This window comes from Rhipicephalus sanguineus, chromosome 1, assembly GCF_013339695.2.
Source record: "Rhipicephalus sanguineus isolate Rsan-2018 chromosome 1, BIME_Rsan_1.4, whole genome shotgun sequence".
Lineage (NCBI taxonomy): Eukaryota > Metazoa > Arthropoda > Arachnida > Ixodida > Ixodidae > Rhipicephalus > Rhipicephalus sanguineus.
This window is the reverse complement of record NC_051176.1, coordinates 164,035,660-164,279,452: the sequence shown is the minus strand read 5'-3', so window position 1 is coordinate 164,279,452 and position 243,793 is coordinate 164,035,660. Positions and strand designations below refer to the sequence as shown.

Below are 243,793 nucleotides of genomic sequence, written 5' to 3'. Positions count from 1 at the left end.
CGTGAGCACATTGCAGAACAAGGAGGTTTAGCGGTATAATCTGTCGAGATCAGGCGCGAATTATACACACCGCGGACGCGTGCGCCCGGAACTGAACAAGGTATAGTGTGCGCGAATACCCGCAGCGAGAATGACACCGCCGGCGGGCTCAGGTTTGAATAACCGTCTCCCGCTCAGTGGCGTCCTTTGGTACACGCCTATTTGTTTAACGCGCTTGTTATTTCTATATTATACCTATACGAGTGCGCGACGAAGGAGAACGATGGGTGGACGAGTACAACGAGTGAATTTAATTTAATAAACGGGCGCTCGACATTGACACTTGCGAATGTCAATGCGGCTGTTTATTCCTGTCAATACATATCGTTAAGATTCTTTAATGAAATGCCCGGAGAGGTTAGCCTGGTTTGTCGCCTGGCTTGCTACTCCAGGTGTCGGGTGATTATGGTATATACAATGATCACATATACACCATATACACACAAATAGTACATACAGTCACAAACACACATATATACATAAGAAGAGTCCTTCACAGGCTTTGGTATCGTTAAGGATCTATGAGAAACAAACGGGAGAGGTATGCCGCATTTTTGTATTTCCACGATTGTCTATACGTCGCTGCATTGACCACACACTCTTCCATTCTCATGCATCAGCTTTACTATGCATGGTCGCGAGTACATCTTGCTGTTCCTGAACATGTTGCGCGCTGGCTGCGTACGAGCGAATTTCCTGCCGCTGCTACCTTAATTGCCCCGTCAAATTCTTGAAAAAATTGTCCAGTGCTCACCAATTAAGTGGTGATACTGTGGGAAAAAGGCCACGGGATAACCTATATCTATCCCAAAAATAAACTTCAGCGATAAAGAAAGGTAAAAAAAGGGGGGAGGGGAAGGAATTAGGAAGAAAGTTAGCAGAGGAGTATAGAATCGCTTAACTCTAGAGAGGCATGTGGTATAGTCAGATTAGGTGCTCGCGGTTCTTAAATGCGTATGTCAGCTAACGAGAAAGCTGTGTGTGTGTGTGTGTCCTTTTGTCACGTAAGACGAATCACCATAAAAATAAATGTATCAAACAAAAAAATCACAGTTTCGCCGCAAGGGCGAAGTAATGAATGCGATAGCAACAAATTGCAATGTTATGCGAAGTAAGGCTATTGCAGCTAACTCTTTTGGATCCGATCTCGCGTAACTCTACAAAACGCCAGTTAAAGCGAATACGGCCGCTCCAAGGAGCTAAACGGCTTCGTGCTGTCTGTCGTCTCAACACAAAGTAAGCGTTGTGAGCACACCACGGATACGAGCCGTCTATTGATCTCTGTCGAGATAGCGCTCGAGACCGCGGCCTTGGGGTCAAAGTTCGCAATTGCTGCTAGAACGACGCTGCCCCCCGCCGCGGCACCCCTTCATGCTCCTTCGCCCGACGAAAGACTGGCGGGGCGTTTCCTCTCGCCATCGACGCCAGGCCTCGCACGCGGGTTGATGCTATCGCATGTGCCCTTCGTGCGACGGAGACGGCCGGCTCTTTTCTTCACTGCTTCAGCCGCGCTCGTCCCCAGCGCTCGCGCGCTTTTACTAGCACTTGGAATACAATGCGTGGGGTGATGATATTGATTTGGATTTTATACGGAGCATGACGGCGGCGGCAAAACCCAGCCGATAGTGTCCATATATATCGCAATAATAACGTTTTTTATCGATGCTGATTTGGAACATAGGGCACGCTGAAAAGGCGAGTGTTTTAGCGATTAGGCTTCCTACACACCTACACTTGCAGAATGGGGAGGCGTTGTAGCTTCGATAAAAAAAAATAACAGTGTGTAAGGGGTGGCACTTCTCCGGATCTTTAAATAAAGTTCTTCGTACCGTAGTGAGTAAACAAACGTACAAGCAGAACATTTCCTATGAAGGCTTTGTTGAAGTTCCATCAGGGTGGAATAAAAGCCCTCCAACATGTAAAGCCTGTAAAGCCGACATCGAGCATTGTACATATCAGGAAAACTCCGACTTTGCCAAGCATTTCGTGCCGAACACGCGTTTCGATGACAGCAGGATGGGCCTTTTCATTGGGCTGTTCCAGATACCGACGAAAGCTAGAAACAAGAATTAACATATGAAATTCGGAAGACATACGCCATAGCAAAAGAGTTACATCATGATATCGTTTTCCAGTGGATCCCAAGTCACTGTGAAATCACCGGAAATGTCACAGCTGATTGTTTAGCACATGCAGCGCATCAAGATGGCGATTTATCCCTATTACCTCTTGCGGCGAGTGATGCACGATGTTTCTTGAACAAACTCTGTGGTCGATTGTCCAAAGAGACTTGGTTCGCGAATGGAGCTCAAAACTCAACTATATACAATCGATCCTGGAATGGAATTTCAAATTCCAATTAAAATTAGCCGTTCTGTAGAAACAGTAATTCACAGACTTCGTCTAGGCACTGCCTACACTAAGAGCTTCCTATATAGGATAAGAAATAACTGCGCTACATGTACATGTGGAGAGGCAGAAGAAGACATAGAACACCTCCTTTTACACTGCAAAAATTGTGCTGTTCCCCATAAAAAATTCTTACAAACACTAAACAGATTGGACAGACGGCCGCTATCATTAGCAAAAGTATTGGGTCCATGGCCAACTGAAACTCTTCAAAACATTGCTGCACGCGCCCTTTTTTAGAAGAGTCGGGAATATCAAAAAAGATATTGATTCACATTTGATTCAAGATTGATTCAAGACAGCTGTGTTTAAAATGTGTTTAAAGTGTGGGCAATGCCCAGTGACTTTTATGTGATGTGATCGCACTATACAAATGACTGTGGCACTGTGGGTTGAACTCTTCGGCAAAGTGCAAACGATTCTTGTGTGTCTTGTGTCTTGTGTGTGGACATTGTTGTCATCACGTGAACATTATGCATGACGTGTGAACATTCCTTTTCAATGGACATTGCCGTGAGTGAGTGTACTTTTATTTATAAGTTCGTGACGCTAATTAATACGTAAGGGAAGAGGAGTAGCCGGAGCCATGTATAGGCACCAACCTCTCCTTAAACACATTTAATAAAAAAAAATACGCAATGTAGATGCCGCAGAAAACAAAGCACCAGAGAAGGAAGCAACCATATATATTTTCCCATGTATGGTAAACCACGCTTATGCATCACCAACTCCTGAAGATTCTGCGTAGATTTTTACGTACCGAAACCAGTGAGGATGGGATTATGAGGCACGCCGCAGTTTGGGCCTCCGTATTAATTTTTAACCTCGTAAGGTTCACCAAAATATAAATATGCAGTGTTCTTGCATTTCGCCCCTATCGAAATAATGTCACTGCGGCCGGGAACTAACCGGCGTCCTCAAGCTTAGCGGCGCGACACCTTACCTGCTAAGCCACCACAGTGGGTATAAGCATAGTCAGAGCGCACTGGGTCAGACACGCGAACGTCAAGTTACAGCTCCCCGCGCGTTACCAAAACAGTCTCTACATATTGACAGAGCCTCAGAAACGCCAAAACAGAGCGAATAATAAAACACAGAAACATGCGTGCCTGCACAAAGTTGGATAACGTGCACATTCATAATGGATCGCCTTTTTCAAACGGCTGCATAACGTCACTGCACATATCAGAAATGTCATGAAGAGCTTCGACAGTGTCCTGATTTGGCCATGGGCACGACCTGTGACCAAGAGCCTTCTCGACAGATACAGGATATCTGTCCTGCAGCCGACCGGTCCAAGAGGTTGCACAGGGTCTCTTTTTCACGGACACATTGTGAACACTCGATGAACTGGTGTTCCAGAGGTGCATTCGGGACAGTGGGTACACATGTACGGCTTACCGTCTGTGCACTTCCGAGAGGTTACAAGAGCTTCAAGCCTTCAGACGTATCATGTCATGTTCGAAGCGAATCGTAACACAGTCAAGCACTTTTGTAACGAAGCGCATGCTCTGGATCTCCAAACTACACAGGTCGCTGGGTTGTAAATGGGGCGGGACGTCATACGAATCATATGTTGTAGAGATATTTTCGTTGTAGAGACACTGACTATACTCAAGCGTCCATTGAGCCACCAATCCTGTCTTGCAAACGTTCCAATTATTTAAAACGGCGGCAAGACTGATATATGTCTACGATGATACGTAGATGCAGTCGCACCTGCACGTCACGCTTCCGTGTTTGCAGGGCCTCCCATCTCTGGCTGCTACGCGGGTGAGCGGGAAGCGCTAAGGTCGGGACGGCCATCCATTTTCAATTAAAATTAAGCGCGGCCCGTCAGCGCGCTGTGGTTTAATCGTATGATCGATGGGCGCCGCTGTCGAGGACGTCTCTGCCGGTCCATATTTCACGACTGAATGACGGAGGCGCCCCGCTTCTGGCTTTCCCTAACAGCGCGCTGTCTTTCAGGATAGCCCGATTTTCTTTGTTCTTTTATTGCGTATTTTCGTTTTCTTTCTGTTTTGTCGAATTGGAGTTCGTGAAGCGGAACGAACGAAAAGACAAAGTTATAGAGAAGGAAGTGGTGGGCAGTTTGAAGAATGACTGCGCGCGACGGGTGCTTTGCATTTTGTGTTGGTGCGTACGTGCGTGTGAGGAAGTGAGCGTGGCGCGGCGACGGTGCATTATAATATAGGACGCAGCTGAAATTTCCGCGTGTGCCCACTATCGAACGCCCACGCTGCGCCGTGGTCATTGTCGAGTTCAAGCCAGAGCGATATTTCAAACCGGCGGTCATTTTTCATCGACTTGCCGGTGGTCTGGCCCAAGTTAGGTGCCGAAGCCGAGCTTCCGTGCCTCGTTTTATGACGCAGAGGCTAAGCAGTTGAGAGACGGGTAATGGTATATACGAGTTGAAACTCTTGGGCGTATACCTGTAGCTTGCTTTGTGTGCATGGGAAAGAGGAGTAATAATAGATTTGCGCATTTAGAGGATTGGAGTGCTGTGCATGGGACCTGGTGAAAGCGTTTTATTTGTTATCACATGTACGGTGTCTCCGCACCGTGAAGAGGCCATATAAAGAAAAGAGGTGATCGAACTGAATATGCAAGCTTGACAACAGTTGTGTTAAAATTGAGGGCCGAAACACACACTCTCGATATATATATATATATATATATATATATATATATATATATATATATATATATATATATATATATATATATATATATATAGTTCAAAAAAATCAAACACGTAGGAAAAATTGTTCTGTAAAGGACTGACGTTTCGGCTGCGGGACCGGCCTCCGACGAGAAACGTGAGTCCTTTACAGAACAATTTTTCCTACGTGCTTGATTTTTTTGAACTTTTACTTTCGGGTCCTTTGCTGGCACTTCATTGTTTATATATATATATATATATATATATATATATATATATATATAAACATATATATATATATATATATATATATAAAGGAAAGCAGATGATTTTTCAAGGGCTCGTTTATCTTTGTTAGACACAATATTAATGAGAACTAACAGACAATAACGCCAAGGAAAGTACAGGGGGTGTTATCTGTAGTATTTAGAATAGAAAATGTGAAGAAAGTAAAGTGGACGAAAAGATGACTTGCCGCCGGCAGGGACCGAACCTGCGACCTTCGAATAACGCGTCCGATGCTCTACCACTGAGCTACGGCGGCGGTCATCCTCCCGTCCACTTTCTGGGGTATATATGTTGATTTAAACCTAGGAGTGTTAGTCAGCGCCAATCGCAGCCATGGCGGCGAGTGTGGAACACTCTTTTTTGCCTGTTCGCGTCACGTAGCACGTGATCTTTTTTACGAGTTGGCAGCTGACCAATAATCCCTCGCATACTACCTGAAGGCATTAAGTCTGCCAGGACGAGACCCTCGCTATGAATGAAGGAAAGCAGATGATTTTTCAAGGGCTCGTTTATCTTTGTTAGACACAATATTAATGAGAACTAACAGACAATAACGCCAAGGAAAGTACAGGGGGTGTTATCTGTAGTATTTAGAATAGAAAATGTGAAGAAAGTAAAGTGGACGAAAAGATGACTTGCCGCCGGCAGGGACCGAACCTGCGACCTTCGAATAACGCGTCCGATGCTCTACCACTGAGCTACGGCGGCGGTCATCCTCCCGTCCACTTTCTGGGGTATATATGTTGATTTAAACCTAGGAGTGTTAGTCAGCGCCAATCGCAGCCATGGCGGCGAGTGTGGAACACTCTTTTTTGCCTGTTGGCGTCACGTAGCACGTGATCTTTTTTACGAGTTGGCAGCTGACCAATAATCCCTCGCATACTACCTGAAGGCATTAAGTCTGCCAGGACGAGACCCTCGCTATGAATGAAGGAAAGCAGATGATTTTTCAAGGGCTCGTTTATCTTTGTTAGACACAATATTAATGAGAACTAACAGACAATAACGCCAAGGAAAGTACAGGGGGTGTTATCTGTAGTATTTAGAATAGAAAATGTGAAGAAAGTAAAGTGGACGAAAAGATGACTTGCCGCCGGCAGGGACCGAACCTGCGACCTTCGAATAACGCGTCCGATGCTCTACCACTGAGCTACGGCGGCGGTCATCCTCCCGTCCACTTTCTGGGGTATATATGTTGATTTAAACCTAGGAGTGTTAGTCAGCGCCAATCGCAGCCATGGCGGCGAGTGTGGAACACTCTTTTTTGCCTGTTGGCGTCACGTAGCACGTGATCTTTTTTACGAGTTGGCAGCTGACCAATAATCCCTCGCATACTACCTGAAGCATTAAGTCTGCCAGGACGAGACCCTCGCTATGAATGAAGGAAAGCAGATGATTTTTCAAGGGCTCGTTTATCTTTGTTAGACACAATATTAATGAGAACTAACAGACAATAACGCCAAGGAAAGTACAGGGGGTGTTATCTGTAGTATTTAGAATAGAAAATGTGAAGAAAGTATATATATATATATATATATATATATATATGCGTGTGTGTGTGAAGGAAGACGAGGGATGCAAGAAACTGGGGTGAAGTTCAGCGTTGCGGCGGCCATTAGATTGAAATTGAATATCGACGACTTCATTTTAACTCGATCGATACGGTATGAAGTAAACATACAGACATGTAATCAATACACAAGAAATGATGTCGTCATCATGTATGTCGTTACCACTGACCTAAAGTGGTATTTGTAGCAACAATAGTGCACTAAGCCATCTTTGTGTACTCTAGCAAGGTTGCTCTGAGATCTTCTTTTTTTTTTCCGAAGTGGGAGGCTGGAGCCAGCCAACTAAACAACTGGTTTCAATAACAGTTTATTCCTCCTCCTCGTCGTACTATTGATCTTCTTGATCTCTCAGATATTTTTTTTCTCTTTTTTTTCGTACTATTGAAATCAGGATCTGTGTTACGAAACGACAAAGCTTCTTGCAACACTGGAACGTAGTTTCGGATGTGTTTTGAGAAATAAAAGTTTGCGTATGCATTCGTGTGTGCGGATGAGAACGTTCACGCACAATTCTTGCTTTACAGAGGGAGCAAAAACATCATAACGTGCAGTAATATTCAGCACGCGATACGAATATGCCTACCAATGATGTCGGGCTACGGGACAGCATTCGCATGCAGGCAAGTAGAAGTCGCTGTGGAAGGCAAACCCAGCACCTCGAATGGCACGTCATGCTTTCAGCCAGCATCTGCTGTTTTTCATTGAAGTCTGTGTCTGCCTCCGAACGGTGCAACCAAGGGTTTTTTTTAAACCTCCTTAGGTGCAACTACATACAGGGGACTCGGACACCAGAGAACGGTACATTCCGATGACGCTGCTTTGGTGTAGCGGCTCGAAGAGCGTGCCCAGTGCTCCGTCTCCGCTGCCCGAGCTCCCGAAGGAGAGAGAGCGTGGCGTCGCCGGCTGCACGTGAGTGTCCCGACCGTCCCCCCCGACCGGCGCACAAGGGCGCCAAGTACACGCCGTACACGTGTAGCAGGCAGGCGGAGATAGCCGGCGGTGGCGATAAGGGTGACTAAAGCCGAGCCGAATCCATTGGGCTAATGACGTATTCAGGGCCGCACCGGCAGCCGTTTGTCATGGCTTACTGCCCGCGCTCCCTTTGGGACGCCTCGATGGAAGGGGACCCCTCGCCTCGTTCGAAAAATGTGGTTGTTGGGTGGCACGGCAGTGCATGTATTGCTTTTCGCGGAGATCCGGAGAGGATGCAGCGTTTGTGTGGCGAGAATGGCTAAGCCCGTAAAAAGGGAGGCGTAAAAGGACGCCCGCATGCATTGTTGACAGCGGCGGCCCCCGTGCCTGTGGTAGATCTCTCCTGTACCAACACTGCTCAGTGCGTGTTTCGACCGGCTGGGAAGGCGCTGCGCCGCTGCACTGGCAAGCGAACGGCGCACATAGTTGAAAGAATGGGTCGGCTTCCGTCCGTGTCATAGTTGCTTTAAGTCGGAGCCGTGTTAAGTGCACGTGATCTTCAAACAAGGTTTATAAAATGTTGTTTTTAATTTTGGGGCGGTGCACGACACTTGAAATCTATCTATCTATCTATCTATCTATCTATCTATCTATCTATCTATCTATCTATCTATCTATCTATCTATCTATCTATCTATCTATCTATCTATCTATCTATCTATCTACTATCTATCTATCTATTCTGTCTGTCTTGTCTGTCTGTCTGTCTGTCTGTCTGTCTGCCTGCCTGCCTGCCTGCCTGCCTGCCTGTCTGTCTGTATGTATGTATGTATGTATGTATGTATGTATGTATGTATGTATGTATGTATGTATGTATGTATGTGCTACGTACGTGTGTGTGTGCGTGTAATTTTATGAGGGAATAGCCCGCAGTCCAAAGCCCCTATAATGGCTTTTGTGATGCCCATCGCCAGTGGACCAGCTGCATTTGCTCCAGGGTGTGGGGAAAGGTTTCCGTTGGTGGCTACACATTGCGCCGAACTGGCTACTTTACGACCCCATCTGGCGACGAAAATTTCAGGTTGGCTGCATGACTACTACTTTCTGGCTACTTTGAACTTCTATTCTGGCGCATTTACTAGCCATTTTTTTTTCTCATTACGCTCTGCGCGACTGCAAAGACGGAGTGACAAATTCGCGCGCATGTACTCACACACGTGGCACGCTGCTGTTGCCGCCCAGTATCTATGCTGATGCTACGCGTCAGTTTTTAATTCTGATGTGCAGCGCGTGGTCTCGTATGAGCTCGACAAAAACAGACACCCGCCATAAAATGATGCTGCACTGTTTATCTTCAACCAGATTTCGCTACTTGAAGTTTGACTGGTATTGTGGTAACTCTGCTAATCAATTTCAGTCTATGGCTTTAAAGAAAAACTGCTTCAATGTGTAACGTTCCTATAGTGAGTTGTTGGCTAGAATGTTCCAAGATCACTCTGGTAAAATCTTTATTCTAGAAAAGCTATGTGCAGGCGCACTGAAACTATAATAACTTATTTGTTTGTTTGTTTGAAACTTACCTATGGCTTCAAGACCAAGCAAGAGGGAAAAAAATATATGATATGAACAATAAATGATATTTATAGTTCAATAATAAAAACACTGTTCATAATGTAACTTGTGTTCTTTTTGGCTACAAATATGGCGCTAAACTTAAATAACATGGCTACTTTTGGCTACTTTTTGCTTAGGTTCTGGCTCTTTTTCAAATCTGCCCAACGGCAACCCTGGTGCGGGGGAAAGCGGAGTAAGGTAAGAAGAGGGAGCCTTATACTTCACTATACACATTCAGGAAGAATCCGAAGCCCGGGCGGAAGCCTGGAAAGTGTATGAAGTGGATAATAGTGAAAGTGATGATTGCAGGCGGCGGAGAGCCGTAGCCTCTGTCCAAAAGAAGCAAGGGTTGGTGTGAAAGTGTCGCTTTGAGTATAGTAATGTATCGTGATACTACGGTATGTCAGCAGCTTATCAGGGTAGGTCGCCTCATCGTATAACACAGTTCAAGAAAGGTTGCGAACGCAGTTCCGAACAGCGTTTGCTTTGTCGCTCTAGTAGGTAGGACTATCTCCGCAGAACTCTGTCATAATAGCAACTTGCGTAACTGGCGCGCATATCCAGCGAGCAGCGACATACTACACGAGAGAAAGAGGCACCAAGGCGCAGGCAGACCACCTAAAAGACTATACGAGTGGCTGTTTACGGGCAATAACTTTCACAGCCCAATTGTTCAGCTCCTCTTCGAAGGACTGCGCGTATTTAACTATATTGTGGCGTATGACCACTCACGTGGCACATAAATGTGTTTTACAAGAGCCTGGTATGGCTAACATTATTTGAAATGTCTTATATTACTAATTCTTGCCATGTTAAAGCAACTGTTAGTCAAAAATAAAAAAAAATGAAAGACAGTATATGAACACTGAACAGCGAGCAGCTGTGGAGCCTGTACGGTCAACAACCAAGTAAACTAAAGGGTTTTAGCATAAAACTTACATCGAAAGAACATGTTATAGCAAGTTGATGACACACAGGCTCTTACTAAGCAATCACCACTTCAGATATTCGTCGACGAACTTGCGACGAACTTGCTCTACAAGGTGCCCTCTAGTAAGATGTGTCCAGGAGAAGCCCCAGCTGCCTCGCCATGAATGTAGCCAATGCAGCGCGTTACTGTTGGTAGCATATAGGTAGCATATATTTGGCGAATAACACTGTTGCTTCCGAGATTTCTCGACGTTTGTGTAAGTAAAATGTGAGCTGAAAGAGCATCACGGAGGCACACGTGGCACATGAGATGCTTCAGACAAGAGGCTTCAGGAACCAGCGTGCAAACACTATCTGAACTTGCTATCAAGCGTAAACAGGGACCACAAGTAGAAAGCTTAGCTAAAGGTTGGAGAGAGACAGTAAATTGAGGTAAAAAAGGACACTAATTTCCGCAGCTTGTATAAGGGAGCACAGCGCGGCGTCGTGGTGGGGAGGAGAAAGGCAAAGGGAAAGGAGAGGCCACTTCACGGGGTGAGCACCGACAGGCTAACAAGCCCGTCTGGGTCTCAATTGGTCGATCTTGGAGTCATTCTCGTCGGTTGTGCTATACTGCCACTCTTCGTGTGTGGGAAAGGAAGATCACCATATGCTGCTTCGATTCCAGGAAGCGATCTTGGCAAGTTCCAACAGTACAAACAGAGTGTCTGATGTATGGCACCAGGGCTTAAAGTCTCCCTTCATAGGAGGGGGGAGCCTTATAGGGTGGGAGCCATAGGAGGGGGGAGCCTTATAGGGTATATATATATATATATATATATATATATATATATATATATATATATATATATATATATATATATATATATATATATATATATATACGTGTTATTCCGTGTGAAAGTCAGTTTCGTCAAAACCATGTACAGGCTTCAGAAGCTGTGTTTAGGATGATCACAGTGTAGTGAAGTCAACTGTATGTTGAAATGAACAAGTGATTATGAATGTATTTTACAAATAAGTATATTATTCCGAGTGTGCTTCTGTCATTTATTCACTGTTCAGATCCAATCACGCACTAGAAGAAATTGGCATTCTGGATACAATTTTTCAGAAAATAGATGTGAAGGGTTAAAGATATTTGAGCTCAAAGCAACTTACTCTAGCTGCAACGCGGAAGATTCATTAGTTGACTCACTGCAATGAGAACCTCAGTCGTGATAAGGCTGTATTTTATTTCTCACCGAATTGCCTAAAAAAGTAGCAAAATGGATGTGTACTTGGTTACACCAGATTCGTAATGCACAACTAAGCGAATGATTATTGAGTGAGAGAGAGAGAAGTCTTTAATGAAGAACAGAAAATTATGCCGGCGTATATAAAGGCACTTGCATGATACTCTGTATGAATATTGAGTGGTATCCTATAGACACCTAGGTGAACCTTCGCTGATTCACGAGCAGGTAGCTTCACGTTCAGGTGCCTCGTGAAACCGCATGCTGTGCCAAGAAGCTTAATCGAACACGGTGGTGACCCGTCGTGTGCAGTGTCTCGGGGAAATGCTTGCAACAGTGTGACGATAATGGTTTTCCTGTTTTGCTCGCACCACATCAACCGAATAATCGCGTCATTATTTGGAAAATTGGAGAGTTATAATTTCCTCGCACAAAGCACTCTTGGCAAAAAAAAGAATCTACTCTAGTGCTTGTAAAATGGGTGCCGCAAAGATGTACAGTTGACCGGAGGAGGGGGGGGGGGTGCCCTTTAAGCTTTGTTGAGAGCTCAACAGTAGCTCTCAGCAAGAATATGACGGGCACCAATGCGAGCAATGGTGCCCACCTGCCCGGCATGTGCGAGCACCAAATACACGTAATGCCACCTTACGTGGTAGCTGAGTTTGCTGTGGCGTTCCTTATGCATTGTACGAGGTCACGGCTTTGATTTCCGACCGCATTCTGATGATGACTTATTGCGGAAACGCTTATGTACCTATATTTACCTGCACATTTCTAAACAAAACAGTCTAGCTTTAGTCAAAATATTTATGAATTCTAGCGACATGGCGTTTCTTCTAGCCCCAGTGTTGTTTTGGGACACTGAGCAAAATAAATAAATAAATAAATAAATAAATAAATAAATAAATAAATAAATAAATAAATAAATAAAACTTATATGGTAACAGAGACCACACTGAAAAATCAGATGGTTGGCGGAAATGTAAAGAATATAAAATACCTTTGTACTTTTGTTTCATGGACTATTGAAAAGCTTTTGCCTCCATTAATTACTTAAACAATGGATATACCTTGAAAAAACGCAAATCCCTGGGTGCTCTCATAATTGAACACTATATTCACCAGACAAGAAGCGCTTATCAAGCCAAACGTTGGTAACACAGATTGGCTTAAGGTTCAAAAAGGATTCAAATAAAGCTTCTTCGCGGTAATTGTTTACCTCATGCACAGAATACTCTACGCTTCATTCCTCCAAGTTTGAAGAACAAAGGAAACCAACTCGCAGTATGCAGACGATGCAACTCTTGCAGCAGAAAGCATAATGGACCTAAAAACCCTCATTGTGCAGATTAAAGAATGGAAGCGAGAAAGGTGGTATTGTTCTAAACACAAGTAAAACTAAAGCTTTGCAATTAAGTGAATAACAGATGATTCCAGATAAAAAATAATAACTGTCGGGGTTCTACGTCCCAGCACCACTACATGATCGTGAGAGGCAGTAGAGCAGCGCTTCGGAAATTTAGACCACCTGGGGCTCCTTAGCGTGCACCTAAAGCTAAGCACGCGGTCCTCTAGCGTTTTTCTTCCGTGGAAAATGCGTCCGCCGAGGCCGGGATTCGGTCGCGCGACCTTTGGGTAAGCAGTCCAGATAAAAAATGACATAGTAAGTGTTATACTGGAACATACTTTTTTATATTTTAGGTTCGAGAACTGGCAAAAATGGCGGCTCTACAAAAGAAATTAATCGAAGAATTGTTCTAGGAAAATAGAGCGATGGATGAACTCTCAAAGATTATGAAAGACAAAGATGTCCGCCTTAAAACTAAAATGCATCTTGTTAACGGTTTTTCCTGTGGCGATGCATGGTTGCGAGTCGTGAGAAAGAAGCTATACTATTTTTGAGCTATGCTGCTGACGTGAACTTTTGAGAATCCCATGGGCTGCCGCACATCACAGCCACGAGGGAGATTAATGACGAATTTTTTTTTTCCAAGTAAAGCTCCTGAGACTAAAACTTTCCTGTTCGGCCATGTCATGCGGGTTGCCGGTTCAGTGGAGCTAGCGTAAATTGATGCTATGCAGGTAGGAGAAAACGAACTCGCCCGTGAACGATATGCTTAGCTGGTATTCTTGAGGTCACAGGGAAAGGAGGAAGTGAGCTCAAAGCGGTACTGACACTATTTTTCGAAAGGGAGTTTACTGTGCCTTGCAAATATCCTGTATACAGAGACGGCTCTGATCAAGTGCGAAGCTCGGCAAATGCTGATGTTCTATTTCGATATTAAAGTCAATTTTCCCATGGTGCACCTGCCGACATCGACGCTAGCTTGACGTCAGGCTACAGTACTAATTCTGGTGACTTCACACAGGAGCCTGGCTAGTTGTGATGAGGTCAGGTATCAAAACTTCCAAAATGGCCGCCTGCGCGTCACTAAAACATTCAAAATGGCCGCTTGTGCGTCACCAACGGAGCCACGGTGCGGAGCGGCTGTGGAAACGTCACGGTATCTCGCGAGAGCACGTGACGAAATGCTCATACCATGTTGTGACGTCAAGGTACAGTTGGAACCTAAACTAGCTTTTAAAACATGCTGTAATTACTTTTTCGGCGTGCACTCACGCTTGGCAGTACATTTTCTAGGCTCTTGAGGGCTTGGCCTTTCATTTGATGGAAGGAAACGACAAATGAAACTGGTATTTGATAGATATTACTGGAGTTCACACACTCATGGTGTCACCAAGAGTGGAGAGCGACTACATACTACCTGTCCACGGCACTGGTTTCAGCGTACGCGATATTAGAGCAGGACACTCATGTGGTGGATTCGAGGTTATGTTCAGAACATTCCTTCCCTTGCAGAGGTGGTAGCATCGAAGCTGAATGAAAGAGAGAGCGAGCTCTGCATTGCACGAACGGTGTAAGGTGTTCGTAGCAGAGCAAGAGCATTGAACTACTCTATAGGCCGCAGCGAACTGTCTGGCGAATGCCCATGACTTAGTTCCTTGTTTCGTTCATCGACCTTTATACTTCCGTCAGGAAACAAACCAAAATCCGTGCCGCTACTGCAAGAAACAAAGCTTCCTCGCTGCGGCCGGAGTTGTCGCTGAAATGTGCGAATCGGTGCACCTTCCTCGCATTGGCCGGTCACATATATCGCGCCGCAGAGAGAAGAGCTCTCACGACGGGCCGTGCAGACCTCGGGCCGCCGTTTCGACCCTCGGACGCGTGCTGTATAGACCCGGGGCGCTCACAAAGGGAGGCGACATTTCCATTCGAAGCGATTATCACCCCTAATGACGCCGTAAATTTCTTCTCCCCGCGCCGCTTCGCCGTCGTTCCCTTCCTTTTCATTGCGCGGCTCGGAGGGCGACGTTTTCACGCGCGTCGGTGGCCCCGTCGCACGGGGCGACCATTTGGGCAGGTGGGGTAAATGCTAGTTAATGTGCGAACGCCACCGCGGCAGCAAGGAGGGACGCTGACACGCCGAGATAAACAATTTCTCGAGAACGGACAGGGCGTAATCCCCGTATCGGACACGCGATCGCCTGCTGGCGCCTGGGAGCTCGCACGCCGATGAATACGTGCCCGAGCGCCGTAATTCACGGCGGCACGGCGCATGCGAGGCGTCATTATATGATCGCGGATTTACCGCGCCTTTTCTCTGCCTCCGCACAATGACCTCGCGCGCGCTCCAATAGGTTTTATAATCTTTTTCTACACCGCGCAGGCATTGTCGTTGCCGTGTACAGTGTTGATGCGGAGAGAAAAATATGTGTGAGAAAATCCAGCTGTGTGTAGCCTCCTTGTCCGTTGTTCGCGGCGCCCTTCTTTTTGCCTTACATTCGTGAGCTTTTGACCAACGTTACAAAGGCATGTTTTCGATCCGCCGAAGAAGGCTTCCTGGTTGCAAATGGAGAAGAGGGCGAAGCTTTAGACTCCCGCGTTTTATCAGGCAAAAAAGTGCAGTGGCCTAAAGCTTGCGACAGTGTCTTTTCCTCTGCATATAGCTTTCTTCCGAGTCCCCCATAAAACATGTGTGAGTTTAAGTTATGATGTTTCTAAGTAAAATAAAAACAAGACGTGCGTCTTCTTCGTATAGCCGTTTGTAAAGTGAAAACGTTACCTAACGGGTGCAATATGGTCATATTAGCCTGAAAACTAGGCAAATTGGGTACACAGCTGTTTCGACGTTATTGTGCGCCTGATTCGCAGCTGCGTCCGCTGCAGTATTACTATAAACATTGCAGTGCCATGGCATCCATTGAAATGCTATAGTATGATTCATTGGGCTTGCTTTCGGTCGTTTTTTCAGCGTCCCTTACAAGAGAAACCATGTTCAGATATTGTTTGTCTCTCTGCTTTGTAGTGGTGCGAGAGCACAGCTTGCGAATTGCTCGAAATAACCCATTTTTTGTGCATTGTCTACTGATGCCATGAAGCGCAACTCGCCTGGAATTACGATAAGTTCTGACGCTGCCGTGTGACATCTTTCACCTTGACCTAATTTGCTGCGGATCTCTACTCTGGGACGCGAAAAGAAGTTCGAATAACCCTGACTGACAGGAAACAAAGTACCAGGGGAATATTCACAGTTTGGTTTGTTTTGTTTTCTGTAGGCGGTGCTCGAATAGTGAAAATTTCTAACCAAAGCTAATTATACAAGGCTTGTGCGGAGTTCATTTAAGGTGGGGTGAGACTTCGTTTGGTCTAAAAATTCGATTTTGAGATTTTGCAATCATCTGACAGACAATTTCTTTATCTTTCAGAAACTATATCACACATTGTTATTCATGGTTTCAAAAATAATATTTTTGTCCTTCGACACGTTGACAGGAAAAGATGGTGTACCTCGACGTCAATGCTCTCAAGTTTTGGATCAGAAACTCCGGTTTTGCTTTCAGTTTGGAATTTTGTTTTGTGTGTAGTATCGCAATGCTCATAGGCGTATCTGTCGGGGGGGGGGATGCAAGCGGGGCGCGAGACCCCCTCCCCCCGCCGCTGAGAAAAGTTAGGGGGGTGGAGCCCCCCCCCCCCCACTTTCGACAGCGGTCATTGTCGGCTGCAGACTGGGAAACTAACAATTGAGGCAAAGTTTTACTTGAACGCAGCAATCACGTAATTATATAATAAAATTTGTCCTACGATTCTGCTGTGACGACTGTCCTTCGTATTTCATGACAACGCACTGTAGGCTCTCCGCGGTGCGGGCTGCCTATGCGACGCTTTCGCGCCTTGCGTTCGAGCGTTGCAGTAAAGGCCACCACTCAGCAGGGGCTCTATAACATTAGAGCAATCTGTCATTATTTAATTTTGTTCTGCCTTGCCTGAAATTTCGGCGACGCATATACGGGCAAGAACCAGTAAAGGTTTTATAGCCCGATCGAACGCTGTTTCTCTTTCAGGAAATTTAGTTTCTTTCTTTGAAAACGAACAGCATCGCCGCTGCTCCATATCCCCGCTGCTGTGAGTTGATGAGTGTGCAGTATTTTAGTTGTGTCGAGCCGGGACAGCTAAAAGAGGTCTCCGATTAACCTGCTTCACCTTGCTTATCATATGGTAGCCTGCAGCGATCGTGGCGGCTTATAAGTAAGGCAGTGTAATCGAGGACATTGAGAAGCCCAGCTTTCAAGTTTACCCCGTTACTTGGTCTACCTCACCAGGGAGATGATCAGCGTCCACGGTTTTCTGGACTAAGAAGACTGCCCACCTGCAAAAGATTGCTTCGTTCCTAATCATGTTTATTTCTCGCTCCACTTCTCTCTTAACAAGGATGAGTTCACAGAGAGTTATATACGCGCAAAAACAGCTCAACATCGTTATACTATAACTGAAAGTATCTGTTATACGCTTATGAATCCATCTCGCCAGCTACTATAAGTAGCCGCTGCCAATGTGATTGGCGGCAGCCTTTTCGAATTACGTTCAGAATGAGAAACTGTCCGGCTATTTTGCAGAGTTTTCGCAGAGTTGTGACTTCGCGTAACAAGGAGGCGATTTTATGGCACACCGAAAAATTTTGACGAATAGCGAAGAACCAATGACCAACAATATGCCGTACTGGAAATAGTTTCTTCTTCTTTTTTTTTTCATAGTCGGGCGTAAGTGGTCATTACGTGGTGGATCACTTACGCGTCATTTGTTGCGTCGTGTTACGAGCAGGTGCTGTGAGCATGACCCAGAAAATTTCGACCAATCGTTAACAGTCGACCTATACGGAAGGAAACAATGCGGGGTAGATGAACCTTATAATCGCCCACATTTTTTCAAAGAAAATTTGAGCTTACACAGCTTACGTGGGTGTACTTACTTGGAGGAGCCGGAGGGGAGGAGTAAAGGGCCACTTCACCCCTTTCGCTCCACCACCCGCACAAGCTGCGAAAAGTAGGAAGGCAAGGAACGACACCTAGTATATAAATTCGTAGTCATTCATAATCTTATATTCACAGCCAGCTCAATGTGGTTTCCATAAAAATTAATCGACTGAACTTGGTCTTCTTCAGAATGACTTTAAATTTTTTTTATTGATATGATATATAAGGAGATGTTGGCGCACAATTATGGCGCCGGCTACTCATTAGCCCTTGAGTGAAACTTGAACACATATCTTAAGGTAAAGCATACGAGGCAGTTCATGGAAAATAGAAGACTTTAAATTAGAGGGCTCTTACACGAAAAAAAAATTGGTATTCGGCTTATTCTGAAGACTTCTGCGAAGTGCTTTGCTTTGTCAGTCACATGTTTTGTTTAATAAGTCAGAATTTAAGGTACTAGAGTCATAGCAGGTTCTTCATAACTCATCGTATTTACAACGCCACGCTGAGACTGTGAAGTTTGTAGATGGAATGCTCAGATGGAGAACAGGATAAATGTGGCTGCACTTTCTAAAACTGGCGTTTTTTTTTTTTCCATAATGTTATTAAACACTGCTGTGTTGTCGCGGTATAGGGCGGCCCAGACTGCACAATCTGGTTGTGCAGCTTCCTTGATTTCACATAACTGTTTTAAAAAGTAAATTGTATCTCTGTATATAAAAAACACGTCCAATTGAGAGCAAATGTAACAAATGCTGTCAAGTGCTAGTTTCACGCATTCTTCCCTCGTGATAGCTATATATGTATATACTGCTTTGAGATCCCGTGTTAAATTGCACGGCCGTCGGGATCGGCACAAATTTTTCATCATATGGGTGCATGCAAAGTGTGTGGCGTTCGCCTATAATGCGATCACATAATGACAATTGCTTTAAGTCACCTTGCGTACCACGAAAATATGACAGTAATGGAACAAGGGAATAGCATGCCAAACCTGTAGTCGGTTGCGCTTATTGAAAGGGAGCTGTGTGATATATATACTCTACAGCATCCCACATTGTCTTAAACAAGTGCAAACATGGTGAACGAGAACAAATAACAAATGACTGTGCCTAACTAAAGAAATAAATGAATTCGCGTGTGCGGTGCCTAACATGAAACATCTTTTTTTTTTTTTTTGAGTGTCAAATTATTGGAAATGAGATATCCGCCGTGTGTTTTCATTACGGAACTGTGTATCCGAGTAATAACCGCTACTCTCTTGCAGGAGAATCATGCGAGATTGTTTCCACATGCATCGGTAGTTATTAGGGGCTGTTCCAACATCTAACCCAATATCGAACATAGCCTAAAAAGAAGAGAAACGAAAAGTTTCGTGGAATCTGCTCAGCAACAGATCGGCTTGTTTACTTTACCTGATACATGTGTAATACCGTTAACATCTACGTGTAATGCAAACTTAGGCGCTTGTATACGAGAAAGAAAGCGAAGTGCGTTCAGGTCTGGTACACGATGATAGTCATAGAATTCCAAAAAAAAAGAGAGAAAAATACAAGCTCGAAGAACGGATTACCACAGCACGGAGCCTTGGAAGAATCGAAACATGGTGAGATTGTCTAAATGATAAACTGATTAGCCAGAATTTATGGGTGCCTAAGGCGAGCTGTGATTATTCTTTTTTTTTTCTCTCTCTCTTTAATGGCTTTATTCCGTTTACACAGAAATACAATGTCCGTAGATACCAACGAAACGGGCGGAGGAGAGAGGCAGTCAAAACTTTTTCACCTGCATGAGCCGTTATAGGCTTTCAGAGCAACGTCGAGCTGCGCCACTGCTCTTATCGCAACTGGGGGCATCTACGGCCACAACACTGCCGCCCCTGCTTCCGCGCACGCGCAGAGATCTCGGATTGCATCTGTGGTGGGTCACCATGTAACTATTGCTGACTAGCAGTGCTCCAGGCCGAATGAGGAGCGCATGCGCGCACGTGTCTTTGCCGCCGCCGCTGGCAGATCCAGCGACAAACCGCCTTCGCGGTCTGCGCCCAGTAAAACGCATAGCTCAGCCGCACGAGCGTCGCGCCCAAACTTGAGCCTGGGTTCCCTATAGCACAGGAAGCCAGCCGTGTGCCTGTCTTTGGAGTTTATGCACGCCAATCATTTTGCTCATAGATTTCTGGAAATTGCTTCACACATCTGCGTATATGCCTTTCGATTATTTATATTCATTCTCTGAGTGGCATGAGTCACCTGGAGACCCATCTTTTTACAGGAATTAATGTAAATTATAGCTGAGGCATACGAGCTCTATCTGTTTATATTTACATATGCTGGGAAGCTCTACACAAATAATGATTGAGGAAAGTAAATAGAAGGGGTGATCTCATTTCGCTCACAGTAGTAATTTCTTTTACCTAGACCGTGTGAGGACGAACCCTGCAAAAAAAAAAAAAAAAAGAAGAAGAAGGCCGGGGAAAGGGGGGGGGGGAGGAGTCCATGATAAATAGAAAAAAAAGATGCATCTTCAAAAACAAATATATTTCCTCCGTTGAAGCAAACTTTCTGTAGTAAGAAAGTTGAAAATAACCTTTTTTCTGCTTTTTTTTTGTGCACTCTTTACAGTGTAACTTACGGGTTTGGTTTGTCACTGCCAAATATAAAGTTGCATATACTAGGTCCACTTCAGTAGTCACATTATTCGAGTATCATATTCTTGTGTGCAATTTGACTCTACTCTCAACCGTTGTGCGTACTAATTGAGCAGAAACAGCCGATCACGTGCCGCGCACACCGCTCAGCCGGTGGCGGCATGACTTCAGGCGCAATGCGCGGGGTCCAGGATCTCGCGGACTGCGAGAGCTACAATAAGGAGATGATCGCGGCGCTGTATAAACCACGACCACGAAGTTTTGAGCACCCACTCTAACGTTGTCGATCTTATGCTAAGCGTGCCTCATGCTAAGCAGTCCCTGTCGGAAGTCATCGCCAGCTCTCCACGCTTTCTTTTCCGTAAAAGTGTGCTCCCCGAGGGGTCGCTTCCCCGCAAGTATCTTCCATTTTTGTGGCCCGTGGTGGTGGTTGTTGACGCTGCCTCGTCGCCTCGCCGTATAAATCACGACATCGGAGCGAACATTTCGCGTGCGGCGCCGCTCGCGTGAAACGCGCGTTGCGCTGCAGCTGGCGCGCTAGCGGCAGCGCGTGTGCCGCCGCCTCCGTCGGCACCACCGCATTAGTTCGCGAACAACGTCGCTTGGAAGACGACGGGAACTGGGAAAACGCCGCGACGCGCCGGGTGCGCCACACTATTTTCATGTTACCAGCCCCGCAGCGAGCAGCGGTTAACTCGACTCCCGACCGCATCAGCGATGCAGTGACCTGCGGCTCAAAGCGAGTCGACCGCGCCGAAAGAGGAGCACGTGCTTGACGACAACGACGACGGGCTCCGGCGAAGAAAGTCGTGAGCGGAGGTTGGGCGGGCCGAGGGCTGCTCGGCTTGCCGCTCTTCGGCTCATTATGCCAAGCGTATCCTGTCGCGCGACATCTGTCGAACTCTTTTCAAAAGCAGCACCGCCGCCACCACCAGCGGCGGTCCGGGAAGACGACGACGACGCATCGCCGCTGCCACCACTGACACTCGCGGACGGGGGTCTCTCTCGCACGCCATTAGGCTGCTGCGCGCGATCCTGAGGGCGCTTCTTCCTTCTCCGGCACTTGCTTTTTCTCGAATCGAGGCTGTTCCTTCTACTCCTTTTCTCCTTTCTTTCTTTCATCATTTTACGTCCCCCCCCCCCCTCCGCCACCACAGCATAGTTCTTTTTTTTTCTTTTCTCGTTCCTCTGCTCGCTTCGTTGCACTAAATTTGCTGCTATCCCCCTTCTTCTTTCGAGCGGCGCTTAAGTATAATGTAAACAATAAACAAAAGATGCGGTGTTGTAGATGGGGCGAGGCGTTTCTGGATGGAAACACACTTTGCTGTGAAATGAGTTGCTCTACAACGCGGAACAGCTCCGAAGCGATACAAAAGATGGCGCGTGATGCTACTCTAGCGACGGCGGCGACGACTCGGCGATCGACGTGCCAATCGCGCGTGGAGAAGACAGTGTCTTTTGCCACCCTCGCCTCCTTCTTCTCGTGTTCTTTTTTCAGCGATAGCAGCGCGGTTTCTGGGGTAAATCATCATTTTACTTTCCGTCCAGGTGTCATTCTTTTTCTGCCTCTTCTTCTTTCTTCTTTCCCAGTATTGAGTGCAAAGCGAAAAAAAAAAAAGCTCGCCGAGCATTTCTCAGCGTTAGATACGCGGGTGTAATTGATGTTTCTTTCATTCTTTCGGAGTTTGGAGAACGCGGCAGCTCAGCTACAGCTGTTAGTGTCACAAATGGAGATTCTTCTTTCTCCGCTTTCTCCACTTTCTTTACTTCTTTTTTTTTTCTCTATAGAGTGCTGTTTTATTAAGGCCAATGATGTTCACCAACGCCGGGTGGGTATAAACCCTCATTAAGATATACATGGCTGTCGGGCTGCAGCGCTGAGGCGTGCTAAGTTTTGACATTAATTCTGATCGCGCCGTTTTTTTCACTCTCTTTAAAAACCTTGTTGCGTGCAGCTCGGCTTCGCAGCGTCGCTTTAAAGCTTCTCCCGGTTCCAACACGCCCGGCTCCACTTTGGTCCGTTTACTTTTGTCTCTGCGTGCGCGCGCGCGCCTGTGTCAGTGTTGAGAAACAAAAGTATGAAGTAAGACAGAGAAACAGGGTGGTCTCTTTTTTTCTTTTTTTTTTTGCACCCTCGTCAGTGCAGTGAGAGGAGGCGCACTTTATCCCGGTACGTCAGAAAGAGAAGGCGGATGAGACGTCGACAATACCCCGCCGCGCACGGATCCGGCAGAAGACGGCGTGGGCGACACGTGTGTCGGAATCGAATGTCATCTCCGCGACTTCCTTCTCTTCCGACACGCCGAGCTGCCATTGCTCGGTTTCAGCCGCGTCTGCTGTGCATGCAGACTTCGACGAGTCAGGCACGGCACAGAAGCGCACGTCGTCCGTGTGGCAGATGTGTGTATACTTGTATATAGGTGCGGGCTCTGACGGGGCGCTCATTTCTGGTTGGAAGGGTAAACAAGCTGTCACTAATGACTTAAATGTTAGGGAGACCTAGCAGCAGCAATATTCGATGTTTGTGCTCTGAGAATGTGGCTGTGATCGTCCGTTTTGGCTGTGGTAATCCGCTTCCGTATACTCTCTCTACAAAACGCCTTGGGGATGATTAATTCAATATATAATATCGTCGTGCTATTTTTCAACTTTACAATGGGGAACGGAGATGTCGCCTCGTATAGTGAACCGATTGTATCGGCTAATTTTCTAGATAGAGGATGAAATTTATAATGCGTCCTGGTTAATTCTTTTCATAAGGTTATTCGAATAATATTGCTGTTATAAACGTTGTTGCTTTTGTTGTCATGGTTGCAAACATTAAAAAGAAGGCGTGACAGAAAACGAAATAAAGATCAAGTAGCAAAATTACACTATAAGAGCCACGAAGCTCGGCTGCGCTTCAAGAAGGGAGTGAGAGAGAGAAAAATGAAAACGAAGAAAGGAAAATTCGGCAGATCCCACGCCTTGTGGGAATCGTTTTCATGCGAAGCAGTCAGCGAGTAGTTGTTTATGCTACATTTTTTGGCTTTGGGCCACGCGTTACGAGGTGGATCGACGGGTTTTTGTATGTGTAGTATAATTGTGAGCACATCGTGGGCATACCAGGCACGTCGATAGCACTGGCGTTTAAAGGGTAACTTAAGGTCTGACGTAACGTCTGCAATCACGTTAGAGCACATACGTCAGTATTATTGAAATAAAGTGCACTTTAAAGTACCATGATATGAATATCATAACTTTCGTTAGCATATTCCTCCAGGGTCGAGCAACGCTTGAATACGGCTTGCTGGTTCATAGGAATACAAATGTAATGTTTATTAGACTGCTGTGTAAGCGGAGCCAACACTGGTACCACCCACGTTAACCTGAAATCGTAAAAGTACATATATAGTGTTTATTGCTTTGTTATAAAATTAGATAGCCAGCGCCACAACCACAATTGACGCTGCACCGACATTACGCCTGCATGGGGTGTTTTTCCAAACCAGTTTCTAGACCTGGCGTGGCTCTATTGCAGAATAGCTAGTCAGCCGCGCAGGATGCATGGGTTTGGTTCCTGCTAGGACCCTAATTTTTAGTCTTTGCCTTGGTCAGGCCAACGCTGCCGATGTCGGGTTTTGTTAAGGCTCTCGCATTTAAATTACCAATATCTGTTCTCGCCGTTCCTAGGTAAATATAAACTGTCAATCACCTGTAGCACATAACCGTAAACCGCGGCCTGTGGTAAACAGTTATGTGCCAAATGTGTCTGAAGGAGAGGGTTTGACGACGTACGCGAGAGAATTTTCAAGTTATTCATGTCATGACCAGACAGTCATATTAGTCAAATCCTCTTACCCTCCCATGCCAGTTTTGGTCTACACCAAGTTAAGGAGGCGATAACGAGAGCACCCAGACGTGGGCGGTTAGATAGATAGATAGATAGATAGATAGATAGATAGATAGATAGATAGATAGATAGATAGATAGATAGATAGATAGATAGATAGATAGATAGATAGATAGATAGATAGATAGATAGATAGATAGATAGATAGATAGATAGATAGATAGATAGATAGATAGATAGATAGATAGATAGATAGATAGATAGATAGATAGATAGATAGATAGATAGATAGATAGATAGATAGATAGATAGATAGATAGATAGATAGATAGATAGATAGATAGATAGATAGAAACGTTCAAAGGGCTTTGGGGAAGCGCCATGTGCATAATAATCGCAGCCATTTGTTGGGCTGCTTCTAGTGAAGCCAGGTGGGAACAGTCCAACAGTACGCTTTCCATTTTCTCGGTGTGAGGAGTACTTTCGCCGCCGGAAAAATACTCACTATGAAGAAGCGCAAACACAACGAAGAGAGGGAACGACAACCGTCACTCAGCATAGTGACCGTGTGTATGTCTGACTTTTGTTAGTTATGCACATTATTTTAAAAACGGTTTATGTTGTGCTAAAAATTCTTCGAATGCTTTTTTTGTTGGACCAGGGTGGTTTAGCTCTGATCGGCCGAGAGAAAGAAAGTGTGTGTCTGGCGGAGGCGAGAGAGGGGGGGGGGGGAGGAAGGGGCTCGGCTTCATTGAAACGTTGCCGCAAACAAATGTTATTCCATCTCTGTTCTCGGTATATGATGATTCTTTTTTTTTTCGGTATCTTGACACTTAATTGCTTGATCAGTAATGTTTATTCTTTGTGTTTCTTGTCTTTTCCGGTCAACTTTTTATAAAGTGTTTTTCTTTAGCTGGGAATTGGCTTGTAGCATAGCGCCGAAACAAACTTGCACAAAATATTATGTAACAGACCAACACAAGTGCTAATTTTTAAAGTTGTTGAAAGTTAGCGCTTGTGTTCGTCTGTTGCTTCTTCTTTTGTCCTCGTTTGTTCCGGCGCTATCCTACAAGTCAGTTTACGATGTACCAACAATTAAGCCCATATTGGTACCCTTGTCGACTTTGTTTCTTTAATTGTGCTATTAGAAGTACTTGGCATTTCATTCGACATTAAAAGCCTAAATTTTGCCAATATTTAATTTCAAACAAACTATTAAAACACTCCTATGCTAAAGGTAAGATAGACATGCCGGCTTTAAAAATATAAATAGACAACTTTAGCTTTTGAGATTATTGCACTATCTTGGAAGTTGTTTCCGTTAACCTGTAGGGGCATCTGGTACGCTAAACTACACGTTGGACACAATGTAATAACTGATTCGGTAGCTTGAAGCCTTTACTAAAAACGTGTCACTGTGGCACAGACACGTCGAAGTGTCTGCGTTTTTCGCGCGAATAAACGTCATGTTTTCTTGAAGCGAATTCACTCTGAAAAGAAACATTGTTAAGATCACAAGATTATCCGTTGCATAAAGCTATCACATTTCGAAAGCCATTAAAATAGTAATACTTCTATATAGCAGCTCACGGCATTTACAGATGTGTGCTCAACATCGTCGTTGCGTAAACATCCGATCCGTCACGGCTATGTAAAGCTCTGTATAGCCTCATCTTGATAAAAAGAAGTAATTTACGAGGATTCTGTACGTTCATTATATACACGGTACGAGATTCTTGGGAGTTCACTTGAAGTTTTGAGTTCCATAGAACTGTATCTCAAAGTTAATCTGTGCTCCCCTTCAAATACGAGATTACGCGTTCTGCAGCACAGCTCTCTGTTGCTTATATGGACAAATGGCAGGCGCTCTGCATACTCTGTTTCGTACATAGCATGCAGTGCTGTGAAAGCGACGCAAAAAAGTTCGATTATCAAAAGGTTATCAAAGAACTGCGCATAAGGCGCCACGACAAGCTGCAAATGACCCCCCCCCCTCCCCCCCACCATCCCAAGGAAAAATAAAACGCAACGAACCGCACATTGGCTGTTTAAAGAGAGAGAGAGAGAGAGAGAGAAATGTAATGCGGAAAGGCAGGGAGGTTAACCAGAAAACATATCTGGTTTGTTTAAATAACGCGTTAGTAACAGCCGTTTAGCAGAGTTTGTTGACCTGGAAGCTGCACAAAACCTTTTCATTTATTACTCAGCCCACATGAAGAACATTTCAAGTAATAACTGCTGTTCACAGAGCTATTTCTTGGTACGAACGCAGCTACTGCGTGAAGTCACGCTATAGCCTACACAGCGCTGCACGTTGTGTATGAAACGGAGTATAGGCAATATGAATGACTTTAGCTTCACTCACCCTCGCGCCCTCTGCTACAGACGGCATCATCTTACGGTCAAGTTGTAGCTCTCAACCATGTACCCACCAGCTTGCCACCCGGGCTTCACCGAAACCGTACAACATCCACTCCGCACACTGAGAACGCGTGTATGGCCTCTCTTTGACGCGATGGCGGCGGGAGTGCCGTGACGCGCGCAGACACGAAATCAAATGGGCCGCGGCTTCTACGTATACTGCTTTTTGCGTTCGTCGCCCGCCGTTTCCCCAGCCTCAAAATGAGAAGCCTAGTTTGATCGGGTGAGACAGTTTGCCCGTTTGCGTCGGGTGCTCCTCACGGCTGCTGCTTCTTTCTCTATACTCCGAGGACGTGAAAAAAATAAAGCTTGTCGTTCGGTTACCGCGGGCTTCGCGAGCTGTGAAAGAATGGCAGGGTGGCTTCAGTTTTGTTTGCATGCCTGTGTAGTGCGCTGCATTTGATCTTGTATATATATAGAATTTTGATGGTTGGTTTTGTTTTGCTTTACGGCTCTTCTGGTTGGTCGTGGCAGCGAGCGTTGACTGGCTTGTCATGCAGCGAGGCTGTTTCGAGAAAAATCCGCAGCGCGTTCGATGACGCGTTGTCGAGCTGTTATTTCTAAGCCTTCTTGTCACGAGTCGATATTCACCGTTGAAACGTTTTGCTCGTCTGAAATTTTTCTCCGACATTTGACAACTAAAGATTGGATTTTTTTTCTTGCAAATTGTCGATAACGCGCGGAGCCAAGGCGAGTCCGAAAACGAGGCCAAAATAATTAGGCAATAAAAGCGGTTTACAGCGTTTGTCGTTGTCGTACTTAGCCGAGTGAGGCGCGTTTGTAGTTTTTTAGCTTATGGTGGCTCGAATGTTCACAAAACATGGCATATTGCGCTCGTAAGCTGAATGCAGACGTCAATGCCAACGTGGGAGAGACTGAATGTGAGGCTATAAACGAAGTTCTTGTGGAAAACAGTTGTCGTTTCCATGATATACACAGTGTCTGAACGGTGACAGGGTTCGCACGCTTTATATTTGCTGCAGATTAATTACTGCTTCTCAAGTTGGCACGGGCCCGGTGAAGGTGGCACAGGCCCGGTGTGCCAGCCCCTGGCTACGCCACTGGTGGCGGGCGGGTACTATCGAAACAAACGGCAACACAAACGCACCTATTCTGTGAAAGAACTTTTCGGACGTGGGGCCTAAGTCCGTTCTGCAACATGTTGCCGCAACATCAACTTCTGGCATGTAGTGTATGTATTACGAATTATTTCCTCAACATTGAAAGATACTTAATGCCTGCGATATAGGGTATATGCCTCTGGGTATATGTAGTATGTAGTATGTTTCCTAAATATAGTAATTGGATCGCTGGGTTGACCTACATATATCATGGGAAATTTTGAGTGCCAAAACAAGATATTCACAAGAACGAGAGAGACAGGACGAGCGCTACCGTAATCTAACTTTATTGAACACACATGTGCAGAAAATCAAATGCATTGTCACAAACACATTTTCACCCCAGAAAAAATTATCAAGATATTCAGTTTCTGCCTTCCAAAGCTCACCGATGTGTCACTGACACGCTGAATATCTTGATAATTTTGTCTGAAGTGAAAACGTGTTTGTGACAATGCATTTGATTTTCTGCGCATGTGTGTTGTCTGCATATATTTGTTGGCGAAGCCGCAAATAAAGTTAGATGAAAGTAGCGCCCGTCCTGTCTCTCTCGTTCTTGTGAATATCTTGTTTTTGCGCTCAAAATTTGCCATTAGCTATGAACCATCTCGCCGAATTTCAAGTTTTGTTAAAGCTACATAGAATAGGAGAAAAAGGAGTGAGGATGTTTTAATAATTGCAAAAAATGTTAGCTTGTCATTGATTGCTACATACGCATGGGATCTGCCGATTTCTGGCGTGCTCAACAAATAAATTTTCAGTGTCGCGTAAAAAGCTTTAGCAGCAAACATTGTCTCCGGTTTGCCCTATTAAAATTTACGTTGCTTCCCTATTGCTTCATGTCGGTCTGTAGTCAAAGAACTGTCTTCTGTGCGTCGGCATACTTATATATTGTTCTTGAAGTACAGCTCCGAACGATATTTAGACCAGAAATGTTCGGCTCTTTTCCAATGTCGACACGAAAACAGATACAGCTATCATATTGCTGTGTTTTGTTGACCCGACTTTTTTTCATATGATGCTGTATATGCGTTTCTATAGACGTTGGAATCTCATTTCTGCAGGCCAGAAAGTACTCCACTGGCGAATGTCAACGATATTTCAGCTGAGTAAAGAATATGACCATTAGAGTTAAGTGAGCTCTCAATCTCAGAAGCTACAACTGCGAAGGCCGCGCGCGTGTAAGAAAAAAAAAAGAGAGAAAACCAAACAGATGAGTAGATTGCGATTGAGCACATATGTCGGCGACGAGGTACACACTCGCAAAAAATGTCGTACGTAGCTCACCCGGACACGCTCGTGCGAAAGGTTTTATTGCCGCCCAGTGAAGCATAAAATACAGCACGACATATAAATGGGAAATGAAGCAAGCAGAAACCGGGTTCTTGCATCGTTCACGTGGCGCACAGAAGCACCGAAGAAGGACACGAGGAAAGGGAAGTACACCCGCTGAGTAAGCGCCGGCTTGTATATAGCGCGGCGAGTCGTGTTTTGCAGAGCGCGCGCGATAAAGCTCTGGCTCTGCCGCCCCTCCCGCGACGTCTCTGCTGCACACGGCCACTTGTGTGCGCGCACAGCACAGCGCCGTGCCCCGAGCTCCTCGGATGTTTCCCTGGCTCGCGATATGAAAGGGATTTCTCGGTCGTCTTTCTTCGGGGCTAAGTGGATCAGTCAGCCGTGCCGATCCCCGACAAGACGGCGAGACCTGTGAGCGCGCCAAACCGACGAACCGCCGCTGCACCGCCACCGCCGTGTACGGTCGCTTGTCTCTTCTGCTCGCGACAGAAGCGGCTCTCATCTGGTGCGATGACACGCGCGTAGTCAAGGACGGAAAAAAAAGGGGGGGACGTGCTTGCCTACGGCCGGGGGGGGGGGGGGGGCGCAGCCCGTTCGATGACGTCGGGAGCAGCGATGTCGCCTCGCCACTTTGCTGGTCGTTTTGGAGGCTCGAGAGCATGGAGCTGGAGTCGAGGGATGTTGACAGCCAGAACACGCCGGAGGAACTGACGTGAATAGACGAGAGATGGCGTCCGCGCGGGGGCTTAGAGCACCGAACGACGATGAAGGACAGACTTGTGCTGCCGCTCATTCTCTTGTCTCCGCGGGCGGCACCAGGCGCTCTGCAAGAAGGCTTTCGCCGAATGAGCCGCACTTGTCTCTTTCGACTTGTCTCTCAACGCGCGTGCCTGCGCTCGCTTTTGTGCGCGTTTGAACGGATATGGTTTCCTTTATTGCCTCCCGCTTCTTTTGTTATTGCCTATCCTGGGTTCATTATACTGTGACAATTGCTACGTTGCTTGAGTAGGCTTGTGATGGCAGCGACGTGCTGGTGGCTTTGGCTTTCTTGTTAGGCGACAGGAACACTTCTTGTTACGAGTTATCTTCTGATGGGTTCTCCGTTCATTGAGCTGTCTAGTTCTTGGTCTTTCCCTGTCAAGTTTGTATGTGCAACGAAAACAAGCCAGTGCAAAGTGCTGCTGAATAAATAATAATTTAAAAAGGCATTTCTCTTGTTTGAAAATGTAACGACTTTTTTGTTGACATACAAGGAAATTCTCTTTTTTTAAATATGCAAATAAAACACGCAAGTATAATGTTTTGCACAAGTTTCGCTATGTTTAACAACTCTCTGTAGCACGTACAAGAAGGTTTAGTTCGAAATTTTATTCGTTTATAAGGTGACCGCTGATTTGATTTCTAAACGATGCATGACGAAAAAAGAAAGTCACAGTTGCGCCCGAAAGGCGAAACATTGATGCCAATAGGAATTTATTTGGCATCTACACTAATTAAGCTCTGTAGTTTTATCAGCCGTATGTATTGCAGTAAACATTAATTAAATGATGAGTATGGTTACACGCGCGTGCAGGCAATCACGTAAAGATGTCACTTGATGACTTCAAACACTTGCTGTCACCCCACTGTAGTTATGGACAGTGCAAGCAGACGGGAGCAAGCGTTTCGCCTTGCATCAAGTGCTCTGAAACTTCGAAACAGTGCGCCCTTTGACAGTAGGCACGCGGGAAGACAACCCACACGACGACACCAGTCGTCTCTGCTCGCCCAGCCAATGCACCTGCCGCAGTTTATCCGCAAAGTACAGGACGCGGGCCGCCGACGCGCTCAACCGTGCGGCGAGCTAGCGCAACCTCCACATCCAGGCCAACTCGGAGTAGCGCGCTCACCTACCTTAACGCGCGCCCTTACTCGGGGAACGCGCGTCGCGTTGAGCCACCGCCAAGAAAGTTTTAACACTGTGGACCCCAAGCCGTTGGGGCTACAAGCTCTTGCGTTGTTTTGTACTTTCTCCGCTTTCTTGTGTTCGCCAGCCGCGGCACAAAAGAACGCAAGAGCTTGTGGCCCCAACGGCTTGCGGTGTTCGGAAGGGCCTTGTCACACTTGGACTTCAAACGGAACATCACTACGACGCCGGCAGCGACGGGGAAATTTCGTTTGGATTGTCGCCTTAATTGCGCCGAAATAAAGGAAGGAAGAAAAATTAGCGCAGCTTGCAGTAAATCGCGCAAGGCTGGGCCACAGTAGAGTTACTGTGACCCAGTAGAGTTACTGTGAGTTAGTGTGAGCATATGCAGTAACTCAAGGTCACAGCAGAGCTGGTGGGCACCTAGCTGGTCCTGGCTTGGCTAGGCTTTTACCCTCTCACCTCTCTCTTTCTCACCCCTTGCTATACTATACTTTAAATGGCTATGCTTGCTCCGTTTCTCTTTCTCTATCCGTATTTCTCCTTCTTTCTCTCGCACTCTTTCTCTTTATTCTCTCTCTTTGTAATCGTTCTCTCGCCCATCAGAGTTATCGCATCCCACGCCGGAGAAATGGGCGCACGTGTTCTGGGAACGAAGCCGAAAACGACAATGAAGAAGACAGTGCGTGCCGGTTCATGATGATGATAATTTTCTATCTACGATACATGGCCAACCTCGAGCATATGCACAGCTCTGCTGTAAAATGCGGTTTTATGCACACTAACCTTATCGGCACATGTTCGGCACAATGCTCGAGTAAACTTTATCACAAGCATGACGTTTTAAAAGGGGCTTTGTACTACTAATTAAACGAACACCATGTCATTTATCACAAAATCCGAACTTCTACATTTCTGTCACTGAAGATGATAGCTTGCAAGTTAATCGTCGCCCACTTCACCTTGTTCATTTTTGTGCACCGTAGTTACATGATGTGTCGTTTAACAGCTGTGATCCGAGGTATGCTGGACCTCATTCGCGGTATGTCACTTTCGCTTTTTGAACCGGCTTTTATTTTACTGCAGAAGCATGATACGGCTATTTGTGATCACAGCTAAAATACATAATTAAAAAAATTCTTTTGAACAAGATTAGCAGTTCAGAAACAGGTACTGCGCACGGCAAGCGTTTTTTTTTTTTTTTTTTTTGCTGTACTTGTACACGTTAGCCCCCTTCACTTAACCTTTATTACCGGAAAGCGTGCTTTGCCACTAGCTTAGGACTTATGAGGTGTAGCCAACCTAAAAATATATTATTTTATTTTTAAGAATTTTCTTTCCTGGTGCTGTCGAAAACATTGAACCTCTTCGCGGTGACCGACGCAGCTGTTTTTTTTTTTTTCTCCAGAAACAGGTTTTTATCGTCTCATGTTCTTGCTCTCCGTGGCTTATTTCAGGGCAACCTGCGGGCGCCTGTCCCCATCCAGTCACGAAAGTGATGGTGCCCGTCGAGTTTTCTGTACCGTGTGTGCAACTGCACACAACAACTTCAGTTAAGTGCATTAAAATGCTGAAGAATGATAAGGTTTTGTATATTCATGATCGCAGCGGCGAGTATGCTTCTTCAGAAAGGCATTGTATCTGGAATATCACTAAATTCATGTGGCCCAACTAGTGATGCCATTCGCTGCAGTTATTGAGGTGTGTGAGATCGTGGCGTTTACTGCGTTGCTGCTACGGGTGATATTATCCTGGCAGTTACCATCGGTAATTTCTCCACCTAAATGTGGATATCCAGAACTTCGTTCATTAGTTTACAGTTGCGAAAAAAAAAGCGAGAAGAAGCGACACATTCTTTCAGTCTACGCTACCTACACTAACCCCTCCAACCCGCGCTCCTTCCAGCGACACTATATCTTGCACTCATTTATGGAAGAATTCCATTCGCTTGAGTTCGCCAAATATATACCCATATCTCCTTCCTGCATTGAAGTAACTGCAGTACAAGACGCCGAACTTAGTGTTCCGCATCGCTCCCTTCATTGCAGTCTTTGCATATATTTTAGCTAGCATGTCCTTCCTCAGTAGTGGCGGCAACCCTTCGTTGCCGTATTGCCTCTGCTTCGCGAGTTCGTATTTCGGAGTCGAAGGAGCACAAGTTACCGACACCTTAAACAGCTTAAAACACCTTAAAAAAGTGAGTCCGAGAGGGAAACAGGGATAGGTTAAGTACTACATGACTGTTTCTAGTGGATGCTAATTTGGCTCGTGCTGGATAGTTGCTGTGCGAGGACTATTGTGTCGAATTAAAGAGGGAGTGAAGAAGTTTGAGACACTCACCGTCGTGCAGTTTAGAAAGTGTAGTTAGACCTAGGTGCCTTATTAGGTGCGATGGCGGTGAAACGTTACGATCGTAACGTCGGCAGACAAAGTGAACGGCCTTTTTCTGGGTTGATTTCGTTATCTTTATGTTGGAAATTTTATGCGGATTCCTAACGGTGGCACCATACTCAAGGTCAAGGTCTTTTGAGGGTCTCCTGTGTTCGGAATTTTTTTTCCTTTGAAGCTAGTCCTAATGAACGGCTGATATAGCCGAGCTTTCTCAGGGCTTTGTTGCGACTTGCAAGTAAGGTTAATTTGGTTAGACCAGGATAATTTTGTGGTAAAAAGAAAGCCAGGATACTTATATTTCTGATACCCCCTGCAGTAAATCAATCATTAAATGAATAACTGAATAGTGATTGAAAATGATCAATTCTTAAAACACATAACGACTGTCTTGAAAATATGCGTTCATTTGCCAATCCCGACGCCACTTGCAGAATCTTAGGAATGAAGTGTTTAGTGAAGGCCGAGTTGATCATGTTATGCAGAATCATCAGCGTAATGAGGAATTTCATTAGGAACTATATCTGCTAGATCGTTAATAGCCTACACAAAAGGAAATGTGAAGGCCCAAGCACTGAGCCTTGGGGTATGTCAGAATACATATGTGGTTCAGATAAATCAAAAGAGTTAAAGGATACTTATAGGCAACGATTAGAAAGTAAGCTACTGATCCAGTTAGCAAGGGATAGATTATTATTCAATATAAGGTTGCGTTTATACAGAATTTTGAAGTGGGTTACACTGTCAGAAGCTTTGCAAAGGTCTACGTTAGATGTCTTACCTGTAGAGTGTTTTCGTCATGATATATTTCGGCGGAGTCATTAAAAAAAAAAAGACTCGAATGCTACACTACGCTGGTACGGTGACGGGGAGTGTAATGTGACTTCCCTCGAAGACCCATTAAAATTTTACAGCTGTCTTATGGTTTTGCGTATTTTTTGTGAACCTGTACTCGGATGGGCAGGGCACAGACAACAAACCGCGTACACCTCTTCGTTGCCGTCAATAAAGTATTGTTGAGATTTAAGGGCACGTCGGGAACTCGAGTAGTTTTTGATATTACTGGTCTATCCATTGCAAAGGCTTTCTTTTTTTATTGAAATTACATTAATCTGAGAGCCGACATGTAGAGTGACGGGAATGAGGGCGAGGTGTTATTAACTGACGTTCATAAACAACGAAGAGATTTCAAGCAAAATAAGTGCGATCTACCCCTAAGCCTGTACAAGTAGTTGAGCTTATATCGGTTCTTATGTGGAAAGTGAAAGTACTGAGCGAACCGGTAATATATTTTCTAGCTTTGGGTTTACTTTTCTTTTAATAATATTTTTCTCGGTGGGGTTATGTTAATGTACAGATTAGGAACGCAGAAATGGATACAAATATGTCGTCATTTCTTCCAGTTGTTCGTCCAACACTTCATAACGCGAGGAGAGAAGCATTGCGTTCTGTATATCAGCTCACATTTAGCGGAAATAAAAACAGATTAAAGGTTGGGTTCATTGAAAAATTAGAGTGAACGGTGAACGAGCTAAAGGCAGAAATAACAATTTTATTCTCGAGTGGTTCCTATAGTGGAGACAAAAGCACGTTTGGAGATGCTATACGACAGCGAAGTCTTTCGATTCATTTTCGTTTAGAGAAACTCCGCTGACCGATGGCTTCGGTGTCAGGCTTCGGATAAAAAGAAGAAAGGAGAGGAAGTGTCTAGAGGCGCGCAGAGCGCTAGCAGGCGCCGCTTTGATTTACTTCCTTATATAAAATCATTTTCTTGTTCGGCCCAGCTTCGGCGCAGCGAGGAAGTTGGTCAGCGGGTGAAAAATTGCCATCTCCTTCCTTTCGCGATCTCTTTCAATCTTGTCGCGTCGCGTGGAACCAACTCTAAGGAAGATAAAGCGCGGCCCGCTAGAGGACGCGCTCGAAGTTGGCGGCGCTAAAGGAACAGCGCAGCCCGCTGAGTCAGGTGGAAATGGAGGTAGGTGGGTGGCGTACGAAATATAATACAGAACGAAAGGAAGCGCGACGGCAAACGCGAAAAACTCGCGTTTAATGCAATTAAACGGCCATTAACAAAGGTTACGCGATAACGAGACTGTACAGCGCGGCGGAGCCAGTGAGGCGGGATATAGCTGTTTCTCTTGCCGTACCTGAGCAGTCGTTTTGTGTCCCTCCCGCACGACAAAAGGCACTACCGAAAAGAAGCAAGAGAGGAAGCTGTTCCCTGAATTAAAGAAAGAAGCATAAGAAGCAAGTGGGTAGGAAGGAATGCTTATGCAAGGGGGGCAATTTAAAGGAAAGGACACAAGGAGGAGATTGGGGGGCAGAGAGAAGTCGCGATGGTACAGTGAGTGGACGTGCATGTCTCGAGCACAAGAGCCGTCTGCAGGGAACGCATGCGCGATGCAGCTCTAGGTGCCGCCGCTGCCTCCCCGTAATCCACAACAGACATTGAAGGAAGGAGCTCGGAAAGCCGCGGAATTCTTCGCTTCCTCAGAGCGCACCTGAGCGCCGCGCCGTCTTGCTTTTCGCCGGTGCGAGAGGCGTAAAAGCGACGCGGGCCCGTGTCGAAATAGATGAAGAAAAAAGACGGCGTAAGGGGGGTGTCAGAAAGGGACCGTGAGATTTGGACTTTTCTCTCTTTTGTCTCCTCGTATACCCGGGGCGATAATTGGCGCCCGAGACCTCGCAAGAGAGCCATGAAAAACTTTGCGAACACGTTTTCGCCATTTGTGCGCCCGCCGGTGACCGGGTTGGTCGGAGGTCGTACGAGGGAAATGCATGTGCGTCTCGCACTCCCGTCGTGCGTCTCCTCTTCGTCGATACACGATGATCGTCGCGAACGAGCGCGCGCGGGCTCGCGCCGGCGACCGATGGCGCGCTGTAGTGCCATTGCTCTCGATTGCTTTCTCCAGCGTGTCTCTGTCGGGACGGTCGTTTGGCCATCGTCCCAAGAGCGCGCCAAACGTTGACTCTCTTCTTCGTTCACGGACACCTCCTCCTTTTCTCGTTTTCTTTTTTGTTTGATACTTTACGCTTTTTGCTGACGCTAAAAAAATTTTTTTTTGTTTTAAAGTCGTTACTTCTCCCTTGACACAAAAAGACTCATAACTCTCGCTTTCGAAGATAATAAAACGGTCATTAGTCGATTCGACGCCGTCGTGCGCGTACCTGAATTTTTGTTGCTTCATTTTGTGTGTCTGTCTGTGTTAGCAATTGTAAGGAGAAAAGAGCCGCTTTCTCTTCTCGTTTACAGTCAAACCCGACTATATCGAACTCGGGTAAATCTAATCATCCTCTTTATCGAAGCATTTTCGAACACGTCAATGCTTTAACGTCATTTAATAGAAAAATCTGCGGCTGCATCAAACAATATATCGAGCATCGGGCAGCACGAAATGAGCCAAAAACTTGGCTTTTCCTCACGAGCGGTTGGCTTTTATTCATAAAAGGGGACACGCGTTTGGGAGTGCGAGCGGTGTGATTCGAAGGGCGCCGAGCGCAGCGAGTAGAAACCACAGCTCGCCATGACATGCTTTCTCCCATGACTCCTCGTCGTCGCGCCCATCGGCCTGTCGTGCGCGGAAGAAGCCGTTCGCTTCTGCGCTTCCTTTGTTAGCGCGGTGGTTGCCGTTCACCTGAAGAAGCTGCTGTTCTCCGCGAAGCTGGTGATAATAAACCCAGTAAGACATGGAGTACAGTCTGACGTCGCCGTTGGGTACAGCATCCCAAGAAGCACGCTCAGTACGATCGAAGAACAAAACCGACATTAGGGCCGAGGCGGACTAGAGACTCCCAGCGCCCTTCGAGTACGCACAGCTGCGTATGAAGATGTTGAGGCGCTGTTTACTCCGGATACCTTCTTTTCTCGCGTATAACCCGCACCTACATATAACCCGCACACCAAGATACAAACTGCGGAAAAATATAAACGACGAAATAATAACCCCGCGTATTGTCGTGAAGCCGCCTTCCTTTTCAATGCCGTGAAGCAGTGGCGCGAAGCAAACTTCCGCCGCGAAATTCGCACCGAAAATGCGGCGAATTCTTTTAAATGTGTTATATAGAATTTTGCGATATATCGAACTAATTTCCGTATTTCTGTGAGTTCGATATGTGCGGGTTCGACTGTATTTTTTTAACAACCCTGTCCTTTCAGCCTACGTATTACTATCGATAAACGTGATAAAAAAAAAAAAAACTTGTGAGACTACGTGAGAGTGCGTTATCGCTCATCACGAAAGCGTTTCTTTCTCTTTCTTTCTTTATTTCCTGGACGCTTGCGTAGAGGCACGCCCTTATTTGCGTGTAATTTTCACGATGTAGTGACTATTGAAATTACCGTGTCACAATAAATTCAAATGTTTATCGCTGTTATCACCAAGATAATGCTATATTACTATACCTTATAGTGGGGAAGGCACGAAATTCATTCCAAGTATTTCGAATTTTTAAAAAGAATCCAAGTCAATACAACGAGAAGCACCTTGTATTTCCACGAAGAACTAACCTTATTGTGCATGAGAGAGAGTGTGTGTGAGTGTGCGTGCGTGCGTGTGCGTGCGTGCGTGTGTGTGTGTTGGCGGGGGGGGGGGGGTATGCGCATATTTGTACTTTCAGTGGTTGCAAGTAAAGGAATGGCCTTAAAAAATCCTCTTCGTGACATATTGAAAGTAAAAGCTCAATTTCAGCACGTGTTTCACAAGAATGAAAGCGTAATTCTTGCGCTTGCATTCCAGTTCAGCCTAGGCTAAGGAGAGTTATAGCTACAGCGCGTAATTCCCAGTGTTTTAGCGCAAAAGAACATGAGATTGAAAAAGTAGAGATAAATAAAGCGCAGCACAGTGTTCGGAAATAACCGGCTAGAGAGGAACATGCTGTGTGGCATATAGTTAAGCGTACGTAAAAATCTGCGGATTAATTAGCGAGATTGATACAAGGTGGTCTCGTCATTTCAAGTGCAGATGTGGGCAGGCAAAAAATGTTTTTATTTGTTGCCATAGTTTTACTCTCACGCACTTCCAGCGTTCTTCTTAAACCATTGAAGTACTAAGATTTGGCTAGTGTGTGTGTGTGTGTGTGTGTGTGTGTGTGTGTGTGTGTGTGTGTGTGTGTGTGTGTGTGTGTGTGTGTGTGTGTGTGTGTGTGTGTGTGTGTGTGTGTGTGTGTGTGTGTGTGTTTGCGTGCATGTGTGCGTGTGTGTGTGCGTGTGTGCGTGCGTGTGTGCAGTTCTTGGTTGTACAGTCGGCGTGGAAAGTTTAGAGACTACTACGTCTGAGAAAACATTGAATTTCCCAGCGATTCATGACTGTATTTGGTCGAACTGCAGAGCACGTGTCGTTAGCGTGTTTTAGAACAGGCCGCAAATTTAAATTCAAGGCTGCCTGCCGAAGCAGCGGGAGTACTCAGCTTTTTCTTGTCTCGTAGTCTCCGAACATTTGACGCTGACTGTGCATTGCACTCGCTACAGATAGTTCAATGGCGTGGACCAGCTAGCTGGAACGTCACTTCACCGAGGTTATGTAATGTCTCGTGTTCGGCATACGTACACTTGAAAAAGCTCGTAATATGAACGTCTGGTCGTTATATACATTTATCGATGAAAACATAATCCTAGCCCCCAGCTGTGCACGAAAAAGGGGGGGACAACGTTTAGGTAGTATGTATATCCGTGCAGATTGTTGGTGTAGATGGCTTTTGACGGTTTAGTTGACCGCTCAATGTCAAAATAATCGAAGCCATAACAAGAGGTGTGGTAAAATTTCACGAGACAGCCTTAAAAACGCTGCCTCTTCAAGTATACCGAGTGAAAATTACACGAATTTTCGTTGAAGTTAAAAGCACTGCACAGCGAGATACGAGTAACTAGGATGAATGAAACGGGAAGAGAGTACCGAGTTAGTTGGTTTCGATTCGTGTCGAAAATTCAGATACACAAAAAATGAAGGAAGAGAACACAACACAACACAACACAACACAACACGAACGCGCGTGTTGTGCTCTCTTTCTTCGTGTTTGTCTCGTCCTATCGCTGTATTTTGGACACGAATTATGCGTGTAGAAATTGATATACCATATAGACTCGCGTAAGAGCCGCACGCCCAGATTGGCAGCCGAAAATTTGGAAAGAAAAATCCAACTGAGAACAAAAATTGAGAAGAAATTCCAACCGATGCATTGGAAGTAACTATATACGCACTATATTCCAACCGACGAATTCCAAGTTATTGCTAAGAGCGTTGCAGTAACACATTGGTCTCCTACGCCATGGGTAGCACGGAAGATGACCTTATTCACGAGTGTGGTACCGAGCGAAACGTAAACAGTGGTGGGCGCTACAGCGAAGGCGAATAGTCAAATTACGCGGTTATCATCGGTTATGACGAATGAATGAATAAAATCATTATGAAAAGGATAGCGTTCGCTTTTCTGGTGGTGTGCGACCACGGAGGTACATGGCAGATGACGGCACGTTTCTTACTCGTAGTCGTAAAAATTAGACCAATTCGCTCAGACCCGTGTAAGGGCCGCACCGCATCAGAATTGCGAAGTGTAAAAGTGCGGCCCTTCCACGAGTCTATGCGGTAGTGCTTCGTCAAACTCCATCTTCAAAAATATCAGACCAAGATATCGACTGGAATGTTGCGGTCATGATTAGAGCGTGTGTGTATTTTGTACTTAAAAGCTAATCGAGAGGGAATAGATTAGAAGCTATATTCCATGCGGAAGAAGGAAACGGCTCTAAAAAAAAATTACGTGCGAGTATAATGTATGTTTCATCATTTTTGAATGCATGCTAATTAGTGAAATTGAGCGGCACCTGTTAAATTAAGATAGATTAGCTTTTTTTTTCGGTAATGTAAGAACATGCGCTCATTGCTTGCGCGTGTTTGTTTTATTCGTAAAATCTTAGAACCGAGGACGTGAGAACGGAAGTATTATGAGGAAGTATGACAAGAGTGCTGCGACTTTTATGACCATGATCACCACTTGCGCAAAAATTTCTTAGGCAACGGACGAAACAGACACGGATGGGCGCAAACTTCCAACTGAATTTATTAACGAAATGCGGCACATATATGTATACAAATATAAGTATGACAAACCTAAAACTCCAATGGTACAGGTGCGCATTGTGTCAGCGCACATCAGCTAATTACTCCCCCAGAAGGTGCTCCTTCTACTACATCCGTTGTCCGTTGTCTAAGAAACGTTACGCAAGAAGTGGTGATCATGGAGTAACAACTAGCTCGAACCCACACCTTGTTAAATTTTATGACCAAGCTGTTTTAATAAGTAAGACGCATTGAATCGAATAACATAAAGATCGCTACGAGACTTGATACACCGATAAGGAAGTACTTATTAATATACAGAAAATTGGAGTGGTTGGTTTGCACGAAGCATGATGAAAAGAAGCGCTCAGAAACAGAACACCGGGACGCATAGAGTAGGGGCAGTGGCTCATAGTGCGTATACGCCTTCTACATTCTGCTGCCCTGTTTCTTTGCGCTTTTTATCATTACGCTTAGAAGTATACTGATCCTATTACAGCCTGGATTTTTTCGTCTAACGAAAATGATTCGAATGCAATTAGAAACCTTTGTATGCGAGCTAAGAACATCAAAAATTACTCTCACACCATTGCATTATCCGAGGTAACCTTCGTAGACTAGATTAAGAAAACCGAAACGGGGTTTCTAGCACAAAACAACCTCTCTAAGCTTGCATGTTTGTGCACTTAAAAAACTCGGACATGGTGGGTGAAGCCGTCTGTCATTTTATGGCAGTCTGCAAAACATGTAATGCTGCAGAGGTGCTGATTTAAATTTATTCATCTGGATGCCATCCAGATGCAGCCCCAGATGCATCCAGATTCATCTGGATGCCATCCAGATACAGCCGCATGAGCTTTTCTCTCTCTCTCTTTGTTTTAGAGCTTTCACTCTTCCTGAAAGCACCATGTGCCGTCCGTTTTTTTCTTAAGCGTGATATTGCGACAGGCGGACGGGTTTTTGCCAGATGGCTACACATGACGTACAAATCACGATTTCTTTCTCTCAAGCGTTCATTTTGAATCCAAGATGTCAGATTCGGTACATCGCGAAATCGCAATCGTGATAACAGGCTGAAAGAGGCTATATAATTGAGCATATCGAGGTTTCAAGCGCGTCATGCGAAAGCGATCATTCGTGATGGCTTGCTGTGTTTTGCACACAAAAGTAGGACAATTGATACGAGTTGTACTTTTGTGAGTATCATGAGAGAACACTAAGCCTATATACTTAAAGGGTAACATTACTACCGCATGTGAAAAAAAGAAGTGAGGGGAAAGCCACGACCGTCACCAGCCTTTATCCATGAAAGACTTCGTTGCGCGGAGTCTTCGTTGTAATAACGATGCGTAGGCCATGTATATCCACGCCTAATGCCATTGACTGCTATGTTTGCAGCACCCACCGAACACGCTCAGGAACACGGGCACAGGGAGGGGAGGGCAGGGGTGGATAGAAGAGCGCAGCGGCGTTGATTGCGACGTTTCGAGGCGCCTTGATGCATGGTCGGCCGGGGGGGGCTGAGTGAGTCAGCGTCTTTATTGCGGCTTGGTCCATTCGCACTCCGCGTGATTAACGGTCACCACCCGGGGCCACCGCACAGCCGGAGCACGTTTTGTGAGGCCTGGGCGTGGACGGGCTGCCCGGAGGAGAGAGATAGTAAGGGGAAGGCGAGCTTGCATTTGCCAACGGGCTGTAGCACTGCCCTCTTCTAATGCGGTAAGTATATAGATGCGGCCATAGATTATGCTCTAGCGACTTTGGCGCGCAGCGAATCTCCCTGTGCGGCGGGATAAAGGAAGACATAGAATAGTGCTGGGCGGTGGTCCGTTGTTTATTCATCGGCCCGGGATCGCGCGAGCGCCCTTCCGACGGTGTTTAGTGGTTATACTCGTGCAAGGTGCTCGTGGGCTTGCTGCTGCAGCAGCCGACCTTTCGCGTATTCCATGCGGGAACACGACCGACCTGCATTCAGGCTGCGAGGCAGTGAGAGAGATATGGAGAGCGCAAAATAGAGGCCTTCGCACGGTGCTCTTGGGGCCCAGTTTTGGTTCCTCCTTTTCCTTTTTTTTTTTTTTTTTTTGCTCGAGCAACCGTCTTGGACGTGGGTGGGATCCATGCTGACGCAACCCGCTCCTTGCACCTTGTGGTTGGGGGAATGTATAGTGATACATTTCAGTGCCTGTGTCGTCGTGTTCGCTGCCTAATGAATACAACTGCGGTTAACCCTGCAGCCTTTCTCACTGTACACGTAAAGTTCGAGCTTTAGCACTTATTGTTCCTTGTGGCTATCGAGGGGAGCCCTCTAAAGGACGCTATAAAGGCTCGTAGATCATATTATAACCGGAAACCTTTTAATGCCGTAGCCTACTTACGTTATGCAGGAGCAATACAAGGCAAACTTCGGCCGTAAATGGCGGCGGATTCAACAAACAGTGCGACTTCTCAGTTAGTTTCGGAACTTGGTTGGCTGGTCCCACTGATATGATGTAACTGACCGAGCCTGAAAGTCGTTCAAAAGAAAGCTGGAGTTCAATAAAAGGTGAACATATGTATAAATGAACGTAAAAAAAAGGCTTCTCTGCGGAACCCAGAAGGAATGCTATTATTATTATTATTATTATTATTATTATTATTATTATTATTATTATTATTATTATTATTATTATTATTATTATTATTATTATTATTATTAAATTCATGAGCGGGCGGAAGACAACGAGTGACGAGCCCGTTGAGCGAAACTGCGCACGTATAACGCGGGCGCCTCGCTCACTAAACAATTACAGCTTCTCACCCTCGGGCTAACGCGGCAGCGAAACTTAGCGGTCAGCTTGAAACTGATCCCAGCAATTGCACTGTCACGGCCACGAATGAAAAAAACGCGTTCCATCCAACGGCCCATGGCGCTGCATTCACTGCGCGACTTAACCAGTGCAGCCGAGTTCGTCGTCGTGGCTCGTGTTTTGCTGCATGACACTGCAAAAGCTGCCAATATTTTTACGTTTGGATTTGGAGAGCTACGTGATAGTTTCCTCCGAGGAGCTACCTGAAGAAGGGCAGGGACCTCCTCGAAGCGGGACACGTTAACGGCGTCGTGGAAGAGGTGTTGCTCGGCAGATCACAATCACGGGCAAATTCAACCCCAGAAAAAAAAAACATCTATTTACAAAACTCACTTTTGTCGTCGAACGAGTGCGATCGACCGTTCACGCCGATTCCGTTCATATTCTCTAAATGGAAAACCCGGTAAAAACGCGTGCCCAGAGAATTCCTGTAGGGGTTATTGCACACCACAACGCAGCAATTATTCCTGGAGTTCGGCATTCCTACGAAAACAGCGGAACCGGCACAAAACGAACTGCCCGCGAAAATACCTCGCGCCGTCACAGAGGGAGCGTGGAGCGAGCAGGGGTGCAATCGCGGAGCGATGTTGTATGCTATATTATTCTTATCGTCCACCACCTGCGGCTGACTGATCGCGTGGATAAGGTGGACGTACTGTCGCTCTGGTCACTAGCCAAGCGCCAGAAGCACGAAAAGTGTAGTCATCGTAAAAGGCATAGTTCCTCGACTTCACCCCATTGCGAGCATCCCGCCAAATCTGCGCTTTTGCCGCTAGGGACGCCGAGCGGAGTTACGTAACGCCTTCCTACTCTTCGGGACTAGGAAATAATATATGAAATGAAGATATAAATGACGCAGACTCGGACAGAAATGAGTAAAGAACACAAAAAAAAAAATGTCGATTAAACGGAAGGCCCAATCCGTTTCGTTCATAAGACAGTCTGCAGGGCTTCATGGGCCTGGTCACGTTGAGCAGCACACTCTCTCGGAAATAGGCAATCATCAAGGGTGTCACACTTATGCTGTTATGTGTACACAAAACAGCCTAGCGCCGTCAATCCATCAGCGCATCAATCGCCGCGACACGCTTTCTCTGAAGTATGAGCCAGTTAAGAGTTGTTGTCTTCCTCATTTTTCCTGTCTGTCACATATCGTTGGTGGCTTATGTTGCTGTAAGCGGGAAAGAAGGGATCACTGGCATTCGACAGATTCTGGCCCGCTTTGAGGAGCCGTCCTCCGCGCAGCAGAAAAAAAAAATAAAGACGAATCAGAAGGGGGTATATACACCGTCGGCATTTCCGGCAACGGACGGAGGCCGGCGCGGCCAAAGAAAGCAGCCACGAGGCCGCTTTCACGTCATCTAGCCAGTCACGAACTCGAGACATGTTTCGGCCTCTGTCAAACATCTGTTCGGACGCTGTTGGGGCGCTCGAAGCTACGGGCAGCCGTGTCACTGCGGCGCGGCTGGGTCTTGCCAGTGTCCAGCAAACGCCTCGACACGAGGAGCGAGGGAGGCGCCCCGTATGGAAACGCCGGGGATAACACGGCTCGTTTGGTAGACGCGGGATGCGAGACCGTCCCTGGGGAGGCAGGCTGAGCCATATGCACTGGTGCCAGATATATATATGGACAAAGTAACGGTTCGTATAGACACGCAAGAGGAGGCGGCCCTTGCTGAATCAACATCCTGTGAAAAGCGTCGTCTCGCATGACATTAGAGAGCTTTCGGTTAAGCTGTCCCAAACTTCAGAAGACGGAAATCGCTGGGCGCACAAAGGAACTCAAAGGGAGCCCCCAAAAAACGCAAAGGGTATGTAATAAAGTTCGCGTCCTCTAACGCTTGGGTTACCTAATTATCTCTACTGAAGTGAACGGAATGTGACCTGTCGTGTATGTAAAAATGCCAAGTTTTTCGTGAATAATAGTCGCAGAAATGTGCGATTGTTTACTGCGCCGCACGAGGGAAGCCGTACATTAATAATTAGATGAGTTAGGATGAAGACAGTATGGTCGACTTTAGAGGCGCTGCTGTGCTTTTTAGAAACGTAATGTTTTCGCGACAGGCGTTATTTGATGCGCGAAAAAAAAAGAGTTGCTTTCTCACATTATTTCGTTTTAATTAATTTCCCAACCATTACATTTTTTTCCTTCATCAATGAGCAGCCGCATCGAAAGGTCGGCCGAAGGATCAGCGTTGAATAAGCGCAGTATTAAGTAACGCGTTCAAATATTGCCAGGTAACTGTAATAAGAGAGAGAGGTTTAGTGACAGAAAGGTTATCAACTTGAGCTTGTTGGCATGGCTTCATCATAGGAAAGAGCGCGGGCACACGCGACTAGAAAGACAGACAGTCCTGTCTGTCTTTCTAGTTCCGTGTGCCCGCGCTGTCTCCTATGATGATGACAAAAAGGCAGAGAGGTCGGCCTGAGCGACAATATGCTCTATATAGCCTGCTACTCTACCTCGGGGGAGGGGAACTGGGAAGAAAAATAATAATGGATGACGATGGTGAGTTAGGGAGGTGAGTGTATACAGTCCCGTCATGTTGACGGAATGCTATAGCCGTACATCCAGTCCAGTTGCTTGTAGGAAGGTTATGACCGCTCTTAAGACCACAGTTGCACTGTTGACGTCAGGCCAAGGACCCATCACAACCTCATCACTTAATGATCTGTTACGAAATGAACAAAACCAGGCATTTGGCGCTTTATGCCGCCATGTTTTCTTAAATACTTTATTTTTCTTTATAAGCTGCAGATGACTTTCACGTCTCTCCAGAGGACGAATCTTTTCTTTCTTGAATGGCCTATCTTCTAGCAGTCGTTAAATATCTATGAAGACCTCAGCATAGTAAGCCAGGGAGGAGAGCTGTCTGTGCGAGTACTGAACTATCACTTCTCTTGTACTGGTTCTTGTGATGCAAGCTGCAGGACCTAGCTACCGAGTGGCGTGTTATTGTTTGTCATACTTCGGTCGTACTTCAGGTCAACGTTACGCGTCGCCTGGCGTAGAATTTTTTCCGAGGAAAGGGGGGGGGGGTTGTTTGGTAGAGAATGGGATTGTTTTGTCCATGTGGAGGCAATACATGATGGGCAGGAAGCAGTGCTCTTCGTAGAGAAGATTCTATTGAGCGGTAGTAAAGTGAAATGCGATGTCGGCCGACAAATAAGCTTATCAATGATTTATATAGTTGACTGAACAAAAGATAGCACGATGACATGCTCTGTCATGTTATTACACTTTGTACTATAGTAAAGATAACAAAGGACAACATAGAATACTAGCGTTCAGAACATATACATGTTCGTATTAGGCATACAGTTTCAAAATTACAATAAACTACGAAAAATTAAATAATGAAATCGAAACGGCGGCGATGTTTACCGAAGCGGTCGCTCACGTTGGAAGCGCTGATACATATGTCTCTGTGAGTTTTAGGGGGACTTTTCCGTGCTCAAGGCCGGCCGTATAGCTCTCCGCACGGATGATCACACACGCAGCCCACAACCTCGTCTTGGAGGTGATCAGTGGCAGAGGTTGAGGCCTGGGCCTGGCTTCACGTGCGCTGTCTTCCCGCACGCCAAGTGTCACGTAGTTTCGTGTCGGACATGCGTAGAGCTAGGCGCGAAGCAACCTGTACAGTTCATTCCCCAAGGCATGGGACTGTCATCACACCAGCCTTGTGACACCAAGTGTTTGCAGTCGTAGATTGAAATACGCTTCTGTTTTCTGGTGCACGCGTGATAGCGCGCCTTTGCTTATTAATAAGGAAATTTTTACTGCAATTAGTAATCCTACAAACCTTATTTAACGTTAGAAGAACTTGCAGTTGGCCTAGTTGGTGGTTCATCTCGATAAAATAATTAGAGCGCCATTCGGAGCCCTCGCACACACGCACACAGTCACAAACTCAAATTTAGCGTGTAGTTGTGTAATAGTTTGCTGTCGCTATCAAGGCTTCGCCTTTCGTGCGAACTGCGGATTTCTTATTCTCGTATTTCAACGTAAAATGTAGAACAAGGACCCGGTGTCATAGACTGAAATGGGACTTCCTGTGCACAGCAAGCGCTAAAGTACTTGACATAACTATTGACAGCAGTTAGAGACCTCCGAACTAGTGCTTATACAATGCATAGAAACACTGAAGTTGATCATGCAGATTAGAAACCTAATGCGAAAACAAAACGGGAATACAAATAAATAAAATCTTGTTGAACAAACACGCACTAAATACGTTAATGCAAATTCATATAAACGCAGAGCTTAAGCACACATTGACGTTGAACTTATTTTTCTACAAAAGAAATGCGATATAGCAAACTGTTAACTTTATTTTGATGCACATAAGCAGATATGCTTTTCTTGTAAAATCTTAGTAATACCGGGTAGTGGCCTCGTCGTACCGCAAACCTGGTATATAAAAAAATTCGGGAAGCATGAGGGGGACTTGGGGGGGGGGGGGGGACGTGCGTGGTGTGCCTCTTACCCCCTGGCTACCCCCCAGAGTCAGCACTCAGCATTCCTTATATATGTTTAGTTTGTAAAACAGACCTGCATGTTATGTAGAAGTTGTCAAATTTCCCTTTAGCACAATCATTAAACGCGTGTGTAAGGCTAAGCATTTATCTTGGTAAAATTGTCTATGGAGTTGTAGAAGCTGAAGTTTCTTGCAGAATAAATAAATAAATAAATAAATAAATAAATAAATAAATAATAAATAAATAAATAATTTTCCCTCATCGACTGCGCGCGTATTTTTCACTTCGCATGACTACCTCGCATATACATTGTGTGTCATATTTCGTTGCTCCACCTGCACGCTCGAAGTTCTTGGGAAGAATAAAAAAAAAGGGGGGAAAAAAAGAAGAGGAAGCGCAAACAAAAACAGCCAGGCTAAGCTCGCGGGTTTCAATGTCTGAAAGGGGTGTCGGAAATGGAAGAACGAGAATGAAGGGCCCAGAAGTTTAGATAGAAGTGTGTTCGCGTCCACCGCAACTACACTGCCCGCCTGCACAAGCGTGCCGCGAATGGTGTGACCAAAAATAAAGGGTTGCTGCCAGTCCGCAGGCCCGCGCACGGAAGTGACTCGACGGTCGCTCCCGCGGTGCGGTGACCAAAGCGGCTTCGCCTCGGAACGTGTTATCTGCCATGTCGGAGCCTTTTCCCAGGGGGTCGCGCCGACAGCCCCTGAGGCCCCCCCGGGGAGGCTCGGAGGGGGTCCGGCGCCCCCCGTCGTGTTGACGGATACCCCGCCGCCTCGCTGTGGAACTGCGGTGCCCGACAGCTGCCTCCTCTATGCGGCCATCCCTAATGAGAGCAGACACCGCGACAGCGAAGGAAGCGCACGAAACAGGACGCCACTCGGCAAGCCTGCCGCAGCCCAGAATGCGTGGCCGGCTATAGACGCAACAGAGCGGCGAAAAGCCATAGGACATGACGAACAGAGACAGTTGTTTCCTTGATTCTTCCGCAGGAAAGGAGAGTGAACCACAAAGACGCAAGAGTGACGAGGAAAGACAAGAGTTGCTCCGCTCTTGCTGCTTCCGAACGAGACGGGAAGGGGCCAGGCACGCGCCGGGTCGCTCAAAGCGGCGCTGCTGATGTGGACTGCGTCTTGCGTGTCCTGAAAAAGCTTTGCCGACTCTACGAATGGCACTGAGTCCCCTCTCCACCTCCTCCCTGTGTTGGTCTTTGGTTTATGTTTTAATGCGATCGGCATTATTTAGCGAGTTCTAGTAGCCTTCTCTGGACGTGGTCGGTAGGCCACGTTATGTGAAACTTCCTTAGTGTCTTCCGAGGGTGACGTTTGTGCGCATTAATGTGATAAGCATCCTCGGCCTACTTTTTCCACTGCAGATCTGCTGTTGCTAAACTAGACCTCGTGAATACATTCTTTTTTAAAGTTATGAAAGCTTAACTCACTTTTTATGTCCCCGCATTACTTTAGTGCTTATCGAATCAACGAGGGCAGTCGTGGTGACATGGAATCTGTCGTAATATTTATTTATTTATTTATTTATTTATTTATTTATTTATTTATTTATTTATTTATTTATTAAGGCGAAAGCCTTGGGTGCCTCATCGAACGCGAAAATCGACCGTCGGTGGCGTTGGCGTCCCGCGTCGGCGGCGTCAACACGAGTGATCCAAAAAAATAATCATCACGTGCATGATGACGTTCTCACATCACATCGTCGCTTGGTCAAAGGTGGGCCGATCACGGGGTCAATGCAAAACCAGGTGATGTGCAGAAAGCTTGCAAAACATCCGATCCTGGAGGCGGTGCAAAACCACGTTAGGGGCAGAAAGGTTTCCGAGGGGGGGGAGGAGGAGGATGATCAATACAGTGACTGAGATGAAAAAGAAGGAGATGGCTTTCGCCTTCGAGTCGTCTTAGGCGAATGCATAAGAGACCGAGGGAGTTTATTTATTAATTTATTTATTTACTTGCGGCGTTCTGTCACTCTCGTGTCGCTCGTGCAGGCAGCAAACGCACTGAAGCTGGGTGGGACTTTGTTGTGATGGCTGATCCTTTTGCTAATAGAGACCATTTTGCAAAGGATGGTGAACACATGTACATGTAAGTATGGTTGCTGCAAATAAAAAAAAAACAGTAACGTTGGCTTGCTTTTTATACTGCGAACGTTGCATGAAAGTTTCTCATGGCGCTAATGTGAATTGCGAGTCAGCAAAGGCATATTTTCGGGCTGCTGATCGCTTGTTTTGGAAACCTTTAACGTTGAAAGATCTTGTGTCGTGAATATCATCTTATTTGGACAAATATACTAGATACAATTACAAGGGCATTAAAAAAATCCGGCAGTTTGTGAGAGTCGATGTCGTGCGAAGCAGTGAAGGAGAAGCTTATGCCGCTTTTTCTTTTTTTTTTTTGCTTTGAACCAAGCGTTACGAGGTAGATTGACGTCTTTGTGTATTTAGAGTAATTGTTCGCATATCGTGGACTTACCTGGCACATCGACTACACTGGCGCCTAAAAGGTAGCTTATGGTATGACGTCACGACGGTACTCACGTTTGAGCACAGACTTCAGTTTTATCGAAACGAAGTGCACGCTACGTTGCGATGATGTGCGTATGGTAAATAGCGGTCGTCAGCGTATTCCTCCGGCGCCCAGCAAACATTCACTATCGTTTGCTGAGTCATGTGAGTACATGCGCAATATTTATTACAAATGCCAATAAGCAACACTGCAAACACAAATGACGTTGCGCCGACATGACGCCTGTACAGTGTCTTTTGCTGAAGCACTGGCGGGGCTCTGTGGTAGAATACACTCGACTGCCACGCAGGATGTCTGGGTTCGATTCCGGCTCGAAATGCATTTTTATTCTTAGCGCCTATCAGGATTTTTCGCTCACCGACAACGCAGCCAACGCCTGCACCAGAGTTTCATGCGTCACGGGCTCCCTAACGCTATCGCGTGAACATTTCCAAAAGTTGTTCTCGCCGTTCCTGGGTTGATATATACGGTATATACTGTGAAGCACTTGGGGCGCATACCCGCATTGTACGGGCCGTGTTTTGCGGGGATCCGCCGCACATGACTGAGTGAAAGGGTTTCGTGACGTACATGAATGTAAAGTTATTCATGTCATAGCCTGTTAATAGACGCTTTTGATAATTGTAAAGCTAGCTTTCCTGCGATGTATTTATCCCAACTAATGGCCGCTTGTCATTTATGCAGACAGCGTCTTTAAGCGCTGTTTGCTTGCGCTATGACGCAGAAAATGTAGACTCGGCTCTTCTGATATAAACACGCATAACAGACAAGCCCCAGCACGTGCAGCTAGGACCTTGTCTTGCGACAGGTTCCGCCATTAGTTGGTCAAATGTTTACCGCAGAGACGAGCACTTTTGAATTATGAAAAGGGCCTATTGTGTTCGTCATACACTTATGTCCTGCTATGTCAATTTTCGTATATAGCAAGTTACGGAGACGACCACGAAAGTGCCCAGACGTAGACAGCTAGATATATATAGAAACGGTAAAAGTGGCTTTGGTTCGCCAAGAAATGCTTCGCATTTAAAACTTTCGTCTATATGGTATTTTCTTACTGAGCGGCGTTCGGGTGTATGTCGCTCATAAAAACTGTATCGGCGTGATAACGAAAACGATCATGTTTAATTGCAATATTTGGTCCAAATGTGTATGCATCTGGAAGATTGATCATCGCAGCTATATGTCTGTTAGAACAATGAAACAGAAAAGTAAGAAGCTTTGGTGACTGACCAAGTAACACTAAAATAAATACAGTAAAATCTCGTTAATTCGGATTTCACGGGACGGGAAAAAATGTCCGAATTAACCGAATGCCGAATTATCGAAAGTATCAAGAAGACAATGAACAAATGCCTGTTACATCAATATACTTCCATTTTCTTGATGAATGCGTAAATACGGCGCTTATTTTTCGTAAGAGCAGTGTAAAAGCCGCAATATTCGTCATCCTGCGGTTTCGTTCCCTATGTGACCACGGCGGAAGACTCCCATGTTTAATTAACCCGAAACGTCCTATGCACGCCTCCCTTATTACCGCCATCACCACGCGCACGTGGCGATAGTTCTTTTTCGCGGGTAAAATGGCCGGCAACTGATCGTTCGTCCATCGTGATGTAGAAAGCGAGTTTTATGCCAGCATGCGGACCGCGGCTGAAAGCTCTTCATCTTCAACAACTTCCAACACGTTTTGTGACATTGCGCGCGAATTGCATCAAGTCAAAACGAAGCTTATTAGCGTCGGATCGGCTTGTGGACAAAACCGTGGTCACTAACTGATGAAGATAGCCACGCGGACACGCCGCCTCGTTTGGGTTGTCCGCGACCCAAACGTTCTCGCTCTTTTGCGTCGCATATTTGCGGTGCTTCGGGATGGGCGCGCTCCGAGAATCGTCCGTATTAACCGGGTTGCGGCCAAATATGACCGAATTAACGAGAGTTTGCTGCCATTATACAATGCATATGCTGGCCGGGACCAGAGAACACGTCCAAATTATACGATTTCCCGAATTAACGAGGGTCGAACTGTCGAGCTTTTGCTGTATTCTATTTCTATTGGCAAGCGCGGGGAAGCGATCGGTTTTTGGACAGACCGTTCTTGTTTCTTTGTTTGTTTCTTTGAGTATTTAAATAATAATAATTGTTAGGGTTTTACGTCCCAAAACCTCGATATGATTATGAAGGACGCCGTATGGAAGGCTCTGGAAATTTTGACCAACTGGAGTTCTTTAACGTGCACCTAAATCTAAGTACATGAGCCTCAAGCATTTCGCCTCCATCGAAATGCCACTGCGGCGGCCGGGATTTGATCCCTGTTTGAGCATTTCACACACATAAAAGTCGTCGTAAGGATGCGGCAATGCCGCAATCGTGCAACGTCGGCACATATGAAGTGATGTACTGAGGAGTTATGGCAATAGAACGTTTATTTCTAATAGCATAAAAACTCGAAACTTTGAGGCATCACGCCGAACACAGGAATTAAAGGACGTTTAGGAGCCGTGGCGCGCCGCTAATCACGTATACGTTCCTGACACGTATGGCACACTGCAGCTTGCGCAAGACAAAACGGGCGGATAAACAAGCATGACATGAACCAACGTTGTAGTTAGCATGGAAACCTACGCCACATGGTCGTTGGTCTAAGTACAACTAGTGGCAAGGTCGTCACTGAATCATACTGCAAATGAGAATTAAAAGAAAGGTTAGTGTGGGGAAGCAGGACATGGGGTTACATTAAGTCAGAAATATGTCTGTAAGATAAAAAAAAAGAAACAGTTTCATTGAAAAGAGAGAAAGAAAAAGTGGATGTACGGCCATGGTGATTCCTGTTCGGTGACACGCTTTGCAGAGGCTCTGATGTCACCATCGTCAAAAGCGTACGCTCGGGGAGGTGGCGTCACGTCGAAAAGGGGACAATCTCTCCTCATTCAAATGTTCAACTGACGAAATTTACGGAAGCGCGCCTGCAGAGTGAGCCAAAAGTGTTCACTCGTGCCGCCCGTATTCAGAGGAAGTGGTACCGAGAGATAAAAGTAACGAGTCTGAAAACGATGAAAAGGGGAAGAGAAGACCACGTGCATAAAAAAAAAGAAGGTATGATCGAGGTATTACGTGCACAAGGAATTTCATTGTCGAGAGGATCATACCTCGGCGTTGTTCGCAGAGAGCGGCGTGTATTCTCGCGCACGCTCGGATAAGCTTGCGGCGGGTATACGTTATAATACGCTTCTTCCATTCTTTTTTTATATCCCTGACGAAGTTGCGTAGGCGGTGCGGCGTTTCCTTTGGCGCGCACTGCAAACCTCGCCCGGGGTTCTCTTTTAATAGGCCCGCTCGGGCCATGTCAGATTCGAAAAGGGTGCTCAGCGTGGTTCCGCTTCAACGACGCCGCCGAGCTTCGCGGAGATGCACGCATTCAAAGCGCGCTCGCACCAACCCTCGCCTTTGTGTAGCCCTCGTGACATGACAGCGTGTCGCGTAGCGTGTTCCGTGTGTGCGCTATAGGCTATAGCGCGCCAAAGCCGCACGACGCCCCCTACCTTTACTCTGTCTGCAGAAATATCGTGGTTCTTTTTTATCCGGCCTGCTTTTTCTGCTTGTCACCAAACCGATCCTCGCGTTCTGACGCGCAGCGTGCTCCCACTGAGCGGACATCCAGAGAGAAAAGGAAAACTAAATAAATAAATGTGGTGGAGAGACTGAGGTGTCTTCGTGCCAGTGGTGGTGATGAATGGAGAAAAGTCGGTGTTCTGTGGTCGTCGGCATCGTTTCCATCGCGGGTGGCCTGCAAGGCCTGCTTTCATATATAAAGCTCTTATTTTCGTTCTGTTACTTGCGGTTCCTTCGGTAAACTCCTCTCAAGTTGCTGGAAGAATTCGACGCATTCTTTGCCCGAGTCAAAAAATGCCAGTCTTCTGGGCGACAGGAGCCTTTGAGACGGAAATGCGTTCCTTTCGCAGACAGTGTGAAGAAGGATGGAGCGGTAGGCTTCTCGTGGCGTTATACGATGGCTGATTGATTGTCTTGAATTGCTAAGGTAATGGGTGATCAATGTGTGTTGCCTAAGTATATTTGCCCGAGTGCAGCTTGTATACCCGTTAGGCTGCGTGACAGCTGTTCGTTTATGGCATATATGTGGCTCCGGGCTGAACGTTTATCGGTGAATGTATACTCGCTATGATAACGCCCAACTTAAGAAACGTGGTGTGCTCTAAATATTTGGCAAATCTCAACGGGAGTGGTTTGAAAAAAAACGGCGGGCCTATGTACCCTAGCTATACCGGTATCCTAAAAGTTTACATCCAACGACAAGCTACGATTACTTACGCGTTGCTCACACACACTGCCATGGTAAGGGACGCCGCGTACCCTGGTGCCTTCGTTCTTTTTAGCCAGACCTAAATACATCACCAATTGGACCAAAGCTCACAGCTGCAATTCGTGTGCAAGCCTGGTGCATGCAAGCTTAGTGCAGTGTTCGTTTCAGGGACTAAACAATTTTTTACAAGCGTCACAAGACGTGGAGCATTGTGCTTTCGCACGAGATAAAGTAAAGAAAAGAAACATGGTTGATCCCTCTGTCATAGAAATCGGTATAACACGAAAGTAAAACGTGTCTTCACAGACGTAGTTGAGCGTTCGTTGTGCATTGTTTCGCCCCGAGGGCGGAGGAATGAATGCTATAACAACAAGTTGTAATGTCACGCGAAGAACGGCAAGCAGCTCGAAACTTCTAACGCGTTGCTCAAGCAGAAAGGACGCACGGAACTAACATACACAGGATGAGCGCGAACTAGCAACTGTCGCAGCTCGACAGTTAAAGCGCGCCGGTCAAATACAAATGAGGACGCACGATACGAACGCACAAGTATACACAGGATGAGCGCGAACTGTCACAGTTGTAACTTATTTGTTTGTGAGCAGCGCACTCCTTTCGCAAAAACGGCCGCTGCAGTGAGCGAAATGACCTTCGTGCTCTCTGTAACTTGAACGCAAACTTGCGGTGAGAGCGCAAGACGTACAAAATAAGCGCGCGCGCAGGAGCGACCACGCCCTATAGAGACAGACGCTCATCTCAACGCGGGGGGCGACGACATTTAAAGCGCGCTCTTCGAGCCCTTCGCGCCATCTCGCTAGTAATAACGAAAACACGCTGATGTACCCTGATCTCTGAGTACCGCCACTGGCAAATGGTGTATATAAATAGCACGCCGTTAGTGTGACGAATAACGTGCCGTTTGTGGCACAGTTGTTTTTCGCTGCGCGCTGGGGATCGCGAGGTCGCAAGTTCGATTCCAGGTGTCGGAATTTTTTTTCTTGTTTTTTCTTTGCCATATGTTAGTCTTTATACAGTGAAACCTCGGTGATACGATCACATCTCATACGAACTTCGGGGTGATACGAATTTTTCGTTGGTCCCGGCCAAGGTCCATTGGCCTGCAATGTAATGGAGTACGGTTGTTGCGAACCGATTTTCAACAGCGACGTTTGATACGAACGTACGCTAACGCCCAGGTACGAAGAGGCGCTGTCCGCACTGTCGCGGAGGACGCGCCAAGCACGTGCGAGCGCGGAAACGCAAGCGTGAGCATGCGCGCCGCAGCGCCAAATCGTCAGAATCACGGTGTAAACAAAAAACAATTTTCTTACGGTCAGAATAAACCTTCAGAGACGCGTCACGACCTCCGAGATTGCGTGCGCGAATCTTTGAGGCTCTTATGTGCATCTGTGTGCCTTCGCGTTTAGATTACACATGACATTAGCGTCATGCTTTTTTTTTCTAACGCGTCGACGCGGGGCTGCTGTCGTCGTACTGTGTTTACACGTGCCTGCCTCGTGCATCAGACATCCTATGAAAGGTGGACGAGGACCGAAAGAAGGCGAGGATGGTCTTGGCGATGGAGTCAGGCCTCACAGCGTCAACATGCGCGACCGTTGAGGTCGCACTTGCGCGGGCACGGCCGTAAATCTCCTAAAAAGAACATCCCCAACACCTCCGCGATAACAAAATCATAACACAGGACCGTGGTTCTGTAATTTTGTGGCCTTGATCCATCGCGTCAAAGCTCCTCTTTTGTTACTTTCACTGCAGTGCTATGCTGTCATGCAAAAAAAGCATACTAAAATTTGAAGGGGCTTCTGCTGTCGCCGGTCATAGCGCACCTGGTTCATTAATTAAATACGCGCGTACGGGCCGTATATTTACGAGTGCTGGTATGATTGCCGACATCTAAAAACTTCCCTGACAATCATCAAGGGTTCTTCTTGACGTTGCTGTGGCCCTGATGAACAATAAATGAAGATGTACGCCAGCTTTCTTTTGTCGCATGCTAATTTTCCATGCTTTCTGGTGATACGAATTTCGGATGATGCGAATATTTTTGGTGGTCCCGCGAGATTCGTATCACCGAGGTTTCACTGTATTTTACAACGTCATATCCGTGACGGAAATGCGTCAGTGGAGCCGTGGTGGACCCCGGCATAAAACACTTTCGTGTTAAAAAGTGCCGATGCAGGTTTTTTCCCCTTTATATCTGGTAACCCGGCTGTCTCTTTCTATCTGAAACCACCCAAATATCGCTCTGCGTAGCTAATATTCTCAGAATATTTTTGACATTCTCCTTGCGTATGTATTTTTAGATGCAATTCAATCATTTAAATTGAATTAATGGCGCTGGGAGGAAATGCGGGGGAGGGGAACTACTGTGAAAAATTTTCTCGCTCACTATTTTTGAGCTGAGAATTATACGACACAAAGTCACGAGCATAGCAGTTTTCTTGTCTGCCTCTTCCTCAGTGACCGCGGCAGTACCTCCAACAATTCGTCAACGCCAAACTTTTTCATGTACTACGTCAGTAAGTACAACGAACGTGTAATTACGGGCAATTAGCGGACTATGTTGCTCCGCGCATGATGAAGATTTCTGCTACTGAGCTCGATGTCGCTGCTTTAATTATCTACCGCGGTAACGGCATTCCAGTAGGACAGCACGGTGAAAAAGCAAAAAAAAAAAAAGCTTTCGCTGTATTTGATTTACGCACAGATTAAGGAACATTTGGTGATCAAAACTGATTCAAAGAAATCCACTAATGCGTAACAACCTTCTATGAGGCTTTTTTTTTTTTGTGACGTGATGCTCCATTACACAGGGAAAATAAAAAACAAGAACCACTTAAAACGATCGCATTGAATATATACGCCTTTTCTTCGTCCAAACAATAGCTAAATTTTTATGTAAACGTTGCACGGTTTTTCTTCACGAATACGTGGAGTACATGTCTTCTCCGTTTAACGAGTTGCAGTGACGAGCTAGAAGGAGGATTTTGTTCCAAAAGCGCAATAAACTTACCTGATGGAGATCTTGTCCATCATGTTCCGCTCGGGTTGCCTTCCATGGAAAATTAACAACGCAAACACGTCTTGAGAATGGTGTAGATCTTGTGCGAGGTAGAACGCTACAGTTGTTATACAAGAGAGAGAATATTACTGGAAAGATTTTAAAGTCTTTTGCTGCCTTTCCATTCCATTTTAGCGCTCTCGGACCCTTCGCACAGCGTCTTATTTCATCCGGACGGCCCGCCATGACAGCCACCGTAATCGTCGACAAGGAGCGTCGGAGTACGTCGTATAAATCCCCCGAAATAATCTCCTGCAAGCTGAAGAAGCAACCATAACCCTCGCTCTTTCCCAGAACGAGGTTGAAGTCAACATTACCGACTCTCAACAGGCGTGCTGCAGCTTCGATAGCGTGCCGAATTCATACCAACACGCTCACAATCATCAGCCAAACGCCGCTACGAGACCGGTCATGATCACCTGGGCGCCAGCTCACCACGGCGTTCCTGGCAACGAGATCGCCAACCTCGTGGGTGGATCGCGATTTGGCTCACCGAGCCGATGCCAAGGAAGCCAAGTCCGAGTGCGTGAACCCTGTGGTTTTGTACCAAAACATCGTACAACATTACAAGCTAACCTGCAGAATTAACATACTTTCCCACACACAAGCTCACACTCAGGACATACTTACTCTCCCTGCAGAACATATTCTCCCGCACCTCGAGAGCAGGATAGCTCAACAGGACAGTACATTCCCCAGCCAAGCAGAAATCACCTTATAACCCTACACAATTCTGTGCGCAAGGTTGTTTATGCTGAGAGCACAATCGCCTTCGAGGAGGCTGCAGACAATCCCCACTAAAACACCACTCCCCGATCCTTACCACACCAACGAGCTCTGGGCCAGCACCCACTTGGATGAGCAGCTAATAAGGCTGGTCGCGAAAGCACGCGGCCTGAGCTTACTCGAAAGCTTGCCCATTGGTTTAGTGTACACGGGAAGCTTAAACATTAGGGCGTTTTAACAGTGACGGTAATACCACCTCGTTTACGCTACGGTATTACCGTTCTGTGTTAAGTGTACGCCGATCAAAAAAACCTTTTGGCTGCGCGAGTTGTTGGATGTGCGTGGTAACATGTTGAGATTATTATAGTGGCTGATGTCAGTCTCTCAGAAAAAAAAAAAAAAGCGACCCGCCGACCGTGACGGTACGAAGTTTCCGTACTTACCGCACGGTAAACCGGCACTGCTAAAACACCCTATTAAGGGAGATTTAGATTTAACCTTTTTTAGCGTAACGCAAAACACAGCGCTCGCTAACCGCAGCGAGTACAAAAGAACCCATGATGGTTTACAACAGAACGTTAGTAGGGTTGGACTTCGCGTACGCTGTCATTTGGGTTACTCTGAGACGCTAAATATAAAGCTCTCTGTTAAAGGATCCAAGAAAATCACAAGTGGTAAATGCGAATGTAACTGTTACTCTAAAAGCTTTGAAGACAGAATGAAGCCAGTATCGGTGTTTTTGGTGAAGCTTTAAACGTCACATAGAGAAACGTGCGATAGGGAGAGCGAGAGTGAAACCGCTGAACAAGAACAGAAGGGCAAGGTACAGCGCTGGCCAGTGCCCGATGCACGGTACAGTGCTTTTTGAAATAGTGAACGCTCGAATGAACGAAAGACGAAATAGCGCGGCGGCTGAATCAATGACGCCTTGTAAAGAAAGCCATCGTTTCGTCACACTGTACGGAAACAAAGGAAGAAGAAAACAAAATTGACCTTTGCGTTTCTCACAAGAAAAGAAGAAGAACGTATTCTCGTCTTTGACAGGGTCTTGAAGAACTCCTCCGAGTTTATACGCGCAAAAACTACAGACATGGCGCGGTGAGTAATCCTGCACCGAGTTACTTCTGACGGGCGGCGGAGCGTAATATGCTCAGACTGGCGCTTATTTTTTTTTTCCCCTTCCTCTCTCCCACGCCGCTCCCTTTGCTTCCGGCCCGCGCGGCGCGCGCACACTTTGTGACTCGTTCGAAGATTGATGAACGTGTTACGGGCGCGCTGTTGAAGAAAAGCGTCAGCTGAGAAACGGCAGAGAGCCGCCGGCGCAAAGTACTCGCGCCGCCGAAAAATAAAGCGCTGGGTAAGTGGCGGGGAGTGGGCGGAGGGGGCAAAAACGAGACAAAACGCACGCGAGGAGGCTTGCGCGCCCACACTCGGCGCAGTAAACGAGCGCGCGCGGGGCCCCGAGAAAAGCGCCCGGGACAGAAATGCGAACAAATTTTTGCTCCCGCGCGCGCGCTGGAAGACGAAGTGATCCTCGTCTCCTCTTCTTGTTTTCCGCTTCGCCCCGGCCACAAAAGAAAAGCCCTCTTTTGCGGCGGCGACGGCGGAGGCGGCGGCGACAGCAACGATTTTCTCATTTCTTCGCATCGGGGTTCATAAATCTTGGAGAGAGAAACCGCAAACGCTCCAGTTGGCCGCTGTCGTACATTTAACAATGGCTTCCGCCCTGACGAACGACTTTGGTCTGCCGCGCCGCCGCCGCCGAGGCCACCCCTCCTCCGCTGTGCGCTATAAGCGCTGCTCGCCGTTTGGACTCGCTTTATGTATGCGGACATTTGAAAAGAAGGCGAGCGTTTCATTTATTCTTTTATCCCTTTTCGTTTCCCTGATTGGAAGGAGGAAGACGCATTACACGCAGACGTGTTCGCGTGCACAGTACGCGAACACTGAGGAGAAAGACATTGAGGGTACTACGGCCCCGGCATTATATTATTGCTTCTGCGCCTCGGGCTTGGAGGAAGAGGCCCTTCATGATGCATGCGGATATGCAAATGGCTCCGCTTGATGCATAAAGACTGCATAACCGCAACGCATTCCGTCTATGCGCAGCGAAGCGATATCGGTAAAAAAACGAAATGCGTGGCAGCGATGCGCCTAAGCTTCATTTTCGTATAGAAGTTTAAGGGGTGTCCGCAAAATGTCCAGTTTTGTGTTGTACGTTCTAGCTTCCAGGCTAATGCGGGACCACAACCATATATATTTATGGTATTGCACTGTATCCCTAAAGTTCCATACATAGCCTCTTCTCTAGTGCTTCAGGAAATTCCCATCAGATGCCGTCAGGACCGTGGGTGGGACGCGCATGAGTCTTAATAGCAAGCTCTACATCAGGGATGTCGTAAGTCCTCCTCACGGAAGTGACAAACACGGATTGGCCAGACTGGGTAAACCAGTGGAAATTAAGGAAATCACTGTAGCTGAGAGGTAAAGAGAGAGAGAGAGAGTAAAACGCAGAAAGGGCTAACAAATTGTGTAGCTGCCATGTACTGTGGGAATCGGAAGTCCCAGCCATGCACCGCATGCGAAGGATATTCATAGTGGGAATAAGCATTCGTGCATTTCATTCCTTCGTCTGTGTCGTGCTCGCGTGCTCTCAGTTGTTGCTAAATCGTTTAAAAGCGCTGTAGTCTGCGCTGACAATGGTAGAATAAATAGGTCATAATGCACCACGGAACAATTTATTTTTGCGCAAACTGTGTGCTACAACGTATCAGCGCAGTTCAATCAACTGGACAGGTGCGTGCACTATATAGATACGACTCCCATGCAATATCGCGCGATATTTTTGTCTTTGACAAATTTTACTTGCCTCGTTTCGACTCGTGAATTAACTTTGTGTTTATGTCTGTACATAATGTTTGCATGGAACGCATGCGGAACTCTTAAAAAATGCCGGTCCGCATTGTTTGTAATTCGAACCTTTCTGTTAACCGTTATCTCACACATGCGCTCTCTTTCGCGGAGGCGCTTCGGTCACTGCGCACGTAAAGAAGCTAAGGCCACAGCACTCCTCGATAAGGAAAAGCGGAAGTGTTAATGTTCTGCTGGAGTAGGTAGATGGGTTAGCGAATACTTCTTGTGCACTTAGGTTATAGGCGCACGACCATGACACTATGTATAGTGCCTACCTCCTGCTGGTCGCATGCGACTATTGTCCTTCGATTGCTGCCCTGGGGCCTTTTCAACAAGGATACGAGCATTCTGTTTCATCTTATCAAGACATCGTGTCAGTATCTGTTTTACTAAATAACGATGAATACCCCAATAAAGTTTGCATCATCATCATCATCATCATCATCATCATCATCATCATACCCGCTTCTATAATTTTTGCTTATGTGTCTATTTCTGCTGACACGATTATGATTTTTGAACAAAAACTACATATGACAATGATTCTTCTAGCTGCTCTTTTTGTTACTAAAGGCCATTCTGTTACTTCATTTCAGCAAGCTTGGCAGTGCTGGCAGACGCTGTCGCTAGTAGAAACGCACCTGGTACTGTATAACCTATAGAAGTTTTGAACGTTAGATGAGCTTTTGGTCGCCTTTTACTGTTTCCTTAACAATCGTTAGCCACGCTGTAGAGCAAAAAAGTCGCGAAGTCTTCCTCTTCACCAGCGTTCACGCACCTCTATATGTTACACTGCAGGCCGGTGAACTTGCCTTCGTCAGGGCAAGTCCTATTGTCGAAACTTTGGCTCCAGCGACATTCACTGTTCAAATAATTGTCGTCACTTTAAGCCTCCTTCTCTTCCTGAACTTACGCTGCTTTGTTTGAATGGACTGCAGCCGGGTGTCTGAGTCAGAAAGGTGCTGAATTTTGAAAGGAAGAATAAAGTGGGCTGTATAGACTGCAGTCGCCGCTGTATGCAGATATTTCGCCAGAAATTTTGTTCAAGGAGCGGGAGTGAGAGACCCGATAGGTGTCGTAGCACGTCATTTTACGCAAAATGTTCTGACGCACAGATATTTCGCGGGGAAGGGGAGGGGGGTGGGGGCACGTTTTCATTCGAGCAAGGATAAACGTTTGGCTATACAGCCAACGCGGTGCGTGGTACCGTTGCGGTGCTCAGCTGCTGACCCGAAGGTCGCGGGCTCGATATCGGCCACGGCGGTCGTATTTTCGATGGAGGCACAAATGCTAGAGGCCTGTGTACTTAGATTTAGGTGCACGTTAAAGAACCCCAGGTGGTCGAAATTTGCGAAGCGCTCCACTAGGCGTGCGTTCATAATCATATCGTGGTTTTGACACGTAAAATTCCAGCAATTATCACTATTAAAAGTTTGGCTACAGCATGTGCTACTCTAGGGCGTACATTATGCCGCAATTTTTAGCTACTACGGAGCGATACCTATATAGAGCTCATCGTGTAAGGGCAAATGTTTAAGCAAAGTATGCGGTTGCTCCAAATACTTCTTATACTAATGACCGGCTAAAAACATTTATTTCTCATGTACAACGCAAATTCTTGCTGTCACTAATTAAGAGAATAATTCGCGAATTATAGTATGAAGCATCTCGTTCTAGAGTTCTCCGTTGCGAATAAAGAATGTCGGTGTTACGGAAAACGATGTGTGGCGCTGCGCTAAGAAAGAACTTCTAAATCCAGTGCTAATGCAGGATAACGCAGCGCCATTCTAGTTCTTGTATTGGCCCTGGTGTATGTTCTAAATCCGGCGCTAATGTTCTTATGTAGGTCTTGCTCTAGTTCTAAAACCTGCGCTTAATGCAGCTCCACTGTTGTGAAACCTGAGGAAGTGCGCAGCACGGGAAACCTAGCGATTCTCTTGGCAATCGCCAAGGCGGTGGCACCCTCTCTTGCGGGGCGCGGGTATCAGCCGGATATTTCAGAAGGGTTTCGCACGATTTTAGGCAACTTGTTGCGGTTGATTGTTGGTTATTTGTGTAGTTTATATTATTTTAGACCTTGATAGTTTATTTTTCAGTGGTTTTGAGCATTGTTAGCCTTGTTTTAGGCCTGTATTGACCACTGTGTGATCATGCGACATCAGGCGGTGGATGGACGACAAGCTGGCCTCCTAAAGTGCTACGCACTTAAAGTATTTTTTGACATCTTTTCTGAAGTAAGGAATATATATCGTTCGGACAGACAAATACCGAGACGGTACGGAAAACCGTTACACCTTGGACGCAAGAAAAGCTCATTTCGCTAGTTCCCACATGAAGATGGTCGATATTACATTGACTCCTTCTGGGAGGTCAATCTGCATTATGCTGCTAATTATACCATTGCGTTTGCTTTGCTTGAAACAAAGTATAATTTTCCAAACGGTGTATGCACACGGTAAAGCGGTCCTTTGATATCGCTAATGCGTCCTAAATACGTGGGCGTGTGCTTCGGCTATGGTCGCGCATTTTAGAGCTCTAAAAGCGTTAAGGCACACCATTAAGCAGTGTGAATATCGAGTGGTTGTTTTTAGGTCAGTGCCCAACGAACTGGGGGGGTTAGGCCCTCCAGTTTTTGCCAGGCTTATTTGCTATACAGAATAGCTAACCACGCGGTATTAGACCACTTGGAATCGATTTTCGCTATTGTTGTTTATTGAGCACTGCGTGATCTCCGCAAAAATCTGCGTCTCCGAATTGCCTCGGCGCAGAGGCAAGCACGGGCGATTTCCTAAGATCAGCCACGGCTAATTCGAGGGCGTTCGAGAAGGGGTGAATTCAGTAAAGACTTCGTAAGCATACAGGCGCCTTCGAGAGCATTATCAGCAGCAACGGGCCATTCCACACCTTGTGTATACACCCAGGAGGCGTGTCTCTTGGCAATTTCTTGACCCTTAGCGCGGGCCGAACTTTGATGCGGAAATTCTTGTATGATGAAGGAAAAAAAAAATAGAGGAAACGTTGAGGACTTGTAGGAGGTCCTTTCGTTTTTCCGACCTCTGTGAAACAGCTATGCTTAAGTCAATGTGTAACTTTGGAACAGTGTGCAAGAAACTCTTGTACGTATGCAAAATAATTTGTTGAATATTTATTTCTGCTCATAGGAATAACTTCTGCATTCAACCACTTTTCTTATTGGGATAAAAATAAATGAAGGCTGGCGACAGCTACTCCTTTTCGTTTGTTCTACGTTTAATATATTTAATAAAATAAGATAAATTGTTGCGTTCGGTGAGGAAAAGTCGTTATCCGAAAGTTTTACATTTAACAAAGTCCACTAAGGCCCGGGATACAAATATACGAAACGCACAGGCACTATGTAGTTGAGTCAGCATTAACCGCAAATTTTAGCGTCTTCAAAGAAGCGTTGAAGTGCTTTCATTGTTTTGTAATTTTGGACACTTGACCACGAGTATATAATGCTTTGGCAACTGAGAGCGTTCGATCAACATCAAGTAAACGGAGCTCCTGCTCGGGTCGTCCATTATATACAGGGTGTTCTTTTTTTTTAGACAATACACATTTTTTTATAACAAGGCTATGACAGTCAGGCCCTGCGGTATTTTGCTTTCCCCACTTTTGCAATGTATAAGCGCGCGCGCTGCCCATTTATTGCGATATCCTATATCCATCGGACCATCTTGGTGCTGGCGCATGCGCGGCCGTGCATGCATGTACCGGTTAGAAGGACTCCAGAAACGTGCAGTTCGCTTGAATGCGAAACGACGAAGACAGCACCATCTACATTCTACTCAAACGGCTCGTCCGAAGCCAGGGAAGCGTTCTGGCCGTTCTGGCCGTCGGGTTTCCGTTGCTGGCGCGAGAATTGCGCCCACGTATATTAGCGGTCCTGCCGCGGAATACGGAATACTATTCCGTTCGCTCCGTGTCATCACGCTTCGTGCCACCGGCGCTGCCCATGCGGGGTGCCCTGTCGTATTTCGAAATGTCCAATCAGGGAGGGCCAACGCGGAATAGTATTCCGTATTCCGTGATACGGTACAGGCCCGCCGATGCGTAATACCACCAGTACCGTGCCGTAGTGCGCACATTGATCTGAGTGGAACAGACGCGCAACGCCAAGCTAAACCTATTTAATCGTTCATGGCGGCCGACAGACACCGACGATCATAGGCGTGCGCAGGGTTCCCCATCAGGGGGGGGGGGGGCAAATATTCGTCGCCCCCCCCCCCCATCCGTACTAAGGCAAAGTATGGGGCAGACTCTGCGCCCCCCTCCCCCTCGGTGCGCACGCCTGTGCGGACGATTTTCCGTTGGTCTTAAAGTCCCTCTGTCTTTAAAATCCCTCTATCTAAAAATATAGGGACCTTAGTTAGTCGATATCTTGTGCGCCATCTATGTGCGACGTCGGTATGTACTATACACAATAAAGACAGTTGCACGCTTGGAGGAGTCTTTTTGATTCACAAAAATAATCGTCATTTATCTTGCGTGTCTTGCCATGCTTCAACGCCACGCACCCGATAATTTAAAGTCACGAGCCCCTTATCAGAGCGACATTGCGTTCTTGGTAGGAAAGTGGCGAGCACAAAGTTTTCGGAAAAAAAAAAAGCAAGCAAGCCATATGAGGATTATTGGTGTGGGACAAAATGACTTCCCAAATGAAGGAAACTATTTAAAGTGCACTGCTCCTGATTGTTCAAATTGAAAAAATAAAAAAATAAATAAAAGGAAATGAAGAAGAAGCTACACACAGATGCACGATGTCCGCCGTATATACTATAGGCGGCCATTTGAGATCATTTTGGACAGTACCCATATACCCATATACCCATATACCCATACACCCACATACCCATATACCCATATACGAACGGTGATTACAAGGAGTTCGTCCCGATAAGCAAACACACAGCCCGCTTAACACCCGAAATATATTTATAATCTATACATTGTCACTTGAGTGTACAGAGCTCCATTAGGAAAGTAGTGCGAGGGGCATGCGGCATGTGCTGGCACCGGTGATGACAAAGTATTTGGCACGCACTTCCGCCGGTCTCGTCGGACAGCGTCCGTGAGTTCTGTCGAATGCGGATGCTGCGTGTGCGCGTGTCAGCCGCAAGTGGCGTCGTCGCTCGTCGGCCGCTCACTTCCGCTCCCCGCCTTGAACCCCGCCTCGTTGGCGGTCGTCTGTCAGTGGCACCCGTCGCCGGTTCGAGCAGGACAGCAGCGATTCTCTCTTTCTCTCCGCGCCGCTGGAGGCCTCAAATTAGAAGAAACCGTGCGGTTGTCGCAAACACCCCGTGTTATAGAGAGCCCCACCGTGCGTTCTCACGCGGCCGGTACAGCGTCGACGTTGGTGGCGCCCGCGGAGTCGACCTTTTCTTTTTTTTTTTGTCTAACTCTATTTCTTTTACAGGTGCACTTACATCTGCCAGAAAAGCCGTACAGGTTGGAACTGGACTTATTAGTGATATAAAAGTGCGGATAGTTGGGCTTGTTCAAATTCAAATTCAAATTCTTTATTTTTTTCCAAATACATTTGGAATGGGTTCCAGGGCTAAAAGCTGCGGTCTGCAGCTTGACAGAGGCCCGGAAACCAAAAAACACAAGGCAGGGCTTGACATCGAGGCACACGTGGCGCCCGTCCTTGGTGCACATACTAAATCTTGAACAGAAAACATGTCAGTAGCTAACATCGTTAAGTAATATGGCATCAGCATAGTTAACAGCGAAATGTGTGAATAGCCAACAAAACGTTGAACAGCATTGTTTTTAAATAGAAAACAGCAACGTTACAGTAATAAATATAGGACTAAAGGTGACACTGAAATGTAGCTTAATTATACAAAAGAAGAAAAAAAAACATATTGAAAAAGGGAAAAATACCCACAGTTTGCATCTATATAAACACATGCGCATGCATACATATGCACATATACGCATCTGTACAAATTTAGATACACATGTACGATACATAGGGAAAAAATATTCACTGCATGAAACACAACAACATGAAGCACAAATGAAGACTGAGCGAGTTAGCTACAAAATTTATGCCGAACATAATGTATATATTTCATTAGAAATTGTTTTTGCTTGTTGCTTAATGATGAAGTACTCATATTGATGATTTTAAAATTATTTGACGTAGTGAAGTTAACGTGGGTTTCCTTATATCTTTGTATCGATTAAGAATTGATGGCAGGTTGTGTTTTAAGGACTGCAGTTTATAAAAGGTACGGAAACGTGGTATTAACCATAAGTCAGTGGAGCGTGTGCGAGGATTGCTGTACTGCTGAAGCGATGCAATTGAGGTGATAAAATGCTTGATAGCGGGCGAAGACACATAAAATGAACGCATAATACGAAATGCATACATCTGATTTATTTTCATGATGTTGTACGACTCGAAATAACGTTCTGTGGAAGACAAGTAATCAATATTGGCGATGTTGCGAACAGCTTTTTTTTGTAATATGTGAATTCTCGCAATGTTTCGTTGTGTTGTGGTCAGCCATACCAAACTGCAATAATTAATATGCGTGGTTGTACATACTTCAAGGTACAGCACAAAAAAAAAAAAAAAGGACAGGACGACAGAGGAAGACGCAGACAGCGCTGATATATGGTAAAAATACGGCGATAGTTTCTAATTAATTTCTTTTACATAAAAATGATTTCATCCGCCGTGGTGGTTTGGCGGCTATATGACGTCACGCTGCTGAGCGCGACGTCGCGGGATCGAAGCCTGGCCGCGGGGCTGCGTTTCGGTGCGGGCAAAATGCAAAAAAACGCCCGTGTGCCGTGAAGTGGGTGCATGTTAGAGAACCCCAGGTGGTCACAGTTTATGTGCAGTCCCATTCCCCGGGGTGCCTCATTATTGTATCGTGGTTTTGTCACGCGAAACCCCAGAATTTATTATTGTTAATGCCTTCGCCTACGTGCTATTCTTCTTAAAGCTGCTTGTTTCATTGAAGGAGTTACGATTACGTATTGCGTGAGCTAACGTTACGATGGGATATGTAGTTTATCAGGCGACTTTGGAGGAAATATATAATTTGTACATGAAGGTCACACTTGTGTTGGAGAGGTGGATAAAATTTTGTCTAGGAATACTACGGGTCATTTATACTTACGGTAAACTTTACCGAAACCACATGCATTGCCGAAGCTAGACTGTACACGCATAGAAGAAAAAGAGCCAAACAGCAAAGTGAGCATTACACGAAGAAAATTTTGGATAAAATAATGATGACGTTGGCAAGCAGCGGTGATATGCGTACGTAACCGACATCCTGTAAGGTTCTCATATGGTCTTGCGAGCGCAAACAGTTGCATAACAACAAGCTATAGTTTCGCATTCTCGGCTGTCCTTATGTTTTTGATCGTTTAGTGCTGTGCGGCGCTGTTGTGTGCCGGAAGCGCGAACAAAACTGACAGAATATTGCGGATAACGAGTCTCACTGAGAAAGGTGGCAGGTTCAATATTTCCTGCCGGCCTCTTGGGCTCCACCACCCCGATTAAATGACATAAACAAGCACGAGCGCAAACCTTCACGAACTAGCGTATTACTCTGATCAGTGTATCTTATTGAGATTCTAAGGGATACGGTTGCCTACCACTAGCCTATTGGTAAGTGCAAGATTCAGCAGCTTCCATCCGCCTTTGCCGGACGGCTACTTGAGCCTTCAATTTCGCGCCCGTCACTCACCACATTAGCTCAGTGGCACGTGCTATAGAACGCGGACAGCGCATCGCTCGTCAAAAGCTTCTGATTACATCGTACCACACCGTCGCTGCCCGCAGTGCCACCTGTTCGACACAGCGAGTAATTCATTTCGTCGCCTGATGACCTTTGACCCGTGTAGCCATAGCGATAATGCACCACCGGGCGTATGAGCCAGCGTATACCGCGTCATGTGTGCCGCGCTGCCCTTCTTAATTTTCACCTCGCGGCTATGCCCGACTGTCTGGAAAATTGCGATTATACGCCGGCGAGCGGAGCTTTACCGGTGCGAGCCAGTACGCGGATTAGTGGAGGCAGCGCCGCGTTCCCTTCGAAACTAAGAAATGCTGAATCAAATACTACAGCAACAAGCGCACGGAACGCTTCGCATCGGTCGGCTTACCCTGTCAGCGTAAGCGGGGCAGTCAATGTGCATTGTGACTGGTTAGACACGAAATGCTATACGATTCTCGTTCTCACTCTTTGACCAGTTTCAGCGATGTGACGAGGCGTATACGGCATGGCCACAAGGATAGACACGCGGAACAAAACCAATGAGTGACAGACAGAGAGGGAAATAGAAATGACGGGGAGGAAGCGTCGACATAGAAATGAAGCGCTATAGGGATCTAAAATAACGTAGCTGGAGGGGTAAAAAAAGGGCTGCCTGCTCTATCCAGTGCCACGTACTGCGATGTTGCCGCTGGCGGATTCCGGTCGTCGTCGTGTTTTCGCTCGTCAAGCAGCGCTCGGCGGCGCAACAAAAGCCGACGCGCCGGTCGGGGACGGGATTCGGCGATGCGTGTGATTTCTTTGGACGTAGTGGCCGCCCTTGCCCGCGTATACTCTCCCTCCGCCTCCTTTTCACTCGGTACATTCGAGGACGCGCTGCGGTTCCCTTTGTGCACCCGTCGCGCTGCTCATCGCAGCTTGCAATATGGGTAGTAGCGGCCCTCTGGACAGGTGAAAGCGGCCAGTGGTCCGCGAACTGTCCATCTTGGCAGTGACAACCCTGGCTTCCATGTCTGACCGCCGGCGTGAAAACCGACGAACCGGGGACGGGCGAGGGGCGGACACAGCGGGGAGAACAACTGCCGGTTTCGAATAACAGGTCTGCGGTCAACCTTCCAAGTGACGTGACAGCCGACACGAACGGTTATGTCTCCGCGAGCAGCCCAGCTCGCGATAGCAGCCAGGTGCGCTGCTAGACACTGGAAGCCGCTCTCGTTCGCTCGAACGCAGTGACAGGGCTCTTTTTCCGAGGGAAGTATTCTCTGTGTTACTACAGGGTCTCCGAAGAAAAACACACTGTGCATACAGTGTGCGTCTGGTTTTTGCCGTATATATCAAAACTTTTAATGAGGAATTAAGCCAGTTTTTCGTATCCCCATTGTACGTTAATACCGACGGGGAATTTAGGAATCAATAAAATGCCACGTTCTCGTATCGGGCAGGTACATCTAACAGAAATACTTGTCGACAATTTAATGGGCTTTATTACCAGGCTAGTCTTTTGTTCAGGAATAAAATCGAAACTTCCCACACTTGCGCCGTCTTTCCCATTATTACGCAGTAACCTATAGACTACCGACTCATTAATATTATGTGAGTGTCCTCACTGGCGCAGCAGTTTCCGGCAGATTTTGCGAAGCTATGTATGTGGCTCGGCCAGATACAAGACAACTGTCGTTTCTGAAGGCCAAGAATCGGCCTAAGTCGTGGCGACGACCATCGTACATCTAGTGACACAAACTATAACATGTGTGCCCCGTATCCAGCAATATCATATGACCATATCATAACACGCATAAGATTGATGTGTTCATATGAGGTTATTCCATATTTATACCAGCCGTTTTTATAGGGCTAGCGATAGTCGGATACAACTTAAGTCGGGAGAGGCCCCTAGACGACCGAAGTGCGGCATCCGATCGCCTCCGCGACGAAAAAAATAGTCCGGCTCATGCAACGTTCTCCTTGTGTGCATCCGCCTTTGAGGAGAAAATAGCGCGGTCTTCTAAAGTTGTATTCGACTACAGTCATATTTTCTTGCATGTCGCCCCTTAGAAAAAGTACTCGCGTCATGCGTATGGTTGCGAGAATACCATTCCCTAACATCGTCATCACAGAAATAATGACGAAGTAAAGCTCATATGGAAGACTGCATTAAATAATAATTGTTGAGGTTTTACGTCCCAAAACCACGATGTGATTATGAGAGACGCCGTAGTGGAGGGCTCCGGAAATTTCGACCACCTGGGGTTCTTTAACGTGCACCTAAATCTAAGTACACGGGCCTCAAACATTTACGCTCCATCGAAATGCTGCCGCCGCGGCTGGGATTCTATCCTGCGACCTTCGTGTCAGCAGTCGAGCTCCCTAACCAGTAGACCACAGTGACGGGTAGGCTGCTGCGTTAAAATAGATAAAAGACCACATATATACAGTTCGCGTGGGAACCATGATTTGCATAACTTTGGTGTGAGTAATCATTTTTGTCATGAGCTGCAACAAAGGAAAACGCAGAAATGTTCTCTCGTGCACGTGGCATGCACTGCAGAGCCAGTATTTTTTTCGTTTGTGAAAGAAGCACCATTTCTATTTTTGCTGTATCGATTGAAAGCTATAAGATCTGCGAATTGTCCTTGCAAGTTCCTCTTATTTCACAGAATGTAACACAATTAATTGAGAAACTCTTACAACGAAAGTGGCCGTTTTTATCGGGCTTTTCTTACAATAAAAGGCGAAAAAATCACCACGAAGCATGTAATATAATAATAATAATAATAATAATAATAATAATAATAATAATAATAATAATAATAATAATAATAATAATAATAATAACTTCTTTATTTCCACCAACGATGGAGGAGAAAACGGGTAAAAGTTGTTTGAAACACAAGCAACTTGACAGACTCCCGCAGCCCCCTCTGCAATGCAGGCAGCAATAGCACACATTGTCAATGGTTCACTGCCGAGATAAGCGTACGGCAACGAATTTTTTGGGCGCTCGTGAGAACGTAGCCACGAGCGAAACGTCGCGAAAACGGACCTGCCAAGAGAGTGTATTCGACCCGTCGCTCAGGCAGAAGTGAAGCAGAAATTTACTAGTGAGATCGATCTGCGCTCCACCTATCGTTAGCTGCAGCAAACATACCATGTCCAACGCTTGGCGGCGTTGGCGTCAGTCGAAGTGGGTCGAGGCCACGTGGTGGAGCCTTCGATTTAAGCGGGATCACGGCTGTACGTTGCCAAAAAAAAAAGAAAAGAAAAAGAAGATGGATTGGTCGTTTTAGAATACCCTGTGCAACGTAACGAAACCCACTCGGCCTAATATGAATATTAAAAACACTGCATAATTGGTCTTAGTTATTTATTTATTTATTTATTTTATTTATTTTATTTTCACATACTGTTAACCCTTTGCAGGGTTTTTACAGGAGTGGGAGCGAAGGGGAACAAAAAGAAAAACAGAAAACATTCACATCAATAGTAACAATCAATTTTGGACCGAGCAGCCTTTCTCAACAAGTTCAATTTAAGGAGGCTGCATGCACGAAATAAAGTGGTAGTGGGCGCATTATACATATTTTACACCCGTAGAAAAGAAAAGAAGGATAATAAATCACAGCTGTAAAAGTTGGTGCAAATACAAATGTTGGCAAGCAAGTCAATTCAAGGAAGTAAACAAGGAAATGAAAATACAGTACATACTATGTTATCAGCGTTATGATTAAGTGCTATGTGTATTTTGCAACATTGCTAGAAAGTCATCAACTGTACGCTGTTCGGCTATAAGTCGGTCAAGAGCATTCCATTCTCGAATGCATCTAGGAAAAAAAGAATAATAGAATGTGTTATTGTTGCAAGAGTACTCTTGGAGTGTGTGATCATGTGTGTGACGCAATATAAAAAAACGCAATATAAAAATACCTCGATGAGCGCCATATGATAGAACTTGTGCATCTTAGCTAGCGCAGTCACGTATGCACGTAGGCAGGACGTGCCTCTTTCTCTTGTCCCATATGATGGCACACCATATGTCCTTGGTTTCATTAAGTTGTAATTAACCACGTTTTGAAAATCTTTGGTCGCAGTTACGTGGAACACCCGGTATGTAAATTCATTGAAGCAACATTCTTTTTATTTTGTTGTAAATAACCCCTTCAGGCACGAATTATGATGCTCTGTCAGTACATTAGTCAAACTTACAAAACCTTAGTCCAAGGCACTTGATATTATATTGCAGGGAAGGTCGTAATACTCTGATTTCCGCATTTTGCAATCTTAATCTTAATTCGGGTGTAATTAAATGTCTATTTATTGTGAAGTCAGTCATGTTATAATTTTGTAAGAAAAAAAATCAGCAATGAGGCTCGAATACATGTGCAAAACGTTATTCATTCTGAGAAGACTAAGGTGATAGTTCTCTTGCGGGTCCTGGAACGGGGCCCATCGAACGACTCATCCGACAGTCTTCAGCAAAGTGATCCCCAGCTGCAATACGCAGCACAATGCAGTAAAATGAGTGCTACTTGTCAATTCCGTAAGCGTGTGCAAATGTGCACAGTGCAAAATTAAGCTGGTGGAAGTAAACGCGTAGTGCGTAACATGCCTCTACATTTGATGTGCACAATCGTACACACCGCTGAAAGGGATACGGCATAGTCCGTTCTTGCTCAAGGAGAAGCTTTGTGCTTTATACTATACGGCTACGGTACAGATTTTCGAGCGGACGGCCTTTCCTCAAAATAAGTTACACCTTGAGCTACCTGCGACCTCTTTTCTCAAGGAAGCGCTGTGATTTTACACCTTCAAACTTTCTGCAGTCTTCTAACTGCGTAACTAGGCATACCTAATGTGGTTAGTAGCGTAAGGAAAGAATAAACCGGAGGGGGGGAGGGTTATGCGTGTTGAGACAATGAAACAAAGAACAGCTCCGAAGCTGAGATAATGGAGAAGGAGACCCTCTGGCCGTGAAACGCTTTCTCCATGCTGGCGGGACACGAGAGGCTTTACTTCACTCCGCTGCTACTTCCTTTTTGTTTCGCACTCTCTTTGAAACAAACGGCTAGATTCGTTATAAGCGGACCACATAGACGAGGCCTTTTTAATTCGCCGGGCACGACGTACCGCCCCTGGCGCGGCTCCCTTTACGCCTTTTCTTTCTTTTTCCCTCGACAACCCTGCGTTGGCGGCGGCGAGAACAATGGCTCCGGGTGGCGATAATGGAAGGCCGAGCGGCCAAGCCTTTTATCGCCACCTTTGAAGATTCTGCCGCTAATTCTATCAGGGGTCGCGCGCACGCGTGCGCGCGCGCCCCAGGGTATGTGCGTGCGGGGATGCGTCGGCGGCGGTGGCCACCAGGAAGGCCCGGCCTCGCGAGCTTCACTACCGCTGTTGCTGCTGCGGCCTCGGCTGCCGCCGCCTGCGTGAGCCGCAGGATGCCGCGCATAGGAATTTCTTGCTGCGTTGCTAGCGCGGCCTCAGGCCCGGCCGGCTAGCCGGGCTCTTGGGTGCCCCTCGCACGCTGTTATGCAGTTTTCGGTATGAGTAATTATGCGCCTGCTGGCAAATAATCTTTCCTGCCTTGGTAGGGTATTATTCTCTGTTGCTTGCAAGAAGTCGCATCCGTTTCACGATATGTATTGTTTGTGGCCGCTACCTTGTGGTTTCTGCGGCGCCAAGCAGTTTAACGTGCAAGTAAATGTCATAGATAAGTGAAGTGTTTTACTTAATTTCTTTTTCTTTCTTCATTTTGCAACACTTCGGGAGCAGCGCATTCTGACAGAGCACGCCGTTTCGTGCTCAGACTGGCAAACTGGGATCGAAGCCCCGCTGGCCTGCTGTCGGTTGAGCGTTCTTGGTTGAGCGTTCTCGGTTGAGCCTTCTCGTAGACACATTTTTGTGAAGGGCCATGAGCAAAGCGAGAAGTAAATGTGGTCAGCTATAGCGCGCTCTAGTTTCGCCGCCCCTTGCATTAACTTATTATTTATAGCGATCATTTGGTGCGGTCTTCGCCAAGTATGGCCTCATATTTCGCTGAATTCGATAGGCTTTCGAGTAGTACGTCATATCAGCGTGTGAGCTAACTTCTCGTGGTTATATTACAACCATCTCCCCCTCTTTCTCATCACTGATCTTGCAACGCCTTCGTGCAAGCAGACATCGGCAGCCTTGAGGGGTGGATCCAAACATGCATGCCTGCTCTTTTGCTGTCTTGTGTATCGGCCCAGCCGCCTATCCCAATTGCTGCTCGGAATAACTTAAACAGGGACATGCGTGCCAATGCCCACCGCCATTGACAAGCAAGAAAAACAGGAGGCCAACAAGCAGGGCTCGGATCCAGGAATGAACGAAGCCGCAAGCTATAGATACTTCCTGGGAGCGGTCTCATCGCAACGAGCATAAAATGCAGGATCCGTGAGGCGAAACCAGGGAGTAGCGAAAACGCGCAAGCTGGAAGTACCGTCCTGAAAAGCTGCAGTGAGTACACAGCGTCACACAGATTCATGCAGTACTTTGTGCAGGGCTTAATGAATTTTCGCAGCATGAACGGATATATTATGTATACGGAAAGCTGCGGTGGTGCATTCTTTCAGAAGTTATGTAAATAAACGCGTAGCTTTTCACGCGCGTTTTCCTTGATGTGTGGCACTCAAAAGAAGAAAATAAACTTAAGTCGCCTTCAATCATTTTCTTTCCTCTCAAGTAGAACTGCCCCTTGCTTAATTTCAGTAACACCAAAACAGAAAGGGAAAATCTTCGCTAAGCGTGGATGACATGAGTTCAAGCTGTGCGCGCTTGCTTGAATGTGTGTACTCGTGCGCTTCAAAAGTGTAGAGATGTATTATACAAGTTTTTTTTTATCAACTGTGAGAAATACAGTACCATTGTGTCAGTTTGGAGATGGTTCGAATAAGACTAAAGTATAGCCAAGAAATGACGATGTCGGTGGTGGAGCAAAGGGGTGTCATGATGGCACAACAACTCTTCCGCCTCAGCAGTGCTCCGCCTGAATACCGAAGCGCAACAAACGGCGTTCATAAGTTGTCAATGCACCTATTCATTCTTTATAAGAAACACGTTGTGTATAAGATGCCTAAATGGACCCTGTCCGTTATTTTTTCGACTGGACGGCTGACCTTCGTTAAATATTCAACTATATATATACATTTTAGGACCAATCCGAAATAGAACAAATTGTTAACACTGTTTAGAAATCAACTATCTCTCGACAATATGATTGGAATTTGACATAAACTGGTACGAGCGCCACTTTTTGAGAGCGGCATTAGCTACGTCCTATTTTTGTTGCGCGCAGCACCTGCTAAACAATCAGCTCGTTTGTCGCCTGGAATGTCGCAGTGAGTAGGAATCCACAGAAACAAAATTTTATGATGAATATTTATTGCCTTTATATATAACTTGTGTGCTTGACATAGTAGAGCGTGGGCATTTTTTCACATGCTGATCGAGTTAGTTGGTCACTAGGGAGGGAAGCTTGCGAGCCGCTCGGGGTGAGGTTGTGAACATATATGAAGGTCAAGATAGACATAGCATAAAGTTCTGCGGTTGTAGAACTAATAGCGCTTGATATGCATATAGTCTGGAGCGTTCTCTGTTCTTTCGTAGATGGTATACGTTAGGAGCAGACGCTGAACGCTCATTTTTACGCGAGCCACCTGTGTAGATCTGAATATGATCCCTGTTGATTGAATAGGTATGGCACAGTGCACAGTGTTGCCTGTTTCAGAGGAGGAAGAATAAACATTTTAATCAAGAAGCAAACTGAGGTTCCCGTGGATGGAACACCCATTTCAGGGCCCCACAGGCTTCAGCGGCTCGCTCGGCCTGGTCCGGCCAAGGCAACCTATTGGCTTCCCATGGGTCCTGCATGGTGAGTCGCACCTCCGACGACCTCTCGAATTCGTTGTGTGCAATGAGGGGCGACTTGCCCCCTGCTGATCTTTGTCTGCAATGCCAAGTGATGGGCTACTTCTGCTAGATCACCTTTACTAGAGGTGCCGGCATTCTTGTTCAAATCTCCCTGCCTTTCCTTTTCATCTATTTCTCTCTCTCTTGTTCAAATCTCAAGGATAGATAGCAGCCACGGAGGATACTTAGCTTCCGCTGACCAAAACTTATCTCTGACAATTTGTACCTATACAGTGTTGTATTGTCGAGTGCACATGTGAACCTTTTCTGTTATTTAATGCCTGAAGAAGCGGGTGATGATCGGCATGCTGTGGCGGCAGACGAAAGTAGTAGATGCTATTCACCACACATTCTCAGTATCCGGAAGAAATACTGGTACGCATCTGCGATTACTGTAGTGCGTTGCATGTGGTACTCCTATATACGTCTCCCGGCCAGAGGGCGGTCAAGCGCCTCCCCTGCGGATGTGCAGAACAGTAGCAGAATACGCTGTTCGTTGTTTTAATATTTAAAGTGCATGTTGAAGTAGCGGCGATGTTGACAAGAGCCCATTTCGTTCCCCCACTGAATCGAAAGACATTGATCACCGCGTTAACGCTCTGTTCCATGTAATTTCACTCTCGGTGTACATGTTAGTGCTTTCAAGGACAGCATGTGACAAATGTGCATCTTTCCTTATTCGTTTGCTTGTTTACACATGCGTGGTTAAAATAAACGAAAACTGATAAGCATCTCGAATTAACGTTCACTCGTTGCGTGAACTTCAATGCATGCGCGTGTGAACCCGCGCCATCCTTAAAAAAACGCTAAGGGATCCGTTTGTCTAGAAAAATGCAGCAGATCACAGAGGTGGAAGAAAATGAAAAGAGAAGCGAGAGAGGGAGAGAAGTGATGATTGAAGTGAAATGTCGGTGACGAGGCAGTTCGCATTAGCACGTCTCTGGCGTCGCCATTTCGGAGCTTCAACTGCTCTGCGCTGACAGCTGCGGCCGCGCATGGGCCGCCATAAAAGCTGCTCGATAGGGCCATATATGAATGATTGCAGGCGGCGAACTTGCCGGGGTCTCGTAGGTAGCAGGCGCTGAGCGCTACGCGGGTGCGTGGCACCCCGTTGCAATCCAATTGCTGAGTTTTGACGGCGGTTCGCCTTTGATCATACTCCGCTTCGCATATCCTCGATAACCTGCCCCGAGCCACGTCATTCCCACTGTGCTATGCAGTTGGTTTCCACCACGCATCTTCTCCCTCCCCCCGCCCGCTTCGTTTTCGTCTATTAAATTTATTTGAGAGCCTCTCATCTCATCACTGTGCGCTTTAAAGTATATGGCGCGAGCTGTCACCGCTCGCTCACCAATCATCAACGCAGTGCACACTAGACACATACTCGAAAAGCAAGAAAGAGAGAGAGAGAGAGATTAGCTACATAAGATCTCACACGAGAGCAAAGCGCTAAGAGAGTCAGCGTCTCCCTGGGAGCGAGCTCGTAATGCTCACTAACGAACATCGTACCGAAACACTGTGCGAGCTGGCAGTCTGCATACACTCCGGATTCCATTCTCTTTCCCCAAACAGAGCCGTATGCGCAGGAATGTGAGAGACGGATTAAAGGTCGAAGCCTCCCGCCATGCATGTGAAAGGACTTGGCTCGTACGTTACACCTCCCTTACAGAAAAAGTCGTGCAAAAAAAAAAAGAAAAGAAAAAAAAAAACGAGCGCCTAGCGCGCCAACAGCCCTTCCTAACACGTTTAAATTCGGGCATCCTTTTTTTTTTAATTGTCCAGTTATTTATTGATTCGTTCATTTATTTGTTCATGTATTTGTGCAGGCGTGTATTCAAATTAATAAATTAACTGAAATCAAATCAACTGCCAGTGGCACACATAAAGCCGTATATCTTAGAGGCATGGAAAATTATGAAAGCTAGCCTGAGTACACACGCTAGCTGTTTTGCCGCGGGACTCTACCTCGCAAGCACGAGCAAAGGTGAACGACACGACGGTGCGCAATAAAAATTTCATTGTGTGCCGTATACATTATGAGCTTTTTTTTTTCCCATAGGAGCATTAGCAACAATCTTCGCACGTGTTCTGCATGTATACATGTAAGCACTTTTCCGCACACAAAGCGGAACGACATTGCCGCTGGATGTAGCGCGTGTCACGAATCCGACAAGAAAATCGCACGTAATAAGACAAGCGTGCCTCCAGATGGCAGAGCTTCATTTATCAAACGTGGGAGCGACAGCGAGCGAAATCGGAGTATGCAGCGATGACGTCTGGCATGGGCAGCCGGCCGCGGCGCGCGTCATTTCGCGGGGACACGCTCACGTGCACTTCGCCTACGACACGCCCAATTCAGACCGACGGGCGAGACTTGGGCGAGCAGCACGATTTTCGGCCTCTCAGGTTTTCCCAAAATTACCTTTTCGGCAAGCGGCGGAAGCGAGTCTCTTCTCCGGGAGATTAAGCAATTACGGCGACGCGCGCTTTTGTTTTCACAGCGCTCCTTTGCGGAGCGCGTGCGAGCGAATTTTGTGCGCTTTTCGGGGCCAGGCGTTCCGCAGGCGCGCGCGCCTCATGGGGCGCGCCAGAAGGAGCAAGAAGAGAGGCGTCGTGCGCGCGTTGTCTCCGGCACAAGGCGGTGCATTCGGCCCGGTCGAGCCAACGAGCTGTTAAGCGCCATTACCAGCGCTGCGGGCCAGGATCGTCCCGTTTACGGGGCCCACTGCCGTCGCCTTGTGTGCGCTGCCGTGCACACGCGCGGACCAACGCGCGCGCGAGGTGCTTGTTCTGGAGCGCTCGCCGAAACAGTGGCATCTTGCAATTTCTTTCGTCAGGCTTAACGAACGTCTAAATTAGACCTCCCCTCTCCGCTGTGAGCGCCAGCAGCACCGTGTTGAGCTTCTTCGCGCCTTTTGTTTTTGGTTCCGCTGTCGCTTTCTTCGGCGGATACGCATCCCTAGGTACGCAAAACACACGCGCGCCGCCACCCACACCGCCGAAACCTGTCCGTGACGCGTTTTAACGCCTTTCTCGCTGACACGAACAAATGGGCGCTGTCAGAAACGTGAGCGTGACGAGTGGAGAGCGAGAGAAAAGCAGGCTTCGCGCTGTCATGTTCTCCGTTTCCTGCTGTGTCCCAAATTGGCCGCCTCGTTCTTTTTCCGTGCTTAGAGCCGAATGCGTGCCCGACGAGCCGTCCACGATTTATGGCTTCCTCCTGCTGGATTCAGTGAGTGGTAGATACGCAAATGTCACTCAGGAGGGATGGATACACGTATGAACTCTGATAATGGCGGCAGCGTATTCGCGCCGCATTGAGCGCAGGCCAGACGATCCCACAGGCTTCCGCACTATTAACGGGGACACGAAATCAATACCGAGTCCCACAGAGCCTCAACACTTTTTGCACATCGTGATAATAACGTAACGTATACGGCGCTTGCACCAGATGTCATTTATGAAAAATAAACGATACAATAAAAGCAGTCTACCAGACAAAATGCGGACAACAAAGAGCAGAAATATAGAAAAAATTGGGCAGGGGCGAAGCGCGTAGGGAAGGGTGTTTCTGCTTCACTAACGTGAAACCTGGGAAGGGGCGAAGCATGCAGTGTGTGCCGGTGTTTCCCACAGCAAAATCGCTGCTAATGGGCAATGAGAGACAGAAGAAGAAGAAGGGCCTGACCGAGGTAATTCGCCACATTGTTTTGAGAGAGATTTCTTTGATGATCCACTAGTGGTGACAAGCCTGAAAACCGGGCATATAGGGAAGTGCGTTTCAGCTCCACTAACGTCGTCGGAAAACTGCGTCGGAATGCAGGTTACCCTAAAGTGCTTCTTCTTCTTCTTCTTCTTCTCCTCTCCTACATGCCCGGTTTCAGTTCCCTGCGGCATGTAGGGAAGTGCGTTTCAGCTCCACTAACGTCGTCGGAAAACTGCGTCGGAATGCAGGTTACCCTAAAGTGCTTCTTCTTCTTCTTCTTCTTCTCCTCTCCTACATGCCCGGTTTCAGTTCCCTGCGGCATGTAGGGAAGTGCGTTTCAGCTCCACTAACGTCGTCGGAAAACTGCGTCGGAATGCAGGTTACCCTAAAGTGCTTCTTCTTCTTCTTCTCCTCTCCTACATGCCCGGTTTCAGTTCCCTGCGGCATGTAGGGAAGTGCGTTTCAGCTCCACTAACGTCGTCGGAAAACTGCGTCGGAATGCAGGTTACCCTAAAGTGCTTCTTCTTCTTCTTCTTCTTCTCCTCTCCTACATGCCCGGTTTCAGTTCCCTGCGGCATGTAGGGAAGTGCGTTTCAGCTCCACTAACGTCGTCGGAAAACTGCGTCGGAATGCAGGTTACCCTAAAGTGCTTCTTCTTCTTCTTCTTCTTCTCCTCTCCTACATGCCCGGTTTCAGTTCCCTGCGGCATGTAGGGAAGTGCGTTTCAGCTCCACTAACGTCGTCGGAAAACTGCGTCGGAATGCAGGTTACCCTAAGTGCTTCTTCTTCTTCTTCTCCTCTCCTACATGCCCGGTTCAGTTCCCTGCGGCATGTAGGGAAGTGCGTTTCAGCTCCACTAACGTCGTCGGAAAACTGCGTCGGAATGCAGGTTACCCTAAAGTGCTTCTTCTTCTTCTCTTCTTCTCCTCTCCTACATGCCCGGTTTCAGTTCCCTGCGGCATGTAGGGAAGTGCGTTTCAGCTCCACTAACGTCGTCGGAAAACTGCGTCGGAATGCAGGTTACCCTAAAGTGCTTCTTCTTCTTCTTCTTCTTCTCCTCTCCTACATGCCCGGTTTCAGTTCCCTGCGGCATGTAGGGAAGGGTGTTTCAGCTCCGCTAACGTCGTCGGTTATTTGTTGGGCTAACTGTTGCCTTCTTCATTTTTAGTGGACCGGTGGAGAGTAAAGCACCATCACTTTGCAGATATGTTTCAAGAAGTGGTGTTTCAAATAGATGACTTTAACGTAGAGATCCACGTTTGTGTCTCTGGTTTTAGATAAGAAAGTTGAGCGCCTTGGTAAATTTCGTCGAAGATTCTGACACCGCTGCTAAGCCAAACATATCTTTTAGACTTTTAGGCAGTAACGACGAACCCTTAACTCATAATATGCATATTATGGACAGGTGGCGAGTTGTGGGATTTACCCAATTTTTGTGGCGCATACCCGTTTATGATGGACCGTGATGACGACATGACACGCTGACAAGCCGATACCCTAAGGTGCTTCGCCCCTAAAATTAACCAGCAGGTCTTCATTCGAAATTTAAACTTAGACAAATGCGCAGATGCCAATGAGCTGTTTGCCTGAACAGAGTTTAAGAGCCGATATTAAAGTGTTTAAGAACGAACTAACAGAATAATAACAACACAAAACAAAACTGCGACTAGAGTGTATATCGATGTACATAAAATTAAAATTCCCTGTAAAACACCTGGCTACAGGCACGCCCGCATGAGACCACTTACTCCCACAGGGTGCATTACGCTCACCGTTACTGTTTCCGTTGTCGGCATGACCTGCTGAATCACACGGAACCTATTCACAGTGATTTAATTCTATAGATATATTCTCGAATCAGTACGGTTTCCTACGTTCTGGTATTATCTGATGGCCGTGCGGAGTTGCACCCAAAGTTGCACCCACCGTATGCCAATAAGCTAAAAACAAGCGGTGGCTGTACTGTACCCTATGTTTCTTCAAAGATATCAAGTAATACTTAAAATTTCAGCAGATCCCACGCATTGTGGGAATCGATTTCATGCGAAGCAGTCAGCTAATAGCTCCCTATGCCGCATCTGTTTTGTTTGTTTGTTTGTTTGTTTGTTTGTTTGTTTGTTTGTTTGTTTGTTTGTTTGTTTGTTTGGATGCAAGCGTTACGAGGTGGATCGACGTCTTTGTGTAAATTGTGTAGTTATGGGCATACTGAGGGCTTACCAGTCACGTTGACTTCAGTGGCGCCTAAATGGTAGACCATGGTGCGATGAAAGATTGATACTCACGTTAGAGGATATACGTCAGTTATTGTCGAAATGAAGTGCACGATACGGTGCGATGAGGTATGTATCACAAGGAGCGGCCGTTGGCGTATTCCCCCGGGGAAGAGCAGCGCTTGACTATATAGCTTGCTGCGTCATAGGAGCAAATGAGTAATTTCTATTATATTGTTATCAAAGCGGTTAGCCAACACTGCCACCACAATCGACGTTGCCGCGACATGACGCCTGTATAGGATCTTTTTCCAAAGTAGTTTCAAACATGGTGTGGCTCTTTGGTATGGGACACTTGGCTGCCAGGCAGAACGCCTGGGTTCGATTCCGGCTGGAACCATGATTTCTATTCTTTGGGCCTGTCGCGCTTTTCTGCGACACGGGCTCCTTCGTTAACGCTATCGTGTGAACATTTCAAAAGTCTATTCTCGCCGTTGCGGGGTTGATATAGACATTGAATCACCTGTGGCGCATACCCGCATTCTACGGGCCGAGGTAGGCTGTTATGTGCCACACGCGACTGAGGGAAAGGGTTTCTTGAAGTACGCGACAAGCATGTCACGTTTTAAAGACGATAGTCTTTCTTGGGGAACTTATACGCAGAAATTTTGGTCTGTCTTTCTGTCTGTCTTTCTGTTTGTCGGCACGTCCCTCGATTCAGCCACTCGGCCAAAGTTGAACCACTTATCCAAGGGCCAGCCATCGTGAACGGTTGACTAGGTTCATACTTGTATACATTGTTGATCAAAAAGCAAACATTACGCATATCTGAGGCGCAACATCACTAGGTAAGTATTAGGTGGTGTTTTCCTTTAATAGAAAATACATAGATACGTAATTCTAGACACCCTAATTTCTTAAGCTGCGCTGAAAATGCGACTGCGCCGAAACTTGGCTTCCTCCGTGCTCTCTGCACGAGCTCATTGTTGTGTTTCGGTTCAGTATTGCACTGTACGAATGCCATGGGGCGCCGCTCTGGCATTCCTGCTTTACCCAGACGACGTGAATATAAAAGAGTGTGTGGAGAGTACTCGTTGAGTGCGGTCGTTTCTTCTGCTTCGGCGCTTCGCGCCAAACCGCGTGTTCGGGCTGGCTCGCGTCCCCGCCGGTCGCGTTGGTCACCGCCGGTCTTCGCCTGCTGCTGCGCCGGGACTACCAGCCCGCAACACAGCATTCACGTTTCCCGACGTATTGCCAGATGGCGTTCATATCTCACGCAGCGCCTCTTCTATCGTCTTTAGACGACATTCGCAGCGAAGCACGCAGATACGCGGCCAATTTTTCATGTCATAACCTGTTAATCGTGTTCGTGACACACTTATGTCCTCCTATGCTATACCAAGTAAAGGAGACGACCACGAGAGCATCCAGGCAAATGCGGATAGATAGATAGATAGATAGATAGATAGATAGATAGATAGATAGATAGATAGATAGATAGATAGATAGATAGATAGATAGATAGATAGATAGATAGATAGATAGAAATTCAATAATTATTGTGACTAAAATTTGAATTAATGCATGCTTATCGTAATTGGGAAATTGGAGGGAACTCTCTGTAAAACCTATACAAGCTCTTGGATCCAGTAAGAAATGCGGCTGCCCGAGAAATTGAGGCACGACGAATTACCGCGAGCAAACACCGCTTGGCGGCAGCTAGCGCCAGCGTTGTGCGTCTTTGTCGTCGATAGCGTGGAGTGACGCGTGATACGTGGAGTAGCGTGGATAGCGTGGAGTGACAGCGTGCATGGATACTCGGATGCGAGACGAACTTTCTTTCTTCTCTTAACTCAGCTTCGGCACGATGACGCGCGACTCCGTACTTTGGGCGCCATTGATTACTTCTGTTTCTGCCGTACTTAAGGGGCACCAGCAAGAACTAAGCATTGTGACGCCTCACCTGGAAGTTGAGAATGTAATAAGGTTGAGCTTATAAATGTACACGACGCAGCTGGGACAATGCAGGGGACATTGACGGACGATGGCAGAAGCCGAGCGTGGAACCGCGTGTTTAAACGCGAAATCGTTGAAGCCGCTGGTTAGGCGGAAGTTCCGGTATCGGCGTCGGCGTCGGTGTCGGCGTCGTTGGTTGTGAGCGAAAAATCAGCGTTGTCCGTGACCAAAAATTGAGGAAGATGGAAATAAGATAAATAACAAAAATTCTCGGTTCGAGTGAGAATCGAACCCAGGTCGCCTCGCCTAACCACCTGAGGGTGTGAGCAAAGTGTACTCCATACGTTTACTCAGTCGTACCTGTCCCTTCATTGTTTAAAGAGCAGGGTTATGCCCACGCAAGTTTTTGACGATAACGGCAACTGGAGGCCCCCGATGTTGCATTCCAAGCGCTGTTTACTTCCAATCTTTACTCCCGGAAACGCGAGAACCAAAGGCAGGTCCCTGTGAGAAGTACGTCATCGCTTCAATTTCCCCCTTTTTTTATCCATTGGGAAGCACGTTTTTTGGACTCCACCATCAGGAGGGGAGGGGGGAGGGGGTACAGCGATTAAACTTTGTGCAGGTTTCCCCTGATCGGGAACCCTGCGCACGCCTATGATCATGACGGAATTTCTCGCTCCTTTTTAGCACGTCAAACACAGCTCGTCTCGCTAACGTTACAAAACCATGTAAGTTGCGCCCGGATAATACCTTTTTCGGCGGACGTCCTGAGGATTCTCGCGTGTTTTCGCGTTACCATGAAGCCTAAGCAAGAATGAAAACAGGCAACGAGAGAGGGGGAGACAAAAGTTGTAAGAAAAAGAATGGACGGCGCCGGGGACGTTGTTAGAGGCAAGGCTTTCTGCAGGCGAAGTTCGAAGGGTCGAGACACGGGGGAAATGGCGCCGCCATTAAAGGTCAATTAATACGCTCCTCAGAGCAGGGCCATGAAGGGCCCGGAGCACGAGAGGTTGGTGGCTACGAAAATGGTTTTCCTAATTAGCGCCAACTTGTCTCTCCTTAACGCGGCGGCCGCACGCTTTCCTTCTTTTCTCCGCACATAAGCGACGGCGGCCGTGGTGGCGCTCCTTGAATCCTTCCTTTGTTCCAGCATCAAAAGCGGGGCCGCCCCTCGTCGGCTTCGCTCTCTCCACGCGGCGCTGGCAGCAGCGGTTAACCAACACTGACACTGGGTCCGCGTCGTGCTTTGCGCAACGTGGGCTCTTCTGAGCACATTACCATGGAGGGAAGGAGGGGAACTTGGTGCCCTTGCAAAGCAGGACCCTTTTTACGGAGAGCTCCCATCTGTGTTTGGCTGTCTAATCGTTGTTTCTGCTTCCGTTACTTTCTGCTTTCCGAGGGATGGGGCACTTAGTCGTGGGCCAGGGAAGAGCACCAATGCTATGGCAAATATCTGACAGAGTGAGATATCTGTGTAGCACGCAACGCTCATTCGCAAGACAACTTCAAAACTTAACTCTGCAATGCCTTTGTATGATTTGTACTCAGTGCTTTAATGATTGCCATCGTGCATTTGATATTGGGGCAAAAGGGGGGGAAAATTCGCGGAACTGAGCAGCGAGTTTTATGCCGGTAAGTGTGCATGCGGATAGGGTACACAACGAACACACATATTTGTTTGGGCGTGCCCTGTGCGGCATAATTTTTTCATTGCGTCAACTAGTTTAACGCTCGATGTTTATGTTTGCGTTTTTTTTTTTCTCACCTCCGCACTAGGGCAGTACCGCCTGTACGTCTCCCGAGTAAAAATCCAAGGTCAATGAAAAATTGACTGAGTGATATACACAGTGGCGAGAACGTTATGCTGTCGCTCAAGCTGCGTCTGATGTTTGGAGTACTTCTTGGAATATAAGGCAGAACTTTCAATATTTTCTGCTGCGACTTCCTTTCTAACATTCTCACTTATTCGCGAAGGATATGCGCATAATGCAAGCCGATCCAGTCATCCTTACTCTGCGGCGGCAGCGTAGAATATCACCTTTCGCTTTCGCCTGGCTGGCTCGAAACGAACTACGCAACAGATCAGGCCGAGAAACCCTTGGATCTGTAGCGGTGCTCTCCTGTTGTCGCCGGCTTCTGCATGCCGCAAACAATTGGGGCGGTGGCGGTCGCTTTTGCCGCTTAGCATCGCCGCCCTGTGTGCGTCTCTCGCCTTGCGCGCGGAGTGCACGCGCCACTCGTCGGGGGGAGAGCGAGAGCAAGACTTCGCGCTGCTCGCACCGAGCCCTGCGGGCTGCTTTGAGTCTGAGCGTGATTGATGAGGGTATAGCGCTGTGTGCGCATCCATCCATCCGTCGGATGCGCGCGTGCACGCACTTAGCCGAGGAGGTGCGCGAGGCCTGAGCCCTGAGCTTCGCGTAAGCCACGGGCTGCGGCGGTAGATTCGGGGGACGGCGTGATGAATGGACGAGGCGGCAGGCAGTTGCTGAGCGCTCCATCGCTCATGTTCCGCCGCCGCAGGGGCCCCCCTTCGCTCTTTGCGTCGTCGCTCTTGCTGCTGCTGCGGCCGCCCCGCGCCGCCACACGCACGCTCTCTGCACGCGGGCCAAATATGCGAGCGTCAGAGAATGTGCGCTTGCCCGCGTCTCCTTGGAGTTTTAGCTGTAGACTGCAGGGCGTCCGTGCTCCGACTCAAGTCCGTAGGCGCTCGCGGCTGCCATGCCCAATGTCAATGTGTGATGGGTGTCGCATTGTTCTGCGTATTACACTTCATACATGACTGCGGCCACGACAACACAGCACTTGTCATTCGATGTAGTTGGGATGACGGAACGTAAAAAAGATAGCATGCGCTCACGCTTGTCACCGTCACTCTGTTTATCGCTCTTGTAGGCGATATCAAACTCGCACATTCGGCAACATCACAGCTAAAAAGTGTCGAATAGTTGCACCTACGGTCATTAGGCGTTGCTCTAATTTTTTTTTTTTACATTTGAACTCAGTCAGTGTTATGAAAGAAAAAGGAGCTTAGTTTTGGATAAGAAATGGTAGCAAAAGCTGCGATAAGAAACCGTGGAAAATTGTTATAAGTGTAATATTTATTGCATTACAAACTATCAAAACTCGCTATCGAGGCCATCCTCAAAGCTGCATAAGTTTAAAATAAAACTATACCAATTTATTGAAGGGCCACAGAGCCTCCACTCGAAAACATTTTACCAGCATGTGGAATAATTCTTCCATGTGCTGATATATATATATTTTTGTCAGCTGCCTCTTATCACTTCATTAGGTTTTTCAGAGCTTGGTACCAATAAAAATTCGACAGGACGTGTTCGTGCGACAATCGTGCCTTTTCTTTACGAAAGACGTTAGCCCGCGTCCTTGGGCTGAGCAACTCTACGTCATAGGCACTGCAGGCCACAACAGTGGTAAAGCGCGGATACAGTATGAATCAGCAATATTACTTATGTATCGTAATCACAGGCTGTTACTCGTCGTTTTCGGAGACATCTACCTTTGAGGCGAACGTGCCGCAAAGGGGGCATTTGTGGTTTACTGCTTGAAGAACTGAACCGCGGGGATGCACCGACACCAGTATGTGCACCATTGTATTCTATTAAACATTTTGCCGCTACTTGGAATTCCACTGTTGCCAATATAACGAAAATAAAACGCCAGTAATGTTTTAAGCATGGGGACAATTTGTCCGCTTCTCGTGTTTAACCGTTTGTCTTATCAATGAAAAATAAGTTTTTTTAAGTACGTATGAAATTTACGAGACAATAAAAAGAAAAAAGAAAGCTAAGAGCGAGGGAAAGCTGAGGGTGTCTGTTGGTTTGCCCATTTGTAATAATCACCACCTGTGTACGTCTCCGGGCTGGGTCGGCGCCCCGGACAGCAAACGGGTAGCCTCTGAGATCTTAAAATTTAATACAAAAATCTTACAGAGATAAAAAAAAGCTAAAGAAAGCGCACGTCTCTAACAACATGTCGGTAACCAGATGAAATTCCGATACAGTTAATAAAACAACTGGGTTCACAAGGTACAGCTTACCAGTGCCATAGTGTTATTAGTGTTATTAGTAGCACGAGCAGCGAGTTGTTTCTTTCCCTTCCAAGCACGTTCGGTCGAGCGCTTACTTTCGGTTTTTTGAATATTGAGAAAAAATTCTTCTAAAAAACAAAACTGGTACGAAATCTATGGCGCTGGTTCAGGTTCAGAGTTACATTGGATACATATATGATATTGGAGCCCAAGTTTACTTAAGATAAGGGCCAAGTAACTTTGCATTAACTGTCAAATAACTGTGGAAGCGAATTAGCTGTCTGTGGAATGACTTATGCACACGACATATCTAGGCCTCAGTTAGCAAAAAGAAATTGGATGATTGATAGTTTTGTTGAATAGACTTGTAATGGCGTGGTATCAACTCACCAGCAAGTCGTGCCCGTAATCAAACGAGTTGTTCTTGGATGTGTAGTAACGCAAAGAGTGGACCGACTCAAACATCCTCAAAGATAATGTGAGAATGAAGGGGAAACGGAATGCAGCAATAATAAAACAGTGAACACTTTGGGGGCTACAAGAAGTACGAGGAGTTGCGAAGTTTCGGGGTTGCATGTTAGCCAAAGGTCAGTGGGTCGTTTGGCAACGGTAACCACCGAAAAAGCACAAACACAGACACACAGAGCGCCAATGCAGGATGATATAGCTTGGGTTTCGTTTCAAGTCAGAAGAGCGCTGGGCTAAACTAGTCTCGAAGTAACACTCAAGAAGGGGGGTATAAGGAATAGACGGACAAAAGTTACGCGAATAACCGTACCTCAGAAACGTGGACACGGAACGGAGAAAGTGGTCAAGGAAGTTGATGACCAAGTAAAGGGGAAGTGAAAGTGTAAATAGACAGCCGGGAATCATCAAAGAAAGAGTTAGGGAAACAGAGATGGTAAATTGGAAGTGATGGGCGGAAAAAACAAGACCATGTAGATTTACGAATATGGCAACAATGAAATCAGGAGGGAAATTTTGTATCATACACAAAGGGCAAAGCTTTGCTACTTTAGGTCCGAGCTGCCTGTTTGAAGGCAAAAGCAGACTGGCGATTGGAGAAGATATTCCCCAACAGGATGATGGATTTGTCTAGGACAGCAAAAAGTCAGGGAACGGCCCAGTACACCCTGATGGAATGCAAAAATGTTTATTCAGCAAGACTCACACAAAGCGTCCACGCTTCAAATGAGCGGGAACTCAAAGCGGACGGAAGTATTAATTGGTTAGCAGTGTAAAGAAGCAAAATACGATTTTTGTATCGGGGAAAGAAAAAAGCTATGAAAACACCCAGTGAAGGCTTCGGTAATAGTACAATATAGAAACAGAGGTCCTACCGAAAAAGAAAATGAAATCACGAATAGGTAGCCTAAATTTTAGGCTGCAATGGATCTATCGAAACCTGATTAGATGTAGCATGCTAGCGTACTGTTTGTCACTCTCATCGTGACGTCATTTCCTAACATGGCCATCATAATTTGTTCGAGGTAGAAAAGAAGACAATCTGCGGTTTGAAAGCTTCAGTCAGAAAATAGTGCACACGGAACATAAAAAAGACGAAAAGAAAACAAAAAGAACAAAGAAGTGACAGTTACTCAACTACGGGGCGAGAAAATATGTTTATTCATAATGCGCATATATATTTCGCGATTCAGACTGCCGTTTCCTCTAACGGAGTCAAGAAAATCAAGACGCCACAACAGCTTGAGGTCTATAGTTCTAAAATGATTTCGACTGCTGAACGGGTTCAAACGGCTAAACACCGAAAAGACACAAGTATTAAGTGCGTCACTTATTTATTATCTATAAAAGCAGGCCTATAATGCAAGTATAACTCGCGCTATGACCTTAATCGATGCCACGATTCCAGTTCACGCGTCTTGTGACGCTGTGCTCCTCCTCCCAGCGGAAGTCGCGCTTTCCAGCAGAGCCCTGGACGATGCAGCGAAGACTGATTGACCGGGCCAGCCGAATTGCAGCAGCAAATGGGGCCCTGGGCTGATGGCTCCACGCTCTGGGAATAAATAACCAAAAATAATAAACAAAGTTTTATACTTCCACAATCAGACTCCTCGCCGTTTAACTAAACGAAGACAGGAATAAATATATAACACCGCCATGATGACCGAAATTCAACTGGAGTTAAATTTTTATGCGCAAACTTTTCACTCCCGGTTAGGACAAAAGCAGCGATTACAAGACCCGTTAAATTCCCCCGCTTCATTGTGTTCGATTGCTTATGGCGACGTTCTCATGCGCCATATTAAAATACCATTGATGCTCTAGAATACTGTATCCTAACCTGTCAATGGCGCAAAATATTCCCGCATTTCATCCTTGAAAAACAATACTCAGTGATAACATACAGTTTGAAAGGAAATACATTGCAGCTAACCAGCGTTCAATTCTCTCCGCTGTTGTCAATGTGGCAAGATGAAGAGATAAAGGAAAGCGAGAAAACAGAAGAAGGGATTTCTAAGTCCAGTCGAGAATGCTGTCTGTTACACTTTAGCACTATTTTTATGTCGTGAACATATTCTCTGCCGCAAACCTATGACGAGATTTGTTTATATCCTCAACTACCTACCTTGGTATCAAGCAAGGGCTCTCGATCGTTTAGAAAATTTATGGAGATCTGCGACTATCGTAGATTTGCTAATATAGCCACAGTTGTGTGTACAGACAGAAGGTATGGAGAGTTCCTCCTTTAGTTGCTGTACAACTTCTTTTCGTTCAACTCTGCGAAAACCTTGCACGTATAGAAGAGTTTCACAGATCAGGCGTCTATTAAGAATAGCTGAACTTGGGCAATTTGTCGCTGATACCGTAAAAGAATAAGGACTAATCAGAATTCTTTGCTCTACGTCAGGGGTCTCAAACTCACCTCAGTTCGCGGGCCGCAGTCACGAAATTGAGTCCTTAGTCCCGCAAGGCCCGTGTCAGTACAGAGGGCTGAAGCGGCGGGGGCAGGGGAATAGGAGGGGGGAGGGGGAGTTGAAGTAGATGTCGCCTAACGCTGGTATTTGTAAGAACGCATTTCCCATATCTCGTGTATAATGGATGATTTCTGAAGTGCAGTTGGCGTCAGGATTCAAGAAACGTATCGATATTGCTCTCCAGAATGACTCAAATCTGGACGCCGATTGTGAAATATAGCGATGTTCCGCGGATATCTTTCAACACATGGTGAACGCATGAGGTGTCTCACGGAAAAAAAAAATGCTTGAGACCAGTCCTGTCTCTGTAGCTTACCCGAACAAAGCGTGGTTAATCACAACGGGCGGGTAAATAATGCGAGTACCATTTATCAAAATCACAAACATTTTATGCCTTTTGAAGCCACGGGCCGCTAGCAAAACATATGCGGGCTGCATGTGGCCTCGAGCCGTATGTTTGAGACCCCTGGTATCATCTGGTATACGATAGGGCGTACTGAAGGCAGTAAAATTCACTGCCGGAAGCGACTGGTCGTGGAAACTATGGTGGTCCGCTTGAAGTCAACGTTAGAGACCGTTCAACATTCGCAGACGTCGTTCACCGTTCACTCCACCTCCTACAATATCACCAGCAACACCATAACCATCGTACAGCCCATGACTTCCAACATTGACGTTCTTGCTCTGATCTTTAGATGGCTGCTTTGGAATCGCAGAGCATAGACCACGGATTAGGTTGTTCCTTACTGATTGACTGAAGAGTTGCATGGAGGGCTACGAGTTTAGCGGTTGTCGTTGACATGTAGCGTGAACCGCAACATCAACTTACGGCACTACGTCACGGCTCGCATCCATCTCATCAGAAAGCGCTCAACGCAAGTTTCCACGAGAACGCGCTTTGTTGAACGACTATGACACTCCCGTGTTTGTGTATGTCTGTTTCTACCTATTTCTATATCTGTCTCCGCTTCATTCTCTTCTTTCGTGCCGTTCTGTCTCTCCTTACCCCTTCCCCATTGCAGGGTAGCAAACCGGATATTTATCATCCCTGCGTTTCCGCATTGCATTTGTCTGCCTCTCTAGAAAAAGGACACATACCAACATTGCGGTGGTTACCTAGTCATTGCGGCATTCAGGGAAGTGATCAAGCGGACGCAGCTGCATGAACTTCCCACGACGGCGTCATCTGTGTTGCCATCCCCCTTTGAGTACGTGGCGCAGGAGAAGAACTTCGCGTGCTTGCACGTCATCGGACGCTGGATCCGTGGAATTCGTCCACATTTAAAGGTGGACTTCCATACCTTGGATCGTAATCCTGAACTACGCATCCCGTGCGACCTCTCACGAAGTGACTTTACCCTTCTTGTCCGTCTATGGCTTGGGCTGGCTTCCTCAAATGCTCACTCCTTCCCCGTTGGAATGTCTGATAACCCATTATGTGGACTCTGCAGGTGCACCGAAACAACCACCCACCTTCTCTGCGAATGCCCCGTTTTAACTTGTGCTTGAAGTATTTCGTATAGGCAACGTCGAGTCTCAGCCGGTGGATGCACGTTTCATCTTGCCTGGTTAGTCCTTGTTGCGATGCGCAACACAAAATTGCTTTTGGTGTTTTTGAGGAACACTCGGCTTAACGAAAGTTTGTGAATGACTCTTTTGTGTGTATATGTGTTTTTGTGACTGTACGCACTATTTGTGCGTATATGTGATCATTGTATATATGATAGTTATCGCTCGACACCTGAAGTAGCAAGCCAGGCGATAAACCAGACTAACATCTCCGAGAATTTCATTATAGATTATTATTTCTCTCTCCTTCTCCCGTGTTAACGACTAAAGTCTGTCCCTTTAAAATGCACCAGGCCAGTCAGACAACCGCCCGCTCACGTAAAGTGAAATTCTAGGGCACTACCTAGACAGACTTAAAGCTAGTCGCTATGAAGGCGTTGCTACGCTTTGCTGGAGCGGTATGGTGTTCCTGGCGCTCTTTGGCCATCAAATGGCCCTTGCGCCATAAAACACCATATATTGTAACGGGCTGAAAAGGACAACGAAGAAGACAAGGAAGACGACGACGTTGACAGACCCTGCAAGCTGGGCGCCATCTTGCCAGCCGCTGAGTTTATTCCCTGTATATATATTGTAAATATATTCTCCCCGTAACATCTTTGGTGGAGGTGCGGGGTATTAACTTCACGCAAGACGAAGCTTCGCAGCGGGCGCCTAGTTGCCTCTTCAATGGCGACGGAAGTCAACAATGCCGACCCTTCAGCGGCTACTGTGCGTTCTCCAACCGGCCCATCAACCCTCATCTTGGAGCCCCCGAGAGACCCAGGTACCTTTTCGGGCACCGATAGCGTTGACGTAGAAGACTGGCTAAAGACATACGAGCGTGTGGGCGTACGTATGCGATGGGACCCAACGCTCATGCTGGCCAATGTGATCTTTTACCTAACAGACACCGCGAAGGTCTGGTATGAAACGCACGAGGAAGAGCTGACCAGCTGGGAGTTATGCAAGCAAAAGCTTCGGGAGCTATTTGGCAGACCTCTGGGACATCAGCGCTCCGCCCAAAAAGAGCTCGCGTCTCGCGTTCAGACATGCACCGAATCCTACCTTACGTACATTCAGGACGTGCTTGCTTTGTGCCGCAGGGTGGATTCGCAGATGTCGGAAGCCGATAAGGTTGCCCATGTCATCAAGGGTATAGCAGATGATGCCTTTCACCTGCTTGTATTCAAGAACTCATCTACCGTACAAGACATCATTTCCGAATGCCGGCGCTTTGAGGAAGCCAAGAGCCGCCGTGTTCTCCACCAGTTTACACGCCTACCTAACACGGCTGCTACATCCACCTGCGAAGACCCCCGCCTGCCTTCTACGGAAAGTTCCAGTGATGTTGTCCGCATTGTCCGCCGAGAAATTGAAGCCGCTGCTCCGCTCACGTCACCAACCCTAAACTCCGACAACCATCACGCCACCGTCTCCCTCATCCAGTCCGTCGTGCGTCAGGAACTGGCCAACGTCGGCCTGAACAACATCTGCTCAATTCATCGACCTGAATATGCTCCACCAACTCCACCTGTTGCTGTCACACCGAACCGACGTTTTTCCGCTCCCCCACGTTATCGTAACCCGGCGGAATGGCGCACACCAGACGACCGGCCAATATGCTTCAACTGCGGTCGTGTAGGCCATATTTCTCGTCACTGCCGTTCATGGTCTAACTCGACACCATGGCCTTACTTTCCGTCCCATCGCCTTCCTCCCGGTAATCCACGCTCATCGCCGCAAACACAGCCGCTCATGCCTGACACTTCTTTGCCCACTCGACTCAGCCGCTCACCTTCGCCGCAACGCCGTTTTTCCCGCTCGCCCCCATCTCGTCGATCGTCGTCCCCAAGCTCCTTCCGGCGCTCACCTCCGGAAAACTGACGGGAGCAGCTCCTAGAGGTGATGCTGCAATCACGACCCGATGCCAAAATCCTCTACTGACCCTGCCCGCACATCGGAACCTTATCAGTGTAGACGTGGACGGTGTACCAGTTACGGCCCTTATTGACACTGGCGCGCACGTGTCTGTTATGAACGCTGACCTCAGAACACGCCTAAAAAAAGTTGTTACTCCTGCCCCAAGCCCTGTGGTCCGAACTGCCGATGGTGGAACAGCTGCCGTGATTGGTGTGTGTTCAGCTCGTGTGACCGTCGCCGGACACCACACATCGGTTATGTTTTACGTCCTAGAACATTGCCCTCACGACCTAATTTTGGGACTTGATTTCTTGTCGGAACACTCGGCCTTGATAGACTGTTCTGCCGGCGTTGTGCAACTCGCTCTACCTACTGCTGTTGACCCTCCCGGTTGCCCTCCAAGCCGGCTTTGTTCCGCAGACCACCTTCGCCTTCCTCCACGGACAGTTACTTACGTCGGCGTCTCACCTGTACCACCTGTACCCGACGGTGACTATATAGTGTCTCCAAATCTTGAAGTCCTGCTTTCGCAAAACGTTGCGTTTCCGCACACTCTCGTTACTATAACGGACAACACCTCCTGTCTACCGCTAGTGAATTTTGGCCTATGTCCACAAGTTCTACCTCGTGGCATTTCACTTGCGGAAATCATGCCGGCGGCCGACTGCCACATTTCAACTCTGAGTTACGACAGAGATTCGTGTGCAGAGAAACCTTCCCCTACTACTCCATCAGAACAAGGTGCCTTAACTCAGATGATTGCACCCGATTTACCTACCCAACATGCTGATGAACTGCGCGCTCTCCTTGCGTCCTTTTGGGATATCTTCGACCTTGGCGACCGCCCTCTCGGACAAACGTCAGTTGTTAAACATCGGATTGACACAGGCGATGCGAGACCAATTCATCGGCGACCCTACCGCGTCTCCCATACTGAGCGACAAATCATCCAAAAAGAAGTCGACAAAATGCTTTCTCAGAATATCATCGAGCCTTCCAGCAGTCCATGGGCATCCCCTGTTGTACTTGTTAAGAAGAAGGACAACAGTTGGCGATTTTGCGTTGATTATCGGCATTTGAACAAGATCACAAAGAAGGACGTCTATCCTCTGCCACGCATTGACGACGCCCTGGATTGCCTTCACGGTGCACAATATTTTTCTTCAATCGACCTTCGCTCCGGGTACTGGCAAATTGCCGTTGACGAGATGGACCGTGAGAAGACGGCCTTTATCACTCCCGACGGCCTTTACCAGTTTAAAGTGATGCCGTTCGGTTTGTGCAATGCGCCCGCCACGTTTGAACGTATGATGGATGCCCTGTTGCACGGCTTCAAGTGGTCCATCTGCCTCTGCTACCTGGATGACGTAATCGTTTTTTCTCCATCCTTTGTGACGCACCTTGAAAGGCTATCGAAGATCTTATCTGTCTTCCGTAAGGCGGGCCTGCAGCTAAATTCGGCCAAGTGCCACTTCGGCCGTCGTGAAATTTCCGTGCTCGGGCATCTCGTTGATTCCTTCGGTGTTCGCCCTGATCAAGATAAAATCCGGGCTGTGAAAGATTTTCCTGTGCCAACTTGTTCCAAAGACGTTCGCAGTTTCTTCGGCCTCTGTTCTTACTTCCGTCGTTTTGTCAAAAACTTTGCCGACGTCGCGCGGCCTCTCACTCAGCTCCTCAAGAAAGACGCTGCCTTCGTCTGGGGTCCTGAGCAAGCGGATGCGTTCTCCAATCTGGTACAACTGCTTACCTCTCCACCTATTCTCGCCCACTTTGACGTATCAGCTCCAACAGAAGTCCGTACCGATGCAAGCGGTCATGGCATCGGTGCAGTCCTGGCCCAGACACAACAAGGTCGGGAACGCGTTGTTGCCTATGCCAGCCGCCTTCTTTCTGCTGCTGAGCGCAAGTACTCCATTACTGAGCGCGAATGTCTGGCGCTCGTTTGGGCAGTCGGAAAATTTCGCCCCTATTTGTACGGCCGGCCATTCACAGTCATCACTGATCACCATGCCTTGTGTTGGCTTTCGTCACTGAAAGACCCTTCAGGCCGCCTTGGTCGTTGGGCTCTCCGCCTCCAAGAATTCGACTACTCAGTTGTCTACAAAACCGGCCGCCTGCACCAAGATGCCGACTGTTTGTCCCGATATCCTGTTGACCCCCCAGACAGTTCTACGGCCAACCTTTCTACCAACGTTTTCTCTCTGTCCGCTTTTCACGACATTGGAATCGAGCAACGGCGGGACACCTTCTTGCACGATATCATCCAAAGGCTAACATCCGCGACGCCCGACCCTTCCCTTAGAATGTTTGAGCTTCATGATGGTGTATTGTACCGTTGCAACATGCGTCCTGACGGCCCCGACAGACTACTCGTCGTTCCTCCTCACCTGCGTCAGACTGTTCTCGCCCAGCTTCACGATATGCCGACAGCCGGTCACCTCGGCGTCTCACGGACCTATGACAGAGTTCGCCGGCGCTTCTTCTGGCCTGGGCTGTACCGCGACGTCTCCCGTTATATTGCTGCCTGTGATCTTTGTCAAAGACGGAAAACACCTACTACCCATCCTGCCGGACGCCTTCACCCGCTCGACATACCATCAGAGCCATTCTACCGTGTGGGTGTTGATCTCCTTGGCCCTTTTCCTACGTCCACTGCGGGCAATAGGTGGATTGCAGTAGCAACTGATTATGCAACCCGATACGCGATCACACGGGCTCTTCCAACTAGCTGTGCAACTGACGTTGCCGACTTTCTCCTCGAGGACGTCATCCTACACCACGGCGCCCCTCGGCAGCTCCTCACCGACCGAGGCAGCTACTTCCTTTCGAAAGTGGTTGATGACCTCCTACGCTCATGCGCCACCAAACACAAGCTTTCCACTGCGTATCATCCGCAAACCAACGGCCTAACCGAGCGCCTCAATCGAACTCTTACTGACATGCTATCCATGTATGTCTCCGCTGATCATCGCGACTGGGACACTACGTTACCGTTTGTCACCTTTGCCTATAATTCTTCTCGACACGATACCGCTGGGTTCTCTCCATTTTTCCTTTTGTTCGGCCGCGACCCAACGCTACCTTTCGACACACTCCTGCCGTCCAAACTGAGTTATACGTCGGAGTACGCTCGGGAGGCAATAACGAAGGCCCAAGAGGCGCGCGAAGTTGCTCGACGCCGACTAGCGGACTCGCAGGAAAACCAGAGGCGTGTATATGACGCCCACCATCGTGACGTCCACTACGCGCCCGGCAGTCTGGTTCTGCTTTGGTCCCCCACGCGCCGCCTGGGACTTTCCGAGAAGTTACTCCCACGCTATTCAGGCCCTTACTGCATCTTACGGCAGGTGACCGACGTCACCTACGAAATCGCCCCTAGTGACCCCACCGTCGTTCACCCTCGCACTGACGTAGTTCATGTTACGCGGCTCAAGCCCTACCACTCGACTGCCTCCTGATGAGCACCGGGTCGGTGCTTCAGCCGCCGGGAAATAATGTAACGGGCTGAAAAGGACAACGAAGAAGACAAGGAAGACGACGACGTTGACAGACCCTGCAAGCTGGGCGCCATCTTGCCAGCCGCTGAGTTTATTCCCTGTATATATATTGTAAATATATTCTCCCCGTAACAATATCATCGTCGACGGCACATTGTGACTGTGCATTGATAATATTTTTGTACAATAGTTGGTCCTAATTTCTTTGTGGCACCTTCATTGACTCTTCTCCCCTTCCATTCTATTTCATTCTTTCACGTTTCCTTGACCAAGAACAGAGCAGCTAACGGGATGACTCTTCTTGCTAACCTCCCTGTCTTAGCGAAACATGTACACAACTCCTCATGTCGCGGTCATATTCTATTACAGGGAGTATAGAGGCTGACATAGTATGACTAAATGAAGCGAAAAAAAATTGTGTTACTGTTGTCCTTATAAAGTACATGAACAGAACCGGAATTACGTGAAACTCGCGGGCAGATTTCAGCATTGTTGCCTTGCATACTTCGAGTTTCTTAGTGCACAGAGTCGTTAAGTCGGCCTAACCTACCGACCAGCAGGTTCAAGTATTTCTGTCGTGTAGCGAGCTTCTTTTTCGCCTGTCTCATAGGCGCTCCGTTAATGCGGAGTCGTGTCATTCACTGCCTGAGATAGTGGCTCATTTATCCATGATCAAAATTTGATCATGGATAAAATTGATTGTGAAATTTGATTGCATATAGTTTCTTGGATGCGTGGGGTGCGGAGAAAGCCGTTGTTCAAAGTTAGACACCCTTTGCATTAAATATAATCTATAGCATTACGCTAGAAGATGCTGAAAAAAATAACTTAGGCTTTTTATTTTAAAAGTAATTAAAATTTAGCTTAGGCAGGAAGCACATACATACAAAGTGGGAGAAACGGCAACACATGACGGGTAGCAAACAGGTTCGTACAAAAGCGCATCTTCGCTTTTTTATTTCATTTCAATAAAAGTTCTTATTCCCCTTCTCCTCCTCCTCCTCATCATCATCGTCATAATCAGCATCATCAAAAGGGCACGCTGCCGTTTAAGCCGTCTTCCACTTACTTTAAGTATGGCGGCTAGCGGTCAGTCTTACTTTACTGGGTCAAGGATTTTGCTAATTGCGTATACGACTGCGTGTAGTGGACTCCGGTACTCGATAGCCAAGATACGGAAATCTTTTCTGGCGTCCTAACAGCGCTGCAAAATGAGCTTTGCTCTTCTCTGCCCAGTGGATGTTCAACATCCATTGGGCCTACCCAGTGGAGGTCCACGTGCGATCCCATCAGTGACTCCAAAGCATCCCAACAATCTCTGTTATCAGCCCTGTGGCATGGACCATACGAACAACTGGTAACGAACATGCCGATAATGCTGCTCGGTCTGCTTTGCAAGGCGACAACGAAGAGGCTATACCCCTTTCAAGGCCTGATGCTGCTGCCATGTTTCGAATGATCGCAAAGGACATTACGCACTCTACATTGAATACAACAAGTAGCCAAAACTATCGGCAACACCACCTGAACGCGTTGCTACGGTTTCAGATACCAACTGAACTCCGCCGAGGAGAGGCCACTCTGCTATATGCCTGTTATGGCCAAGAGTGGCTTTCACAAAGTCATTTTAGTTTCGTATAGGGATGGCTGACAACGCTCTTTGCGATGCCTGTGGTACCGAGGAGGCTGCAGCATATATTCTGCGACTGTCCTCGTTGCGCTGTGCAGAGACGGTCACTCGCAATCGCTCTCGCTCGCTTTGACAACAGACCGATGTCGCTAGTAACTATCCTCCAACGTCATTCCCAAAATTCATCGAGAATTCAAGCAACCAGGGCATTGTTAAAATTTCTAAGGACAGCAAACTTGCACGAACGGCTGTAGACTCATAATGATCCCGCATACCGCACAAGACTGCGGCTCTGCTCTGTGACGTTATGTGTGTGTGCGTGTCTGCTCCCCCCTTTTCCCTCTTTCTTTACTCTTCTTTCAATCTAACCCATCCCTTTCCCCTGGGCAGGGTAGCACACCAGTTATGGCAATCTGGTTGACATCCCTGCCTTTCCTTACTCTCTTGTTTTCTTCCTTTCCATGCCTAGCAAAAAAGAGAGAGAGAGGACATTTATCATAGCTTCGGCGTCTACAAATCTGTGGTCGTTTTCATAACTTTTTGTTTGCCTTAATGCAATTTTCAAGTTTCATTTGATTCTTCCTCTTCCAGCAGTTAGATAGTGGCGTATTTGTGTTTCGTGTGGTGTCATCGATCATGATAAGATCGCTGTGCTCCGCCAAATGTGTATGTGCGTGCGTAATAGAAAGAAAAACTTAGTGTAGCGCGTGCACAGAGATCAGTGTTTACTATGCCGAGGAACTGCCGCAAACTGCCGAGGAAGCCTGTTCTCGTCGTAAATCTACTCATATAACAGGGAATTAAAATATCTATATATTAAATAAAATAAATGGGATTGATACAAAAGGCAGCATAGAAAGAATTATACGGAACTTGTTTGATGAAAAAAAAGCGCAAATGTGGTATCAGTGCTACTTCACTGCTTGCGATCTTTTTAAACGGGCCAGTACGAAAGAGTTCGGGAAATTCGTCACGGGAAGTATGTATTCTTGGAAGTTCTTTGCCGGACCTCTTTCTTATAATCTACTCAAGAGCTTTTTCTTACAGAAAATTCGGGAGTCAATTCTGAACTTCTCGCTCGAATGTGTATCTGGCAGCTGGATAGGCATACGCGACGCCCCTGCTTCGCGTCCGTCCACCGCCCAGCCCTTGCCTGGCGTGCGCCGCGTGACCGTTTCCGACGCAGTCGTTGTTCTGAGGAACAGCGCCAGTCGGAATCCGCGGCGCAGAGCATTCGTTTTCGCCAGCGAGCAAGACGCGTTTTGCGAGCGGGCGTGACCGAAGGCAACTCTCATTCATCCCGCTGCGCCGACGCTGCCTCCGCATCCCGGCGCGCCAGCTCCGGCAGCGCTACCGGCGGCGGCGGCGGCGGCAGCATATATCCGGAAGCTGCCAAGAGATTCGCTCTGCGGCGGAGCGGCCATCGCTCACGGCCGCTCTCGTTATTGATCACTCAGGGCCGAGTCATGCATCAACTTGTTTCTTTCAGGCCCGTCCCGAGAAATTGATGTCCTCCGTCTTTCCGCGCGCGCGTGTGCGCCACTTGCCCGCTGTTTCTTTTGTCTGTCTAGGCCTCCGCTCGTCTTGTTTCCCGCAGAGCATGGAGCCTGCTTGTACCTACGTTTCCGTGCGTGTATCCTTTTTTCTTTCTTTCCAGAATGTTTGCTTCGTTTTGCCTGCCGGGCAAGAGAAAAGAAGTGTTAGCTCACGTATCTAGGGTTGTGCGCGAGCACGCTCCTTCTGGTTGGCTGGCTGGTTGGTTCATTTGCCTTTTTTGTAGTTTCTTTTCTGTGTTTTTCAAAGCACGTGTGCGTTTTCTTTTGTTGCCTCAGCTCCATTCATAAGGAAGACAAAATGCCTTGACGCAGCGACAATGCGATTTTTCTCACATTTTAGTGTATTTTAGTGAAAGGCGAATGTGCGCAATAAAGGCTCGAATCCCGAATTGGAACACGAGAGATTAACACCACAATGACATCTGAACGACACCATAACTAATTTATAGCTAACGCTACTGCTTGGAGGAGAGGGGGAGGGTGTTTACTGCATTGCTGAGTTGACCGTATTTTGACCGAGCAACAGGTGCCACAGCAGAAATTAATTCCGTTGCCAAGGCTGTTCTCGTGCCGTTCGTGTACTGCGTCGAGATTCTTGTCAAATTTCTCAGTACGCATGCCCTGTATGCGTTTAGCAAAGCAACGTTCCTAAATTATATTTGGTGTGACGGCTGCGGCAGCATTTTCACTCTCAAGTATGTCTGCTCGAGCATGGTTCGAGGCGTCTCTGTCAAGGCGGTGTAGTGAAGGTGATCTTGCGCGAGTGTATCATCGCTGCCGCTCGATGCTGTGAAAAGTGCCGCCCTGTTGTGCCAGTCAGCCGCTGCGGTAGCTTAGCTCGTAAGGAGCCGCGCTGCTACGCTCGAGGGCACGGGTTCGTTTCCCCGGCCACGGCAGCCGCACTTTGATGGGGGCTATTTGCAAAGAACTCCCGTGTGCTTAGATTAGATGCATGTTAATAGAAACTCAGGTGGTGGAAATTATTCCGGCGTCCCCCACAACTGCGTGCCTCATAATTATATCGTGGTTGTCGCACGGAAAACTCCAGCAATCATGATTGTGCTGTTGTGCCAGATGTAGAAGAGTACACATACAACGTCGCTTTGTTACTGACTGCAAAGGTGGTTGCAATTTGAACTGTTCCGTGGTTGACTAAATATTATTTTTCTGAACCACTTAGCAGCGCTGGTACTCTGAAACTGCAGGGCGCCATAACTCGTTATGGCAGACACTATGAGGAAATAAAAAGTTCGGTGGTGGGGTTCAACATCCCGAACGTGCGAAGTGGGCGACGAGGGACACTCCGGCTTATTCTGACCACCTGGGGTTCTTCAACGTGCACTCAGTACACCGAACACAAGTGTTTTCCAGCTTTGTGAACTTGAACCCTCACATTAATCCCCTGGCTTTCAGGAGTAAAATGGCGTCGTTTGCTGTCAGTGCATTGAGACCCTTTGTTTGCTATGCCATGCGCCTCTGGTAACTTCAGGGTAATAATGAGAGTATATGTCTGCTTCGAAAGTTAATATTTCGACCCTTCAGAAGAACCCTGAAGCCAGTTCAGGTAGGCGTCTGCACCATATGCAGGTTTGCGCGGCCCTTCTTCCACCAGGCTTCTTCTCGAAAGGGTGGAAATGGAAGAAGCTATGATCGGTCATGGACCGGCCAGCTCACTTACTCAGAAAAAAAAAGAGGACGAGAAAATTGCGTTCCTTTGTCATTTTCTGACGCATGTTTCCTAAATCGTAGGGTTTGGCCTTCTATCTTTCACTCAGTGTTTACATGAACGTCACGTGCGAGAGTAACGCGTTTCTACGGCGTTTCATGCGTCATCCAACCAACGAAGGAGACCTTTGGCGACAAGCCTGGTGTTAAGATGTGGATTCGTCTTTTGCACACGTGCACGCATTGTGCACGCGAGTGTTTAACTGCTTTGTACATTGCTATGATCAATACGGAGTGCGCACCATGTTACTGTTCTTATGCAGACATGTGCTTTTTACAAACGCTGTCGTCTCCACAATGCAGGTGTCCTGAAGACTCGTGAACATTGAGATTCGGGCTATTTGAGATATTCTATAGTTGGCATTAAGATGGCAAAAGGCAAAAACAAAAAAAAAGGAGCTAAGTAGGCCAGTGGCGTAGGCAGAAATTTCTTTCGGGGGGGGGGGGGGGGCACGCCCTTGATCCGACGGGGGGGCCGGGCAGGTAAGTGTGGTCGAGTGTCATTTTATGCTCTGTATACCACGGCAGAAAAAAAAATCGGGGGTGGGGGGCACGGGCCCGGTGTGAACCCCCCCCCCCCTTGCTACGCCGCTGGGGTATAGGCCATGTAATGCACAGGGCTGCACACACCCGGTGGTCTATTCGCGTTACAGAATGTGTTATGGGTACGAAGGGAATGAAATTGCTAAGTCGCAGGTGCCATAGAATTCGGCGGAAAGATGAAAATTTCAAGTGCGAAGAATAACTCGGAATCGGCAAGCTCAATCCAGGGGGAATAGGCAGTGTTGGGCAGTATCGAAGATACATGTATCTTAGATACTATCTTAGATACTGTATGAGTATCTTGTATCTGTATCGCGATACGTCTCGAAAGACGAGTATCTGTATCTGTATTTCCGATACATTCGATAATGTATCGTGTATCTTAAGATACAAGATACTTCTGTTGCAACACAACCGCGTGAAACAATAATCGCTGGCGAAGCGCCGCTTCTCAAGCTGGTTCTGGTGCCACTAAGCCATCTGAATAGGTCTAAGGGCAGTGACGTTGTTTTATTTTTCCACCAGAGTCCTCCAGTGAGGACTGATGAGGAAGACAAGCGCGCGGATGTCTACGCCCAGCCCACTCACCTTTTCTTTGCTAGATTTCTTTTCTTTTTAGTTGCGCCAATGCCGCGACACTTGCTATTAGCGACTGTCCGGCGCCGCGCACACCACTGCGTGCGCTGGAGTGTCGTTATTGAATAGTCTCTTGCTTCTTGTCCCGTAACGAAATGTGATGCGTGCAAGAATGGGGTTGCTTTGCGTCGCGTGGATTTTACATATCAACGATTTGAAGGATCTCGTGGATGTAAGTTTGACTTACATGCAGTGAATTAACTTATATGCAAATAAAATTCTAACAACTTTAGCACCACTGGTACTGATGCTTGATCTAATAGGGCAAGCGTTTACCTAACAGAAAATATCTTGGCGTACCGTATTTTTCACTTCCATCTACATTTATTCAACGAATTTATAAAATCATAATTTGATTATTAGCACAAGTGCTTTCTTTCTTAGCTGTCATTTTGCATCACATACATTACCTAGGCCTCTGCACTGTTTTTCCGGTCTGTTCACTGCAGTATGTATTTTCTAACGCGCTCCCAAAATAAGATTTCTGCTTTATTCTTCTAACTGTCTGCTTTATTTCTACTACTGTTTACACATTTACACGTTGCCAAGGTGATTTTGAAAACAAATATATCATTATGTGGGTGTGCCTTGAGTGTACAGTACAAAATATTCTGCTTACCGCTTAAGAAAATAGTGAAATTGAGTTTTCATTATTATAATGGAAATAATTAGGAGCCATCTTAAAGATTTTAGGAAGGGGATTCGAGAAACGTTGTTTTACTGAATGCTCCATTCTACCCACGGGCGTCCCAACGCGCCGTTTCATGCAATTTTCCATAGGCACTGAATTTTATATTGTCTCAACAGGTACGTTGACGATACTTCATGCTCATAGGTATTAAGGGCGCCGTCTGTATTGTGTTTCTGTACTCATTCAATGTGAATGTTTTTCGTATTATATATTTTTCGTATTACTAATCGCCACGTAATGGGAACTACAAGCGGCAATAGCGCGAATAGCGGCGGTGTCCTGCGATGCTTTGTGCAACTATGCAATACGTCTGAGACATTTCTGTGTTGCACATGTTCCCTCGTTGAAGAAAAATTGCTAAAAGATTGCACGTTAGTGAGTATATCAACAAAGAATCCCTTACGCCAGCAGCTAAGTAGAACATGGAAATTTATTGCAGCTTTACGTCATGTACGTATACACCAGGGGTCTCAAACCCAGCTTATAGCCGGCGGGCCGCAGTCGCGAAATTTAGCTCTAAGGGCCGGGACAGTGAAGATGGTGGGGTCGGAGAGAGTTTGAACTAAATGACGTTGCCGTTTGAAAGCAAGCCTTTCCCATATCTCATATATAGGTCTTTACTGAAGGGGATTTGGACGCACGATTCGAGAAACATCGATACCGATGTACACAACGAGTGAAATGTGGACGCTGATTGAAATATACAGTTTTTGTTCCACAGTTATGTTTCAGCACATGGTGGCCACATGTTCCTCAAGAAAGAAATGCCTGAGACCAGTCATGTCTGTGTAGCGCACGAACATACTTATTTGAAAATAAAAAGAAATGGGACGGAGACGGTCATGTGTGCCGGCCGGGCTGCTAGCGCACGGTCTCAAACCTGGTATACACCATGCGTTCCTCCCCTCTCCCCCTCCCCCCCAAAAAAGTCGCTACAATTGTTGTTGTTGCTGTACACCTGTCCGGATATACGGTATTGTGCAAAATGTCTTTTACGAAAATGTAAAAGTTCACACCGGTATTGGCGCCGTCGTGCGAAGGCTTTTTATTGACGTTGTTGTGATTATATGGCAACCCGCTAGCTGGTCGGCAAGCTGAGCAGCGACTCCCATCAATTGCAAAAATAGCAAGCAAGAACCGCTGTCAGCGAATTGTATAAAGAGTTGTCCTGTGAAGAAGCTAAAATAAGCCCCAAGAAGTTGTTTTGGAAGGAAACTAATGTACTTTGAGCAAGAAGGGCAAAACTTTTGAGATACTAACAGACATTTCATTCAAGTGAAACAAAATAGGTCACAGATAGGCGTTTGCTGCTACATTATATTATATGGATCTATAATAACAAATTTCAGAATGTATCGAAGTATCTTAAGATACAATTGCCAAGTATCGTATCGGATACAATTATTGCGGCAGTATCTTGTATCTGTATCTCATACTTCTTCCCTGAGTATCTTGTATCGTATCGCGATACAATTTCAAAGTATCTTTGCCCAGCCCTGGGAATAGGAGATCGTTGGGAGGAACCTTCGAGTTGCAGTGGTCAACAGTACAACAAAATAGCTTGATGATGATAATTTACTGTAGTACATGGTTACTCATGTGCCGTGGTAGTTCCCGTCGTATGCGACATTCAGTTTCCTGAAATGGCGTCTGGTTATAGCCACCGTAGTTCCACTCTTATAGCATGCGTTTTGCACTTAGAGACCATGAGCCAAGCGCTGTTGATCTCCGAGTACGTTATTATACATGCAGTAGCCCATCTGCCTGTCATATTAGCAGCAAGAGCGCTTTAAATAGTCGGGAGATGCTAGCCGTCTTTTCCTAACGGCTGCTCATAACTTGACAGACAGCGTTTCTCTAACATTCCCTAAGTGAGTACTCCTTCCGTCTAGCCGCCCACGGCCGGGGCGCAGGTCGCCTACAATTTCAGAATTACCCAAATGCGAGTCTCGTTGTCAATGTAGGGTTGCTTTTACTCTCATGTATTTCATAATTCAAGGCTGCGCACCTTGTAGCTCGTTGTTCTCAACTCAGACTCAGAGTTGAATCTGTTGGGGAGAGTCCGAATGCGCGATATTAGGTTCGTAGCTATGCTAGATGAAGGGATCCAATTTGCCTAGAGTGCGCGAACAGTGTACTGAAGAGTGTAGGGTCGAAGATTGCGAGCCACTGTTATCTCAGGGCAGCCCTTAAATAATCTGATCTTATATTGCATTTTGGTCAAAGCTTTATTTATATTGCGTCATGGTCAAAGCTTTATTTATATTGCACTATGGTCAAAGCATAAATTTTACCTCGTAATCCACTTTCCAATTGTAGCCACGCACCACCGTCGTTTTCTTTCACATTGTTCGCTTCTCACCTTTCGCGATTTTATTAGCTGTAACACCCCTCTTTGTTCGCACGGACATTTAATTGAATTTTACTGAGTGTGTCGCAATGTCCAGTGAATTCTGTACTTATTTAAATCTAGCACTGCCAATTACTTTTTTTCTGAAAGTGTGCTCGCTAGTCTAATTTATGGAGGCGTTGACGGTCCAAGTGCACTTAATGTCTAATCTCTGTAGCGTGGTCTTTCTTTTCTTCAAAGGCGCTCTTTCGCCGCTGACTTTCCTTTGATTTTAATTTATGACACACTGCTGAAACCAGCCGCTTGCAATCACTTACAGCGGGGCGTTTTCATCCCAGCCATCGTAATCATGCTCCAATCAGCACCCCGCTCTAGTTGAATCGTGATGAAGGAGCTCTTTGGCGCAAAGATTTTGCGTGTCGACACACTAATGATGATTCTGCGGCCGTTTAGCGCAGCCGCTCGCGCTTGTTTCAAACTGCACATCATTCACCGTGGCGAGCAAGTAAATGGAAACCGAGCCAATTCAGACGCAGCATGAGCAAACGCCAGATCTCACTTGACTGCGCCTTCTTTCTTTGGCCGGATATCATAAATTACACTTAATCGCTACCAATGGCAACCGGCCATATTTATCTCACCTAGCTCGATCGAAAGGTGAGAAAATCAAGAGCGTGATCAGGTGAAGAAGTATTGCGCATCTATGAAACATTTTAAATGTTTCTCTGCTTACGCAATTCTTGGAGAATTATTGTCCTCAAGTGGCCATGAAAACGTCATGTCAAGTGACGGCTTAATTTATTCACTGGATGCTTGCGAAAAGGAAGAACGGCAATAAGTGCCCAGTTGATTTTCACAGTTCGACATGAGGTTTCTCATCGCACTTTGGTCAATCCTCGTTCATCTTGTACACTGTTTGTGTGGGTGACGTACCCACGTCTAGAAAGCTTCAGTATCGAAGAAAACTTGCTGCTCGTCTGAGGATGAAGCGAGGGTGCCACTTCTGCACCACTTTCTATCAGATGAGTTGCCCACGTGTAGATGGCAGTTAGGGTGACGATAGCAGTAAACTTGCTTCGTGGTACCAAGAGCTAAAAAGAGCCCCCCACCCTCGTTTTTAAAGCAGAACAGGTACTTTAGTAACCAACGGAAGTAACATTCACCTAACACTACGCACTTAGGTGGAAGGGGTCCCTATATGACACAGCCATTATTTTAAACAAACAGTTGTTAGTCTATCACACAGTCACGAGTATTATTCCACCTTCGAAATTACTGCAGAACTCATTTGGTTAAATCAGTGTTCTAGCGATTCCAGTCAGTGAATTTTTGGCACCGATGTGTTGTTAACTACAGTGACCGTTAAGCTTAGATGGAGAAAAAATTAGGCGAAGATTGCACTAAGCCGCGCAAAGCTTGCGAAACTGGATGATCCTGAAGACTAATATTGTTGCTTCTAGGTTGTTTCTAGGCCTTAGCTAGGTTATGCAGGTTGTTTCTAGGTTGCTTCTAGGTCGTAGCTAGGCCTTAGCTAGGTGATGCTTTCTACGTTGATTCGCAGCGCAGAGAAAAAGGTTGGAGTTAAACCACAGACAGTCACAGACACGACACGGATGTCCAAACTCCAGAGACACAACCTTGCGCTGAAGCCAAGCGTTCGCACCTCTCATAGATCTACGGGTACGTCGTCGTTCGCGGAGGCCTTCCATCGCTTCGGGGTCTTCTCGCGGCCGCCGTTGCCTTTCCCGTTTTCTAGTATTCTCTTGTGCGTACTCGGGGTCTTCAGCTCGCCGCCGTCGCTACGCAGCCATTTGTTGGGGCTAAATATTGCCTTCTTCCTTTTTTAGCGGAAGTTGTGTGTAGTGGGATTTACCCAATTTCTGTGGCACATTTATGATGATGATAGTTTTCTGATAGGCCGCACATACCCGTTTGATGACGATAGTTTTCTTCTTCAATTTTAGCGGACCAGTGGTGAGTAGTGGGATTTACCCAATTTCTGTAGCGCACACCTGTTTATGATGGCGGTTGTTTTTTGGTACGGGGTGAACAAGGAACAATTCGCTGAACAGCTTCGCTGTTACAATGACTGTCCGATTGATATTGCGATCCCTCACATTATCACAGAAAATTTTCTTTCAACTTCGAAACTTTCTTCCTTATGCAACGCGTTATGTTTTTGGTAACATCTTATTGCGCTCATCTGAACGGCAATTTACCATTTCAATCATATAACGCTACCTCTTTGATTGCCGTAGAAACCATTGCACCCACTAACACAAGCACGCGCACGGGCGAACACACGCGCGAGCACGTGTGTACCCATACGTAACCCGTGAGCGAAAGTATACGGGCCACGGGAGCGCGTGCCGAAATTGCCCGTCTAGTGGCGAGCTGTCTGCTGTCGAGAGCATTGCTCTGGACAATGCGCGGCCACAGCAATGCTCTCGACAACAGGTGGCTCGACACTTGAGCGCGCAGACAGCAGTTTCGGCACGCGCTCCCGTGGTCCGTACTCTTTTTCTCACGGGTATGTACACATGCGCCGAGTATGCACATGAACGCACTTGCAGGCACGTCTGGAATACAGCTGTGGAATTTCAGAACCTGTAACGTGGGCACGGTTTCAACAAAACGCCTTTGATAATTCTATTCTTGGCTATCTTATGCGAAAACTTTCCACTGTGCATGTGTTTGCGGATATGTCGCCAAATGCGTGTGTGGTTCAGTTCAGCTGCTGAAGCACAAGCAGCTAAGCTCACGCAGAAAATCATTTGTCTCAGTCCTATAGATCGCGATTAAATAGCCACCTTGCCTCAGTGCAAGAAAACATTGCTATCAAATTGTCCCTGCTTTCAGAAAGAGAAAAAAATTGCGAGCAGTTCGCACTAAGTCGTGCAAAGCTTGCTACAGCGAAGCACGGACCCGTTGCCGCTCGTACTCCCCGTCGGCCGACACGCCTAGCTTCGAGGTGCGCGGCTTCCTCCTCGGGAGTACGCAGCCAGGCTATGCACTCTAGAGCGGAGGTTTCCGTCGGTGGGCGTGGCTTAGCTACTGCGCATGTGCGACTTGGCCAGGTGGTGCGGTATCTGGTCGCTAGACGACGCTATGCATCCTTCCTCTTTCTTTCTATCTTTTTTCTCTCTCTACTTCTTTCTCTCTCTTTCGTTGATGTTCTCTCTGTCTCTCTTTCTCTTTCGTTCTGCATTTCTTTTTCTCTATTTCTCTCTCTCTCATTCTTTCTGTGCTACGCTTTACTCTCTTACCTCCTTTGCCTCCTCCTCACCAACACATCTCTCCTCTTCACGTTCACTTCCCTTTCCCACCCCCCTGGTACACTATACTATACAAGGCTATGCTATGCTTTGCTAGCGTGCCTGGATAGCCGAGTGATTAGGACGCTCGCCTTCGTATCGAGGGTACGCGGGTTCAAATCCCGCCTCGTGACGTGAAGAACTTTTTTTCGGCAAGAATTTTTCTCTTTCTCTTCGTTTATACCTTTCTTTCCGTCTCTCTGTTTGTTTCTCTCTTTCTTTATTTCTCTTTCTATATATGTACTCGTTCTCAGGTAGCCGCGCAGTGGCACGTACCCGTTAATATGACGATAGCTTTCTGTGATTGGCTCACAAGGAATGATTTGCTAAACAGCTTCGCTGTTAAGAAAAGTTATATTGTAAGCGCACAACGTGAAGAGCAGGCTCAGTGCACTCACATTACAAATTAACGGGGTCTGCGCCCAGTAATTTCGGCGCAAATGTAAGTATCTATCAGGTAAAACTTCGCAGCATCGTTTACGGAGTACTATTCCGGTTCACACACGGTCGTTCAGCTGAATCCCCAAGTAAGATATACCTAATTTTTTTTTTTAAGTGAGCAGATTCACAGAACGTTTTTAAAATCGCCTATAGTATATCGCACAAATCTACCGCTTAATGAAAACCGGCAGGTAATGAAATGATAGTGAAAACCAGCGGATATCTACTGCTTTTCATTAATGTTGTGTCAAAAGAAGAAAACGAGCCCTCAAAATTCTCTTCCTTCAAATCTACTGGTTGTGTTGGATTAGATGGAGAGGCGGACAGTACTTACACTGGAAGTCAGAATGTACACTTTATAATTAACAAGTACCACTAATAAACTTTTTAACTAATTACCTTGGCGCACGCATTGCAACGCACTAATCGAAGTCAGGGATTTCATAAGGTACGTCCATTTTGAACGAATTTGAAAACTAGCACCATTCACACCTGCAGTATAATTGCACTGTTGTTCTACTCGCCTTTTTAACGAAACGCCTTTTTAAGCTTTGAAGCTAAGAAGTTGCTGGAACAACAATGCATGTTGCCGTGCGTTGAACGCATTTCTCGAAACTGGCGTTTCTCTCGGAATTCATTCCAAGCGAATGCGGCTTACCAGGTCACCAGCTACAGTTTTTTATTTCGAAGATGTATAAGAACATAATCAGATTAGAATTTAACGTAAAAATATTTTAAATTAGTGACACTAAATTCAATTTGACGTGCAAGTAATATCAACCTTTCAGCCCATGTAATCTGGCTCCATAATGTTGCTTAATCACACTGGTTATTACCACGATTCCGCTAACGATAAGAGAAATACATCTTATATGTAACTGTTTGCATCCACACCGCTTCGACTTAGAATTGTCTCTTAGTTCTTACGTATCGAACATGTGAGACACGAGGAAATGAAGTTTAACAGCGGTGGAAGAATCTTTCTTACTACTGTTTTACTTAACGTACAGAAGGGACGTTCGTTAATCATTCACACAGCTCGTATTGCTTCTACGATGTATGCTGGAAGAAGAATCACCAATGATTATTCGCAGGCAACGCCATCAGTTATATTTGATTGCTATATTGTCAAACAGCCTTGTGTTGCCAATGTGCTACCCGATGTCACTCTCTAGTATAAAAGTATATCTACTTTACGCATGCGTTTAAGTGCCGGCCGCCATCTTCGGCTATTGACACTGCCGTATTGTATCTGTGTCAATTAAACTAACGTCACTGCAGCGCACTCACACGCATGGGAACAGCTATACGGATGCATTCGGCCTTTCACGACCTTGTTAATTTGACGTCATTGCGTGCAAAGCAGACAAAACATTCGTGTAAAAGCTCAAGATGGCGGCGCCCATGAATAAAAAAAAAATCAAATCGCCTATAGATAGACATCACACTCACCTGTGACGTTATGAAACATGCTGAAGCGCTTTTGTGTATTCGGAGCTTCCCGTAATCGTGCACCACATTCTGCGACAACAGCAGCATGCATCCGAGGAAGCAGCAGGAGCTGTCAGGGCGTTGCGCACGCGCTCTCTTGTTTTGCGTCGCTGCGACCTGGCGTGCGTGCTTGCACGTGCAAGAGAAGCTATCGAGAAAGAAATTATTTTCGGTTTCATCCTCATTAGGCGAACAGTGCTCGGGCCGTTTCCGGGATCCGTTGGTAGCGACAGGGCGTCGGGATTTTTGGTGTTGCTTTGCCAGTGCCACCTAATGCAGACCGATGGCCTTTTAATTATAGGCCTGCTTGCGAAAGCCGCCTGTGCTTGCTTATTCTTGGTTTTCGGTACATCTTACCTTTCCCCTTTGCAGCAAATGGGTTGAGGCGACAGCCAATCAGAACACTCATGAGAAAATTATGCAGTGGCGTCGCATGTGTAGGGATTTTCATTTCTCATAGCGTTGTATTTTAATGCAAACTACGGAACCTTCTGGACCTCGCCAGTGTATATAGGGAAATCCAACTTCCCGCGAGATGTTCCAGGGTGCCCATGAGAACGAACATCTGATCTGTACACGGAACCGGAGAACGTTAGACACTTGACAGCTTGAGCGTGAGCAAGTGTTCACATTAGGTGAAGACTTGTTTCGCCAAAAAGAAATTAACGAATTCTTTGCATTGTAACTCATTTACTGCCGCAAGGTTGCTTCCCTGTCTCTTGAGCGCCTCCGAATTCGAGCATAACTTGCGTTATGATCTGCAAATACCAAAGCTGTAAATTTACATGTGAGAAGATGTCAACAATACAGGTTCACAAAAATGGTATGACGGCAACACCTTCTTGATCGTTCTTGCGAGCGTGGCTAAGGTGTCGCGCTGCTAAGCTAGAGGACGTGGGTTCAATTGCCGGCCTCTGCGGCCGCATTTAGATGGGGTTCAAGAGACCCGGGTACTTGGATTTAGGTGCACGTTAAAGAACCCCGCAGGTCGTGGTTTTGACACGCAATACCCCCATCAGTTATTAGCTGCCATTTTTTCGAGAACGACCCTGAGAATGACGGCTGCGTCGCTCATTAGGTAAGGAATGCCTGAGAGTGGTATACGTGTTGATGTCTCGAGACGGCATTACACGTACGGCGCTTGTGAAACTTGACCAGAAAACCCGAATAATCTTGGTGCGAAGGATTGTTAATAGGGAGTGAACAAGTCCGGTCGTGTCTCGCTGTAATCTAGTGAAGTTTTGTCAAGTCTCACAGTGCGTCTCGCAGTTTTCATCAATTAAGAGTCTTAACCTTGAAGGGCTTCAACCAAAGGTTTGCGCTCTGTGGCGAGTCTAGCACGCTCCAAGAAATAGTATTTCCAGTGCGAGTCTTCCGCGCAATCTTTTTGCGCTATAAACGCTAAAAGCGCTAAAACTTTAACTGTTGCCGCATATGTCACGTGCGTACATACAGCCAATTACAGGTCATAATTGAGTTGAAGGCAAGGAACTATAGCAGATAAACTCGCTTCTGATGAGCATACTCGTCACGCTCACATCTTCTCGATGTCTGATGCCGAGGGTTTTCTTTTTGTTTTTCAGACTGCGATACAAACTATTCCGGATAACAACCTTTGTTGGTGGTGTGGAGTGATTCTTATTTTTTAGCACTGGTCTTTTTGCCTCGCTTCGCTGTCAACGTTCAGATCGACCACTCACTACAACGCGCGCGCGTTCCGACACAAATTACGCACCCAGTAACGCGCACGCCTCCTTTCATTGTGCAAAGATCATCCAGTGAGTGTTTATATTGGATTACACCTAAAGGCTTTTAATAAGCACCGTCTTATTGAGTGCCTACAACATGACCAGAAGCAGGAGATCTTTCACCATCACTCGTAGCGTCTCAGCCAACGTATGAGGTATAAGTGAAACAGAGTAGCAGGAGGAATACACGCTCTTCTAACCTCTCTACCTGATCTATCTCAGCGAGAAATGCTTGGATTATGGTCGTTGTCCAAACGGATTAGCTCTCAAGGCTCTACAGGATTTCGTCTTGGATAGTGACGTGATAAAGTCTTGTAAAGGGCAGTTTATGTGCATTTTGAATTTCCTCCTTATTTCCCTAACCGGTCCCCACTTTTGTTGTTCTCGTATGGCTTTCAAACATATCGTTCTCTCTTTCTCTATATTTTTTTCTGTGATCCATGGATTTAGTTCGTTGATAATTTGATATTTCCTAATGGACTTTTGATGGCGTTTTGTAACTTCATTACCCTTTTTGTAATATTATTGAAATCAAATAAACGAAAGAGTCGTTGTCGCCGTTTGCTGGCGACGGGTACCAGTTTTCACTTGGCTAATAATTTAAAAAAAATAAACAATGGTTTTGCATTAGGTGAGTAAAAGTTGTTATTCAAATTTAATTGTTGGTGACAAACTCCTGAGATGGTTTAAGCTATTATTTTAGAGCAGTTAATGTTTTTTTTTTTTTTGTGGCCAAACGTTCCATATTCTCCGACTAATAAAAGTTAATATACAAGTAGAAGTTTTGAGAAGGTGAGCAGCTCAGGGGTCTCCCAACGTTTCTTTCAATACTTTTACATTTAATAACGGCGACGCTGTCTAAGCCGGCAGTAAAAACTTTAGTGCGTATAAATGTGTACAAAAACGTTCATCATCATGAACGGGTATGTGCCACAGAAATTGGGCAAGTCCCACTACTCACCGCTGGTCCACTAAAAATGAAGGAGGCAACAAACGGGCGGCAAACACCAATTAATATTTCCAGACAGACGTAACCATTAATTGAGAAAAGCTTTAATAAACCATCGGGATTAACCCAGTGATAAACACCGTGGCCGCACGTTTCAGCTTCGCTGAAGCATCTCTACGGAGTGCTTCAGCGGTACGTGCAACGAGAGAATACTAGGGAACGGGAAAGGCAACGGCGGCTGCGAGAAGACCCCGAAGCGATGCAAGGCCTACGCGAACGAAGACGTGCCTGTAGATCTATGGGAGGTGCGAAAGCTCGGTTTCAACGCGAGTTTCTGTCTCTAGAGTTTGGACGTCTGTGTCGTGTCTGTGACTGTCTGTGGTTTCACTCGAACCTCTCTGCGCTGAGAAGCAACCTAGAAACAACCTAGCATCACCTAGCTAAAGCCTAGCAACAACCTTGAACCAACCAGATTATACTTCAGAGAATCGTCCAGCTTGGCTGTTTCAAGCCTTGCGCGTCTTAGCGGGAGCTTCGCCATTTTTTTTTCTTTTATATTAAGCAACATGCTTCTTAGCCGATACCCCACAATGGGCATGTGCCACAAATTGACTATATATAACATTGGACTCACCACCATTGTGTGACCTGTGTACTTATGCGCGTTAGCTTACTTATCCATGAATCTGGAAGCGTTTTGCCTCGTTGGATTTACACAAAAAATAATTACCCCCCCCCCCCCCCCCCCCCCAAAAAAAAAAAAAAAAAGAAAGACCTTTCGTGGCGGTGACTTAGTCTTTATGGCGTCTCAGTCGCAATACGCAGATTGTAGGTTCGGTTCCTTCCAACCTTTTTTAAAATTTCCCTTTATTTCATAATTCCAGCATATCGATTGGATATATATATATATATATATATATATATATATATATATATATATATATATATATATATATGGCCCCGCCACGGTGGTCTAGTGGTTATGGCGCTCGACTGCTGACCCGAAGGTCGCGGGATCGAATCCCGGCCGCGGCGGCTGCATTTTCGATGGAGGCGAAAATGTCTGAGGCCCGTGTACTTAGATTTAGGTGCACGTTAAAGAACTCGAAATTTCCGGAGCCCTCCACTACGGCGTCTCTCATAATCATATCGTGGTTTTGGGACGTTAAACCCCAGATATTATTATTATTATTATATATATCATCAGCCTGTCTACGCCCACTGCAGGGCAAAGGCCTCTTCCATGTTCCGCCAATCAACCCGGTCCTGTGCTTTCTGCTGTCATCCAGTCAGTTACCCTTAATGACCACCGGTTATCCTGCCGACGTGCTACGTGCCCGGCCCATATCCATTTCTTCTTCTTGATTTCAACTATGATGTCCTTAACCCCCGTTTGTTCCCTGACCCACTCTGCTCTCTTCCTGTCTCTTAAGGTTACACCTATCATATCATATATATCATATCACACACACACACACACAAACACAAACACACACACATATATATATATATATATATATATATATATATATATATATATATATATATATATATATATATATATATATATATATATATATATATATACAGTAGAACCCCGCTGATACGTTTTTGAAGGGACCGTAGGAAATAAACGTAAGAGACGGGAAACGTAAGAGCCGAAAAACAGGAAAAACGGCAAAATATTTAGTGGTACAGAATTTTATTTCAATTCTTACGAGCAGCACGAAAATTGGCGCGCTCAGCCGCGATCTAGTCGATGGATAGAAACGCGGAGCTTAGGACGGCCTCATCCACAGAAATGTAATCAACGTATGTGATTTTTTTAACACCAACAGCTGTAGGTATGAAAGAACTAAGCACACGCAATCACGACCGGCGCGGCGAGTCCGACCGCGAACCGCACGCACGACCATGCGAGCTCCAACCAGCTCGAACTCCTCCCGTTCTCCGACAAATAACGATGATGATGAGTCTACGCCAACGCGATGGCAGAAGTGAATGCCAATCTCGAAGGCCTTGCTTTCGCAAGCAATTACGTCATACACGCCACGTTTGTGCAATGCAAATCTCAGAGGCTATGCTTTTGTCAATAGTAAATGCCAATCTCGAAGGCCTTGCTTACGCGAGCAGTTACGTCATAGACGCCATGTTTGCAATTTGAATCTCGAAGGCCATGCTTTTGTTTGCCTCAATTGAAAGATTCTGTTGTTTGCGCCTCTCATGCGGCTAATATTACGGTCAAACGAGGCCAAGCTGCGTGAAAATGCGCCATGGCCGCTCTCTTTGGTAGTCACTCGGTCGGCTCCGGGCGCACTTCGCGACGTATCATACGGGAACGGTCCGACAGTTACGACGTAACAGCGGGGTTCCCAATACATTGTATCCTATGGGAGCTATGCCGGGACCGGCGGAAAACGACGTAACAGCCGGGAAAACGCAGCAGTGAGGAACGTAACAGCGGGGTTCTACTGTATATGATAGGCACGCATGTTTCTTCATCTCTTGGAATAATTATACCGCTATACTTGTAGTATTCCTAAGTGCTTACGGAAGCGTAATTAGTAGGGACCGGATTTTAGGCAAATGCCTATTTTGTTCCTTGCACTCCTATCGCGCCATTTTGATGTATGAACATGAATTGGAGGTTAAGAAGGGCTTTTATAGTGTTTTTATAGTGCCTATAAATGCCTATTTCTTTGCGGTCGTGTCTAAATGCTTACAAATGCCTATAAATGACTATTTGCAAAATTTGCGCTTATACGAGCACTATTTAGACTCAGTTTTCACTCCCGAGTGCTGTTTGAGACCGTTATTCATGTTAGCGCGCAACATTGACTGTTCGGAACTTTGGGGTTCAACCAACTCCCAGAAACAACGGCTAGCAGCAGTGAAGTGGGACACGCCGGCAAGAATTCGCCACCGCGCTGACATGGCGCGAGCTCTTGGCGAATGCGAAACCGCGGAGAGCCGTCAGCGGAAAGGAGAGTGAACAGCAAGAAAGAAAGAACAGTGTGGTGTGCACGCAGCTTTTGTTTTGTATGTAATTTACTCTTTAAGGTGTTCACTGCAGTAGCGTAGCCAGAATTTTTTTTCGAGGGGTTCAATCATTGTTTAAGTATGTTCATGCATGCGTTTGTGTGTGTACGTGTATATATACACATGCAACACTGAAAAGTTTCGGGAAAGGGAAGGGGTGTTCGACCCCCCGAACTGCGACCCCCCGAATGGCCTGCCTACGCCAGTGGTTCACTGCCATCGGAGAAATTGGCTCTATAGATACGCTATTCGACCCAGCCAATAGGAGGAATCCCACCCTCCTAGTCTTTTAGCGATCTGGCTATCTGACCCTGCTCTGGCCTTCTCAGTCATGCTAGAAAGACACCCAGGGATGTGTTTATTCGACAGTGGACACGTGGCTCACCGTGCAGAACACGGGAGACTGTCTTCGGCAAACCGCGCGGGACAAAGCACAATCCGCCTTTTTGACGGTGCCATGGCGCATGCGCCCCTTTCCTAGCGGTAAAGTCGCGAAACGCTGTGGTATGTTCTCCGCACGCCTTTCGATCTCGGAGGCTTTTGTTCTGGTGATCCCGCTTGTTTCAGATCCCCCCCCACGAAGCTCGGCCCCCTACCAACACGGCAGAGGGCAGCACAGGAAAATGAAAAAGGCGGATTGCACGGTATTGCGCAACTGTTGGCGCCTTTGTGCCATCTTAAGCAATAGTATTTTTGTTTTCCTGCCGTAGATGGAGGTCGCGCACGTCTTCGTTTGAAATCATTTGCATTTATGTGAAAATTTATTGTGCTTATATTTACGATATTAGAGGCCTGAAAGGTCGCTCTGCCTGCCTATTTTTGGCGCCTAAAACGAGCTTTTTTAATGCTTAAAAATCCGGCCTCTAGTAATTAGTGTTGCGGTGTGACTGCAGCGGGGCTGTTTACACTGCTCCTGCATATTCTTTCGCAACAAAGCGGAAGTAACTTGTTTTTATGGCGTTTCAATTTTTCTCGATGCTTTTTTTTTTCTTCTCAGCAGTTGAATCACTACAGCGTCATTCCAACCAGCTTTGTCCTCGGCGACGCCGCCACCGCGCCTACGCGGCATGAATACAATTCAATTTTACGGCAGGTCGTTAAGCAGCAACCAAGCAGGTGCCTGATGCAAACGACCATTCAAGCGACACTCAATCCTCCATGCACTGTTAAGAATGCGTGCGCTTCTTCGCTACCCATGCTTGCTCGCATAAAACACTTCCCTGTGCTCTAGAGCTTTCGCGTGCTTGCGTATAGTGTACGCAACAGAATTCTTTCGAGTGCCCTTTTCAGCGGCTCTTTGAGCAAAGCAAAACGTCTCCGGAACAAAGGGTCGTGAGCCTTAACTCCTGGAGGAATAATTCAAAACCCGAGAACAAGTCCGAGGGCACATTGGGAGAGAGCTAAAAACTCTCGGCGTATGCTTTCTGTATTCTTTATACGTACACCTTTTTTTTCTTCTCTGCAAACTCTCTGGCGAGACTTACGGCCGGCTCGTGTGTAGTGAACGCTGCCAAACGGCCACCGGCACAGGGTCGGTGGTAGGTGAATCGCGCGCGCCTGGTGGGGCCTGATTACGGCAGAAAAATAATACGTATATATTTCGTTTCAGCCTGCCGGTTTTTCACCGCGCTGTGCGGCGCGAAGAAAGCGGCGTGTCGTAAAAGGACAAGAAATTAGAAACACGGCGCCGCGGCCCCGCGCGACGGCGGCGAGGTCTCTCTTCACCTCCTCCTTTCTGGTCCCTGCTTTCACACAGACACACGAGCACCAGCGGACGTTTCCGTATATATATATCCCAGCTCACGGGATTCGAGGAAAGGCGCGAGAGCGGCCGCGGGAAGGCGGGAGAGAAAAAAAAAAGCGGGACGAGAAACAATTACAACATCCCTGGGGTTCGGCCATAACTCAGCCTTTATGTGACAAAATGTAATAGCGGCGTCAACCTTAACTGCCCGGGCCAGCGCTTACGAGCACCATTAAACGCGCGCTGCTGGCTCCAGCACCAGCGCCGTGGGCTCGAACCGGCGGCCTCCCCATTTCTCCCGTTGCACCCCCTTCCCCTCCACCGCCGTTTGCCTCGGCCCGGCCTGGCGGCTCAGTGAGAAAGGCGCTCGGTTTGAAATGTGATTTACAGCGCCCGCAGACCAAACCCGCTGTCCTGTGTTATACGTCCCCTCCTTTCCGTTGCTTGCCTTGGCTCCCTTCCTTCGTCCCACTCCTTTCCCGCTGCATCCCTTCGTAAGGGCATGCGCAGGGCTCTCTCGAGGCGCCTCGCTGAGTGTGCGAGCTCGCGGGCTTCATTTAATGTCGCAGCGAGCGATTCATGTCGCAGCACAGCGCCGCGGGACCACTGGCGCTGTCCGCATTTCGTGATGAATGTGCCGACGCCACGATCAGTTACAAACTTCAATGCCCCGAGCCTTCTTCAAGCTATAAATATGTGAAAAACGCCACTCAGACGGGTATTAGCAAAATGAATATGCTTAGCGTTTCACTTATGATGGGTGCGTGCCGATGAGCACATGACATGAGACGTACACTATTTTCTTCCCTGGTGTGTCGGCATTCGAGCAGTGTTTGAAGAGTGGCGCCGTTACTTTAGGCATCAAATTTGTGTTAATGAATGTATTAACGAACAAGAGCACCAGACGGTTTTCACCGATAAATGTGGTGTTTCTACCGGGGCATTTCTAGAAATCCTTTCCATGTATTTAAAGTCGACGCTTGTAGGTTGGAAGGAAGGCGTGTATGTGCAGAAATCAGGGATATGTATTGGTTCTAAGGTTGCTCCGGTTCTTAGTGATTTATACCTTAGCAAGATTGACAATCTTTTGGAAGGCGCCTTAGGTAATTCGGTTATTAAGGTTTTTCGTTATGTGGACGATTACTTGATCTTTTGTAGTGGTGAGGATTTTGAAAAGGTGGTAACTTCGGTGAGCGAAAAATTTGAATTAAATGGAGGAGGGCTGCGCTTTACTAAAGAGGTACCTCAGAATAATGGAATACAATTTCTAGACATTTCCTTAACGTTCCAGAAGAATCACGTGTGCTGGCAGTATTCTCCTAGATCTTCGAAACCGCTGTTAAATTTTTCGTCGAAGCACTCGAAGGTTGTAAAAAACGGTATCGCCATGTCTTGCCTTAAATCAGCCCTCACCAAGTCGTGTGAGCACAAAATGAGTGATAGCTTTAACGCACAGGTTACGCGTCTTTTAGATGTAGGGTATCCTCGTGATGCAGTGGCCACGGTCGCTGAACGTTTAAAGAAGTCTATTGTGTTAAGTCCGAGCATGGTTGCAGAAAGCGATAAGAAGAAACGTGTCGTAGGTATACCGTACATTCATTGCGTGTCTCACAGGCTAAAGAAAGTAGGAAGTAGATACGGCGTTAATGTTGTTTTCACGGCTGCCAATAAGCTAGGTAAGATTTGCGCCGCTGTGCAGAGGAAGAATGAGCGAGTAAAAGACAAGAAGCGGACCGATATTTGTTTCGTAAAACACACCAACAAATTCACTGATTGCCGTACGAGTGTGGTGTATAAGGTCCCTTTCAGCTGCGGTCGCTTCTACGTAGGACAAACGGGCCGGTGCATAAACCAGAGATTGTTGGAACATAAGAGATCGCTAACAGGAGGCTCACCTTCTAATCTATCTTTACATTGTCGAGATTGTAAGTGCACGCCAAAATTCGATGAATGCGCAGTGTTGTACCGTCATAGAAATGAAGAAACGCGCCTGATAATAGAAGCATGGCATATCGAGAATAGTGGTAACGCATGCGTGAGCCAACCGTCGATTAACTTGCATAAAGATGAAATCAAATGCCTTAACAGTTATCTTCAACGTAGACCGCCACGCGTGCCGGATTGATAGGTTCGCCTGTTGCATGGGCATGCGCAGATAAGTTTTCGTGCCTTCTTTCTTTTCAGCCGTTGTGCGTCTCTTCAGTTGTTAGTCGGCGTTTGTGGTGTCCTGACTTCTTTCTTGTGTCCTTGTTTGCACGCCCTGTCTTTTTAGAATGAATACTTACCAACTAGCTCAGCTCTCTGTTATTCTACTTTAGGCAAATTGCCTGATGCAGCGACATCGAAGAATGCACGGGAATATCTGTAAGACATCGAAATGGGCTGGCTACGTTAGCAGTGCTGCAGGATTGCACGCACCTAACTTGATTCCTTCCTTTGTTTTATCTTCAACATCGCACGTCCCTTCTTGTCTTTAGCCCTTTCTCCACTGCATATCCGCAAGCTAGATCACGCAGGCACATGTCAACTTCTGTGTTTTCCGTCAGATAAATGTCCTCTGTCTCTCCAATACATGCGAATAGTCAGCTAAGATCTGCAGCTTTTCATTAAAACATTTCTCTCTCTCTCTCTCTACAATGTATAAATTCTGCAATTGATTTGTAGAAGTGACTTTAAAATTCTAAATTATTGTTCAATTTCTTTCTCTCTGTTATATTTGAAATGCGAGCTCGTATTACGTTTGTACTAGCGTAATCAGTAGACCAGTGGATTCATTGTTTATTCCGCTTTACCGTTCTTTTGCACTGCAATCTCTTCAGACTGGTGGCTTCAAACCGACTGAGCGAAATCCCCCTGTTCTGGTGCAATTACTCAAATTCAATCTGAAGCCTCGCCATCGCCTGTCTGGGTGTTTGACGTCATCGATGTCGTCGCAAGTGAACAAAAGGAAAAGGAAACAATTGTAACATGGCCGTAGCCAGGAATTTTCCTTTATTTCTGGGGGGGGGGGGGGGGGGGGGGGGGGGAGGGCACTTGCTGAAAACCTTGACTATTTGAGAAAAACGCCTATTTTCATTATTTATTTTTGGTAAAACGCCTACTTCACCAAAATTTCGGGGCAGAAAAGGGGCTCGCCCCCCCCCCCCCCCCCCTGGCTACAAGCCTGGATTGGAATGCTGTGTCGGCGACACAGACGAGCTGTGGCGTATGCGTGAAACGTCTTGTGCGCGCTGCTCAATTGCACGGACACTGTTTTACTGAAATTAAGTAACCCTCACGAACAATTAAGTGACATTTAATAACGCATTGCAAATATTAGGGGCTTAGGAAGTAATGATAGCGATAGTTGGGGCCCTAGGTTGTGTAGTCTTGTAATCATGCTCGCTGCCTATTGGTAATGGTACAGTTTGTGCATGGCATGTATTTTCGCAATAGAAAACTAACAGCGTGCTTACAAGTCTTTAGAACAGCCTAGAGGAGCCTTCTATGCGGCATAATGTGCAATCCTGCTCGCTCTTTATTCGCAGTGGACCAGCCACGGCCAAATGTGTGGGCGCGAATGGGCTTCCCTTTATTTGTCTTACTGCCCTAGTATCTTCACAACATTTCTGGATCCTGCATGCTGAATGCTGGGCGCCAGACATAAAATGTGTGCAATAAACTGGGCATTTTTAAGCCTTATGGCTCCTGATGAATCCGGGTTTGAATATGCTTACACATGCTCTGCGTACGCGGAGCGTGAGGTTAAATTTAGTTCCGATTGCATCAGGCGTGGCACGACAGCGGCGCCATATGCGCATGCAGGACCGATTCACAAATAAATGATTTCTTCTTTGCTTATACAGCGATACTGAAGTTAGGCTCGTGGATAGTACGGTTGCAAAAACTCAGCAGTAATTCTCATTCGCTATAGACAGTTTTAGCAAGCGAGCCTATTTTACAAGTACTCACGTGGCATTCACGGCTATTCATTTTCCGCCTTAAATGAAAGCCCGGGACGTCAAAAAAAGAAAAAAAGACACCAGAGTGAAGCTTTGGAGTGTCTTAAATAAATTAATATAGGCAATTTTCTGTAGCCAGGTTCACTTTTAGAGGTAATACTTTTTCGTGACGAAATGATCAAGAAGGTGACCACGTGGTAGCAGCAGACTGCGACGTCTGCACACTCGCTCTGTCTCGCTCGTTCTTCTTCTTCTTCTTCTTCTGCTGCTGCTGCTGCTGCTGCTACATTGGTCCTTGAGTAGCAACATAAGAGGCGATCGAGCAAGTCGGAGCGATCGTCAAAACATCCTTATCTTCTGCTCCTATATGTGACCACCTTCTCTGTCAGTTCCTCTTTAAATGCAGTTCATAGGAAAAAAAAATTGCAGACCTGTGATGTCCAAGCAATCGTCAGGTAATTTAGTGCTAGAGCAATGTTATATGCCGAGTATAGCGTTCCCCCAGGGACACCCAGGGTCTGTTAACTACTGTCCGATGCGTTGGCCGTTTCAGCTGCAGATGTATACCATTGGGTAACTCATCCGCACAATGTACGCTTTTCTCGTCTCGCTTCCAACTCATGGCTTTCTGCTGTTATCTTAGTTCTTTGCTAAAAGATTTCAGCCATCGTTTGCATCTACTGAGCTCTGTCTCAGCTTGTCCTACGGATAATAACTCATTCTCGTTACTCTCACTGCTTTCGCGACCTTCCCACGCCATGATGTTTTGCAGTTCCGTGCTATTCTGCGTTCCTTTGTGTTCCAGAAGATATATAGGAAGTTGGTGCCGGCTGCCTCTGCTGAAGAATACAGACCGGAAGGCAGAGATTCGCTATAAAAAATACTTTGTTCAAGGGGTGACGTTTTAAAACTGCTAGAGAGTGCATCTGGAGACTCTTGGGTGTAAGCCTGAGTGTTAGCTTTTCGTAACCATGGCGGCAAACGTGGAACATTCTTTTTCCCAGATGGCGACATGTAGCGCGTCGCAGCAATATGTCACCGCAACGCACCGGCCTTACTTCCCGGTCCATGCCCAGCCCAAGGTCAACCATTTAGAGCACGAGCCCAGCCCTGACTCGTGCCATCAGATCCGGCCGCACTTGCATGACCAAGTCCGGCCTGGGTCCACCGAAGGCGCTACGTGTACGTGCAAGGCTGAAATATGTCAGTTGTAATGTTGTATATCGAAATACAATGCGATAAAACGGCAGTGACACTTTCTTCTAACCGGGCAAATACATATAAAAAATCCGGGAAAAGCAAAGGCTTGGTTATGAATTCCATGAAGGAACTTTACGTAAAAGCCTTGTGTACACGTTATGTGTGACAGCAATAAGGATTATTATCCACACTACTTAAACTTCACTTTATTAGTTAACAGTTCATGCAGCAAAAAGAAAAAAAAATCTTGGAATCAGCTGTACAGCAAGCAAAAGCAGCTGAAATTTCACATGCGTATATTAAATGCTACGTGAAAAAAAAAATAATGAACGAGGCACTGATTGTGCACGGTATGATCAAGCTGTGGACCATGTTACCAGGCTAACATCGTCAACAGCAATGTCTGCGCTTTAATTTGAAGTTAAAGGCAACAAATATACTTAATCACAGTTACACGTGCTTGAGCATCGAAATAAACTGCCATACTGGTTTTGCCGAGTCCTCAACCAAGCAGGGCAGATTCAAGATCATTTAAGACGCACAGAGTGCATAGCGAGAACATTTTATGTGTGCGCGATTGATGTGCGATGCTGTGTCCATTAAGAAATCTTCAACGTGGTATCATAAATAAATGGCCTAAAATTGTCCATTATAAATAAGGCATCTGTATCGTGAGTGGATAACATCATACATTCGTAAAAAGCTAGAACAGTCATATCGCATCAATAGTGAATTTTAGTATAGTGTTTACAATTATCTTGCAGAAGAAAATATGCTTTTTCAGAAAAAAATAGTAACTAGAAATTCAACCATTTTTTTTTTCTTTTTGGGGAGACGGGTTGTTAAAATAATGAAGAGCCCGTTTTCCAACATGTCTTTTATCTTCGTACACAATGCCTTACGTCTATGTAGAACGCGAATTCCCCTAGTGCATTTTTAATGACCATGTGTAATACGAGCTGCAGTCACGATCACGCGAAATTTAGGTTAATGTTATAATTAAAACTAAACGATTTCGTAATAGTGAGGGTGCCCTGTACGAGTAAATTGCGTCGTACGAGTCACTTCCGTCGGTATCACAAGTGCCCACAGAGCTGGACCAATGACATCAGGCTGTTGCCAGTAGGCACTTCTAAGCAGCCTCACTTTCTTGCATATATTAACACACACCCGCACGCCTGTGTGTACACACAATGTTTACGCGATTCCTATTTTTCTGCAGGGCTGCAGTCTGCTAGAAGGCAGGTCATGCAAACTTATGTGAGTGTGATACGACCAGCAGTTTCCTTTAAACAGCCTGCCATGGGTCTCCCCTGCTGACAAAAATGCTTTTCTACATTATCTGCGTGACGCCTCCTGTGACGCGCATTACCAGCGCATGTGACCCCATGTGCTGACGCCTCAGTAGATATACGGCTGATACCACTCCGGCGGTATGTGACGGGTCATGCAGTGTAATTTTTAGCGACAGAGCGACCGTACGCTTGTGCGTGCACCGCAGCCGGTGTGCACTCTGGGCACCCTTCGGCCTGCCTTATTTTCCCCGAGACAGCGAAGACTCGTTTTATTTTCCTTTCATTTTTGCCCATTTCTTCGCTTATTGTTTTCCCTCCCTCTCTCTCTGCGGCTCTCCTCCTGGAGTCCGAGCGCTTTTATTTTATGGGCCAGACGGGAAACATACGAGGGGCATAATTCTTGGGCCGGAGCCCACGCATGGCGTCCCGCGTTGTTGGTCTAGAGGGAGCGTCGGGAGCGCGGCCAAGGGCCATCGAGGCAGCAACGCAGCGAGGCGCGCAGTGCGTGCGTGAGCCCGCGCGGGCCGTTTGCGTTAGCACCCCGCGCCTGACCGCGGGGCGGCGAGGGAAGCGGTTATAACCCCGTTTTATGACGCGCCCGAGGTCGCTTTATCTTGCCGGATTCGCGAACGCGCTCGCGGGCCTGTATGCGGTGGCGTCGCCGCTCTGTTGCGGCCGTGGCAGAGCGCGCGCGCTTAAATGTGCCGTGCAGCGCCTAATTTGGCGAGGGGGGGGGGGGGAGTACACAAACCTGCGGCGTCGGATGCTGCGACGCACGCACTGATGTTTCGTGTATTCCGGCGAAACTGTGTCCGTCACTTAGCGAGTTCTGCACGCCCGTGAAACGGCGACTGACTGAGGTGTTCACTTTTGTCGGGAAAAGGAAACTTAATCGCGTGTGTCCCTCAGTGTAAGCCGTAAAGAAAACTGCTGGGGGGAACACGTGCGGAACTGAGCCGTAGTAAAAGAAGCGCTTTGATGGGAAAAAGCGGATGGGGCAAAATAGGACACACGGGTCACTTAGCAATGCCTTCTGTTGGGTGGTACGCTATATAGGCAGGGGAAATGCCCTGTGACCCTGACGATTCATTCGCTTAAGCTGCTTTTGCCGATATATTTTTTCAGTTATGGATTGCGGGGTGAACGATTAAAGGTTAGCGAAAAAAACAAAAGACTTATTTATCTGATAAATTGACGTTATTTTTGGTATTTATATGTCACTGCTTCTTGCGAGGTGAAAATAAGACAACCTTGGGTTCTAAGCAACGTGCAGTACATGTACATAAAGAAAATAATGTACGACTTTAACGCCGCAACGAGTTTGGGATCGACGTGAACACATCATGTGGGCATTGAAAATTTATGCGCTGGCTCTTTCATGACGTCATGGCTATACGCCCTGGCTCACTTTAATGGGACGATCTCCACAACATCTTGCTGTGATAGCTTAATCTTCAATTTGCATCAGTTGTACTGTCAGCAGTATGAAGTGGCGCTCGCTAGAAAGGCACGGTTAGTATCTCGAAGTAATAATTCATTGTAATAGTTGTAGCTCATTTTGATGCATTTGAAAGTTTTCGCAACGTATACTGTCTGACATATATGACCTTTATTACAAATTTATTAGTTCAATTTTCCATGTCATTTTTCACTTCGTATTGAGAATCATTCATACACTCGTTTCTTATGTGAAGTGACGCGCGTTTTGTTCGCATTGTAGTTTTGAGATTTATCGCGAAGACGTGTTTCACATAGATTTATCGCGAAGATCGTGATTCAGATATAACTGGTTGCTTTTTTTCTTTTTTTTCTTTTTGATAACTCGCAACCTTAAACTTCACAAAAAGATAGCTATTTTTACACGAAAGAATGCCGTCGTTTTCGATATTATCTCCAGTATTAGCCAAATGTAGTCTTTATATTGTCGCGGGGTCGTGACGTCGACGAAGACAGCAGTCGGCGTGTGCAAAATGAAACTCTTTCTTTGGCCGAACTTGTGGCCGGGAAATGGAACGTCAAACTACAGCAATACACAATGTATGTACACTGATAGCGGCGACCGGAGCGTCGGCTGTCCAAAAAGGTGATCTGCAGCAAAGCGCGTCGGCAGTTATACATGCGGCATCGAACATTCGAGTCTTATCGCTGGTGGCCGCGTTAGATCCAGAATAATCCCAGCCGCTCGCGTTTTCGCGCTCAAGCAAGATTCTAACATAATCTGGAAGGTTCCCAGACATTAGGGCGCGGCTTGCTCAGGGCAGCGGATAGGCGTTCAGCGGACTAATTACATAAAAATAACAAAAGAAGCGCGCGTGGCAATATGATGATGTAGCACGAGGGGAGCGGGGGAGGATCGATCCTCCCCCGCCCCCCTTCGAAATATTCCTGCACCTAACGTGGTTTTCCACTGCCTCGGGGATCGGAGGCATTGCAAGCTTTCTGCACTGCCTCCGTGATCGGTCCACCCTTGGCCAAGCGACGATGTCATGTGAAGACGTCATAACGTGACGTCACGATGGCGTCACAAGCTTTGGTGACGTGTGACGTTATGATTACGTCATGGGGCGAAGTGATCACGTGATAATGGTTTTTTGCATCGCTCATATTGACACCGACGCCGCCGACGCCAACGGTCAATTTTCTCGCTTGATGAGGCATCCAATGGCGAATTCCATTGGGAGAATAGGAGCACGCAAAAGCACGCTGAAAGCGCTCTCTGCAGAGCCGGCGTGTTTCAGTGGTCGAACAGGAGTAGGAGCACTGTCACCCATGGTGGTAGAGCGAGAGCGCTTCTGCTGCGCCGAGAGCAGCTAGGAGCAGTTTTAAGTGTTTTCGCCTGAAAAGCGGAGTAAGAGCAGTTGGACGAGAGTCACGTCACCTTTAAACGTCGCGTTCTCCCAATATTTTTTAATTTTGCTTCAGCCGGCGAGCGCGGCGGCAATGGTAGCAACCATGTGTAGTTTGACACCACTGATGTTTTGGCCGTATTGGCACCGTTTTTTGCGGATAGCGACGATGACGGCTATGCAGTGTACGCAGCTACGTTTGCTGGATGCGTCGTTGCACAAACGTACTATGTAACTGCGAATTAGGATAATGGCGAACATGCGACTGACAGATTTCACGCGTATTTTGCTGCTGCCCCACAAAGAATGCCGGGCTTCGAATGTTTTGATCCCCTGTGGTATATTTCTCCCCACTCGTCTCCCTTTCACCTGCTCTCCGGAAGCGTGCCGCATTGCAGTGGCAGATAAAGTGGCCCTGCTCTCAGTGCTCTGCCCCCCACTCCTCACTGCGCGACGCCCCCACTCCAGTTCTCTCAATGGAATTCGCCATAAGGCTGTCGCCTTAAAATCCTTTGGGGTGGCATGCAATTTTAACAGTGAAGTTGCTTAAGCCGGAGGTTAGGCTGTTCGGCGTGCTCAAAAAAAACCTCGCCGAGTGATAACGTCACCATGCGTCGCCTAGCAACGCTTTGGAGAAAGGAAAGGAGGAGGAGAAGGAATAAATAAAACGAAATGAAACTTCTTGGCGAGGCAGGATTCGAACCCGGGTTTTGAAGGCGAGAGTCGTAACCACTCGGCTATCCAGGTGCGGTAGCAGCACGACCATATATGGGAACCATATGATATAGCGTTGCTATGGGCGAGAGGACGAGAAAAATAGAGAGAGAAAGAAATAGAGAAGGAAAGAAAGACAGAAAGAAAGATAGAGAAACAGAGGGAGAGAAAGAGATAGAAAGAAATAGAGGGATAGGCTCACTTGCCTTTCCTAGGCTTAATTTCCCCTCTCTATGCTCATGTGGCTATATGTAGGCTTAAGTGGCCATATATCTCTAGGCTAAGCTTGGCTGGTAGGCTAAGGAAGGCCGGCCAGCTCCCCTGTTACTTCAGGATTGGCACCAACAGTGCGAAAATGCCCTAATTTTTTGTACTTGAGGACCAAATTTTAGACTGGGTTGTAAAATTAATTGTACCTTTTCAAAAAAAAAATATATGACCGTGAAATTTTGCACGCTAATTCCTCATAGTAGTGGCATTACTCACGAGACAAAAGAACGGGTTCCTACACTTATCCCAGAAGAAAAAGGATAGCGTCCTCACTTGTCCGGTGTTGGAAGAGAGACTTTTGATTTAATCTTTTTTCTCTTAGTTATAACTCGCACACTTTTTCAAGATATTAGATTCAGAATAATTAGAAGGAATTGACGTGTAATTTGAGAAAATTTCAGCGTAATACGTCGGACAGTTTTCCAAAAAAGGTACATGAAGTTTGAAAAAAAAAATGATTCTAAGAAACGTGCACTTTTATGTTCAAAAACGCGCGCCGAAAGTGCTTACAACAGAAACCAATGACTGCGCTACTAAAACATCCCTCGTTGGAAAATTTGCACTAAAAACAGATGAGAATGGCAACAAATGAATACATTTAACCGATCTAGCGATGCTTTAAATAAAGGATGCATACACGCTGAAACAATGAGGAAAAACAACAAAGCCTTTGGCGCTGTTTTTAAATGGCTTCGAGCGCTCTATACACACTCGCCACTGCACGGTTTTGCTTTTCAGAGTTTGTATTATTTTTTAGTGATCAAATTAAAAAATTACTTTTAATAGTCATTCCTTTACCCTACCATACGCTCTTATTGCAAGACATTCCACGTCGACCCACACGTGGCGAGATTGTACTTTTTTTTTTTCTGGTTCATTTGGCCGCTGTTCTTGTAATACCAGAACACTGTAGTTCGCGTGAAAATGGTAAAAAAAAAAGAACGCTTTAAATAAAGAAACTACTATAAAAAGTTGTGTTCAGCGAAAACAAAGTTGATATTTGTGTTTATTGATTGGTAATTAAATTGAATTCATCCGAACAATCGTTTTCGAGGAGTGCGACTCGTGTAATGAAGTCTGGATTGAATTTACATCTGGTTGTTATCGTTAATGGGTCTCTAAACCAGCTTGACAAGTTTAGTGTTTCTCAATAGATTAGTTAGTCTCACACACTCTCAGCGTCAAGGACGTAGAAAAAATTAAAATGTGACAAATTAAAATGTGTAGGGACATTAAAATGTGACTGCCTCCAAGCAACTTGTAAATATTTTTTTAAGTTGTATATAAGGAGATGAGAGAGAGAGAGAGAGAATAAGGATGAAAGAAAGGCAGGGAGGTTAACCAGGGCTGAGCCCAGTGGGCTACCCTGCACTGGGGAAGGGGGGAAGGGGAATAAAAGTTAGAGAGAGGAGGAGAGAAAAGTCACTGTTGGCGTCGACGTAACGGCAGTTCTGCGCTTGACATCACAGGCGGTGAGTCAGTCCCGTTGCTGAAACTCGAGCAGCGCATTCGTTGCTTTATGCAACTTGTATGCGTGGTCCCATGCAACCAAAATCTTGTTGACGGTGAAGCCATGGTGGTGCTGCTAGTGTTCTCAAGCAACAGACTTCTGAAGGCTTGCGAGAACTGGAGTGATGGTGTCCAGCAGTTGCAACACGCTTCGAGCTATCGGTGTCTGCATCTTACTCAGCAGCACACGAATAGCACTCACTAGGGTGTTGACCATGCCGACAACTTGTCTTTCTTCGTCCGTCAATTCATGAGGTACCGATGAAGTGTCCCTTTCTGTCGAAGTCTGATGTCGCTCATCAGGTGCATGCAGCTTTGGGAGTTCAGGCCAAGCGTCAGCTGCATTGCTGGTAGAAGCGTCATTGTCGATAGACACGGCTGCGTTTTGTCTGGGTGGTAGAAACGAAGCGCCGGCTCCACTGCTAGCAGAAGTGTCTTTGTCCTTAGACCCGACAGCGCTTGGCGTGAATGGAAGAGGTGGAGGTGGTTTTGAACGTGTTTCGTGTGGCAACGAGGCTTTGGAGGCTTTGGTGCACCGCCGGCGACGGGAACGTCGTCGCGTAATGGATGCAGCCGCCTCTCGGTGTGACAAGTCATCTTTAACCCTGTTCTTCAGAATTGCTATCTCCCTTCGAATAACAGGGCAATCCTTCGAAGAAGCATCATGGGGCCCGTTGCAATTGGAGCATTTGAGTATCGTGGCCTCGCATTTGTCCGTGGTGTGGTGCTCAGTGCATCGGGAGCAAACGGTAGCGTTCCTGCACACACTACTCACGTGACCTAACTTCATGCACTTCCAGCATTGAAGCAGTCTCGGTACAAAAGGGCGAACTGCATGTCGGAAGTGGCCCACTTTTACGTGTGATGGGAGTGATTCGCCCTTAAATATAATCCTTACGCATCGTGACGTCCCGATACGACATACACTTGCTATAATGGCGTCTTCTGACGCAGGCTTGATCAGGACTGGTAGGTCGGTGTTGGTAATGGCTTCGTCAACATCATAAATTACCCCAGCGCTCATTTCTTTGCCCAGCGGTATATGAGAGCACTTCGCGCAATGTGTCTAGCGCAGTCACGTGATTGACGTCAATCGCTAGGATGTTCTTGCGGCTGTTCACTCTGACCTCCTTTATTTCATTTGGCACCAGTGCCTCTAGCTGTACAGACACGGCTTGCCGGTTCAGACATGTCATGTTGTCACAGGCGAGAACTGGCGCGAAGAGGACGGTTAATACGTCGGTATTCCGCGAAGATCGTATGGTGGACACACTCGAATTGGCTGACGTGCTTAGGAATCGTCTCTTTGCCTCGCGGCTCCTCACCAGCTCGAAGGTGTCGTCGCCAGATTCCTCACTGCTGACATAGTAGTGCACGGTGTCATCGCTGTCAGTGTCGCTCTCGGCGCTGAGACAGTCCATTGTTCCGAGCGACTGGTTTCTCTTCTACTTCCGCTTCCTCCCTCTCCTTCCGGTGCCCTTCTTGTCTTCGCACTGGGCCATGCTGCGGAGTTGCGGACCTGGAACAATACCGACATTCCAGTTCAGCCACCGTAGCCTATTCTTGACGCGTGACACGGTCACGATAATGTTATTTTACGCCTATGGCAGCGAAGCCTGTAATTGAGGTGTGTACACGTGCATGCCGCACGTTCGGTCATATGCGTTCAGAAATCTGTACACTGAAGGGTCCCTAAAAAAATTGACACTAATCACTGCTGACATCAGCGAAGTTGTTCAACACCATAGCAAGTGGTATCGCAAACCGAATTCAGCGTCTTGGTGGCGCTGGCACTTGCGCGGCTTCTTGGGGGAGAATTCCTCTCTCATTCCCAGCTTTGTGAATGCGCTCGGTAACCTCTGAGAACGGGAACTATCCGAGATACGCGTAGCATGATAATAGTTCGCCTTGCCTCTGCTGCTCTTTCTGCTGTTTCGTATACACATGTTGTTGAAAGAGTGGTGCTTTCCTGTGCGTGTGGTATTAACCGCAACGTATATGCATATTCGCACATTGTCGGTCCTTTCACTCTCAGATGTTTTCACTACCAGAAATTTCACTCCCAGATATTCTGAATAAATGTGTTTGACCCTTTCGGGGGATGAGACGGCTCTCGTATACGTATATTCAGCGCTGGCAAACTGCGAAAGAGCGTCTGCGCGCGCATTTAGCCTTTGAATACTGTAGCCCGAAAGTGCACGGTAGATAGCGCAAGAAATATATAAAAATGAAAGAAAAAGATAAATTTACTGAAAAGAACAACAGCAGTAGTCTATGTTGGGTGCCTACAGATACTGACGTGTAAGAAGCATGGTGCCAAGAAAATGCGTCGTCTAGCGTTTTTTTATTTCTTTCTTCCAGGGTAGGCCATGCATGTCGCTCAGCAAGAACGCGTATTTTGTTTTTCTGTACCATTTGCCTGTTTTCATTTCGCCCTTTTATTTCGCTTCGGGAACCGCTGATGCGTACTTATACCTCTGTACCGCACAGGTATCAATATATATATATATATATATATATATATATATATATATATATATATATATATATATATATATATATATATATATATATATATCTTCGTCCTTCATAGTACAATCGGTCGACCGAGGCCCAGTGGATGCGCGAAGCATGGTTTTCGACATTTACACAACGGGGACAGCGTGATGACGCGATGCGAGTATAATCGGTGTCTGGAGGGGCTGATGCGGCAGTGACTTCCATTGCCTCTCTGTGTGAGACGTAAATCAAACGTATCTGTCATCTCCGCCCGCGCGGTCTGTCGAGAACAAGGCGACGCCGCAGCGTCAGCGCGTGTCCCTCTACGAGACGAAACGATGTTGTCCCTTCAGCTCGAACGGATAAATGCCTTTTTATTGTTATTTTTTTTTTGCTCACGCTGAGTCGTTAAATGCATGTGCTTGTTTTCGGTGAGTTCAATGTAATCGATCAGTTTTTGTAAGGCTCATTGCTCCGGCATCGTTTCATGAGACGAGCGTCCGGTGTCACCTTAAAAACAAAATCACATCGCTGACGCCATTTGTAGTTTACGCTTACGAGATACAGAATTCGGAGCGAGGACCTTGCTGGAACTTTGGAGAATCTGTGGAAAACGTGTAAACATATATCGCATTTCACGTAACTAACGTAGGTACTTTCTGAAAACAATGCGTTAGGTACTCGTGTATGTAAAGTGCCAAAGAAGTGTCCATTGTGTTGATTTTTCCCACTTACACTTCACTAGGTGCTGCTCAAACAAGACGGACATTTTCAGAGTCCTAACAGAATGAGGGCGCCTCCAAAGACTGCCACTGTTTAAAGCAACGAAGTGAATTTGGCTAGGCTCGATTTCCCTCGTAAAGTATTTGCTTACTTGTATGTGGAATCGGCCAATAACTGGATGGCATTAGTCCTATTTATAAAGGCAAAGGAAATGTATGAGGAAATATGAAAGCAAACAAAGTGGAGGAAGCAAAAGATACATCTACTTCTCCCACAATGATAACCACACATATGAATATTGTGCGTTAGTTTTCAATCAGGCCAGGACGTTACGTTTGAAAGGGGGTTTATTGACGACGGCTCTTTGGAAGGCAGGTCTGGCTACCTCGGAGCGCGAGCGAGAACGTGCGAGAAAAATAAAAAAAAACATAAAAAACTACGCGTCTTTTGGAGGCGCTTTATATCCCTTGAAAACGGCACCTTATTCTCAATAAGTTTCGCCACATAGTAGTTTTGCATTGCGGCGGAGCTAACTTTAGCATCCGCCATCGCAGCAAATGGACCCGCGCACAACAGCGCTGGTTCGAAGCTGCGAGATGATAAACACTGCAGCGGTAGTGGAACCAGTTAATGCCGTTTAGGACCGGCAATCAGAGAAGAAGGCCCAAAAAAATCAGACGTCGAAGAGCTTCAGCGTCCGAAATTGCAGACGTACCTATACATTGTCTCTATGGGGCATGTGGCGGTTTCGCCGATGCGTCCAAAATTTTCGGACATATCCCAAACATCCGACGTCCGCAAAATTGGTCGTTGACTGTATAGCCCTGTGGCAGCATCTGGGAGTGACAGATCCACAATCAGCACCCCTTGAGCACCTCAAGGTGCCACGTCGGGAAATACTTCGGATAATCTGCCCCATATACACATGGCGTGTGGCCCCTTTTGAAGCTGGTTTAGTTTGCTCTGCACATGAACGTTGAAGCTGAAAATCAGTGGGTGTAGCTTCAGGAAAACAAATGAAGGGAAAGTTGACAACAGCAAGGCTGCATTCTGGTTGGGGACTGCAGAAATGTTTCCCCTTACCCATGAAATGGCTGTAAAGCTTTCGTTGCAGTCCTGTACGACATCTGCATGCAAACATGCTTTTTCCAGGCTTACATACTTGAAAAGCAAACACAGCTAATAATGATTGTTGAGATTTGACGTTCCAAAATCACGATATGGGTTATGAGAGACCCCGTGGTGGACGGTTCCGGTTACCGAAATTTCGACCACCTGGGGTTTTTTAACGTGCACCTAAATCTAAGCACACGGGTCTCTAGCGTTTTGCCTCAATCGAAATGCGGTCGCCGCGACCGGGATTCGATTCCACAGCCTTTTGGGCCAGAAGTCGAGCATCATAACCACTAGACTACCACGCGGGTAGCAAACACAGCTATACTCGTGGACAACTCTTCTCGGCAATGAAGCGAAGGCTACAGAGCCAAATCACGCGTATCCTGCCGCTAATGAATGTAGTCCCACAACTGCGTCCATATTTTCTACGTGAGATGTAAAAAAAAAAAAAATACTCCTTCACTTTCTGCAGGTAGCTCTTTGAGACAGGATGCAGCACACACTAGTGATATATTTGTACTTCTTTTCCTTTATACGTTGTCGCTTTGCGTTTTTGCACGAGTGAGAAAGTCGCGCCTTCTATGTGTACTTCAAACGCTAAGCAGCGTCTGCGTCGTTATGCAACGCTGATTGCCAGCAGCCATGACTTTCCACAGTGGCACCAAACACGTGCAAACCGGACTACTTCACGTCGGAGTACATGTGCAGAAGCTCCGCCCCCGTAGCTTTCCCTTCGTTGCCAAGAAAAGTTGTCCGCGAGTATAGAAACGGGTTTCATGTGTCTGCAGATCGTACAGCTTATTGAAAAGCTGTCGATATTTAATTTTTTTTTTCTCTTTTAGAGCGCAACTCCTGCGTTGAACGGCGTCTCCGTCGCCGTTGCCGTCGGTGACGTAACCGATAGACACGAAAAAGTAACCGATAGACATGAAAAAATCAAATGAGAAGAAAATACCCAGGATCGAAAGGGATTTGAATCCGAGCCCTCGGCGTGGCATTCGAGTAACCTACCACAGAGCCATGCTGTAGTTTGAAACTCATTTGCAAAATGACCCTATACAGGTGTCATCTCAGGCAACGAATCGTGTTAACCTATGTGATATAGCGTGGTAGGAGAGTAAAATAACAACCAGTCATCACACAATGCTAACTGCGCAATGAGTGTGTAGAATAATGCTTCACACCAACTGCAAAGTGCCCAGCCGTAATTTTTCATCGTTATCAGCAACATGCAGCATCAACAAAGTGCACACGATACCTTACAAATGTGTAGCGGGTGCCTCGCTTATCCGCAGAACGACGAATAATGGCTTAGTAGGTGCTGTCCTACTTCACAAAAATTATGATTTATGGCGTAATCGATACCTTGTGGAAAGCCAAAACTTCAAACACAGTTGGCCTTGCCCCAACGCGAAGCTGCACTCAGAATTCGCCTTAGGCAGTATCGTAATCTTCGGCGAATATATTTTTTTTCGAGGGTGGGGGGAGGAGTTTGACGTCGCAAAACCCTGATATGATTATGAGGGACGCCGTAGTGGAGAGCTCCGGAAATTTTACCATCTGATGTTCTTTAACGTGCACCTAAGTGTAAGTACATGGGCCTCTATAGCATTTCGCCTCCATCGAAATGCGGCAGCCACGGCCGGAATCGAGATTTAATTGACGTGGCACTTTTGTATGACAATTCTTTGCCAGGCAGCAATAAAATATAAGGCACCTATTTCACGCTGCATGTTCAGTTAATTTATAACCACCGCTCCCTACTCTCATTGCGTGGGGTCCCCCATAACTCAACCGGTCCACAAGCGGTCCCCAACACATCAATGGCTGAAAACCACCGTCCTAGATTATTCGCTTGAATTACAATTTACTGATTCGTTTTACAACGCAGCTATATATGTAGGGTCCCGTGTATTTGTCATGTATACGTCAACAAAAACAACCATGCTCCGATCGCGTGTGGCTAGTTTCCTCGGGCTCCTCGAGCTGGCGGTGGTCGTTCACATTTGAGCGCAGTAAAATCAACGAAGGCTGCAGTTGCCGAGTAGCACATTCCGTTTGCGTTCTGCAGTATATAATTATGGTACTGCCACGTATGGAGTTAGGACTTCCGGAGAGCAACGCGCCTCTGACGAAAGACGGAAAGAACAGCCAGAATAAATGTGTGTGTGTGTATCTTTCGTCACGATGACCAACGATTAATACAATAAATGAGCTCGGACATTCGTTAAAGATTCTCTGTCGTTTGCTAAACACCTTCGCTGGTTATCCACCTTCACAGGGTAGGATGGCTCACATTTTTTTTTTCCAATGGGACTTTCTCGCTGGCTGACACATACTAAATTCTTTCTGTTTGTTTTTGTCCTATTTTTCTCACTGTGTGGATAGTTTTTACTGATATGTTAACTCAACCATTTTGTTGATATTTCTTCTTTCTATCGTGCCTTTTTAAAATTTAGTATTCCTAGTCCGTTGGGATTCGCCTGCCGTGTGCTCGACTAATTCCGCACCGATGTAGGTCCCCCTGAGAGTTTTACCACGGGGCCCTCTGCTGTATGTAGCACTTATAGTATACCGATGGACTTCTATATTCCAAACTGTAATTTATCAGTCGATATTAGCATTTCCGCAGTATGCCCCTTAAACTATTACGATGGTTCTTTTATCTTCCGGGGCGCCATCCTCAATGACAGCCGCAATAGCTGCCGCTGCAGTAAAATGCTGAAAGTCGCCACTGCGATTGAGATCCATTTTTCTTTCTGAAAAAAAAAAAAAAAAACATGCTTGTGTAGTTACCGTACGTCTTGTGAATTGCTTCGGTATTCGTCACTGGTTAATTTTACCGTGTTTTCTGTATACATACAGTTAGCCACCAACAGTAGTTATAACCAAGGTTTCCCGTTTTCCTAGTTTTTCGAGAAAATGGCAATGTTTAGCGCTATTCGTAGGGGAGCAGATTCCACAAAGTGAACTGTTTGTAAATGACAGCATTGTTGGAGGAAAAATGCAGATAGAAAAAAAGAGAAAGACCGCACGGCGTCCTTCTCTTTGCCGTCAGCTGGGACTTTCATGTCACTTGCTAGCGCCTGTGCTTTCCTTCGTGAACATTGCGCGTGCTCGGAAGTGACATCACTCGCAGCAGAAAAGGAAACTCGGGGACTGGAAGAAGATGACGCAGGGAGGCACGTCTACTGAGCCAACATCGCAATGAAAACGAAGGCGAGATCAAGCGGGCAAGCGATGACACAGACTCGCCACGCGCTAGCGCCCAGCACTCCCGACCACTCGAGGTCCCTTCTTTCGCTCCATCCATCTCCCGCTGTTTTCGTATAGGTGGGGAGGATGTAAAATCACAGACGCAGAATCACGCCGTATCCGCTTTCATATCATTATTGTTCGAAAATAATATATATCTGCGCCGGGGCCGAGCGGGGAGAAAGCAAAAAAAAAAAAAAAGTCAAGCACATACACGCCAGCCTGCCAGAAGGGTAAGTTTTCATTGTCCGTTTCCCGTCATCCACCGCCACACAGTGTCGGGCGCAAGTCGTCGCCGTAGAGATGCTCACATACGCACACGCTCGCTCATTGAAGTGAAGCGCGAGTTCCTCCCATTGTGCAGCAGAGAAAAACGTGGTGCGGCCCGTTGTGTGGCCGTATGACGGAGGACAAGATAAATGGTGGACCATCCTTTTGAAACCGATGTCAACTGTGGCGAAATAAATGGATGGCGACGAGTGTGCCGCTCAAGCGCTCCGTTGCCGCTAGCTCCGAGCTCTATAGGGGGTGTCTTTTCTGAAAAGGCGCAAATTGGCAGTGCCGGCGGCCGCCTTTACTGCTTCTGCGGCTGTCCCGGCCAACGAGAGCAGCCGCGGCTCACTCGCTGTCCGTGCCAACGGCTTCGCCCCTAGGGCGGCCGTACGCTGGTCGCCCGCTCTTCCGCCGCGCGGCCTCGTCGACTTCGCTCATACTGGCTCTTGCTTGTGGTGCTGTGAAAGGAGCCGGTCGGGTGCATTAAAAAAACACAAGAGCGCGAATTCGCTCTTTCAGGGCAGATAAAGACGAAGGAGTGAGTGTGGGAAAAAGTAGCTGGTGAAGGAGAAGCCGGGACCAAGCCATATGTCGTGCTGTATAGCGGCAGTGTGGTCGCACTCTCTCATGAAGATGGCTGCGCGTCAAAGAGCGTGCGCGACCATGCGTGCAGTGCGCGGAAGTCTGAAGGGCTGTTGGATAGGGAGAAAATTGTTGGCTAAAATACTCGAAGAAAGTTGCACTAGCTGTGCCGAATATTTGGGGGCACACATATTGGGAAAGCGTGCGACTCCATACTTAGAAATAAGTGCAGGCATTTATTTACAGATATGCGCTTGCCTGTTTGATGATGTTAGCATGAATGATGCCACTTGTATATTGATTGATTTTTATTATTCAGAATGTTGTGTTTCGAAATTGAACTACCTACTCTCATTTAGAACGATAAACTGAGATTATTTAGATGACCATGTCACGGCCTCTTTAAAGGCCATTGAGAAGGATACTTGTAGGCGTCGTGCTGCCGATTAGAAAATAACGCTACGCGCGAAGCACAGAGCGATGGCCGTTACATTGTGGCAGTTATTGGCCTCTGCACGCGAGCATGTTTTGTCATAGTTATTAAAAAAACCCCGAGAGATTTATCGGCTGAGAAATTCGGGTTCCTCATAGCCATATAGACAGCATAATCCTGGCGTTCCCGGCACGTTGTGTTTGTTTCGTGCTTTTTCAGACTACAAGTTCGGCTGTTGATGTACACGTCATCCAGATTATAAGGTCACAACGTGCAATAAGTACCACCAAATCATCCATCCATCCATCCATCCATCCATCCATCCATCCATCCATCCATCCATCCATCCATCCATCCATCCATCCATCCATCCATCCATCCATCCATCCATCCATCCATCCATCCATCCATCCATCCATCCATCCATCCATCCATCCATCCGTTCAAATTTCGTCACTTCCTCGTCACGGTTAGTTCCGGTTTGACAGTAAAAGAGCGACCCCGTTTCCTGCACGCCAGGCGCGGTCAGTTTCGATACCGGCCTTCAATTTGATTATGAATATCCCAAAATACGTGCAATTTTTGTCATTTCTAAAAAAAAATTGGTATGCCAGAAATTGTGACGGCCTACAATTTTTCGATATAAATAACTGCCATCAATTCAACAACTTAAAAGATAATTAACAAGCTTTTGTTAATTAGTCTCTTCGGTGTCACTTTAGCTGCGGCAAAGTATTTCCACCTCGACGTTCAGTTCGTGTACGAGAACGACGGGAGCTTGACTGTCATAAGCCTTTTATAAAAAATCTGTATCGTCGAAAAAAAAAAAACGCGTCATTCGTATTACCAAATTTGAAGATCCATCAACTAACACTTCCGCCCCGACCACCAGACCCCATCAACGCTCACTGCAGCATTCGGCCGTCCGTGAAGTAATCCGTTATACTATATCGATGGAGCGGCCTGCGATGTGGACTATATTTCGTGACTATACCTACGCATAAATGATAGTTTCTGTCCAGGACCTTACTATTTCGTTGTTCAAGGCATGGTGGAAGTGCACAATTTCCCCCTGAGGAGTGGCCATCGTATAACGTTGCGGTGGATCCATGGCACAGTGGCTTGCGTAGAAGTGAGTTCGCTTACATGGAGCCACGATACTGTCACGCAAGTGACCCTCCATTTTCCTCGACCACACACTAATGATCTGTAGTGTATACACTTCTGCTCAAAAATACTGATGAATTTTGGCTACTGCCAAGACATTATCATTCCTTCTTCAGGAACTCGACCCCAATATGCAAATAAAGATACCGCCCGTCGTTAAAATATGCAATGGAAGCTAAAATGCAATGGAAGTTAAAATATGCGATGGTAGCGCCGAGTGAACTCTGCACTTATGGTCACAACCTGTGCTGCTGCACAGGTTGCGACCATAAGTGCAGAGTTCACTCGGCGCTACCTGCACCTTATCGGCCATGCAGACAGACCGGACTGTGAGGAACGCGATGTTCTTTAGACCAGAGGAGACGTCTTGTGCGTCTTCCGGCGATGTACTGTGCAAAGACAATTATTAAAAGAGCATTTGTTGAAATTTATCCACCAGTTACCATATACCCAAAGGTTCTATTGGGACCTTGATTGGATCCTTGTAATCAGCGCGATATTCTCAAGGCTGTCATAATTTTTTTGCACAAGAGTGGTGTGTGGATGATAACATCTTCTCTATCGCTTTCTTTATACCCCTTCTCCTTCTCCAACGCTGAGATGGAGGTGAAATCTTTGATTAAGATCGACCTCTCAGTATTTCCTACCGAAGTAACCGTCTCTCCCTGCCTTATTTCATATGAGGGCTAAATGTGGGCAGGAAAGTGAAGGCCGGGAGTGGACCAAAATATTCGTCATGAAGCTCCTGTTGCGACCTTTTTTCTAAAGAAGGCAGGTTGCGGTCAGAGCGAACCCAGACCAAGATGTATGATAACTATATGTGAGCAGGCTACGACATTTAAATAGACAAGTGCCACGTAACTTGCTCAGATCACCTCCGTGGTGGCCCAAAATGTTCCTCTCAGACACCTCATTTACAGCCGATGGATATAAAACTTACTTCGTGGCGACAGGGCCTGCATATATGTAGCTCGTAAGTTTATAACAAGCAGCAGCCAACACCCATTTTCAACGCTCGATACGCTCCTTTTTCCCACGAGGGCGTGCGGGCTGATTAGATAAAAGCCGACACATGCCGACCAGTGGCGCTTCCCCGACATCCTCCTTTCCACCTCTCTTACCAGGCAGAGTTGCATTCAGCGTCAACTACGCGTCACAACGGCGGTATATAGCCTCCCGGGGCGACGCCTAACGACACTTGACCTGTAGCCATGCGCGGATTATTGTTTTGGCAGAGGCAAGGGTGACCCTCGCGCCCCGCCTGAAATGGCGACGCTTCTGCTCCACTTAGGCCTGGCGTGTCAAACGCGTGTCGCAAGCCGGCTCGGCCTGGCCGTAATTAGCAGAGCCAGTGTGTCCAGCGGCCGTTATTAGCGCTGACGGCTCGAGGCGCCCAATCGACGGGGCGATGTTTGTCCGCACGCCGCTAGCTCCCGCTCACGCGCGCGTGGATGAGCGCTGCTGTGTGTCAGTCTGTGCACAGGGCCCCGCCGCTTATGGCGCGCACCGTAATCTTCCTGCAGTCCCCGATGGAACGCGGCGACAGCCTCGCCAGCGTGTCACCGGTGGCTGGCCGGCTTTGGGAGCCCGTGTCTCGCGAGACCGTGGACTCGCGCATGGGACCGCGGCTTTTCCTGCTACGCTGTCAGTGTCGCGGCCTCCTTCCATATAGGCCGGCGGCCCCGAGGCATTGTTGCCTAGTTGTTGGGAGGGTCGGCGGTGCGCGCGATTATGTATACACAGAATCAAATGGCGCGCTTGGCTTGCCGTGCTAGCTGGTGGTGCTCTTACTTTCTCGCTTACATCGACATGGCGGTACAGGGTGACCTCTTGTTTCAGGCACGTGTAATGAACTGTTAATTGAAATAAAAATATATCCGCAACGAAATAACCGCTACTGCTTCATTGTTAGAATTCTTTCGCTACAGAATAGACATCACGGAAGAGTAATACAGTTGAATTATGGCTTGAAGCATATGTGAACAAGTGTTTAGGGAAGTAGAAGCTTAAAGGCGTGTAGTAGAAGCTTAAAAGGCGAATTTGCATGTAAAGTTAAGCCTACCATGAAACCTTTCATTTGCGTCTCGGTGGTCTCAGGTGGATGGGCGTTACCGTCACCAGTTCCGCAATGCAACGATGCCTTTTTTTAGGGCATGTCTCGTTGTGGTCTTAGCAACAAGAACATGTGCGTCCTCCAGGATAGCGCGTTCACTGGGATCAACGATCGCAACTCATGATCTCATCCACATATCTAAGGCATGGGTTCGTACTTCGTTAGCCAAACCGCGGGTGAGCTAATTTACAGATTCTTCAGCCTCAACTATAGTACATATGTAACGATCGATGTATTACTTTATTACTACCATTTAGAAGAGTTCACACTGATTATTGATGTGGTAGGCCGTGGTGTCATATTTTGGGGGCCCCTTCAAGGTATATGCCGCGCGCCTGTAGTGCATGATTTTGATGTATGTCGCCTGAGCAGTAATTTGGCCCTGTGCCGAATGAAACGTCTTCAAGAGAACACAAACTTCTATCTTTGTGGCCGTCGGCCCTTGTCTTAAATGCATCACGCGGGTAAAGTGCGTGTTTCGACAATGGGGCACTAACTTTACCATTGTGGTGCTTCACGAACCATCAATATACGTCCGCTTCGCTTAGCCTTCATCTTCGTTCAAGACAACTGGTGCTGCTTTGATGCACGTGATGCGCGTATGTATGTCACTAGACAATCTTTCCAAGGGGGGATATGAGGAGGCATACTGCTCACCTTACAGTATTCAGTGCTTGTCCTGTGTGTCAGTGTTCTTTCTCTGTCCTCTGTTAAATCCGCGCTATTCAGTATTTATAGTTACAGTATTCAATGTGCCATACATACAATCACCGCTGTTGAAAGCACAGTGCTCCTCTGCCCTCTTCACCCAGTTCTTTGGCCTATTCGGGTATACAAGGCGCGCGTAGCGATGTAACTAAATCCATCCTTGCCTGGTGGAAGACGACGATGGCAATGCGCAGTGCTGCTTTATACCTTGATTCGGGCCGCGCTGCTTGCCTCTGTGTGAAATCGAAGCACCTGGTGCCACATTTTATATTCATCACGTCGGACGTTGCTTCCGATCTCCGCAGTTGAGCCTCCGAAGGGCTGATGTTCTTTTAATGTGTTCGTTCGGTTATAAGGTTTAACGTCCCAAAGACACGCGGTAGTGGAGGGCTCCGGATAATTTCGACCCCCTTGGGTTCTTTAATGTACACTTAAAATGCGCAGTACGCGGGCCTGTAGCATTTTGCCTCCGTCGAAATGCGACCACCACAACCGCGGGATCGAACCCGCGACTTTCGGGTCAGCAGCCGATGCCACTTGGGCTGGAGCTGTCGCAGTCACTCCTTGATTTGTTTCTCCCAGCCTCTAGGATACGAATCCAGCCTTATTGCAGAGGCGCATGCTCGTGCCTTTAGCTCTAGAGCTCACCCCTTTGGTTTTCTGTAAGAAAACTATCAAATGAATGTGTGAATATTCAATTCGCTTCAGTTTCTTGCCAGTGATTCTAAGACTTATATTAACTTGGCCCTCTTATAAAGCGTCTACCTTACATATAAATATTTATCGTGTGACATCTGCGAACAGCTGCATGCCCATCGGCGCAAGTAAGCGCAGTTAGAATACCGCTCTTTCGCTAACCTACGCGGGAAAGGTAACGCTTAATGTTATCGCAGGTTAAAAAAATAATATGGAGCTCTTGTGAATCGACCGTGGCATGGTGTATGACGTCATTAGGGGAGGTTTCTGTAGCGCAACCGGCCATTGCTTTGCGAGAGGGCTCCTGTTGACAATACGCGTACGGCGTCGCTCCTTGCTTTGCCCAAGGCACCGTGTCCAAGGAACAATGTGCACCGTTCGGTGCACATTGTTTCTCTCATTGTCATACCGTTTCTTGTGACACTCAGTCAGGCTGACAGCACCGCTTCTCGTGTAACAGTCACTGGGGGATATGGTCGCTTCCACTTAGTGTTTCCGGCAAGCAAAGCCATGCCAGGAGGTTAACCTTACTGGAGCGCGTTGAAACTGAGCAAGCCACATTACTACGCTAACCGCTTTTTTTGTGGTCGCGACAACGACTATAGACGTGCTTTTCTCGGCTAATTCACACGGAAAAGGAGCCTGGTAAGGTTGGTCAGGATTGTCATGAACTGCTACCGACCTTATTCGCTTTGAGTTCACCTCAAGTGCAGCAAGCCAGGACACTTGTGAAGGAACAGTGAGCAAGGTACACCGGAGAATATTGTAGGTACGCGCCCATACATTTTTAAGCCAGTGTTCTTACTCATTTGTGCATAAGTATGTAAGTTGTATTTACACAAACCCGTCAAAGGGGCGAGTCGGCTTGTCAGGCCGAAATTTGGTCGTATAATGTGTTCATGTACGCTCTAAAGTGCGTCGGATGAAGGAGTACCGGTGCGTTGCATCGGAGCTGCACATTGCGGCAAGCGGAGGAAGAAAAAAAGAAAAAAGAAAGCGTTCCTTCGGGGACGAGAACTTTGGGTGGCGTGTGTGACGTGGAATCGTTAGCAGCTTGCGTGCGCGAGAGTATGCATAGAAAGAAGAGTGAGAATGGAAGAGTTGCAACTCTCGGAGCGTTCTGCGAGCCTTCTCCAGGGACAGCATTGCCAGAGAGATAAACAGAGTTGGTGGTGGCGTTCATTCATCATGCTTGGCCGACTGAAAATTGTCTGTTGGAAAACAAATGGCCGTACGAGGGCGTCGTGCAGAAGGCGGTGAGAGAGTCCGGAGTGCGGCGCCTCGGTTTCGCAAAGGGACCCGGCTGAGCCCTTGGGACGGCGCTGCAGAAGGGGGTGCGCACGAAGTGGTGGCTTCGCTTTTTGACTTTGTGCGCCGGCGCGCCTTCCCGTGCGCTCACCCGAACCAGGGGCGAAAACAGTTTTCGCTGCAGCGCCATGGTCATTAGCAAAAGTGTTGCCCCGCTAAATATTACAAAGTTACTCGGGCAAGCCGAGGCTTCCGTGGGTGGGCTAGAGGGAGGAAGAGTCGAGCTCGTTTGCTCCCCGTGAAAAACAAAAGGACGGGCGGCGCTGTGTACTGCGTGCGCGAGCTGCCGAAGCAGCAACGTCGTCTCGGGTCAAAAAGGAAGGAGCGCGCACCCTACGGTCGTTCGCCACTACGGTGGCGACGCCTCTCTCGCGCAAAATGGTGCGGCAGGCGGCGTTCTGGGACGCAATTAGGGTGATTAATTAGCCATTTCGGCGTAAATAAAAGGCGTCGCGGCGGCGTCAGCGCCAGTGTCGCGCTCCGCAAAATGCCCCACGCACGCACAGAGAGCGCGCAGTCGGCGAGAGTTTTCCTTCGGCGCACGTCACCCGAGTCCCCGTTTCGCTTTCCGCGAGGCGCGCGTTCTTATCGTCCAAGACTAATGATGGGAAATGCGGCCATAAGCGGAGCCACGAACGCCTGGCTGCGCGTTGTTGCGCTGTCACCGTAGCGACGCGCCAGCAACTCTACTACGAGCGCCGCGCTTACGAACGCGCTTGCGCGTAACGACTTCGCCAGTTGCAGACGCAAAGGTGTCGAGTTGTAATCGTCCTGCACTCCACTCGGCTCCTATAGTGCCTGCAAGCACTCCAACGACCCTCTGGAGACCCTTGCGTCCCAGCGCATAAAGTTCCAAGCACTAAACGTTCTGCAAAAAAAGTAATAGAATGCGAGACAGAGAGGAAAAAGAGAAGGCGGACGGGTGTTCTCCTGTGTATCTGTTCACTGAAACGAGCTACTCGGCTATTGAGCTTATCTGGCTGAAAAATATGTACATGGCGACTGTTGTAGAGACGGACGTGTTGAAAGACAGGTTGCTCATACATTTTGTGTTTACACTTACCGCCTTCGTTCAAATTTCTTCACTTCCTTGTCATGTGAAGTTCGAGCCTGACGTAACAGAGCGGTCGCGTTCCCTGCGCGCCGGCTGCGGTCAGTTTCGTCCTTAAAGTTAGATGATGAATTTCTCAAATTGCATGCAACTTTTGTCATTTTTAACAAGTGGGTATGCCATAAATTGTGACGGCCTGCATCTTTCCCAAAGGCCCTCAAGTCAACAATTAAAAGGTTGATCAGGTAATTTTGTTAATTAGTCATTTAAATATCATTTTAGCTTCGGCAGATTATTTCCGACTCGACAGGGAGTTCACGTGCGAACACCCCAGGAGTCTGGATAGCATTTTTATAAAAATTGTGTATTGCCTAAAAAAAACACCCTATATTTTTGGTCTTTGTGACGAACGCGCTAGCCGAATAAGAACACTTCCAGAAGAAGTTTTCAGTTTTGCTACAATGATCATAGTAGAATATATATATATATATATATATATATATATATATATATATATATATATATATATATATATATATATATATATATATATATATATATATATATATATATATATATATATATATATATAAACAGATAACGTTGCGGCAGGCCCACCTGCCGAAACGTTTCGCACATCTGTCGACCTCTTTTCAATTATACATATATATGATACAAAAAAAATTCGGCAGATCCCACGTACCGTGGGAATCGATGTTATGCGAAGCATGCGCGGGATGGTGACTGTAGTGTAATTTTCACATTGAGCGTAACGTTACGGAATGACGCTAGACAAATGTGAAAGTGGTATACGCACACTTATATGTTGAATAGTCGCATATGTATTATATAACCAGTTGTTTACAGCTGCGTAACGATGCCAACATGGGTGTTACCAAAACCAGACGCGCTAAGCTGACACGTAGTGTTGATATTCTTCAATACTGGATAGCGTGAATCCGAACAGCACAAAGAAGGAACAGAGATGCACAGGACAGGCCTTACTTGCAACTAAGCTTCATTCATGAAAGTTTCCCTGGATATAAACACAGCCGAGTGGCACGCGCAGGCGCACTGTACGTACGTTACAGTCAGAGTTGCAGTTGTTACAGTTGCGTTACAGTTGTTATGCTTATAGTTGTCCCTTATGACGGAGAACGCGCGCACGTTCCAATAACCTGTGTGTATGTGTAGAAAGGGTTCTTGACAGTTCTTGAACAAGGTCATCATCACCGCAATCAGTGAGCACCAGCAGCTGGACCGGATTTGGTAATCGGATCCCTCCGTGATCGCGGCTACGAGGGGTCGAAGTGTAGTGAAGTGCGAGGTATAGCACAGCTGGTGGAAATCCTGGATGCCTCTTACGATGAAATGATCAATGAGGCCTCCTGTCTTGGACGTGGCAGTGAGGTTTTTTGATGCCCTGTCCTTATTCAAGCTTTCTTTCACGCAGTATAAAGACCAGGCGTTGTTGGGTTTTTATAAGTCAGTGTTGAAGCCACCGATAATGAGGAGGTGCCTGCTTCTCTCGGCAGGTTTAATGTAGGAAGCATCGACCCTGGTTTTTGCGTAATCGACGTGGCCCACGTTGCGGGTAGTTGAGCGTTGAACGAGTACATGGTAGTTGAGCGTCTTCCAGGGGTCTTCTGTCATCAGCTTCCTTACTATACTTGCGTCCGCCGCGGTGGTGTAGCGGTTACGGTGCTCGGCTGCTGACCCGAAGGTTGCGGGTTCGATCCCGGCGACGGCGGTCGCATTTCGATGGAGGCAAAATGCTAGATGCCCGCGTACTGTGCGATCTCGGTGCACGTTAAAGAATACCAGATGGTCAAAATTTCCGGAGCCCCTCGCTACGGCGTCTCTCATAACCATATCTTGGTTTTGGGACAGAAAACCCAAAGAGTTATTATTATTATCACTTTCCTTGCGTGTCAATGTGTGTGTTAGCGGTTACTGCGTTGGTTGAGACTTTGTATCACCTGTGGCACATACCCGCATAACATGAACTCTGGCTTACGGGTATGTGCCACACGTGACTGAGAGAAAGGGTTTCATGACGTACGCGACAAGTATTTTGCGTTATTCATGTCATGACCAGTGGATCGTGTTCGTCATACACTGATGCCCTGCTGTGCCAATTTTGGTATAGTACAAATTATGGAGACGACCGGAAGAGCGCCCAGACGTAGGCGGCTACATAGATAGATAGATAGATAGATAGATAGATAGATAGATAGATAGATAGATAGATAGATACGTAGATAGAAACGCCCAAAGTGCCTGAGGTTCGCTAATAAATGCTTCGCATTTAAAAGTGCACAGCACAGAAGTGTAATATACATATAAAACCCCGCAGCACATACTAAATTTACTGCATAAACATGACTCATACAATATAAATAAGAATTAAAACGTAGCTGCGCTAGAAGTACTGCGTAGTGAATTTTGAATAGGAAATAGAACTTAATGTTCCCATAAATGTTAGCCGATCTGCAGACAGTCATTCATGGGCTTCGGCATGGCACGGATGATACGAAGGCCTTCCTGTATGGAATAAAAAAAAACTAACAGTGCTACATGCTCATGTGAAGATTCTGAAGAAGACATAGAGCATCTTCTTCTACACTGTAAAATTTACGATGCTCCTCGTAAAAAACTTTTCCAAAAACTACATTGTTCTTACGATGTCTTTAACTAGCGTGGGCGAGCTGTAGTTTTTTTCGCTGAGACATCGCCAAATGACTGAATTAAGTTCTAAATATTGTAGGGTCAAATGCATGCCCACAAAGCGCATGCCCACAAAACAATTTTTCGCAACTTCGTTCCATATTTGCCACTGACGCACAGGAAACTCGCCGCTGCGCACGCTAGTTAAAGATTTGGGCGGCTGTACGTACATTCGCGTAGTGTATATTTGTATGTAAGAACGATATTGTTCAAAGGAACTCACAAATGAGGCAACTCAAGCGTCAACATGTCATTCCTCTCGCTTGGCCGCAATGACGTCCGCTACTCAGTAGCGACTTATATCCTAAGCGTAATGATATTGCTTTTTTTGCATTTTCTTGCCGTTTACTATAATTGTGTCAGGCCGAAGCAAAGATAACGACGTTGAAACGTCCAGACAAATTTGGTTACACCGGAAAACGAAGCGGCGTCTTGATGAAACGCTTTGGCATGGGCAGATCCCGTTCAGCTTGAAAGTGAAGAAACTAATGAAAACAAACAGAAATTCAGGGAGGCAGAGGAAGCTCGGGTCTCACCTCTGGATTCGCCAGCTTCTGCATCATTTGTCCCCGTGTGCGCGCGTTATAAAGGCATTTAGCAATATAGACTTCTCCACATTAAGTAGCCTTTTGCAGAGAAGCCGACTTTCGTCTGTTTTACTACCGGGCTGGACAGAAATACTGAAAACCTACAATATGTAATCTGATGAGATCACCAAATCAAAGAAGGTTTTCGAGAAGCATCGCATGTGGGTTCATCGTTATGCGCTGTCCTGTCGGGGTAGCTGATACCATTGCAAAAGTGGGAGCTACTACAACTGCGACTGCGAGCGGACAATCTGGCATCTCCTCTGCAGCTGTTTTCCGTACAGTGTGGCAAGAAGAACGCTCTCAACGGTGCTTGACAAAGTTAAACGATTGCCCGTTCTCAAAGCGTCCTCAAAACTTATTATATCCGTGGATCAGCACTTAAGGTTCGGAACGCACCTCGGTTTTTTTCCCCTCTACTCCTCTTTGCACGGCAAGGTAGCCAACTTACCCTGGCTAATCTGCCTGCCTTTTCCTCTCTTTTTCCTCTTCCTCCTCCGTATCCATCGCTTATAAGGGTTCTTAATAACGCGCTCGATCTACCTGCAGAACCTGTCGCTCATTGCTCGAGCTGTAAAAATTATAATTACAGAGGCCATTTTTGCGCGAAGGAATTGACATGATATCTCTTAATTGGTTTCAGAACATGTCTTTTGCTGATTCGGCGCTGAAGTTAGTGCTTTGAAAGTTAATATATTTAACGCATGAGCGTTAAAGAGCTCGTTCCGCAGAAATTCCGGTGTCGGTGCCGGCGTCGTTGGTTGGGAGCGAAAAATCATCATCTTGTATAAAATAAAAAATAAAAAATCTTAGGTTCGAGTGAGAATCGTACCCAGGCCGTCTGCGTGGCAAGAAGGTGTTGCCACGCAGATTACAGAGCCACTCCATTGCTTGGAACTGCACTGAAATTGACTTTAATGCTTCACAAACATACGCGTCCTGTGTACAGGTGTCACAGTACGAGATGTAATATCGCAGTAAAACGGGGCACAAGCGTATATTGTCATCGGGCGTCACACCATGTGAACTGCATAACGAGTTGGTGGTTTAAAGCCGGCCACCCATCACAAAAGGCACACACATTACTGCGCGTATTCCTTTACGAACACGTTGTGGGCGCATCGCAACTTCGAAGTATCACGCGCGTAAATGCTGCTGGTTTAAAGCATGCCACCCATTCTCTTACACACACGTAGTGGGTGCACTGTTGTCTTAAAAGTGCTGTTGAAGAGGGCGGAAACATTTACCTTTACTATAGATATGTCGAGTGTGTGTGTGTGTGTGTGTGTGTGTGTGTGTGTGTGTGTGTGAGAGAGAGAGAGAGAGAGAGAGAGAGAGAGAGAGAGAGAGAGGGAGAGGAGAGGGAGGGAGGGAGATAGAGAGAGAGAGACCGGGCGACTGAACATAATGACAAGCGAAACATAGCACGATGAGGATAAGGCCGGATATCGCTATCGCGTTCAACTCTTAAAGGCGAAGCTTAAGCATCCCCCAGTTTTTTTTTGCTTAAGTAATTACATACGCGTATGACAAATTAAAAAACCTGGAGTTGCTCAAGAGGAAAGTAAACAATTAAGTTTGTTTCCTTCTTTTATAGCGCATGCATGCCGACGTATTTTTGGAGCTTTGCACAACTTAGCTGTAAACACCTACATTTTCGCCTTATCTTCCTCTTCCTCAGCCGCTGGGCATGTAAAACTCCTCAACAGAGCGCTTGCGTCACGTTTTTTACCCGGTGCAGCTGTAACTTTTCTCCCCTAAAAGTGACCGCAAAGCTCGACCCTTAACAACAAAAGACGAACTTATGGTAATAATAATATTTGGGGTTTAACGTCCCAAAACCACGATATAATTATGAGAGACGCCGTGGTGGAGGGCTCCGAAAATTTCGACCACATGGGGTCCTTTAACGTGCACCTAAATCTAAGTACACGGGCCTGAAACATTTTCGCCTCCATCGAAAATGCAGCCGCCGTGGTCGGGGAACTTAAGGTAAACACTGGGTAAATGCAATGCATCTCTGTGGCGTCTTCAACACAAGCTTGAGCGATAAGTGCTAGCTCGAAAGAAGTTAAAGGCAGGTTACCAATCTCCCTCGGCACTTAACTTGAGCTCATTCTCGTTTGATCGTGCAGTATTGTGATGAGGCGCCCGTGTCGCTTCCACCAAAGTCACTGCAGCGGCGAAGCCCGTTTTAAGCTCCGGAGCGTCGTGTGCAATAAAGTGAGAGCCGGGGAGGCACGCGTCAATACGGTCGTCCCTTCAGCGGTGAGCGCCAACGGCTGAGGGGCCATACCCGCTCAAAGGAAGACGACAGGGATGAAGCGTAATCGGAGCGGGCAGCGGCAACAGGCCCGCGGGCGTTTGTTGCCCAAGCTGCCGACTTAGCTGCGTTCCTTCGGCCGGTCTCGCCGTGTGTGCGTGTCGCATATGCGAACAACATCCTCCTGCGCTTCACGCCCATCACGTGCGATCTTTCGTTGTCATGTTTTTTTGTTTTGTTTTGTTTTCTTGCGTTTGATACTTGCTTTTTCTCCGGCCGAGTCACTTTGGCTCATCGCTTTCATTTTCCGGGTGCTTGAGACGTGCTCCTTCTCCGACCACCGTGTTTCCTTGGCGGGCCGGTTCTATTTATACGCCGGCGAAGGAGAGCCGAGGCAGAGAAATAGCTCACACACGCATACACGCGCAAAAAAAAAAAAAATCTAACTGGTGCCGAAGACCAAAACAACAGAGAGACGAAGGGGGTCCGGAGAAGCGAAGCTGACAGCTCCGTTTAGCGGCCGCTGTCGGAAGGTGTCATCCCCGGGCGGATCGAGCCACCGCGGCGATGATTAACGAGCCTCCTGGGGAGGACGGGTCGAGAGCGGCCTCGGTCCGTCATCGCCCGACGGTGCGCGCTCTCGCCCGCTTCGATACGAAGCACGCCATATATCCCGCGCAGCCCGCTTCAGCACGTTGCCGCGCCAGTCCCGCAGGCTAATTGTCGTAGCGATCGCGAGCGCCCGGCCTCCGAGTCGGCTTTGCCCGCTCGCGTTGTCCCCGCTTTCCGGAGATTCTCCTCGGAAGCACCGGCCTGAATGATCGACCGACGGGCGCTGCTAGCAACTACAGATTTGTCTTCGTTGTGTATAACGCTTTTGGATGCATTACGCGCCGCGGATGTGAAATCATCACGGCGAAAAATGAAAGAGCTGAGGGTGCTTGAATAGCCGGTTTCACGGTGTTCATGGGAAAAGAAGCGGTGGTATATTAGTGAGCTCTACTACGCAGGACTTACGTGAACGAACAGACGTCGGCCCTTGTTTTCAATTCGCAGGGCTAAATAAATTTCGCAGGGACAGCGGGAGCTCGATATTATGTTTTCTTTGAAGGATATGCATTAAAAAGGCAGCGGACCACGTGATCTGGGATTTTGCGGTGGGGAGCGTTCTGTATTGGCGACTGTACAGGACAGCATCCTAGCTTCACAGACATGCTTCTAGTGCAGGTGGCCTAGCTTCACAGTCAGGCCACCTGCACTGCCCAGTTTGAATAATATTGTCGTCTCATTTACTCATAACGTGATGACCAAGTAGAAGTTGCAATTGTTCTGTGGAAGCTTTCAGTGTAAAACGCACAGCAACTAAGTGCCTCTAGCATGCAAAAAGAAAAAGAGCACGGTTTTTAAGTCAAACTTATAAGTTACGCGCTTTCGCTCTGCCAAAGGATGAGACCTTATAACCAGCAACAAATTCTGGTCGCGAATCTCTTGGATTGCTACAAGCTCTCTCTAGCAATGTGCAATAAAGTCAACTGGTGATGAAGATTGGGCGAGTTCGTTTGAAAGTGCAATGAATTTGCACTCTCACAAGTGAACGCCAGGAGGGCACACCAGATCATGAAATGTGTCATTGTGGAAATCCACGAGCCGAACATCAATTCCTTGTTTTTCAACAGTTCATTCGGCCACCAGTAACGACACCGAGTTCCTGTATCAGGGATACCGTTGTTTGGATGCTTGGCTTCTCGCTTAAATAAAATGCGAAGTCATCTGCATATGGAAGCAGTTTTGCCTCATTTTCTACATTAGCTAAAACTCATCTAGATCCTCGATTCTAGATGTCGGAAAGCGCAGACCGTAAAAGTTGCCCAAAAAAGGATGTTTGAGTACAGTAATTGTAAGGAAAGGGCAAGAAGCAGTAGAGACAAATGAGAGACTTGCTTCGCAGAAAGCCTAGACATGCGCTTTGAGGAGGCGACTAGTCAAGCTAGTTCAACAATGGCTGTGACGATGTTGGATACTTTTGTTGCGTAGCAGAAGCAATTTTAGCGCTTTCGAAAAGAGAAACGATTTGCGAGCGAAATAAACTGCTTTAGTTAAAAACATACGGCTTATTGCTAGCTGCTTATGAGAGCTAAAACCATATTCCATCTATATGTACGCGTCATCGGTGAGAATCATTTCGTAGCGAACCTTGGGCACTTTGAGCGCGTTTTTATCTATCTATCTATCTATCTATCTATCTATCTATCTATCTATCTATCTATCTATCTATCTATCTATCTATCTATCTATCTATCTATCTATCTATCTATCTATCTATCTATCTATCTATCTATCTATCTATCTATCTATCTATCTATCTATCTATCTATCTATCTATCTATCTATCTATCTATCTATCTATCTATCTATCTATCTAGCCGCTTTGACGAATACGACTGTCTGTTCATGATATGAATAACATGAAAATCCTGTCGTGTACGTCGTCAAACCCTTTCCTCCACGTGTGGCACATACCCGTTTACCACGGGCCGCGGTGTATGGGTATGCGCCACAGGGGACTGACAGCTTATATCTACCCAGGAACGGCGAGAACAGACATTGGCAATCTAAATGCGAGAGCGTTAAGAGAAACCGACTTCGGCGTTGACCCGATGAATGGAAAGAATAAAAATTAGGATCCCAGCAGGAATTGAACCCAAGCATTCTGCGTGGCAGTCAGGTATTATGCCAAAGAGCCATGCCAGGTCTATAAACTGGTTTGGGAAAACGGCCTATGCAGGCGTAATGTCCGTGCAACGTCAATTGTGATTGTGGTGCTGGCTATCTAATTTTTAGAAGAAAGCAATAAACACTGCATATGTACTCCTACGATACAGGCGTCATACAGATTAATGTCTGTGGTTCCAGTGTTGGCTCCGCTTTTATAGCAGTCTAATAAACATTACAATTGTAATCCTATGACTCAGCAAGTCATATTGAAACATTGCTCGATCCCGGAGGAATACATTAACGAAAATTACGTATGATGTTCACATGATTGCACAATAAAGTGCACTTAGTTTCGGTAATACTGACGTATGTACTCTAACGTGAGGGCTGACGTTACGTCGCACCATAAGTTACCCTTTAAACGTCAGTGTGGTCGACTTGCCTGGTTAGCTCACGATGTGCACACAGCTGCTACACTTTCAAAAAACACGTCGATCCACCTCGTAACGCTTGGCTCAAAGCCATAAAATACAGCATAGAGTGAGTGAGTCAGAACTTTATTTTGGTCCAAAAGTGGCAGAAGCTGAACGCGACTGGAGGTCCCGCTAGCTCAGCCAGGTGGCTCCACCCAGGAAGGTGCCGGAAGCTGGAGCCTCTCGGCGATGTCCCGGGCCCTCTGGATTGCCAGGAGTTGTTTGTTGAGTTCCATGCTGCGCATGGCAGCCTCCCAGGAGGGTTTGTCCGATAATCCTGACCCCGAATTAAAGGGGCACAGCCAGAGCATGTGTTCGAAATTGCAGTGCTCGTGATTACAGTGCTGACAGTGAGGTGAAAAGTCTGGATCGATTCTGTTTAGCATGGCTGGAAGTGCTCGCTGACTGCTTCGCATGAAACCGATTGCCACAACGCGTGGGATCTGCCGAATTTTTAAAGACGGTAGTCTTTCTTGGGATACTTGAACGCAGAAATTTTGGTCTGTCTGTCTGTCACACGATTCAGCCACCCGGCCAAAGTTTAAGCACTTGCTGAACGCCCAGCCATCTCGAACTGGTAGCTGCGTTCATATTTGTGAACATTGTCGATCAAAAAGCAAATATTGCGCATATCTGAGGCACAACATCAATACGTAAGTATTATGTGGTGTGTTGATCTACTAGAAAATACATAGATACGTAATTCTAAAGACCCTAGTGTTTCTTAGGCTGCGCTGAAAATGCGACGCTATGCACGAAAAAGCCCTCTGCCGACGATATGGTGCTGCCACCTGGCAGTGGCCGTGGGTTCTGCACAAGCTCATGTTTCTCGACGCCACTGCCAGATGGCGTCCATATCTCACGCAGCGTAGAGTTACTGTATATGCTACCTTTAGGTAGCAGAGTTGCGCATCTGTCTTCCAACGCCGGTAGCAACCATGCATTGCGGAGAAGCTGCCGCTTGGGCCAATGTTTTTTATTTCTTGACGCCGCCGCTGCAGCGAACTGAATTAAGACTAGCCATCGACAGCCAATGTTGATCGCCGGTCTTCGACACGCCAGATAGGTTAATCGGCGACACGGTAGGCATGTCGCCTGCAAAAGCTAAGTGCAACTTCACCGCATAGCTGTGGTTGCTAGCCGGACCTATGCGCAACTCTGCTACCTAAAGCATATACAGTGACTCTAACGCAGCGCCTCCTCTATTTTATCAATGCCTGCCAGATGAGGCCGATTCAACATAGAGGAGGTGCTGTCTGAGGCAAGACAAAACATAAATTGCAGAAGACTATCGTCTTTCTACGACATTGCAGCGAAGCACGCAGATACGCGGCCATCTTTTTTTTTTGTATTTAACGACCTTTCAGAGGGCACGTCCGAATAGGTTGTTCCATTCAACCACTTCGCAATCAATAAATAAATGATAACCTATATGAGAAATTATGGCCTCTTTGCGAATGTATTTACAAAAGGTTTATTGTCACCATTACACAATAAAATCGGCCTTTAATCTGCTAATAGTGAAGTTCTTTCTTACCACTGCAGTACATTTCGAAGTTATCGCTCTATTAATTCTTGCGAACGACTGGGGAAGCGTTCATATATATATATAAACAAACCTTGAAAATTATGTGTAGAACCGGGCAAACAATTTGAAGGCGCTACACAAGCAGCCTGAGCTTGCATATCACTCTGACGCTTTCTCGATAACTGCTCAACATAGGAAGCCCTATCTCTTGTTGAATGAATTGTGTAGTGCATACTGATAACAGCACACTTGCCTTCAATTAAAAGGGTCATAAAGTTCGAACCCCTATAGTGTAAAATGTTAAAGGGGCCATGACACCCAATTTTCGATCATAATCTGTGTTATGTGGATTAATCCTTGTTCATTCACAAATAAGCTGGCGAAATTTTAGCGCATTTGGTCGAGCACTTAATTTATAATCGAATATTTTTATAAACACGCGAGCGGCCCGAGAGTCAGACAACACTGGTGCACTCACGAGCCGTGACATAACAAGCAGCTAGCTGTGCAAGCGTCTGCATTGCGGCGAACAATATTGTTCCGTGGCCAGCTGCACGTGACAACGAGATAGCTTTATTCAGCTTGGCACTGAAATTGAACGATTTGCAGTGACTGAAACTTTGGTAGAAGACGACGGCTCCGTTCCGTGCTGCACATGACGTCACACGCGCCATCGCAAAATGGCGGTCGTCGGCGGTGGGCGGGGATTACAGCGGGCGACTTCTAGGGCTTGTTTTGCACTGAAATATTCTATTACGGCCCACTTTTGAAATCTGTAAAGGCATAGTAGACCCCATACTTCTAGTTTTCCCTGAAAACCACAAATCTTTGGGCGACCGTGTCATGGCCCCTTTAAGACTGCGAAATTACATTATCATAATTTTGCTTATTTCAAGGAGTGCACTTAAACTCGGAATAGTATAATCTGCATACGATATCAATGTTCCAATAAATTCTATTATAATAAATATATAGAATAACCTCTTGCTTATATCGCGCCAGTCACTAGGAAAACCTGAAAGTACCGGGCCCTAAAAATTTAAACTGCGGTTAATTTCACGATTGTATGAAGGTTGTTGGGCTCAACGCTGATAATTTCGTGTGCATAACTGGAGAACGTTATATTTCAAGCGATAGAGGTTATTAAGATGACATCTTGAGCAACGGCGCTTCTTCATAGTTCCAATTTGACTTCATAGTTCCCATTTGTGCAGTCGTCAGAAAAAGGCCTCTCTTGAAAAGCTCCCAAGTGGCAATTCAAGATGTCTTAAAAAACAAGCAAAAACGAAAAAGAAGTTCTCACTTTCAAGTGCACACGAGTGTTAGCTTTGGTTTCTATTAGACGAAAAGGGTTTCATCAGTGTGAGATGTTTATGACATTGTCGCACTCTTCTAGCGTCATGAAAATGTCGGCGAAATATACGCAACCTGCATTCTTTCTCCCTTCTTTATACCACCCACCAGGGGCGTAGCCAGAAAATTTTTTCGGGGAGGGGGGGGTCACCAAACTGTGTATGTTCGTGCGTGCGTTTGTATGTATGCGTGTATATATACGCAAGCAAAATGAAAAAATTCGGGGGGGGGGGGGTGTTTGAACCCCTCCCCCCCTTGGCTATGCCCCTGCCATCCACCTAAATTGTTTGATATATATGTCAAATACATACGCCATTCAAATAAGTTCTTACATGCATTCGAAATCTGGAACTTTTTTACGTATAGGGTTATTGTACCAATTGCGCCATTGCCGATGAGAAATTAAGATGTACTGTTTGCCCAACTCTGAGAAATATGTTCGTCTAGATAGATATTAAGCGTCGATGCAATGATTAACCGCATAAGTATAGAAATATATGAGCCTGCTGCAACTTCATTCGTGTGCGCAAAAAAGGCACAGAGCCAAGGAGTGAGTTCGTTTCTTCTATCAGCCGAAAGATGGCGCCAGCTGCCTTAGTAGCTGCTTCATGCGCGCTGGCGTCCCGAGATGAACTTAGGAGTTTTAGCCTCGGCAATCAGGTTACCACCCCCTTTGAGGAAGTGTTACTTTTTTTTTGCCGTTGTTTTTAATAAAAACTGCATTCAATCTTATTGCATTAATCGCTTCCTTGACAGTTGAGGAATAATTTCTCATTACAGAAATAGGAGCATCAAATAATGAGTGTTGAATGCAATAGAAGTATGAAATTAAATTATCTGCACGTTATTAGTCCACTCGAAGAAGTGGTAGAACCGAACCTTCATACAATATATTCCGTGTCCGTGTGCCTGGTTTTCGTGTGGGCTGTAGTACTGGCGATAACGGGAGGGGGTGGGGGGGGGGGGAGGATGGTTGGGTTGGGGAGGGTTGAACCCCCCCCCCCCCGCCCGGAAGTTTTCAATTTTGTATGTGTATATATACACGCACACGTACAAAGAAACGCACGAACATGCATGAAGGGTGGTTGAACCCCCGCACGAAAAAATTTCTGGCTACGCCCCTGGTCTTTATTGTCGTTATGTAAGTGTGACACTGACTGTATTTTTTTGTTATGACTGCACTGTAAGTCTGAGTGACTTTAAGGCCGAGTGCGAGAGAGAGAGAGAGAGAGAGAGTGTGTGTGTGTGTGTGTGTGTGTGTGTGTGTGTGTGTGTGTGTGTGTGTGTGTGTGTGTGTGTGTGTGTGTGTGTGTGTGTGTGTGTGTGTGTGTGTGTGTGTGTGTGTGTGTGTGCGTTTGTGTGTGTTGAACGTTGTTTCATATAGTTACACAATAAGTTCGGGACTGCGCGCCCGTACACATATTTGAAGGAACCATATATAAAACTAAAGTACAAGCTTAAAAATGAGTATAGATAGTACCCGTGCATATCCCACACATTGGCCAATAAGGTCCTGTCAAACGTACTGAAGTGAAACCTAGTTCTCCCAATGAGTCATTTTTGCTTCATCACGGTACTCTTCTTCTTTCACTCCTGCAATAGAGGGTCTATATGTTAGCGTCGTTTCTGTAATAAAATATCGAACTCTGTCCGTACATTGAACCTGTTTTCAACGCCTTACGTGCACAAACTGAATGCCGTATCGTCATTTCTTTTCTCGTGCAGGCAACGCTAATGTTTTCCGTGGTGAAAAACCTGGACAAGGGTACCCTTCCAGATAGGGTATACGTGATGGGCCATGTTTCCGACTGTGCGCCAACACAGACCTCGTCAAGCTATATGTACCACGTGACATTCCGCCCGTATTGTTGGGTGCCGAAGCTCGGGAGCCAATACGCGGCCAGGAATTCTATCGCGAGCCGAGATGTGCCATTTACATGCGCGAGTGTTGTCTGAAACAGCCGCTGCAATTTCTGAAGTAATAAATAGAGCCAGCAGAAGAAGGATGGAGGGCGGGAAAAGCAAACGTGTAATGGCGCGGCAGCTCAGGGGCGCCTGCGCGGGACTGGTGTCCGCGGACTCGCCACCGCGCTCGGCGCAAAACAATGCGTAATTAGGGCGCATTACGTTTGGGACTCATAATGATGGTTCCGCGCTTTTGAACGCCATTAATCACGAACCAGGCCGGCAAGAGATAGAACTCTGTCGGACGCGCCGTCCCGCCCTGCCCGCGGGAGCTGCCGGCGTCGTCTCGCTCCGCCAGCTCAACGATATACGCAGCTGTGCGTGCGCTTACTTGCGCGAAAGAAAGCACCGCGGGTCCGCAGTGTGCGTGCGCTGCGCCAAGTGCTGACGACGAACGTGGCGCTACGCCACTGACGTTCGCGCGCGCGGTGAGCGCGGCAGCGCGGCGGGCGCCCTTTGTGCGCGCGCCGGCAGCAATAGCTGCCGTGATGGCTGGAGTGATGGTACGTGCGCGAGATTTCCTTGCGATAAGGACGTAATGAGCTGGTAGAAGAGAGTATACTACTGCTGATGCTTCGGGTTGCGACTACAGCACCTGACAACGGGACGAGCTCTCCGTTGCATGGCCAGCTCATTACTCACTTCGGCGGCCTATCAGTAGCGTCGAGCCTCCCCTTTTTACTGCGGTACTACGTGCGCGTTGCGAAAATGAAGACATCATGTTGAGCCGTGGTGCGCGCATGAAGGCACGTCCCGCCCTTCGTGCTCGTGACGCCGCGTGGTCTCGACGACCTGATTGTCCCTCGTACTGTTTTGCGAGGAAACGCCCAGTGGACGGCGACATTTTTCTTGCTCTTTTTGCGAAATGCATCGTCCATGTTTATTCCTCGCTGCACCTTGCCACCTTTTGTTTTTCCCGGTTTCACACACACTGTGGCCTGCATGAGGACAGCGGCCTACGCGCGCATGCACGTGAGTGGGAGAGAAAGGCGGTTTATGGCGCGTGACGCGGAGCAGTTTCGACGACCGCCGTGCTCGAGAGCTTCCGCGCGCGGTTGGCTCGTGCGTCGTATGACCTGCATGCGAAAGCCGTGGCCGCATCGCCACTCGAGAACGGTGCCATAATTACCCCGCTCATTTCGACAATGGCCATAGAGAATGAGGCGTATGCAGACGTGTGAAGCTTTGTTTCGGCGGTTATGCAGCGCTGGATACGAGGCGCTAGCCAATTTGCTCGTCTTCGTTCTGCGTTTACATCTTTCCTCCTTCTTTCCGTCATCTTGTCTTTATCGCCCTTCTGGTGTTCAATGCAGTTCGTGTTTAGCGCACGACATAGGCTCCGCAAATGTCTTCATTAGCGCCGCGATGCCGGAATAATTGAGCCTAGAGGACGGCTGTCAAAAAGAAGTTTTGAAATTTATGCGAACGACAATGTGCCCGCGCAGCTGTTCCAGCAGCTGTCGGTATAGCGAAACGTCGCTCTCTACAACCCGTTTCTCACCATTTACGACCGACCATTTTCGTGATGACTCTATTTCGGGCGCGTACCTGGCGCAGCTCCTGCAAGTGGCGTTTTATGCACCTCTGTAGTCCGGGCCGTTTCAATCGCAGGCGTTAGGGCAAAGACCGCACGGTGTTCGCTGCGCGCGGGCATGCGGAACGTGGCGTGAGATTCTGCGATGCCATAAAGCGCATAATAAAGCACTTCAGTGCCATGTTTTAGTAGTAATTTTATCTCACGACTAAGCTTTCGTATCCGAACCGGCCTCGCGTGTTGCAGTTAAACTGGCTCATGCTTCCCTGTGAGTGTGCGCAAGAACGAGCAGAGGTCGCTAGCCAGCCATGTGTCTCATTTACATGACGTATGCACGGCAAACGTACGTTACGGCAAGCTCATGCAGTACTATCGCGTCCCTAGATTGACGGTCACATAATGTGCTGCTAGCGGTTTGGAACAAAAGTACGGAGCGTGATTTCAAGGTATACAATAATCCACACAAAACTATCGCCAGCACAGATTACGATCGCTGCAGGATAGTAGTAATCTTGCGGCAATTGGCTTAGGAGAAGAGCAAGCCACAGCATGCTTGAACGTAACTGGTGATAAAATACTTCCTCTTGGCATACCGCGGGTCACAAGCTTGATAGTAGTTGTTATTTTTTTTTTCATTTTATGCTTGCACCAGCTAACCTTCAGACAAATAAAAAAAAGGTTCCGCAATAAATTGCACAGATGACCTCTTTTCTCGGCATCTGCGCGGGTGGAAAGAACACTCAGTCCGTCAGCACTCTATGAAGGAGAGCTTGTACTGTTTTTGTTACCCTTAATACCTGAACCTTGGTAAGTTGACAATGCTAATTGCTCCCATTGTCTCAGTCGATTTAAGCAACGAACTACAAATCATAAACAGGAGAATGGCTGCAAGAGTGACTGGAATCTGAATTTGTAGCAATGCAGTCTCAGCGTTTTGTTTACGAGACGATGATCGCATGAGAAATACACGCCACGGTGGTTTAGTGGGTATGGTGCTCGACTACTGACCCGAAGGTCGCGGGATCGAAAATGCCGCCGCGGCCGCCGCATTTGCGAGGGAGGCGAAAATGCTTCAGGCCCGTGTACTTGGATTTAGGTGCACGTTAAAGAACCCCAGGTGGTCGAAATTTCCGGAGCGTTCCACTACGGCGTCCCTCATAATCATAGCGGGGTTTTGGGAAGTGAAATTCCAACAATTATTATGATCGCATGAGAAATATGAGTTCATGATATTGTTGATTAATGTGAAGCAAAGCACACGCTTCCACCAAACAGGAAACCTGAACAAGAAACAAGGGTATCTTGCCTCTGGCGACACCACTTCTTAAATTCAAAAACATCTGCTACAGTATAGACATTTTCAGCGGAGAGAAGAAACACCTCCCTTCTGGACGGTTAATATAATTGTTGGAGTTTCACGTCCCAAAAGCACGATGTGATTATGAGGGACGCCGTAGTGGAGGGCTCCGGAAATTGCGGCCACCTGGGGCTCTTTAACGTGCACCTAAATCTAAGTACACGTGCATCAAGCGATATCACCTACATCGAAAATTCGCCCACCGCGGCCAGGATTCGATCCCGAGACCTTCGGGTCAGCAGTCGAGCGCCATAACCAATCGACCACCTCCGCCGGACTTTCTGGACTGTTGCACGGGAGTAAAAAAGCTTACGTCACAGCCTCGGCAGTGCATTTTCGGGGGGTCACGCATATGGACAACAGCCCAGAGAGAATTATGGATGCGCCCAGGGAGCCTTCGTTCACTAGGTGCATATAACGTACGTGTGCTGAAAAAAAAAAATTAGCATGCATCCCCTATGCCAAACCTGTTGCAGATCCAATAGTACCAATGATTGCATCAGTAGCTTAATTATATACATTATAATTTTGCGGGTGCCCTTATAGGCTGCATCTCTTATGCGTAGCCAAGGGGAAGGTGGTTCAGACCCCCTCACCCCCCCCCCCCCCTCTGTAATTTTGACACTTTGTACATACCTGCACATATAATATCCTGCTACGCCCCTGCTGCATACTACTTTTCGTAATATGCGTTACAATATAGCGCATATGAACAGAACACAACAAGTGTCATATTAACAACAGGTCGAGGTTGGTCTTTGCCTCGAAGCCGCCAATAGTATCGAAAACTTAATGCGGGTTCAAAGTTAAATCCGCGCAACTAACACAATTTTGTAACCGCAGATTCCTCTCAGATCTGCCGCACAGTTCTGGCGCTCGAAGAAACGACGAGAGAGATATATAGCTGCACGCTCATGATGCGCAGGAGTCGCGATGCGGATGGCAGCGGCCCGCTACGCGTTGTGAAGCAGCCACGGTGGTCCCGGAGGTGGTGGCCTCGTCAGAGCGCGAGCCTTGGGCCCAGAACCAGCAGTGCCTGCCGGAAGCGCGCAAGATGGATGGGCCCGACTGTAATTAGGCCTGATGGATTCCCTCTCGCGCAGAGGACGCCTCTAGCACGCCTCGGAAACGACGATGTGCACGCTATGCATGCTCTGCGAGTTCCCATAGCCCCATCGACCCTCCCTCCGGCCCTTCTTTCGCGCTGGAAGATGCAGCTATATGCCACAGCGCAGCATGCATTTGTACTGCTCTCAGCCTCCATTCTGGGAGAGACGTGGCAAATGTTGCCGCAATCAGCGCCATATACCGATGGCGCTATGTCGTGCCGCCGCCTGCCTGTAATCTCGCTCAAAACCCAATACCCTGGTTGTTGAAGGGCAACATGTTTCTCGATATAAAAGAATAATGTTACAGCGTTATGTCATAGCGTATCTGTCAAGCCATAACATCGCTTGTCAAACGCGCCCACTTTATCGGATTTACTTAATCGATCCATGGCGATGGAGCATCACGGAGAGTCTAGAAAAACTGCAGATGGTGTAGTTGCCTTGTACAGCTTTATGCCACAATTTTTTAGGCGTTTGAGAGTATCCTATTTTCTGTCACCTGCTTGAGATGTAAATATATATAGGCCGTTTTGAAAACTGCCGACACTTTTAAATGGTCAGCATGCATATAGACGGACTGAAGAATGTTGAATTGATCACGAAATCACAAACAGAAATAGAGGACCATGAACTTCGCTAGTGACCTCGTAGATAACAGAGCTCTGACCGAGCAGACTACATATAAAACACATCGGCATGGATAAGGATACTGAGGAAATGGAGCTACTGATACTGGAACTGTACTTTCATGGCGCCATTTAGCCCATGACTCCCAAGGCACTGCAGCAGTAAACACAGCATCTATTCCACATAAATCGCCAGCGTAAGATTAAGAGTTTGCCGCCACATTGCGGTCACTGATAGATGCGTTTTACGCGTTCTTCAGTACGATGACAATGCCACCTGCTCAAATTGCGTTAAAGGGACACTTAGTAAAGTACTCTTTCACCATACCAAAAACACCACGCTTGCTGCGAGAAGACGCTTAGTAAGCGAGAAAACGCGCAAAAACAAAATGTGGGTGGCGACGCTATACCTTGAAGTTTCCGTACCATTCTCCGTGACGTCACATGTTTTGACGGCGCACTGCCGGAAAAAATGAAGTACATTGTCCTCTGAGGGGGCCATAGACTTAGCTTACCAAGTTTGGGGTAATTTTGTGGAGCCAATGGCGCCAAAATACGATACATTTTGAAATCTAAGATGTCACGCGGGGAGATTTCGGCGCGAAATTTAAAATTGGAATTTGGAACTTGATTTTCTCCTTTATTAATAAACCTAAGATGGCGAAATTAGCGACATTAGAGTTCTCAGAGCACAATTTATCAATCTAAACCGATTAATTGTTTCTCTTTAGTGTCCCTTTAAAGCTACTGGACACCATTCGTCTAGTGCTTGACCATTGACATCATTATGAAGAGCAGTATCGATGTACCGGAGATATACGAGAGGCATTTCCATTTTCACATGGGAACTTTTGACAAATCGGCTGCCATCTTGACATATCAATTTTTATACGGCTGTTGCCCACGAATGCCTTCAACAACCAGTCCACCGCTTGACGAACTGTTCGATGTGCGGCATCCGCCACAACGTGTTCACTTGTCTTCGTAGACCTCGCATGCTTAATTCATGCGATGCCCGCACCATGCCAATCTTAGCGACCAAACTCTGCCGACCTCAGGGGCGAACTGTGGTGCCAGTAAACAGTATCGGGTTAAATTCCACTGTTGGTTTTCTCTCTTTTCCTTCTTTTTGTCCCCCGTTCTCTTTCCCCCAGCGCAGGGCAGCAAACCGGACGCGGGTCTGGTTGACATCCCTGCCTTTCCTTTTCCTGGTCTGTCTAGATTCCAATATCCTATTACAAGAGAACACATGTAAACATTATGCTGAATAAATGACGTGGTCAAGTTGGATCGACGTAGGAGGTACCCCTTTATACATTTAGAATAAAAGAAACGATTACCATGCTCAAAAGGCCAACTCCGGCGATTTTTTTTATCCTATCACAGTAATGGTTCTTCTATGTTCCTGAGACGCTCCTGTCACGGGCTCGATAGTAGAAATACTTGGCAAATTGGGCATTGTTGTTAAATGAGCAAAATGCGAAACACCGAAACCGAAACCCAACCGAGCAGTACTGTCTTCGCCTGACTTGAAATTTGGTGAAAGATTTGGCAGATCCCACGCCTTGTGGGAATCGGTTTCATGCGAAACATTTAGCGAGTAGTTCTATGATGTATTTTTGGCATTGAGCCATAGGTTACGAAGTGGATCGACGTGTTTTAGATGCGAAGCAGCTTTTGCTCAGGGCTGTGTCCGGCGGCGGTGGTGGCGTCCGCGCTCCACTGCGCATGCGCCTACTCTCTCTCCCACTCTCCTCCTTTACGCAGGTGTTCGGTCGCCTTCTCTCCTCTCCTCCCCCCCGCGCTGCAGCCGCGGCGCAGCCTCTCCTCCCACCTGATGCAGCCGCACCGCAGCCAAATACAGCCTGTAACTCACTCTCTCCTCTCATTCCCCCATTTCATGTGTATATAAGCGCGTGCGCTCGGTCGGCTTCCGTCATTCTCGCTTCGCTCCCGTTCAGATGAGTTGGAACGTCAACGTCGGCGCCACTCGTTCACTCGACGCTAACGGAAAGCAACGCACAAACACAACGTAATGATAACACAAACACTAAATGCAAACCTCACATACTAACGGAAACGCCGAGTGAACGTAACGGAAACTTGTTGTGCGCCCCCAATGCTGCTTCGCATCCCCTCATGGTTCCCTTGAGTGGGAGATGGTGTAATTTTTTGTTAGTGTAGTACTTGTGTGCACATCGTGGGCTTATCAGGCACGTCGACAGCACTGGCGTTTAAGGGATAACATGGTCTTGCGTAACGTCAGCACTCACCTTAAAGCACATACGTCAGTATCATTGAAACGAAGTGCACTATATGGTGCTTTGATCTGAATGTCATACGTGTCGTTGGCAAATTCCTCCGGGGTCACGCAACGCTTGAATATAGCTTCCTGAATCAAAGGAACACAAATGTAACGTTTATTGGACTGCTATAAAACCGGAGTCAACACTAGAACCGCAGACGTTAATCTGACATGAGGCCTGTCTCTTAAGAGCATATGTAGTGTTTGTTTTCTTATAAAATTATATAGCCAGCACCACAGCCACAAGTGACGTTGCATCGGCATTACGCCTGCATATAGGGTGTTTTTTCCAAACTAGTTTCTAGACTTGGCATGGCTCTGAGGTAGAATACCTGACTGCCACACAGAATGCTTGGGTTCGATTCCTGCTGAGATCCTAACTTTCATTCTTTGCATTCGTCGGGTCAACGCTCCCGATGTCGGTTTTTCTTAACGCTCTCGTATTTAAATTACCAATGTCTGTTCCCACTGTGCCTGGGTAGATACAAACTGTCAGTCACCTGTGGCGCATTCCCGTACACCACGGCCAGTGGTAAACGGGTATGTGCCACACGTGTCTGGAGGAAAGGGTTTGACGACGTACGTGACAGGATATTCACGTTATTCATGTAATGACCAGACAGTCGTATTCATCAAAGCCTCTTACCCTCCCATGCCAATGTAGGTCTGCACCAAGTTAAGGAGGCGATCACGAGAGCACCCAGACGTACGCGGCTAGATAGATAGATAGATAGATAGATAGATAGATAGATAGATAGAAACGCTCAAAGTACCTTAGATTCGCTAAGAAATGCTTCGCATTTAAAAACTGGAAATCATGTAAGGCATGCTGGTCGCGCCAGCGCGTAGTATGAAAGCTGCGAAAGCAGCGCAGAGAAGACGCTCAGCGGAAAGATGACTACACCGCAACAGCCATAGCATGTCTGTGACCGACCGTGCCACGGGCTCAAGCTCCTCAGAGCTCCCGTACAATGACAGCTGTGATTCGGATGCATTTTGAGCCCAACTAGAATCGCCATTCCTCTTCGATGAAATATAACGCACCTGTTTACTTACGTGCTTGCCTGGTTGCGCATTTTACCACCAGTTGGCATCACCTGTTCAGGCGGCTCAAGTTTAGGGCTGCTGCGAACAGGTAAAATGCTAACTCTAAGACGTTTGTGGACAAGCTGAAATTGTTTAATATTGCTATGGGAGGAATCCATAAGTTTGTGGATATCGGCGCTTGACATAGTGTCACTAGGGTCGATTACATTTAATATAAGCCAAGCGCGAGCCACGATGCGCATGGCACGATGCGCAGCTTGCCGTATACGGATAGGCCCGATCGCGGTGGTCAGAAAGTGTTTCTGTAAGGTAACGTTCGCGCACATGCACTCTTCAGCCGGTATGGTATTACCGTAATTTACGCGCGGTTAGCTGGCACAGCATCTGAAACACTAGCCTAGATACGAAGGGTAATTGTTAGCTGCGAGTATTTCGTGACAGTTGAGGTAATTACAAGGGGAATCGTGTGCAGCCCATAACGCAACACCGCTTGCCTCCCAACGCATGCACGCCCACAAGGAACTGAAATTCGCACGCCCAACCAACGAACCGCTGGCCAAACACACACGACTGTTGCCTTGTGAACAGCAGACACTCTAGTGGCACCTTGGTTCTGCCACTTCCGTCGCTTTGCCCTAATTAAATGGCGTCACGCGCACACAATGTTTCCAATAAATGTGTGAAGCCAGGTGGGAGAGTCGGGGCAATCAAAAGAGTTCATTTGTATGCAATCTGCGCATCTCTCCAGCCTGCAATTTTTCACAAATGACGGAAACGTGCAAAAGAACGTACCCAGCTAATTTTATTGAGGTTCCTTGAGCTCGAAAAATTTACGGAGTTGGCCTTTAAGGCACAATAAAGTTTGCCTTTCTATGCAATATACTATAAGACTGATTAGATATATTTGTGATTCCCTGTAGATGAAAATTGTTAAAGATATGGAATGCTTTGTCAATCGCTTTTGTTTGTCTGCGTAATTTTTGCGGGGAAAACCGGAAGCCTGCCAGCGTTCCGTACTCTAGTATAACTAAAACGGCTAGTATAAACAGCAACATCATCTAGTATAACTTCTATTCTAAATGCAACAATAAATAGGAATTTGCAAATATAAACGACAAGTTACGGTGATTGCCTGGTTCAAAAGTTTCGACTTTGCTTGCGAAGTGCCTGTTTTTATTATTTTCTGTCTACATTTAGTTTTTATGTTTGCTACAAAATGTGTTATGAATGCGATCGCTACGAGCCTGGCTCGTCAGAGAAAGTGTTGTTTTAAGAAGGGTTTATTTATGAGAACGGGAATAGCCGGATGCATTTCATTCCGGGGCACAGGTCCTTTGGTAATCATTGCAGGGCGGCTTCCTGGACTCGAGAGGAAAAACTAAAGACGAAGCTTTACCTGGAATTGAACTATGACAGCCTGAAAGAGTGCGCAAAAAAACACAAGCAGCACGCTATACAGGCTATTCTCATCACGCCGTGAACGCTCAAAACATTTTATCGGCCAACACGTACAAGGCTCCTGGAGCTTCTAACATGCACCAGAAGCAGCCATCACTCAGGTTAGACGAACGCTTCGTTGGAAGGTTTGCGTCGTTAACTGCCTCTTTGAGCTCTATTTATTATTTAACTTCTGGGATTCCTGAGAGTTATCGCTCCTAACGGTGACGCATGACAGGAGGTGAGTGTAATGCTGACCACTTCGCCTTCCGTAAGCCGTCAAGAAACGCAAAGTGAACAGTCTTCCACTTCGTCTTTTCGTTCCGGTTACGCTGAACAGACAGCGGTCACTGAGCATAGGGCCTTCCAGAAACTGGTGAAAAGTGGATGCCGCTTCAATATGTTTAAATTCACATCAGTCGAAAAGAAAAAAAAATGACAGAAAAAAGAAAACGGCGACGAGAAAATTTCGAGTATAAACAGGGCGCTAGAGTATGGGCGTTTCGACTCACTGACCTCATTTTTAAAGTGTTTTTTTTTTTTCTCGCGCTTTTCGGAATAGCTTGCTCAAATTCTCTCTTCTCCACGAAGGGCACGTGGGCTCGTGCACAGTTGAGGAAACGTCGTTTGCGAAACGAGCCAAACATTTCGCACATGAGTTAAACGGGTAAACAGGAGCACTCACTCGATCGCTCCCGCGTATATGCCGAAAGAGCTCACAAGGACGACGCTCAAGCGCCACAGAAACGAAACGTGCAGGTATACGGGGGCGAGCCGCTTGGCTCTCGGAATAAACACGCATCCCGGGGCTGGAGTAATGCGCGCTCGAGTGCTATAGCTTTTGCGGCGTTCGTTTCCGAGCGCGCGGGCGGGCGTGGACGCGTTTACGACCGCGACGAACTGCGCGCAACAGGCCCGTGTTTCTCCGCAGCGCCTGTCAGCGGGATGAAGCGCGGAACGAAAACAAGCGCTCTTCCCAGGCGCGATGAAAACGGGCGCCCTCCGCAGCCTCTCGCGTCGCCCCTCCATCCTTGGCCGCACGACGACTTGACGGCCGCAACGCGCGATTCCGGCATCCGGCGCTGCGTGGGACGGCTCGTTTCCGAATGGATTGCGCTCGCGAGCCACGAAGCTTCTCCGGGCGCCGACACTTGAAGTCACTGGAGAGGCCCCTTTAGAGCCGCACGTGTAGTGTGGACCAAGATAGATTGTCCGACAATTTGGGCATTAAAAAAATAATAATAAAATTAAAATTGGGAAAGAAAGAAAGAAAGAAAAAAAGAAAGAAAGAAAGAAAGAAAGAAAGAAAGAAAGAAAGAAAGAAAGAAAGAAAGAAAGAAAGAAAGAAAGAAAGAAAGAAAGAAGAGGGCATACTTCTGCTGCACCTGTTCTACGACATTCTCTTTTGTAGCCGACGACTGTTGTTGCACATTCAGTGAACGGAACAACTTCGGATATAGCGAAGAGAGCCCGTATTTCGTTCACTCGCGCAACGAAAACAGTGCGTCTAGACATTTTATGGCACTCGCTTAATTAGACCTTTCGCAGACAATATTAACCATTGATGGTTAAGGTTGTCGCCATAATGAGGCATCGCTTGTTGTTACCGTATTATGCTTCTGTTTTAATTATGCCCGCCTCTATAGCACTGGGCGCACTATCATAACTTAAAGCTTCAGCTGTAGTCGAGAGCTGCTTTGAAGCGGTTTTAGAGTGTATACATAGATGCCCGTCAATTCCATTCGCTAACTAGTCAATTCAATCAACGACGCATATTTGCAGAAATTACACTTTGATAAAGCTTGATGATCCTAGACGATGTATTGTCGCCCTTGGTATCATGGATTGTAAGGTATACGTGCGAAGTATGGGAAATCTGGAGCCGGCTTCGACGTTTTCATCTTCATTGTAAGTCTTCGTTGTGCATTTAAGCGCACATACATTGACAGCTAAATGAAAATCAAGTGGTCTTTATTTCCTTCCACGGGAGTTTAATAGTAGGTATCAGATGCATACGATACAAAGATGAGGTTAAAAAAGAAAAAAAAAAAACGAATGATATATGCTAGCAAGTTTCTTGCTGCGACAGTGCCTACCGGCACAGTCTTGCGCATGACCTGCATTTTTTTTCCTCAGCCTGTGTTGTCTTCCTCCAGTACATATAATTATATCATTTAGGTTACGTATGATAAACTTGCGGAAGCCCCCTCACCTTGAGGATCCTACAAAGATCATACGTACTCTGTCCCTTGGTGACATCGAGCGAGCAGTCATGATATCGTGATCTGCATGATAAGGTTCTTGCTGATGCTTTAAAATACCACCGGGAATCTCGTAGTCGTCTGTGTACCTGAACTGTGTCCACGTAAGCGTACATTTATTGGTGTAACGACGTCGTATTCGGCCCGCACACTAGCTCGGCATTCGCTCGTGAAGTAGCAATATCGGAAAGGAGAAAGATATCTCGAGAGAGAGCTACGAAGGAATTCACTTGTGCGCGTCCGGCAAGCGAAGGTCGCAGCAGCGGACGTGGCTTGCAGTGGGCCATTATTCGGGCGCTGCAGAGGCGTCCATTAGAATGCGCGACACGAGCTGCCGCGCTTCTCGTCCGGGGCCGCCAGTCAGCAGCAGCGGACCTTCATTGTCCGGCTCGTCATCCTCCATGTCGGCCGCACACGCCGCACTCGTCACTTCGCGTCGCGGGCGGTGGTGCTTTTCAAAGCCGCGCGACGTCCTCCCCGCCGCCGGGCCCCTCCGTGTCGGGCCGTGTTCAGCAACCGCGCGGCCGAGTGAGAGCGCTGTGCGCGCTTTTGACGTTTGCCGCCGCGGTTCTCTTGTTTCGCTGACGGGCTGTCAGTGCCCTCATGCGTGACGCGGAACGCCGTTTTGGAAAGCTGTTTTCGTGTCGGTCATCTCTGAGGTGCCACGCTCGCGTTTCCTCCCTCTGCGAGGCGTCCGGGCGCGGCTTTCGGAAATGGCTGTTGTGGCCAGCCTCGTGTGTCCGGGTGCGGCGTACGAGCAGCCTGAACGATGGCACCACTGTCCAACTGTGTGTGCTCGCCGACAAGAGGCGGCCAGCTGGCAGTAATTAGTTGTGTTTTTACACGTCCGTCCTATGAAAGAGGCGACATGCAAGCGCCATGTGACTCGCTTATTTAAGTCGTCTGCGTCATTTTTCAAGACAAATAACGCAGTAGCCAACGTGTTTTCACGCTGCGGCTCTCATATTTATTTTCTATGAAAGAAAGATTATTCCTTTACATAGATGTATTAGACTCTACCTGCTCCCATTAGTTATTTCTGCGAAGTAAATTTTGTGCATACATAAAGCGTCTCTGATCGTCGAAGGCATGCCTATTCCTCCTGCTTAGTTTCCTCTCTTACTGTACGCTTATTTTCGTTCAATTAGTTCATATATAATCTTGAATAAGATGTACTATTACTCGCAATGCAAGCAAGAAAATGCAGCCATATTTGTTAACGAATCGGTTTACGCAGTTTTTAGTTTTAGGTTGTTTTCTCGTGACGAGTGGCAGCTGGATATTAACGAAAACAACGGTGCGTCTTGCTGCAGCATGAATGAAGACATATGAAGGGACTCATTTGAAAATACCGTCCCTGCTTTCCTGAAACTCCTGCTCATAGCTGAAATAAATAAAAAAAAAATGTTCCAGTGTGGCCCTAAAAGCGAATAGCCTTAGCGGAAATATAAGACAATTGCACGAATGTTTCTTGTTTCATAGATCCCTGTGCAGTGCTCATTTACCTAATAAATGAAATTGGCAAGCAAAGCTATGTTACACCTGCACGGAAAGATATTGTTCAGTGAACGCGAAGACACACTGTCAGGCACCGTTCGTGCAGTCTCCCGCTGCAACGAGACTGAAACGTGAAGACGAAAATTCACCTGGAGTGAATATACAGTTGTTAACGGAATACATGAATACCGGAATGCATGCGTGTATGAGTATGAGAAACAGCGCCCTCTCAGTAGTGGCATGGAATTCCTGCGGCAGGAGACCCTGCCAGACTGACGCGCCAGCATCCTTAAGAAGGCACGATCGACCAATCCCTTGTGGCGTCAGAATCACCGGCCAGGTCTGTCTTCCAGGCTACGTTGAAAGTTAGCGCATTGTGGTGTCGCCTCTCTTACGTCCTTGTCTGCTAGCGCTGAATGTTTTCGAATTCAGTTTACCAACACGCCCAAAAAAATGGCAATGCTAAATGTGTATGAGTGCGTGTGCGTGCCACTTCCCGAGGACACTATCTATAGCTCAGACACGTGTGCTTTCACATGTCAGTGATGCGGCGAATCCACGACGGGTAGCAAATGTTTGGAATTTCTAGACATGCGAGTTAACAAACAAACGAACGCAAACAAACAAATAAGTGGAGGCCGTGCGATGGGGCGGTAAGACATATTGCTCCTGCGCACAACAAGGCCCTTTGTTGGGCGCAGAAGTTGCATACAGTTTGGGGGTGCGTTATTTTAGAGCGGGCGGTCCGTCCCTGCGAAATTCTTCGTAACTGGGCATGGCTTCCACACGGGCATAGAAGTCTGGTCTGATGAAGAAGCTTCTGGTGTTCGAGAGGGCGCTGTTTTTAGGGCTCGCTGTGTCCTCCATGTCCTCAGCGGCACTCCTTGTGTCCGGCGTGATATGTGTATGTGCGATGTCGGCACCGTCGCCAAAGCGACGCGTGCATCTGTGTCATGTGCTCAGACAGAGCCGACACCTTGACGAAGAAAACGCATCCGTGATAAGGGAGGGTACCATGTTAGACCGGAGGGCGCTGTAAGCGTATGAAGGAGAGCGCCCTCAACGAAAGTCCCTTGAGCTGCACTGGAATTCTTTGAGACGGCGCACCATGAAAGAGGCACGCGCGGCCTTCTAGCAACGCGAGGTCCTTGTTATTGTTTGTTTCGTATGGTCAGCACCATTGCTTTAGTCAGCAGTTCTGTGAAATGGGGTCTCGTCGAGATGCGTGCCGCCTGTGAGTACGAATGATGTGTAATTATCTGTTGCACTCAGCTATTTCGTCATGATCACCTTCGACATTACAGTGCAAGCATAAAGTCTGGAAGCTTTCATTGTACCATGGTGAAGCACTCTCGAAACCGCTTCTAATTCTTAAAAGAACAAAAACATGAAAGGACAAGCTAGGGCATGTGTGTGTGTGGCTGCTAAGATTAAAGAAACACATGTTCCAGTGTGCACAATGCATCCCATTATGCGGCTTGCACGTTTGAGTACAGTGCGTGCTCCTGATGGATTCTGCAGTGGGCTTGACAATGGTTGTATGCTGACAAGAGACTGACTGAAATGGTCTCTGTGTGCCTGCAGAAATAAATGTCGTCTGTCTAGACGTCGCTGCTATTTATGGCATCCACGCAGGAGGGGTATATACATCTAGAGTAATACGCGAGCTATTTGACGAAAGTTTCATGTGACTTATTGAAAAACTAAAGATCGCATCAAAATGCAGCGATACTGTGTCATTACTCGTGTTGTATGCCAAGTAATTACTTCAATTCGCTAAAAAATAATTCCCCGCTTATAATTCATATACATATATGTTCCATTTCCCACTTGCGGTATTCGGTAGAACTGCTTGCTGCATAGGCACCTCATTTTCATTTGTGTGATACACGCCTTATTTTCTTTTCATGTATGCAATCAATAATCATGACGAGTAACGTTTTCACCTAAACACGCTCACATTTTCAAATGTTCATTGAATCTTTGTGGAGGCTGGCCTCGCTGTCTCGCAGACGTTGGCGACTCTGGAACAATCGTGCTGAGATTGTAAAAGACACTACATTATAGTGAGCCTATCTAGTTTTGGGCTTTTTTTTAATAGATGTGTTTAAGGATAGGTTGGTGCTTATATATGTGTGGCTCTGGCTGCTCGTCTTCTCTCATATGAAAGCTGTTATATAGTGAAGTTGTCATCGATCACAAAACTATACAAATTTACACATGAATTGGCATTCACATACTTAATCCCAGTATCACAATGTAAATGACCACACGACAGGAAAGTTCTCACTCCATAAAAGTTCACACAAACGAAACGTCCACTCGTAACAGGAGAGTTCATCATGATGTTCCCACGGCAAACACTGGGAACTTGCAAACTGTCGCCTAATTGCCGCGCTCTAAGTACAACTGTCACGATCGCAGAAAATAACGCTGCATAGACCCGAAAATACGAAAAAAAATGTGACCAGGAGCGCAGGCGTTCGATGTAGGAAGCTGGCCGATATGGTACCTTTGTCAAAGAATAAGTCACATTCTATAAGGGACGTCCAACATCTGTGGAAAAAGGGCTCTATAATTCAAGCATTACCCGGAAGCTAGTTGAACCGGTGTTCAGCTCAATACGTAATCCAGAAATCCTGCATTACGTGAATTTTTTGTATGTTCCCTTCTTTCTATCTCCCTTTCTTTTCCTCCCTTAATCCCTTTTCCCCGGCGTAGGGTAGCAAACCGGACGCGTGTCTGGTTGACCTTCTTGCCTTTCCTTCCTCCTCCTCCTCCTGCATTACGTATTTACGTGTTCTCTTTTCGCCCCCTTATCCCTCTCCCCCAGTGCAGGGTAGCAAACCGGACGTGCGTCTGGATAACCTCCCTGTCTTTCCTTGCTTCTCTCTCTCTCCTGCTATCAGATGAAGAGGCAGACGGCCATGTGTGCTTCTCGTATATTTGCAGTATATTTCAGGTTAGGTTTCCGAACGTACCTAATATAGCGCCGGCGAGATAAAACCGGCGCTATATGTCGAACGAAATTGTTAGAACATACCATAATGTAACACTGGCTATGGGGCACCTACGGTGTATTTCCCACCTAGTTTGTAAACAACTGAAGTCGCGTAAGCTTCGGGAATATAGAGTTGTATTTTTCGTATCGACATACCTGACACATCTGACATTTCTGAAAACATGTACATGTCTGAAGGTTTGAGTACTCTTCCTGCGCGAAACTTCGTGACACTATATTTGTGTATACACAAATATTGCTTGTGGCGGGCTGATGAATCAACTACAGAAAAAATATGCGCCTTCAAAATGTCAAAACAAGAATGCGCTACTAGCTTACTTCGTTGACTTAGCAAGAAAGGACTTGCATTTCAGTGTGAAAGTTGTACGTACCACTTTCGATGCGTACTACATGTCCGTTCTTGAAGTGCCGCTCACCAGCTGTCGCTGCAACTTTTGGTTGCGCAGAGGATGTCGTATGATGCCGCCTAGGAAGCGTTTTACCGAAATAATTTTTCAAATCTGTTCGTTCTTGGAGAAGCTTGAGCAAACTGAACTGCCATGTTGCCGTGATGTCAGGAGGAGGGAGCCACTGTCAACAAATACATTCTCCCCTTTGCATCAGCCGACGTTCACAAGCGCTGTACCTTCTCTCATGTGCCGAAGCCTGCGGAGAGCGTCATGATTACGCAACGCGGTCTCCGCCTCCTATTTCAGAGCGTAGCTTTTCAGTGCGTTTCGCGACGTCGGCATAACCGAACGAACGATCAGGGGAGAACAAAAGATAGCGACGCGCGGCGAAGCGGAGGATGAATGACGGTGATAGCGAAGAGAGCGTGAGGAGGAAAGCGGAGGAGGAGAGAAGCGACCGGCGAAAAAGAGCACTGCATGACCGGTCTGTCGGCGGTGGCCGAGAGGTGGCGCCAGGTTTGCTCGCTGTCGTCCGTTCGACGATGTCTTTATCGGTAAGGTGTGCGCTGGGCGCCACTGCCGATATCATAATAATTGAAAACAAAGCGGAGGATGACCGGAGGTCTGTCTGTGGCGACTGAGCACTGCTAAACGCGCTCACGCATCAATGAAATGTGACGCAAAACACATTGCCCTTGCCAGCCATTCTTCTCACAGCGTTCTCTTTATCGTAATACAAAATAGCGACAGTGACAAGAACTTTATTGACTAGTCCTGAGAAAAATTATGGGGAGAGGCCTAAGGTTCCCCATCATGTCAGTCTCCGCCAGTTTTTTCTTGAAGAATGCCACCGGTGGAAATGCTTCGTCTGCCTCAGCTGGTAAATGAGCTGCCCGAGCACAGAATCAGCGACACTGACTCGAGAATCCGAGAAAGCAGTACTTCAGCACAGCCTTAGAGGGGATTCTGCCGTTGGCGCCGCCGAAGCAGAAGTGCGGGCAGGACTCTCATTCGAAGCTGTCAAGCGGGGTATCATCAAATTGTGTTTCAATAATCCCCTTCTGAAGTCCTGCCCGCACTTCATTCACAAACGTTTTAGTGACCAAGTTACACGGTTATCAGACGCGGGTTACCCGTTGCATGTGTTGACCGCTGTAGCAGGTAGCATGCTGAAAAAAGCCAAGGAAGTTGACTGTAATACCGTTGAGCACGTGACGCATGAAAGAAAGAAGGTTGTTGTCTTGCCCCACCTTCACAATATTAGTCACAATCTGATGAAAATTGCGAAGCGTGTAGGTGTTGATGTTGCGCTCTCTGCTCCTTTGAAGCTGTCGAGCTTGTGCGCTAGAGTGAACGCGGGTGTGCGCAAGGCACGCGGATGCAACAAGAAGCACCGCGAACCGTTTGTCTCCTGTGTAGAGGGAGTAATATATTCTATACCACTCACGTGCGGCAAAGAATATGTGGGCCAGACAGGCAGATGCATGAATGATCGTCTGCGGGAACATAGGTACAATGTGGGAAATCTCGCCTTGTCGGGCCACCTAGCTGCGCATTGTGCGCGTTGTGGTTGCAAGCCACTATTCAACAGAGCGCAGTCATTAGCTAGAAATTCGGATCAACTAACGCGGGAAATTATTGAAGCGGCAGAAATAAAACATAGAGACGCGGTAAGTTGCCCTTCAATCCGTCTATCAGAAAAGGAAATGCTATTTTTGTCGCGTCAGCCGCTTGTGTGATATGCTTGGTTGATTGCCTTGTGTGTTCCTTCGCCCCCCTCGCCCATTTTCCTTTCGTGCGGTGTCATGTGCATATATATGCAATCACCTGCAATAAACACTGAGTTGTTAGCGCTGTGCCCCGTCTTGCTCTGTCGTCGTCTGTGTGAATTTTTTGCGCTACTGTTCACAATTATGCAATACCAACTAGCCCACCAGTCTGTCCTTTTAAATATCACATATGCATTTTGCGGCGAATGCTTCGCATTCAGCACGGCCTTCCACTTTTTGCAGCATCTGGGTAATGTTTTTTTTTTCTCCCTCTCTATATAGACGGGGTGTCGAGCGAATACAGACAGGGCCTGTGAGACAATATTGCACAATAAACGGGGGTGACGAGTGAGATAAGGTATACGCAACGACCTTAGCAAGTTTCAGCTCCTTGTATCCTGTATTGGAGCAGGTTCCTCCGGCATCGCTATTTTTCTAGCGGACGTTGCATGCGGAAGCCTTCTTCTATTCGCGGTGCTATCGATAAAGGCCGCTCGCTTCACCGCAGTGGATAACGGTCTACCGTATGGTGCGTGTCCAATGCGCAGTCGTGCGCGTGGGGTCAATGGGACAAGCACGACCGGTGGATGACTGGAAGCGGAGAGCGATTCCTTTCTCGGCGGGACAAGCGCTCCCTAATGATCGGGTCGCGTAAAAGCGCGCGCGCTAGAGGGCCTCCCGCGGTGTACCGGCCGGCCCTTTTCTTGCTCGGGACGATGATTGCGGGGCCACCCCGGCGGCGATGAGTCAGCACCCGACAAGGCTCGGGCATTGGGCACGCGGGGCGGAGACAAATAAAAAGAAGATTACGCCGCGGACACAACGATCCTGCCTGCTTGAAGGATGGGCCTTCCTCTGTGCCCATATACCTGTATAGGGCGGGGTCATCGTCTGCAGTTTTATCACGCGCGCATTGGAGATAAAACAAGCAAGGTATCATGAGAAAAAGTGAGACACTCATGAGTGCGTACATGGGTTTCAGACGAGGCAGCTGCACGTCTTCAAGGCTTTTAAAAGCGAAACTAAAGACAAGAAGGCGCGTGGAAAGAAGCGAAGGTAAACAGTGGCGCAGAAAGCGCAATTTCTGGAAACGGAACAGGAAATCTTTCAAGAGTTCCAAGATTGAGAGCGCACAGGTAAACGAGTAATAACTTAACCGAATGGAAAACCTAAATGCTTACTCCTGTTTCGCATGGGCAAGAAGCCGCTGGCATTGACTCGAACGAAAGAAAGCATGCAGCGGATAAACACCACTGACGGATGCTAAACAGAAATGACATGAGCAGAAAGAAAGAAAGAAAGAAAGGAAGAAAGAAAGAAAGAAAGAAAGAAAGAAAGAGAGAAAGAAAGAAAGAAAGAAAGAAAGAAAGAAAGAAAGAAAGAAAGAAAGAAAGAAAGAAAGAAAGAAAGAAAGAAAGAAAGAAAGAAAGAAAGAAAGAAAGAAAGAAAGAAAGAAAGCGATGTAACCACACTGGAAAGCGAACTCGAACGAGGCTAGGTTCTTCCTGACCCGAGGTAGAGAAAGTGCGCCACCACCGATTATAATGAGGCGCGGTAGTTGATGACACATACGTCATATTGCTCCGGTGGAACCATGCATACCAAAAATTAAAGGGATGAGGACGATGAGCTCTAGCGCGAGTGGGACTCCATCCTGCCCGGATCACTCTACAATTACAAGCTGACCAGGAATCGAGAATGCCGGGACTACCAAAATTTTGCTTGGCGTCGATTAATCACATGAAATGAAAAACCGAGACGCTGTTGACATATCGCTTGAATGCTGCCTGCATCGGCAAACGGTGGTCGTTTTTCTCGCCTGCGTAGTTCCACCGCATGGGGCACGCCTTCGTTAGGGCGCCACCACACGTGCACGCTCGCTCGCGCGAAGCCATTCCGCAGGTCCGGCCGGCGCGCAGCCGCGCATGCGATGCCGTCAACACTTGTCTTGCAAGGAGTTGTCAGGTGTCCGACAGCGTTCTAATGGGCTCGCGATTGGGTGGCTCGCCCGGAGCGTGTAATGCGCCATTCTCGCCGACAGGCAATCGGTTTGCTCCGGTGATCAAGCACGCCCTTCGAGAATGCGATCACCGACGGCGGCGGCCATCCGTTCAATCAAGCAACGTACGCTCGTTTACAGCGCGAGGGCCTTATCGGTATGCCTTTTGAGAGGTGAACGAGTGGGCAGCTGTAAGGACGAGCCAAAAGAAACTGAGGTACTGCTGCCGTGGGCGCCACGTAGCGTCCCTTTTCAGGCCTGTCCGGGGCGTCGTTGAGTCTTGCAGAAAACGATTATTGCCTCCGCTGTATAATACACTGCCCGCTGACTCGCTGTGTAGTTATCTGGGCCAGATTATAAACATGGCCGTTCTCACCCTGCTATTATGTTTCAGGTTCGCACGATGCGAGCAAATTGGCTGACAGATAGGAAGAACGAGGCTGCTCTCGCGGAAGGCTACGCGCTGCGCCGGCTTTAAATCTTTTCGACGGCATTTCTCGCGACGGTGGCACCCGAGCTGCCCCACCCCGCCGCGTAATGACTGCAATTAGCATCTGCGGAGAAGCCCAGCGTTAAAACGCTCTCGGCGCGAATAGCACCGCGATGTTGGTCGGCTGCGCGCTCACGGGAGGCGTGAAACGCGAAGAGGCAATACATTTCGCCTTTTCTCTATCAGTCCACGGCCGACTAAGTGGGTGCTGTCCTTTATAAGTTACTCGCATCATTCTCCATACTCTCAGCAGGCCTGATTTCTTGCCGCCTACGGTTTACGCTGGCCCTCTGCAATTAACCGTGTATTCCGAAGCGCCAATTTATAGCGATTTTGATAAATAGCGGGTCTCTGTGTTCGTTCCTCGAAGACAGAAGAACATAGTTTGTAGCCGAGTAATGTTTACAGTGTTTGAAACTCCAGCACGGTAATCAGGACGAGAGCGCAACTGCTCACGCTATTTATTGCGTTTCCGTAAAGTATCGAGGAGAAAAAACAAAACAAATTACTACCTAATAGGCTTCTTACGTATATGGATATAATATCGATGAGATCTACGGCTAGAAAAAAATAGTACTGTGGCATGCATTATTTAAATGAAGCTCTCAATTACGCGTACCTCTAGGTAAATACTGTGTGGTATTTTACTCCACCTGTTAAAATTAACCTACCAGCAATAAACACGTTTTTTTCTGTGCTAATAATTAGAATATTGCTGTTTCTTTCGCTAGGTAAATTTATTGCTGGAGTTCTTAAGCAGTATGGGAATAATTTTGTGAAATAATAACAATAAACTTCTGAAGTTTGTGACATATTTCGGGAACAAATGTATTGATGCGTCGTCAGGTTAAAAGTTTCTCGCTCACAAACTACTTTGATTATACGAGATGAGTTCTAAGATTCTTTCAAAGAAATGTTACCTTGACAGTGAAGTAACAACTTAACTGCTCAGTGACAATTGTTGAAGATTTGATGTCTGTCGCTGTCACGCCCCACTATTCACCCAAAAATTATAATTTTATTTCGAGTCTGCTATTTAGTTTGTCATTTTCATACACGAACAGATACTTGTCTTTGATACAACCTGTATACTGTAATCTTGAAAGTATCCTGTATGCGCACGTGTAGCTGAAGGCAGTGCCTGAATACAATACCAGAAGCTCTCTTCCATAAATAGAAGAAATGGTGGCTCTACAAGACGTCGCGGTCAGTTACCTACACGTATACGACACCCAGATGACTATGCGTTTTAACATATGAAATAGGCTGACGATATAACCAATGAAATCCACTTCCCGCTGAGACCTTGCGCTGCTGCTAGCTGACGCCATGCAAACACCTCTAGTCAGCATAGAATCCTATATATTTGAACTGTCTGTGGTAGCAGTCGGCAAGTCCTGTGATGGCGAGATGGACCCCATTATTTCGCGATGGCACACTGAACAAGCATAATGCCTTCTCAACACATCTTCCGAGTTCCGAAAGCATTTGCGCACTTTTCACTCAGACATGCTACTAAAGCTAAAAGCCACTAGCGACGGTGTTTGCGCGCTTGCATACTGAATAGCATAAACGCCGATGGAGGCAAAAAAGAAAAGAAAGGAGGGAAGAAAAATCCATCGTCGTCTCAAATAGCCGAGAGACATCCGTGTCCTAGCTTCTTGACCTGCATATTTTCTCCGGAGCGAATACGAGCCTGACATATCGCCGTCGTTGTCCTTGCATATGTGTATGAAGTATTCGTCCCGCTGCTCCCATGCATAGCGCGCCGCTGCGCGTCCCTGCAGGCGTGCAAGGCCAGCGTTGCTTCGGAAAGAGAACAGAGCGTCCGCAGGTGCGAAGGGACAGTCGCCATACAGCTGGCGCTTCGCGTCGCCGAGGAGGAGGGAACACCTTACGAGAAAGGGTGCCGCCGAAGAACGACGCGCTAAGTGGCATGTCCACGTGAAGTATTAATAACCGGTCACGTCAACCGGCTCACCATGACGGCGGTAACGGAATCCCAGACGCTTGGTCTTTCTTGCTGCATTCATCTGAACGTGTGGAGCAGAGCTAAGGAAATTACACGTAATATACGTAATTAATACTGATATTTCTTTTCTTGTTTTATTTTTTTCCTGCGCATAATGTGCTTGTGATGTCTTGTGACTTCACCTTAAGTGCATGTCTGTCAGCTGTGAAGCTAGTTTTATCTAATGGCTGGCGGTTCGTAGAGGTCAGCTCTCAGGTCTCACTATAAATGAGCTCTCTTTCAATTCTTGCGTGAAAGCCAAAACCTATGGTGCACCGCCGTCCACCAAGGTCTTCCTAAAGCCTTTTAATGTCTGACATTATGACCGTATGAGGTATTAACAATAATCAGAATGTTCTTCGGTATGCTCGCATGTTCCTGCGAATTCAGAAATAAGACCCACGTGGAAACTTAATGAAATGGGTGCTCATGAAGGCATTGTGGTCGTTCGTAAGATTATTTGCGGAGTGATGTGTCGCTTAGCCTGGTTCTAGACGGCCAGAGTGTGTAAACGCGACATCCGTTATATTGCATAGTGTAGTACGCATATCTGGAATTAGTCATTAATCCTCCCATGGATACAACGTTCGTGAATAGTGAATCTAGCAAAAAATATTACGATGTGCATAGAAAAAATGGCCGGAGGTGGATGCAGATTTAGAGGGCGTAAGAATTTTAGTAACGTGAAGCGAGCAGCCTTGAACGGCAAGACTATTCCTCGCTCTTATCGCGACCAAGCTGTGCATGCAGGGATTCCCGCGAGTCTCGTGCCAATAATCAGCGCGCACATAGGCTCCCTTTATTCGATAGCCTCGACGTTCCTGAAATCGACAGTGCTTGATGTCATTTCGCTTCTATGTCCTGGGAGCGCATTCATAAAGCTTTACATTCATAAGTGTTCTTTGCCATTGGCCAGCTGGCTTCGCTGATGATTTTTTCTGTATCCAGAATGGCTGAGCAATATTAACTAAATTCGTGTTTTGTGAATACGGGCCCTCCACTACGCCGTCTCTCATAATCATATAGTGGTTTTGGGACGTCAAACCCCAGATATTATTATTATTACCACCGGGACGTTTCGGATGACGATGCGAGCGTATTACTTTGCTGTACTTGTGGATCGGAAGGTTTAGTGGCGGTCAAATCGGTAGATAAACGATGCAGATGCGAACAAACGAGGTGCTCGCGCCCGCATGCCCGTTCTACAGGTGTGGTACTTATACGACGTCCGACACGTCGTCATCAGGAGCGCGCGTGTGCATGCATGGACGGGGATGGGGGCGGGAGGTTCACGTAGACTTGCATGACGGGTGCGGAGACGGGAGCGGACCTTGACAGGGCCCCCCTTCTCCTCACGGCGCCCGCAAGTGTGCGGCTGTAATTAAGGGCCCTCTTCTTGATCGCTGTCAGGCCGGCCGACAGGCGCCGCCTGTGTGAAGTCTCTCTGCCTGGCGAGCCCCGCTGCTCGGCCCTTGCGCAGCAGACGGCCGTTGACAGGCGCCCGCCACTCCATGGCATCGTCATCTCACCGGGGCCAAGAAGTAAAGCAAGGGCAGGCCTCCGGGCTGACACGCTGTAAACGCCTTGTTTGTTTCTTGAACCGGTGCAGCTATGCTGCTGCTGTCCTTGAGCATTCCGCAGATGCGCTGTTTTGGATTAAGTTTTGTTTTTGCTGTCGATTATTACAGTCGCAGCTTGGCTAGCTTATGCTTTGTTTTTGTCTCTCTCTTCCCTGTTCTTGCGTACGCGCGCCTGTGCGCTTAATTTGAGCGGTGACGTGGGCGCTAACTGCTCGCGTTCCTCGTGTGAAACGGAAACGTTAGAGCGGCCGTTCTCGGATGACTCTCAGAAGGCTCTGGGTTGCCAAGATTTCTTCTGGAATTTTTTTCTTGGTGTGGCCGAGTTGCCTGATTGGATGAAGCTCTGAAAAGTGACCCTAATCATCAGGAAGTCTTTGCAGATAAAGCTTTAACAATCAGGATTTCATGTGCTTGGTACATTGTGTACGGCGCTCACGTATATCTCTGTGTCGGGCTATGTCTTACAACAAAGGTCGCGGGCTTTGAGAGCGCTCCGTTTAAACGATGCTACGCAGCATTAATTAGAGCGAGTTTCGTATGAGAAACAAAAGTATAGTCAAATCATCACAAGAACAGGTGTGAAAATGTTAGTGTTAAGAGCAGCAGGGACTCACAAGTGACCTGTTTGGGTGCGCAGCTACGGTGCACGAGGCTGTCACGAGCTATAGTACCGAGTGGAAAGAAATTAATAAGCGGGCAATGGCGCGATGATGATCCTTGAATATGGAAGAGAGGCAAGTGAAATCATAGTGTTGTGTTGCACAGCTATTTTTTAACACGAAAGTGTTTTATGCCGGGGTCCACCACGGCTCCACTGACGTATTTCCGTCACGGATATGACGTTGTAAAATAAAAAGATTAACAGTTGGCAAAGAAAAACGTTCAGTCCCCGGGAGTCGAACTTACGACCCCTCGCTCCGCATCGCCGGGCGCGAAACGATTCGGCCACAGAGGGCACGTTACCTTCCTTGCTAATGGCGAGCTATTTATATACACCATTTGCCGGTGTCGGTAATCAGAGATCGGTGGTACATCAGCGTGTTTTCGTTATCACTAGAGAGATGGCGCGAAGGGCTCGAAGAACGCGCTTTAAAGGTCGTCGCCCCACGCGGATGAGCGCGCGCCTCTACAGGGTGTAGTCGCTCGTGCGCTGGCTCGTCTCGTGATGGCGGTGGTTTGCACGTCTTGTGCTCTCATCGCAAGTTTGCGTTGAGAGCGCGAAAGTCACTTCGCTCACTGCAGCGGCCGCTTTTGCGAAAGGAGCGCGCTGCTCACACAGAAATAAGTTACAACTGTGACAGTTAGTTCGCGCTCATCCTGTGTATGTTCGTTTCGTGCGCCCTTTCTGCTTGAGCAGCGCGTTGCAAGTTTCGAGCTGCTTGCCTTTCTTCGCGTGACATTGCAATTTGTTGCTGTAGCATTCATTCCTTCGCGCTTGGGGCGAAAGAATGCACAACAGGCGATCAACTATGTCTGTGAAGGCACGTTTCACTTTCGTGTTATACCGATTCTTAAGACAGAGGTATCAGCCATGTTTTTTTTTTTCATTATTATTATTACCGGTTTCTTAACACGGCACTTCTCGGCTATCCAGGTAGGCTGACAGAATATAGCCTTGTATACAGAATAGACAGAATAGCCTTGTATAGTATCCTATAGCAAAGGGGCAGAAAAGGAAAGTTAGGGAGAGGAGGAGGGAAAGGAGGAGGGGAGAGAGACTAAAGCATAGCATATAAATAAAGAGAAAGAGAGAAATATAGAGAAAGAAATGCAGAAAGAGAGAAAAAAGATCGAGAGAAAGAGGAAGCAAGCGAGAAATAGGGAGAGAGTGAGACAAAGATAGGAAAGAAAGAGACTGAAATAGAAAGAAAAATAGAGACGACGAAAGAAAGAAATGGAAATAAACTGACAAAAAAGACAACAAAAAACAGAGAGAAGAGAGCAAGAGAAAGAGAGGAAGAAAGCAAGAGAGAACTAAAGATAGACAAAGAAGGCCGCCCATCTCTATAGAGAAATATAGAGAAATAGGGAAATAGGTTGGCTATCGAGCGGCGACGGGCCCGGGCTTCGCTGTGCCTAGAGTTACTGTATATGCTACCTTTAGGTAGCAGAGTTGCGCATCTGTCTTCCAAACGCATTGCGGAGAAGCTGACGCTCAGGCCAATTTTTGTATTTCTCGACGCCGCCGCTGCAGCGAACTGAAATAACACTAGTAATCGACGGCCAATGTTCATCGCCGGCCTTCGACACGCCAGACATGTTTATCGGCGGCACGGTAGGCATGCCGCCTGCAAAAACGGAGTGCGACTTCACCGCATAGCTGTGGTTGCTAGCCGGACCTACGCGCTACTCTGCTACCTAAAGGTAGCATATACAGTGACTCTAGCTGTGCCAAGCTTTGCGCGACATAGTGTAAACTTCCCGCAGTTTTTTTACTGAACGCTGACAAACGTTGACGGTTTCTCCTCAATCTCATCTCGTGCGTCATCAAGGTGGGACGCCGGTAACGCCGCTTCTGGCAGCATTTATCTTGGCGCCAGCGTTGTCGTGTGCCAGGCATCTGCCTGCAGCTGCTGTGCGTGTTGCGAAGCAGCATTTGTTGCATAGTGTAGCGTGGCACCGTGTAGCCACTGCGTATTTTGAGATCCCTGTGGGAGAAAGAAACGCGGTGCTAAACTTCTCTGTCGCGTTTACGCTTTGCCTTCAGGCGAAACTGCCTATTTCTTTCAATAACTTGGGCACTCTGCATACGACAAAGTACGAAGCCAGTGGTTGGCTCATGTTTGATGAGACGGTAAGTGGTCAGGGGTTAGCCCCGGCCATAGTTTCTGTCTGATGATTTTTGCGCAGCGCCGATCATCCAGAATGACCTATAATTATAAAGCGCATACAGCTGTGCGTGATCAACGGAGTTCCGCAAACTAAGGATTCGACAGAAGTAATCTCTTGGGCTGTCTTCTGAACACACATAAAAAATGTGTTGTGAACGTTACAACCAACAACAGAAAGGATTAATTTAATAATAATGCAAACACACAATGCGAAATGTTATAGTTAAGAATAAGCATGCGCGCCAGATGTATGAACGGTCGTGGGGTTCTGCATATCATATGGAGTTCTATTAGTTCAATTGTTAGTAGGGTTATAGCGGGTGTAAATGTGTCGGTCGGTCGGCGATACCTGCTATTATTACGCCCGCATGTATTTGTGGTGTATCGACGAGAGAGAGTGAGTGACATATACGAAGGAAAATACCGACACGTAGCTTGCGCTCCATCACTGGAACGCCAACGCAGAAACTTGACCTCGTGTATTAATAACCACGAATCCACTCCCCCCACGCCAGTTCTTTATTTGTGGCCTTACGCTGTGTTCATGCTTTTTTGCTATTCAGGCGCGGCGCCGTATCGGCGGGTGACTGCTGTGGCCGTCGAGAACCGACGTCGCGTGCAATCTCGAACGAGTTCAAGGTGACTTGCGTCAAAATACCGCTCCTAAAGCGACATAACTGTCAAACAGCGGCCCATAGATTGGGCACATTTGACAACCTAGTTTGTGCGGAAGCATTGGCGCTTTGTTTGTGTGGGAAACACCGGCTGACAGCCGCAGTCGTGTCAGTGTCGCGTGAGTGCGCAGAAAAAAATGGCAGAAAATAAAAACGCAGCCGGTGCACTGTGACGGAGACGAAATGAGAAGCGGTAGTTGGAGCGGTGAGTGGCAGGCCCAGAGCCGCACTACAAGAAAGAAAAAATTGCATTAGCCACTCCTGTTGTGAGTACTATTCACGTTGGGTGCGAAAGAGAAAAAAATAAAATAAAGAAATTGTGAAGACTATGCATAATAAAAATCCTGGCAGAAACCATCGCACGAAGACTGTCGACATTGATACGATTAGCACTTGCCCCCGGGGGATCACCGAAGGAATACTGCCGCACACTGTATTGGCACAACCGAAACGCGTTATGTATCAGGTGCGTACTGCAGCTGCACTTTAAGAAGGTGTCATTTGACTCTTCTTTGCTACACAAGTGACTCTCCCATGTATAACTCTCTTTAGAGAGGCAAGCTGACTCTCTTTAGGAGAGCCGTGGGACGTATGACTTAAGTCATACGTGGGACGTAAGGCACGATAACTCTCTTTTGGAGAGTCGTGCGTATAACTCTCTTTAGAGAGTCACGTTGACTCTCGTGTGTCCCACGACTCTCCTAAAGAGAGTCAACGTGATTGACTCTCTAAAGAGAGTTATACATGGGAGAGTCATATGTGTAGCAAAGGAGAGTTTAACGACACCTTTTTTTCTTGGAGAGTAGGCTGTACCCGCGAAGACTCGTGTGGGGAGTGTGCGTATGTATATTCAACAAGATTTCCCGAACATATGACGTGTGTCCCACCCGTCAGAAAATGAACTTTAAAAATTTTTTTTCGTGGAAGAGTAGCACATAACCATGCCGTGTAACATACCCAGCGACTCACGGTTGTCGTGAAAGAGACTACGTAAGGACTAACAACATCCATAATGCAAACCGTGGCGAGGTACCCAAGGTATGCTAACCGTATTTAAAAGAAAAAGGAATAAATCTTCGATGTCGAAAATTTGCGTCTCCAACTTCGTTGAACACCGAATATATTGCAGGTCTGATACCTTCGTGTGCGTTGCTAATCAGTGGCAAAGCACCTGAAAAACATATAAAACAGTTTTCGTGCCTCATATCCCCACGGATCATATAGCACAAATTAGGTGATTTCATGTAGTTATTGCTGTTTTATTTTGTTTTATTATATCGAGCGCATACTGCAGGCATTCCTGAAGTATTGACAGGCATTTCGCCGCTGCGCCCAAAGCGAAAAGTATGTAGCCATTGCACACTTCCAATAATAATATACGAGACTGAAACTTGTAGGATAACAAAGAAACTCGAAAAACAGTGAAGGACCGCACAGTGTGCAATGGAACGGAAAGTTATAGGTGTAACATTAAGAGGTCGGAAGGCAGTAGGAAGAGTCAGGCAACAAACAGAGGTAGCCGATATTTTAGTTGACATTAATCGAAAGAAATGACATGGGTCGACCACGTAATGCGTAGGACAGACGAACGGTGGTCGGTTAGAGCAACGGGATGGTTACCAAGGAATTGGAAACACAGGCGAGGGCGGCAGTAAGTTACATGTAGCGACGAAACTAAGGCGTTCAGTGGCATAAAACAAAACCATGCAGCTCACGCAAGACAGGGCAAACTGGAGATCATTTGGAAAGGCCCTGTCCTGCAGTGGACATAAAATAGGTCAATTATGATAAAATGATGATGATATAAATGTCAGTCCAGATTAGAATGTGTGCAGGAGCCGCTTCCGAGTGCGGTTCTATGACATCTATATACTTTTCGACGAGATTGCATTTGCCATGTTCTCTTGAGGGTTAGAAGGCCTCTAAACTGCTAGCAGCGCGACAGAGAAATAATTGTCAGTTTACACTAAGGCTGCGATACATAAATACTCTTCATTAGACCTAAGTACACATGTCATTTTTCTGCAGCAAAGCCCCGAGGGGAGTGTGTATCGTCATATCTACGTGCGCATGTACTGCGCGCAAACACATACACACACGGACACAAACACACACATGCACGTACACAAACACACACACGCACACAAACACATGCATACTGAATAAAAGCAGTGTACAGAAGAGCAAAAATACGTTGCGGCACATACGAACCAACACAACGTTCACAAAAACGTGACACGAAAAGGCTCCAGGCGAGATTCTTGACGAGAAGCACGGATAAGCATCACGTAGAGAAAAGCGAAGGGATGGTATTTGCCCGCTCCTCTTCATCTCAATATATCTCCCTGTCATACTAAAGTGGTATGGTCAACCCTGTGGATATTGCGCCGTCCAGACAAGCAAAGCTGTGCCGACAAGCAGTTAAAAAGTGCTCAATTTTACTCCCGGCTCAGATTGAGGACATAAAAGAGCGGTTCCGCGGGACTTCGGAGGAAGGTCCCGCACGCACGCAAAAGGTCCCTTCCCATTTAGGCATCATGAAATGGCTGAGCTCGCAGGAGGCCTAGCGCACTGCGCACAGTGGAGCACACACGCGATGTGTGTATACATCTAAATGAGAGGAACCGCTTGTCAACATGATTACAGGGCAGGGCGTTCATAATGGCCGGGTTTTTTTCAGGCTCTTACTGTCTTTGGATGCTGCGCCGCCTGTAGCGGTAATTGTTGGTTTGGCATCGCCCTGATGCCTCGCATCTCTACGGTGGTCTGAGCGAGGGAGGGTACGGCCATCAATGTCCGTACAGTGGATGCATGTGTACTTTGGCACGGGTGCCCTCTGCCTTACTCCACCGACCCCTGCGGCTCTCCCATTTCACTCTCTGTATAAATCACCTGCATTACAAAAGAGAAAACGCCGTGAGCCTGAAATGTTTGTTCGAATTTGAGTATATATATACTGTCGACCTGGAATCCCTATGGTCGAAACAACAGCAGCTGCTCACACAAAAGCGATCGTCGCTCGCTTCAGAGATGAGTTGCTGCCAGACTTCTGTACTGGCTCGGAAAACGAGAGCCTCCGCGAATCTGTTCGAAACAAATGCAAAAAAAGGTCTTTTTTTTTTTTTGCAAATACGGATTCACATCTTCCCGTGTTTTTGAGCTGGAACGCTTGTTTTTAATACTTGTTTCGTTTCGTTTTTGACGTTGTCTTTTTTTTTTATTCGCGCTAAAAGCACCGAGCGACCAGAAGACAAATTAAACGCTTCGTTGGTTTTCATCCTGGAAACTGTATAACACAGTGAATTAAGTAGTCAAGGTATTCTCTGCTTCATTCTTCCTACACCCTACAATGCCCGTGTAAAAGAAAACAGAAGCCATCATTCTAGCCTAGCTTACTAAATAGAGCAGTCAGATATCGAAACGAGAGTAGCTGAAGATAGTATCGTATATCAATATGACAGTAAACCCTTTGCGGGATAATGGGACGAATGTGTCCTACTTTTCCTTCTTCAGTAAAAGCTTCCTCCACCTCTGCACATCGCCATCAGCGCTGTTTTTTTCTGCGGCCGTTAATAAAAACATTTAGGAAACCAAGAAAAAAATATTTCGCAAGTTTCCGATGCATGGAATCACTGACACGTTGACTTTAAATTCGTTTTGTTCTTTAGATTTAAAAAAAATGTTTGTTCTGTTGCGTGGAAGAAAGATGAAGTTCTAGATTTATGGTATGTTTCTGCTTTTCTGGATTTTGAGAGAGTTAATTCCAGCATGCAACTAAGGATTTTGTTTTTTAAATTGGAGCAGTATATCGTCCAATAATTGTGACGAAGCATACTTGAACGAAAAATGAAGCATTTTCATGCCAAGCCTAACTACACAACAGGCTCGCATAAATGTTTTTCAAAATTTCATGGGCATTATTACGTCACAAAAGAGCGTTTTATGACGGAGGAGGCCCTGAAGTTCTTTTTTGTCTTTTTTACCACTACGACACCAGTGGTAATGAGACCAAAAGCTGCATCTGGGAAGTTCCTGAAATTGAATGCCGAAGGAAAAGAATGACGAGATGGAGGCCCCAGGCAGTTAGGAAGCGAAAGAGAACACAAATATACAAGATACAAGAGAAAAGCGAATACCTCGGATCTGGATGGAGTTGATGAATCTGCCGCAGCAGTAGTAAATGCACTTACAGCATTCAATGCATTCAGCGACACCGCATTGATTTGGCTTGCCATGATTCATAGCGACAAATTTATATATGGGCGGAAATTTAGGCATAACTCAGGAGTTCGTCTTTACCTACACCGACGGAAGAGACAGAAAGGAGCTGAAATGGTCGGTGTATGCGAAGTCAGACTCAGAACCACTGGGCTCAGCGCAACAGGCGCAGGCGCAGACTGTGTACCACAGCTGGAAATGGGGCCCGCCAGAAATTTTTTCGCACAGTTTCTGAAGTGCCCCTCTGTACCACTTGCTTCGGGCCTTTTCGTGTAAGAAATTTGGCGAAGGGATTACAGGTTGGTGCCCTCATGAGACAATGGGACAGTGTTGTCCTACTTTTTCGAACACATCTCATAGGTCAATGGAACACATACGTCCCACTTATTTCTCGTAAACTAATGGTTATATTTTGGTGAAAATTGCTTTATACTATTTTTAAGCACGTTATCTGGATATTCCGCAGAGATATATTTTCTGTTACCATGCGGAAAAAAATATAGATGAAACCATAGATGGTAAGTGTGGTAACGTCAATAATTTCGCAGTAGTACTTGTACATAAAGCAAATGTTTCAGACGCACGTCAGATATCACGATAATTGCATATATGGCTTATAGTCTATAGCTATAACTTTCTGTGGGGGCCGCTGCCGGAGGTAGTGAGTGAAATTATTTCGAGGCTTTGACGACTAAGCGGAATACTTAGGTAATACCGAATGGTCCCAAGGGCTACTTGAAGTCACTGCGCTAGAGGCAAGATATCCGGGCTACACATACCGCAACGTCCCGAGAGACAGCCCACCTAAAATCGAGAGAAAATAGGGTGAAGATATGAGGTGCAAAAAAAAAAAAAAAAAGTAGCATAGCTCGCACTGGAGGCGCAATGCTAAAGAGACAGACAGCGGAGTTTGTGGGCACCTAGGTTGTTCTGGCTGTTGCTGTTTTGCTAAGTTTTGCAAATTTTTTCTTTCTTTCTTCTTCTGTTTCTTTCTTTTCCTCGGTCTTTCTATCTTTCCTTCTCTATCTTCCCTTTCTTTCTGTCTCTCTGTTTCTGTATTTCTCTCTTTCCCTTTCTTTCTTTCTCTTACTCTTGCTCTCTATTACTTTCTCTCTTTCTTTGATTCTCCTTCTTTCTCTTTCTGCCTTTCGTTTTTTCTATTTCTCTCTTTCCCTTTCTTTCTATGCTATGCCTTACTCTCTCCCCTCCTCCTTTCCCTACTCCGCACCCTCACAACTGTCCTCCTCACCCTCACTTTCCTTTCCCACCATCTTGCTATACTATACTATACAAGGCTATGAAGGAAAGAAGCGTTAATTTCAAGGGCTCGTTTTCTTTGTTATACACAATATTAATGAGAACTAACAGACAATAATGCCAAGGAAAGTATAGGGGATGTTTTTAGTAATAAATATAAGGTAATTGTGAAGAAAGAAAAGTGGACGAAAAGATAGCTTGCCGCGGGCAGGTACCGAACCTGCGACCTTCGAATAACGCGTCCGATGCTCTACCAACTGAGCTACCGCGGCGGCCATCCCCCCGTCCACTTTATAGGGTATATGTGTGCATTTAAACGTGGGAGCGTCAGTAAGCGCCGCCAGTAGCCATGACGGCGAGTGTGGAACACTCTTTTTGTGCCTGTTGGCGTCACGTAGCACGTGAACTTATTACGAGCTGGCAGCTGACCAATAATCCCTCGCATACCACCTGAAAGCATCAAGTCTGCCAGAACGAGACCCTCGCTATGAATGAAGGAAAGAAGCGTTAATTTCAAGGGCTCGTTTTCTTTGTTATACACAATATTAATGAGAACTAACAGACAATAATGCCAAGGAAAGTATAGGGGATGTTTTTAGTAATAAATATAAGGTAATTGTGAAGAAAGAAAAGTGGACGAAAAGATAGCTTGCCGCGGGCAGGGACCGAACCTGCGACCTTCGAATGACGCGTCCGATGCTCTACCAACTGAGCTACCGCGGCGGCCATCCCCCCGTCCACTTTATAGGGTATATGTGTGCATTTAAACGTGGGAGCGTCAGTCAGCGCCGCCAGTAGCCATGACGGCGAGTGTGGAACAAGGCTATGCAGCTCTCCTAGCGTGCCTGGATAGCCGGGTAGTTAAGACGCTCGCCTTCGGGTCATGGGTACGCGGGCTTGAATCTCGCCTCGCGAAGAAACTTTTTTCCCCTAGAATTGCTCTTTTTCTCTACCTTTATTTCTATTACTTTCTCTCTCTCCTGTATAGGACCTTTTTGCAAAGCTGTTTCAAGCACCGGCATGGCTCAGAGGTTGAATACTGGGCTCCCACGCAGAGGGATCAGGTTCGAACCTCGTTCCATCCTGGAATTTTTTTCTTATTTCGTTTTTTTTTTCTTATTTCGAGCGATACTGGGTACGGACACCGGCGGCGGCGGCGGCGGCGGCGGACAACTACGGCGCCAAAAACGGCCGGTGAAATGATCTCATAACAGCTTTCGCTGTAAAAATCAAGCCAAGAATAAGGGTGACTTATCTTTAGGGGTTCAGACATATCTCGGGATCTGACGGTATAGTTGACGCCGAAAGCAGCACGCGATCCACAGATGAGAGCGAATCGTCGCTCGCCTCTATTTAATGGCAGAGTTGTCGCAAAGTCGGAATCTATAGGATGACGCAGGAGGTAGGGCGCGTTGAATGAAGCAAGGAAATGTTGTGCATGCTAACATACTTGCTGTGTAAATAAAAGAAAAAAAAAACATTTTTTAACAGCGAGGAAAGCGATGCAGTTAGGTTTCCCGGGCACGGAGGCCGTAAGGGACACCGGAACTAGCTTTGTAATAAAGATATATGCTCGGTAATGCTCGAGGCCCGTGTATCTAGATTTAGGTGCACATCAAGGTACGCCAGATGGTCAAAATTTCCGGAGCCCTCCGCTACCACGTCCCTCATCATCATGCCGTGGTTTTGGGATATGAAACCCCAACAATTATTATTTAGTCCTGAAAGCAGTCAGCATAACAGGATTAAATAAGAGAGAAGAATAAAGTCAAAAGGATGAGCTTCACGCTGTACTCTATAGTAAATTCATAAGGATTTATATGCCGACTCAACGACAAAACTGTGTCCGTCCCTCTGTCACGTAAGGTGAATCTCTATATACGAATACCGTATAAAACAAACTTTTCTTGGAGGCGGTGGGTTTCGAAACTAGGGCCCCACGCTCAAACGGCGAGCGTCTTACCGAGTCGGCTACATGTCCACGATGGTGCAATGTGAATATATTTGAACCGTGTGAATGCCTTGTATTGGCGGTCCAAAAAAGGAAAGAAAAAGAAGAATAAAATGAAAACACTTTCTATGGAGGCTTTGTGCGAAAACTTAATGTCAAACATGAGTTTCGATGACCGCGGGATGGGCCTTTCGTTGGGCCGTTCTAGACGCTGACGAACTCTGCAAACAAGACGAAAGATGCCGCACCGATGCGGCCTGAAAACAACGTTGCAGGACAGGCAGCAACCATAGACTTTCCCACGGTAAAACTCTACACTTACGCATCACTCATGTAACTCCCAAAGGAGATTCTGCGTGGATTTTTATGCTAATGATCAGGACTACAAAGCGGGGACCATCGATGGGTATAAAACAAGTGTTGGTAAACGTCCAGTTACTGCTGAGTGATACGAAATCATGTTTGACTGAGTGATTAGTCGATTTATTGATCAATTAATTGATTGGTGGGTTTAAACGAACCAAATTCGTGAAACTGTAGTTATGAGTGTATCGACTGTTGTGTATGGCTTTAGAACCATTTTGACCGTCCGTTGTGCAGACAATTAAATTTAAGTATACACGAGAATTCCTGCATTTGTTGGCACCGTCCGATGCAGAAGCGAATATGACGCGGCAACTTTGTGCTCAGCAACCGAGCGTTGTAAACCCTGAACCGCCGCGGCAGATGTAAAGGGAGGTTTGTTCACACTGCATCGAACATTGAGCGCAGCCCTTGCATTCCTTTATAATTCTTTAAAGAAGAGAGGGAGATACAGGGAAGTCAGCGGGGGCGCTGCGACAATAATACGACGGCGTTATGATTCTTATGATGCTCAACTTATATAAAGTATTCAGTCGCCCCTCTATTGTCGCGGTAACGTGTCTGCACGTCCTGACAGATTGATGGAGAGATGCGCCAGTCTTGTTTGTTTTTATTTCGTACGCATATGACCTCGTGAAAAAAAATGCATATTTTAGAATTGAGCAACGAATGAGGGTGCGCGGTCTTGGAGATCTCCTTCAAGACTTGAATATTCATAGGGGTTTAACGTGGATGTTCACTGTCGGAAGGCCGCGGGACACCCGCGCACCGAGCACGTGCCGGGCACTTCGCAATGGCCTCACTTGAAGCGCCATCTCTTGGCGATAAAATATGCCATCAAGAGAGGCACGGACGCCTAAAGCTATCTTTCCAGCTGTCTTTCTTTCTTCTTCTTCCCGTTCCCATTCTCGACGTGGTTTCAAGTTGAAAAATGCATACCCTGCATTCTACATGTACTCCGACTGTTATACTGTCGCTCGCTTCACTCTCTCTGCTGCCCACTTCCGATTTTTGCTCTTTTTACAACTTCCTCCTTGTTTCACCCATCCTGTCTCTCTGCAGCGCCCTGGCTTGAAAGGCGAAAGACCTCTGCATTCATTATTCAAAGCTAAGAAAAAAAATTGTAACGAAAAGGGAAGATGAACGGCAGGACAAGCTCCGCGGCCAGTGGGGGCATATACTTTTTTTCTATTTTTTTGTAAATTAATTCTTTTTGGCCTTACTGTTAAGCCACATTGCAAGATTGAAGCCTTCATCATGAACGACCTTTAAAATATTCTCGCAACCGAGATTGCTGCTTGACATGTTGGGGCGCACGCAGATTGCCTTAAATGTTCGAAAGCGAAGCACCAGTAGTCGAGAACGCGCGAATGCAGGCGATAACGCACGGGGTCCCCGCACAAGCGTCGCTATAGGCGTGATTGCGTTACTTGCGTGGCTCAAACACATGCAAAGCCCGCCCTAGGGTTTCTTGACGTCCTTATCAGCGTTCGCAACAGGAAACCACCGAACAACTTTGCAACTCCAGTTTCGAAAGTGTGCGCGGAACGAGTTTGAGCTGGTAGCTTATCATATCATCACTTCTCCGAGGCAATGCGACCCAGCCGAGGCTGCACCCTCGAAAACCCGGACTCTCTGGCATCGATAAAGTCGCGGAAGCATGTAAACCATTAAGTGCAGCTGATTGACAAGATCATGGGCGGGTGTATCCGATAAAGATGTTTTGCCTCCTCGCTTCACGCGGCCATGGCGCTCCCCCTCGCCGTCGTATTTCTTCTTGTCTCTTTCATCCGATCTTCGCGGGAATAATCGCCGAGCAAGCCTGCGAATCGTCCCGCCGCGCCGGGCGCGTCACGCCACACTAGCGGAGAAGCTGCTGCCCTTCCTTCGACAGCAAAACACTGCGTGAAAGATGGCGGGGAGCAGTTCTTCACTCCTCCGAGGCGACCACTGATCTTCATCACGCAACTTTTAAGTGGCGAAGAGCGACGTGACGTGAGTGGAACGGCACCTTGCAGCTCCCGCCTCGCTGTTATGTTCTTGATCTCCTCGTCTAGCTACTGTAACTCGCCGCCTCGCGGCACTCTCCGCCGCAAGGCGAGAAGGAGGAAGAGGGGGCGGTGTCTTTGTTTTTGACGAACTTTTAAGCGTTGTTCTAGCCCCCGTATAGGACGCTTTGCCGACATTAGGGTTGCGAGGGCCGACCGTAATCCATCTTCATTACCCGCTCCCGTACGACTGTAATTTTAACTGACAGTGACGGATTACGGCTAGCGCCCCCCCCCCCCCTACGTCGCCCCCTTCGTGAGAAACCACGGACGCAGAAATCCTCCTCGCTCGAGTCCTCTCAACGTCCCTCCCCCTGAGGTCATCAATGTTTGTTTCTTTTCCTTCGTCATTACGTTTTTCATTTTCGGTCATATTTTCTGCTTCTCCGTCGGACGCAGTGTTTGCTTTTAGAAGTTCGGCGCAGTGACTGTGTTTCGCTCTATTCCCGCCTCGGCGTTGCGTAGACCGCATTCGGCGCTCTGAGCGAAATGACTGGGCAGCTCTTCAAGGGTGGAAATAAAAATGACACTCGCGCGCTATAGGTGCGGGCTGTAGGTTGCCCGAGAGAGGGGAGTGCTGTATATATCGATATTTCCGAGTTCCGCTTCGCGGCGTGACATGGAGTGTAAGACTTTGCGAACCACTGTGAGGTTGTGCTAAATTAAATATCATGTTGCGCCTGCGTGCGCATTTCGCACATATGCTGCAAGTGAGGTGGCAGATTTGAGTTTTGAAGAAAATATAACAATTGAGCACCACTTTAGTATAGGTACGTCTAGCATTAAATTTGGTGCACGTAATGGCAAAAAGAAATTTACAACTGTTCGGACTTGGATTGAAGTTGAATACTCTGTGAAATTGGTGAGTGTGCAGAATTTAATGCCAAGTAGCATTTCGTTTGATGTATACGTTTGAGAGAGAGAGAGCTTTATTATGGCAGAAAACCTGAGAGGTCGGCCTGAATCAACGTTCTGACCTACTCAGCGTTGGAGAAGGGGCACAGGCGTGCGCAGGGTTTCCCGTCGGGGGGCAAACTTTCATCACAGCGCTAGCCCCCACCCCGGTTGTTCGAGTGCGGTATACAGCATGCTTCACAATAGATGAAAAAATGAATATGAAGCGGCAACTTGCTGCTCACAATGGACTGCCCTTGATCCCTGGCTTTCCGGGAGTTGAGATGGAAGTAAACAGTTCTTGGAATGTAACATCAGGGGCCTTTGGCCGCCATTATCGGCAAAAGCCTGCGTGCTCACAACCCTGCTTTAAACAATGACGGTACAGGTTTGACTAAGTAACAGTATGGGTCAAACTTTGCGCAACACCCCCCCCCCCCCCACACACACACACACCCTTTAGGTCGTGAGGGGGTGCGGCCGCCCGCCCTGCCCCCCTTGTGCGCACGCCTATGAGAAGGGGAATGAATAGTATTTGAGGAAACATTTGTAAAGCCGCTTTCTTCAACTAAGCTTCCCGTTCGTAGCGAATTCTTGCCATGGCCCGGCTTCTTTCAAAAAAGATTGGTCGAGAGTCATGATTGTTTAGAACTTCCCACAATTGCTTGTGTGAACGCTTTTTGCGACCCTGTTTGGTCGCTTCCTTAACATCCTCAGCTTGATCACGCGTTTATTTACGAGCAACGGGAACTTGTCATTCGATTTATGCGACTGGTTATTGACAAAAGGACTAGAGGGCTACGTACAAGTATATATGCTATTCTGAAGATGCCGTACTTAATTTCTTGTGAATGCCGCGATATTAGACTTTCATCAGCTTGTTCGTGCGAGTCTGCCATTTGAAGACTGCATTCTATGGGCCAGAGCATGTCACAGGAGGCGCAGGGCAAATAACGGATGGTAAGTGAGAGCGACGGATTAGATACTATTTGGGATGGGAAACGCAGCCGAGGGTGGCAGAGAGTTAGGTGAAATGATGGCATTAAGAAGTTCGCAGGCAAAAACTTGAATCGGCTCGCCCTCCCTGAATCTTGGATCGGTAAGTTCGCCCTCCCTGGACGCCGTGGTCCGAAGGTCCCGGCCGGGTGAAGTCCTGAAGGCTCGGGTCCGCAACCCGCCTACCCGTCTTCAGCGCCCGGCTACCGCCTTGCTGCCCCGTTCGCCTCGAAGTGCCAACTCTATTGTCTTCCAGGCTTTCCTCGACCTCAGGCACACTTGTTTCGTTTTGATTGACGCTGAGGAACTTCGTGGTGATCATCTATTGGCTTCGGGTAGCTCCGTGTATTTACAGCATTGGATCTTGTTTACTTTTTATTTTCCTTCTTGCGCCCCGCGCTCTCACGCGCCACGGTCCTCGACGTCGTCGTTTTTGTATAGGGAATCCCGCACGTGCCCTCAGTCTTCTTTTCACGTCGCGCACTTTTCAAACATACACTTAACGCGCACCACTGTCATCACATTGGCCCCTTTTTGAGAAGTTTTTCCGTTCGAAAAACTGCTGCTCGGTGCGCGAAACACATAAGCGATCACCTCTAAGCACTCTAAGCACCACACACTGTTTGTTCTTTGGCACGTCTCACGTCGAAACAATGAGGAGCACAACACGTAGCACTAAACGACCAACGATGGAACATTGGCACCAACCATAACGAAAAAAATGGTGCAATAACAGTAGTATAACATCAATAGAACTCTATAACACAGACATAATCTTACAATAGGAACATACGGGGATAGTCACTGCAGTCTACTCATATAGTCGGCCCCAACGTTCTCAGATCCCTTAATATGTTCTATGCGAAAGGTGTATTCCTGCAGGGCTAAACTCCATCGCCGTACTCTGCTGTTGAGGTGCTTCGCCCGAGATAAATACTGCAGTGGTTGGTGATCTGTTTGGACTGTGAAAGATGTTCCATATAAAAATATGTGGAACTTCTACACAGCTCAAACTAACGCGAGGCACTCCCGCTCGATGGCCGAGTAGTTCTGTTCTCGGGGGAGTAGTTGACGACTGGCGTATGATACCGGGTGCAAAACACCATCGTGTTCTAGCATAAGGACTGCACCGATGCAAGAGTCGGAAGCGTCACTGCGGAGTATAAATCTACGTTTGAGATCCGGAGCTTTTAAAATGGGTCCAGACGCCACGGCGTGTTTGAGTGTTTCGAACGCTTCCTCTCTTTGGCTATTCCAACAGATCTTGTTATTCTCCCTTTTATTTTGTCATTTCTGTCAGAGGCTGAGCCTTCTCTGCGTAGTGAGGTATTAGATCGCGATAGTATCCTGTCAAGCCGAGAAAAGAGCGCAGTTGTTCTTCGTAGCGGGTCGTGGGGCTTTCGCCATCTTTGCCATTGTATCCTCTACTGGTTGAATTGTTCCATCTCCCAGTCGATGGCCCAGGAAAACTATTGACGTCATTCCGACCTCCGACTTCTGGGGCTTGATTGTTAGTCCAGCCTCTCGGATCCTATTCAACAAGTTATGTGAGGTTTGGATATGTTCCTCCCAAGTTCATCCATTTCTCTCTCTGGAGATTATTGGAACAGGCCTTCGTAGCGCAGTAAACATGGAATAGACTGATGAGGGTGGTGATGATGATGATTCCTTGCAAAGTGCTTTTCAGGTAGGAGTCCCGAAATATCATTTACCGCATTCACCAAAAATATTATTCGTGGTATGTGCTTCTCACTGCATGGTCAGCCAATATCTCTATTGATGTGCTCGCTACCACAACTTGCCACCATCCTTTATTGAATGTACATCTGGTCCATGAAATGTACATATCAGGGGCTGATTTTACAGCGGTAATATACATTGCAACCGAAATTTAAATTTATGACAAGCCTTTCAAAGAAGGCAGTGTCCCGGAACCATGGATGTGCATAGCCACAGAAGCGCTGCTGTGTGCATATTGTGGTGCATATGGGCGACCGGCCTATGTCATTGCGTATGATGAACAGAACGATAAACTCCCCAATGTGGTCTGTCCAGCCGAGCTCAGCCTGGCCAACTTCTTGGCGTTTCTCTTGTCGGTTCTATATCTCTCTCTGTGCGGGCGTGCGTGCGTGCGTGCGTGTGTGTGTGTGTGTGTGAGAGAGAGAGAGAGAAAGAGAGAGAGAGATTGCGTGCGCGCGCGCGTGTTGCATGGTTTACGGCGGTGTGATGCTGGCTAAGTGAATGGCATATCATGAAAAAAATTGACTTTAAAAGATTGCTAAAAGAAATGCAATGAGCTTTCGTCCCAACCACACTATTCAACACTTTCGCACGAAACCATCTCAAGTTTTTCTCTTAAATTGATAGAACATTTATTTGTGGTTACCGCTGTTCTGTTTTTGCTGAAACTTTGCATGAAGGAAAACCACATTTGTTGTTCGGATCATTCCGTATTACGCTTGGCGCTGTCAGTTGGCTAGTTTGTCGAAAGGAAGCTGCGAATTTTCTTCCGTCTTGCTTTTTTTTAATTTTTTCTTGCTCTTAACTTTTCCAAAGATCACTCGCGACTGCGTGTGTTGGCGTGAAAATCTACGGAAGAGCTTCTCGTCCTTGCAGGCGCCCCTATATAGCGTAAAGTGCAAAACGGAAATCTTCCAAGAAAGCTCGCCCGAGAGGCGTAATAACCGGGGGCGAAGGCGGTGTCCCGCAGCGGGACGGCAGGGCAAAGTGGCTCTCCCGCGGGCTTCATTTGTTTCTCGCTCAAGCACCGCCCGGGGAGCCGGCGGCGTGAACACGCGCGCCGCCGCCGCCGCCGCCGCCGCTGCCCTGTGCTAGCGATAGCGGAGGGGCGCGCGCAGGGAATCCAAAAGCGCGCGAGCTGCGTGTTCCGCCGGCTCTCGTCATAGACCGTACACACACGCCTACGTCGCGGAAAAGCGCAAGCAGTGTTGAGAAGAAGCACTCGGCCGGAAAGAAACGAGGAGAACAGAGTCAACGCCTCTTGAGAAAGGCGAGAATCTCCGTAAGCACGCCGTAATCTCGAAGCCTATAGCTTCGAACACGTCGACACTGACGGGGTCAGGATGGCACGCTGGTTTCCTATTTCTGTTGCACGGTATTTTGCGCGAACGTGTGCGTACTGCTGTTACCATTTGTTTCTATACGCTTTCCGGACATTTTCGCCCACCTTCGCAAACGCGTAAAGCGAGGCATAATGCCGCGAGAGCGTAAAGAAAAGAAGAATAAATAAAGGACAGAGACAAACGACGGGAAGAGCAAAGCTGCGCGACGAGCAGAGAACAAAAGGAAAGCGAGGCAGAGGAGAAGGAGGAAGAAAATCGCATCTCACCCCCGCTGTCCTCCATCCCTCCCTCCTCCTCGGTTATCTCGCCAAGTTTCTCGAGAGATAAATGACCCTGGAAAACTCAGCCAGTATCCGGTCTGAAAAGTGCAAATGCTTGTCTGGTCATCGGGCCTTTTCTTTTATTCGCGACGATCTGTCTCCCGGAAGGGCCGCTTCGATGTGGATTTATGCCGCGAGATGCGCGCCCAGCACTCCTGGCGCTGTCTACTTCTGCACTCTCTCCTTTTTGCCCCATCTTTGGTTTTATCGAATGGCACAGATTTACGCACCCATCCCCCGTTTCCCTCCTTGAATATCTTTCTTTTTCGGGCGGGTGGTGTGTGTATGTGCGCGCGGCTGTTTATTTTTGTCCTTTGCTGTGACCGCGTGGCGCCGGACGTGACGCTGGTTTCTTCTCGTCTATTTGGTTTCGGGATGAAGCGTCCGTCCCATCGCGTGGACTTGCCCCAGTCGCTCGTTCGTCCACTCTGCTGGCGTTTGGTGGACGGTTAAGGGCTGCCTATTCATCCATCCCTGCTCGGCCTTTCTCTGTGTTACGAGACATTACGATCATGGGCGCACATAGCACGCCCTCGAGTGTGCCAAGGGGAGCTGGCTTGGCGCGGAAAGCGTGAAGGCCAATCTGAGTCGCTAAGCCGGAGCAAGAAAGGCGCTTGTACAGGTTTCGCCAGTGGGTGTGGCCGGAGTGCTGCGCTCTGTTCTGGGTAATTGTTGATTAACGATAAGCCAGTGTTTACGTTCTTTGCAATCGATTTCGTGTCGAATTGATCGCAACGTTAAGATAATGTGTCAGAGCGTTATTGAGCTAAGGCTTAACAAATGAGTGCCAGACAGGGCGGGAGACACGCGCTAAACAAGAGAAATAGCTCGTAATTGCTCCCTATTAATAATATGTGCATGTAGATAACAGCAGTAGCAAGTATTGTTTAGTGAGACAGTGAACAAAATATCCAGGCTAATGGCTATGTGGCACACGAAACAGTATCAAGAGGGACAGACGCGGCGACAAAACGATACATTGACGTAAACGAAAACCACGGTTCTTCAGCTCCTTTCTTTCTACGGCCCTTACAGTTCACTAGAGATATTCTCACTTGTCACAACGACAGCGAAATAACGAAAATTGTGACAAGAACAACTGAGGTGAGAGACATAATCGCTATCACTGCGCTATGTCAGCGTTCCTGTGTGCTGGACCTTTGTACCTCTCTCCCTCTTTCTCTTTGCGCTATATTGATTTGGTCTTACTGTTCTGATTCTTTTATACGCGGTATGGTGTTGCAATGCAAGAAGAGCTCGTTAACGTACTGTATGGATTAATCCAGTTTAGTGCCCTAAGTTTGACAATCGACAGTCCGTCTGCTGTACCTCTGTGCGATCGATACACAAACTGATGCAACTCACATCATGCGCATTAGGCAAGCACACATGCCAGTATGCAGCAAGATGTGGCCCATGGGGTACACTGAATGAAGTCAGGCTGGCGTAGCCGTCTGAGTCAATGCGCAGGAAAACACTGAAGGCGATTTCTCGAAGGTTTTCCTTCATAGGATCTGTTTTGCATGGGCATGTCACTCTAATAACGTTACGGGAAACAGCGCTTGTTCTTACGAACATTTTAGTGAACTGCGTTATGAATACGGGTGCTCTTTAGTAAGCACATTTCTGGAATCTTGCTTTCAGGCGCCCACACTGATAGCGGAGAGTGCATGCTGTTGAAATGATTGTAGCAGTGATGTCTAATTCCACACGAAACTGTTTGGAAGTTCTGTGAATATGTTAACTTTAATCTTCTTGACGTGTCTCTGGGCCATCCGCAAAAAAAAAAGAAAAAAAAAAGAAAACGCCTGGAGCCGAACTTACACTGGCCAGCCGCCTTCGCTACTAGTACACCTGGAACCGAAATTAGCTCAAGCTTTATCTCTATTAGAGCATACAGTGAGGAGAGAAGCTGTTCAGCCACACTATAGATCGTGCAAATATAGACCGTATCCACACAGCTTCCTGCAAGTAATCTGAGGTCGACATCACGAATTAGTTTATCCCGCAAAAGTCCTGCAAAAGCTGACGTGATCTTTTTTTTTTTTGCTTGTTTGCGAATATAAGCATATCGCTTTTAGTTTACAAAGAATTTGACTAAGGCTGCAAGAACCTGTAATTATATATCGGTCATGTCGTGAAATTTAGCGCGAACTTTCAAAGAGGCCTCGCCTCCCACCTTTAACGAATTTGTCATTCTTCTGAGGTCGAATTCGCTAGACATTTCGTTCGTTACTATTTTTTTTCTTTTTGCGGGCAAACCTTTGCTGGAAAAGAAAAAAAAATGTCCATCATTATGACTGCTTCGCATTTCCTCTTGGTGCAGGGTAGCATACCGGATACAAACTTCTGGTTAACCTCCCTGCCTTCCTCTACTCTCTCTCTCTCTCTCCCTCTTGGTGGCCGACAGTTGAGCTGCCACATGGTTACAGCGGCGGCGGCAAGACCATCTCCAGCGCAGTCCTTGCTGCCTCAGTGTCTGGCGAAGATACACTAACTCAACCAAACTATATAGCGGCCGATTTATGCGGCCGATGCAGGAGTGCATGGTATTACATATCATGCACTCCTTTATTAAGTGCAGAGCATGAACTCGTCGGGAGTTCAGAAGTTTGTCTTTACACAATCAATACAGAAAAAAAAAATCAACCATTGCCTTTTCATCCAGATAACAACAACAGAACACACGGAATTGAACAGCAATGCAAACAAAAGATAATGTAAAGAGACAAGTACAAATTAATCTGGCACAGGGCATGATTTAGGCACATTCTTCCTTACAAGAGTGTCGTATGTCATTGTTTAAGAGAGAGTACAGTTGCAACTTGACGGCACTCTGCAGCAATTCTGTGCGCTGTAATAAACACTGAAAATTCACCTATATTGTTAAAAATCTTTCGTATCGTTAGAAAACATGTAAGAAAGAAAATTCAATAAAAGCTCAAGTTGGGCGAGTTGGTTCGTGCTAAATATCGTAGGTACAGCTCTTTCCTTTCTCCGTTTTCCTTCCTATATTTGTTGCGCTGTACCTACGATATTTAGAGAGAATACTCGCGGGCCCGCAATATTCGTAGGGGGGGAGGGGGGGGGCATTTCAGCGCAGCTGTATTCACGTTTCTGCTGTAGATACCTGCCCGCTCGTTCCTCCTGCGTGAGCGACTGCAGACGGCGACGTTCATTCTCGAACTCATGGTCCTTGGCCTATTCTCCACTCATGCCCGGTTCCGCTTTCGCTGTCTCTATTCACGTTGCTGCTTTCGACGCCATTCCACCTGTTCCTCCTGCGTGAGCACACTGTGTCCTCTCACCAACCCCAGTTTCTCGCAGTGCTCTACACATCCTACTGCAGCAGCGCCACCAAACTACGCCGAGGCAAGCGCCGCCGCCACACGCTTTCCCCTCGATCTCTCCACTCCTCTCGACAATACGGACACGAGCCGTCAGAGGCAAGTAACCATGCACAAGTTGTAAATACAGAGAACGCCAGCCTTCAGTATTGCGAAACATATGAACGTAGCACGCTTTGTATCGTATAGGCAGACACGAAGAGCACGCGCATCAGAAGGGACAAAGAGAACGAGAGGCGCAAACAAAAGCCGGAGCAATGTAAGCGTTCAGGACAACGAAACTAACTGTCCAGCAACTCACGCTTCAAACTGAATTGAGTCCGCTACCGCTTAGAGACGTCGTTCTCGCCTCGATCGCGTAGGGGATTCTCTGAAAACATACCGAAATCGGCCGCGCGCTCATAGCGTTTTCGTGGATACGTCTCAGCAGTTCGCTACGCCCATCTCACTCGCTTTGCGACCCTACGTTCTCTACCGTCTTTCTTTTTCGTTTCGGCTGCCACCCTTATGTGTGCGCTTAGCTCTTTCGCCATTTCCCGCGCACTTCTGTCTGCGTGCCTTCCGCTGCCCGAAAAGGGAACGTGGGGTGCGCGCCGTCCATGTTCAGCGCGTAGCCGAGCCGCAGTCTAACCAATGCCGGCTTGCCTAGCCGCGCGCGAGCCACGCGCGACGACGCAGTCAGAGAGCGAGCAGCCAGCGGACGCAGATTGTGATTGCCGGAACGTGATGTCATTGGCGGGCGCAAATATGGGCCTTTTTACGACCGCCATTCTTTGGCGTTGTCCCCCTAATCTCGCCGCGCGCGCGCGTGCATGGCGCGCAGCTACGAGACGAGCCCACCGCGGTGCCGCCGGCTTCTCCCCTGTCGTGGTGTGTGTGCGTGTGTGCTCTATGGCTCTACGTGCTCGTATAAATATGTGGCAACACCCTTAAGCCTAATTCCGGCTCGGCCGCGACGCCTCTATTCTTCCGCTGTCTCCCTCTATATCTCTATTATTTGTCCTCCGGTTTCGCCAGTGCCCGATGTTCCGAGCGTCTTGACGTGCCGGGCGCTATACGTAACATTTTATACGCCCGCTGTATAACTTATGTGCGGCATAAATGGGCCTTACCGCGTGTGCATTACGTTCTTAGGGACGCGTAGATGATGGCGCCGTGGAAGCGAAGGAATACGGCCGTTCAAATGGAGCGAAGAACGAACAGATTTGACACTGTTTCGTTCGGGAAAGCGAATTTCGCAACGACTGCTCGAGGGCTTCAAGAAACACGCATGTTTGGTAAATGCCGCATTATAATGCAGTCACGGTGCACTTTGTGTAAGTGCTTCGTGTAACAGGCAATGATTCCCATAATTTATGACGGCTATACAGCTATAGTACACCTGCGGCACTAGTGAACAGCACATACACACGCGGCATGTTTATGGTTTGGTCCGATTTTCGCTGTGCACATTCCCTCACTCGTGTCGATAGCACGAATTGATACGCCAAAATGCTCGCGTTATTGCGTGAGTTATTTAAGTCGTTGCTGCTGACGCACGCGCGCACGTCTCTGTTTGCGTGAGCGGATTTAATGAGCTCTGCAGTGGTTCAGGCTCGTACGCCGTGTCATGGCTGCAATGTCCTAAATTTTTTGCTCAAGTATTTAAACTTTGAATATAGTTGCCTTGTATGTAAAGCCGGTTTTAAGTAAGCCGGCGATCATCGAGGTTACAGGCGTAAAAGCGTAATTTGCTATAATTTGGCGCAAAGCTATTGTAAGCACCGTACGTATTTGAAATTACCTCACAGTGAGTCCTGCGTGATGTCATTGCCCTCTAAGCACACCACGTTTTATGCCTTGCAGGGTTTTCTTTTATTGCGATAGCAATTATATGGACAGTCTCAGCTGGTTTTTGCCGCCGCCGTCATGCGCCGTATATGTATAAGTATGTATATATATATATAAAAGTCCCAAAGAAAAATAATGCAGAAAAATGCTTCCGAAGCGCGGAATCGAACCAGCGACCTCTCGCTCCGGAGCGCGTGGCGCTAACCACTGCGCCACAAAGCGCAGATCCGTTAGCTCGCTAACGGCGAGCGTTATATACACACCCTTTAGCGCTGGCAGGACTCAGAGACGGCAGGCGCTTATAAGCGCTTATTCATTACCAGTGAGATGGCGCTAGGAGCGGAACGGGCGCATTTAAAAGTCGTCGGCCAGCTCGCTCGCTTCTTATAATATTTGCGCAGGGAGAACGTTGCCCTTCCGCTGTCTGCTCGCGCGGTAGTTGCTGCCGGGGGTAGATGTTTCTGCAGCGTAGCAGCGCGTCCATCACGGGCCGCTATTCTTGCTATCGCATTCATTGCTTCGCCCTTGCGGCGAAACTGTGACTTTTTTTGTAGTAAGTCATTTAGACTTGTTCCAGTAATGTAGCGTTGTTTAGTCCTTAAGATTCAAGAGAAGAGTCGGGAGGGGGGGGGGGGGGTTACGTTCACGTGACGTGTTTTAAGTGCACATCCTAAAATATCTACCAAGCGCATAGGAAATATTGCACAGCAAGAACCAACGTTTTGGCCGCGGGACTGGCCTTCATCGGAGTGACGTCAAGGAATAATTTCGGCAATGTTGCCGAAATTATTCCGTAGCTCTCCCCATTAAGAAGCCTTGTTATTGTGTTATATACAAATTGATTGGCATAATCTTGTCACAAGTATTTCTTGTCTCACCTGCTCGGTAGCATGACTTGCCTTGACGAAAATGTATACTACTTGGAAGAATTTCGCACGGACCAATACATGACAGAAGTTGCAGCACGCGCTCGTCAAAACGAACTCGAACAAGCGGCTGTTCTGTATACCACGCTGCTGGATATGGCATATAATACTCTACGTAATTTTATTTATGGGGTTTTCCATGCCGAAACCACGTTATGGACTTGAGGCATGCCGTAGTGGGGGACACCTGATCAATTGCAACCAATTTGGGTTCTTTAATATACACCTAAATCTAAGTAGACGGCCGTTCTCGCATATCGCCGCCATCGGAACGCTGCAACCGCGGCCGGAAATAGAACCCGCGTCCTCGACCTTAACATCGCGACACTCTGTATACCTGCTGAGCTACCACGGTGATGATACCCTATATACAGCTTTTCCCAGACGATTGCCCCGTCGTTCCATTTAAACATAACGAAGTTGCTAACGAAAGTAAACGAGTGCCGGCGCCTCATGAAATAAAAACGACGTGAATGGCGTTTGGTGACCCCCACAGTTCCCATTGCCCTCTTGTGCAAACCAGAACTTTGTTTTGCTTTGCTTTAAATGACAGATCTTCGTGAATGTTCAGCCATCGACTATCCTTATAGTTCAGCGCGTTTTGGTATACCGAAAATCGAGAAAAGTTGAACTGAAATGATACCCCGAATTTGTTGTTGGGAATTTTCTTTTAACCAAGAAAGGTAAGGGGTAGCACATTTACCAGAGCGCTAACATGATGATCGGCGCGCTGCTGCGAGCAGACATGCGCTCAATTACAAGGAGCCTGGGGAGGCTAAGGTCGAGCTTATAATTCATTTCTTCGTCACTGTTTCATTCTGTTTGCGCTGCCGTTGCGACGAAAACGAGCAGCGGATATTGTGTTCAAGTGCGTGCACTGTCAAAGGCTTTCCATGCTGTAATAACGTAAGAAGCGAGCAGGCAAGTTTTCTATCGAAACCAAAAGAGCTGCCTTTCCCCCCTCCCCTCCTGTTAAAAAAATATGCCGTTAAAATTTCATTAGCTTCATACAAATGTTATGAACTCAGATTACATCGTATACGATGGGAAACGGAACTTTGATCAGCTGCTCACGTCTGTGTTGGAGAATAGTGCAGCCCTTTCTGTAATGTCTCTGCAGTGGCCACAATTAAAGACGAAAAGTGTTCAGGAAACCAGGTGAACTCATGATCACGCAGCTGGTTGATTAGAAAGAGTGGACGCTATCGAAAAATGGGGAAGGAAATTGCAATCTCCATGACAATGGCCATGTCACTGAGCGTCTGTCTTGTCACGTCTTTATCCAGTTCTACCGTCAAAGAGCTCGTATTTTTGCAAAATATCACTGCCTTTTGATGCCTGCACGTGAGCTGAAAAATTGGTTAATAATAATAGTAATTGTTAGGGTTTAACGTCCCAAAACTAAGACATGATTAGGAGGAATACCAGAGTGGAGGGCTCCGGAAATTTCGACTACCTTGGGTTCTTTAACGTGCACCTAAATCTAAGTACACGGGCCTCAAGCATTTTTGCCTCCAACGAAAATGCGGCCGCCGCGGCCGAGATTCGATCACGCGACCTTCGGGTCGGCAGTCATGCACTATAACCACTAGACCACCGTGGCGGGTGGAAAATTGGTTAACGTGTTCACAAAGTGATGACATTGAAGACGCCATTTGTTGATCAGAGCCAAATGCAAAAATTATCACACCTACGTGCTTAGTATATTAAAAATGAAAATAATGTACAAGAAAGTGACAAAGAAAGACAAGCAAAATACATTCTTTTTGTTTTTTGCCTGTAAATGCGTCATAAATCCACTGGCGCCTTCTTGAAATTAATGGGGAGGGCGTGTACAGACGCAGGTTAGAAAACGAAGTGAGACTTTTATTTATTTATTTATTTATTTATTTATTTATTTAAAAGAAAGTACGATTTGTGACGAGCACAACCATGAAATGTACGCTAAAGAAAATATGGCTAAATGCAATTCTTATTAAAGAGCCGTTTTATGGATCCTGACCAAATGCTTCGCAAGGCCAAAGACATTGAAATAGGTCATAATAAAAGAGTACTTTCAAACTTAATGCGAATTGAAACGAAGTGTTTAATTGCACAGCGGACTTGCCACGAAAACGTAAAAGACATTGATTAGAAATGGTTGACCAATTTGTTGAGTATTCGGAAACTGTGAAGAATGGGCATTCACACTTCGGCTATATTAAGTGAATGTCTAAAGCAGTGGTTCTCAATTGGGGGTCCGCGAAACCCATGCTCGGAGAAAAAAAAAAAGAAAACGAGTTTTTTGGAGCCACACTACGCCCCGTGACAGCGGCTCCTTCCGATTGTTTGTATGTTTCACCGCATAGTATTCTTGTACTGCGGCGGGGCTGACTTATATTTCACCTTCTCCATGAGTTGGCTGTAAAGTTTTTGTTGCAGTCTTCTGCAACATATGCATTGCATGTTTTACAGCGAAAGCTGTTATGAGATCATTTCACCGGCCGTTTTTGGCGCCGTAGTTGTCCGCCGCCGCCGCCGCCGCCGGTGTCCGTAACCACTATCGCTCGAAATAAGAAAAAAAAAAAACGAAACAAGAAAAAAATTCCAGGATGGAACGAGGTTCGAACCTGGGCCCTCTGCGTGGGAGCCCAGTATTCAACCTCTGAGCCATGCCGGTGCTTGAAAATTCCAGGATGGAACGAGGTTCGAACCTGGGCCCTCTGCGTGGGAGCCCAGTATTCAACCTCTGAGCCATGCCGGTGCTTGAAACTTCTTTGCAAAAAGGTCCTGTACAAGCTTCATGTCGGGAAGGAACCACATTAGCATATCCAATATAGCGTGGTAGAAGAGTAAAATAAGCACCAAGCGTCGCACAACGCGAATTCTGTAACCAGGCGTCACACAATGCGAATTGCGCAACGAGTAGGTTGTTGAATGCTTCCAACCCATTACAAAGGGCTCTGCAATAATTCTTCATCGTCATCAGGCACAACATCAACAAAGTGCGCATAATGCCTTACATGCGTTTAGCAGGTACCAACGCTCTCCGTAGAATGACGAAAAATGGCACAGTGCCTGCTGCCCTACTTCTGAAAAATTACAATGATTTATAGCGTAGTGAGTTCCTCGCAAGTGCACTTGTATTGTTTGCCAAGGAAGCCCATAAGCGCATGATCCACTTCCTCGGGGTCTCAGTAAAATTACAATGATTTATAGCGTAGTGGGTTCCTCGCAAGTGCACTTGTATTGGTTGCCAAGGAAGCCCATAAGCGCATGATTCATTTCCTCGGGGTCTCAGTAAAGTTCTTCGCCCCCCCCCCCCCCCGTCTCTCTCCCACGTCAACGTATGTTATACAGCATGACGGGAGAGGGAAATAGCAACCGGGCGTCACCCAATGCAAATTATATAACTGGTGGGCCGTTTAAAGATTCCAACCCATTACAAAGGGCTGAGGCATAATTCTTCATCGTCATCAGTCGTCGCGTCAACAAAGTGCACTTAATGCCTTACAGACGTGTAGTTGGTGCCTCGCTTCTCCGCAGAATGACGAATAATGGCTTTGTAGGTGCTTCTCAACTTCACAAAAATTGTGATTTATGGCGTAGTGGGTACATTTCTAGTGTACTTGTATTGTAGCCCCAAGAGAGCTTAACGGGCTCTAGAAACGCCGCTCTTCCAGCTTTCGCTGTGACTGTGCTGCGGTTTCAGCGCAGGCCTGGCGTTTTTTTTTCCCAGGCTTGCATACTTGAAAAGCAAACGCAGCTAGAAAGAGGGTGAATGTGGCCGCCGGCCGTACAACTACTGGGATCGAATTGACGTGGTACTTTAGTTTGACCGTTGTTTGCCAGATAGAAATAAAAGGCACCTATTTCACGCTGCATGTTGCCTTAATTTATGACCCCCACTTTGTCTCTCTGCAAGGGGTCTCCCATCACTTCCACCGGTCCACAAGTGATCCCCGAAACATTCATGGCTGAGAACCACTGGTCTAACGGTAAAAAAAAATTAAAGCAGCTTAGCAGTAGTGGTGCCAAGCCTGAAGGAAGTGCGGATCTGGGTAGCCTTCTTTGTTTCTCTTCGGTTTCCTCTTTCTTTGCTCCTCTCTTTCTTTCTTGTTCTCTTTTCCAGTTTTTTTTTCTGTGTTTTTTCTCTTTATTTCTATTTATTTCAATTTTTCTTCCTTTTTTTTTTCATTTCTTTCTCTCTCTTTCTATTTCTCGCTTGCTTCCTCCTTTTCAAATTTTATACGTGGTTTTGCCTGCGCTCGAAGGACAAGAGGAAAAACGCGCTCAATATGCTACAGTTGGCTATACTCTATGTGGTTTTGCCTGCGTTAACATCATCATCAAGGCGCTGGAAGAACAAGAGGAAGAAGACTTCTCTTTGGCACGAACGCACGCTCAGATGGCTATGCTTTGTCTGCGTAAAGCCAAGCTACGACGACAGAATACGATCACAGCCTATGACAGCCCGGCCCCCTAAAGTGCTCCGCACTGAAAAGATCAAGGCGCGTATTCGGCACTCAGTGAACATCAACGGTTCTCAGCAATGTCACCGTTGACAACACATATGTGCGGAACGACTACTGAGACATACGCATATGGCACATCGCGAGGGATATCATGTTCACTTTAGGACATGCGAGCCCGCAACAACGCTATGCAAATATATATGAACGCCCGAAACTTTGTATGGGAATGGAATGGAAGAAAACCGCTAGGCAGACCTACGCAAGTCCAGCCTTCTTCCTTCTCATTTATCCATGTTTGTTAGCGCAGTTGAAAAGACTTATTCCGCGGTACGTCCCGATGAAATGGACGCCTATTCAGCTGCTTTAATAATCTCCAAGATACGTACACACTGCGAAGAGTCCATACTTACGTGCGATAAGGCTACGACATAAGCAAGCGGATCATGCGGGGAACCCAGCGAGCAGGGTTGGTAAAGTTCACCTCCGCGATTCAAAGCGTGCGCATAGGGCCTACTCTTGCAGCGATTTATCGCTTCGGGCGTGGCCCACATCTATATGGCTGCTCCTCGGGTGTATAAGCGGTCCGTTCCATTTCTTGTTTGTTTTTTTCTCCCTCCCAATCTCCAAAGCGGCGGCCATTTGTTTGTGAAGTCACGTCTACGCCGCCTTGTTTCGGAAGGGGAGCACCAGCTAGGTTCCAGGAGGGCCACCGCCACCTCCATCACTACCGGCGGCGGCGAAGCAACAACCGTCCACGCGCGGCGAAGCGCCCCCTGAGGAAGCGCACGCAGCACAGGTGGAGCCGGGTTAAAAGCGCGCCGTGGGTGGCTCGCAGCCACGCTCTGCGGCCCCCTGGCCGCCCGCGGCTGCCAAGTTTAATGCTGCTCGTAAATCCTGCCAGGACATAAATAATCCTGCTGCTGGAGCAGCTCTCTCTGCCTGTTATGCGGCGCTTCCGTTCTCCGCAAGCGCCATTGCGCTGTTTGCGCGGGCGCGCGGGGAGGTCTCGTAATGCACGCATGCGATTGTCGGCGGTCGCGGTATGCTCACCGCGCTCCGAGTTGATCACCGATGCTGCACGCGGTCGATCGTCTTGTCGGCCCTCTGCAGATCGTGCTAGTGGAAACGTCTCTGCCCGGCTTGTGGTCTACTCAGTTCCAGGCCACCAGTGGCCTTATCTTACCTGCATATCATTCCTTTTAGTTCCGGCACACCGCGCGTTCGAGTGAGAACACGACACCGTGCATCTGGGAAGGCGCTGCCATCGGTGAAGGGGACTTGCCGACATTAACACTGACCCCTCCAAACTGTACCTGATCATGACAGCTTGTGTTACTGAGCGAGCGATATACTTTATGCAGAAAGCTTTCAGAACGCTGAACACCCTTCTTCATCTTGTCTATATGTTTTGAGACCAGAAAAAAAAGAAAGAAATAATGCTATACAGAACTGCACGCTGTCGATGGTCAGTTGTGTGTCTTGTGCATGTAGCTCTGTGCCTTCAGGTGCACGTGTGCGACGCAACCAACAGGCTTTTGATAGCCCACCCAGAAGTAAGCACAGTCCACACGCGTAAATCTGAGGCAGGGGAAGGTAGCGTGCTGCTGATATAAGCAACCGGAAAGGAAAGTAGTGGCACTGTTTTCTGTTGCACCCACGGGAGCACGGTTCAGTGCCGGTTGATTGAGAATTGTCAAGAGATGTGTAGTCTTTATGGATATTGCATAACCTTTTTCGGCCAATGCTGAAACGCTGGGGGGAACCTCCCCTGTGGTTATACACCTCCGCGTCCACACGCCGCTCCTGCAGGAACAAGAACCTTGTTCAATTCACATATACGTGTGGGTCAATCGATTAGAACGTGCTAAACCTGCAGAGGAAACTGCCCAAACAGCCACCAGACCTGAAGTCGCGTTGGGCGGCCTACGGCCTCTGCGTGGTATATGTGTCTCCTCTCGCTCGTCGTCACTATGCGCCCATTCTGTGCAAAGAGATCGGCGCTCCCACAGTGGAATCGCTTCACCTAAATCCTAGATTGAGCATGCCTTACTCGAAGTGCCTGCGCATGGATGAAACCATGGCGATAACTGCGTTATTAGCTCCAAGTGAGCAGCACGCCGGGAAATAATGTCCCCTTGGGCGTTGTCACGGAGAGTCCTGTTCCGCCTCTTGAGATCGTACTGCTATCGAGATTACTGCTCCGACCCCCGAGCTGTGTTGCGGAACGAATCGTGTCGAACACAAATGCGTGGTCCCATTTACGTACTGCTGCTAGGTATCCAGGGTACAAAGCTCGGGGGTTGAACGAGGCAGTGCATGCAGTGCATGGCATCCGACACTGCGTGAAGCTTAGCTTGCCACTAAAAGTAGCATTCGCCGCGAGTGCAAGCACGGAATTGTTGACTTCCATGGCTATCGATCCGTATGTATCGCAAGGCCTTTGCGGATAAACTGTGGAGCAGCGAATCGCGTTTTTCCAAGAACGCTGTGCTTCATGTATAAGTGGTTTAAGTTGCGGATTTTCAACGGAAAATTTCGAGTCGCATAGCCGAAGAGCTTTTGCCACGCTATGATAGCTTTATGCCTTGTTGTTTTGCAAGCAGCCAGAACATTCTTGAGCCTCTTACTGAACCTTACGTCGGTCGAATAAATCGGTTTTCGGGTGTTGCGGTTGTGCTTTCTGTGGAGTAGTTCCGGGCTCACAAACCCTCTGAAATCAGGTTTAGTTCCTTCAACAGAAATACACCTAGTGCCTATAAAGTGAAAGCAATGCCTAAGCTCTACGCCACCACCGCAGCTATGTCGGCTCCAACCCCCTGCGTCCCGAGCTGCTACTGGCAGCATGTTGCAATCTTGCGGGGGAAGATTAAAACCTGCCTTATTCCATTCCTGGTGCTTTCTTTCTGCAATAAACAAGACCCTCTAAACCTAGATCTTTGACATACAGATGTCTGCCGCACCTGGGTTGGCCCTCGAACAGATAATTTATGCCTGCACCTCTAGCCTCAGTCATCGGATCCGCTCCTGATGTAATTCTGACCGACCTACATCACCAGACTCGGGCAGTAGCGTGCATAGACAGTACAAATGCTAGGACAAACGCTGCGAGAAAATGCATAAGTAACCTTGGAGATCCAACCATCGGCATCAGGAATTTGCATCTCAGACGTATTCTGTTCAGAGAGAGCATCGGCTCCGACGACGCTAATCAATTATATCATCCCATTCCCTTCCTTTTCCCGCTCTTTCCACAGCACACAAACACCCTTAAATAGCCCCGCGAAAAGTTTAGGCACAAAACAAATTGGAGAAGAAAAAGAAAAACGCAAACGAACACAGGGCATTCAATTTACCATCACGCAAAGAGAAACTTTCCTTCACTCTGACGTGTTGTGGCAAGCTGGTAAGAGGTTTGGACTATACCATTTTGTTGTTATATTAGAGAAGCGAGAGTTGAACTGCTAGACACGAAACCAACACTTCGAGGCCATCTGCTTTAACTTCGAAGCTTTCTGAAAAAACAAGCTTACCCAAAAGTCACTTAAGCTGTACCTGTCTGCTTCTCGTTTCGCTGCTGCTTTTTATAGCCAACTTCAACGAGTATAGCTATCGTACAAGAGATAAAAGCTGCGTTGAAAGAATATTCTTTCTAGATATAAAGAAGCCGTATGCACAACCTAGAGAAAAAGAGAGAGAGAGAGGCAGTGAATTTTCTACCTGACCATAGAAGCTGTCAGATGTGCCATTTTTACAGCTGGATAAACGGTCATTGGTAAACTGGAGAAATATTTTTGTAAATGCCGGACGACCCTCATACGCGTGTTGTATAGGTAAATATAGAAGGTGGAGATCGTTAGCATGCGCCATTGAATCTCCGTCTTGGTTCCAATTTACGCAGTTCTTGGACGCAGTCGTATAAGAACGTTTGCGCTGCGTTGGAACTCTTTTTTTATCGAATCTCCTTTTATACCAGCGATATCATGAAGAAATATCTAGAAGACAGCGCGAAATAATGATTTTTTGTTTCTACACATGGCATGCTGGTTGTTCTGAATTTAATACTTTTGTTTGTTTCAAATATTTATCGATCATCGTCAACCGTGCATGAGGGCTCTACTCTCCTACCTCTGTGACATTGCGGACCATGTCGAGACGCAGTAGTGCACATTTCATGCCCCGGATCCCATAGGATACTCACAACCAGCCTATAAACACGCCTCTAAGTGCTACACCCTTGGAGCACTTCAGTCGTTGCTTTTCGAGATGCAGCTTCACCTCAAGGGCTCCTACCTGAATATATAGGAACGGAGAAATAGTTCCGCCTGGAGTCCACTGTCCCAAAACTGATAGGGTTTCTCGCGTTTAAAAAGAAAAAGTTAAACTGTAACTACTCCAGGAAAAATATTCTTTCCAAGGCGCGTTTAAACTGAAACGAAAAGAAAAAGTCAAGTGCGAAAGCTCGGTATTACCGCTGTTTAAAGGGAACATATTAGAACGACGAAAGCAAACAAAACTGATACACCGCTCTGAATTGTATGTGAGTGCTGGTTTTGAAAGACTCGCAAAAGTATCGAAAGGTGGGCTAGTTGGTAATTCATACTTCATACAAGCGCTCGTGTTCTGTGGTTCTTCCTTCGTCTGTTGTGTGTACCGCGCTCCCAGTAAGCCGAAGAAGTTTGAAAGACTCGTCAATGCATTATCAGTTCCACGCGTACAAGCTGTAAGACCATGCATCTAGTCTGTCCGTCCAGATGTTGTAACTAAGTCTGGTATTGGTACTGCAGCACACGTTTAAAAAATTAAAAACGTTGTGGTTTAATTTTTTTTCTAAAGGACACCAAACAGAAAAAAAAGTTATTTTACTTGCCCGCCACGGTAGTCTAGTGATTATGGTGCTCGACAGCTGACCAGAAGATCGCGGGATCGAATCCCGGCCGCGGCGGCCGCATTTTCGGTGAAGGCGAAAATGTTTGAGGTCCGTGTACTTAGGCTTAAGTGCACGTTAAAGAACCACAGGGGGTCGAAATTTCCTGATCCCTCCGCTACGACGTCAATCATATCGCGGTTTTGGGCGTTAAACCCCAACAATTATTATTAAAAGTTATTTTACTTGCATTTGCAAACTACACTTCCAGAATAACAAAACAATCACTTTTGCCGTGATTAGACGCTTATAGTAAACGAAAGGCGCAAAAATAAAATACGGATGGCCTCGCCGCGCTTGCTTTGAAGTTTCCGCCCCAGTTCGCCGTGACGTCATAGGTTATGACGGCGTCCGCTAGAGCTTATATGATTCTCTATCTGCAAAAATGGTTAACGTGGTAAGTTCAATGAACCGGCATTATATATTTTAATTACACACCTGTGATGGCGAAATTAATCACATGCAAAGTCGTCATAGAATAAGTTATCAGTGAAAACTGATTTAGTGTCTCGCTTAAGTACTTCACTAACTAGCAATGGCGGCAAGTTTTGTAAAAATTTTCAAACTCGCAATTAAAATTTCAGTTCCCATAGCCAATATTTGGCCCTTATATGCAACCACTTTTCTTCAGATTGGTTCAGCGATGGCGGCCACAACCAACATGGCTCTGCGTAATCCTCGTCTTCGGGACAGACGCGTCGATGCCTTTGGATATGTTAAAGGTCAGCTTGAACAGTATACGCGAAATTAATTAATTCAACGTTAATCAAGCAGGAACCCATTGAACGCTTACTTCGGCAAAGTATACCACGCTTGCACGTTTGTATTTATTTATTTATTTATTTATTTATTTATTTATTTATTTATTTGAACGTACATTATGGGGCTCCGTGGAGCATAGATTAGAAAAAAAAGGTAGGGGGGGGGGGTTAATAAACATTGTACAAACAAAATAAGCATGCGCCAAATTTGCAGACGTGTAACTGCCTTCGCTGACATCTACTACAGTAGAAATTCACAAATACCTACCGGCGAGCTGATTCCGTATGACTGCTTACCGAGACGCGCGTCTGCAGAAACCGTATACGAAAAGTTTGTCATGTTCACTGCGGATATATGGCCCGTTAGTTTTGCAGGAGTGCACTGAACTGCGCGTTTCGGAGCATCATAGAGAGAATCGAGCATTGCAAAGGACAAAACGCGTAATGTGGACGACTGACAGATCACCCTAGTCTGCATTGCATGTCACTTGCAATATATATGGTCTGCTGAAAACATACAAACACTCATTCATCACGGGCCGCTGTTATGTGCACGCTATCACACGGTAGCGTAATTCATCGTAATGTAGAAATACCGAATGCGCGCTAACACATGAAACTTCGCGTTCTTGCGTTGTTGTCTAGTTGATGCTCAGTAAGGGAGAAAATCGGTCACCGAAGGACGAAGTATAAAAACTGACAGAAACCAGTATTTGTGAAGTACTTCGCTTATCACGCAAGCCCGTTGCTTTCTGTAGCACTCCGTGCACTTATCAAAGTATATAGTTAACAATCAAGGGAGGGGGGGGGGCTATAGTCTGCCGAATGCTATGCATTGTTCTGCTTTTTTTTTTTTCGATGGTCTGCTTACCTCGTAGTCAGTTGGCTGAACACTTAAAGAAAAGAAAAAACATGTCCCGTTGTGAACAATTTCCTCACAACTACACGTTCCTAGGACGCCACCGGCGGTAGCGACGCTCCCGCATCTTAGCGAAGAATTTGACGTATGCAAAAAGAATCCTTCGCCATCGACAGGACGTAACGTCAAGGAAGAAATCTGTGCAAGCGCTACTGCGCTTTCTGCGTTCAACCGTTCTATCAGAACGGCTCTGACTGGAACATCTTGCGTGTGTGTGCATGTGTGCATTTTTTTCGTTTTTATTTTATCTCTCTCTGTTATCTTTCCGGCACCTATTTCCCTATACCCCTGCGCAGGGTAGCAAACCGGTTACTAGTACCACGTTAACCTCCCTACCGTTCACTTTCGTCTATTTCTCTCTCTAGACAGACGCGACGATTAATGTGCTAGCTTTAGAGTAGCTCGTCTCACTCAGGTGGTCACAGAAAAGACTCTGCGAGAGACTTCCGTGCGAAACGTCATGATTGTCCCAGAGGACCAACACAGGGTCCTAACAAACACACGTCCCAGCATAGCACGCCCGATCACTCTCTCGTGCCGCGACGATCAAGATCACGATTCAACTCGTGCGTGCATGCAACATGGTTCACATAACTACATAATCAAATTGACGACGCTCGTACAAATAACTCAAAAGGTTCGTTTCTTAGATTGGTCTCACTTTGTCGATCCCAGCGGCGCGTCGTTGAAGGTGGAAGGAGAGATTAATGATGTAGCAGGTCACAACGGTATTCTTGCGAGCAATTACCGTTAGCATCTTTCTTATTACACATAGAATGCAACGCTAAAATAATTTATTACGCGGGAGCAATAACCCCGTAAGAAATGACGATAGCTATATGATGAGAAATTCAAGACAGGATATCGCGATTTCTCCGAGAGCATGACGTCATGCGAAGCCGCTGATACCTGAACAGCTTAAACTGACGAGGAACATAACATCTATACGAACGAAGGACGTTTATATATATATATAAAAAAATCTAAACAAAATAAACCCACAAGAAATGATGGCTGAAACAAGGCTAAAAAGCAAAGAAGAGAATTTCGACAGAGAGACAGAGAGGAAGCCTACACTGCGGAGCACGCTTTAAAAAAATCAATTCATTTCGGCGTAGGTGATTTATTTCGCTTTTTGCGTCGGGGCCCCTGGAAACGAAGGAGGCGGGGCAGCGGCGTGCCGCGAAGGCCGAAGGCCGGCACCAACGGCGCTCTACCGAGCGCTGTGAGAGCGAATTTGGGCACGCATGATTTATAGGGGGCGCCGTTTCCGGAGCAGCGGCTCTATTCATCATTAAGGAGGCTTTCGAATCTGCTTAACGTAATTTAATGACGATGGATGATTGTCCCCACGGCACGGCTTTGCTCGTCGGTGTGGTTTCAGGTCCGGTGCGCAGTGAGCGTTTTCCTTTAAAGCCTCGCACCACCGCACTGCAGCCTGCGCGAGATTCTGCTGCTGGTGCGGAAGCACACGAACATCTTTCACTGGACACAAATCTCTCAGCTGATCTTGGCTTAGCTCAATTCTTTTCTCTGTTAGGTGGGAGGGCCAAACCATCATGAAAGCGGCAAAACGAGTTCTAATATCAATTTGTTTTCTTCTGGTTTCGTTTTCTCACAACCCTCCTCCCAATTAGTCCGTGGCGTTTGTTTAGAATGCAGTGACGCCAGCAATGTTATCTATCAGTGCGCTTCGAGTTAGCACTGTGAATAATGAACGCTGTTTTAGCTGGGATCCTTCGTTTGTGATAGAATATGTACTGATGTTAAACCCGCCGCGTTATCTTTGGACGTCGTCTAGTCGAGATCGATAGCGAAATTTGATTAGTTATGTACGATTGTAGACGCTGCGGCATGCATTCGGGCGTCCACTACGCCTCATAACGTATGCGTTTACATGAATGCGACCATGAAGATACAGTTTTGCTTAGGGAGTCAATCATTTTCGGGCGATGGACACTGATTTTATGAGGCCGTACAACACCACGACGGTGTCCATTCTCCGGAGGTGTCTCCGACATTCCGAAGGAGCGCGCATACACAGTAAGCGCGGTAGAAGACACCGGAAAAGATTGTCCATTGCTCCGATGTTCACTACTCTCAAATGTATAGGTTCACGGACAAATATACGAGGTAACTTGTACTATTTTATGGTTTCAAAGGTGAAGAAAAAATAACAATGGCAGCTTCCAAGTGGTCACGCGAAAGCACGACCGAAGCGCCGACCGGCACTTCGGTTAGTCTGTTTACCTGAAAGGGACAGTTGAAATCATCAATAGGGAGGGCTCAGTTTTGCAACAGTATAATATGAAGCGCTATAGTTGGCTGTAATAGTGCTTCTCTGTTTATTCCTAGCAAATTGACTTCCTCGCGCGATCCGATCATGCCGTAACGCAAAAGCTTTCATGTATACCTACAGTTACACGTTCAACAATGCAAGATAGCAAGAATTAAGCCGAAAGCTTTCATTAAAGCGTTTCTCGCAACCAGCCCTCCAGCCAGTCAAGCCAATCAAGTGAAACCATGAGCAGGATGTATCAAGCCGCATGCCGAGCCACACCAAGCCACGAGTCAGTCAGTTCATCATTCGTATGAAATCTATCACTTCCGTTATTGAAAGTTTAATTTTTTTCGTCTCTTAGAAAAGCTTTCTCTGCCTGCATTACGAACATTGCGGATGTGTAAAGCTCCATTAATTTTGCCTTCGCCACAATATTATTGCCAATTTCGACAAAACCTTAATGAAATTTTTACGCCATCTAGCCGCACGCAGCTGTCATTTTCCACTACCATGGCTGACATTATTTACAGCAACTTAAATTAATTACGTCTATTGTTAGAACACAACATGAGCAACACACCACTTTCAATCCACACAAGAGCGTGTATGCGAATTATGATAGCTATAGTTAATCGCGCCACTGACCGACACAATCCTGATTACATTTATAAAACATGCCACTGAGAAAAAAAATTCTTGGACCGTATTTACAAAGCTTTCTTTGCTCGTAGGGGCTTTTAGACACTGGCTGGCAGCCTTCTCTAATGATATGTCTATAATCAGGAGTCGCTTAAAGGTTGTCTTACGAACAATTCTATATAGACTTATGATTCCGGGGCTCTGGTCTCTGAATTGATTCTCATCCGTCTTCGAGCCAAATGGTCGAACCACTACACAGCATGGCCCTTTTTCATCGTATTATTATTGTATTATTTCAGCATATTGCACGTTTTGGACTGCAGAGTAATTTTAAGTGCTGCTGTTGGTTTAATAATACGCTAAGCTGTCCACCATGGCAACTCTATAGAATTGCTGTGGGGGACCGTCGCTCCACTATAGAGGAGCGACAGCATACAGCTCGGAGCGGGTGCGGCGAGGCAATCAGACAAGACACTTTGAGCTCTCCATCTTGGCGGAGAACCAGATCCATTAGTTTGCAAGCATTGCAACCATAGAAGCGTCAGCGAAAACACGAATTTGTCTGTGCAACAAAATTACTCCCGTGATTGATGGCAAACCTAAAAGGCTTGTGAGAGGGAAAGTGAGGGAATGAGAACGGGGTGTAAAGTCAATGTAAATTTCATAAATGCATTGCTAAATATATCTACCTGCAGAGCAACTCTAAACTAAAAGGTGGTAAATAAAGGTGGTCAACACCGCCTCCAATGGAGGCGCGGACCCGGCGTTTTGATGATATATGCAGCAGATGAAATCGACGGCAGACCATCAACGTTGTGAAAGACGCGACGAACGTCTGAACGCTCTGGCTTGCACGCGAAGCGTTCTTAAATGTGTTCTCTTCAGCCTGATGAATCATACGCCTGCGGTACAGCGTCGCGCTTCGATACTAGAGGCCCAGAGTTAAAACCATACCGGTGGAAGATTTTTATGTATGTATTTATTTATTTATTTATTTATTTATTTATTTATTTATTTATTTATTTATTATGTACAACGCCCTTTCTCTCTTTTGCCACCCTTTCCTTGCAGCTCCCATTCGCAGCGCGTACACGCCGCCAACATCAGATCAACTGAACGGACGATTTTTCTGAGCTAACGGTCTTGTTTCTATAACGCAATCAGCTGTCGGAAGTAAGATGAGAGCTTGGTTCGTCGGAGGAATAAAGGAACAAAAGATAAAGAAAATGATTACAAAATAATATTAACAAAACTGCACTGAGAGCGCGGTGAGTAATGACGGGAAAAGTAATACGGAATGATATATATATATATATATATATATATATATATATATATATATATATATATATATATATATATATATATATATATATATATATATATATATATATATATATATATATATATATATATCCGATAACTAGAGAACATATAGGTGAAGAGACAACAACGAAAAGAATTATGCGTAATACATAGGTGCACATTCGCAACCGTTTAACTATCGGCGTGTTGTCTTTAAGAAGAGAGTGCTGGTCTTTTTAATCTCACCTGAGTAAAGGAATGGTCGTCTCGAGTAAGCAGGTAGAACTGGGAGCGCGGTGGTGGAAGTAGAGCGTGAATCCAGTAGCGCATCCCGATGCTGCTTCGATTCAAAGCAAAGCTCGAACAACATTGGCCGGTCTCTACAGAGGCACCCACCGCCACAGGAAGGGCGTACATGTTGGAATTAGGAAGGTTTTTCAGATAAGTAGATTATTAGCAGGCAAAATGGGCCACTTATACGGGACAAATATGAAGAACGCGACTCATGCCATTCGCTGCACACGCGACGCATTTTAGTACACGGAGCCGAAGGGACGATTGCAGGAGGACATGGGGGAACGGAAGGGGGCTTCCCTCTGATGCCGTTGAAGGGAGCCATTTTAGGTGTTGCGGCCCAATCTCCCTAATGAACCAGTATACCAGGCCGCCTGCCACTAAGAGCCGATTAGTCACGAATAGTGGTCCGCGGTCCTCGGCAGCTGGCATACGCAACACCTCAACATCAATCCCCACGGCTGCCCATTCGCACTTGCACATTTCTTCCCATGGCTCGACTCGCAAAGGTGGGCATCTTGCTGCAGTGCTCCGGTGTGCGGTAAGTTAAGAGCACATTATGCCGCAGCATTAGAGGAGCTGGGTGAAAAGCGTCAATATGGAAATCTTGCGCCCAACGCACTTGCAGGGCGGTACAGCAATTTATCGACTGTGTTATCGAGTTCTCGTATGTGCATCGTCGCTATCTTACGTGGTGTCATAACAGTGACGGCAACCTCAACTCTAATGTTAAAACAGTAAGGAATAAAGTGGGATAGCAGTCTACTATTGAAACTTCTCTGAAGTATGTGTGGTTGTGCTTGCGCTTCTGCGGGAGGCTGACCTTAGTTTGCACCACAAATTATTTTTACGCTTTTTCGAACGCCGTCAAAAGAATTTCGCGACCGAATTCGCAAGGCTTTTTTTTTTTTTGTCTGCGATATTTGCCATTGACTGAGAGCTAGTTGATTAAGTTGAGTTTAGTGGCGCAATAGAGACGAAGGCTATGATGTATGCTGCGCCACTCATTCGCAAATCACCGCGCAAGTGCGAAATCTTGTGGCGACAGCTGCAGACTCGCACCTTTCCTCCCCCTTACCTCCTACACCGCATTTATCCCTCAAGCTGTTACCCTTCTCCCTCTTGTAGATTCTGCGCCGCTTCTACGGCAGATTTAAACCACATCATGTGGCGCTACCCTAAGAACCCTCTTCCCTCTTTCCTGGCACGCCTCATTTCTTGTGAGGAGCAGTGGGAGGCAGCCTTGCGCAGCTCGAGGCCCGACATTCAGGAGGCCATCCTGGCGTGGGCTGAGAGGCTTGAGGAGGCCTACTTCGAGTAGGTCCTCCCCCCACCCTCTGTGCCATTGCCCCCTTCCCGTTAATCAGGGACAAAGTTGTGCATTCATTCGCTAATATTTAGACCTCCAGGATATATTCAGGATTCTCTTGCTATTAAATTTACTCTAAAATTTTATCAGGAACATTTCTGTATAAACTATTGCTTTTTTCGCCCCGCCACGGTGGTCTAGTGGTTATGGCGCTCGACTGCTGACCCGAAGGTCGCGGGATCGAATCCCGGCCGCGGCGGCTGCATTTTCGATGGAGGCGAAAATGTTTGAGGCCCGTGTACCTAGATTTAGGTGCACGTTAAAGAACCCCAAGTCGTCGAAATTTCCAGAGCCCTCCACTACGGCGTCCCTCATAATCATATCGTGGTTTTGGGACGTTAAACCCCAGATACTATTACTATTGTTTTTGTTGTACTACCAGTTATTTACTTTGCATTACACGCAGCTTGTACTGCATATACCCTGTATCATATTGCACTTAGTGACTGCTGCAACATTTCTGTATTCAGCTCATATGTTTGTACAGGTGTATATCTTCTGATCGGAAGTCCCCTTTCAGCTATATGCTTTGGGAGCTCCTTCCGTGTACCTACGTAAGCGCACATATCTATACGAAAGAAAAATAAACTGAGGGAGAGAGAGAGCGAATAATAGCACGGTAGCTAAGGACAGGTGCCCTTAGTCCGGGATGCCTTAAGCTTGGGCAGCGTTCTGAGCCCTCGCGACCAGCCTTAACCCTTTCAGACGCCACCTATGAAGAATTGCCTGTAAATGTGTCAAATCGATACAAAGTTAGTTCAAGGCACTCAGTAGTCTATTGCAACAAAAATAATGTCATAATATGTCAATTTATGTGTATTATAGTAATCATTCCTAATTACTTTGTAATTAAATATCTCTTTATCTTGAAGTAATTGATGCTCTGTTTTGGCATAAATAGAATGAAATCTCAGGCTAGAAATATAGTGCAAGTTCATTTTTGGTTATGTCCATTTTGAGCAAAGAAAAAATGAAACTTTTCACATGGCTCGCAGGAAGCGGCACGTCGAACGACTCGTCGATCGTGGTGGTGCCTTCAGAAAAGTGATCATATGCAACAGTGCACTGCAATATGAAGTTCAATGAAGACAAATTTATTATGCAGGAGGTTCAATTCATCCAAAGCTCGATATATCTCGCTCTTTCTTAGCCCCTAGTTGATACAAATAACAAAAACAAGTGTTGTACACAATTGTGTACATAGCGTGTCAAAGGGTTAACTGATCGTCGAGGTTGGAGCTGGCCAAGGCTCTCTCCCAAAGCTCGTGGGTATGGTAAGGATTGAGAGGGGGAGGGGGGGTTCGTGGCAGTTTTTGGCAGCCTCCTAACATGTGTTGAAGGGACCCATATTCTCCGCAGAAGCGGCAAACTGAACTGAAACTGACCTGAACGTGAACTCGGATCTCTAACTAGGCCATGGTGTTCTTGTGGTGCGCGGAAAAAGGATCGCATCAGTTGTTCGCTGATAGGTGACAGTTGAGAGGGCATGAGTGGCTCGTTCAAGCCATTGAGAACTTTATGGGACACATGCAAAAGAAACGCTTATCCAATAAGCGATGTTGATAACTTTTCGCAACACCGATGGCGCGGGCAGTTTATGTCGCTTGTATGTGTACGGCACTTCAGGTTAGGGTGATTGTTTGATGGGGCTCGCGAGGCAGAGGTTGTTGATGTTATCTACGCTTGCAGCTCTACAACGTTAATTTGATCAGCAGCATCCTTCATTGACCGATTCCCGAGTTATATGTCAGATTAAGGAGTGCATATACAAGTGCTAGAGACAACGAAATTTACGCCATTTTGTGTAGTAAAATCAATTCTTAGTTGAAAAATCGAAAAGGAAAGGTCCCGTTCGTGTTTTACGGATTTAGTATCGACGAACATGATCGGTGTGGCACCAGCAGAATGTATACTCAGCTTACGGTAATGCAATAATTGCATAGCTATTGGACGATACTGTGCGAATGACAGTGCTGGCCAGCACAAATATCTTTTATGACGCTTCCTCTCGGAAAAATGAAAAAAAAAAAGCTCTGCTCTTTTACTAGCCAAAACCACTTATGATTATGACGCGCACCGTAGTAGGACACTCCGGACACAAGTCCGGTTTGCTACCCGACATTGGGCGTAAGGGATGAAGGGGTGAAAAGAGGCAGAATGGAAGAGGGACAGAGATACTTTATCACAAGCGGTAATATAACTTTATGCACCTGGAGAGTATGACCATCGATTTGGGACTTCCAATATAGGGATACGGGGATGTCCAATATGTACTAATGCAACGATGTAAATGCTAATGCCGCTACATAGAAGACAGAAATTTAAAAAAAACATCGGTTTTTCTGAGAGGAAGTGAGATGCATGAGTACGGCAAAGAAAGAATCTTTGCCGCTCATCCCGCTTCGGTCACATCACGTGGCTGAACTGTCAAGAGAAGTCGAGCACGTTAAAAGAGGAAAAGAACTTGAGAAATCTAACAGGCGAGAATGAACGTGCTTTCATCCGTGAGGATATAAAGTTACTTTTCGCGAGTTATATATATATATATATATATATATATATATAATATATATAATATATATATATATATATATATATATATATATATATATATATATATATATATATATATATATATATTGTTTTTTTAAGCTGGCAAGTTGAACATTCGTACTGATTGCAGTGCTGCGAATATAGCGGGCTTTCGGGCAATCAAAGCTGCAGTCTCTTGGCTATAGGAACGGAGCAAGTAAACGCCGGACACTTGTAAACTCAGCGTGGCATATTGCGGTTCTTCACGCTCCTAGTGGATGTGCACGCTAGAGAGCGCAGCTAGAGCACACGCTCGGGGACGGAGCGCATGATTAAGCGTTCCGAGGTGCGGAAGAGATTAATGACGAGCGGTTTAGTGCCACCCGCTGTTATTTATGGAAATGACACGCCTGCCCGCGCGAACGCTCGCGTAGGCCTTGGGCTCCGAGAGGGCCTCTGCGCCGTGAGCGCAGCCCCTCGCCGGAGAGGAAATTATCGCGGCGCTCGCAGCAGCGTCGACCAAGTTCCCCGTAGTTGTTGCTACTCGGGCTGCCCCCACCCTTCTCCATATCCCCGCTTTTTCTCTGCGTTTTTCTCCTTCATAATTTTTTCTTCTCCCCTTTCTTATCAACCCGATTCTCGTCTCCCATTGCGTGTTTGCATCCCAGGCAGGCAGCCAGAACTACCCCGTGGCTGGCAGCGCAGCGTGAGCCCTTTGCATACTAACTCGGTCCCTGAAATTCGCACTATCATTAACAACGCGGATGCGCCGCCGCCTATGCTGCTGCTGGTGCGGCCGGGCCGTGCTGCGGAGAGCCCACGCGTGCTCTCGCGACGCGGAGAGACACGGCCGCCCGGGTCCCTGCGCGAGGCAGCGGTGCTGCACAATTAACTGGACGGGCATAAATCATCCGGCTCGTCGTCGTCTTGGTAATTATTGTCACGCCGTTGATCTCCGACGGCGGCGGCAGCGGCGCTGGGGGAGGCCGTTGCTTGTGCCTCTCGGAGGCTGATGATGAAGGATGATGGCCGTTGCCGCTCGGGACGAAGTATGGCAGGGGAGGCTGTGGCCGTCAGTGACACGCGTGCACGCGAGGAGGAGGTGCCACCCACCCAGCTCTCGCCCACCTGCGGTAGCGCAGCGTCCGCACCGTGTGGGGTCTTGTAACACCGCGAGTATACGACGCGATGGCACCATGCGCATCAAGTGCCGCGCATATGTTACCATAGGCTATATAAGAACGAAAGAATCATTTCTCGTTTCAGTGCGCGTGTAGAATCAAGACGCACTTTATATTTTGTTTTGTCCGTTATCAGACATGTCTAGTAGCACACTGTGTTGTAACGCAGCTCATCTTTAGCGTATTCATGCTCCTTTCTTTGTCGTTTAATAGTGCTCATTACAAGCAAGACAACTTGTGCGTCTTTAATGCCTGGATTTGTACATGACGAATGAATCTGACAATTTAAATTCGCAACCTTTCGGTTTAAGCAGCTGCAACACAATCTAGGCCAACGTTGCCATTCGAAAGAAGGCATTTCCCATATCTCATACATGGGTAAATTGTGAAGGGGATTTTAGCCTCAGGATTCGAGAAACACTTCGACAGCGATCTCCAGGCTGACTAAAATCTGGACATCAATTATAAAATACAGAGTTCTTGTTTCACGGTTATTTTTCAAATATTGTGACCGCATGGGGTGCCTCATAAAAATAATGTTTAGACCAATCACGTCTGCGTAGCATACCCGAACAAAGCGTTATTAATCGAAATTGGCCAGAAAAAATTTCGAGTATGCCGAGTACCATTTAGTGAAGTCGCAAAACTTCGGTCACAAGATCATAAAAAAATAGAATATAGGAACAAGACTGTCACGTGCGGGCCGGGCCGCTTGTAAAAGGTCCGCGGTCGGCGTGTTCGAGATCCCTTGTTGGCTCGACATACAGTCTGCAAATCATATGTGTAAACCATGCATGTGTTTAGTCTGCAGATGCTTTTTATTGTCACTTATGCAGGTTTCCACATTAGCTCGTAAATTTTAGGGACCAAGGGTAGTGGCTTTTCTCACGATGCGGAAGTTTACTAATCGGAATTTTTTTTTACCGTAACGCACAGCTGAAAATCTCAGCTTATTGCAAACAAACCCCTCGTTTCTCAGAAAACGTCAAAAATACTCGACCTCTACATTATCGCAAACTTACAGAGTGAAGTGATGAACGTGTTACTAATATCAGAATCTTCGAAGTCTCTTGGCGCTGTTTTAATGCCAGCCGTTTATGCAAGAAGGTTTCCAGGGTTTTGTAGGACAACTGTAGCGGTGCTTCATTTCTTTAATCCCATAAGCATCCAACATAAGCAAAGATATTAAGCATAAACGTATTAACATAAGCAAAGATATTGAAAAAGATAGAGAAACGTGTCAGTGCGAGAGTGCTATTCTCTGCGCCCAAAAAAAGCTACCGGCTATGTGTGCGAAAGTGAACAAAGTAAGGAACAGTACTGCGCAAATAAAGCGTAAACTCAGCTTCGTAGAATGCGCGGAACATGTTGTGCATTCGATCCCGCTGTCCTGAGGTAAATGATACGTAGGTCAAACAGAAAGGTGCTTAAATGTAAGGTTGAAGGAACACGAGTATAACGTGCAAAAAGCTATCAGTGGCCACCTTGGCATCATTTGTAGGGATTGTGATTGCGCACCGAAGTTTCTCGAGGCAACTGTCATTGCCAGGCACAAAGAAAAAAAACTACAGAAATAATTGAAGCAGCTGAAATAGTACGCCTTAGTGATAAATGGGTTAGTATGGCATCTCTAACCATCTCTGCAAAAGAAATTGACTTTTTATCATTCAGATGCATGATTCACGCGTGTTTGTGACAGGGAGTGGCGATGCGGTGATGTTGATGTCGAAGTGATGATAGCGCATTAATGTTAGTCACGTGTGTACTGACTGTCATGGTATAAATGTGCCTACTTCACAGAAACAAAGATCAGTTGTAAGTCAGCGCCTGTCGTCGTCTGTCTTCCTTTGTGTTCGTGTAAAATTAGGCGCTGTTTTCCCTTCTTTGCACAATGAACCGACTTGTCCAAGAACCGAGAAAGATATTACCTCTATACAATACCGCAAACATATATACGCTACAAACATAACGAAAATTATGAAATGTCCAAAAGAAGAGCTACGAACGTGTAGGTTACGAAGTCTGAACGCAATAAATAATCTTTTGACGAGAAATACTATCTGACACTTTTTATCTAAGTGTCGAGTCAACTGAGTGACGTTTCTCACCTATCAGCGTGGTATAAACGGATTTATTATTGTCGTTTTTACTCAATCACTCCTAAAATATTTCAATCGCTTGTCCTGACATTGTTTCCTCTTTCATCTCTTAGTGTTTTTTCGTGGTCAGAGTGTGTTGTGGCCTGGCCGCGAGCCACTTTCCGTAAACGCTGTAACCCACGTGAGCAATTCCTCCAAAAGTGTGTCGGAATGGAACCTATATTGTATATATATTTATCAAGGCGTATTTTTAAACGAATTTCTTTTACCTAGTACTTCGCCTTTCCGAGTATGTTTTTAAAGCGTTCTCTTTCATTATGCTTGTTTTCAGAAAGCTATCCATTTTGTGTCGCTTAATGTTTCCTTTATATCTTTTTTTACTCTTTCCTTCCTTAGCTTTCTATCCCCTCTTCCCCAGTGCAGGGTAGTAAACCGGATAATTTTCTTCTGGTTAACATCTCTGCCTTTCATTTAACCTTCCCCTTGAAAACCATCATAATAACTCGATAAATATTTATCATTTTCTTTTGCCTAATTCAAACTTTCTTAACCCAAGTATCCATACAGCGAATAGATCAGTGTCAATGCGCTTCCCGGTACCGCGTGATCACGTCAGCTAGGCCGACTCTACGCGATCGCGTAAGATATGTGACAGAGTCATTCTTTTTGCCTGAAGTGGCTCGTATCCACTCCAAGGGTGCTTGGCGCTCTCTGTCAATAACTGGCCCCTCTGGCATTAAACACCATATATCATCATCACACCAGGGGCGGAGGAACTAATGTAGAAGCAGTCAGACTCCCCTCTATCGGAGCGCAGCTACTGCGTCCGTGCGTTTTGCCCTTGCGGCAGAGAGGCTCTGCGGAGAAGTATAAACACGGTGCTTATTCGGCACTCTTGGGTGCACATTTCAAACTGCTTATTCTCAACTAAAACAACGATTACTGTGGTAAAACTTCATCAGCTTAAACACTTTAACGATTAGTCAGAGGCAGCACTTTTAACATTCTTTTTTTTACAAGGAAGGTCTTAATGATAAATGAAAATATATAAAAAAGTTTTTTTGCAAGACAGTCGTCATATGACTGCCCTGTAGCGCGATACGGTTGTGAAAATGAAACATTTTTTAAAACATATTACTAGCACTAAGCAACTAAGCACTGAGTTGGTGTGAATTTTAGTGCATTGTTTTTTTTAGGGCCCTTGAAATATACCGGATTTGATGATAGGTGGAAAATGTAATTTGTCATGCAAGCCCTCTTTTTACTCCTTTTTTTTTCATTAAGTGTAGTTTTGCTCTTATAGTGAGGTAACCATTTTTCTCGTGCCGTTTGTTGCCTCCCGAGAAAAACTCACGTGGTGCTGACGCCGTTGAAAAATTTTTCCTAGAGAAATAGTTCGCGTAAATACTTTGCGTCTTATAACAAGTGACCACCAGTTTTTCAATAGAAATGGCAGGTGGTCGAGCGGCAAGGTTAGGACAGTTGGCATGGATTTACCAATGATTTAATTGCGAACCTTTGTTGAATCGAGTATGATGCTGCCGCTTGCGGTGCTCAACAGTTACGAGCTTTTCTTTTGATGGCGGCGCTAGCCCGAAACTTCCTGGGCGCCTTCTCCTCAGCATAACCAAGTTCTCACAATGGCTTCGATCCCCGGGACGCGCACGCAGCTCCTCTTACGTTAAATGCAAATTGGTGCTATGCGACTTCTCAGAGCCAATCGTCTCAAGGTGTGAATTCGAATATTCGCATATGTGAACTCGAATATTCGCACACCTCTAGTTTTTCCGCATTTCCACAAGAAGAGGTTAATTCCAGAATGTCTCGCGTAATCGCGGATAGTTAGAGCACCTACTTATAGTCATCATGTATTCTCGAGAGGACCACAGGGTGTCATCGAAAACTTTACGGAATCGCTAAAAACTATGAGGCACTCCGCTTTCGAGAGAGAGTTGCTACTTACGGAAATGCGTTTTCTGTTTGGGTGCTTTGATACAAGAACACTACGAGGTGTTTATGTCATGTTCGATTTACTGTTGCCATATAGCAGCCTGTAATAATGAGTTTCAGCTTTATTATTATTAAAGTCGAATGATATGCTTGTAGAAATAAAATAATCTTACTTTCCATTGCCGTTCTATTCATTCCATTATTTGGCAACCCGTGACTCCAGTCCTCCATAACGTATGTGCACAATGCTGTGTCTCATCGTATTTGCCTTTTTATTTTAACGCATACACGTTAGAATGCTTCGCATATGTATAAGCATTCCCACTCACTTGGATTTATTCAGGAATAAGAGCAGAAAAACGGAGCAACGAAAACACACACGGAAGCATGTGTGGCGTAGCGCGAGTCAAAACGGTCGAAAGAAGGCATAGTATAGTACCGGCGACGTAAATGAAACTTAGATTGTCACTCTGCATTATACGGTATTGAATTTACCTATTTTGTCCCTGTCTGCAACAGCACTAGATGAAATGAGTTGCCTGCTCTCGGAATAACTCAATGAAACGTATTGATATTCAACTAATACGACAGCTGTCAACTACGGCAGCGCTCAGTGCAATTTGAGACGGCACACTTGGTAATACGCCGAGCGGCTTCTGAAGCAAAAAAAAAAAAAAAAAAAACGCGTATGCGAAATAAATTTTTCCGGCACGACGAGGCCCAACCAATCTATACTATAATCAAGTATGTTATAACCGTTTCGTGTAGTCGTGAAATGCGTCGCGTAACAAGACCGCTGCTTTTCATCCTGACTGCGAAATGTCGAATCGGACGTTCTTTAGAAGAAAGAGCCCACATCTCACACTTTATGCGGTCTGACTATACGAGAAAGTCCATCGCACGACAGAGCGTGAGACTCGAAACAAAGCCAATCACACGAGTGCACCCAGAAACGGCTGTGACCGCGAGAGATTCAATCTTCGCCGACAACACTCGCGAAAGAGAAGACGAGCCAATAACAAGTCAGCCGACGTTTTCGGGGTTCCCTCGTCAGTTCGGCAAATTTTTCGAAGATGTCCAGCGCCGACGTCGGGTGAGTGCCCGCGCTGCGGATGTTCTCTCTTTCTCCGACCGTAAAAATTGAATCATCCGCGTCTCCTCCGCTGTCTTGGCTCCCTCTCCAATTCCCACCAGCACGTCCTTGCCGCACAAGTGTTCTACACGGGCGACGCGACGACACCGCCGCCGCCGCCGCCGATGTGATGCACTCGGGGACGACGCTTGTCCGGGGCCAAGTGGTGGATGTCACTTGGGCGCCGGAGTCCATTACGGGAAACTGCCTGTCAGCGGCTCGACCACTCACACACTTACTCGCGGCTATCAACTCTGCGACGGCGGGGACGTGCGGAAGGGCAAAGCGACCGCGTTTTGATCTGTAGGGTGGCGCCGGGCAACTTTTGCGTCCCCTAAGAAGACGTCCCGGGCGATCGTGTACGCGCTTCTTCATTCAAGTGGGCCCTTGTTTGATTTCAGGCGCCATGGGTGTCGTCGGCGAACAGGCGCCAGGTCTTGTGTTTGCTTCGTGGGCGTCTTGAATTTCGTCCAACTGGAGTGACAGATAACCAACACTCTATGAGCGACGAAGGGGCAGCAGCTGCGACATTGGCAAGGTTTGGCGCTAAAATAGATGCTTCCTTGTATACTCTCTCCCAGCGCCATCCGCGTAAATGTCTAGTGAGTTGTCGAGGCACACCATGCTATCTTATAGCAACTTTACTAACTATATCAATTGCTGCTAACTGCCGAAAAGGGTAACTGCAACATAGATGATTGCGGATACTGCTTGGGATGGTGCTACGTAATCTTTCACCGGAAGCTGCCCCATTTGAGCGCTTGTTTCTGGAGCGTAAAAGGACCTTAGAAGTCTTCTGTAATGTCAAAGACCACACAGAAATGTGGCCACGAAGCCCCAGACATTCTTTCATTGTAATAATTGTATTTCAAGAAGTGGACACATGTTTTCAAGCCCTTCGCCTTCGCAAGCTCTCGATTAATGTCACTTTCTCCGAGTTGAACAAGCGACAGAGCTTGATTAGGTTTTCGGTCTCGTCGCCTCAATCCGTCTGATCGAGGCGACGAGATCAAGGCTCAGGGCGCAGTTTGAGAGCGTCAAGGTTCAACTATATGTGGACCCTTTCCGGATTATATATGACAGAGTGACTTTTCTGCATTGGACTGATGGCTGACCCAGCCCGCTTCGTTTTTTTTTTTTTTTTTTTTGCTCTGATTTCATTGAGGAGCACATTTGCTATTTGTTTGCGACTGCATTTTCCACGCAATAAATGATGTTGACACCTCTCTGTCTCTGAGCTCTATTTTAGCCAACTGTTTTCGACGAAGCGCCTAGGAAAATAGCCAAAAATATTACGGTCACTGATGCGCAGATTCATTACCTGCAATTGTGCGCCAACTATAGCGACATGACAGGCGTTCGCTTTCGGTAACCTATAATAAGTGAAGTTCAAATTCTGCGCTTTTCGTATAGCAACGATTGCGTGTTACACAATGAGACGTAACAGTAAAACTTGAAGGGCACGAAAAAAAGCAGGAAACGTTTGATATTCACTCTCACTTACGACTAGAGTGGTCGCAAGTTTCGTAATATTCTTATATTAACCCAAATGATTGTGTCGTACGCCTATAACTTACTGATACCGCAAGTAATTGTGAAGTATAAGAAAGACTATAAACACCTATAACTGGAGATTGAAATATGTTGACTGAAACCTCCAGGACATTCTCAACTTCACTTTGATTACCTTGATTACCACATGGTATCACTTTTTGATTACTGAATTTTGCTATTATTTTGCATTGCTTTTAGGTGAACAACGAGAAATAGAATAGTTGAGTTGGTGTCATGGGCCTGTATTCATAGAAAAAAAAAAAAAAAAAACTTACGTTACGACTGTTCCTGGCGACCGTCCAAAGCGATATAAAGTTTACGGAAGCTTGGTGAAATCAGCTCAATGTTTTCTTTTCTCCATATTTTTCTTTTCACTAGGTTCTCACGGAGGCTCCGTAATAATAGAATAATCACAATAGTAAACAAACACTGTACATGTGTTTCGGGCGCTAAGGATTTAGCGCCTGTTCCAATGTTAAAATCTGTCGCAGCGCCTCATAGCGTTTAATGCCATGATAAGTCGTTGCAGTGACCTACTGACATGGCAATGCTCAGGTTTGTCACTGACATTGTGTGAATGCATGCGTTAGTGTGTATATGGTTAGGAAGGACCGGGGGGGGGGGGGGTCATATGTTTGCTTCTGCGGCCGTTTTCGCTTCTCTCGGCAAAGCCAATTATGGGGTCCCGCAGGTATACCTTCAGTCAACATATTTCTTTCAATTCCTAACAAGTCATAGTCACCAGTTTTTGTACCTTGAACACCCGAGACATCAGTTTACGGCCGGCAACTGCTGTCGCGACGAGCCGAGCACTTCGCACTATTGCGCGTCGTGGCGGACGGCGGCGGCGGTGGCGGCTCCCCTGCTCCACTCTTGAAAATCAGCCGCACGCGCGTCCGCAGTCGTCTTCCCACACAAAAGAAGAGAGGCCGCTCTTCTTGAGGTTTGCTTTTATTGTTTTTCCGTGACTTGGTTTTATCGCTACGCGCAGCTCCCTTCCTTCCGTACCATCAATCGGCGACACCGCAGCGACGCCTGGAACTCGCGCGGCAGCCGCGAACTGCGCCGCGCAAACCGTACATGTGTCTCTGCCGCGCCGTGGGACAGATTGTGTTCGTCAAACACGTCTCGGGAGAGAACGCTCCGCAGCACCAGCATCGCCTACGTAGGCGGCGCCGCGCCCGAGATTGCGATTACTGCTGAGTGCGCGTAGTTCGAGACACCTCCGACATCCTCGCTCCCCTGCTTCGCTAGCACAGCGCTGCCCTTTGTGTCGCTAGCTTCTGTAGGTATATATATGTACTTTTTTTTCCGGGACGTTCCCGCTGTGTTACCTACCCTCGTCCCATCCCAGAAGCTCCACCACCTCCTCTTCTATGCCATCGCTCCTCGGTTTCGGTAGCGAAGCCACCCGGCAGCGCTGTAGTGGTGCTGCTTTGCAGCGCTCCGGCGGCGTGTGGAGAAGAAGCCTGTCGGGGAGATAGCGTTACGCGACGAAGCGCAACGTGCTCTTTCCACAGGCGCGGTGTTGTTGTCGCCTGTCATTTCGTAATTTTCGTTTCTTTTTATGTGTCTGCGGTGGCGACGTCCCACGTTTTGCTGTTCGCGGGAAAGGCGATGAAAAGGATAATAAGCGGGAAAGAAGCGAACAGGACTACACACACACACGCACGCGCATGCAGGAAAAAAAAAAAAAACGCGGTGGCAGAGCTAAAGACGAGGGTAGCTATATTGAGGGAGGCTTCACTCCGTGCAGCGCGCGCCGCTGGCTACAGCCATCCGCAGCACAACAACCCGCTGCCACCGCCGAACGACGGCCCGCGAGGAGTGCGGCTTATCGGAAGTGACGTTTTGGAGAGCCTTGTTGGAACGGATCTCTTTGGAGGTGTCGTATCATGCAACTTGACATTGAGAACACGTCCTGGGTTAGCCTCGCCAGCAACGCTGACGCGGCGAATTGAGCCGAACGCGAGCGCCTGTTTCTTCTTTGCCCTCCAAGGCTGCTTCGCGAGAGCCACCGAAGCCCGACGGCGGAAGCTTTCGGAGCAGGTTATTCGAAACTGAGCCCAAGGGTTCCGATAGACATGTGGTTGGAGCTGACGCCTTATTCATTATTCCTAACTGGTTTTTCGCCGATGCCAAATTGTGTTTATGCTTTCGCCTTTTCTTTTTCACGAACAACTGCTATTGTGCTGACTGAAGTTGCGATTACGATGGTGTTTATATACTTATGAATTTCGCTTTAGCATTATCAGGTGCTGCGTATTTCTTTTGACAGCTTTGGCTGTACAGCGATACGTCAAGCAGCGCACGTAGGTAAATCCTCAGTCGTGTTGTGAATAGAGTCGGAGGTTTATGCTTGCTGCCATAGTTAGAAATGAATCTTGATTATTACAATTGCACAGGTGCTTACCAAGAAGAGGAAATGACGGCTTGTCTGAGCGGAACCAAGCACCATTTGCGACCGCCAGCCACCAGAGCTGTCCAGAAGACTACAGCGAAATAGTTTTCGCATTGAGTTTCCAGCTTCGAAATAATGCAACTCTTGTCAACTTCTTTGAAATTGGGCGTTAACTTTGCTTGTCACCGTTTCTTGGTGGTGGTGGTGGTGGTGGTGGTGGTATAATAATAAGAATTGTTGGGGTTTTACGACCCAGGATCACGATAATATGAGAGACGCCGTAGTGGAGAGCTCCAGGAAATTTCGCCCACTCGGGGTTCTTTAATTGTGGCCTAAATCTAAGCACACGGGTCTCTAGCATTTCGCCTCCACAGAAATGAAGCCACTGTGGCCGGGATTCGTCTCCGTGACCTTTGGGTCAGCAGTCAAGAGAGAGAGGGAGAGAGAAGAGGAAGGCAGCGAGGTTGACTAGATGGTAGAATCAGGTATGCTACCCTGCACTGGGGTGGGGAAATATGAGATTAAAAAGAGAGAGACAAGTTGGTGGTGGTGGTGCTGTTGGCGGTGACGTTCGCTACAAAATTCCGTTGTCAGTCGAAATTAGCAGTAAAACTGTAAACAAAGACTGCAAAGGACGCTTTCTAAAAGGGTTCTTCTGTCCTTTCTGACGTTTTCTCGCAGGCTATTTGACGCACTTATGATTGCTCACTTACGCCTTATACTTGGTAAACGAATCAACCTGGAGAAAAAGCGTGGATAACCGCGTTCGCTCGTGCTGGTGCTATGGCGTTCTCTGTTGCACAGGGAACTCGCAAATTAAACCGTCTGCCAGTAAAAAAAAAAAAAAATAGTCTATCTACGTGTCTTTTCATTCGGTCGGCTGCCACCACGTACTTGCTGGAGCTATAGGGACGCACGTATCGCGACCTCTTTCAACGCCGCCTACATAAATGCAAACTCAGAACCTCCGATCTCGTAGCCCTACAAATGCGATCTTACAATGACGTCATCCCACAAGAGACGTATTTCGCTGCGTAGCTATAGCTAAATGAAGGCATGTACTACATAACATGCCAGCAGAAAGCCTCTACAAATAGCTATGCCCAAACGCATCATGCGTGGAAGCGGAATAAATACATCGAGGGCGGATTGAATGATTTGATTCGCCCACGCATCAGCAATCATTGAGGCGCTTCTCTCGGGTGGGCGAAGCTTGTCGGCATCGTCTGAGATGAGAGAGACTATACGCCATCGTTTCCATAGGAGCATAGTGTAAAGGCGCGAAAACCAAGCCCCCAGTAGAGGGGATCAGCAGACGCTTAAGATTTCAGAAACCACAGGGGCCTTCGTTTCACCACCTAAATTCCTCAACAATCAAAATTTCAAGCCACAACGTCACATACTGAAGCACACCCGAGTTTTCCGTTGCCATGATGGACAACGACAAGTTCAAATGTGTCTTGTCGGTGCCATTGTTTTAATGCGCAAAGTATTCGTCTGGCACAGGTGCGACATGGCGCGGCTACACATCGTCATCGTTCTTATGGCTGTTAGGACAACGTGAGCTACTGTATTAATGATAATAATTGTTGGGGTTTTACGTCAAAAAATTACGATATGGTTACGAGGAACGCCGTAGTGGAGAGCTCCGGAAAATTTCGACCACCTGGGGTTTTTTAACGTGCACCTAAATCTAAGTGCACGGGCCTCGAGCGTAAAGCCTCCATCGAAATGTGGCCGCCGCGGCCGGGGTTCTACTATAGTAAATTACATTCTATGCGAAATTGTGCGGTGAAGAAGGAGCTGGCTGGAGTTGGAAAGAGAGAGAGAATAAACGTTTATTTTAAGCAAGTGCACTGTGCGCCCAAGCTGGGCTGCCTCGGTGCTGTATGGTTTATCTTCCGCAATGTTTTTCAACTCCAGGTAGGCAGCTACCTGAAGTTGGAAAACATTGCCGAAAATAAACCATACAGCACTGCATGCAAAAGGAACTATACAGCACCGCATGCAAAAGGAACCTATAGTTCGAGGCATGTGCATTGTCCTTATCCACTGTTGAAATAGTCTAGTAATAGTCTAGGTACTGTGGAAATAGTCTAGGTGCCGAGACTGGGAGAGCTCGGTGCAATGAGTACTCTATCCATCTCGTTCGTTATTATTAGAATCATCAGTCAACAACTTCATGCTATAATTTCCTTTATCTCATCTCACCAGTGATAAGATCAGCTGTGTAAAGTCCCAAGGAGCACCTGCGTTTCTATGGTTTCCTGTGCTCCAAGTCACAGCGAGAAATATCCTTTGCACCATGAGCAGAGAAATTAACGCAATGTAGGACCATGTGAAAATAAAAAATAAGTAAAAGGAAAAGCTTGCAACCCTGCACCATGCTGTCATATTGCCGCGTGCTTCTTCAGCCAAAAAACGTTCTCGCGCCGCTAAAGCAAGCGCCCTGTGAACACGTGGCTCTTTCCACCCAGCATATACTGTCTCGTGTGAGAATTACACGCAACGCACGTGAGCATCTTTTATGTCGTGTAACACTGTCGTGTTTAGATTGCTTTCGATTTTCCTTGTTTTCCTTCCCTTTCTTTTTTCAGCAGGC

General features: G+C 46.9%; 1 protein-coding gene and 1 non-coding gene across 2 annotated transcripts; one reads left to right on the top strand and one right to left on the bottom strand.

Moving 5' to 3' along the window:
* Positions 1 to 13,155: 13,155 nt before the first annotated feature.
* Positions 13,156 to 126,070, top strand: LOC119401521 (uncharacterized). The gene is made up of 3 exons (XM_049412122.1): positions 13,156 to 13,295; positions 77,115 to 77,190; positions 125,861 to 126,070. Exons 1-3 carry the CDS (start codon positions 13,255 to 13,257, stop codon positions 126,068 to 126,070), a joined length of 327 nt encoding a protein of 108 aa, XP_049268079.1. The 5' UTR covers positions 13,156 to 13,254.
* A 70,218-nt stretch (positions 126,071 to 196,288) lies between these two features.
* On the bottom strand, positions 196,289 to 196,361 carry Trnat-cgu (transfer RNA threonine (anticodon CGU)). The gene has a single exon. It is a non-coding gene; the product is annotated as a tRNA-Thr (tRNA).
* Positions 196,362 to 243,793: the final 47,432 nt, after the last annotated feature.

Bases quoted from the DNA above. Each gene is read 5' to 3' on its own strand.
- LOC119401521 (XM_049412122.1), top strand. From the start codon at position 13,255: ATGCGTCCGCCGAGGCCGGGATTCGGTCGCGCGACCTTTGG. The intron at 13,296-77,114 runs GTAAGCAGTCCA...CACCCATTTCAG, and splicing joins TTCGGTCGCGCGACCTTTGG to GGCCCCACAGGCTTCAGCGG. The intron at 77,191-125,860 runs GTGAGTCGCACC...TCTTTTTCCCAG, and splicing joins CTTCCCATGGGTCCTGCATG to ATGGCGACATGTAGCGCGTC.